We start from the raw sequence: 259,230 nt of genomic DNA, 5'->3' as shown, positions 1-259,230 counted from the left end.
CAGATGGATGCTTTTCCAAATTTTTTAAAAAAGTTATTTTGCCCAACATATAGGGTCATTTATCAAACCACGATGCGGGGGTTAATGTGTGCGTTAGGGCCTTATCGCAGGCGATAAAGCTTCTATCACCCGCGATCAGTACTGCATCGCGGTGGTAATATCTAAATTTGAGATAGGGGAGGGGTTTGGGCAGGGTAAACACATTTTAATTCCAGTACTGCTGCAGGCGATAATGTTTTACACATTATCGCCAGCAGTAGCGCCTGAGAACACCACCTTTTCCATTGGTGGTACTTGGGTGATATAGGGTGGCGGGCAAAAATGCAGCACGGCAATGCAGCCAGCTGCACAATTCCCCCCCCCCCCCCTTTTTTTTTTATTTTTTAAATGTGGTTCATCCTTTTGCTATATTTAAGGCAGAATACTGAATCTAGGCCATAGTTTCTTTAACCTCACCTTTTAACCATGGCAGCAGTCGTTTGGCTTTTCTTCCACATTTTTAATGCATGGAATTCATCTGGACAGGGCTTCCAAAATGATAGTTTGAAAGAATGACCACACCCGATGTAAAACATTTATAGCTGCACCTTTCATCTGTTTCTAATATTTTCCTCATTTTTATCAAAATCTCTCTTTTGAACGTTTCATTCTATAGCTATAGATTTATTTAATGTTCTCCCCTCTAGTCATTAAATCAAATTTGATTGCACTATGTTTACTAGTGCTAGTGACTCTACCTCCATTACTTCTTGTACCAAATCCTGCATTCCACTACAAATTAGGTCTAACATGGTTCCCTCTCTCATCTGTTCCAGAGCAACTGCTCCATGAAGCAGTCATTTATTTAATCTAGAAACTTTACTTAGCATGTCCTGATGTGACATTTACCTAATCAATAGTGAGGCAATTGAAATCTTCCATTATTAGTGTGCTGCCAAATGTCTTAGTTTCTCTAATCTCTGTTAGCATTCCCTCATCTATCTATTCATTTTTGTGTGGTTAACAGTAGTATACCCCTACCGCTATACTCCTCCCTTTCTCAGATGGAAGTTCCACTCATAAAGATTCTACTATGGATTTAAGCGCCTGTATGATCTTCATCCTTATTAGTATTCTTAGATTATTGTCCACAGTAGCTCAAAGCAGTTTGCATAAAAATATTCATAATGGAGGTAACGTCACCACGAGCAGGAATGACTGCATAGCTTTCTAGCTCTCTCTTCTCTGATTTTTAATTTTTAAACATCCAGATTACCTAGATGCTTTGTTCTAGACCAGGATGATTTTTTGCTGTGATCTGAGGGCTTCTTCACTCTCCCGGTGCTGAAAGTAGTCTTTTCGACCTCCGTCATTGAATGCGAGGCAATTGAAGCCAGTGGGATCAGAACGTAACCCAAGCAGCTGCTTAGTTATCTCTGATAATTAAAATCAATCACTGAAGTATCACTATCCGCAGAGGTGGCTCAAGGCAATCTGGCTGCTGAGGCAAGGGATGAGACAGCACCCCCTCACCCCACCTTGCTCTGCCCCCACACCCCTCCTCCCTTCAGCCACCATGCTGGCCTGGCCTCTACTGACTGCGGCCGAAGGTAGCAGCACTCCTCTTTTCTGTTGCCACTGGCCTGGGTTGGCAGGCAGGGTGAGGCAGACGCAATGGTGGTGTTCTGAGAGGGGCATTTTTTGCCACCTCAAATCTCTGCCACCTGAAGCAGCCGCCTCACCCTGCCTCATTATAGAACAGCCCCTGACTGTCAGAAGGGAAATGAAAACATTTTGTAAGTGACTTACATGTACACTTGTTAATTTGTTTATCTTGCGTTACAAAGGAAAACATTCCTTTTATATGTGGAAATTCCTGAGACTGGGCTAGCAGTTTAACTTTCATTTGCTGGAGGCCAGCATTTGGACAGAGCTTTTGGTCTTATTTAAAATGAGGAGAATTTATTACTTTTTTCTTTCCAATCCTTAATTTTGCTTTAGCAGTAGCTAGATATCAGAAAATTGTCAATCTGAGCCCTCATTCATTATGGAAACAGGAGAGCAGTGAAGCAGGCTGCATTAGTGCACATCAACAATTACTGCAGGTAATCTAATTACCGCTGTGGACTGAGCCTTCTTTTGGCTACCTATAGAGACTGGGTAGGTGACAACTGAAGACATATAATAGTTTATTTAGTTCAAGGATTGGCAAAATATTTAAGGAAGTTTCTAACATCTGACTCACAGACTGCTCCACCTGATATATTGCAATGGAGGGTAAAAACACCTATGCTGAGACACTGACTAAATCTACCGGGGAAAGGAAGAGTCCTTCTGCATTTGCTAAGGAAATCAGAGCTTCCAGTAACAAAGGCAGACATTGCATCCCTATTTGCCTCTGAGCAGCAGCAATGCTGGAGGTGCTTGCAGTGGGAGGTGCACGGCCTTGGAGCGTGTACGAAGGAGCACAACAAAGGAGCTTGCCCCTTTGTGCATGGAGTAGACAACTGAAGAATTCTTTTAGTACAGGCCCGATCAAACCAAACAGATCTCAAAATGAAGCCATCCAACCATATTGAAACTATCACAGGACGTGGAAGAAATGAAAATCTTCAGAGAACCTCAAAACTAAAGCAAAGAAAGAGCACAAACCTGATCTATCATAAGATAAGCAATAACTCTCCAGTAATCTCCTCCTACCTATCGCTCTCGCTCCTTTTATTAAATATTCAATCACTATCAAAGAAATAGAAACATGGCTGAAAGAAAACGATATCCTATTAAATCAAATTGATCACCCTAACTACAATATCTGCGACTTCCCCAGACAAAAACGATAAGGTAGGGGTCTATTAATAATCTGTAAAAAAGAACAAACTTAAACCCTACAAAGCTGAGATCGTCCCGCCATATGAAGTTCCAATACTAAAATCACCACAAATAATCATTGGCTTAATCTACTGCCTACCAGAACACTACAAAAAGACTGCTCACCTCTAATTGAAATTGTCACTAAAATGTTTTCAACCCCCAACTCTACTCTAATAGTAGGGGATTTTAACCTATATGTGAACAGCATACTGAAAACCACAACATGTGAAATATGTTTAGACACCATGGAAGCAATGGGATGGTTACAATATGTATCCAAACCTACTCACAGAGCAGGACACATCCTTAACCTAATTTTCGCCAGTCGCAATAACTGCATAATCAATACGCACAACACAATACCCTGGTCAGATCAACAACTAATTAAAGCAGAAATAACCCTCCTCACCACACAACAAACGCTCATACAGACCGATACAGTAAAGTGTGGCAGGGCTGGCACGCCTTTTAACGTGAATTAATACACGCGTTTTCAGCGCATTAGCCGGACGCGCGATTCAGTATAGGCACTTGCGCGTCCTTAGCACGTGCCAAAACAGACGTGTAGCAATTAACACCCGCCGCATGCAGATGGTATGTAAATGGTATGTAATGATCGGATTAGCTATTGCCCGCGATACAATAACGTGCGTCAACAATAGCATGTCTTTAACGAGCAGTTTTTAACCTGTAAATTTAGCACCTATCCTGGCCCTGGCGTTAGTGTGGTGCTGTGCTTTGTGACAGTTAGACTCTGAAGCATCATGGGCTACATGTATATATTGGCTTTGGTGATCTTTTTCCTACGGATGAAACCCAGAATAAGAAATGCTTGGCAAGCAAATTCTAGACAAGCGATTGGAGACAACACTCCAGAGGAGAACCCAGCAGCAAGACCGGAGGAGGTATGTATGTGAATGTTGTTAACAAACAGCAGCATCTCTGGCGTCTAGATTTGGGCATCCCTGAGGCTCCGCTGAATGTTGTGCAGTTGCTTTCATATATATTTGTTAAATGCCGCGACCCAGGGTCCCTGCAAGACTGGTGGAGGACGCCTCATTCAGGTGCTGGGAGAAGGGAGCCGCGCGGTAGGCGCACGAAGAAGACATCGCGGTGAGTGCAAACCACTCCCCCTGAAAGGCACACTGAAAGGCACCCGGCCCTTGAAAAGGCTGCGTGAAGCCCTTTAAATTTAAACGCTCACAGACGGCGTCGCGCGTCCGAAGGGGCGCGACCTAAGGGGTCTGCCCCTTAGCGAGCCCCTTTGTGAGACTCTGGTGAGGTGAGGTCAGGGTGAGACTACAATAGTAACCCATACCATCAATACTCAGTCTCGCCACTCCTTCCAAATCCTAGCACACCTGAACTAGACAGACAACAACCCTTAGCACATCCTTCCACTCCAGCAGTCACCTAGCATCTAGCAGTCATCCAGCGCTCTTCCTTCCACTCCAGCAATCATCCAGCGCTCATCCTTCCACTCCAGCAATCATCCAGCTTCATCTGACTGCATTCGCCCAGCATTCATCTGACTGCATTCGCCCAGCATTCATCCGACCGCATCCGACTGCATTCATCCGACTGCCTTCGCCCAGCATTCATCTGACTGCATTCGCCCAACATTCATCTGACTGCATTCGCCCAGCATTCATCTGACCGCATCTGACTGCATTCATCCGACTGCATTCGCCCAGCATTCATCTGACTGCATTCGCCCAGCATTCTCCTGACTGCATTCGCCCAGTATTTCTTCTGACTGATAAGACTGCTGATACATCTAATCATGGGAATCCTCACAATTCCCATCATCCACAGCCACAAGTGGAGAGCACCTAAGCCCCCCACTCCCCCCCATCACAACCGTCAACAGAGGCTAAGGCCTATCCTGCTGACACCGGTCACCCAATTTCTAGGGCTGACGCTCTTCTCTCTCACGCTTGTTAACGCACAATCCATCTCTAAGAAAACTCATATACTCAATGACTTACTATCCGACGCAAAACCAGACATATGTGCCATCACAGAAACCTGGTTAAAACCCACCGACACCGCTCTAATAAATCAGCTACCCATCCAGGCATACGATCTTCTCTCCATACCCAGACACAAAAAAAGAGGAGGTGGACTTCTCCTTGCAGCCAAAAAATCACTAGGTCTGGCTTTGCAGACCTCAAATAACCTATCAAACATCGAATTTGCGCTCTTCAAATCGAAACACCTGACGATTGGTTTAATTTATGCCCCTCCTGGAATACTGGAATCAGACCCATCATCAATCATAGAACTCACAGCAAAACACCTAAACTCCAGTAATCCTACCATACTCATGGGAGATTTTAACCTCCACGTAGATGTCCAACCTCAATCCACCAACTGTAAAACTCTTCTCGCCTCGCTCAGCAATATGGGTTTTAGACAGATTGTGACAGAACCAACCCACAAAGCAGGTCATACGTTGGACCTTATCTTCATAAACGATGGAATCACAACACACAACATCCCCACTTGCCTTCCAGTACCATGGACAGACCACAGAATCATAACATCGGTGTTAGAAATAAAGGAGATCTCCCCTCAATCCACACAATCAATAGCCATCTCCATCAGGAAACAATGCTCTGGAGACCAACTCAGTGAACAACTGGCCAAGGAACTAGTGCATCTGGACCTCTCCGACGCCAACTCAGCGACTTCTTCATGGACCAACATCACTAAAAAGGTTGCAGACCAAATGTGCCCCATGACGACTAAATATATCAACCCTAACAAAGACAACAGGAAACCTTGGTTCACTCCTGAGCTGAAAAAACGCAAACATGAATTGAGATCCAAGGAACAAAATTGGCGAAGAAACCCATCTTCAACCACCCTCCTCATCTACAAAGAGTGCCTCAACTCATACAGAAATGACATCAACAAAACCAAGAGAGAATTCTTCTCCAAAAAGATCCACCACCTCATATTTGATTCAAGAGCACTTTTCTCATACGTTTCTACCCTTACTAAACCTCCTGCGCCTACCATTCCAGACGACCAAGCTCTCAACAAAGCGAATGAACTAGCTGCCTTCTTCGACAACAAAATCACATCACTCCTAGCCCCCTCAAAGGAGCAGCTACACTTCCAAACCACATTCAACAATCAGCTCACTCAACCGCTCAACAATCTTTGGACACAACAGATCAACAGCCTCCGCACTCAACCGCCCAACAATCATTGCACTCAACCACCTTACAACCCAACACAACCCCATCAGTGCTGGAAAAGTTTGATCCCACATCTACTTTAGAAATAGAGAACATTCTCAAAAAAATAAAACCTTCCTCTCACCCATCGGACCATATCCCTTCAAACACCCTGAGTATGATCACCAACACCATAGCCAAACCTGTTGCAGACATCATCAACTGCTCTCTCACTCAAGGTCAAGTTCCCAACCAACTCAAGTTAGCCATGCTCAAACCGCTCCTCAAAAAGCCCAACCTTCCCACCTCAGATCCAGCCAACTTCAGACCTATAGCAAACCTCCCTATGTTAGCCAAAACTATGGAAAAAGTGGTTAACAAACAACTTTCAGACTTTCTTGAAGAAAATAACATCCTCACCCCAAACCAATTTGGTTTTCGTAAGACTAGGAACACAGAATCGCTATTAGCCTCACTATCAGACACCATTATCTTTAATCTAGAAAAAGGCCAACCTTGCCTCCTCGCTCTCCTGGATCTCTCTTCAGCGTTCGATACTGTAAACCACCCGTGCCTCCTGCAACGCCTAACGGACATTGGCATTACAGGAGCAGCGTTCAACTGGTTCAAATCTTTTTTGGAGGACAGATCATACAAGGTCAGGATAAATAACAGAGTCTCGTGCCATCGAATCTAAAAGGGGAGTTCCGCAAGGTTCATCCCTCTCCCCGACTCTCTTCAATATATATCTTCTCCCTCTCTGCCAATTACTCACCAACCTCAAGCTTATACACTTCCTATATGCGGATGACATACAAATCCTCATCCCTATAGAGGACACACTACACAAAGCCATGTCACACTGGAGTAAATGTCTCGCAGCTATCAACAACCTTCTCACCAGCCTCAACCTAGTCTTAAACACAAACAAAACTGAAATCCTCATTATAGCACCGGAAAACTATGTCCCATCCACTCCTCCGAACGCCAACCAAAGTCCGGATACCTTTTCTCAACAAGTAAAGGACCTGGGAGTCATCTTAGACGGTGGATTCAGCTTCAACAAATTCGTCAATAACACAACAAAAGAATGTTTCTTTAAACTACAAACCTTAAAGAAACTAAAACCACTCCTTCTGTACAGAGATTTCCGCATGGTTCTACAAGCCATCATATACTCCCAAAACTGGACTACTGTAACTCTCTCCTCCTTGGCCTACCAGCTTGCACCACAAAACCACTTCAGATGGTCCTGAATGCCTCGGCAAGAATTCTCTCAAATGCCAAAAAAAGAGACCATATCACCCCAATCCTGCATCATCTACACTGGCTCCCGATAAAATACAGGATCCAATTCAAGTCCTTAATGATGATACATAAGGCCTTACATAATATCGCTCCACTCAATTTAACATTTCAAATTCAGCTACACACATCAGTGAAACCAACTAGAAGCGCATATCAGTACAGACTAACCACACAACAGGCGAAATCCTCCCTGAGGAAACGTGCTCTATCCACAGCGGGCCCTTCTCTCTGGAACTCGCTCCCTCCGGACCTTCGGCTTGAACCGTGCCACGCTACATTTAAAAAGAAACTTAAGACTTGGTTGTTCGAACAAGCTTTCCCATAGAACTAATGAGCAAGAAAAAAGGCATTTCATATCCTCCGTATCTTCCCCAGCTTATATCTCTCTGAAGAAATTAACACGAAACTGTACTTAAGCATATGCAACACTATATTTTATCCTGTTACCAGATTCTATCAAGTTCAATGTTATTTACTTACTAATGTTATTTACTTACTTATGTACTTATTAACCTGCCTTTTAGTTATTAACTGGTTAACCATATTATATACTTTTTCTCAAATTAACTATTTTATGTTTATTTATGTTTTATTATGTTTTCTCAAATTAACTATGTTCAATGTAAACCGCTAAATGTTCAATGTAAACCGCTAAATGAAGCGATAGTTACGGTTCCTTAGCGATAGTTTTGGTTCCTTGTAAACCGGGGTGATATGTATACTATACAGGAACCCCGGTATATAAATTCTTTAAATAAATAAATAAATAAATAAATAAAATGAATTATCAAGATTGTTTTATTATGTTTTGCTGATTTTCTTGTGTTGTGTTGTTTTTCATGCAGGCACAGCAGGACAGAGTTGTCCGTGGACAGGCAGGGCCATCGGCAGACCGTGTCCACGACGTATCTTTCGCCCACGGACAACACAGCTCACGGGCAATCCTGTTCCTTTATGAAGATCTGTGCTGTGACCTTGAGCCCCTGGCCAATCGCCAACATGCTGCGCCAGGGTGGACGAAACTTCTTGGTGCCTTACATTTTTTCGGTATCGGAAGTTTTCAGAACCCCTTGAGTGTCGTTGCAAGTATGACCCAGGCTTCCTCACAGCATCTGGCACAGGTCTTGAAGGCCATGATGAGGCGGATGAGGAAGTACATCATGTATCCTACTGGGCCAGTGGAGCTGCAACAGATCCGCAGTGGGTACATAGCTATTGCAGGGATGCCGAACGTGTTGGGCGCTATAGACTGCACCCATATTGTGTTTACCCCCAAGTCAGAGGAAAAGAGTTTGTTCTGGAATCGCAAGCAATTCCATTCAAGGAATGTTCAAGTAATTTGTGATGCATACCTTCGAATTCTAAATGTTATGAGGTTTCCTGGGAGCTGCCATGACGCCTACATTCTGGCACATTCATCTATGGAGACCCATTTCCCAGAAGGGAAGTACGGTGAAGGCTGGCTACTTGGTAAGTGACATCGGCTACGGCCTGGGATTCTAGAGAGCAGTGATATGATGTCATGTATAGACGGCTGGGATCTTAGGTATACAATTATGCGTACATTTATATATGTGGTGTGTTTATTCTGTGAAGTGGTTTTTGATGCATTCCTGATTATACCCCATATAGGTGATGGCAGCTATGGCTGTAAGCCCTGGTTGCTAACTCCGCTCCAGTCTCCACACACAGTGGCCAAAAAACGCTACAGTGAGGCTCATGGCAGTACGAGAAATGTGATCAAGCGGACTTTTGGAGTTCTGAAAGGCAGATTCCAATGTCTGGATCACTCTGGGGGAGCCCTGCAATACAGTGCTGAAAAGGTGATGAGCATTATTGTTGCCTGCTGCATGCTACACAACATTTGTCAGCGATTTGGCGTGGATGCAGATGTTGTAGAAAACTTGCCAACAGATCCACCTGTGGAACTGGCTGCAGCGGCGGACAACACTGCACAGGGGAATGATGTTCGTTGAAGGATCATCAAGACTTATTTCTCATGTAAGTTCTTATCTGTTATACATTCATCTCTCCATACTGATGTGGTGCTTTTATTCTTGTACATAACTCTGCAAAATTCAAGATATTATCCTTTTAATGCCTGTACAGTATGTTAAATCCTGTTTTGTGTTTCTTTCAGGAGCTGTGATCCATCCAAACAAGTTCCTAGCAGAGAAAAGTTAAATTCCTCTTTTATGAAACAAATAAAACATTTTTTTTAATATTTCCTTGTGTTCTCTGTGTTTTCTATAGCTATATTAATTGGTCTTGATAACAGTAATAAATTAATACATTGTTGAATGATTTTTGCTTCATTAAATTGCTTACTTTTGTTTTGTTTTTTTTATTATACATTCTCTGTCATTTCCTCCATTGTCTACATTTCGGCGTCCATGAAGTTCCAGTGGTGACCTGGATGTCTCTACAGACACCGAGAGGAAGACGCCGCGCCAGGGCCTATGCACAGCATCTAGACACCGCAGGAAGAGAGGGGACGTCCACGCTCAGAGGTCCCGCTAGCTACTTCCAAGCACCATGGACGGTCGGAAAGAGGCAGGAATGTGCATGGTCGCAGGCCCCGTTACCTTCGAACATCCATGGCCTGTGGCGGAGGGCCACTGCGTGGAGCGCCCGGAAAGGTTGGTAGCGGGGCCTACGACATGGACGTTCCTGCCTCTTTCCGACCAACGTCCATGGCACTTGGAAGTAGCTAGTGGGACCTCCGCGCATGGACGTCCACGCTCGGACGCCCCACTAGGTTTTTTTTGTTTGTTCTTTTTATTAATAGGTTTTGTTTTTTTTAATTTATTGAATTTTCAAACTTAAACAAGATCTCTCTAGACAGAAAACCAGGTAATGCTTTACACACAATTTTCATAAGAAAACACTAAAAGAATTTACATCTTCGAAAGCAAAACCATTTCTAGTCCTCAATATTTGGAGGAGTCAAGAACTCAATCCAAGGAAACTTACTTCAAAATTAAACAAGAAAGGCTTAATGACAATTAGAGTGCAGTAGCTATAATACTATTGAGGTACATTATTATGAGTATATTACGGCTATGGGTTGTCAGAAGAGTTAACACATGGAATTTTCCTAATCAAAAATTATGACAACTGAAGGGGGGATCAAAGAAAATAAATGAATTATTCTGGTATTTCATCAAACATTTGCAGGGAAATTTAAGAAAAAATACTCCCCCAATCTGTTGCACTTGCGACTTCATCAATAAAAATTGTTTGCGCCTTTTTTGTGTTTGGCGCGAAACATCAGGAAGCATATTAATCTTAAACTGCATAAACTTCTCTAATCTATGTCTGAAAAACAATTTCAGTAGCCAGTCTCTATCAGGTTCAAGAACCAATGACACTATTAGTGTAGCAGGGGCCGCTATTTCAGAATCCGATGTTTCAATAAGTGCAGTTAAGTCCATTGAAGGTACTTCAACCGGTTGTAATATCTCCATTCCTTCCCTTTGTGGATCCGACTCCTTTTTATATGGTGGTAAATAAAATATTTTTTATGTTGGAAGAATAGCATTTTCCGATACTTTTTTTTTAAATTCTTTATTCATTTTTAATATCCAATTTGTTTATAAAGAAATACTGTGAGTACATTAATTATCACAAGCAGGTTTTTCCATTTGCCACCATTTTCAGCAAAAATCTTAAACAACTATAAACAAACCATTTGAAATTATATATACCTGGCAAGCACATTATTTTTAGTCCCTTTTAAACATTAACCAGTTATTAAGCCCCACTCCCAGCAGAATACTTAGTAGGGGGAGATTCAGAAATCTTTTAAGGAAGAAAAAAGAAGGATAATAAGACCATACTTTTATCAAAGTGCACGTAACAACAGTTCCATATCTATTTTACTGGGTTAGTATGTTTACTTTCCTGGCCTCTATTAACTCTAAGTTGCTCAGCAGTAAAAAATATATAACGCTCATTTCCCTTCATAAGGAAACATTTGCAAGGAAACAAAATCTTTACAACAAAACCCAGCCCTACTGCCTCTTGTCTGAGGGTTAAAACCCCCGACGCCTGGCCTGAGTGGCTGGGGCTAAATCAGGGAAAATTTTTATTGCAGCCTCATGAAAATTAAGCGGATATTTCCTAAAATATGCTTTCATCACTAGGCGAATATCTTTAACTGTTATAAACGATACCAAAAGTGTTCCTCTGCTTATTACATCCAAGGTAGAATCTTCTAAAAACCCTGTCAAAATCCCTTCAAAGGGGGTATTGGCAGAGTTTCCTGAACCTGTCTACACAGGAAGGAAAAAGCAAGAGTTAATGGATGGAAGATTTGCTTCAATTATTTCCAACTTTTCAAGGAAAAATTTCTTCAGGGTAGTGTAGGGGATTTCCCCCACTACCTTAGGAAAATTAGTAAAACGTAGATTCAAATGTCTAGATTTATTTTCAATAAATTCCATGTGTCTAGATAGTATTTGGCTATCTTTAATTGCAGCAATCTTATACTGTTGAAACTGTGCCTTCCTCCTCCAAACCATTCACTTTCTCTTTTAAACCATCAACTTGAATTTGTATGGCAGCAGATTTTTGAGCGCTTTGTAAATTTGAAGATTCCATTTTTTCATTCAAAGAGTTTATAGCTGAAGCCATCCCAGCCATAAACTCCCAGAGGGAGTCTAAAGTCACCTGTGCAGGGCGCGTTGGAATAGCAATTAACTCCCTCCTTATGGTATCCTCTGGAGACATACCTCCTTCCAGGATTACACTGGTTTTGGTTAGTCCCACAGCTCTCAATTCTTCCACCGGACTCGATGTATGGGGTCCCGGTGCTATCCCATCGGGAGTCAGTGAGGAGTTCTCTGGATTCGGGTCAGCTTGAATCACTGCCGAACCTCCACTCCTCGTCTCCTCAACTAACCTCTGCGTAGGTGGTTCCCTCTGTTCCGGGCTTAGAGACACCTCCCCTGCCAGCGAGGACGGCTCTTCCACACCGTCACGCACATCATATTCTTCGGTTCTCTGCTGTTGAACTGTTGGACACAAAGCCGGTTATCTCTGTCTGAATAGATGTGGAGGGGGTCGACTCGGATGGGTAAGTCCGAACTTTGCCCTTCCTCTTAGCAAGCATTTTTCAGCAAAATAGACAAAAAACCGAGCGCTCCTGCTTAGGACTCAATACGTGTGGCCATCTTGGATCTCCCCTCATGGATCCCGGTACTTTTAATATTTCTATCAAGTACCTTTTAAACACATCCCTCGGAGTAATCAATCGTACCTTAGGGAAGTTTATAATTCTTAAATTTTTGCTCTGGATAGCATTTCCAAATTTTCTACTTTTGATGCTAAATTAGCATTGTCCTTTATCAACATTTGCTGAGACTGTTGCATTGAATTTGTTTGAACTTTAATGGTAGATATTTGTTGATTCAGATCGGCTGTAGTGTTACCCAAAACCAACAATTTTGGTCCAGTTCATTACATTTACTGACTATAGGCAACAGTTGCTGAGCTATAGAACTTCGAAATTCAGCTATAGCGTCCCATATTGATAAAAAGAGATACCTCTTCAGGTCTTGGAACTGGAGGCAGCACTGGCATTGTTAATTCAGGCACAGGTAGCTCCCGGTCTCCTCTCACTCGATTCTCCCCTTCTCCGTCTCGCATAATCCTCCTGTCCGCTTGTCCTGAGATGTTCAACGGATCTGCAATTGCCTCAGATGCCCCGTTGCTCCCCGCCGAGCTCGCCAGCAGCACACGTCGGTTCGTTGGCTTCTCAGCAGCTGTTAGGGGTGTCCTTGTGGCTGCCGGATTTCCAGGAGGCGTTCCTCGTACCAGGCTCAAGGGCGACAATGAGCCTGGGAGAGAGGGGAGCTCAAATTCCCCTCCCCCTCTCTCCAGTGGCTGGTTCCCCAGTATAGGTCTATTGCGGACGACGTGAGTGTCCATCGGGCCCGATGGAGGAAACCCTGGAGGAGTCACGGAGACAGACACCATCCTTGGCTCTCTCATCCCATCCAGGAGATTTTTCACAATTTTCAAAAAGGTAAAGCTCTGCCAGGTCGTTCTCATCGACCTGAACGGGCTCTCCACAGCAAGAGGGAATGCTCACAGCTGTCTTCTAGCTGTCGGCCATCTTAGCTCCTCCGTCTCCTGATTCTTAATAGTTTTAAGGTAACAAGATAGTGATACATAACAGTGATTGATAATTGATACAATGCCAAGAAGTACAAGAGGACTATCAGAAAAAAGGCATAACATAATAAACTGCAAAGTGTCCCCTGTCATTCCTACAAGAAAAACTGCATTAGTTCTGTTCCTTACAATTGGGTTTTGTCATTATAACCCAGAACGCCCAACCCCTCCCCTCATCCCTCTCCCAACCCCTTCCACCCCGCTAGCATACCAGATGAGCAGCCAGAGAGGCTATATAAACATTTATATAATTCAACTAGAAAAATTTGAGTAATTAACAAATTGGGCAATTAGGTAGCAGGCTGTTGTTTTTGCCATATTAACCATGGTTGCCATAGACTATCAAATTTGGACATTTGATTATGACTCAGTGCAGTCAATTTGTTTAGATAACACACCTTGATCAATCTCGATTGAACATGTCGCATCTGTGGGGCATCAACCTGTTTCCATTAATATGCTATTTCAGCCCTAGCAGCCATAAGCATTTGTTGAACAAGATACATGTGTGGGTAGGATACCCCGAGATCTGAGACATTAAGTAAAAAGAGTGTTGGATCTTTGATAATACGAACTCTGATAACATCATAGATCAGTTGTATTACATCATCCCAGTAACGTTTAATTATAATCACACTCCCACCACATGTGAAGGTAAGATCCCACTATACCACACTCTCTCCAACATCTGTCGGATACCCTTGGATAAAACCTGTGTAACTTGACGGGAGTTAGGTGCAGACGATATAGCATCTTATAGTTATGTTCAATCAAGGAAGCTGAGACAGAACATTTCCTAATAGCTGTAAAGCACCTGGTCCACTGGGTGGGGGTCAGAGTGATTTGCAAATCCTGTGACCATTGAGTAATATATGCAGGAGGGTGAGAGAGGTCCTCATTTAAGCAAGCATATATTTGTGAAATCAATCGAAGTGTCCCCGCTTGATAACTTTCAAATAATGATTTCCCTCGACTTAAATCAGTCTTTACAATTTTCTGGGAAAGATAGTGTCTTAACTGAGTGTAAAAGTAATAATCAGAGGCAAGTAGACTATATTTCAGCCTGAGCTCTGAGCAGTCCAGCATCTGACTCCTGGACCAAAGATGTTCTAATCAGGGACACCCTTGACCCTACCACCTTGATACCCTACTTTTAGAGAGACCAGGTGGAAACTCTGGATTGAAAAATATTGGGATTCTAAAGAAATATTGCCTATTACCCAAAGAAGCCTTCCAGCGATCCCAGAGTTTCAAGGTAAAAGCTATTGAGGGGACATCACCAGTCTCCTTCAATCTGTCTTTACTTGGTAACCAAACTTGATGGGCAGGTGACCTCCCCCTCAGAAGGTCCTTTTCTAATTGTACCCACCTCTTATCTGTCCCCATCCTGTGCCAGTCTACACAGTGCGTAGTTGGGAAGCTACATAATACTACATGAGACAAGGAACACTTAGGCCTCCTCTTTCCTTAGATAAAAACAAGACAGCCCTATTGACCCAGGGAAGGCGCCTCTTCCATATGAATTGAAATAATTTCCGTTGCCATCTCCTAAGATCGAGAGTAGGTATCTCGATAGGAAGAGTTTGAAACAGATAGCCTAATCTGGGAAATACATTCATTTTAATGGTGGCAATTCTGCCTAGCCATGATAAGTCCATGCGGTCCCATTGTTGCAGGTCTGCAAGGATCTTCCCCCATAGGCCCTCATAATTTATCTTATATAGGTCAGCTAGGTTAGGGCTTATTTTCACCCCCAGGTATTTTAGAGCCGCTGTTACTATTTTAAACGGAAACCCTTTTTTAATCTGTCGCAGGTGTTTCTCTGAAAGAGTGATATTTAGAATTTCCGATTTGTCCATATTAACTTATAGCTGGACACTGCACTAAAGAGTCAAAACTTCTCTATTAACAGTCCCAGAGAACTGACTGGTTCAGCTATAGTGAACAGGATGTCATTCGCAAACATCATAAATTTGTAGTCAGTCCCTCCCACCAAAACCCCCTTTATCCCTTCTTCTCTGTGGATTTTCATAGCCAATAGCCCTAGATATAACGCGAAGAGCAGCAGTAACAAGGGACACCCCTGCCTGGTTCCCCGTTCAATCCCAAAAGATTTGGAGTACCCCCCCCATTTACCTTAATACATGCACTAGGAGAGGCGTACAACTTCCTGATCCATGTTAGAAAATTACCCCAACCCCATTTTTCTTAAAACTGAAAATAAATACTCCCAATGGACTAAGTCAAACGCTTTCTCGGTGTCTACAGTAAGCAATACCGTAGGAAGCTGGGTCGACTGTGCATGCCATATGAGGTCCACTACCCTCCGCTTGTTGTCTGCGGCTAATCGGCCAGGCATGAAGCCTGTCTGATCCAGATGAAGTAGTAGGGTGGCTACCCTGCCGAGATGGGTCGCTAATATTTGATAAGATTTTTAAATCCAAGTTTATTAAGGATATGGGTCTGTACGATTCACATTGAGTACTGTCTCTACCTGGCTTAGCTAAGATAGTGATGCCTGCTTTGTTGGCATGGGTACTGATTTGTCCGACCCCAAGTAAACTATTGAAAGCAGCCACTAGTGGAAGGGATATTACCACCATCAATTTTGTTTATAAAAAATGGCCGTAAAGCCATCGATTCCTGGAGATTGTCCCAGTTTCAAATCTTTGATGGCTTGAATGACTTCCAACTCAGAAATATCCTGATTAAGACTCAGCCTAAGAGTCATCCAAGCTCGGGAGTGGTATATCTGCTAAATTGTCTCTCTCAGTTTGAGTTATATCAGATCTCTTAGCATATAATTGTTGGTAACATTGGGTAAAGCAATGATGGATACTATCATTGTCAGTGGCTAGTTCCCCCGCTTCCATTCTAATTTTCAGGATTTGATTGTGAACCATCCTAGCTCTTAATTTTCTAGCTAGTTGTCGTCCCACCTTATTTCCCTCCCTCAAAGAACACTTGTTTGGCTTTATCCAATTGAAAAGTGACCTCTTGTAAAGATAAATCTCACAGTTCACTACGCAGCTGCTCTAATTGTTATCCTATATACAAATCTGCCCCTCTTATGTCGCACTTCTAATTTACCTATCTTCTGCAGTAACTCCAAACGTTTTGAATTTTCTAATTTCCTTTAGTAGGAAGCCCTAGCAATTAATTTACCTCGGGCTACAGCTTTAAAGCAGTCCCAAACTGTGACCGCTGATACATCACCCTTAGTATTTTCCAATAGATATTGCATCATTTCTCTTTCTAGACCATCACAATATTCCTTATCATTAAGACGACTCATTTAGTCTCCAGAATTTCTCCCCTGATTGAACCTCCAAGCCTTTTAGTGTAATCCAGATGGCAACATGGTCTGATCAGGTTATGGTTGCAATCCCCATGCTCAGTACATTATGCATCAGGGCTTTATCAACCAAGAAATAATCAATCCCTGAGTATGATTGGTGGGCCTTGGAATAAAAGGTATAATCATGTTTGATGTTATGAGGAAGGCGCCATGCATCAATCAAATTCCATTCTTGCATAAGTAGTTTCAGACCTTTTCAATTAGCACCCGAATATCCACTGGTCCCCTTACTTGTATCCAAGAACGGATACAGAGTCAGATTAAAAATCACCACCTATAAGGAGTTTACCCAATGCTTCATAGTATTAGACAGTTTTGTCAAAAAAGGCCCCTGCCCCGAATTAGGTACATACACATTGATCAACATATATATGGATGTGCCTAACAAACTTAAGAATAAATGGGCCGGATTTTAAAAGGGTTTCGTGCGTAACCCTTTTAAAAAAACCCTGCGCGCCGAGCCTATATTGCATAGGCTTCTGGCACGCGCAAAGCCCCAGGACACGCGTAAGTCCCGGGGCTTTCTTGGGGTGGGCGTGTCAAGAGGCGTGAAACCGGGAGGGCATGGTGCGGTCGGCGCGTCATCTGGGGGCGGTGCCGCGGGTATGGTTTTGGCCCGGGGGCGTTGCCACGGCCTCCGGACCGGAACACGGCACGCGGCAGCCGACCTGGCACGCACAAAGTTACGCCTGCTTCGAGCAGGCGTAACTTCTGCGACAGAGGTGGGGGGGGTTTAAATAGGGCTGGGGGGGTGGGTTAGGTAGGGGAGGGGAAGATGGGGGGAGGCGGAAGGAAAGTTCCCTCCGAGGCCGCTCCGATTTCGAGCGGCTTCGGAGGGAACGGGCAGCATGCGCAGGGCTCGGCGCACGCAAGTTGCACAAGTGTGCACCCCTTTGCGTGCGCCGACCCCGGATTTTTGTTCTCACCTGGTGTGCAAACAAAAGTGCGCACGCGCATAGAATTATAAAATCTACCCCACTATATCTACCCTCGATATCCCGTAATACAGAGAGTACATTCACGGTACTCCTGGGGGAATTCTGCGCACAAAAAATGAAAATTCTGCAAACTTTATATTGGTCAAAATAACAATTTACATGATAGTCTAAGTAATTACATTTTAAATTATTTCAGAAAAAAGTTATTAAAGTTGCAGAATTTTAAATATTTTGAGCAGAATTTCCCTAGAAATTCACTGAGTGTCCCTTCCACACACACATCCCCTCATACAGGACCCTCTCTCTTGCATACACACACACACAAGCTCCCTTTCTCTTTCACACATATATTCTCACACAGGCTACCTATGTCTCTCTCTCTCACACAGCCCTTCACACAGGCTCTGTCTCACACATACACAATCCCTTCACACAGGCTCTGTCTCACACATACACAATCCCTTCACACAGGCTAGCACCCTCACATACACACGATCCTTTTTCATACACACAAGCTCCCAATCTCTCACAAACATACACACTCCTTCAAAATCTCCTCATATAGGCTCCCTCTCTGAAACCCACACTCAAGCATCCCCCCACTCCCCCTCTTACCAACCAAGCTGTCTCTCACCCTCCCCCACACCCCCTTTCCTCTCTCACACACACATTCTCTCTCACCGGCATCCCCCTCCCCTCATATAGGCTCCCTCTCTCTGAAACCCACACTCAAGCATCCCCCCACCCACCCTCTCTTACCTCCCATGCTCTCACACCCTCCTGCTCTCTTACCCTCCCCACCCCCCCTCTTACCAACCATGCTCTCTGTCACCCTCCCCTCTCTCACACACATACACTCTCTTTCACTGGCATCCCCCCCCCCCCATGCTCTGTCTCACACGCTCCTGCTCTCTTCACCCTCCCCTCCTCGACACACATTATCTCTCGCTGGCTGCGCTCCGTTTGCGGCGAAGATGAAGGCCCGGTACACAGTTCACGGCGAAAAGGAAAGGGCCCCATGTGCTGCGAACGGCACACCGGGCCTTCATCTTCGCCGCGGAGTGCGTCCCGTGGCACACAGGGGCCTTCCCTTTTCACCACGAACTGCGCGCCGGGCCTTCATCTTCGTCACAAATGGAGCGTGTGCCGTGGGACGTGCTCCATTCGCGGCAAAGATGAAGGCCCGGCACGCCGTTCGCCGCAAAAGGGGAAGGCCATGTGCCGTGAATGGCACATGGCCATTCGCAGCATGCCGGGGTCTCCCCTGGCAGCTCTGCGCAGGGGGGAATTCCGCACAAATTCTGTGTGCCGCAGTAGCGCAGAATTCCCCCAGGAGTAATTCACGGTAACAGATTTAGCAAAAAGTATCCCAACCCCTCCATATTTATTATCTTTAGTGGCCGAGGAGTAATACTGTGTAGGAAAATGATTAGAGCGCATCAGATTTTCATATTTTTTCCTCAAATGGGTTTCCTGACATAATAAGATATCCACCTTATCCCAGGCTGCATCTTGTAATAAACATTTTCTCTTATGGTAGAAGTTGAGACCCTTGACATTCCAGGAACATAGTTTGAGTTCACCCATATTTACAGACGGCAACAAGAAATGCTATTCCTCCTCCCATTAGACAAATTAAGGAACTCACAGTATCCCTAAGTCGTACTTTACATCCCCCTGCGGTTACCACAATAAATAGAAATAAAATGGTAATCCGTCCTAGACATAAGCAGTCGTGTACTCCCAAGTGACTGCTCATCTAGCAAATACTCCAGCCTTCTCCAATTATTATTTCTCACCCCCCATACCCTCCCCTATCTGTGCCCCTTGCGGGAGCATGGGTCTGATGTCACCCTTAGAACCCCTGAGCCCACGTGTGCCCGGGCCCCTCTCATTTAGATATGTAACACTAAAAGTGAACAAAGATATACTGATATCCCTCTATAAAGAAGCATAGAAAAAACTAGCAATATATTGCAATTCCACCTTTTAGGCTCTCCCACCAGCTCAGTGAAAAGCAACTGTCTGATTCAGAGTGTTCATGATAAACCACTTCAGCAAAGAAACTGTACTTCCACTCAGGCATTATCTTCACTGATCTTGGTAGGAGCTCCTGACTATCTGCGGAGCCTCTTGCTGACCAAAGAGGAAGTCTGTGGTGCTTCTGAGGACTCGCTGCTTGTCAGAAGGCCTGCGGCGCGAAGTAATTTGATAGTGTCCTCCACTGTCTTAACTTTGTTGGTCACGCCATGAATTGTAAATTGTAATCAAAATGGGTAGAGTCACTTGTATTGGTGGTTATTGTTTCTCAGTGTCTGCAACATCTTTAAAAATGGCATGGGCCATCCAGTGCTACCATGTGACAGGGGCCGGCCAATGGCACAGATACCTGTCACATGGTAAGGGCAAAGGCCATTGGCGCCATTTTGATTAGTGGCAGCCGACGGCCCGGGAGCAGGAGATCGCTCACGGGACCCCCACTGGACCACCAGGTACCTGTAAAATGTTTTTTTTTGGGGGGGGGGCGGGAGCGTGGGGGAAGCTAAGGGACTAGTTTTAAAGGGTCGGGTGGATTTTTTGTTTATTGGCTCGGGCGCAGCCAACAAAACTGCGATCGGGCCGGACGAAAAAAAAAAAAACATGATGTGAATCAGAACCGGAATCCGAACCAATTCACATCTCTAGTCTAAAGCACTGCGATCCCCTGCCCTTGGTTCTTCTGGGGGAGGAGCGCTGATATGTTCTTTAGTTCCTGTCTTCTGGTAGTCGGGGTACTGGAGATTCGCCCCATTTGTTGGCTAACTTCTCCAATTCGCTTCCGAACAAGAGAGATCCTTTAAAAAGCATTCTCGTGAGGTTCGCTTTGGATGTCGAGTCAGCTGACCAATTCTGGAGTCATAGTTGTCTTCTGGTTGCCACTGCTGCGGCGACACCCATGACTGAGGTGTGCACGAGATCTGAGGTAGCATCGGTGAGGAAGGAGACAGCAGGTTCCATCATTTTTCTGAACGTAATTGCGTCTCTGGAGAGGAGTAAACAGGAACGTGCTACCAATGTGCAGCAGGAAGCAATCTGTAGCGTCATTGCTGATACTTAAAAGGACTGTTTAAGGATAGATTCCAGCCGTCTGTCCTGGGTGTCCTTCAGTGCCGCTCCTCCCTCCATGGAAATCATGGTGCACTTTGAGATGGCACAGATTATAGCATCCACTTTAGGGAAGCATAGGGTTTCCTTGGCCTTGGGTTCCAGTGGATATAGGGCTTCTAGGGCCCGCCCCCCCCCTTTGAAGCCGGCCTCTGGAGCATTCCATTCTAGGTCAATAAGTTCCTTGATGGGCTCCAACATAGGAAAGTAGCATGAGGCCTTACAGAAGTACTCCAAGATGGGGTTCTTCTTTGGTTCCGTTATAGGGTCCGTGCCTGGAAGGCCCAGCATCTTCAGAGTCTGAGACACGAGGGCTGGTAATTCATCCTTGTGGAAGAATCAGAGCATGGTTCGGTATGGCTCCATCCCTGGGGGAATTTCTCCTTCTTCCATGGAGTCAGTTTCATCCTCTGAGGTATATGGATCCCCATCAGGGAGGCTCTTGGTTAGGAGAGGCATGTCTCTGGGAACCAGGGAGGTGCCGGGAAGGGCTTGTGCTTCCGATAGGGGTTGAGCCGGGTGCTCAGCAGGAGCTGGTTGTGCCTGGATAAAAGTTTGTAGCCCTTTAAAAAATTCCACCCAGGAGAAGATTCCTGGGTCCATGTTGATCCCAGGAGGGGTTGTAGTGGAGGCCCCAGAGATGCTTTCCTGTGGGGGCACAGAGTTGGAAATAATTAGGTCCAGGGTGCCATCGTCAGTGGTTCCGGATCCTTCTCCTGGCTGTAGGGGGTCTAGCTTTGGTTCCCTCTGAACCTGTTCGCACTGCTGGCATAGGAGGGATTCCAATTCAGGTTGCGCAGCTCTTAAGTGGCAGGCTGGGCAAAGGAAGTGTCCCTTGGCCTTCTTGGATGGCGGTGCCATTGTTTGTGCACGTGTAGAGCTTCAATTTTGTCTGTGCGTTGAGGTATGTGCGCTGGGTGCGCAGAAGTTACGTGCACGGGCTGCGGACTTTGTGCGTATTCCGATGTGCATGCTGCTGTGCGCACAGCCCAGTTGTATGCGCAGCTCAGCGTGTTCCTTTTCAGGCGTGCCCAAGTTAGGCATCTCAGGCCTCCGGCCTTCCCCGCACATTATGCCAGTCAATAGGGGAAAATGGCGCAGATGCCACCCCCCCCCCCCCCAAGAGGGCATCCATGTGTGTGGACCCTCGCACCAAATCGGGGCCTAGTCAAATAAGGGCTGCTCAACCTGATTTTAAACCTCGTTGGGAGGAAGCTCGGTACGGCTATTCAAGACTTGGAGACCGGAGACTTAAGAGTTAAGGTTTCTACCTTACCTGGTCTTGGCGCTTTCCGGTCGCATGCCGGGCAGTCTCCAGCTGTGGGGGGAGAGGGGAATACCTTCACTGCCATGCTCGCGTCTGCATCCGCTGCCTTTCAGCCATCCTGGGGGCTAAGTCCATGCCAGGAACCAGCTGCTGGACCAAGGCTCACCTCTGAGGGATATAGAGAATCACCTCAGGAAAGTCTCGAGTGTGGGAGGACCCTTAGGTTTCACCGCAGGAGAAGCGGGGCTCTCTTCTTAAAGGTCATTTTCCTGCTTCTTTCTTGTTGTAAATGTTACACTATTCTCTTTTGGATAGTGTCCACAACTCTTATGGAGACTGAGAAATATTGAAGAGCTAAGCATGCTGCACGGGTATATGTCGGTTGACGTCAGCTTTGAAATCTGACTCCGTCTCCCATCTGCTATCAGGAGAGCACAATACCCATTGGTCCTGAGTCCATCTGGCTACACGCTAGGAAATGTTTCGACTATTCATGACCTTGCAAAGAGGGATTCTATGTAAACAAGGTTATTTTTCAAGTTCTTTCTTAGGACAAGGAAAGAAAAAAGGGGGAAGTTTAGTGTTTGTTCCCATACCATTCCTGGCTTACAAATGTTTAAGATCCATTCCATGTTTTATATCAGCATTTTGAAGGTTTGTTTTAGTTTATTTCCCAGCTTTAAATTAATAGTTGATAGAGTCATGCATTTGGAAAGACTACCTTTCTAAATGTTCCTATTACATTTAAAATCGAAAAAAAAAAGTTCTCTTTTAAATTTGTTTGGAAATGTGCTTTTAATTTGTCTGGGTCTAAAGGGAGAATGACCCCCACCCTTACCTTACAAATTCACACCTTGTTGCAGAGCCTTTTCCAAGCCTTCGACCTAAGTAACCTTTGGGTCTCCTATATATGGCCTCTGGGCCTTCCCTGTCAGATTTCTTTCTTTCTTTCTTTCTTTCTATGGTATCATGTTCTGTACTGTCCCTGTGCTTTGCCATTGTCAGTAACCTCAATCTGTTCACTGTCCCAACTTGCTCCAGTGTTACAGACTGTTACTGTCCCACTTTGCTTCAGTGTTCCATGCCTGCCTCAGATTCCTGTCTGATTTCAGTCTCCGGTCCTGGAGCCTGCAGCTCCAGTCCAGTCCAGATTCCAGTCCAGTATTGGCTCAACCTGCAGGGGAGGTGGCTGGTATATGCTGAAGAGTCCCTAGCTTAGTTGTGTCTGTAGCCCTGGACTGTTCCAATGGGGGTTCCCCAGCTTAACTAGGTCCAAAACCTCAACAGAAATTGTTTAATGCTGAATTAGGTTAAAATACAATTTAAATATTAATGATTTGTATGAAATTGTCTTTGATAAGAACATAAGAAATTGCCATGCTGGGTCAGACCAAGGGTCCATCAAGCCCAGCATCCTGTTTCCAACAGAGGCCAAACCAGGCCACAAGAACCTGGCAATTACCCAAACACTAAGAAGATCCCATGCTACTGATGCAATTAATAGCAGTGGCTATTCCCTAAGTAAACTTGATTAATAGCAGTTAATCGACTTCTCCTCACCTTTTTTGAACCCAGCTACACTAATTGCATCCTCTGGCACATCCTCTGGCAACAAATTCCAGAGCTTTATTGTGCATTGAGTGAAAAAGAATTTTCTCCAATTAGTCTTAAATGTGCTACTTGCTAACTTCATGGAATGCCCCCTAGTCCTATTATTCGAAAGTGTAAATAACCAATTCATATCTACTTGTTCAAGACCTCTCATGATCTTAAAGACCACTATCATACCCCTCCCTCAGCCATCTCTTCTCCAAGCTGAACAGCCCTAACCTCTTCAGCCTTTCCTCATAGGGGAGCTGTTCCATCCCCTTTATCATTTTGGTTGCCCTTCTCTGTACCTTCTCCATCGCAACTATATCTTTTTTGAGATGCGGCGACCAGAATTGTACACAGTATTCAAGGTGCGGTCTCACCATGGAGTGATATAGAGGCATTATGACATTTTCTGTTTTATTAACCATTCCCTTCCTAATAATTCCTAACATTGTTTGCTTTTTTGACTGCTGCAGTACACTGAGCCGATTTTAAAGTATTATCCACTATGATGCCTAGATCTTTTTCCTGGGTGGTAGCTCCTAATATGGAACCTAACATCGTGTAACTACAACAAGGGTTATCTTTAAGGACATAAGAAATTTCCATGCTGGGTCAGACCAAGGGTCCATCAAGCCCAGCATCCTGTTTCCAACAGAGGCCAAACCAGGCCACAAGAACCTGGCAATTACCCTATATGCAACACCTTGCACTTGTCCACATTAAATTTCATCTGCCATTTGGATGCCCAATCTTCCAGTCTTGCAAGGTCCTCCTGTAATGTATCACAGTCCACTTGTGATTTAACTACTCTGAATAACTTTATATCATCTGCAAATTTGATAACCTCATCGTATTCCTTTCCAGATCATTTATATATATATTGAAAAGCACCTGTCCAAGTACAGATCCCTGAGGCACTCTACTGTTTACCCTTTTCCACTGACCATTTAATCCTATTCTCGGTTTCCTGTCTTTTAACCAGTTTGTAATCCACGAAAGGACATAGTCTCCTATCCCACGACTTTTAGTTTTCGTAGAAGCCTCTCATGGGGGACTTTGTCAAATGCCTTATGAAAATCCAAATACACTACATCTACCGGTTCACCTTTATCCACATGTTTATTAACCCCTTCAAAAAAATGAAGCAGATTTGTTAGGCAATACTTCCCTTGGGTAAATTCATGTTGACTGTGTTCCATTAAATCATGTTTCTCTATATGCTCTACGATTTTGATCTTGAGAAGTTTCCACTATTTTTCCCAGCACTGAAGTCAGGCTCACTGGTCTATAGTTACCCGGATCGCCCCTGGAGCCTTTTTTAAATATTGGGGTTACATTGGCCACCCTCCAGTCTTCAGGTACAATGGATGATTTTAATGATAGGTTACAAATTTTAACTAATAGATCAAAAATTTCATTTTTTAGTTCCTTCAGTACCCTAGGATAGGTGGAACACTAACTACTGGCCAGTGGCCAGTAGTTAGTGTTCCACCTTCACGGAGCGGAAGGATGGAGGGCTATCTCCAAAAAAATTTAAAAAACAAACAAAAAATAAAAACAGGGGTGGGTAAGAGTATGGGGCAAGGGTGTGGCCTGCTTGTTACAGCGGTTGCTACCCCTAATTGATCTGGATGTCACTTGGATGCAGATACGGCGCTGCTCTCTAAATTGGTGGTGGGGTGGAGGGGAATTAGGGCTGGAGGGTACTGGAAGCCAATAGCAAAAGGTGGGAGAGAGAAAAAGGGGAAAAAAATGGATAAGGTGTGTAGCTTGCTGGGCAGACTGGATGGGCCGTTTGGTCTTCTTCTGCCGTCATTTCTATGTTTCTATGATGCATACCATCCGGTCCAGGTGATTTGCTACTCTTTAGTTTGTCAATCTGGCCTACTATATCTTCCACGTTCACAGTGATTTCGTTCAGTTCATCTGACTCATCACCCCTGAAAACCATCTCCGAAACTGGTATCTCCCCAACATCCTCATTAGTAAACACGGAAGCAAAAAATTAATTTAATCTTTATGCAATGGCCTTATCTTCCCTAAGATCCCCTTTAACCCCTTGATCATCTAATGGTCCAACCGACTCCCTCACAGGTTTCTTGCTTTGGATATATTTTGAAAAGTTTTTATTATGAGTTTTTGCCTCTATGGCCAACTTCATTTCAAATTCTCTCTTCGCCTGTCTTATCAATGTTTTACACTTAACTTGACAATGCTTATGTTTTATTCTATTTTCTTCAGATGGATCCTTCTTCCAATTTTTGAAGTATTTTTTTTGGCTAAAATAGCTTCTTTCACCTCATCTTTTAACCATGACGGTAATCGTTTTGCCTTCTTTCCACCTTTCTTAATGTGTGGAATACATATGGACTGCACCTCTAGGATTGTATTTTTATACAATGTCCAAGCCTGTTGAACACTTTTAACCTTTGCAGCTGCACCTTTCAGTTTTTTTCTAACTATTTTCCTCATTTTATCAAAGTTTCCCTTTTGAAAGTTTAGTGTTATGGCTGCAGATTTATTTATTGTCCCCCCTTCCAGTTATTAGTTTAACTTTGATCATGTTATGATCACTGTTGTGAAGTGGCCCCACCACATTACCTCTCTCACTAAATCCTGCGTTCCACTAAGAATGAAATCTAAAATAGCTCCCTCTCTTGTTGGTTCCTGAACCAATTGCTCCATGAAGCAATCATTTATTACATCCAGGAACTTTATGTCTCTAGCAAGTCCTAATGTTACATTTACCCAGTCAATATTGGGGTAATTGAAATCTCCCATTATTGCACTGCCAAATTGGTTTGCTTTCCTGATTTCTCTTAGCATTTCATCATCTGTCTATTTTGTCCAGGTGGACGGTAGTATACTCCCATCACTATACTCTTATCCAACACACATGGGATTTCTACCCATACAGATTCTACTGAGCATTTAGTTTCTTGTATGATCTTTGTCCTGTTGGACTCTATACACCTCCTGGACATAAAGTGCCACACCCCCTCCAAGTTGATCCTCCCTATCATTGCGATATAATTTGTACCCTGATTTAGCACTATCCCATTGGTTATCCTCCTTCCACCAAGTCTCTGTGATGCCAATTATGTCAATCTCATCATTTGCTGCTATACACTAACCCTCCCATCTTATTTCTTAGACTTCTGGCATTGGCATACAGACATTTCAAAGTGTGTTTTTTGTTTGTATTAACAACCTGCTTTTCAGTTTGGGATAATTCGGAAATCATTAGCTCAGGTGATTTTTTACATATAGGCATATGGACTATGTTTGTTTTTAATGGAACCTCTCTGTTGGGATGCCCTAACTCTCCTGTTTCATTAGTATCCTTCAAGGATACATTTCTCCAAACCATGCACTGCTAAGTGACTGTCAGCTTTCCCCCTTGTTCTAGTTTAAAAGCTGCTCTATCTCCTTTTTGAAAGTTAGAGCCAGCAGCTTGGTTCCACTCTGGTTAAGGTGGAGCCCATCCTTTCGGGAAAGTCTGAGACAGAGAGACAGAGAGAGAGAGAGAGAGACCTGCTATAGTGCCTCCTCCCTAGACAGGTATTTGTATCCCTATGGGAGGTGGGGATTAGGTATGAGTGTAGGGGGTTGGGGGCCACTTTCACATTCAACATGAGACATACGAACAGAACAGTGGTCTCTTGTGAAGATTTGCTGGCCTTCGGAGTGAGGAAACTCACTCCAAGATGTGATTTGTGCAATGTTCTCTCCACCTAGCTTGTTGTTGCCCAGGTAGAGTGTCCATCAAGCTAGGTGGAGAGAACATTGCACAAATCTCATCTTGGAGTGAGCTGCCTCACTCTGAAGGCCAGCAAATCTTCACAAGAGACCACTGTTCTGTTCGTACGTCTCATGTTGAATGTGAAAGTGGCCCCCAACCCCCTACACTCATACCTAAACCCCACCTCGAGTTACTAGGTGGGCCTCCCATAGGGATACAAATACCTGTCTAGGGAGGAGGCACTATAGCAAGTCTCTCTCTCTCAGCCTGCAGCATACTGAAATAGGCTGTCCGGAAACATCGTGACCCGCGATATATACTGGCAATGTAGCCCAAATTGGGTTAATAGTGCAACTTGCGATAAGAGCGTTTTGCATAGCTGTTATTGCAATTTGCGATACACATGCTTATTAGCATAAGGTACACCCCTTTTTGGTATCGCATGCGATACCAATGCGATATTGGAAAATGAGGCCCTAAGTCATTATTCCTGTTCCCCTAAGTTTTTGATCACAGGCAGCCTTTAACAAGTATAATATTGAAACATGACATTTGTGTTGTAGCCTTGTACTTGTTTTTCTAGACAGTTGGATGCTATAAGTTAAAGATGCTGAGCTACAGGGTTATAGAATGGATTGAAAACATTTTTAGAACAGACCCAAGGCCAATGCCACAAAATTCCAAGAAAATACATGAGGCAAGAACTAATTAACTTGGAGAATGAGTGAAAATATCATATAGTCAAACTGTTTATAATAGAAAGCAAAAGCCAATCATAGAAAAATTTGACAATTATGTAACCTAGTTTAGGGGTTAGAAATATCCAACTGTAAATTCTATATAATGCTTGGTTATCAGTAAAATCATTTTATTGATTTTGTATACCATTGTTTGGGGAGCCCATCACAATGGTTCACATAATTATTGTAAAATCAATTAAAACAAATGTATGAATTAATACATGAATAAATTATTAGTAAATAAATAAGTTAGGATAGGCAGTAAATAAGATCCAAAATGTTAGTAATACATAAAATAAAATCATATACAATACATCAAAACAATAATATCAGGAAAAGCACTTTATTTAGAAACTTTTTATATACCGGTATTAGTGGGGAAATCATACCGGTTTACATTCGAACAAAAGGCTGGAAAGTACATGTTAACAGCGAAATGGAACTAGGAGAGGGGTTAACTAAGGGTAGTGTGGAAAATAAGATTGAACGGAACAAGCATAGGTTAACAAGTAGATTAAACAAAACAAGTATAGTTAACCAACATAATTAGTTAGTTCCTTAATATAAGGAAAGTGTGATCACCATGGGGTAGTACATGGTGATCACACCATGTACTACCCCATGGGAGGAGGATGGAGGATGATCTATTCTGGATAAGCTTGTTTGAACAGTAGTGTTAGTTTCTTTTTGAATTTGATCACACATGATTCAAGGCGCATGTGAAAGGGCAGGGAGTTCCAGAGAGCGGGACTAGCAATAGAGAGGGCACGGTCGCGTGTGGAGGAGAGGTGGGCTGTTTTCAGTGAGGGTACGAGTAGGGTGCCTTTGTTGGCGGATCTGATAGGACGAGTGGACTGAGGGGCATTGAAGGGGAGGTCAAGCCAATCGGAGTTATGGGCATGAATGGATTTGTGTACTATGGTCAGGGTTTTGTAATGAATGCGGGAGAGAATAGGGAGCCAATGTAGATCTCTGAGGATGGGAGTAATATGATCGTGTTTGTGATGAGTCTTGCTGTAGCATTTTGTAACATTTGTAGAGGTTTTATCGTGGAGAGGGGGAGCCCTAGGAAGAGTGCGTTGCAGTAATCTAATTTGGAGGATATGGTGGCTTGGATCACTGTGCGGAGATCCTGGGTGTATAGTAGGGGTCTGAGTTTTTTTTGAGTACGTTAAGTTTGTAAAATCCTGCTTTGAGAATGGAGCTGATGTAGGATTTTATGCTTGGTTGGTGATCAAGGATGACTCTGAGGTCCCTGACAAATGGTTGTGTAGTGAGGAGGTTAAGCTTGGGGCCTTTAGGCAGAGGGGGAGGGGGAGGAATGAGAGGAGATAAGTAGTAGTTCGGTTTTATTGGTGTTTAGGGCAAGGTGGAGGTTAGTGAGCAGGGAGTTGATGGCTGCAAGGCAGCTTTCCCAGTGCTCAAGGGCATCAGAGATGGAGTTGTGGATGGGAATAATGATCTGAACATAGCATAGAGATAGAACTTAAGTTTGAGGTTGGATAGGAGCTGGCAGAGCGGGGTGAGATAAATATTGAAGAGTGTTGAGGAAAGTGAAGAACCTTGCGGGACTCCTTGTTGTAAAGGGTGTGAGGTGGATAGATTGTTTCCTATTTTAAAAGAACTTTCTGTTCGAGAGGTAGGATCTAAACCAGGCAAGGGCTAATCCTGAGATGCCAATGCTTTCAAGACACGTCAGGAGGTGATGATGGCTGATGGTGTCAAACGCTGCTGAGATATCGAGGAGGGCAAGGAGGTAGCTGTGGCCTTGGCCCAGACCTCTGAGGAGATGGTCGGATAGGGAGAGGAGTAGAGATTCGGTATTAAAGTGTTTCCGGAAGCCGAATTGAGAAACATGGAGAATCGCATGATTTTCGAGATAGTCCATGAGTTGTGAATTAACACTTGATGAAAGGCTGAATACTGTGTTATGTTGGATCCTGATAAGCCTTCTTAAATAGCCAGGTCTTTACTTCCTTTCTAAAGGACTTTAAATCTGATTGTAGCCGCAGTTCTACTGGCAGATAATTCCATATTTTAGGGCCTGCCAATGAGAGGGCTCAATCTCTGACTTGACAAATGTGGGCTGACTGAACTGACAGAATGCTTAATAAACCTTTATTTGCAGATCATAGATTACGATGTGGGGCGTGGAGGCGAATGGCGGCATTTAGCCAGTCTGTTTGCTCTCTGTAGATAATTTTATGTAGTATGCATAAGATTTTGTAATCGATCCGGTACTTTATAGATAGCTAGTGTAAGGATATTAGTGTCTGTGTTATATGATTATGTTTCTTTGTGTCTGTTAGAATTCTGGCCGCCAAGCTTTGTAGAATTTGCAGTGGTCGCACTGAGGATAATGGAAGGCCAAGTAGGAGGGAATTACAGTAATCTATATTTTGCAAATAGCAGCAGTTGGAGTAACATTCTAAAATTGGAAAGGTTTAGAAGTGGCTTTGAGGGGGAGTTTTACGCTGGTGCTTTGCATAGCCCTCTGCTTCTCCATAAGGCCTTATTTTATTTTATTTATTTATTTTAATTTTTTCTATACCGGCATTCGTGATAATATCACATCAAGCCGGTTTACAATAAACAATGGGTGATAACCGGAACAGAGAACGAAATAATATGAACTATAAATAATATAGATGCAGTTACAATAAACAAGGAGACGTACAACTAGGAGCAAGAAGAAGACAAGATAGAAACTTTAACAAAGTGTATAAACCTGTAGAATGGAGGAATTTCCAAAAAAGGATGTTTGAGATTTACAATGAATTGTTCAGTACAAGTATGTATTTTAACAATAAAGGCGAAATCATAAGTAATGAAGATTCTGGATGATAATAATGCTTAGGAGTAGGATACCAGGATGATTATAATAATAAAATATGTTGATTGGAGGTTGAATATCGGATAGAATAGTTTTTAATCTGCGTCTGGGAAGGCTTGTTTGAAAAGCCATGTTTTAAGTCTTTTTCTGAATGTCAGTCAGCAGGGTTCCTGTCTAAGTTCCGTTGGTATGGAGTTCCAAAGCGTGGGTCCTGCTGTGGAGAAAGCCCTATCTCTGTAAGTTATGTGGAGGGAAGTTTTGGAAGGCGGTACTTGCAGTGACTCTTTGTAGTACTCTCTTATGGGTCTGGAGGAAGTATGCTTTATGAAAGGGATTTGTAGGTTGAGAGGAGCGATTTGTTGGATGGATTTGTAGATTATGGTGATTGACTTATAAAGAATTCTGAAATGAATTGGTAGCCAGTGTAATTCTTTAAGGATTGGGGAAATGTGCTCTCTTCTCTTTGTATTAGTTAGGATTCTGGCTGCAGTATTTTGAACCATTTGTAGTGGTTTGATGTGTGCTGATGGGGTACCTAATAATAAAGAATTGCAATAGTCTAACTTGGAGAAGATAATTGCTTGTAGGATAGTCCTGTAGTCATGGTTGTGGAACAGTGGTCTTATTCTTTTTAGAACATGCAGTTTATGAAAGCAGTCTTTAGTAGTTTGGTTTATGAAAGCTTTTAAATTAAGTCTATTATCGATGATTGCGCCCAAATCTCTTACTTTTGTTGTTTGTAAATTAGTTTGAGGAATTGTGGGTGTGTGGCAGATCTCAGAGGATATGAGAAGGAGTTCTGTTTTTGAGGAATTTAGGATTAAATTCATACTGGAAAGGAGGGAGTTGATTTCTTGTAGACAATAATCCCAAAGCTCGAGGGTTTTTTTAATGGATTCTTTGATTGGTATTACAATTTGGATATCGTCGGCATACAGGTAGTGTTTAAGGTTCAAATTGGTTAAAAGCTGGCAGAGAGGGAGGAGGTAGATGTTAAAGAGGGTAGGTGAGAGGGATGAACCATTGGGGAACTCCTTGTGATGAAGGGTAGCGTTTAGATTCTTTGCTGTGTATTTTTACCTTGAAGCCTCTATTTTTTAAGAATGAGTGGAACCAGGACAGTGCAGAGCCTGTTATGCCGATATTCAATAGTTGGTTTAAGAGCATGGAGTGGTTAACAGTATCAAAGGCGGCTGAGAGGTCCAAGAGAATCAAAAGATAGGATTGGCCTTTGTCTAGGCCTAGGATGAGGTAGTCTATTAAGGAAATTAGGAGAGATTCTGTACTTAACGATTTCCTGAAGCCATATTGTGAAGGGTAGAGAATTTTGTGGTCTTCCAGGTAGTCTGATAATTGAGAGTTAACCAGTTTTTCCATGACTTTAGCAATGAATGGGAGGTTTGAGATAGGGCGAAAATTGGAGGGGTCGTCTGGGTCTAACTTTGGTTTTTTCAAGAGTGGTTTGATTGATGCCATTTTGAGGTCGTCAGGGTAGAGTCCTTTAGATAAAGAGCAGTTGATTATGTCTGCCAGAGCTTTGGATATGGTGTCCGGAATAAGGAGGAGTAATTTGGAAGGGATTTGGTCTAATGGGTGTGTCGATGGTTTCATATTTTTCAGTATTCTATGGATTTCCGAAGTTGTAGTGGGTTCCAATGAGTTGAGTGAGATGTTTTTGTTATGGTGTATAAAGGAACTATGAGGGGAAGAAGTATTGAGCAAATTCTTAGAAAGAAGGTTGGCTATTTTGTTGTTGAAGAAGAGGGCAAGTTCCTCTGCTTTTTCTTGGGCTTTGTTAAATGGAATGTCAGGTATTTGGATTTGAGTTAAGTTGGAGACGTAGGCGAATAGGGCTTTAGCATCAAAGATCATATGATGGATCTTATGAGCATAGAAGTCTCTTTTGATTTTTAGCAAGGAACTTTTGTAGTGGTGGAGAGCAAATTTGTAGGCAGAGAGGGTGGACGCTGAAGGAGATTTGCGCCATTTGCTTTCTTTCCGTCTGAGGGAAAGTTTTAGATTTTGTAGTTCATTAAACCACGGTTGTTTTTTTGGAAGGTTGTGTTTTAGTTTTTTTGTTGTTAGAGGACAGAGTTTATTAGCTGCAGTTTCTGTGATATTATTCCAAGAATGAAGTGCTGAATTTGGAGAGGAAAGGTCCATATGGGGAAGTTCTAAAATTAGGTGGTTGTGGAGGTCCTCGGATGTACATATTTTCCTATAGGAGAATTGTTGTTGAGGGGCGAGGGAGCTGTTTTTTTGTGCAAGTGTGATGGTGGTTGAGATTAGAGAGTGGTCCGACCAGGGAACTGGTTCGCAGATCGGTTGAGTTGAATTAGAGATACCAGAATTAGTGAAGATGAGGTCCAATGTGTGACCTGCTTTATGGGTGGGTTCCTTGATAATTTGGTTGAAACCTAAAGCAGATAAGGCGGTAATGAAAGTTTTCCCATTTGTAGATAGAGAGGGATAGTTAACATGTAAATTGAAGTCGCCGAGTATAATTGCTGGAGAATCTAGATTGATGTGGGAGACTATTAATTCCAGAAGAGGAGAGGCATCTGAGTCGAGAAGGCCTGGGGGGGCATATACAAGAAGGATTTGAAGATAGTTTGATTTGAAAAGGCCTGTTTCCAGTTTGTTAGGAGAGTTGACTATGTATTGGGTGAAATTCAAATCTTTTTTGGTAGCAAGAAGAATTCCTCCACCTTTTCTTTTCTGTCGGGGAATTGAGAAGAAGTCATATGAATGTGTAGGTAATTGGTTAATTAGTGCAGTGTCTGTCGGTTTGAGCCAAGTTTCTGTTATAGCGCATACGTCAGGATTTGCGTCTAGGAGAAGATCGTTGAGAATGGGGGTTTTCTTAGTGATGGATTGGGCGTTGAATAGAAATAGTGAGAAAAATGTTAGCCCTAGTAATTGTGTAAAGGGGGACACAATAATGGGAATGAGGGCTTTATAGGTGTGAGGATGAGAGATCAGAGACTTACTAGTTGTGTTGTGTCTTCTGTGATGGAGAATCGGAATCGGGAGACCACAGAGCATGATGGGTAGAAATAGTCGGATGTCTTGTTGTTATTTTTGAAGAGAAGAATTAATGGTTTGTTGTATGAATGGGGGTGGATAGGTAGGAGAGATTCACAGTAGTTTTGTGACTGAAGTTTGAATGAGATGTGAAGTTAGAATGCAGATTGCTTGTAGGCTTGGAGAATGGTCGAGTGATTTGAAGGACTGGTAATTGAAGAAGAGTGGTAGACGTTGATTGCTAAGGGAGCGTGTTATGCCTCAGGGGTGCACGAAGGGGCGCACAAAGGGGCAAGCCCCTTTGTCGCACTCCTTCGGCGCGCGACGCCGGAGGGTGAAGAATTTTAAAAGTCCCTCTCGATTTGGATTGGCTGTTCGCGGTGGTGGGCGTGCCTAGGAGTCGAGGGGCTGCTGCTCAGCCGCGAGATCGACGGTCAGGCTCGCCGGGGGGAAGGGAAATTAAAAGGCCTGTTAGAATTCTGGCCGCCAAGCTTTGTAGAATTTGCAGTGGTCGCACTGAGGATAATGGAAGGCAAAGTAGGAGGGAATTACAGTAATCTATATTTTGCAAATAGCAGCAGTTGGAGTAACATTCTAAAATTGGAAAGGTTTAGAAGTGGCTTTGAGGGGGAGTTTTACGCTGGTGCTTTGCATAGCCCTCTGCTTCTCCATAAGGCCTTATTTTATTTCATTTTTTTTCCATCCTCAAATGTGTTCAAAGCTAGGGGTCTTGATCGTAACCTCATTTCGTCCATATATCAGAGGTCATTAGGTGTGGATTCTTTAAATTATGAGTTATTTCTGGTCTAAAGAAAATCACATGAATCTGATTTTCATACTATTGTCCACCCATTGATTACTGCAATAGCCTATATTTAGGTCTACCAGATGCTTCTTTACTACCATTAAAAGCTTTTGCTTCATTCCACAACACGCATTTCTGGAATTAAATGTTATGATCATATTACTCCCATCCTAATGAATCTTCACTGGCTTCCTATATGCCAGCAAATATACAAAAATAGGATGACTATGTTCAAATTGATTAATACTGGATCTTGGCTATGGTCCAATGCTCTTTTTAAATTATATCAACCATCTCACCAGTTGAGATCTTCAGAAGGGCTTCCTTGATGCCCCCTCTGTGAAGTCTGCTTGTCTCTATGTAACCAGAGAATGTGCCTTCTCTGCGGCAGCTCTCATTAGACTTGCAGTTGTGCAACTGCCTCAAGACTTGCAGAGGGCTTTTGAAGACCTTTATATATAGGCAGGCTTACCTGTAAATTTCCTTTCCTTCAGCTTACAAATGTTCTATAGGGACTACTTGTATAATTGCTTCCCACTAAGTTCAGGACTCCTTCATGCTTGATTTTTCACAGGACTGATTAAGCATCAGGAACTCAATTTTCTGTTAAATTTGAGTGTTTTATTGTATATCACTTAGGCCACCTTGTTAACAGGTCGATCCAGAAAGGCCGCGGTAGAAACAGTGAGGTAGTGTCAGGCGCACCCTTCCTCCCCGCACGCACAGTTCTCTTCACTAACTCCGCGATACTCTCCTCTAATCGCATGCAAATGCATGCCGCGGCTTTAAAGCGGTAGGGAAGGGTTATGCCCGCGTAACCCATTTTACTGTATAGGCGCTGTAACAGCGCCTATACAGTAACCTGGGTGCGCTGGTACCTGTCATTTCAAATGACATTTGAAATGACAGGCACCAGGAAGTGTAAAAATCAAAATTTTTAAATACCTGTCGGAGGGCCGCGTGGGTCCAGGCGGCCGGCGGGATCCGGGGGGCCGGTGGTCGCGTGTTAAATCTAGGCCGCGGGCGGGTGGGCGCGGCGGCAGCGGGGGGACACGCGTTAGTTCGAGACGGCCGGCGGGTGGTCGCGTGTTAAATCTAGGCCGGGTCCGCACAGGCGCACATTCATTCATTCACTGCCGGTGGGGGCTGCCAGAGAGGCAACCCCCACCGGCAGTGAATGAATTCATTCATCCAGGCGGAGGAGCCGGCTGCTTTCGCCACCGGCTCCTCCGCCTGGATGAATGAATGCGCGCCTGTGCGACCCCTGCGTTTCGGCGCTCAAGGCAGTCACATGCCGTGACGTCACGCCTTGAGCGCCGAAACGCAGGGGTCGCACAGGCGCCCATTCATTCATTCACTGCCGGTGGGGGCTGCCGGAGAGGCAACCCCCACCGGCAGTGAATGAATTCATTCATCCAGGCGGAGGAGCCGGCTGCTTTCGCCACCGGCTCCTCCGCCTGGATGAATGAATGCGCGCCTGTGCGACCCCTGCGTTTCGGCGCTCAAGGCAGTCACATGCCGTGACGTCACGCCTTGAGCGCCGAAACGCAGGGGTCGCACAGGCGCCCATTCATTCATTCACTGCCGGTGGGGGCTGCCGGAGAGGCAACCCCCACCGGCAGTGAATGAATTCATTCATCCAGGCGGAGGAGCCGGCTGCTTTCGCCACCGGTTCCTCCGCCTGGATGAATGAATGCGCGCCTGTGCGACCCCTGCGTTTCGGCGCTCAAGGCGTGACGTCACGGCATGTGACTGCCTTGAGCGCCGAAACGCAGGGGTCGCACAGGCGCGCATTCATTCACTGCCGGTGGGGTCTGCCGGAGAGGCAGCCCCCACCGGCAGTGAATGAATGCGCGCCTGTGCGGACCCGGCCTAGATTTAACACGCGACCACCCGCCGCCCGCCGGCCGTCTCGAACTAACGCGTGTCCCCCCGCTGCCGCCTGGAACAGGCGCCCACCCGCCCGCGGCCTAGATTTAACACGCGACCACCGGCCCCCCGGATCCCGCCGGCCGCCGGCCGCCTGGACCGACGCGGCCCTCCGACAGGTATTTAAAAATTTTTTTTTTCTTCTGACAGGTTTTATGTGTCCCACATCATTACATTTTCTCGATCATCTCTGTATCGCTTTTTTTTTAAATTGTGTTTTATTGTTTTTGAGTATCTTAAGCGGTGTCGATGGATTTGTTACTAGACTCACAGTCCTAACTCCTACTAGGGGGAGGCGGTAAACTAACACGTTAGGGCCACGGCAAAACAGTGCGTTACTAATGAGATAACCTGAGCGCCCGTTACGGTATGGGAGGGGAATAGCTAATTCCTTCATTATACAGCTAATTCGTTCATTTACATGCCTGGTGCGGGAAGGGTTACGCGTCTGTTTTAAGAAGCGCTACAGACGCGCGAAACTGGAGACTGTATCGCTGATTTGCCTTACGCGTCCGAATTGTGCGCAGGGAGCTCGTTACAGACGAGAAAACTTCAACTGAATGTTACTGTAAGTGATTAACACATTTTAATAAATGTAAATGTACTACTTAGTAGGCTGAAATATAAATTAAGCCAGTATAGTAAAGGAATTCTCTCTTGTGAAAATTATAAGGAAAAATGTCCTCCCTAGGTGATGCAATTTGTTTTGTATAGAAACGTATAGCAACACGTGTATATACACAAAGATAGATGAAGGATGACATGATGAAAAAAACCACAAGCTGAGCTTTTCCCCCCAAACCTGTTAGCTACTCCCTACATGGACTTCTCTTCTTGCTTCTCCTAGGCCAGGGAAATCAATAGGCACACCACAACTACAAATCTCACAGGGTCTGGGCTATAACCAGAACTGAATTAACCTGTCCTAAGAATTAGGAGCCAGAGAGCAATCCTACTAGGAGTGAATGTTTCATTGTAGAGAAGTCTCTGATTTCAGATCTGTGCTTTATCTGCTCACTTGCTTGCCATAAGAGGGCAGCACAGGTTCAGGGCATTAAGATAACAGAAGCTGCATATGTCAAGGGGATTACTATAAACTACAAATTTATTTTTTTATAATTTGTTTCTTCTTTATAATACAGACACTAATAATAAAGGGAAATAGCACTAAGAAATATCTAGTTTTTTTGAATGTGCATTTTATTTTTTTTCCAGTGGCTTTACAAAATAGAGTAGACCACATCAGGCAGGCCTCCTATATTTAATCATAGTCATTATAAATTAACAATAAAAATAACAGGAAATGGCATGTAGAATAAAAGTAACTTTTATAAATAATCCAATTCAACACAGCACTTCAGTCCAAATTCCTTTCTTCTACAAAAACCTTGTTTTACAGAATACATTATAAAAGCGCAAAAAGTACTTAAGAACTTACAGATGTCAAAATTAAAATGGTCTTAGTGGAACATTAATATTGAGAAAGCTAATAAAAAGATTAAAATTATTTCCAATGACAAGGGAGCAGAAATAAGCATAAGTATTTCCCTTAAACTTTAACAATTAAAAGATTCACTAGAGCAAGTACATTATAGGTTACTACATACTAACTCCAAAGTTTTATAAGCAGGATCTATCAAAATCTCCTTTACACACAGTAGTTTCTAGTTTTATTTCCCAGTCAGTTGTATAGTTGAAGCTACTTTGTTTTGATTCCTGGACTGCACATTTCAGTATGGTACACAAGATGGGTTTGGTACACTATTAACCTGAAAATCCTTAATTTATAAAAAGGATTTGTAAAAACAAAGTTCACTTTAAATTCCTGGCATGCACACCAGAATCTTTAAGCAGTACCTGAAAACAAGCAAAATGTTACATTGTGTGCTGCATTTTATTTCTGCACTGCTTCTGTGCTCATAGTAAAACAGCCCCTTCCCCCAAACTCCCTATCTATCCCCCTCCCAAAAAAAATCTAACTTTAGAAAGAATCTCACTCCAATATAAAATTATTGCTTGACAGATTTCTTTGCAAACTGCCCTCTTACCATTCCATCCCGATACAATCTGAGCTTGCTTTCCCTAGGGCTAGATAAAACCCTTAATACATTTGGTCCTTTGTTTACTGTACAACTCTGTTCTGGGGAAGATGTACTGCTTAATACACCTATCTACATAGACTAACCTTGACAGAAAATTTCAGAATTTTTACCATTTGAAATAATTGTGCGCATTTTATTACTTGCCAAATGTACTAGAGAAAATATGTCCGTAGGGTGAGAACACGTGTTCAGAATTTCAAGTCTGAATTTTTATAAGCAAGCTATAACCCCTAAAAATGATAAAAATAATCAAATGTGGTAAGAATTTACATAGATAACACTATACTTTAAGCATTCTTAGGAGTAGGATGATGACCGTAATCTGAAAGATTACTTTGATTTTTTTTCCATTCAGTCCCTTACAAGAAGAGTAATGGATGGAAATTAGCTGGTGAAATGTTTCTTTTCATATTTATTACATATCTGGGGACAGAATTTAGTAGAGGTCATCTAATTTATCCTTTCATTTGGACCCACTTAGTCCTTTAAATACTTCTGAATCATTGCTCTGCATAGTCCATGGTATAAATTAAGCCACTCAAAATAATTTTCTAGAATTAGAAAAAAAAACTTTCCAAATTAAGGATACTTGAAGATTTGCTGCTTGTACCTAACAAAGTTAATGCAGTGAGAAAGCACAGGCTAATTTTAAAATGAGTGCACCTGCACCCATCGGCACATGAGCGGAGATATGGTTGATTTTTAAATCATATGTGCAATTGCACGCGTATGATTTAGAATACCTCTATCGCACTTAAGTATGCTCCTAATTTTAAGAGGTGACCTGAACAAACCTACTTTGCTGGCTTTAACGCATATAAGTGGATTTTAAAACATGCTTATGCGAGGGACATTACTGGTTTTTCCAATTAGACCATCAGTTTGCCCAGTCAATCTCTAGGTCATCCAGACCCCTCTGGTTCTTCATCTTGCATGCGCAACTGACCCGGACTCTTCACCGACTTAAAAACACAAGATCTGCAAACTTTCTCAACAGGAGCAGTAGTAAAGTTACATACCCAACAAGCCACTACACACCGTAGCCTGAGATTTAAAATACAGAGTTATGCACATAACAGTTTGCTCTGTCCATGCACTGCCCCTTTTCCACCCCTTACTTTTTGCTCTCGCACATGCACACAAATCATGGCTTTTAAAGTTTTTTGCTCACGTATGGCCAATACACACATGTGGACATTCTAGCGCACACAACACTTTAAAAAAAAAAAAAAAAGTCTATTCCAGTGTGCAATACTTAATGCATGAACAAAGTATAACAGAAGATAGATAATAGGTGGAAAGAATTTTGATTTTTGTGAACTGGGTCCCTGCTCCTTAGGTTGTTCACAGGCTCTAAGGAGAGGGCACCCCAGCTAAAGTAGAGCACCTTTTTATTTGGAGCAGTTGGGGGATCAAGCTTGTTCTGGAGAATGGATTGTGCTGATAATGGGAGTTTTCTACTAAATAGAATATATGAAGCTAACCAATTTTCAGATAGACATTTTTCCAGACGATAAAGCAAGTTTGCTTACTTGTAAACAGAGTTCTCTGTAGACAGGATGAATTAGCCACTACACGCCATGAGTAATGTCATGAGATAGCACAGACATGGACCAAGTTCTCAGAGCTCAGTAAAGCCTTTACCAATCATGCATGAGAGTTCCCACATGCATATGTTGCCTTATAAATTCCTTAGTCTCTTCCAAAGCTTAAACTTGCACGAAGGTAATTGACTCTCCAGGGAGGTGAGCAGTTAAGAATGGCTAATTCATCCTGACATTTAAACAGTAGTGAGGTACATGAAGGTGTGAATTGATGATCAAGTAATAGTTTTACCTATGTCTTCAATGGAAGTGTCCTTAAGAAATGTCATTCAAGTTGGCATGGCTCTCACTTGATGTGCCTTGACAGAGTCTGTAATCTGTAAACCAGCTGGCATAAAACAGTCCACTAGCCAACTGGAAAAAGCTGATTTGGCCATGGACCTTCCCAATCTATTGATATCAAAGGATATGAAAAGTTAAGAACCTTGACAGTGAGTATTCTCTTTAGGTAATATGCCAGGCCTCTTACAGTTCAAGGAGCAACGAGTCCTTTCCTTTCTGGGTATGTGGTCTTGGGAAAGTATGTAGCTTGCAGGATAGCCTGATTAATGTGGAATGCAAATCCCACTTTCTCAAGGAATTTGGGGCAATTCCATAAGACCACCCTATTGTGATAAAACTAAAAAGATATGGCAATTATAAACCAGAGCCTATAGTTCACTCACTCTTTGTGCCAAAGCAATGGCAAAGAGAAAACAGTTTTTCATGTGAGAAACTTCAAGTCCACTGACTCGAGCAGTTCAAAAGGTTTCATGGGATAAAATCTAAGACTACACTGAAAACAAGAGAAAGAACAGATACTGGAGCAAGCCCTTGGACCACAGAAGAAGAGATCCAGGTGGCTGGTTCTACATCCTTTTCCACTTGAAAATTAAGTATCTTCTGGTTGAGGGCTTTCTATAGTCCAAATCAACAAGTCATTTCCTTCAGAAGGAATAAGGAAGAAACTACTGCATACTCAACATCCTTGCTGGGATGGCCAGGAATGGAAGGTTGGGAAGGCACATCCCACTGTCTTACTGTGTGCTGCAAATGGGAAATATTCCCAACAGAAGCAGAAACAGGACTAAGACAAGACTGATGAGATATAAAAACTACTCTTACTGTGGCTGGTCAATGAGAATTATCCTTGCCTTGTCCCAAAGGACTTTCTGGGCAGTCCTGGCACTTAAAAGAATTGGTAAGGATGCACAGACATTGCAGTTTAGCAGATAAGCACTGGAAACTGATCTGTTGATCGTACACATGGAGCAGAGCTATAAACGACTTCTGAAACAAACAGTAGTTCTTAACCCAGTCCTCGGTGCAGATCTAGTCAGTCAGCTTTTCAGGATATCTACAATGAATATGGATGAGAAATGTGCATGTACTGCCTCATATGCAAATCTATTTCATGCATATTCATTGTGGATATCCTGAAAACCTGACTGATTAGGTCTTCCCCAAGGACTGGATTGAGAACCCCTGATTTAAGTTATCTGCAGTTTTTTTTATCATAGGACCATTTGTTTGGTTGTAATATTCTGCTGAGGCAGTTAATCCAATTATTCTGGATTTCTGAAAGATAGGTTGCTTATAGATGGGCATTGTGATATCCTGCCCATGACCAGATTTGGAATGCCTCCTGGAAGAAAGCACAAGAGCCTGTACCGCCCTGCTTTTTTATACAGAACATGGTCTTCTTGGTTGTCCATCTGGATTAATATTCTCTTTCCTGAGAGGAGATGGGAGAAAGCTCTCAGAGCACAGCAGGGGCTTGCAGCTACAGGCAATTTGTAAATGACTCTCCACTGGGGATCACAATTCTTGAGACCACATCACACTGGTATGTGTCCCCCCCAAAGGATTAGGTAGAGAGAGTCACTTGATGAAGTGGGACTCAGAGAGAGATCCATCTTTACAACTTCCAAATTCATCTACCACTGAAAAATCTCATCCCAGATGTCACAGATATTGCGTGCAATAATGGTTAAAGGTTTCCTAAGATAATGGGATCAGTTCTAACTGAAGGCCCTGCATGTGCAGACAAGTCAAAGGTACGTGCACTACAGCTTGCCATGTGACAGAGTAAGTAGACTGACCTTGCTTACACTCTGTCCTGTTCAAGGAAGTCTCTTAATAGGTTCATCAGCAATACAACTCTTTATGGGGAGAAAGCAAATGTTGCTTACCTGTAACAGGTGTTCTCACAGGACAGCAGGATGTTAGTCCTCACATATGGGTGAGGACTAACATCCTGCTGTCAGGATGGAGCCCAATCACGGAAAACTTGTCAAAGTTTCCAGAACTTTGACTGGCCCCTACTGGGCATGCCCAGCATGGCACTAACCCTGCAGCCAGCAGGGGTCCCCCTTCAGTCTTATTTGAAAGCTACAGGCAGTGCCGAAAAATAAAACGTTACCAACCCAACACCGCGAGGCGGCGGGCGGGTTTCGTGAGGACTAACATCCTGCTGTCCTGTGAGAACACCTGTTACAGGTAAGCAACATTTGCTTTCTCACAGGACAAGCAGGATGGCAGTCCTCACATATGGGTGAGTACCGAGCTGAGGATGTCCAAACATGAACCAAATATACACAACGGCGTGCAACAGGCACAACAACTGGGGAGGAATTTGGTAGAGGGCATCCTGAACCCCACCGGGCAGGCGGAAGGGTGTGGGTACGTCATGTTGGAAACAGGTTACGCAGGACAGACTGGCCGATGATGGAATCTTGTCTTCCGGCTTTGTCCAAGCAATAGTGGGCTGCAAAGGTATGGAGAGAACTCCAGGTGGCAGCCCTGCAAATGTCAGGAAGTGGCACCGATCGTAGGTGTGCTACTGAAGTCGCCATGGCCCTCACAGAGTGTGCTTTAACACGGTCTTGAAAAGGAATGCCTTCTTGCTGATAGCAAAAAAATATGCAGTCCGCCAACCAGGAGGAGAGAGTCTGCTTACCCACATTTGTTGGGGGTGGAAAGAGACGAATAACAGTGCTCTTCCTGTGGGCAACTGTACGGTCTAGATAAAAAGCTAGAGCTCGTTTACAGTCAAGGGTATGCAGAGCCTGTTCACCTGGATTGGAATGGGGCCTGGGAAAGAAGGTAGGTAGTATGATGGATTGATTAATGTGAAACTCCGAGACTACCTTAGGTAAAAATTTAGGGTGGGTGCGGAGTACCACCTAGTCCTGCAGGAGTTTAGTGTAAGGCGGATAGGTAACTAGGGCCTGTAACTCACTAACCCTGCGAGCTGAAGTGATAGCCAAAAGGAAAATCACTTTCCATGTGAGATATTTTAGGTCACAGGAGTGAAGAGGCTCGAATGGTGGTTTCATGAGCCGACCGAGGTTAAGGTCCCAAGAAGGGGCCAGAGGACGTAAAGGTGGCTTGATGTGGAGCAAGCACTACAAAAAGCGTGTTACGAGGGGTTGTTCTGATATAGGGACATCCCCGACACCTTTATGGAAGGCGGCAACCGCACTGACATGCATTCTGATGGAAGAGATCTTGAGATCTGACTGACAGATGCCAGAGATAGTCCAAGAACTTTGGGATTGGACAGGAAAAGGGATCAAGGGACTGAGAAGCGCACCATGATGTGAACCTTTTCCATTTATAGGAGTAAAATTTTCTCATGGAAGGCTTCCGTGAGGCAATCAAGACACGGGAAACTGGGTCTGAAAGGTTAAGAGGTTGAAGGATTAACCTTTCAACATCCATGCCGTCAGGGACAAGGCTTAAAGATTGGGATGGTGTAGGCTCCCATTGTTTTGAATGATCAGAAATGGGTCCTTTCCCAAGGGAATGTACCTGCGGATGGAGAGATCCTGAAGTATTGGAAACCACACTTGGCGTGGCCAGTGAGGTGCTATCAGGATCATGGTTCCCTTGTCCTGACGTAGCTTCATGAGAGAGTCTTCGAAAAAGAGGAAGTGGAGGGAATGAGTAAAGCAGAGAGGGAGAATGCATCTCTGGGCTGAGAGTGTTTGCTGCGAATGGGGGAGCAGTAATTGTCCACTTTGTGGTTCTGAGGGGATGAAAAGAGGTCCGTCTGAGGATATCCCCATTGTTGAAAGATTGAGTTCGCTACGAGGGGTTGAGAGACCGCTCGTGCGGTTAGAAGACACGACTCAGCTTGTCTGCCAACACATTGTCCACTACCGGCAAGTAGGTGGCCCTGAGGTACATCGAGTGGGAGAGGGCTTCTGCCCATATCTGCGCAGCTTCCTGCCACAGAAGGAAAGAGCCTGTGCCTCCCTGTTTGTTGATGTATCACATGGCCACCTGGTTGTCAGTCTGAATCAGGATGACTGAAAAGCCCTGAGAGCGTATCGCATTGTTCGAAGCTCCAGGAAATTTATTTGGTGTTTGGCTTCCTCTGGAGACTAAGACCCTTGTGACTGCAGATCGGCCACGTGGGCTCCCCACCCAAGGTTGGAAGCGTCTGTGGTGAGAATGGCTTGAGGATTTGGAACTTGAAATGGCAATCCCTGGAGGAGATTGCTTTGATTTTCCCACCAGGCGAGAGACAGACGGAGTGAGTCGGTGATGTGAACAATGGTCGACAGAGGCTGAATAGCTTGAATCCATTATGACCTGAGTCCAGTGCATGAGTCTCATGGCCAAGCGGGCCATCGATGTGACATGGACTCAGGACGCCATGTGTCCCAGAAGGATGAGGAATTGGCGAGCTGTTGAAGCATGTTGAGACTGCAACTGGTGAGTGAGAGACACGAGAGTTAACGCTCATTGTTGAGGCAGAAAGGCTTTTGCCTGCAAGATGTCCAAGTCTGCTCCAATGAACGACAAGTTTTGAGATGGGACTAAACAAGATTTCGCGTAAATGACTAGAAATCCTAGCGAAATTAGAGTGTGTAGAGTTAAATCGAGGGACGGCCGAGCAGTTTGCTGAGTTGGAGCCCTGATTAACCAGTCATCCAGATAGGGGTAGATGTGAACACCTTGGGTTCTGAGGAAAGCTGCGACAACTATGAGACATTTGGTAAAGACTCGTGGTGCAGACGCTAGGCCGAACGGAAGTACTTGGTATTGATAGTGCTTCGAGCCTACTAAAAACCTCAGGTACTTGCGATGAGCTGGAGTTATCGCAATGTGGGTGTATGCGTTCTGGAGGTCCAGAGAGCAGAGCCAGTCTCCTCTTTGTAGAAGAGGTAGAAGCGATCCCAAGGTTACCATCTTGAACTTTTCCCGCTGAAGGTACTTGTTGAGAGCCCGTAGGTCCAAAATTAGACGAACACCCCCTGATTTTTTGGGGATTAGAAAGTACCGGGAATAGAACCCTAGGCCTTGCTGAGAGTGCGGAACGGGTTCTATTGCTTTTGGCTGGAGGAGGGAGACCTCTTGGATCCAGAATCATGGAGTGGTCGGATGTTCTCCACGTCTGCAGAGGTGGGGAGTCCGGTGGCAGGGCGAGAAAGTTCAGATGGTACCCTGAGCAATGATTGCCAATACCCATTGGTCGGTTGTGATTGACTGCCACATGTTGTGAAAGTGGCACAATCGACCTCCCACTGGTATGTGTGACAGAGGAATCTGGTTGCTGCTTTCCAAACGGAAGTCAAAAACCTGAAGCAGGTCCTGGCTGGGGAGCTGCTTGTGGTTTTTGTTTTCGGGCTTGGCGAGGCTGAGGCTTTTGATAAGGTCTCGTAGTCCGGGACCTTGCTGGTGGCGGACAGGCCTTCCTTGGACGGTAGAACGACTTCTTAGAGTCCTTCCTGAAGGGCTGTCTTGAGGAGAAGTCGGAAGACATCGAAGAGAGCTGTTTGAGGGTCTCGTGATGGTCTTTTAATTCAGCCACCATTCGTTGGATCTGTTCTCCAAACAGATTATCTCCGATACATGATAGGTTGGACAACCGGTCTTGCACTTCTGGGCGAAGGTCAGAAGACTTGAGCCAGGCCCACTGTCTTGCCGAAATAGCCACTGCAGACACTCTAGTAGAGGTGTCAAAAATGTCATAAGATGTTCGAATCTCATGTTTGCCTGCCTCAAATCCTTTGTTTACAAGGGTTTGTAGCTGGTCTTGGAATTGTTCAGGTAGGGACTCTGAGAAGACCTGTATCTGTTTAAAGATGACCCTATTATATTGGGTCATATAAAGCTGATAGGCAGCAATTCAGGAGATGAGCATGGCCCCTTGGAATACTCGTCGACCAATGTTGTCTAGGAATTTTTGTTCCTTAGCAGGCGGGGAAGACGAGTGAGGTTTTGACCTTTTTGCCTTCTTTTGTGAAGACTCTACCACAACTGAGTGGTGGTCAAGCTGGGATTTTTGAAAGCCTGGGGCTGACTGAACTAAATAAGTAATGTCCGCCTTTCTGTGTACTGGAGCAATTGATCCAGGATTTTCCCAGTTCTTTTTGAGGAGATCAAGAAGGACCTGATGGATGGCAATAGAGGTGATCACCTTGGGGGCATCCAGGAATTGGAGTAACTCCATCATCTGGTGCCTATCATCCTGTTCCCTCTGCAGTTGAAAAGGAACCAACTCAGACATTTCCTTTACAAAATTTATGAATGAGAGGTCCTCTGGAGGAGAACGCTTTCTACTTTCAGTGGGAGAAGGTGGTGAAGGTAAGTCATCGGTGTCTGTTGAAATATCATCACCCCAAGTGTCATAAGGATCTGTCCTTTAGGAAGTGAAGGGGGTTGGATCCCTGAGGGTTCCGGTGCAGTCTCCGAAAACATCGAAGGAATCGCCGGAGGCACCGATGATGGCATCAAAAGCATCGATGGATGACTCGGTGCCGATGGACGTATCGGCACTAACGGATGAATCGGTGGCGAGGGACGTATCTGCATCAATGGCTGAGGCAAAACTCCTGATGGAGGGATGCGGAACGGTGTTTCTCCTCCCAATGAAGCTGTCATCAGGGAGGGCATCAGAGGCATTGGAGACCCGGGTTCCATCGGTGGAAGGGCGGCCATCAGCGCTTCCATTCTGGATAGCAGCAGAGCTAGCTCTGCTGGAATCGGGTCGATGACAGGTTCCACAATCGGTGCCGGTGGAACCTGGAAACGTTGCATCGCCTTGTCGATGGCCTCCTGAACCAGCCGGTCCAGTTCTTCTCGGAGACCTGGAGCAAGCAGCCCCAGCTCCGGAACAGAAGAGGGAGGCAGAGGCATAGCCGGAGGGACCACCTTTACAGGCGGAATCGCGACTTCCAAACCCCGATCGGGTAAGGGTTGCCTCGGTGACCCGGTCGCAGGAATGGTCTGTTCCTTTCCTGGACGGGGCTTCTTCGACTGCGGCTCGGACAGTGGCGAGGTCGATGATTTTGCTCCCTTGATGGTCCGAGTCTTGCGATGTTGATAGTGATGTTTCTCCCTGCGATCCCCTCGATCTTGAGGGGGAGTAGAGGGTGTCGATGGCCGTGAAGACGTCAATGGCTGTCTGTCACCAGTTGGTGGTCGATGCTGGCGCGAAGTCGACGGTGCCGGTTCCGATGACGTCGATGCGATGGACAGAGTCGGGGTTTGAGCACGGAAGAGGAATTCCATCTTCTCCATTCTGGCCTTGCGACCTTTTGGTGTCATAAGGGCACATTTGGTGCAAGTCAGGACATCGTGCACACGGCCAAAACACATTACACAGACTCCATGGGGGGTCTGTGATAGACATGGTGCGAGTACAGTCCGGGCACTGACTGAACTCAGACTCCATGGCCATTGAAAAAAATCGAGCCGCAGTACGGTTGACGGCCAGTAGGCCGCAAGGGCCAAGCTCAATGGTAATCGATGGAAAACGGGTAAAAACGTACCGGAGTACCGTGAGGAAAATTCCTGTCAGGAATCTCTTCAGAGCTCCTTTACCGCGAGGCTACTGCTGCGCGGAAACAAGAAGACTGAAGGGGGACCCCTGCTGGCTGCAGGGTTAGTGCCATGCTGGGCATGCCCAGTAGGGGCCAGTCAAAGTCGTGGAAACTTTGACATAAGTTTTCCGTGATTGGGCTCCATCCTGATGATGTCACCCATATGTGAGGACTACCATCCTACTTGTCCTGTGAGAAATGCTTTTTCCAGCTCCTATGAACTGTATTCAAGACAGAACCAGGTATGACATGGCAAAGTTGATCAGGAAGCCCAGGGATTGGAGGAGTTGTATGGACTTTGAGGGACTCCAAAACTTCTGCTGGAGATGAACCCATCACCAATCATTCAGGTATGGGAATACACAGAATTTTTCCCAACACTATGCCAACACTACTATACAATATTTCATAAACAACCCCAGAACTGCTGAGAGGTCAAAAGGGGAACACCATGTATTCGTAGTGTGCATTCTTCCTCATAAGCTTGAGGAATTTCCAGTGGGCAAAATGAATGGGAATATGTGCAAGTAAGTGTCTTTCAGATCTAGCACACACAACCCAATGCCTTGGTTGAATTAAAAAAAAAAAAAAAAAAAAAAGAATCATCTGCTATTAAGTTCATTATGAACCTCTCCTGAACCAGAGATTTGATCAGTTTTTGCAAGTCTAGTATAGGCCTCAATCTCCTTCACTTCTTGAGAGTTAAGAAGTATTGGTAATAGAATAGCCACACTCCTAGGAACAGGTTTTGACTGCCTTCTGAAAGAGTGAGATCAATATAAAAAACTGGTGACTGGCTGAGGTTGTGTCTTCTCCTGAGCTATAGGCTGACATTTTTCCCTCCATCAACCTTGAGTGGGCACCTGCTGGAGGAGTATGAGCAACATGATGATGATGTAAAGGGAGCAAGAGCCATAGAAACTGATGTCAGAAAAGGACCAAATGGTCCATCCAGTCTGCCCAGCAAGCTTATGGTAGCATCTGCCGCACAATGCAGGTCACATACTCAGTTTACCAAACTGTCAAAGTCAGGGCTCTTGTTGGTTGCTGTCTTGAGTCCAGTTTCCTGTTACCTCTTGCCGTTTAAGCAGAGCGCAATGGTGGCGTTGCATCAGTATCAAGCTTATTGGTTAAGAGTAGTAGCTGCCACACCAGCAAGTTACCCCCATGCACTCTTTTTCTTCATTTCCATCCTCTAACCTTTAGGGATCCACAGTGTTTATCCCATGCCCCTTTGAAATCTTTCACTGCTTTAGTCTTCATCACCTCCTCCAGAAGGGCATTCCAGGCATCCACCACCCTCTCCGTGAGGCAAGAGCTGCCGCAACTGATAACTATTGTAGAATAGATTGCCTCCTTAATCAGAGCCACTGTCTCTAACCACACAAGACTTTGGGCCTCTATACAAACAGCCAAAGTTCTGGCCACAGTATCAAAAGCTTCACATAGACTGTAAAAGGTGCTCTCATTCTCCCATGTCTTTACTGCTTGACAGAAGTCCGCCTGTTCTGGGTCCAACAAGTCCATCAAGCATTTTAGCTTCTGAATATATTCATGCAAATACTACACTACGTAGAACCAATGAGCCACAATCCAGGCATTCAACATGGAATCCTGGAAGATCATCTTCCTAAATACAAACCCCTATGGGTCCTTCACTGGAGATGTTTATAGTGATGAGTATACAATATACTTCAATGCAGATTCCAAAACTACGAAGTGGTGGGATAGCTGGCCCAATCCAAAACCTGGGGTAGCCTGCACACTAAATTTTAAGTCCAGTTTCCGAGCCATTGGATGGCACAAAATAGGCAATCTGCCACATTCTAATGAAGGTCCTGGAGAAGTTTGAAAACTATAGTTAGAGTCCACTGGAGGTTGAAGAAACTGAAGGAATCTTAAGACATCTGCACAGTTCATTGGTGAGTGATCATTTGGAGTACTGTGTTTAGTTTTGGAGGCCATATTACAAAGGATAGCAAAAGGTTAGTAGTAGACCTGAAGGCAGTAACCAAAATGGTGTGGTGTCTGCACCAAAAAATACATGAGACTTAAGGACATACATATGCATACTTCTAGAGGAAAGGAAAGGTAAGAGTGAGATGATACAGTCTTTTAAATACATGAAAGGTATTAATGCATAGGAATCAAACCTTTTCTGATGGAAAGGAAGCTTCAGAACTAAGGGCCATGATATGAAGCTCTGAGGGAACAGACTAAGGAAGTACTTTTTTTTTTCCACAGAAACTGTGGGGGATGCCTGGAATGCCCTCTTGGAACATATGATGAGGCAAGATCAGTAGCAGAATTCACAGGGGCACACAGGCTAAACAAAGGATCCATAGTGGATGGGGAAAGGAAATGAACAGAGATAAGGTAAATTTGATGTAATATTTCTACATGGAGGTAACCTGCACAAAGCAGTTACGACTCTAATCACCTTACTGGACAGACTAGATGGACCTTTATATTCTTTATCTGTTATTATTTAGTATGGGGCTGATTGTCAAAGGGTTTGGATTCCTAATTTTAGGAGTTACAACTCCTAAAGTTAGGAGCCTAAAAAATGTCTGGCTATAGGAGTTAGGAGTTAGGGCGGGGGAATAGTTACGATCTTTGCACTGATTTTCAGAACTAGGTGCCTAACTTAGGTTCCTAAATCTAGGAAAATGAATAGTAGGTCTAAATCTATATACATTTTCAGCTGGAAAAAAAAAAAACTTAGGCTCTTAAATTCTACTAAAAATAGACACCTAATTTATAAGCTTATCTTCTTTTGAATATTGGCTATGTTGCTCAGGTCCTTTTCATTCTTGACACGAATTTTCTCTACCAATTGATCCAAGAACCTGGAGTAGCAGAGATCCTCCAGAAGGGAAGTGCTGCAGCAAGTCTGAAAGGGTGATTAGATGAAAGCCCTCTAGTCTCCTGACCACAGGGGAACAAGTAAGCCACGACACCAATGATAGAAGGTTGCAGAGGTGCAGACCTCCGCTGGTCTAGAGGGGAAACGTTCAGGAGGAACTCAGCAGAGTCCAACTATTCACCCATCAATTTGTGAAGGGATGCCTTTGAGTAGGAGAATCCACTATATCATAATGAAGACACTTCCATGGTGAAGCTCTTGTGGTGAATAATACACCAGCATGGAGCAACCTCATGTGGGAAAATTTCCTCCATTTTGGATAAGATTTTCTCATTTCCCTCTTCAGTCTTCACAGAGCTTAAGAAAGCAAATAAATTATTCACTAGCTCCAATAAATGAGGATCCCACTGATTGAAGGACCCTCTGACAAGACATCCTCTTCACAAATCCAGAAAGCTTGTCTCCACCACAGTTGTGGGTAAAACTAAAGTGGAATCTGGCATTACTATTATTCCTGTTATAATGTTGGCCAGCTCCAAGGTGCTCTGCACTGATTACATTGACACCTCCTTTTAATCAGTACCCTAAACTCCATATGGCAGCAGTAGCTTCTTCCGTGCCATGACATCCACTGTAGAATTGTTGGATATATGTACCAAGGTGATCTACATAGGTATTACTGATGTACTGCTAACCCTTAACCAAAAAGCCTGATACTACACTTCTGATGCAACTCCAAAATTGCTCTCTGCTTCAACGGCAGTCAGAGTAACTGATAAGTATGGGAAACTGATAACTATGGGAGCTTGCTGGGCAGACTGGATAGGCATTAGGTCCCTTTCTGCCATCAATTCTCTGTTTCCTATGAAACAGCTGTGCAGTGTTCACAGCACCTTGGATTGTTGGCTCTGCACCAATGACATGGCGGCACCTTGGTCAGCTTTGGATAAAGCAGAGTTGCTTACCTGTAACAAGTGTTCTCACAGGACAGCAGGAAGTTAGTCCTCACATATGGGTGACATCATCAGGATGGAGCCCGATCACAGAACACTTTTGTCAAAAGTTTCTAGAACTTTGACTGGCACTACTGGGCATGCCCAGCATAGCACCAATCCTTCAGTCTAGTATACAGCAAGAAGTACGTGCGAAAAATAAAATAAATCGGAAGCGAACCCAACTCCGCGGGATGGCAGGTGGGTGTCGTGAGGACTAACATCCTGCTGTCCTGTGAGAACATCTGTTACAGGTAAGCAAGTCTGCTTTCTCACAGGACAAGCAGGATGGTAGTCCTCACATATGGGTGAATAGCGAGCTGAGGATGCCCGAGTAATGCACCAAATGCACCCAAAGATGTGCAACAGGCACAACAACAGGGGTGGATTTGGGTAGGAGGGCATCCTGAAAACCCTGAACGGGCCGCTGGAAGGATGTTGGGAAGTTAAGCTGAGTATAAGTTACATAGAACAGACAGGCCAAAAATGGAATCTTGCCTGCCAGCCTTATCTAGGCAATAATGGGCTGCGAATGTATGGAGAGAACTCCAAGTAGCAGCCTTACAGATGTCAGTAAGCGGCACCGAATGGAGGTGCACCACTGAGGTCGCCATGGCCCTGATAGAATGTGCTTTTACACATTCTGGTAGCGGAAGGCCTGCTTGCTGGTAGCAAAAAGCAATACTGTCCACTAGCCAGGAAGAAAGGGTCTGCTTGCCCACCGGATTACCCAATTTGTTTTTATCGAAAGAGACAAATAGTTGAGTGGATTTCCTGTGGGCTGTCGTGCGCTCTAGATAGAAGGCTAGGGCATGTTTGCAGTCCAAGGAATGCAGAGCCTATTCTCCTGGATGCAAGTGGGGCCTGGGAAAGAAAGCAGGTAATATGATGGATTGAGGTGAAATTCCGATACTATCTTTGGTAAAAACCTAGGGTGGGTGTGGAGCAGTACCCTGTCATGCAGAATTTTAGTGTAAGGCGGGTAGGTGACCAAAGCCTGTAATTCACTAACTCTGCGAGCAGATGTTATAGCGAGGAGAAATAGTACTTTCCACGAGAGATAGCAGAGATCGCAGGAGTGGAGAGGCTCAAATGGAGGTTTCATGAGCCGTCCTAAAACATTAAGGTCCCAAGCGGGGGATGGAGGGCGCAAAGGAGGTTTAAGGTGGAGTAAACCTCTCATAAAGCACGTCACTAAAGGTTGAGTGAAAAGAGAAACATCTCCTACTCCACTGTGGAAAGCAGCTACCGCACTGACATGCACTCTTATAGAGGAAGTTTGCAGGCCAGACTCTGACAGGTGCCAGAGATAGTCCAGAAACTTCGCAGTGGGTCTATGGACATGGACGTGCACCAGATCATAAACCTCTTCCATTTAGAACGAGAAGATAGTCTCGTGGAAGGCTTTCGTGAAGCTACCAGGACTCGGGATACCGACTCTGAAAGGTTAAGGGGTTGGAGTATTAATCTTTCAACATCCAGGCCATCAGGGACACAGCTGGGAGGTTGGGGTGTCATAGGCACCCTTCGGCTCTGGGATATTAGTAGTGGATCTGACCCCAGAAGAATGCACCGGCATACTGATAGGTCCTGGAGGATTGGAAACCAGACTTGGCGTGGCCAGTGAGGGGCTATAAGAATCATTAAACCCTTGTCCTTCCGTAACTTCACGAGAGTCTTGGATATGGATTGGAAGTGGAGCGTATGCGTAGAAGAGACCGCTGGACCACGAGAGGGCGAAAGCGTCCCTCAGCATCCCTCGGCGGTGAGTGGCGGCTGCGAGTAAGCAAGCAGACGTTTTCTACTTTGCGGTTGTGGATGTACGTAAAGAGGTTTATATGGGGATAACCCCAATGTTGGAAGATTGTGTCCACCACCGTGGGGTTGAGAGACCATTTGTGTGGATGAAAGGACAGACTCAACTTGTCCGCCAGAACACTATCCACGCCCAAGTAGATCGCTCTGAGGCACCTCAAGTGGGAAAGAGCCCACGCCCATATCTGCGCAGCTTCCTGACACAGAAGGTAGGTGCCCATTCCTCCTTGCTTGTTGATGTACCACATCGCCACCTGGTTGTCTTCTCAGGGGGAGATGGTTCTGAAGGCATGTCCTCCGAATCCTGGGAAGAATCATCGGACCAAGGCTGGTAAGGCTGGTCTCCAGCTCCCATGGGATCTTCAGATGGAAGGAATGGTGCAATTCCTGTGGGAACAGGCCGAGGCACCGACCGAGGACGTTGTGGCATTGATGATGGAATCGGCACTGATGGAACCAGTGGGCGAGTCGGTGGCGGGACTCCCGACGGTCCGGGGATAGGCTCTGCCCTCTGTGTGTCTTCGTCCTCCGGTGATAAAGGAATCTGAATGGACAGCGTGGGACAAACTGGTGTCTTCGGATCCACCGGTGGAAGGACACTGATGAATGTGTCCAGCCTGCCCAGCAGAGTTGCGAGCACCATGGGTATCGGATCGGCAACTGGAATCTGTGCCAATGGAGGCTGGAAGCCCTGTAGTGCCTTTACGATGGGTCTCTTGGATCATCTGATCCAATTCCTCACTGACGCCTGGGGCGTGTAAACCCAGCTCCGGAGTAGGAGGCAGCGCTGGCGTAGCCAGAGGGTCCACTGATGAAAGTGGAGTTGCAGCTCCTGGCACCAATGAAGGTGAGGAACGCCTCTGTGATCCAGTTGCAGAAGAGGATAGCGGCTTCTCTGGAAGGGATTTCTTATTGGGAGGCTCTATTGACACCGATGCCAAGGAATTGCCTGGATCGGTGGACTGAGCCTTATGATGGCGGAGCCAGCACTTTTATCTATGTTCACCTCGGTCCTTCTCCGGAGCCGAGGACAGAGAATGAGATGTCTTCGTAGCAGTCTGTCGGGTGGGCAGCACCGGTATCCCGCTGCTGACGAGAGGTCGATGGCACCGGTTCAGATGATGTTGAAGCACTCAATGGAGTCTGTGGTTTCATCTGAAAAAGAAACTCCATCTTTTCTGAGCCCTTCCGGCCCTTCGGCATCATTTGGGCACATTTGGTGCAAGTTAAAACATCATGGTCCGACCCCAAATACAACACACAAATCCTATGCGGGTCTGTGATGGACACTGTCTGAGGACAATCAGGGCACCGTCGAAAACCAGATGCCATTGCTTCGTCAAAACCTTAGCCGCGGTGCGGTCAATGGCCGGTAGGCCCCGAAGGGAAAACTAGACAGGAATCGACCGCAAATGAGGGTAAAGCCTCGCTTCACGACCGCGGTCTTGGAAATGATGGGGGGGACCCCGGATGGGGTAGAAAATTTTGAAAGAAGTTCCGTAAGGAAAATTCCTGTCAGGAATTTCTAAAGAGCTCCTTAACCCGCGATGAAAAAAAAGACTGAAGGGGGACCCCTGCTGGTTGCAGGGGTCCCCAGTAGTGCCAGTCAAAGTTCTAGAAACTTTGACAAAAGTGTTTCGTGATTGGGCTCCATCCTGATGATGTCACCCATATGTGAGGACTATCATCCTGCTTGTCCTGTGAGAAAGTAGAAAGCTCAACAGTGTGGGGATCTTCCATGCCATGTATGTAGAGGGTACCTATGCCGATAAGACTATGTCCTGCCTCAGCATCAAGAGGAGGTTTGGTCTGGCAGAGCTCTGCATCGATTGTGTTAATCTTCTCTTTAGCTCTGAAGGGAATCCCCCATACTATATAGGTACATTTTTTGGTGCCTCTCCCAGTGCATAAGCTTCTGTGCCACACAACTCCTGACCTAAGGTAGATCCAGAGGCTGACACCATGGGAGGGAGAGCTTCCCATGCTTGCAGTACTCAGAGGGGGAAACCTTTTTTTTTTTTTTTTTTAATATTTTATCAGAGGGGGAAACTTCTCACTTTGACTTCCTGTGTTGGGAGCCTGACAATGCTTCACTTTGATCAGGAGCAGCTTCACTGCTTGGCCTTATGCAGAGGCTTGGGGCTCTTAGCTTCCAGCACCTTCCTTAAGGTTTCCTTCTTCAAGGAACCCTGGGAAATATACAGCCATAACTATAGTAGCTGAAGGGCCATGGTCCGGACTCAAGTATTAATAGCAGAGAGTGTATCCATGATAGACATCTTGTGCCATCAGATGCCATGCTCTAACATTTCCTTTTGATTTTCTGTATGTATGTGTATATATATATATATATATATATATATATATATATATATATATATATATATATATTTTTTTTTTTTTTTTTTTTTTTTTAAAGAATTTAAAAAGTTTTGTTCAATGGGTTGCCAAGGCAGCAGCAAAACATGTTTGAAAAAATGAGGCAGTAATTTGATAGCCTGGAACATGTCCATGTGGTAGCTCAAACAAAGGAAGACAGAGAAGCTCATGAGGCAACGTGCACAGGAAACCCTGTGCATTCTCAATAAAGTCTTTACTGAGTATCCCCTCAGAGCTTCATATCATGATACTTAGTTCTACAACTTCCTTTCCATCAGAAAGCAGGGTCTATTGATGCCATGTGATGTCAGCCAAGCGAAATGGTTAATTCTCATCTATTGTCAATGGTGAATGGGAGTTTTCAGATAAAAGCTGTTTTTTTGACAACTAGTGGCCTAATTCACATACTAGGTTCACACACCTGGTCTGTTGATGGAGATGGCCCAGTAAAAACATTTTCCCTTATGTCTGGTTTCCATTTGTCCGACATCACACAATTTACTGCTTCATGTATCATGAGTGGAAATAAATTTGCACATGTGAGAAAAACCATAATGAACAGAGCACAAGACATCCAAATAAGGAATATCTTTTGCAGCTGGTTCCCTTTCCCTTACCAATAGAGATCACAGTAAGTTTGAGGTTTTGCCTTTTCTGCTACACTGTTCTATGCCCGGTATCAGAGGAGTGCAAAGGAATATCAGCAGATAATACAAGATGCCACATACTTTTAGTACAGTGCTAGTCAGATTCATGCCCTTTTGTTTGGCAGCCAGTCCAAGGAAAGACAGAATTCTGAAGTGCAAAATATATCCATATTTTACCATTTAACAGTGAAAGTTGGGGATAATGAAATCTTACCAATTAAATACTAAAAACTTATCACGGTGCATCTCAATAATAATCTGTCAGACAATGTTCAACACTGTTTCAAGTGCAAACTCCTCCCAAATTGTCTTGGTCTCGCCACATTCAATAAAAGATGAAGCATGTGCTTTTAATACTAGAAAGGACTAAAAATCACATTTTGAATGCAAGCCCTATCAGTAAAGTAGGTGCTTGCTCTCAGGCAATGTTTGCAGTTATGGATTGTAAGAGCAAGAGTCCAAAAAGTCAGGGAATAGAAATGACAGTTTACACTACAAATCAGGGACTGTCCTATTTATTCTCTTGATTTTTGGGTTATTTTCAAATAGACCTCACCAACAAAACTGGATTAAATAATGCTTAACTTTAAGCATGTTCCCTTTGTCTACTACTCTCTAGGCCTGTGCACTTCTCCTTGGTCTATTTCTTCCACAAACATTAATTTTTGCACCTCATTAAGATGATCATGATTGATCTGCTTGCTCAGTGTACATTTTATCTATACAAAATCTGCTTTATATTGCTAAAATTAGTCTGAATTAGAAATAGAAAAAAAAAAGAGCAAAATACCAAAATAAGGGCTGAAGATAAGTTTCATTCATGTAAACAAAAACATTTTTAACATGAGCATGGTTTAAAAAATTTCTATACCAGCGCATGTTCTGTGGCAGTGATCAAAATCCTAGATATGAATTGTTATACACTAAAAGATTCTTAAAATTAATTTATCCTTAAATTACATGTTTGTGTAACAATTTATATACAAGCATTTTTGTAGTACCCACAATGTAGAAAACTGATTTGACGTGTCCACTTAGTACAACAGCAAAAATGTCATTGTCCTAAAAAAATTGACATTTGCTTCTATTATTGGCAACAGTGCAAAAAAACACAAAACAAAAAAAACACAGCAAAATGAAAGCTCTGCTCTTCACAAAGGTCCCACACCTCTGCTGGAGAGGACAAAAAGATGGGCCCCTTCTCTCAATATGTACTGCCATCTAACCTGTCTCCCTTCCTAGGCCCCAAATATGCATTTGGCCGTGCGCAAATTTTCAAGCATGCACCTTTACTCCAACATATCAAGGAGTTCAGCACAAAAAGAAAACAAAGCTTTCACAAATTTGTATTCCTTCATACAAATCACATCCTATTAGTCCCAATGGAAAGCAGTGGCTTAACTCATGTTTTCTTAACTCTGGAAATTTAATTCCTGGTCACAGGTATAGTCTGAGACTGAACTTGGGATATGTGGCATAGAGATCCTGTACTCACAATTTGTGCACATAACACATTTTATGTGCCAAAAATGTAAATAAATTGTGTTTTATGTGTATATTTTTAGATTTGCATGCTTTTTTAAATTCCCAAGCTGAAGTTCAATGCACTTTTTTTTTTTTTAAACTCATACCTTATTATACTATGGAGCCTCTACTCGTAGCAGGACTATAACCCATAGGGTCTGGGTTATCCCAGGTAGAATATCTAAGACAATGGCATTTAGTTAGATATATACTGCTAAAACTAACCTTTAGGTGTACAGTGCCCATAGCTCCTAATGGCAAACACCAATGTCTGTCTGATATGGTGAAAGTGTTTCACCATATCAGAGAGACATGTCTGATATGGTGAAACATATGTTACTAAAAAGGTAGTTCTATCATAATATAGTGCTAACAGTCAAGCCACTACTTGAATCTAAAAATTCAACCACAGCATCAGATAGTACTACTCACATTTTTTATGGTGCTTTGTTATAATTTGTTATATGCATTTAAGTTTCCCTCAAAAACATTAAGAATGTACCTAACCCATAAAATTGCTTTTCTGTAAGAGGATGTGACAGTTGTGTCCCCCTCATCCTTTACATATTTGTCGTCATATGGAGATTCACTGTCTGAAGAAAAATCAAGAAATGAAACAAGGTGGAAAAAGTCGGGAGACAAAAGTAAAAGTTTGCTTTAATCCTGTGTAGCGTCTTCATTTAGCCTTTTTGCTTTTCCCTGTTTTTTTTTTTTTTCTGGCAACAGTGAAGTTCACCTTCCATAATTTCAAGATGGAAAGGCACCCCTGGCATTAGGGTAGACATCTCCCAAAGCAATTTTTCCATTAGAGAAAAAGATCAACACTAGCTGTATATATGTGCAAGCAAAACAAAGCAGGAAAAAAAAAATCATGGAATACTATCACAGCTACAAAAGACTGTCACAAAAGACTACATTTTATTTAACTGTTTTATTCTGCCTTAGAATAAAAACCTCACTTTCACATAGTAAGGTACACCGTGCTGTTCAAGGTTCAGGTACAAAACACCCCAATTTGTTACCTAAAAATTTAGGGACGTTATCAACTCCTACCTTTGCAGCATATATCAGTGGTATTTACAGGTTTTCTCTGGTTTAAATAGGCCTAGGACATTTCACTGACTGTGTACATACATCACAAACGATACGTGCCTTTGTGTTCAGAAACCTCAGGAGAGTTCATCGGTATCATGATTTACAGATCCTCACCAGGCGCAGTTGTTAACATGCAAATAAAACGCCATTTATAAGAAATAATTGCTATGGCTGCCAACTTACTACACTACCTTTTCTAAAGGAAACCAATTACAGAAAATCAGATCAATTCTGGTAGTGCTATGCAAAGATTAAAAAAAAAAAAAAAATCTCTTAAATATTCCAATTTTCCAACAGCACAGCCCTCCACAGCTTATTTCCTGAACACTTTTGAGGTCGGAGTTTAACAAAAGTCGGAAAATTAATACATTTTATCTTTGGATCCCCTTTTTTTGTTCTACGGCCTTCATACCTCCATGAATGAGCAAGATTACTACCTCTTATGACTTAAGCTTATCCAGTTCTAGTAAATTTAAAGTTGGCAACAAACTCCATAACCAAGTTACTTATGGTCTGTTGCCATTTTGAGAACCAGCATGCTTACTTCTCCAACCTCATGTCTACCAAAACACAAGCAACTTCAAACATTAAGACACTTGTATATTAAATGTAATACACCAATAGGTATTATGACAAAAGTAAAACTGCAAGAAATGACACATGGAGACAATGCTACTTGGTTTTATTCCAGGCATGTCAGAAGGAACACCTAAATTCATATGCCCGATCCCATTAAGATTAACTCAACACTAAATAGAGCTAACTTTCTATGAGACAACAAAAAAACTGAACCTTCTGTTCCTTTTTGGAAGTTATTCTCAATTTAGACAAATCCAGGGATATGTCAGAAAATGCAGACTGAAGTTCTTGCTGTGAAGGATGAAACCCAGTTTGGTATAAATTGAACACTTCAAATTTTCACCACTCACCCCATGCAACAAATTTACAGGCTGGGGAGGGGGGAGAGAAAAATGTCCCAACTTGCTTCATGTTCTTTAGCATCTCAACTCCTGCATAACAGTACATCTGCAGACTAAAAATTCTCTGTTAAAAAATTAGTTGCTTTTTATACAGCTATACAAAGTTCTCAATGTGTTTCTTTGGCAATGGGATACAATGCAATTTTACAGCTATATAAAAAAAGCGTTCCTTTGCCTAAGAAAGTATTTACTGTATGTATCGTTGACTCACAAAACAGTTTTTCTACTATCTGGCATCCAAACTAGTTGACAAAAAAGACAAGACTCTCAAAAGGAATATTATAGGATTTCCCCAAACAACCTTCAGCAGATCAAACTCACAGTATTGACGGCTTTCTGCATACAACTGTCTGTAACTTGGAGCAATTATCAAATACAATTTATTAATAAGAAAAAAATCCTCAGTTATGGAAAAATACTCTTAAGCTCCACTGAAGTACTGCTTCAATTTTTTTTTTTTTAATTTTAACTATACATAAGAAAAATTACTTATCCTTCTATTTCAAATATATTTAATGCTCAACATCGTCAAAGATGGCCATTTTGTTTTTGAAACACACTTAACTGCCTTACACCCTTTAAAGTTAAGCAGCTAAAACCCCAGTGCTGGTGACGAGTAGAGAGTAAAATCGAAACTTCTTCATTCTTTGCAAACAAATTCTCTGGATTGTCCATGAAGGCTGAAAGTTTTTGCCTAGTAACAGCTTCCTTGTAGACTATGCAGCTACCTTGTTGTCTTTCTAGTGGGGAAAAAAGGAAAAAAAAAGTTATTTGCCTTTTAGAAGGTAGCAATCATATACCTGTAATAGTTTTAGAAGAGCGATTCTCAACCATTGGTCCCGTGAACTGGCACTGGTCCCACAAGTATTCCTGCCGGAACGCAGAGCAACAATGATTGCAGGAGGATGAGGAGGAAGCAGGACCTGCACTATAGGGGCTCTTCACCCTGAACCACAGCCAGCAGAGACTTTTCCTAACTTTCTCCCCCCCCTCACCACAGACCTTTAGATTTTTCCAGTTAGGTCAGGTCCCAAGGCCCCATCATCTCTGGGAAGGGAGCAGCTGAAGCTGAAGGCTAACAAGCCAGCGAGAGACTGAGCCAGTATCCGCTCCACTCAGACCCTACCGCCCATACAGAAGCCAAATGGGCACGGGGCCAGAGATCAGAGCAGAGGCCAACTCAGTCTCATGCAGGCTCACTAACATTTGGCTGCAGTTCTCCTCCCAAAGGCTGAGCCTCTAAGACCAGCCACAGCTTGAGTGGGCAGGTTCATGAGGAGGGAGTATTGTTTGTGGTAGTATTGCTGGCTGGCAGGGATTTATTTATTTTTAAATAAGCTGGCAGTTGACTGAGGGGGGGGGGGGGGAGGGAAGGATTTTTTTTTTCCAATGATCAACTTCTGGCTGATCGGGAGGGAAAGGTAATTGTTTTCCTTTTCTGAGGACAATACTGTTGGTTAGGTGAGGGGAGGGGAAGAGGTCTTTTTTTTTTTTAATTTTTAAGAGCAAATTTTTTTTTTTTTTTTTTTTTTTTTTAAGAAAAAAGTGTCAAACTGGCTGGGTACCTTCTTAAAATGATAGGTCAGCTGCAGGGTGGACCCATGAGATTAAAGACTAGGCTGGGTAAGAAGTATATCCTCCCGCCCCAATCAATGCTGCAACTGGTTTACATAATTTAAGAGCTAGCTAGCAAGACCCTGGCATGCAAGAGGTTTAGAAACACTGGTCCTGAACCTGTCAACAGCTTTTTCCCCCACTACCTTTAACTTACAAAACAAATAAGCGTACCAAATCATATGCACAGGGATTTTCAACTCAATGTCAGTTTTTATAGATACCTTGTTTCAATGGTCACTAATTTTTTTGACCTTTTTTCTTTTACTCCACTGGAAAAAAAGTGGAACGTGAAGGCTGCCACTGGTCCTGAGCCAGTATCTGTTCTATTTAAAAAATTACTGCAGTCTAGTTGCTTAGGTTCAAAAACAATCAAATATCAAGTCCAACTTTCTTCTGCTTGCCTAACGGGTCTGAAAGGAGTTGGCTGAAGAAAAGGCAAACAAGAGTGTTCAAGAAATATAAAGGATCCCAAAAAGGAGAATACAGGAAAGAGCATCTGGTGAAACTGAGGGAGACAAAAAAAAGAAATCAAGAAAGCAAACGGTAAGGTGGCAGAAAGGATTGCCAAAGATAAAGTGAGGTGACGACATTTTTCAGATATAAAAGAGAAAGGTTCGAAGTGGTATAGTGAAATTGAAAGGTGACAATGATCAAAGTGTGTGGAGACACGAAGAAATGGCAGAAATATTAAATACTTCATTTCAGTGCAAGCTAAAGACGACCCTAGAGAAGGACAGTCACTAGCTGACAAGACCAAAGATAGGGGTGGAGTAGACGAAACTCCATTTACAGAAGAGAATGTATGGGAAGAGCTAGGACAACTGAAAGTAGAGAAGGCCATGGGACCTGATGAGATTTATTCCAGGATACTGAAGGAACTCAGATGTGCTGGTGAGTCTGTTGCAAGACTTATTTAATAGATCCTTGGAAACGGGAGTGGTGCCACAAGATTGGAGAAGAGTGGTGGTGCTCCTGCTTCCTAAGCGTGGGAGCAGAGAGGAGGCTGGAAATTACAGGTTGGTTGGCCTCACTTTGGTGGTGGGAAAAATAATGGAGACTACTGAAGGAAAGGATAGTGAACCATCTACAAACTGGTGGGTTGCTCGACCCAAAGCAGCATGGATTCACCAGGGGAAGGTCCTGTCAGACAAATCAGATTGATTTTTTTTTTGTTTGGGTGACTAGAGAACTGGATCTTGGAAGAACGCTCGATGTGATTTATTTGGATTTTAGTAAAGCTTCTGATACGGCCCCTCACAGGAGACTCGAACAAAATGAGAAACTTGGTCTGGGTGCCAAGGCAGTGGCATGAATTGCAAACTAGTTGACTGACAGGAGATAATTTCTCTTTACATGCTATTAATTACCTGATAAATTCCTTTTATTTATTTATTTATATTTATTATTTTTATATACCGACATTCGATCTCAATTGAGATATCACACTGGTTTACATTCAGGTACTGTAGGTATTTCTCTATCCCCAGAGGGCTTACAATCTAAGTTTTTGTACCTGAGGCAATGTAGGGTAAAGTGACTTGCCCAAGGTCACAAGGAGCAATAGCGGGACTTGAACCTTGGTGTCCTGGTCCATAGTCCAGTGCTCTAACCACTAGGCTATTCCTAATGAAGAAAGTTTAATCCATGCCAGAGGGTTATGCACCTCTACCAGCAGATGGATACAAAGCAAAGCTGACATCATGGTATATATACCCCAGCACTGACATCAGCCGGCCAGTGTTCTCTGCAAAAGCCAACTGTGGACAAACTAACGATATTTGATTATGACTATCAACATCAACCACTCAAGCAGTCAGATAACGGGGAACACTGAGCTCAGAAAGTGTAATATCACTAATCTAGGGATTGAAAACTGATACTTGCCAGTCATCCCCAGAAACTCAGCCACTCAGGACAATAGGACCACAGACTGGCAGCCAAGGGCAGGAAGGTGGATTAACCTGTCTTCACTAAGGAAAAGGAAATCAGCTAAGTAGTAATTTCTCATTTCTTAGCATTCAGACAGGTTAATTCACACCAGTGGGATGTACCCAAGCTACTCCCGAATACAGCAGGAGGCTGCCCTCAGTCCACCCCACCTTGCATGTGGCAAAGGCTGTGTCCTCCCAGGTCTGCACATTCAGGAAGCAATACCTGGAAGGAATATAATGGAAGATCATGTCACAGGCTTGAAAAAACTCGATGGGATACAACAATCGAAACTCTGCCCATGACACTGCTCAAGCCCTAGTAGAATGAGCGCTAACCCATCTAGGTAACGGCTGCTCAGTATTCACATACACAACTGTGATAACTTCCTTAAATCCAGTGAGCTATCGTAGCCTGCGACGCCAACTCACCCTGTTTACTGTCACTATGGAGAACAAATGGTGGTCAGTTTTCTTGAGAGATTTAGGACTTCCAACTACCTCATCAGATGCCTTTTGACATCCAAGGTCCGCAATAGAGGATATTCGTTCATATCTCTTGCTCTCACTGTCCAGCACTGGCAAGAAAATTGAATGATCCAAATGAAAGTCTGAGACCATTTTTGGCAAAAAAAAATAGACCAAAGCTGGACTGTCCCCAAACACCCCCACAGGAATGGTCCCTGTCCGAAGAACCTGCAGCACAAAACTCCACGCGCAGAACAAATTTCCATGATAATACTGTCCTCAAAAGTCAGTAACCTCAAGGAGAGGCCACATAGTGGCCAAAAAGTGAAACTTGCCCAAATGTTCTAGAACCAGATTAAGGTTCCATAAGAGAACTGGCAACCATAAGGGAGAATGAAGATGCTTCACTTCTTTCAAAAACCGGACCACATTCAAATAGGATGACAAGGGTCTACCACTCACCTGGCCCTGGAATTGGACAAGATCTGCCACCTGCACCTTCAAGGAGTTAAGAGCCAAGCCCTTAAGGAACCCATCCTGTAAGAATTGAAAAATGAGCAGAATCTTCATCATACGAGGAAGCATGCCTCGTTCCTTACACCAAGCCTCAAACACTCTAAACTCTAGTGTAAGCTAAAAAAGTGGAAAACTTCCACACTTGAAAAAAGGTGGAAAACACAGCAGTGGAAAATCCCCGCTTCAGCAACCAACCCTTTTCAAAAGTCAAGACAAAATCAAGCTGGATCTTGTAGAGAACAAGTCCCTGTGGATCGCAACCCAAGAGGAGAGCTCATCAGGAGCCTCCACAACTGTGTATAGCAAAACCTCCTGGGCCAACCTGGAGCCACTAGAAGCACCAATTCCAAGTGTCTTTTGATCTTTTGAATCACTCTGCCCAACATGGGCCACAGGGAAAAGACATACAGAAGCTTGCCTTCCGGCCACCCTTGCCTTTGCACTGTGTGATATCATCAGAAGTCTTAAAAAAAAAAAAAAAAAAAAGTAGACGAGAAGGCTGCAATGAGCTGGTATGCCTTATCTGACATCTCCCAGACTCCTGATCCAGACTGCCTGCTGAGAAAATCGGCTCTTACATTGCCCTTTCCTGCCATGTGAAAGGTGGAGATCTCCTGATGATATACCTCCGCCCAGTCCCTGAGCTGGGCTATGTCCTGCGACACTTGCTTGCCTTTAGCGCTTCCTTGGCAATTGACAAACCACTGTCGTATAGTCTGATCTTACTCGGTCCACTTAACCCTGCAAGCTGTTGACTAACCGCAAGCATGCCAGCTGAAAGGCCCATGCTTCCTGCCAAGTGATGCCCCAGAGAGTCCTTTGCACTGCAGAGCCCCTCACTATCAATTCCAAACAGTGAGCCCCTTAACTCCGGAGGCTTGCATCCACCCTGTGTATCAGCCAGACTAGGGTCTGTAGGGAACGCCCTTCCTCAGAATATCTTGCTTTCAACCACTATTGCAGTTAGATGCTGACCTACAATGGTAACTGAAGCTGCATCGAGTAGTCCTAAGACTTTGTGCATACAGTATGCGCTGAGGACAATGCATATGTGTTCTTGCCAATGGAACCACCTCCAGGGTGGATGCCACCAAAACTATCAGTTGTAAGACCACTCCAGAATACCTCGGTCAATAGCCACACCTGCGCTAGCAGTTTCTGAATGGGGCCTTCCTGCAGGAACGTTCTGCCTTGCTTCATGTCGAAATGGACAACACGATAGTTCAACATTTGAGACGGCTATAGACTGCAAAAAATGGCGAACTGCGGAAAACCACTGATGCTCCAGCGAAAGGGCATATGGAGATATGCCTCTGACCGATTCAAAAACATAGAATTCCCTTGACTGCAACTGCCATCATCACCAAGCTTAGTTTCCATACAGAATTGACTCTCCAATGATGATTGACCTCCTTTTTGGTCCAGTATGAGGCAAGAGGAACCTTCCTTCTTGGGAATAATGAAATAAATAGAACAGCCCGTAGCTTCACGTGAGTTGGGCACTGAAATCATGGCCCATCAGTTCAGAAGCCTTGACAACAAACTCTAGTGCCTGACTCTTCTGAGGAGAGAAGAAGAGATATGCCATGAAAACATCTCTAGGGATGGAGAGAAGGCTGTAGAGCATAGCCTTCCCTTATCACTCTGACAGGAACTTGACCCCCTTCTGATTAAAAGGAGATAGGCGACCCCTTATCTCCTGCTCTGCGAGATGGGTCACAGACCTTCGCCGAGGAGGGTCAGGAGGCACCTCCACCCGAGCTTGCGCCCTGTTTGGGCTTCCTGGACCGAAAGAACAGAGACCTACTCAGAGGCCGTCCTCTGAGAATGGAGAAATTACTTATCTGATAATTTTGTTTTCCTAGCGTGTAGCCAGATGGACTCAGGACCAGTGGGTTATGTGCTCTTCTGCTAGCAGGTGGGAGGCAGTCAGATTTCAAAGCGGTGATCTCAGCTCCTCAGTATCTCTCTGTTTCCTAGCAGATGCAGACGTTATCCCCACATTAGCACGGTGTAAGCAAAATTGCAGCACAAAGAAGAAATTCTTACCTTCACGTTAAAGAGGATAGAGTCCTGCAGTGATACCCAAGGGTCCCTCCCCTAGTTGAGAATTCCTGAGGTGATGTTCGAGATCCCTCAGAGGTGTGCCTTGATCTGGTAGCCGGCTCCCGGCGTAGATTTAGCCACTAAAGTGGCTGAAAGGCAGCGGGTGCATAGCCAAACTAAAGCCCTCTCCCCCCGCAGCTGGAGACAGTCCCTGCACGCGGTTGGAAAGCAGGAATCTTTAACCTAAGGTCTCCGGGTTGGCACGCCGTACCAACTCTGTTTTCCATCCAGTGAGGTAAATAAGGGAGCACCGATTGGGTTGAGCAGCCTTGGTTGGGCTAGGCCCCGTTTCGTCACGGTGGTCCAAACACGTGGAGACCCTCGGCAGCTCCATCTTGTGCGTGGGAGGCTTCTGTACAATCTTCCCCTCCTTGACTGTCGGTATGCGTGGGGCAGGCCGGACTGTGTGCGCCCAACTTGCGCATCTATAACACGGCCACACACATAACTGTACGCGTGCATATCAAGGTGCATTTCTAGTGCGATTATACACAGAGGCTTTGGCACCGGCAACAAAGAAGCTCAGACGACACTCCCTTTGCACAGCCTGCCACATCAGAGCTGCACAGCCTGAACTGGAGTGCTGCCTGTGTCAACACTGAGAGGAAGCCCAGGGAAGACTAGATTCTCAGAAGTGTTCCAAGCCTGGTCCTTCACAGTCGGAGGATGGGTCGGGAACTAGCTCATCCGACAGCACCCTGGACCTAAGCAATTCCAAAATGGTTTCCTCCCCACGAGAGAGCATTTCAGTGGCCCCTACTCAGACTCCCCCTGGAGCTAATATGGATCCAGGGGCCTTCTTCTGGTTGGAATTTTTCCAGGGACTGCAAGCCTTCGTTCAGGCACAGGCAGCCCCGGCCACAACCTGGGTAGAACCCCAGCTGGGAGTACCTGACCCTGCTCGGGTGCTTCGAGACATGCCTCGCCTCACCAAGAATTTCCCTGACAGGGACCCAGGCACCACAGATGACTATGGTGGCTCACTAGAGGAAAGGGAAATCCCTCCAAGCCTGGAACTATACAGAACCATGCTTCGTTTCTTCCACAGGGACGAATTGCCAGCCCCGGTCTCCTAGACTCTGGGGCTCCCAGGCACAGACCCTATTGAGGAACCAAAGAAGAACCCCATCTTTGTGTCCCTTCGTAAGGCCTCATGCTATTTGCCAATGCTGGAAACCATCCAGGAACTGATTGACCTGGAATGGGATGCCCCAGAGGCGAACTTTAAAGGAGGTCAGGCCTTGGAAGCCTTGTACCATCTGGAACCAGTGACCAAGGAATGCCTGCGTTTTCCGAAAGTGGACGCCGTGGTCTGTGCCTTCTCAAAGCGAACCATTCCCGTTGAGGAGGGGGAGGCATTAAAGGATGCTCAAGACATATTAGAATCCATCCTTAAGAAAGCCTTCGACGCAACAATGACACTGCAGATCGCTTCCTGCTGCGCGCTGGTGGCACGCTCCTGCTTGTTCCTCTCGAGCGAGGCAGATAATTCCGGAGCGTATGCCGGAGAAGCGATTGAACCTGCCGCAGCCTTCCTGACGGACGCAAGCTCAGACTTGGTGCATACCTCAGCCAGAGGAGAAGCCCCGGTAGTGGCGGCCAGAAGGCAGTTATGGTTGCGGAACTGGTCTGCAGATGCGACTTCTAAGGTGAATCTCACAAGAATGCCTTTTAAGAGATCTCTCCTATTCGGAAGCGAATTGGAGAAACTAACCAGCAAGTGGGGTGAATCTCCAGTGCTTTGGCTACCGGAAGATAGAAGAAAAAGATCCCAGCGTCCTTCTCCCAGAAGAGCTAGGGGCAGAGGCTCCCAACGCTTTCGACCCTACAGAAATTTGTTGTTCCAGGCACTTCGACCCTCCGGGAGGTCCCAGTCCTTTCGGAACAGACAACCGAAAAGATGAACAGGTCCAGGGCCAGGCTCAATCCAAGTTTCCCAATTAGGATGGGCCGACCCATCCACAGGAAGAGGAAACAGGGGGTCGACACTCCCTCTTCTACCAACAATGGTAGAGATCACATCAGACAAATGGGTACTAAACATTTGAAAAAGTTACTCTTTGGAGTTTCACAGCATCCCTTGGGCCAAATTTATGATATCACCCTGCCACTCTCACCTCAAGAGACTGGCAGTGGAATCCACTGATAAGACTACTCAGTCCGGTACCTACACCCCAGCAAAATTCAGGGCGTTATTCCATCTATTTTATCGTTCCCAAGAAAGAGGAGTCATTCCGACCCACCCTGGACCTCAAGAACATCAACCGTCATCTGCGGATACTACACTTCCGCATTGAGACTCTCCGCTCCGTAATAATGGCAGTACGACCGGGAGAATTCCTAACCTCCCTCCCTGGACCTCTCCGAAGCCTATCTTCACATCCCAGTCCATCTAGACCACCAGAGTTTTCTACATTTTGCGGTACTGGGCCACCATTACCAGTTCCGGGCGCTACCCTTCAGCCTGGCTAGGAAAGCTGCCCTTTTAGCAACAGAAGAACCTGGACTTGCTTATTGGCCATCTTTTTCTTTTTTAAAACTCGTTCCCAAACAAGAATGATCCTTTAAGAGGCAATTCTGTAAGATTAAACTTTGAAATTGTGTCAGCCGAACAGCAGCTCAGCCACAGCTACTGCCTGGCTGCTATCCCATAAGCCATTCATATCGCAGAGATACGAACCAGGTCCAGCATGCATCTGCCCAAAATGGCAGCGGCCGGTTCCATCACTGCCCTGGTATTCAAACCAGACTCATCAATTCCCGTGATCAGATCAGACAAGTATGAGCCACCAGGGAGCAGCAAGAAGCTATCTGCATCCTTCAATGTCGCTCCTCCTTCCAGAGGAATGATTGTCCGCTTGGTGACAGAATGTAAGCGCATTCCCATTCCAGAAAATGCAACTGCGCTCTCTCTCACTACTAGATCCACAGGGTACAGCCTTACTAAGGTTCATACCCCTTTAAAATTAGCTTCTGGAGCATCATATCCCAGATTAAGCATTGAATGGCACCCATAACGGGGAAGTAACTTCTTTGGCTCAGAAATGGAATCAATACCTTGTACTCCCAACATTTGTGTCGGGATGAGAAGAGCCGGCAATTTATCCCTATGATGGAACACTCTTGTAAGGATAGATAACGTCATCTGTGCCACCTGATCTGTGCCCCCAAAGTGACCCTCAAATGGCAGAGGCTTACTCAGATGCTTACCCGTAGCACCATACTTGTGGGATTCCGCAGTTTGCGATCCTAAAGTCTTTAATTAAGTTGGCAGGCTCCGCCGAACATATCTGTAGAAAGAACTGCTGCCCTTTAAATGATTCCACCCAAGGAAGGGTGGAAGGATCCACACCAGGGGGTGTCTACTGGTGCCCACTGGGTTGCCCTCCCCTGCTGAAAACTAGTTAGGGAGGTCTCAAAACCAAGCGAGAACTCTGAGAGATCTCCTTTCGGATCCATTCCCGCATCCTGCTAGAAGAACTGGGCTCAGCAAAAACTAGTGAGAGACAACTCTCCCTGAACAGCGCTGACAAGATCAGGGAGAAACCCAGGCTGTAATGTAGCACTGATATAAACATATATATCATATATACATATATATCAGCATTGTAAATCACGAAGCGCTTAGGCTTCTTTACCACCAACGCCATGGATAAAAATGTTCACTACCAGCACGTTTACAACAAGCAACTGACAACTGTGCGACTATACAAGATGAACCCGTACAAGTACACCCAAATTTCGGATATCCAAATTTTTAGGCTGCACAACTACACACTACCTACATGTATAAGCGCATACGATGGTTGCTCAAAACTTGTACGCCCAACGCATGGCCCAGATGGATGCCCAGCCTCGACGTGCAAGCATGAACAGACAATCAGGCACAATTCCATGGCAGCCCTGTGCAGAAAAAAAAAAAGCACGTAAATGCCACCACGGCCAATCACACGGCAACTCAAAGCTTGAAAGCGGGGCCTAGCCCAAAAGACCGCTCATCCTGCCAAAACTATCGCAACTCCCCATCCCGTCACGGAGGCAGAGGCAAGCATCTGTTCAGCCCGCTGAGGGTCGGAGACCAGAATAGAAGAGGGTGAAAGGAATCCCTAACATTCTCTCTCTCATTTCCTTCAACTTTTTTTTTTTTTTTGTAACTCCTTACCTGAACTCAGTCCGTCACAGCTGAGTACATGGTCAGACTTCGGCTGCAGGAGGAGGGCGAATGCCTTCACCACCACGCTCTGCTTCCTGCACCTGCTAGTCTTTCAGCTGTTCTCTCCTGGCAGTTAAGTTCATGCTGGAAAACTGGCTTCCAGACCAAGGGAGGGAAGGATCATGAGCTATCACCTCAGGAGAAATGGTATGTAAAGCACAATTGCTTACCTGTAACATATGTTCTAGGACAGCAGGATGTTCGTTCTCACAGATGGGTGACATCAGATGGAGCCCGGCACAGAAAACTTTTGTCAAAGTTACTAGAACTTTGACTGGCACACTGAGCATGCCCAGTATGCCACTATCTGCACATCCACTGAGGTCCCCCTTCAGTCTCGTAATATAGAAAAAGCAGAGTTGCTTACCTGTAACAGGTGTTCTCCCAGGACAGCTGGATGTCAGTCCTCACATGTGGGTGACATCATCGGATGAAGCCCTATCACGGAACACTTTTGTCAAAGTTTCTAGAACTTTGACTGGCACACTGAGCATGCCCAGCATGCCACCAACCCTGCATCAAGCAGGGGTCCCCCTTCAGTCTCGTTTGTAGTAAAAAGTACAAGCGAAAAATAAAATAAAACATAAGTGAACCCAACTCCGCGGGGTGGCAGGCAGGTTTCATGAGGACTAACATCCTGTTGTCCTGAGAGAACATCTGTTACAGGTAAGCAACTCTGTTTTCTCCCAGGACAAGCAGGATGGTAGTCCTCACATGTGGGTGAATAGAGAGCTACAGGATAACCGAATAGAATGAATCAAAAACACCCAACGATGTGCAACAGAGGCACAACAACTGGGGTGGTTTTGGGTATGAGGGCAGCCTGAGTTTCCCAGTGGGTCGTAGACAGGAAGTTGGGTTATTAAATTGGAAATAAATTACACATGACTGACTGCCTAAGATTGAATCCTGCCAGCAAGCCTTGTTGAGACAATGAGCTGCAAATGTATGGAGAGAGCTCCATGTGGCAGCTCTGCAGATGCCAGCAAGAGCCGTGCTAGCAGAGCATTAAGATCCCATGCTAAAACCGAAGGATGCAGTGGAGGTTTGAGCTGGAGCAGGCCTCTCAAAGTGCCCTACCAGGGGTTGCGCCGAGATCGGGGCATCTCCTACACCTTTATGTTAATAGTCTATGGCGCACCACAAGGAGAATCTTTTCCATTTGGAACGATAAGATCTCCTAGTAGAAGGCTTTTGTGAAGCTACGAGGACCTGGGAGACACCTTTAGAGAGATGAAAGGTTAATATTACAATCCCTTAAACATCCATGCTATCAGAGACAGGGAGTGAAGGGTCGGATAACGCAACAGCCCATTGTTCTGCGTTATCAGAGTTGGATCTGTGCCCAGGCGAATTGGTTACTGGACTGAGAGGTCGCGTAGGATGGGAAACCAAGCCTGACGCGGCCAGTGAGGGGCTATGAGGATCATTGTGCCCCCGTCCTGCTTTAACTTCACGAGAGTCTTACTGATGAGTGGAAGTGGAGGGTAGGCATATAGAAGACCCGTTGCCCACGAGTGGGTGAAGGCATCTCGTGGCGGTGTGTTGTGCCTGCGGTGTAGAGAGCAGAAATTGTCCACTTTGCGGTTGTGAATTGACGCAAAGAGGTCTGTGGGTGGGTGGCCCCACTGGTGAAATATCTGGTTTGCTACAGTGGGATCTAGGGATCATTCGTGGGGATGAAAGGTCCGGCTGAGGTTGTCCGCCATCACATTGTCCATGCCTGCCAGGTGGGTCGCTCTCAGTAGCATGGAATGGGAGAGAGCCCAGGCCTAGATCTGTACCGCTTCCTGGCATAACAGGTAAGAGCCTGTGCCCCCTTGCTTGAGGTACCACATTGCTACCTGGTTGTCTGTTTGGATTAGGATTACCTTGTTGGAGAGGCAATCCCGAAAAGCAAAGAGGGCATATCAAATTGCCCAGAGCTCCAGAAAATTTATCTGGTGCTTTGCTTCCTGTGTGGTCCAAGTTCCCTGGGTTGAGGTTGACAAGATGGGCCCCCCAACTCAGGTTGCATGTATCTGTTTGTCAGAGTAATTTAAGGTTGCGGAGGTTGGAAGGGTAGTCCTATCTGAAGGTTGGACTCCTGTATCCACTAAGCAAGTGAGAGACGAAGCTGGCTGGTGACGTGGACAATGTGGGACATGTGTTGATTTAATTGGGACCACTGGGTCTTTAAAGTCCATTGATGGAACAGCTCCCTTATGAGGAAAGGCTGAAGAGGTTATGGCTGTTCAGCTTGGAGAAGAGATGGCTGAGGGGGGATATGATAGAGGTCTTTAAGATCATGAGAGGTCTTGAATGAGTAGATGTGAATCAGTTATTTACACTTTCAAATAATAGAAGGACTAGGGGGCATTCCATGAAGTTAGCAAGTAGCACATTTAAGACTAATCGGAGAAAATTCTTTTTCACTCAACGCACAATAAAGCTCTGGAATTTGTTGCCAGAGGATGTGGTTACTGCAGTTAGTGTAGCTGGGTTCAAAAAAGGTTTGGATAAGTTCTTGGAGGAAAAGTCCATTAACGGCTATTAATCAAGTTTACTTAGGGAATAGCCACTGCTATTAATTGCATCAGTAGCATGGGATCTTCTTAGTGTTTGGGTAATTGCCAGGTTCTTGTGGCCTGGTTTGGCCTCTGTTGGAAACAGGATGCTGGGCTTGATGGACCCTTGGTCTGACCCAGCATGGCAATTTCTTATGTTCTTATGGGTAGTCGAGCCATTGGGATTACATGAACCGTTGACACCATGTGACCTAGTAAGGTTAGTAAATGACTAGCTGTAGTGGTTCGGCGAGTCTGCACTGCTTTTATCAAGGTTGACAATGTGCATGCTCGGAACTTTGGGAGAAATGCTTTGGCCTGGACAGTGTTTAGATCTGCTCCGATGACTGAGAGGGAATGAGAGGGTGCGAGATGAACTCAGATGTGACTTGTCATAGTTTATTAGAAACCCCAAGGATTGTAGTATGCTGATGGTGAAATGGAGGGAGTGGAGTACTAACCTCTTGGGATGGACCTCTGAGGAGCCAATTGTCTAGATAAGGATAGACGTGGATGTTGCACTGTCGCAAGTGAGCTGCGACTACTGCGAGGCATTTCGTAAATACACAGGGTGCTGATGCTAGGCCAAATGGCAGCACTCTGTATTGGAAATGATTGTGGCCTACTATAAACCTGAGGTATTTTCGATGAGGAGGGTACATGGCAATGTGGGCATAAGCCTGCTGAAGGATCTAGAGAGCAGAGCCAATCTCCCCATTGCAGGAGAGGGAGCATGGTGCCAAGGTTATCATTCTTTTTTTTTTTTTTTTAATAACAATTTTATTCAGGGATAGCAAATACAACTGATATTTACAGGTCACAGCCGGACATCAATCAAGGAATACACATCAATATAGAAAGGTCACAACCCTGAGAAACAGTGAACACCTGAATGAAAAAACTTTTACAATAATACCCAATCCCGTCCCCTCCCCTTACCCTTACTTTTCAATATATTTATAAATGATCTGGAAAGAAATAAGACGAGTGAGAATCAAATTTGCAGATGATACAAAATTGTTCAGAGTAGTTAAATCACAAGCAGATTGTGATAAATTGCAGGAAGACCTTGTGAGACTGGAAAATTGGGCATCAAAATGGCAGATGAAATTTAATGTGGATAAGTGCAAGGTGATGCATATAGGGAAAAATAACCCAACAGTGGCCTGGATTGGCCACTGTTGGAAACAGGATGCTGGGCTTGGACGGACCCTTGGTCTGACCCAGTATGGCATATTCTTATGTTCTTGTAGTTACACAAAGTTAGGTTCCATATTAGGTGCTACAACCCAAGAAAGATCTAGGCGTCACAGTGGATAACACATTGAAATCGTCGGTTCAGTGTGCTGCGGCAGTCAAAAAAGCAAACAGAATGTTGGGAATTATTAGAAAGGGAATGGTGAATAAAACGGAAAATGTCATAATGCCTCTGTATCGCTCCATGGTGAGACCGCACCTTGAATACTGTCTACAATTCTGGTCGCCGCATCTCAAAAAAAGATATTATTGCGATGGAGAAGGTACAGAGAAGGGCTACCAAAATGATAAAGGGGATGGAACAGCTCCCCTATGAGGAAAGACTAAAGAGGTTGGACTTTTCAGCTTGGAGAAGAGACGGCTGAGGGGGGATATGACAGAAGTGTTTAAAATCATGAGGTCTAGAACGGGTAGATGTGAATCAGTTATTTACTCTTTCGGATAATAGAAAGACTAGGGGGCACTCCATGAAGTTAGCATGTGGCACATTTAAAACTAATCGGAGAAAGTTTTTGTACTCAACGCACAATTAAACTCTGGAATTTGTTGCCAGAGGATGTGGTTAGTGCAGTTAGTATAGCTGTGTTAAAAAAAAAAAAAAAAAAAAGGACTGGATAAGTTCTTGGAGAAGAAGATCATTACCTGCTATTAAGTTGACTTAGAAAATAGCCACAGCTATTACTAGCAACAGTAACATGGAATAGACTTAGTTTTTGGGTACTTGCCAGGTTCTTATGGCCTGGATTGGCCACTGTTGGAAACAGGATGCTGGGCTTGATGGACCCTTGGTCTGACCCAGTATGGCATGTTCTTATTGTTCTTACCCCCTCCCACCCCACGAAACAAGAGAGCTCCAGGAAATAAAACCCCAAAAAATAAAATCATAAAGTTAAAGTGCAAGGCCAAAGATAATCCAAGGCAAGGAGTTCCTATGGCATATCCTGCAACCTTCCTAGAGAGATCCAGGTGCTGGTAAGGATTTCCACTGCCAGTAAGGTCTCCAAACTGCTTCGAAATGTCCCATCCTATCCAACCGAAGCGCCATCAGTTTTTCCATTAAGTACAGCCAGTGAAGTCGACGCAAAACACATTCAAAAGTAGAGGACAGGGGCGACCTCCATTCACATACTATTGCGCCCCGCACCGCCTGCAAACAGCTCGCACAAATAAACACTGAGGCTTAGGGATCTCGAGGAGAGTAAAATTCAAAAGTGCTGTGCGAGCTGTGAGTGCAATGGTGGGTCCCCACAGCTGCTTAAGCCAATCTTCAACAGTATGCCAGAGAGCGGTAAGGATAGGGCATTACCACCACATATGCAGATAGTAATCCCGTTGGCCACACTTACGCCAACAAAGCATGCTGCGAGTGGGGAACATTTTATTTAGTTTTACCGGGGTATAATGCCAACGAAAAGTATTTTATAATTGAGTTCCAGAGTCCAGGCAGATACAGAACTGCAGCTGGTGGCATGGAAGCAGGCATCCCACTCTTCGGGGGATAATGGCCCCGTTAGGTCCTCCTCCCAGGCCTTCATAAATTTAGTCTCAGGATCCCTTTGTATAGTTAACATAGCATACAATTTGGAGACCATCCGCTTAGTCCTATGGGCAGAATCGCAAAACCCCTCAAATAAAGATTGCCCCTTGATCAAATCATCCTTCACCTCAGGTTTAGTAAGAAAGTGGCGAAGTTACAGGTAGGCAAAATGATCCTGTAGGGATAGGGAGTGCGACTGCTGAAGATCCACGAAGTCAGTCATGGTGGTCCCCCTCCAAACCTGGCCAAGAGTGGTTAATCCTTTCTTCGCCCATACGCCAAATGCTTTACTCTAACACCCCCCGGGAAACCGCTGCACCATCGGATAGATGTGGAAAAGACATAACGTCTGCTCCCCAGAAAGTGTGATCTCCATTTCAATTACAGTGACATCGTACAGGCAGATCAGAGGGAGATCACCCGCTATCCAGCTTGTGGTTTATCAGAATCCCAAAACCGCTCGCTCAAGTGCTCATCAACCATCATTCCCTGTTCTACAGAAACCCACTGCTTACTTCGAGTGGTGTCGTGAAAATCAACCACTGCTTTCAACTGGGCAGCTGCAAAATACTTCTGAAAATTTGGAACCCCCAGCCCACCATTCCTCTTAGGCAGTTAGAGAACAGACCGAGCTACCCGGGGTGGACGTCTCTTCCAAATAAAAGAAAAAAGCTTTACGTTGTAGTACTTTAAGGTAACTGGTGGGAACTGCACAGGATAAAGTTTGAAAAAAAATAGCCAACTTTGGGTAGTAAAGTCATTTTTGGCCGCTATTCGCACTAACCAGGAGATAGTAAAACGATCCCACTTAGCCAGGTCATCCTCCAGCCGTTTAAGCAGAGGGGTAATTCAGCTGAAATAAATCACCATAATTGGGGCTAATCAGAACCCCCAGATATTTTACCGCATAGTTAGCCCAGCGAAATGGGAAAAGCCCTTTAAGTGTACGCAAAAGGTCTTCAGGGAGGAATATTGGTAGGATTTCCGACTTATCAGGGTTGATCTTAAAACCAGACACTGCTCCGTATGCCACAATGTCATCCACCACCGCTTTGAGTGAAACCTCAGGTTTAGTAAGGGTAAATAATATATCATCTGCATATAGGGCAATCTTGTGGTGCTACCCCCCCCCCCCCCCCCGATACAAACTCCCCGAACCGCCTTATTCTGTCTGATCTGCTCCGCAAGAGGCTCCACACATATAGCAACGGGGATAAGGGGCAACCCTGACGCATGCCCCTTTGCACAGAGAAGAAAGGGGAATAACCCCCATTCACCTTAGTACATGTGGTAGGGTCTGTATCCAGAGCTCGCACCCAACTGAGAAAGCGAGTATCAATCCCCATTTTAGACATTACTTTGAAAAGGGCCAGCGTACGCGATCAAACGCCTTCTCAGCATCTACTCCAAAGAGAACAGAGGGGCGCTTCATCCTTTTAGTAATATAAATGAGATTAACTATTTGCCGGACATTATCGCCAGTCGTATGCCCTGGGATAAAGCCTCCCTGGTCTGCATGTATCAGCAAGTGTATAATTAAATTCAACCGTTTCACCAAGATCTGAGCCAGGATTTTAAGATTCACATTCAAAAGGGAAATTGGCCTATAAGAGCCACATGGGGGGGGTCTTTCCCCGGTTTAGGAATAACTGTAATTCCTGCTATGTTAGAGAAGGGAAGCAATCCCCCCCCCCCCCCCCCCCCCCCCCCCCCATTGCGGTCAGTGGGGTGACCAGCAAATCTTTAACTTTTTTTTATTAAAAGTGGGGTAAACCCATCTAAACCAGGTGCTTTCCCAGATTTCAATTCTGAAATAGCCTCTAATACCTCCGCCAGAGTTATGAGATCCCCCAAACACAATGCGACGTTATTATCCAACCTTGGCAGTTGTATGGTGGCTAAATACCTGTCGATATCCTGCTCCTCAATGGAACAATCGGCAGTGTACGGTATATAAAAATGCCAACCCCATAATACTTATGCCGTGGCGTATTAGCAGCCAAGAAGATAGTTGCAAACTGCTGGGAGCGCAACAAATGCTCATCACACTTGCGCAAATGTGTCTCCTGAACAAACACCACAGAGGCTTGCATGTAAATGAAATCTTTAAACAGAATAGATCTTTTATACGGCAAATTGAGGCCTGTAACATTAAGAGAGACAAATTTAATGTCGGTACAACAGTTGCAAAAACCTATGAAACAATGAAAGCCCCCTAGAAACCCAAGATGAAGCACACTGGAACAGCAAAAAAACAAAAAGGCCTTGGACAACGAGTTATATTCCCAGAGCTCTCCTCAACCCCCCCCCCCCCCCAACCCCTATTTAGAACTACGCACGTCACCTTCAAATGAAGCAGAAGTGAGGAAGTGCGTCTCTCCTCCCATCCCAGCCAAATGGCGCCAATCCCATACATAAACACACAGACCCACAATACCAATAGTAGGCAAATACTATACAAAGAGCGTATCAGTAAGGTTACATAAAGAAAAAGAACAAGCAGAAATGTTCCCCAAACCACCTTTCCACGCTAAAGTAAGCAACAGGATGTCCCCCATCATCCAAAATAAAGTAAAATGTCCAATAAAAACACTAATAATAATAACCAAGGTATGCCAGCACTCGGCAGAGCATGGTCAAAGGTCCAGATCATTAAACAAAAATAAAATCCCATGTCCAAGAGGAAGGCAAATAGCCATAAAAAAGCAGAAAGAGGTAGTCTCTACAGGTAGGTGAGAGCAAGTTCTTGACCCAGTAGCCAGGGGACACTATGATCCCATAGTAGAGAGGGATATGTTTATAATATATCCAAAGAAAACCAAAGACAAGGTATCAAAACCTCAGAATATCTTCACACTGAAAAGTTCCGTGTTCCACAAAAAATTAAACTGCTTCCATTATATAAAAAGATGAACACCCTCCTGGCATCTGGACCATCGACTGGTGAGGAGGGTCCATATAGCGAAACCTCTAGCAAACGTAAATTAGATCATGATGAGGTCGCGACATCGTCTGGTATCGCATCTTGTAACTGGTGTTGGAGTCGGGATCCATTCTTTACAACCCTTTGCCACTTAGGGTTACGACCAGTCACCTTTGATCGGGGGCCTTCAGCCGCTGGGGCTACTGTAAAACCGAGGGGCGCCAGGATTGGAGCAGTCTCTTCTTCCATCATAACCTTCGAGGTGACCCCACTAATCGTGAATGACCACACGGAAAAAGCCGAAACTGCACATTTTCACGCTGTAAAAAAAGTGGCTACAGCACGGAGGTCTTTTTTTTTTTTTTTTTTTTTTTTTTTTTTTTTTAAGTGTGATGGGAGAAAGGTCACTGAACAAAGCGATATCATGGCCCTCCCAGGAGATGTTCTCCATAGACCTTGCCTGTTGCATGATCTGTTCTTTTACGCTAAAGCTAGGAACACAGGCAATAATGTCTTGAGGAACATTCTTCAGAGGACGTCCAAGGGCCCAATGCGCACGGTGCAAAACTATGTCCAAATCACATAAGGCCTCATCATTAACCCAGGTATTGAGAATGGCAAGACATATTTTCTGAACCACCAAGCCTGCATTTTCAAAATCCTCTGTTTCCGGCGCTCTGGGGATGAGAATGTTCGATCTTTTCGAACGGTTTTCCAGGTCTTCTAACTTCAGGGCCATCTCGGTATTCATATGCTGCAAGTTGGAAATTTCTGTGCGCAGTAGGGAGATCTCAGAGCCTTGGTCTTCCACCCCCGATTCAACTTCATCAATTCTCCGCCCAAACTCGGTCAAGTCCGTGCGAAAGTCTTGTAGGGCTTCATTCACATCAGCTTACAGGGCCTTAACATCTCCCTGAATTTCATGAAACCAGCAGCAGAAATCTTCTATAGTTAACTCCGTTGCTTTCGTGGCCAAATCAACCTCATCACTTTCGGTACTCGGGCCAGCCATGTTGGAATTACCAAGGTCTGGCGCATCGCCTAAGGCCGCAAACCGAGATCCACTCGCATCATAGGGAAAAAAAACCTTTGACTGTTTTTTTCTTGCTAGTCATTCCCCAAGGATTCCACTAAGTGCTCGTACTCAAAAATCGGGTCTTTGCCCTGAATTAGCGCCGTTGGCCAAGGAATTTAGGAAGAGTGCGAAGTTAAGTGTCCTCCTGCATCTAGTGACCTAGTGACATCACTCCCCCCCCCCCCCAGGTTATCAATCTGAACTTTGCGGAGATGTTTGTTTAGGGCGCGTATGTCAAAAATAGGATGAATGCTTTCTTTTTTGGAATTAGAAAATACCGAGTGTAGAACCCTTGACCCCAATGCAGTCGAAGTACCAGTTCCATGGCACTGGATTGCAGGAGGGTAGAGAGCTCCTTCCTTGAAAAGTGGAGAGCAGTTGATCAGATCCCACGCCGGACATAGTGAAGTGCTCAGTGGTAGGGTGAGGACGTTCAGATGGTAACCGTGGGCAACCACAGAAGTCCTTTCTGTTGTGCTATATGCTGGCAAAATGGCATAAGGGGCCTCCCACAGGAATGGGTGTGGTAGGCGGGAGTTGATTTCTACCCTCTAGGAAGGAGTCAAAACCCTGATGCTGGACTAGTCTGCGGGGCTGGTTGGGCTTTTGCGGCCCTGTGTTGAGGTTGACTTTTTTGAGAGGGTCTAGGCTGTCAAGTACGGGATGAAGGCGGGTAATACCTACATGGCTTATAGGATAGCCTCCTAGGATCCTGTCAAAAAGACCTCTTGTGGTGGTAGATGGAAAGTTCAAGGGGAGAGTGGACAGCTGACGCAAGGTGTCATGGTGATCTTTTGGTTGCGCCACTGTTTCTTGAATTTTGTTGCCAAACAAACTGTCCCCTGTACATGGGAGGTCTGCCAACCTTTCTTGGACTTCCTGGCACAGGTCAGAAGACTTGAGCCTTGCCCAGCGTCTGGTGCTTATGCCTGCTGCTGATACTCAAGGCAGTTTCAAATATGTCGTATGCTGCCCTAACTTCATGCTTTCCAGCATTGAGTCCTTTTTGGAGGATTTTGTTGAGCCCTTCTTGATATTCCTCCGGTAGTGTCTCGGAGAATTCTTGGACTTTCTTCCAAAGATTTCTTGAGTACTGAGACATTTATAGCTGGTAGGCTGCTATACGTGCCATTAGCACAGAACTGTGGAACACTCTTTGTCCAAAGGCATCTAAAGATTTTTGTTCTTTACCTGGAGGGACAGAAGAATGAGGTCAGGATCTCTTGGCTTTCTTCAGGACAGACTCAACGACTACGGATTGATAGAGCAGTTGGCTTTTGTGGAACCCCAGAGCTGACTGAACCAGAAAAGTGGCATCAGTTTTTCTGTTCACTGGTGGAACTGTGCCAGGGTGCTCCCAGGTGCGTTGTAACAAATCAAGGAGCACTTTATGTACTGGAACTGCCATCACTTCTTTAGGGGCATCCACAAACTGCAATACCTCAAGTATCTTGTGTCTGGCATCCTCCTCAGTTTGTAGCTTAAAAGGGATGGTTTCAGACATCTCTTTAATGAAGATGGAAAACGTGAGGTCTTCAGGAGGGGAGCGGTGGCGTTCTTCTGGGGGTGAAGGCTCTGACAGGAGTTCCTCAGAGTCCTGAGTGTCAAAGGAATCATCACCTCAGGGATCATATGGTGTATCTCCAACACCATGCGGGCCTTCAGATGGAGGTAAGGGTCCAAATCCAGTCGGATCTGGAGGTGGCACAGATGGGTAGGATAGAGGTACCGAAGCAGGTCAGAGGACGGTGATGGCATCGATGGAATTTGTGCTTTTGGTAGACGTGGCAATAGACCCGATGGTTCTGGAACCGGCTCCGGCATCAGTAAAATCTGTTCCTCATCCGAAGACAATGGAATAGGCATCGGTGTCTGTGGTCTTGGAGATGCCGATGGCATGGAAGGAACAGGCACCGATGGTGATGCACTGATTAGTGTATCCAGGCGCTTGAAGAAGCCAGCATGGTAGGCATCGGATCGGGAGTCTGCATGGGAGCCGGTGCCGGTGATTGGAATCCCCGAAGCGCCTGAACTACTGCCTCTTGGACCATCTGGTCCAATTCCTCCCGGAAGGCTGGTGTTGGTAACATAGTTGCTGGGGTTGGAGACTCCATGGGAGTTGCAGGAGGGTCCATCTGTATCAGTGGAGTCTCTGCTCCCAGCACTGGTGCCGGTGGGGAACGCCTCAGTGTCCCAGGTCCAGAGGGGGATGGGGCCCCTTCTCCCAGGGACTTCTTTGCCGGTGGCTTCTCTGTGCTGGCGGATCCATGATGGACATGGTCCGCGGGCACTGGGGGCACCGAAGAAAACTGTATGACGCCATAAAAGTAAGCAGGCGAATGGTCCATGGCCGGTGGCCACCTGGGAGCAACATGCTGGGAATCAACAGGAAAGAAGGTAGAGGTAGTAAAAATACCTACCTTGCCAGGAAAAAGCACTGACCGGAGAAGGGGGACCCAACGTAGGACGGGCAAAAAATGCTGTTAAGCACAAAATATACTTGTAGGGGGAGTGAGGAAGGAGAGAGGAGGAGGTCCACTCACCCTGCCGTTTCGCTGCTTGCCGGTTTGAGGAACACCTGGGACTCGTGAGTAGCTCTGTCGCAGAGCTGTGACATCAAGGAAACCCCTCCCCCACTGACTACAAAATCCGCGGTGGGACTGAAGCAGAACGGGGAGTGAGGAAGGAGAGAGGAGGAGGTCCACTCACCCTGCCGTTTCGCTGCTTGCCGGTTTGAGGAACACCTGGGACTCGTGAGTAGCTCTGTCGCAGAGCTGTGACATCACGGAAACCCCTCCCCCACTGACTACAAAATCCGCGGTGGGGTGGCGCCCCGCTGCCGCCGGCGCCATGCCTAAGCCGCGCACGCCGAAGGGGCGCACGGCTTGGACCGGCTTAGACCGGTTAGGCCGTTGGCCGGCAGGATATTTTGAGTTTGTGTTTTGAAAAACTTCTCTATGGGCAGGAAAAGGAAGGCGAGGATATTTACATCATCACCCTCGCAACAACAACATCTAGGACCGATGGATCATCACGTTATTAGAGTGATGGAAGAGCCAAAGGAGGACAGTTTGGGGGCTACATCTTTTGCCTCCATTAGTCCTGGCAACGGCCCAAAGTCTCCCCAACAGCCGACTGGATTTACAACGCCAGACGCGGCAAGGAACCTGGTAGGAGAAGTCCATGGAGACTTAGATCTGCAAATACAGACTGAATCTCAATGGACTGAGAAACCTTATATTTCAATTTTGGAGGATATACAACCACTAGGGGATAAAGGTGCATGTAGTTCTGTAGCAATACAGCCCGACTTCACCTTAAGTGATCTTGGGAAAATGATTTTGAAACTGGATAGTAATATATTAAAAATGAATGAATCACTGTTAACAGTTATTAAGTCAAATAGAAATATGATTGAAGAGCAGGGGAAAAAAATCGAGAAATGTGAAAAAGATTTAATTGCCGTGACTAATAGAGTACATTTAGTACAAAATTCAGAAAATGCATTTATTCGAGATAGTTTGGGTATACATAAAGATATGGAATATATTGAGAACTTGTTTAGGGCAAGGAACTTGAGAATTATAAATTTTCCTCAAACTCGACTTCTCTCACCCTGGGAGTTATTTAAGAAATTTTTGAAGGAAAATTTATCATATGGAGAGGAAGACATACCTAATCTTTCTAAGATATATTATTTATCTAAAAAACCCTCTAGAATAGTTGGGAATCTAAATGATCAGGAAAATCCTTCCTCTCCTGGTATATCGACCTTCTTAGAAGAGTCGATGGACCAGATTAATAATAGAGCAACTTTAATTATTTCTTGTATTTCAGAACAGGATAAAGAGAAATTGTTTAAGAAGTTCTTTGCTGTTAAGGATTTACTATTTTGTGGACACAAAGTACAAATCTTTCCTGATGTGGCTAGGTCCACTCAGGTAAGGAGGAGAAGCTTTTTGTCCCTGAAAAGTAAAGTTTTAGCAATGGGTGCAACCTTTTTCTTGAAGTTCCCTTGTCTCTGTCTGATTAATTACCAAGGAAAAAAATTTGGTTTTATTGATCCTTTACAGTTAGAAACTTTTCTTTTAGATAAAAATCAAGTATCAAGATCAGAGACTGAAGCCTAAAAAAGATAATGATAACTCCTCCTCCTATATTATATTCAGAATGTTAATATCTGGATAATCTTTATGTTTCTAGTGTTCTCCCCCCTATTATGGGTTATAAAGAGACATACAAATAAATAATAGTAGTATATCTCCCTCACCCTCATCCACAAAAGTATTACTAACGAACACTACAACTGGCTAAACCCACCCTTCCTCCCTCGTACCTCCACAAGACCCACCCGTGCTTCCCTCCGTGGAACCCTTATCCCTCCCTCCATAAAATCCACTAGACTCATCTCCACCACCAATAGAGCCCTTTCCCTTGCAGGCCCCTCCCTCTGGAACTCTATGCCTCTTGACCTACGTACCGAAACCTCCACACCTACTTTCAAAAAGAAACTCAAAACCTGGCTTTTCCTCCAAGCTTACCCCCTTTCCTCATCAGCTCCACCAACTAACATGCTAGCCCAACCCTCATCTCTCTCCAACATCCCCCGTTCAGGTCCTACACCCAATACCCTCCCCTTCTAATGATTCATACAATTTTGTATATAACAAGTGTACATATTTCTCCCTCGAATCCCAATTCATATCTTATCCCCCTGTGTCTGTTTGCACCCTCCCCCTGCCCCCCCATTTGTCTCGACTACCCCCCTCCATCCCTCCCTTTAGTTATTTAGTTATTTATCTGTTACTGCGTTTATGTTATACACCGTTCTCTGTAAAGGCTACGCCTATATTTCTTTTGTTGTAAGTTACTTGTAAACCGGCACGATGTGCAAACGGTTGCCGGTATATAAAATTAAATAAATAAAATAAATAGAGTTGTATTTCCTTTTTATTTATTGTATGACATCATTTATTTTCCTGTTTCATGATGTGTAACTGATGAAAATTAATAAAAATTTAAAATAAAAAAAAAATATATACTTGTAGAACAGAGCTCCAAAACCATGAGGCAACTATCACCGTGGAAAAAAAAAGACTGAAGGGGGACCTTGCTTGGATGCGCAGATAGTGACATGCTGGTCATGCTCAGTGTGCCAGTCAAAGTTCTAGAAAATTTGACAAAAGCTTTCCATTCCGGGCTCCATCTGATGTCACCCATCTGTGAGGACTACTATCCTGCCTGACCTAGGAAAAATCTCCTCTCTCTCTTCTTTTTTTTTTTTTGGACAATTCCTTGTAGGGAAATGCACGTCCACTATATATTGTAGACTGAGAATACTGGCAGGCTTGTCAGTGCAGGAGTATTTATACTGTGACGTCAGCTTTGCTCCATCTCCTGGTAAAGGTGCATAACCCGCTAGTGTGGATTAATCTGAATGCTAAGAATTGATAAATGGAACCTACTCTGAAGAAAGAATGGTGTTAAGTGGAGTGCCACAGGGAGCAGTTCTGTTCTGTATCTTTGTGAGCGACATTGTTGAAAGGAGAGAAAGTAAATTTTGTCTCTGAGAATGATACTAAGATCTGCAACAGAGTGGACACGCCTGAAGGAGCAGAGAAAATCAAAAGTGATTTAAGAAAGCTTGAAGATTGGTTGAGGATTTTGCAGCTGGGATTCAATATCAAGATGTGCAGTGTCATACATCTGGCATGCGGTAATCCAAAACAGCTGTATATGATGGGTGGTGAATATCTAATGTGCATGGTCTGGAAGAGGGACCTTGGAGTGACAGCGTCTGGCGATCTGAATGTGGCAAAGCAATGGACAAGGCGACAGCTAAAGCTAGAAGAATGCTGGGCTGCATAGAGGAATAACCAGTAAGAAAAAGGAGGAGATGGTGATATCCTTGTATAACTCCTTGGTAAGGCCTCACCTGGGAGTACTGCATTCAGTACTGGAGCCCATTTCTCAAAAAGGATAGACACAGAATGGAGGGAGTCCAAAGAAGAGTGACCAAAATAATATGGGGTCTGTTTTGGAAGACTTATAAGGAGAGGCTGAAAGATCTGCATATGTACACCCTGGAAGATAGCAGACATAGTGAATATATGATACACATCTTCAGATACCTGAAAGGTTTTAATGAAGCACATACTACGAACCTTTTCCGCTGGAAAGGAAACAATAGAACTAAGGATCACGAAATGAAACTCGGGCGGGGGGAAGAGGATGACAACTAAGAACCAATGTCAGGAAATATTTTGTCACAGAAAGGGTGGTGGGTGCCTGGAATGCCTTTCCAGAGGAAGTGAAGACAAAAACAGTCAAAGAATTCAACGTGGCATGGGATAAACACTGCGCATCCCTAAAGGCTGAAGGAAGGAAATGAAGAGGGTGCATGGGGGCAACCTGCTCGGTGGCAGTTACTACCCTTAATATGCATGGGGATTACTATCCTTAACCAATAAGTCTTGATGTTTTTTACTCAACTGCTCTCGCTCTCTGCTTTGACAACGTGGAGGGAAAAGGGAAATTTGATTCAGAGAACAACCAACTCAGGCCCCAATTTTTATGGTCTGGATTAGATATGCAGACATAAGGGAAAAAGCATAGGACTGCTTCAAGCAACATTGTCTAAATTTTCAAGAAGGCTCCTCACCCAGTATAAATGTTTCTTTGTTAATATATAAAGCTTTGGGGTACCTGCATGGAGCGGCAATTACAACCCTTAACAGTAACTACAAGTGGCAGTTATTACCATAAAAAACTTGCTGGGCAGACTGGATGGATCATTTCATCTTTTTCTGCCGTCAATACTATGTTACTCTATGAATGGTAATTTACAGGAAGGCAACATATGATCTGTAGCTAATTCTGTAGCCCATAAATATGGCAACAGATTTAGAACTGCTGGATTAGAACTTTTTCCATGTTGCGTAGCCCAACAATACCCAACAGGGGGTGTGTGCTGCTGTTTGAAACAGGAAATGGTGACAACTGCTGTGGCTTTGTTTTGTTATTATAACAGTAACACCAAGATTTTGTTTTTCTGTTGGAGAGTACATAGGTAGTCAAAAAAGCAAACAATGTTAGGAATTATTAGGAGGGGAATGGTGAATAAAATGGTGGATGTCAAATGTTTCTGCACTGCTTCATGATGAGACTGAACCTTGAATACTGTGTGCAATTCTGGTTGCTGCATCTCAAAAAAGATATAGTTGCACTGGAGAATGTACAGAGAAAGGCAACCAAAATGATAAAGGGGATGGAACAGCTCCTCTATGAGAAAAGGCTAAAGACGTTAGGGCTGTTCAGTCTGGAGACGAGATGGCTGAGGGGGAATATGATAAAGGTCTACAAAATCATGAAAGGATTCGAGCGGGTAAATATGAATCTGTTATTTACTCTTTTGGATAATACAAGGATTAAGGGGCACTCCATGAAGTTAGCAAGTAGCTTATTTAAAACAAATTGGAAAAAATTCTTTTTCATTCAACGCATAATTAAGCCCTGGAATTCATTGTCAGAGGATGTGGTTATGGCAGTTCGTGTAACTGGGTTTAAAAAAGGTTTGGATAAGTTCATAGAGCAGAAGTCCTTAAACTGCTATTAATCAATAAGGCTTAGTAGCTTGGGATCTATTCATTTAATGTTTGGGTACTTGCCAGGTATCTGCGACTTGGTTGGCCACAGGATATTGGGCTTGATGGACCCTTGGTCTGACTCAGTATGGCAAGCCTTATGTTCTTAACCCATACTGTGCGTAAATAGCACACACTGTTTTAGTATGCAATATTTATACATAGTGCACTAATAGCTAACACCCCCCCCAAAGTAAAACTGTTTAGAAGCTGAATTTGAAATGGCAAAGGGGCAAGACTGGCGGCCAGCTTTTGGTCTGTGCTATTTACAAATAGCATGCACTAAAAAACCCCCAAAACCTAGAACAGACACGATATAAAAACTAAATGAGAAATGCAGCATGCACTCTCCGAGTATTCACCAATAACCTGTCCAGTTTTGTTTTGTACACCATAACATACTGAAGTACCTCTTTACCCAAGAAATTAAAGTTCTAAAACCAGTAGATTTTACTGAAAATGGCATTTCAAACTAACAGAGCTGGCACACTTGAAATGCTTCTCAATGAATGCCTAGCATGACACCCCCTTCAAATCAAGAACATTTTGTTACAAATGTAATTACACTAATGTGCTGGTGGTCTACTCTTTGGAGCTCAGTGATGATTATAGAAATGTTGGATTGGAGAATGAATTCCAGGTGGATTCTGCTTACAGTACATAGAAATAAACACTCAAATATTTTAAGCTACTTTTTATAAGAGGCTATGCCGTAAACACCCCTGTGACTGCATTTCAGCTGAATCAGCTGCATAAAATATTGCTTTCAAGAATATAAAAAGGAGAAATATGGAGTGCTTATATTTAAAATATTCAGAAGATTTGAAGCAGCAGTCTAGTGCAGAGGTTCACAATTCAATCCTCAGGACATACCCAGATATAGCAAATGTTGCTTACCTGATGTAACAGGTGTTCTCACAGGACAGCAGGATGTTAGTCCTCACAAATGGGTGACATCGAGGATGGAGCCCACCACGGAAAACTTCTGTCAAAGTTTAACAGAACTTTGACTGGCCCCTACTGGGCATGCCCAGCACGGCACTGACCCTGCAGCCAGCAGGGGTCTCCCCTCAGTCTGATTTTCAAAGCTACAGGCAGTGCCGAAAAAGTAAAAATAAAACGAACCCAACACTGCGGGGTGGTGGGCGGGTTTCGTGAGGACTAACATCCTGCTGTCCTGTGAGAACACCTGTTACATCAGGTAAGCAACATTTGCTTTCTCACAGGACAAGCAGGATGGTTGTCCTCACAAATGGGTGAGTACCGAGCTGAGGATGTCCTGACTTGCACCAAAGGCACCCAACGGCGTGCAACAGGCACAACAACTGGGGTGTAATTTGGGAACGGGCATCCGCACCCTACCGGGAAGGTGGAAGGGTGTTGGTACATCAAGTTGGAAAAAGGTTACTCAAGACAGATTGGCCGAAGATGGAGTCCTGTCTTCCAGCTTTGTCCAAACAATAGTGGGCTGCAAAGGTATGGAGAGAACTCCAGGTTGCAGCTTTGCAAGAAGCGGCACCGATCGAAGGTGTGCCACTGAAGTCGCCATGGCCCTCACAGAGTGTGCTTTAACACGGTCTTGGAAAGGAATGCCAGCTTGCTGATAGCAAAAAGAAATGCAGTCCGCCAACCAGGAGGAAAGAGCTTGCTTACCCACAGGGTGTCCTAACTTGTTAGGATGGAAAGAGACGAATAATTGAGTGCTCTTTCTGTGAGAAACTGTACGGTCTAGTTAAAAAGCTAGAGCCCGTTTACAGTCTAGGGTATGCAGGGTCTGTTCCCCTGAGTTGGAGTGGGGCCTGGGAAAAAAGATAGGTAGTATGATGGATTGATTGATATGAAACTCCGAAACTACCTTAGGTAAAAATTTAGGGTGAGTGCGGAGTACCGCCCGGTCCTGCAGGAGCTTAGTGTAAGGCGGATAGGTAACTAGGGCCTGTAATTCACTAACCCTGCGAGCTGAAGTGATAGCCAAAAGGAATAACACTTTCCAAGTGAGATATTTCAAGTCACAGGAGTGCAGAGGTTCGAAAGATGGTTTCATTAGACGACCAAGAACCAGATTTAGGTCCCAAGATGGGGCCGGAGGACGTAAGGGTGGCTTCAGATGGAGCAAGCCTTTAAGAAAGCGCGTTACCAGGGGTTGTACTGAAATAGGGACACCCTCGATACCTTTATGGAAGGCGGCTACCGCACTGACATGCATCCTTATGAAAGAGGTTTTAAGACCTGATTCTGATAGATGCCATAAATAGTCCAAGAATTTAGAGATTGGACAGGAAAGGGGATCAAGGGACTGAGAAGTGCACCATGATGTGTACCTTTTCCATTTATATGAATAGGATCTTCTGGTGGAGGGCTTTCGCGAAGCTATCAGGACACGAGAAACTGAATCCGAAAGGTTAAAAGGCTGAAGGACTAACCTTTCAACATCCATGCCGTCAGGGACAAGGCCTGGAGGTTGGGATGGAGGAGGCATCCGTCGTTTTGAGTGAGTAGATGCGGGTCCTTTCCCAAGGGAATGTGCCTGCAGATGGAGAGATCCTGAAGTATGGGAAACCACACCTGGCGTGGCCAGTGCGGTGCTATCAGGATCATGGTTCCTCTGTCCTGGCGTAGCTTCACGAGAGTCCTCGACAGAAGAGGAAGTGGAGGGAATGCATAGAGCAGACCGGTTGTCCACTTGAGGGAGAAGGCATCCCTCGGCCAAGAGTGCTGGCTCCGAATGAGAGAGCAGTAATTGTCCACTTTGTGGTTCTGAGGAGACGCAAAGAGGGCTATGTGGGGATAACCCCACTTGTGAAACAGAGAGGTCGCTACCAGAAGATTGAGTGACCACTCGTGTGGTTGGAAGACATGGCTCAGCTGGTCTGCCAATACATTGTCTACTCCCGGCAGGTAGGTGGCCCTGAGGTACATGGAGTGGGAGAGGGCTTCTGCCCAAATCTGCGCAGCTTCCTGACACAGAAGGAAGGAGCCTGTGCCTCCCTGCTTGTTTATGTACCACATGGCCACCTGGTTGTCTGTCTGGATCAAGATTATCTGATTCGATAGGTGAGCTTGGAAAGTTCTGAGCGCGTAGCGGATTGCTCGCAGTTCCAAGAAATTTATCTGGTGTTCGGCTTCCTCTCGAGACCAGAGTCCTTGAGTTTGTAAATCGTCCACATGGGCCCCCCAACCGATGTGGGAAGCATCGGTGGTTAGGATTACTTGGGGATCTGGTAGAAGAAAAGGTAAGCCCTGAAGGAGGTTGACTTGAGTCGTCCACCAGGTTAAAGACAGGTGTAGCGCTTGTGTAATTGTGACAATGGTGGACAGAGGCTGAAGAGCTTGAATCCATTGGTGTCGCAGAGTCCATTGGGTAACTCTCATGGCCAGTCGGGTCATGGGAGTGACTTGAACCGAGGATGCCATGTGTCCTAGGAGAACGAGGAATTGGCGAGCCGTGGCAGTGTTTTGAGACTGGAGCTGGCGAGCTAGGGATATTAGAGTCTGGACCCTGTGATGAGGAAGGTAGGCCTTTGCCTGTAAGGTGTCCAAGTCTGCCCCAATGAAGGATAAGGTTTGAGATGGGACTAAGCAAGATTTCTCGTAATTGACAAGAAACCCTAAGAAAAGGAGTGTTTGAATTGTCAGTTTTTAGGGAGGATTGAGCAATCTGTTGGGTGGAGGCCCTGATTAACCAATCGTCCAGGTAGGGGTAGACGTGGACACCTTCCTTCCTGAGGAATGCTGCTACCACGACGAGACATTTGGTAAAGACCCGTGGTGCAGATGCCAGGCCGAAAGGTAGTACTCGATATTGGTAATGGTTTCGGCCCACCAGAAAACGCAGGTACTTGCGATGGGATTGTGTTATCGCAATGTGGGTATAAGCGTCTTTGAGGTCGAGAGAGCATAGCCAATCCCCTCTTTGCAGCAGAGGGAGAAGCGAGCCCAGGGTTACCATTTTGAACTTCTCTTTTTGAAGGTACTTGTTGAGGGCTCGAAGGTCTAAGATGGGACGAAGCCCCCCTGATTTCTTTGGTATCAGGAAGTACCTGGAGTAGAATCCCTTTCCTTGCTGAGAGGGAGGGACGGGTTCTATAGCATTTGATTGCAGAAGAAGGAATACTTCTTGTTGTAAGTGAGCCAAGTGGCTGGTCAGACTCCATGCTTGTAGAGGCGGGGAGTCTGCAGGAAGAGTAGTGAAGTTGAGGTGGTAACCCTGTGCTATAATTGCTAGTACCCACTGATCTGAGGTGATCTGTAGCCAGCGGTCTAAAAAGTGGCACAGTCGACCTCCCACAGGGATGGCTGGAAGAGGGGTTTAGCACGTGCTCTCTACAGGGAAGTCAAAGGCCTGCCGCAGGCCCAGGGGGTGGGGCTACAGTAGGTCTTTACTTCCAAGGCTGGCGTGGCTGAGCTCTGTTGGAAGACCGTGCAGGTCGAGGCTTAGCCGATGGAGGGTAATACCGACGTGGCCTAAAGAACGACTTTTTAGAGTCTTTCTTAGATGGTTGTTTGGAGGTCACATCAGATGGAGTGGATGAGAGTTGTTTCAACGTCTCGTGGTGATCTTTTAATTCGGCTACTATTTGCTGAATTTGTTCTCCAAACAAGTTGCCCCCTAGGCAGGGTAAATCAGATAACCGATCCTGGACCTCTGGGCGAAGGTCGGATGATTTTAACCAAGCCCAACGTCTGGCTGAGATGGCTGTGGCTGAAACTTTTGTGGAAGCATCGAAGATGTCATATGCAGTCCTAATTTCATGCTTCCCGGCCTCAAACCCTTTGTTAAGGAGGGCTTGAAGCTGTGGTTGATATTGCTCAGGCAAGGTGTCCGCATATTCTTGCATCTGTTTTAGGATGGCTCTGTTATATTGAGTCATGTAAAGCTGATACGAAGCTATGCGTGAAATTAACATAGCTCCGTGATACACCTTCCTTCCTACACTATCCAGGAATTTGTTGTCCTTGGTAGGTGGCGTTGAAGAGTGTGGCTTTAGAAGCTTAGCTTTCTTTTGCGCTGACTCAACAATGACAGAGCGATGATCCAGTTGAGGCTTCTGAAATCCCGGTGCTGACTGGACAAGATATGTGGAGTCAGCTTTCTTATTGACTGGGGAAACAGATGAAGGAGATTCCCAGTTTTTCTTTAGAAGATCCAGAAACACCTGGTGAATAGGGATGGAAGCGATGATTTTGGGAGCATCCAGAAATTGGAGCAGTTCCATCATCTGGTGCCTGTCATCTTTTTCAGATTGTAGCTGAAAAGGGACTAATTCTGACATCTCCTTCACAAAATTAATGAACGAGAGATCCTCAGGAGGAGAACGCTTTCTACTCTCTGTAGGAGACGGCGGTGAAGGTAAATCCGTGTCAGAAGATGTATCACCACCCCAGGTATCATAGGGATCATGCGGGGCTTGAAGCCCTGAAGGTCCTGGTTGAGGGTCCGGGATAATAGGAGGAACCACCGAGGGTATCGAGTAAAATCTCGATGGCATCGGTGCTGAAGGCGGAGCTGGAAACGGCATCGAGGGCTTTGGTGCTGTCGATGGAATCGGTGCCGGCCTTGGAATCGATGGAGCCGAAGGATATATCGGTGGCGAGGGATGAGAAGGCACCGATGGGACCACCCCTGAAGGGGAAATTACGAACGGGGTTTCCCCTCCCGATGATAATCCTGTCGGAGACGGTGGTGTTGTCGGTGCTACTGAAATCACCGATGGAAGGGCCGTTATAAGCGCCTCCATGCGGTGCAGTAGCGGTGCTAGAGCTTCCACCAGTGGCTCGGTGGTCGGTTCCTTCCTCGGTGGCGGAGTCGGTGCCGGAATCGGTGCCGGAGCCGGTGGAGGTTAGAACTTCTGCATCGCTTTTTCGATGGCCTCCTGGACCAGCCGGTCCAGTTCTGCCCGGAGACCAGGGGTAACAATACCCGGCTCGACGGGAGAGGGAGGCTGAGGCTGAGCCGGAGGGACCACCGTAACCGGTGGGATCACGGCTCCCACACCCCGAGGGGGTGAGGGTTTCCTCGGTGCCTGCGAACGAGACGTGGACGGTGCCAGGTCTGATCGAGGCTTTTTAGTCGGTGGCTCGGTCTGTACAGAGGTCGATGGTTCTGGATCCTCGACGGGCCGAGACTTGTGCCGTCGATGGCGATGTTTATCTTTCCGATCCCCTCGCCCATCCGGGGAAGGAACGAGAGTCGACGGCCGGGAAGTCATCGATGGTGGACGGTCACCGGAGGGTTGACGATGATGGTGCAACTTCGACGGTGCCGGTTCCGATGACGTCGATGCTATCGATGGCGTTGGGGTGCGAGCATGGAAGAGGAGCCCCATCTTCTCCATCCTGGCTTTGCGACCTTTGGGTGTCATTAAGGCACATTTGGTGCAAGTCAGGACATCATGCTCGCTGCCTAAACACAAAACACAGACCCTATGGGGGTCTGTGATTGACATAGTCCGGGTGCAATCCGGACATCGACGAAACCCCGTCGCCATGGCCTTGGGCCAAAAATTTAGTCGCGGGATTGGTGACTGTCGACAGGCCTCAAGGGCCAAACTCGACGTAAGTCGACCAAAAACGGCAAAAAACTTACCGGAGTTCCGCGAGGTGTAAAAATTTGTTGAAGGGAGACCCCTGAGGGGCAAATTTTCTTCAGAAATAAAATTCTGAATTCCTGTCAGGAACGTGGTTAAGAGCTCCTTTCGCCGCGTGGCAACTGCTGCGCGGAAAAAAGAAGACTGAGGGGAGACCCCTGCTGGCTGCAGGGTCAGTGCCGTGCTGGGCATGCCCAGTAGGGGCCAGTCAAAGTTCTGTTAAACTTTGACAGAAGTTTTCCGTGGTGGGCTCCATCCTCGATGTCACCCATTTGTGAGGACAACCATCCTGCTTGTCCTGTGAGAATCAGGATATTCACAATGAATATGCATGAGACAGGCAGTACATGCACTGCCTTCTATTGTGAGCACTAGGCTGTGAACCAAGGAAGGCAGGATTCAAATCCTGCTTCTCCCTCTAATGATCCTTGTGATGTTGAGAAGAAAATATCTACTGTACCCACCTTAAGCTTGTATTTGGAAAAGTGCAATTAAATCTGAGATGTCTCCCCCTCCCCCCCCCCCCCCCAAAAAAAAAGTTCCAAAATTTACCCTGTACTCAAAGTCTGCAAACTCCCTGCCTCCACGACCTCCTCTGAAACCTCCACGGAAACCTCGTGGAGCAGGGAAGCCACCTCTTCCACCTCCACGTCCTCGGCTGCCACGGAAACCCATGCCACCTCGGCCCCTGTAGCCACCACGGCCTCGGCTGGAACGCAGTGGAAGTCCAAACGTCTCTGCATTTAGTCTCCTTTCTTCGGCCCAGGTCTGTCTCCGCTCTCTATCATGTAAAAGAATGGTTTTAATACAGGCTGCAATTAATATATTACAGAGGTACACTATTTAAACACTTGAATTCACTACGTTTGATACTAAGTATATGCCCTCATTCTACAGTACCTGAATTGAGCTCCAGTTAAGAGACAGCACAGCCTCCAACACTGCTAGGCCATAGATGCTTTCTACATTAGAACACATTGTGAGCCTGGTATGGGATGCAATCCCCAAAATACATGAATTAAATAAAAGGGTGAAGCATCCTCTCGAGAGAGAACACGCTCTCTGTAAGAGAGTGTGCTGGTCACAGACATTCTAACATTAGAAACCAGCCCTTCCACCCCCCAGCTAGCCACATACAAGCTTCTGAAACACAAGCCCACAGAGAAATCATGGCTGGATAACACAAGCTCTACCAATGCATATTTTACTAGTCCCAACTAAAAGAAAAGCAATCTTTTTGAGAATGAGGACAAATTAAAACCATACGTTTTGAACATAGCACTAAATTCTTTTCTACACAGGCTTGGAAAAATGCCAGCTTTCACTAATAAAATACAGTTGGGCTGTTTGTGTGCTTTTGTCATGTTTGAATTTAAATTTAAACCAATGATGTGTAGGCTCAACGTGAAAAAACTGAAGTGATGAGCTGAGAGCATGGGGAAAGGGATACACTTATAAAAATCTGAAGGAAGAGGATACGAGCTTTGTAGCAGCATTAAACTTCTGATCTTGTTCTATAGGGAGGCAGAAGGATAAAGTTACTTTGCTCAACTTGGGAGGGGGCAACACAGCTCTTCAGCATTTCTAATGAACAGTTAAGTCCCATGAGATTAGCATTTCATGAACATTAGCCACAGCTACCATTCCATACTGAGCGGTACACCAGTTTTAAAAATCACACACACAAATCTGGAAAAGGGTACTTAATAGGTTACATTTTTACCTATTATCGTCACAGGAGATGTTGTCAAAAAAGGATTTGGTTTTATCGTAATAGCAGTTGGGTCCAAGTGGATCCTCTTCGTCAGCATTACCTTCACTGTTCTGGGTATCAATCCCAGAATCACCTTTATCTTCTCCATTAACTGGTTTCTCTTGTTTCTCAGGTTTATCATCTAAAAAACAGAAGTAGATTTTCCAGCCCATTTACAAGATGTCTCAAAGGGTGCCCATACATACTGAGAAAGTGGAGTTACTTACCTGTAACAGGGCTTCTCAGGGGACAGTAGGCAGACAGTCCTCATACGTAAGAGACATCAAATGGAGCCTGGCAAAGAACTCTGAAGCAGCAGCTTTGAGCATTCTCCACTAAGCATATGCAATCCTAGCAACCCTAACCCCCCCCCCCCCCCCCCCACCACCAAAAAAACCATTCCATCATAAAGCCAAGACTTGAAGAAACCAATTTCAAGAGGAGGCAGGAGGGTTTTGTGAAGACTGACATCCTGAAGATATAGAATGGGCATCATTAATCTAAAACAATGAAGTATCTCCCAGCTGTTCCAAAGGAGTAGCGGAAGGAAGCCACTTTCAAGGCATTTAGAAGTAAGACATGTCATTGGATGTACACGTGTCGACGTAAGTTGTGTTTCTCTCCATTGGTACATTTTTGATCAGTTGACTAGTTTAAAAGGAGAATGAGAAAAGGAGAGGATACCAGCAAAAGACGCCATCCGTATGAAATAAGATGACCAGACGGTGAGAAGGAACAGAGACTCCCCCGATGAAGAAAGTTTGTTTTGTCGAAACATGGCCATGTCGGGAGGAATTAACAAGCTAAGTTGATCGGGAACTTGTTCTAAAATAACGGTGTATATAGAGGCATGGAATTGGGTATGATAAAAAGATGCTGATAGCGTTTAACGTTTAAGTTTCAAGTGAAGATTGAGCTGTAAGCCGATTTTTAAAGTGCTCAATGCACAGAACTTTTCACAAAAAACTTTTCACAAAAAAACCTAAAAAAAAATGAAGGGTAGGAAGGAGGTTGGTTCAGGATTATAATATATAGCATTCTGTGTACAAGGCCAAGGAGGCATGTTACAGAAGATGTATGAAACCTTCCTCAACCTATGCCATTAATTTTGTTCGTGAGGTATAGAGAATTGTTTGATAGATTGACAATTTTTCCACATTGGCAGAACTTAAAGCCTGGAGTCTTAGGGGCCATGATAGCACTGAAAAGTGCTGTTTGGGGCTCACCAAGAAGGGTGAGAACAGCAGAAAAGAAAAATTCAAAGAGGCGGGAGTGAGAAGAACCCACTACGTTAGCTGCGCGGGAAGGTACTGCGCAGGCGCACATTCTAAGAGAAGGTCCCGTCTCAAGCTCCTACACAGCATAGCTAATTCAGCCTGCTTATCTGCAGTAAAAAGGGTATGCTACTGGAACCCGCTGAATACAAAATGTCAACACATATCAAAACACTACTGTAAACTGCCACTCAGCACCAAAGCCAAAACCTTAAAACTTCACTGGAGATGGATCTCTCTCTCTCTCTATCCTGAGAATCTCTGAGAGCAGTGCAGCCACAACAGTTATCATCATAGGCCCTGCTGAGACCAAAGTAATCCCCCCTAGGTACTTTTAATAATTCCAAGACCTCTTCCGGAAAAGGATACAATTATGCCAAAGCCCTGCTAACCTTCAAAACCTTAGCTATTTGATAAAAGGAGAAGACTTTCAGGGCCCATGGGCACCTCTAAAATGAGATCCTCCTGTTTTCTAGCCTCCTTGATTTACAGCTCCACCAGAGCAGCAAATTCAAAGAGAACAATTATTAGTCTCTCTAAATAGGCATACCCCTTAGGGGTAATTCCATCAGCAATAGGGATCTCTTCCTGTCTTCTGGAAGCTCTGTAGGAAGTTTCCTAGGAAAGTTTTCATTTGAAGGCTCAGCCTTCCCCTATTTTGATGGCCAGGAATGACCCCAAAGAGATCCTTACTTGAACCAGCACTTGTTTTACTTAAAAAAAAAAAAAATAATAATAAAAAAAAAATGCTGCAAGCATGAACTGACCGATCCAGTGAGAAAAAAAGGCTCCCCATTACCCTTTTGCTTTTAATTGTGCAGTCCAGAGTCTCTCCCTGCATTGGTCTGATGAATGCTGGCTCCCCTAGCCATTAGGGACACATCTGGAGAATAAGAGCAGCCCTTCCTCAAACTTGACTAAAATATAGATGACCTTTAAAAAAAAATAAAAATAAAAAAAATATGGCCATAGTTCCCACCGTGCCAGCTTCCTTCACAAACTGAAGGCAGGAGTGAAATAAAAGAAGCCTCCAGAGCTTCAGCAGTGGGGAGAGAAACTCTTGAGCACCCCTTACTGCCGACTGTAGACACCCCACCTCCCAAGCCAGTCAGAGGCCAAAACCCCCAACCGGTTTCCACACGCAATGCATTGTTTTCCACACACTGCGGACCTGCTCTTTGTTAATTCTCCTCTCCCCAATCACTGCATATTGTCACTTGGAACCCACACAGAGGCCAGGCAGTCAGTGAAATTCCCCTCCTACAGCCTCAGTCCTTTGCAGATTCTCTTGGTATTTTTTTTTCAGCTTCTTAAAGGGATAACCCCCAAAGCAAAACAATGTATAAAGAAAAAATACTTCTCTTGTTGCAGGTTTCAATGGGAGGCCAGAAAGGGAGCCTTTCTTGAGGAAGGAAAGAACAGGGAGCCAGCACCACTGACTATCAGACCCTCCTTACTGCACGTGTACAATGCAACCAAGGACCCCTGACCCACTGCTCAACCCAACTTGACCAGGCAGATGGTCCCAACCCAAGACCTAATACCCTGGGAGTAAATCTCCAACTCCAAAATCCAACTGTAGGTTTGCACCACTACCATCTCCTGAAAACAGAGAATACTGTCTTGTGTACCATAGGTACAATAAAGCTCATCCTCTGTTTCCATCTGCTGGTAGGGGAGAAAACACCATGCATCTGGTCTGACCTCAGGGACAATAAGGAATTACCTTTTAATGTATTACACAGCCAACACCCTTACTACCAATTAAGGTAAAGTAATATGGTTGTCATGTCATCTTTTGCTCATTTTATTCTGATCTGATGAGTATTAGCACTCAAAGCAAGTCAAGAAATATATTACATTAGTCCAATAAAAAAGGTATCACTGTGTACATATATTTAACCTTTAATGCTCTGCCACTAAGGCATTATTGCAAAATGTTTGAATTATGGGGAAATAAGGGTTTATAATGGATTTCCTAATAACTAACTAAGGCAGGATAAGTTAAAATGTTCAAGAAATTATGCAAGACAAGGCTTCAGTCTTAAATTTTATATTTGCCTACAAGTCAGGCACTACAATCATTCAACAGGGCTGGGTTAAAGAAGGAGAGAAGAAGGGTGTTGGAAGAACAGACTTGGATTTTAAAAAAGTTCATCATTTCTTCCCTCCACTTGGCATTAATAAAAGCAGACAAAACACGACTAAAGCTTTATTAAAATAATGGAAAGCAGAGAGAGATATAGATATTCAACTAACAACTGAACAATTTACAGCATGCTTTAACTGCATTAAAACAATGTACTGTTAAGGGAAAGGAGAAAGAGTTGCTTACTTGTAACAGGTGTTCTCCAAGGACAGCAGGATGTTAGTTCCCAAATATGGGTGACATCAGATGGAGCCCCGTAGCAGAAAACATGTAAATCGTTCTAGAACTTTGACTAGGTATACTGAGCATGCCCTATACAACGCATCCACATGGGGTCCTCTTCAAATCTTGTAACAGGAGAAACCCAACTCCGCGGGGAGACTGGCAGATTTTGTGAGGACTACCATCCTGCTGTCCTCAGAGAACACCTGTTACAGGTAAACAACTATGCTTTCTCAGAGGACAAGCAGGATGGTAGTCCTCACACATGGGTGAATCCGTAGCTACAGGCTGCTCCCCAACAGACACCTAACCAGGAGTCAACGGGCACACCACCACCAGTGCTGTTAACAGAGGGGGAGACAGCTTGAATCCAAACAATAGGTCCTAGGTTGGGAGAGATGGGTTCTATACTTCAAATAGGTTCCGAACGACAGATTGGCCGAATCCACTGCTGCATCAACCTTCCCTATCCAGCCAGTAATGGGAAGTGAATGTGTGGAGAGAACTCTACAACACAGTCTTGCCACTCTGCTGCATAACAGTACCCTTGCACTACCAACTCCTGACAGTGAGCCCTCTCTCTCAGTCCCAGAGGTTCACATTTGTCGAGAGTATCAACCTATCCGGCATCAGGGAAATCCCCTTCCTGAGATGGTCTGCATGTAACCACAAGTCTAACAGGGATCTCGCCTCTAACTAATGGAGCAGCCGCATCGCATTGTTCTGTGACTGCTGAATCCATCAGCAGAGCAAGGCATGATGAAGAGGGTGCATATGTGCACTCACCCAGAGAACCACTTCTAATGAGACAACCATCAACCCCTTTAGATAGACCACATGAAGTTCCTCAGGGAACTTCTACCCTTTTTGGATCCGCACTCTTGTATGCATGGTTAAGCTAGGCATGAGCCTTCATCTGTCTGCACGCTTACAGCATGGCAGATTCGATTCGAACAATACTGGATCTCAAAGGCATCAACTATCCTCTACAAGTCACGCATTTCAGGATGAAAGCAATGCGCCCTGTCATAATGGCTATCCAAGCAGGGGAGTACCTCACATCTCTGGATCTGACAGAGGTGAATCTGCAAATTCCCATCCAGCAGGAACATCAGTGGTTCTTCCAGTTTGCTGTCTTGGATCGTCATTACCAGCATTAGGCCTTGCCTTTTGGTCTAACGCCCAGGATCTTTTTCAAGATCAGTGTGTTAGTAGCGGAAGGCATTTTAGTTCACACCTATCTGGATGACTGGTTCATTCGAACAAAGTCATCGGAGGAGAGTCTTCATGCTTCTCGCAGGGTGGCTTCCTTGCTACAGGAACTAGGCTGGGTGTGAATCTGGCCAAGAGTAATTTGCAGCCGTCTTGGACCCTGGAGTATGCCAGGGTTTGATTTGATATAAGGCAGAATAGAGTGTTTTTGCTGGTCTCGTATCCATACATTGATGCTGCAAGTTCGATCCCTGAGGAACTTCGTGTGGTCTAAGATATGTCCCACTTTAAAAGACACCTCTGGCGCACTCCATTCCAGATCAATCAACTCCTGAATTGCATCCAAGAGGGGAAGGCAACAAGAAGTCTTGCACAGGGTGACTAAAATAGGATTCTTCTTCTGTGTCCCCAAGGAGTCAGGACCAGCTACTCAGAGGGTCTTCAGGGTCTGGGATATCAAACCCAGCAACTCATCTCTCAAAGAAACAGAAGAGGTTGATATAGCTACAAATCTGGAAGAATGTCCCCCTTCCTTACCAGGAGAGCCACTCCCATTCATCATCGGTATCATCCCAATCAGTCTGTATTTGAGCTCTGTCAGACCGCACTGCACCATGGTGCTTGACCGTTGAGACAGGCAGAGGAGTGCTTGGTGCACACGGAACTACCTTAATAGGTACTGCTGCTTCAGAAGACCGGCCATGTAGAAATGTCTGCAATCTCTGGAAGAATTCTGCCCAGGAGGATGGGTCCGTTCCAGGCCCCATAGGCCTGAACCTGTCATCCTGCGAGCCAGTGTCCCCTGAGGACTCAACCCATAGATCAATCAAGGGAGAGGACACCTCTCAGACCGAGAAGATGGACCATTCCCAGCAAAATCAGGAGGCGGAAAATCTCCCCGAGCATCCAAACAGCACTGACACAGGCTTAAAGAAAGCTCTGGCTGAATGGCCCTAATGTGGCATGCAGCATAGACAGGTGCTTAAGTTTCTTCACCGCAGGTGCCATGCTGTAAGCGTGCAGACCGATGAAGGCTCACGCCTAGCTTAACCATGCATACAAGAGTACCCAAAACTGACGCACAAAAAATGTGCGTCCAAGCCCACACGCCTAGGCTGTTTGTCCAACTGGATACCCAGTTCTGACGCCTAAACTTTGCCTACAGCAAATGGCCTACCACATGCCAAAATGGGAGAAGCCTGGAAGCGGGGTCTAGCTGAACGGGTACTCAACCCGCTGAGCCTGGACTGTCTCCTCACAGAACTCCCCAGAGACGTGAGTGGGACAGTCAAACACCAAGGAAACAGACCTTCTCCTGCTGTCTTCCTTTTTTCTTACTTAAAAAAACTTTTACCTGAGCTCAGCCCTCCCTGGCTGAGAGCAGGAATAGGTCCTGGCTAATGGGGGAGAGGGCTAAAGCTTCACCGCCAAGTCTCTCTCAGCTTGCAACAGCTAATTGGAATTTATGTCCATGGTAGTCAAGGCTACTGGGCTGAAGGCATTCTACTCAGGAGGCAAGCAGTGCTACATACTGACAGCTTGTCTTTCTGATATCTCCTTTCCAACTTTTCTTTTACATAGAAACATAGAAATGACGGCAGAAGAAGACCGAATGGCCCATCCAGTCTGCCCAGCAAGCCTCACACATTTTTTCTCTCATTCTTATCTGTTTCTCTTAGCTCCTTGTTCTATTCCCCTTCCACCCCCACCATTAATGTAGAGAGCAGTGATGGAGCTGCATCCAAGTGAAATATCTAGCTTGATTAGTTAGGGGTAGTAGGGGCAGTAACCGCCGCGATAAGCAAGCTACACCCATGCTTATTCGTTTTACCTAGACTATGTTGTACAGTCCTTGTTGGGTTTTTTTTTTTCTTCTCCCCTGCCGTTGAAGCAGAGAGCCATGCTGGATATGCATTGAAAGTGAAGTATCAGGCACATTTGGTTTGGGGTAGTAACCGCCGTAACAAGCCAGCTACTCCTCGCTTTGTGATTGTGAATCCTTTTTTTCTTCACCCCTGTCGTTGAAGCTATGCAGGATATGCGTGAAGCATCAGTTTTTTGTTTTTGTTTTGTTTGTTTTTTTCCCCTGCCGTTGAAGCAGAGAGCTATGCTGGAAATGCGTGATGTATCAGTCTTTCTCCCATGCTGATGAAGCAGAGAACCATGCTGGATATGCATGGAAAGTGAAGTATCAGGCACATTTGGTTTGGGGTAGTAACCGCCGTAACAAGCCAGCTACTCCCCGCTTTTTGAGTGCGAACCCTTTTTCTTCTCCCTTGCCGTTGTAGCAGAGAGCTCTGCTGGATGTGTGAAGTATCAGTTATTCTTCTCCCCTGTCATTGAAGCAGAGAGCTATGCTGTATATGCATTGGAAGTGAAGTATCAGGCATATTTGGTTTGGGGTAGTAACCGCCGTAACAAGCCAGCTACTCCCCGCTTTTTGAGTGCGAACCCTTTTTCTTCTCCCTTGCCGTTGTAGCAGAGAGCTCTGCTGGATGTGTGAAGTATCAGTTATTCTTCTCCCCTGTCATTGAAGCAGAGAGCTATGCTGTATATGCATTGGAAGTGAAGTATCAGGCATATTTGGTTTGGGGTAGTAACCGCCGTAACAAGCCAGCTACTCCCCTCTTTGTGAGTGCAAATCCTTTTTTCCATTACCTCTTGCTGTTGAAGCTTTGAGCGATGTAGGAGTCACAGTAAGCATGTGTATGTTTATTTAATAAGGGTATTGTGTCAATAGCCATCATTCTGGCGAGTCACCCACTCTTCATTGGCGGCCTCTTGACTTTATGGATCCGCAGTGTTTATCCCACGCCCCTTTGAAGTCTTTCACAGTTCTGGTCTTCACCACTTCCTCCGGAAGGGCATTCCAGGCATCCACCACCCTCTCCGTGAAGAAATACTTCCTGACATTGGTTCTGAATCTTCCTCCCTGGAGCCTCAAATCGTGACCCCTGGTTCTGCTGATTATTTTCCTACGGAAGAGGTTTGTCGTTGTTTTTGGATCATTAAAACCTTTCAAGTATCTGAAAGTCTGTATCATATCACCTCTGCTCCTCCTTTCCTCCAGGGTGTACATATTTAGATTCTTCAATCTCTCCTCGTACGTCATCCGATGAAGATCCTCCACCTTCCTGGTCGCCCTTCTCTGTACCGCCTCCATCTTGTCTTTGTCTTTTTGTAGATACGGTCTCCAGAACTGAACACAGTACTCCAGGTGAGGCCTCACCAAGGACCTGTACAAGGGAATAATCACTTCCCTTTTCTTACTCGATATTCCTCTCTCTATGCAGCCCAGCATTCTTCTGGCTTTTGCTATCGCCTTGTCGCATTGTTTCGCTGTCTTCACATCATTAGACACTATCACCCCAAGGTCCCTCTCCTGCTCCGTGCACATCAGCCTTTCCCCCCCCCATCGAGTACAGTTCATTCGGATTTCCACTCCCCATATGCATGACTTTGCACTTCTTGGCATTGAATCTCAGCTGCCATATCTTCGACCACTCTTCCAGTTTCCTTAGATCCCGTCTCATTCTCTCCACTCCTTCTGGCGTGTCCACTCTGTTGCAGATCTTAGTGTCATCCGCAAAAAGACAAACCTTACCTTGTATCCCGTCCGCAATGTCGCTCACAAAGATATTGAACAGGACCGGTCCCAACACCGATCCTTGCGGTACACCACTTAAAACCGCTCTCTCTTCAGAGAAGGCTCCATTTACCATCACACATTGTCTTCTGTCCGTCAACCAATTTGCAATCCAGGTCACCACCTCGGCACTCACTCCCAAGCTTCTCGTTTTATTCACCAGTCTCCTGTGCGGAACCGTATCAAAAGCTTTGCTGAAATCCAAGTAGATGACATCTAGTGCTCTTCCTTGATCCAATTCCTTGGTTACCCAGTCAAAAAAGTCAATCAAATTTGTCTGACAGGATCTTCCCCTGGTGAATCCATGCTGCCTCTGGTCTTTTCTTTTCCTTTTAAGCTTACAGGCAATCCCCAAGGTTCTATATAGCCGTGACATAGGAAAATTAGGTTCTTACCTTTGCTAATTTTCATTCCAGTAGTACCATGGATCAGTCCAGACAGCTGGGTTATGCCTCCCCTCCAGCAGATGGAGTCAGAGAGAAAACTGAAAGCACCCCCTATATACACTGGTGTGCCCCCTGCGATCCTTCAGTATATGTGATATCAAAGCAGAAGTAATTGACTTAAGCCTTTTCAACACCGCCCTCAAGAATCCCCCTTGATTTTTTTTTTTTTTTTTTTTTAACAAGTGACCAGATCACGGAGAAACATCCTTGAAAAAACAGATAAAACAACCTGACACAACAAATAGAACAGGAAAAAATGTACAACCACACACGATACACTGGTATAACTGTCCAGAAACCACAATCGTGCGGAAACCGTCATAAAACCACTGAAACGGAAAAAATTGCAGAGAATACGAGCGGAAACCTAGAACTCTGTGGGCGGGCGTCTGGACTGATCCATGGTACTACTGGAATGAAAATTAGCAAAGGTAAGAACCTAATTTTCCTTTCCCAGTACGTACCAGGATCAGTCCAGACAGCTGGGATGTACCCAAGCCGCCTTAACTGGGGTGGGACCCTGAAAGTCCCGCTCGAATCACACTGCTCCCAAAGGACTCTGCAGGAGGTCCCCGGACATCCAGGCGATAATGCCTGGAAAAAGTATGCCATGATTTCCATGTGGCCGCCCGGCATATCTCTTGGCAAGAAACCAAGTGATTCTCTGCCCATGAAGTCGCTTGAGAACGCAGAGAATGAGCCTTGAGCCCAGGGGGAACAGGCTTACCACAGCCAACATACGTGGCCGCAATAGCATCTTTTAACCAGCGTGCAATCGTAGCTTTGGACGCTTGAAGACCCTTCCTGGGTCCATTCCACAAGACGAAAAGGTGATCCGACTTTCTAAAGTCATTCGTAACCTCCAAATAGCGTAAGATAATCCGACGGACATCCAAACGCCTCAAGTCCCGGCCCTGAACCGACTGTAGCTCCTCGTCCGAAAAGGAAGGTAATTCCACCGTTTGGTTGACATGAAACGGGGAGACCACCTTAGGTAGAAAGGAAGGAACAGTTCGGAGGGAAACTCCTGACGCCGAAATGCGCAAAAACGGTTCCCTGCAAGAGAGAGCCTGAAGTTCCGACACCCGACGAGCCGAGGAAATGGCGACAAGGAAAACAGTCTTGAGCGTGAGATCCTTCAAAGAAGCCGCCTTAAGAGGTTCAAACGGAGCCGCACACAATCCACGGAGAACCAAGTTCAAGTTCCAAGACGGACAGGGAAGCCTGACGGGAGGACGCAAGTTTCTAACCCCTCGCAAAAACCGAGCCACGTCTGGATGACTCGCAAGGGAAGAGCCTTCGACCTTGCCCCTCAGGCAGCCCAAAGCCGCCACCTGAACTCGGAGTGAATTATATGCCAACCCCTTCTTTAAGCCATCCTGTAAGAACATAAGGATATCCGCCACTGACGAACGTCCGGCCGAAGTCCCTGCCGTGTCACACCAATCATGGAAAACCTTCCAAACCCTCGTGTAGGCGAGCGTAGTGGAAGACCGACGCGCCCGGAGGAGAGTAGACACTACCGCGTCCGAATAACCTCTCTTCTTCAACCGCTTCCTCTCAAAAGCCAAGCCGCCAGACAAAAACGATCCGCCCGATCGAAAAATACTGGACCCTGCCGAAGAAGATTGGGAAGATGACCGAGACGTAGTGGGCCGTCGACTGCCAGGTTGACCAGATCCGCGAACCACGGGCGCCGCGGCCATTCCGGAGCCACGAGGATCACTGGACCGTAATGGGACTCTATGCGCCTTAACACCTTCCCCACCAGCGGCCACGGAGGGAACACATAAAGAAGAATGTGCCGAGGCCACTGAAGGGCTAGCGCGTCCACCCCTTCCGACGCGTGCTCTCTTCTCCGACTGAAGAAGCGTACCGCCTTTGCATTTTGGCGAGTCGCCATGAGGTCCAAGCGCGGAGTTCCCCAACGCTGCGCGATGAGAGCCATCGCCTCCAACGAGATCTCCCATTCTCCTGGATCTAGGTGCTGCCGGCTGAGGTAATCCGCCTGAACATTGTCCACGCCGGCAATGTGGGTGGCCGCGAGACGCTCTAAGTGCCTTTCCGCCCAGGACATCAACAGCGCCGCCTCGATCGCTACTGCTTGGCTTTTTGTGCCTCCTTGTCGATTTATGTACGCCACTGTGGTCGCATTGTCCGACAGAACTCTTACTGCTCGACCACGTACCAGTGGAAGGAGACAACGCAGGGCCAGGCGGACCGCTCTGGTCTCCAATCGGTTGATGGACCAAGTCGCTTGGAGTGCCGACCAGTTGCCCTGGACCGCACGGGACTGGCAGACCGCACCCCAGCCCGACAGGCTGGCATCCGTCGTTACCACCAACCAAGACGGGGGTTCTAGGTCCACCCCCTGTAGGAGATTGGCTGGGGTCAACCACCAAGAGAGACTGGAGCGAGCCGGTTCCAGCAAGGGCAATTCCATCCCGTACTCCTCCGAGCGGGGATCCCAACGAGATAGAAGTGCTCTTTGTAACGGACGCATATGCGCAAAAGCCCATTGTACCATTTCCATAGTAGACACCATATGACCAATGACTTGTAAATAATCCCAGACCGTGGGAATCTCGAGCTCTAACAGGCGCCGTACCTGAGTCATGAGATTGAGCATGCGTTGCTGCGAAAGAAAAACCTTGCCCACCAAGGTGTCGAACCGGGCTCCCAGGAACTCTAGCTGTTGGGTCGGTTCGAGTCTGCTCTTCGCGAAGTTGACTACCCAACCCAACCGCTGCAGCTGGCGCACTACTAAGGAGACCGCCCGGTTGCATGCCGCGTGCGACTTTGCCCGAATGAGCCAATCGTCGAGATAGGGATGTACCAGGACGCCTTGCCGGCGGAGGGAAGCCGCTACCACCACGAGAACTTTGGTGAATACCCGCGGCGCGGTGGCCAACCCGAAGGGGAGGGCGCAAAACTGGTAGTGGTCCCCCATCACCATGAACCTCAAGAACCTTTGATGCCGTTCTCTTATTCCGATGTGCAGATAGGCCTCTGTCAGGTCCAAAGAAGCCAAAAATTCTCCCTTGTGGACGGCCGCAATAACAGACCGGAGGGTCTCCATCCGGAAGCGGGGCACACGCAACGCCTTGTTTACTCCTTTGAGATCCAGAATTGGTCGGAAGGTGCCCTCCTTCTTGGGCACCAGGAAGTATATGGAATACCGACCCGTCCTGAGCTGGTCCCGGGGAACCGGAACTACCGCCCCCAGAGCCTGTAGATGGGCGACCGTTTGGGCTATAGCTACTTGTTTTTCTACGGGGCCGCACGGCGATATCAGGAAGAGATCCCGGAGGGGACGTACAAAATCCAACTCGTAGCCGTACCGAACCACATCGAGGACCCATTGATCCGAAGTAATTGCGGCCCACTCCTCCCAGAACCGGGACAACCGACCTCCGATAACGGGCACGGAGGAGTGGGCCCGCGCACCTTCATTGTGCGGGCTTGATGGCAGGAAAACCTTGGGAAGATCCCCCGCGTATAGGCCTCCTGCCGCGAAAGGAAGAAGAAGAAGACCAGGCCTGGGATCTCGTCACCTGCTGCCGCTGGGGAAGGGAACCCCCTCTTCCCCCACGGAAACGCCGTTGCCCCCGAAAGCGAGCCCTAGCGTTACCAAACGACCGAGGCTGCCGAGGCTTATCCTCGGGCAACTTGTAAACCTTGTTGTCACCCAGGTCCTTAATGAGCTGGTCCAGCTCCTCGCCAAACAGCAGCTTGCCCTTAAAGGGGAAGGAACCTAACCTCGCTTTAGAGTTGGCATCCGCCGACCAACGACGGAGCCAGAGCAACCTCCTGGCCGAGACCGCCGAGGACATAATACGAGCCGATGTGCGCAACAAGTCATACAAGGCATCCGCTGTATAAGCGACCGCCGCTTCAACACAATTCGCCTGCTCAGCCTCGCCCGGAGGGAGCTCCTGCATGGTCAGCAGCTGCTGAACCCAGCGGAGGTTGGCCCTCTGTACAAGGCTGCTGCAAGCCGCCGCTCGGACCCCCAGTGCCGCCACGTCAAAAATGCGTTTTAATAAAACCTCAAGCTTGCGGTCTTGGAGGTCCTTTAACGCTATACCCCCCGTCACTGGGATAGTTGTATGCTTTACCACCGCCGTGACAGCCGAATCTACCGCGGGTGTCTTCAAAAGCTCCAGGGAATCCTTGGGTAAGGGATATAGCCTTTCCATGGCTCGATTTACCCGCAGAGAAGCCTCTGGGAGCTCCCATTCCTTTGAAACGATCTGTAAGACCTTGTGGTGAAAAGGAAAGGTCTGCGGAGGAGCTCGAATCCCTGCCATTGCGATATCCCCTGTAGACGTGTCCGCGTCCTGAGGCGGAGTCGTCAACTCTAGCTCCTGCAACACGTGGAGGATAAGGGAGCTTAATTCTTCTTTCCCAAACAAGCGGAGTACCTGGGGGTCATCCCCAGCTACAGCCCCCGGATCGTCGGCCATCAGCAAGTCCGGAGCCCCCGGGGATTCCGGAGCGGCTCCTGTGTCTCCCAGGTCCTCAGCCCCACCCCCCCTCGGGCGGGGACCTTTGATCCCGGAGGACCCCACGTCCGGTGGACTCCCCCCCGAGACGGGGGCGGTCTTGGGAACCTTCGGGGGAGCGGGAGCCTCCGCCTCCCAGCCGGATTCTGCCTGTAAAAAGGCTTTGTGCATTAACAGCACAAAATCAGAAGAAAATGGCACTGACCGTTTCAGACTCTTCTTCTGACCACCCGATGCAGGGGGGCCCCGAGGAGACCCCGAATCGGCCTGGGAGCCCGGGCTCTGTGCCTCGGGAGAGGGAGGAGGGGAGATCTCCTCCTCCGACGCTGAACAGGCAGCCTGCCGCGTGTTCAAAATGGCCGCCGCACTCCTCCCCGGTGGAGGAGGGGCCGAAGGACGACTGCCTGAGGCGCTGCTGTGCCGCTCCGGAGAAGGGCGAGACGATCGGCTGCGGGCAGCGCTCGGCCCCCCCGAGGGTCCCTCGCCCCCGGGAACACATCGGGGGCAGAGACCCCCGCGGGAGAGTCGCGCCCCCGCCTCTCCACAGGTCAGGCAGACCGAAGAGCGCGGCATCAGCACCGCGAACGGAGCAGCACGACCAAATGGCGCCAAAAAAATCTCCGAGAGGAAAGCCTCACAGAAAACGCGCGCCGGGTGAGCTAGCCACCCCCTCCGGGGTCCGAGCAGGCACGGGCAGGCCGGGGCAGTAGAAAAAAAACGAGCACACTGCCTGTCACCAACAGGACTTAAACTGCTCTGCAAGTAAAAACTTTTTTTTTTTTTTTTTTTTTTTAAACCCCCTTCAGGACTAAGGCCTGGAATTTGGGGGGGGAGGGTGACCGGCCCACCGGTAAGCTCTCCCCCAGGCTGCGGACACACTAACCCGGGAATATCAGAAGGGTACTACCCTCCGAGCCTGCCTCACACTAATGCCTAGCTACGCAGCGCAATACACTCACACAGACATTCACACAAACCGACAGGCAGACAGAGGAGAGAAAAGGAAGCATCCAATGATCTTGCCCCCTGTCCTACCTTACTTTTTATAGTGTATTTTATTGTTTTAATTTTACCCCGACCGATAGATAGAACGACCGGAGCAGGACCGCAGGTTATGCCTCTCAATCTGCTGGAGTCAGAGATTATACTGAAGGATCGCAGGGGGCACACCAGTGTATATAGGGGGTGCTTTCAGTTTTCTCTCTGACTCCATCTGCTGGAGGGGAGGCATAACCCAGCTGTCTGGACTGATCCTGGTACGTACTGGGAACAGCTTTTGCTCCATCTCCATCTGACCTATCCGAATGTTAAGGAATATACATTTCTTACAAAATTTTATTTTTCACAGAGACACGATTTTGAGGCAAATATGTTTCAGACACACAATAAATATAACCTAGAAAGTCATTTGGTGTAATTAGGTGCTTATGGATAAAAGTCCCTAGATATCTGATGTTTGTTTCAGGCCTTTGTATAATAGACGGTGGAGTTTTATAGGTCATGCCAATTTTTCCTAGCAAAAAACACAAAAAGGATGTGGTGCTCTTTTGCTACCTGAAAATAAATCCATACTTTTATGCTACAATTCAAGGAAGCAACCATCTTTAATGCAATAGAAGAATTTCATACACAGTCATGGAAAAGTCTGTCAGGGAAATATGACCCAAACCACAAAAAAAATTGACATATGTGGGACTTTCAATCATTACCACACAAATCCAGAGTTGGTGCTAAATGATTATAAACTAGTTAAGATCAAAACCTCTGGAACAAGCCAAGGGAACTTCACTGTCTTATTTATCTCAGTGGGGGAGGGAGTAGTTTTGGGAATTCTGTTTTCGCAAGGGGTTATACAAAAAGTAAAAAGATCATAACTTTAGATTTTGTTGTAAGCATGGTACTTGTTAATCTTTCAATAAAAAGATTTAAAAGCTGAGCAATTTAGGGGCACTAATATTTCAGTGCCCCTAAATGTACCTTTTCCCTTTCACAGGTGTGGATACAATAAAAAACACACTTCTGCATTGCTGTATCTGAACAAGGTTAGATCTTCATTTTCCTACACTGAAGTGTGGTTTGCTTCCAGCATTAGGAAAAGAAACCCCTTACCTTTCAATTTAAGTTTACTGTGAAATTCTCGGTCAATTTCCTCCTTGTTGAACTGTGCATTAGCACTTTCAAAGTCAAAGTCCTTTTCAAACTTCATTGGTCCATCCCTCCTGACACCAAACCTTCCTCTACCTCCACGATGCCCACCACGGCCTCTTCTTAATGAGGGTCCACCTGCAGTATTGAAAGCGTTAGCCAGAATTACTAGACTGCAGCAGTATCTGGTCTGCTGAATACAAAGTGAGACCAGTCACAGGAGAATGTAATCCTAGCTTAACCCAAAGGAAAAGGACTATGAAGATGCTGAAGGTGTGAAAGATGCTCGGTACAGAGACACACTGTTATTGTTGGACTAGCTGACTTTTATATCTTGAGACTGAATGAACCTTTTTAGCTAAATGAAACCAACACACTCCTTTTTGAGATTGCACTATATTTGTTCTATAGTCTGAATGTCTAATCTCAAATGCAACACCGGTGTAAACTGCACCCCCTTCACTCCTCTCAACATGGTACATCAAGGATATCAAGAGGATTTGTTTAGTTTAATTCCTCATCTACAGTAACAATATGTCACTTGCACTTGACCTATCTAATGTTGCTTTCTGTATCTAAATTAATCAGTGTTTAGGTATAATCGCATCTATTTTACAGCTCTTTTCCAATATATTTGTAATCAAAGCTTCACTTACCTGCTTGCCTCTTACTTGAATCTCTGTTTTCATTTCTGACTTGATCGGCTTCTGTTCTGGAAATCTTGTGCGTGTCACCTGAAGGAAGATGTGGGTTAGATTAGCAAGTTTCACATTACCTTTCGTACAGATTCAATCATTTCAAAGTTTGATATAATTAACGCAGTAAATATAGCCTATTTGTACTTTTATGACAAAGCCAGAATCTAAAAAAAGTACCAACTATTGAAGGCTTTGAAGAAGCAAACCAAAAGAATAGCAAAATCAGAGGATGAAGAGTACGTGCCAAAACTCTACCTCTCCTTTGCTCCTGGTTTTCCATGTTCTTTTGGTTAGTGGCTGGTAAAGATCTAACTGGGCCAGGACTTCTCCTCCCCACAGATACTGAAGCTGATACATGGGATGCTGAGGTGGTCTGTACTGCTTGCTCCATTGTTGGACTCTTTCTCAAGGGATCCAGCTGTGGACTTGAGCGACCTAAAAGTTAAATTAATAGCTTTTATTTTTACCTTAAAAAAAATTCAGTGCCTATTAGTTCTTACTGATCAACATGCTACTCTTACAGACAAGCAGTCAATGCTCAGATTTGTAATGTTCAAAAAATCTTTTAGTAAGACTAGCTTATCTTGATTTTAAGAATTTCCTGGATCATGATAGTTTTAAAAACAAAGACAACAAAGGGCTTTCAGTTTTAGAGAGGAGGACAGAAAGATAAGCATTCTTACAAGAACAAGATCTTCAATCTCTGCAATGAGGAAATGGCATCCTAATTTACTTATTCCATTGAGAAGGCATAGTTAAACTATCCAATTTTGAAATTGCTATCTGGAAAAGAACCATAGAAGTGTATAAAATTATGACCTTCACGATCATTAATCCAGGGAGGACGACTCAGAACCATCAGGAAATATTTCTTCATGGCCAGTGTGGTGGATGCCTAGAATGCCCTTCCGGAGGAAGTGGTGAAGACAAAAATGGTGAAGGATTTCAAAGGGGCAAGGTATAAAACACTGTGGATCCCTAAAGGCTAGAGGATGAAAATGAGAAAAAAAAAAAAAAGTGTATGGGGGCAACTTGCTGGTGTGGTGGTTACTACCCTTAACCAATAAGCTTTCATATTGTTGATGCAACTCCATTATTACTCTCTTTTATGGCAGGAGGGAAAGAGGAAAAGGGGAATTAGATTCAGACAGCAACCAACAAGGACATTGGATTTTACGGTCTGGGAAAACAAATAAGCATGGGGGGGGGGGAACAAATAAGCATGGGGGTAACTTACTGGTGTGGCGGTTACTACCCTTAACCAACATGCCTGATACTTTGGATGCAACTCCAACATTGCTCTCTGCTTCAACAGCAAGAGGTAACAGGGAATTGAACTCAGACAGCAACCAACAAGGGCCCTGAGTTTGACTGTTTGGGAAACTAAGTAAGGGGGTGACTTGTATGGCGTGGCAGATGCTACCATAGGCTTGCTGGATGGACTGTTTGGTCCTTTTCTGCCATCATTTTCTATGTTTATGTTTCTATCTGACCTAATACTTTCCTCCTGCGCCTTTAGGTTGAAAGGTCAATCAGAACTGACTTTAGAGGTTACAGCATTATGAGCCTTTATTTGGACCCTAGGGATTTTCTTTTTTTTTTTTTTTTGTAATTTAAATATTTATTGGCAATAACATTGAAAACCATAACATAAATCATAACATTGTCAAACAGTGTCTGTCATCAATAAACCGATCATACCATACAGAAATTGCCTATGGGTATTTCTCCCCCCCCCCCCCGTTATCCCCCCCCGATCTGCCCTCCCCCCGTTATCCCCCCCGATCTGCCCTCCCCCGTGCATCAGATTGTGGTTTACACTAGTACAAAAAGGCCAAAAAAAGAAAAAAGGGTCCATATAACATGGGATGTCGCCCATGACAGTCCACCTCTGTTGTATCCCTCTTCATCGTCGACGTGTTCAGCAGACATCATCGCCTTGGGTTAAACCATATTGCATGAATGAGGAAACCTCAGTACTCCTTGTACCACCGTAAAAATGGTTCCCAAATTTTCATATGAAGGGCGAATTTATCCATCTGTACAGCCCTCCGGTAATACCAATAGTGCACTGTCCATAGTCTCTTAATTACCGATTTTGCTGTAGGTGGTAGCTCCTTACGCCAATGTGCTGCCAGCATCTGATGAGCAGCAGATACCACTTGATGAACTAAGGTCCTTGTAGTAGAAGTCCAAGACACCGGGTACGCAGATAGCAAGTATACCTCGGGTTGAAAGGAGACTGACACCCAGCATTTGTAGGACTATGTTTGCTATCCATCTCCAACAGGGTATTATCTTGGGACACTCCCACCAAATATGTAGGAAGGACCCATCTTGGTTGCAATTACTCCAGCATTTAGACTCCTGAGTGGGGTATATTTTATGCAATTTTAGTGGCATGAGATACCACCGAGTCATCAATTTGTAATTTATTTCCACGATATTAGTTGAGATAGAACGCTTGGTGAGATTAGCATAGCATTGCATCCATTGTTGATTAGTCCATTGAAGGCCCAAGTCGTGTACCCATGCAGATTGATGGCGGGTAAGGGTAGTAGATTGTTGTCCTAACCAAGCATAAATATTTGAAATGGCCCCTCTAGAGTCCGTAGCGGTATAGCAAAGGGTTTCAAAATCAGTCCTCGCCTGAAAACAGTGATGCATTTGAAGGTAATGATAATGTTCAGTATCAGGTAGCTCATATCGTCGCAAGTCCGCAAATTAGCTTATTTTCGAGTCCACTATCAGTTGCCCATAGCACCATATCCCCCATTTATGCCAGCAAGAGGATAAGCCACCCATATGATCAACTGAGTATCCATCTTTATAGATACCTATAGGCAATAATGGGGAAATTAGCCCATGGCCCGTTAGTACGGACCGACACTTATTCCATATTTTTAAAGTTACCATAGTGAAGGGATTTCCGACCCCCCTCTCCCTATCCTTCAATGGTAGCCCCCATACTCTTTGATACAAGGAGGTCTCTCCTCCTTCTGTTTGCTCTATATATACCCATTGTTTTTGGATCCTATCTGCAGACCATTCTGGTATCACTTGAAGTTGGGCTGCCTGATAATACTTTTAAAAAATGGGGACTGCCAGACCACCTTTGTCTTTAGGACGATAGAGGACTTGGCGTGCAATGCACGGGGGCCGCCTATGCCATATAAAGTGAAAAACCTTGGTATGTAACACCTTCAGGAATTTGGTGGGAAGTTCTATGCGAAGCGTCTGGAATACGTATAACCACCTTGGTAGCACATTCATTTTTATGACAGCCACTCTCCCTAACCAGGAAAGTGCGTAGGGACACCAGATCTCTAGATCCTTAGTCATTTTCGCCATCAGGGGAACATAATTTAAGGCAAAGAGCTGCTGCCAATCTGCCCCCAGGTGTATTCCCAGATACTTTATACTATGAAATGTCCATTTAAAAGGAAAATGGGCTTGAAGACCATTTTGTTAGCAAGACATTCAGAATCTCAGTTTTTGTCATATTAACTTTAAAGCCCGATATGGAACTAAATCTATCCAATTCTCATACCAGGATAGGTAATGTAAGTTGTGGGTGCGCAATAGAGAAAAGAATGTCATTGGCGAACAACGAAATTTTATATTGGGCATCTCCTACCACAATCCCTTTAATGTCCTCACTCTGCCTAATTGTGACTGCTAGGGGTGAACAAAAGTGGGGAAGGGGGGAACCCCTGTCTGGTGCCTCTACCCAGCTCAAATGTAGGAGAATAAGAGCCATTCACCTTTATACAGGCCTTAGGAGAGGAATAGATGGCCACTAGCCAGGTCTGAAAATTGGCCCCTAACCCAACCTCTCTCAATACATGAAACAGAAACCCTGGGTGGACCCTACTGAACGCTTTCTCCGCGTCCACTGCCATTAGCACCGCAGGGATCTGTTGTTTTCGGGCCTTCCACATCAGGTTAATGACTTTTCGTAGGTTGTCCCATGCTTGCCTACCTTGATAAATCCTGATTGATCAAGATGTATTAACATCGGCAGCACTTTGTTTAGTCTACTAGCCAAAATGTTCGCCAGTATTTTTAAATCTAAATTGAGAAGGGATATGGATCTATACGAGCCCCAGAGTGTTTTGTCCTTGCTCGGCTTAGGTAGTATGGTAATACCTGCTAAGTCCATCGAGGTGGGCAGCGCGGAGGTATGTAATAGGTCATTATATACCAATTGTAGATAAGGTATTAGAAGATCCCGGAACTTTTTATAAAAGAGGCCTGTAAACCCGTCCAAACCTGGGGCTTTATGAGGCTTAAGTGTGTGTATAGCATGAAAAATCTCTCCTTGAGTTATGGGCCCATCCAGTAATTTGGATTGTTCTTCAGTTAGGGATGGCAAATGTGCCCCATTTAAATATGTATCAATATCACTGTCTGAGATAGGATAGTCATTTGTATATAATTCCTTGTAAAATTGCACAAATCAGGCTCTAATGTTTTTATTATCCATTATATAATGGCCCGATTTGTCCTCAACTTTTAGGATAGTACTCATATCTGCTGTTGTAATTGCCTCGCCAACAGCTTACCCAGCTTATTGCCCTCCACAAAATAAGTGCCCCTAGATTTATCCAACTTATCAAGGATTTCACCATCAAGAATTGTGCGAAGCTCATTCCTCTTTTTATCTAGTTTCTGGAGTATCCGCCCACCCCCTTTGGTCTGATGTTGCTCCTCCAACTTACGGATCTCCCCTGTTAAATCTAAGCGGGTTTGAAGTGCTGCTCTTTTGAGTGCCGACGTTTTGGCGATCAGCTTACCCCTGACTGCTTTAAAGCAATCCCATTAGCATGCCCGGGGTAACCGCTCCATTGTCATTAAGTGAAAAATATTCTGTAATTTCATCCCGGATGGAGTCACAAACCCGAGAGTCAGAAAGTAAGGTGTTGTTCAATCTCCAATACGTAACACCCTGGTCTTCAGCTTGTATACAAAAGGAGCCAAACCACGTATCTTTACACCCCATATACCAAGTTTTGCTGCCTAACCACATATCGATGCGGGAATAGGAATCATGCATCCGGGAGTAAAAACAGAAGCCCCTGCCTTTAGGATGTTGAAAGCGCCAGATATCATGGAAGCCCCAATTATCCATAAGAATTTTCAAGCGTTCCCGATGACCTTTTCGCCCCCCCCCTCCTGTCTGGGTACTATGATCTAGCTGAGGGTTCAATATGGTGTTATAATCGCCCCCCATTAAAAGAGGTCCTTGTATAAAGTCACTTAGAGATTGATCCAACTGGGTGAAATATTCACCCTGATTATTATTAGGCGCATAAATATTAAGAAAGGTGGTAAGGACATTGTCTATTTTAATCACCAGTGCTATGTATCGACCTCTTCTGTCCTTTCTACTATCTAGAACTTCCACTCTCAAATTTTTAGCAAACATAATGCCCACTCCGCTTTTCTTTTTCTCCTCACAATTAGAGGCTAAATAGATTTGCGGGTAGTCCCGATCCCCTAATAAACGTTCATCCTTTTTTAGTAAATGCGTTTCTTGGATAAAATAGACCGACGCCTTGTGAGCTCGAGCATCATTAAAGAGCAGCTGGCATTTCCTAGGGTGGTTAAAACCCTTTACATTAAGGGGTACAATATGTAAATCAGCCATTGAAAAAAATAAAGAGATCGCCAATAATTAAGCCACCCCATTGTGTTATAATCTTATATGCCCATGTATATGTACAAAACACATTCCTTTGCCCTAAATCCCCTTTCACACAAATTCCCTTCCCCTCCCCCCCACCCCAACATTCACCAGTGAGGCACCCATCCTCACCCTAACTTCAGTGGAGGAATGGCATCATCCCGTGTCGCCCGCTTCATGTATACCTTATAAGAAATTCTTGTGTTAGTCTGGCCGTCTTGACTGAGGGAATAGTTAGCAGTGCTTTGTGTTTGCTGATCTCAGATTTCTGTGGGGTGTATGTACGCAGAGGGCTGTGTTCAGCCACTCTGCTTTTTCGTCGTGTATTAATTTATGTATGGTGCATAAAGTTTGTATTGTATTCTTTGTTCAATGGGTAACCAGTGTAGTTCTATTAAGGTTTCGGTGATATGATCTCTTTTACTTTTTCCAGTTAAAATTCTTGCCGCTGTTTTGTAGTATCTGTAGTTGTCTTATTGTGGTGTATGGTAGGCCCAGTAGGAGGGCATTACAGTAGTCAGTACTGGAAAAAATTAAGGCTTGTAAGACTGAGCGGAAGTTGGTGGGCGTTAGTAGTGGTTTTAGTCTTCTCAGAGTCATACGTTTGGCATATCCTTCTCTTACATTTTGAGATATATGTTGTTTCATACTTAGTTCTGAATCGATTATCACTCCCAGGTTTCGTACTTTCTCTGCTAGTTGTATTTTTTGGTTGTTGTTGAGTGTAATTGGGTTCTGAATGATCGCTATGTTTTTTCGTTCTATTTATTTATTTAATAGCTTTTCTATACCGACATTAAAATACACATCATATCAGTTTACATTTTAACAAAAGGTTGGAAATTACAATAAACAGGGGCAGGGGAGAACATAACAATTGATAAATAGGAAGCAGGAAAGAAACAAAATTAATAAAAGAAACCAGAAACGAGCGATAAACTAATAATGGGAACGAGAATTTACAAGGGTGCAGTGGGATGCAATAATTAGAGGAATTCAGCAGGGTACATTGGAAAAAGAGGAAGACACGGGGTCAGCACGGAATCAGTCGTGGAAAGCCTGGCGGAAGAGCCATATCCTTCAGCATTTTTCGGAATTTGAACGGGCATGGCTCTAGGCGGAGACTAAGGGGTAGAGAGTTCCATTGAGTAGGGCCAGCAATCGACAATACACGATCTCTAGTGGCTGTAAGTCGGGCTTTCTTAATAGGGGGGACTTGTAAAGTGCCTTTGCGATTCATTCTGGTGGGGCGGGAGGAATGAGTAAGTTTCAGTGGTTCAGTTAGCCATGAGGATTTATCTTTGTGGATGGCCTTGTGTATGATGGTAAGGATTTTAAAAAGTATGCGGTGTGAAATGGGGAGCCAATGTAGATCTTTGAGGATGGGGGTTATATGATCTGATTTGCGGACATTGCTAATTATCCTTGCTGTAGCGTTTTGTAAGATCTGTAGAGGTCTGATAGTGGAGAGTGGGAGGCCAAGATAGAGCGAATTGCAGTAATCAAGCTTAGAAGATAAAGAGGCTTGGATGACAGTTTTAAGATCGTGTGTGTGGAGTAGAGGCTTGAGCTTTTTTAATAACCATGAGATTTTAAAAACTTCCTTTAATGACGGAGGAGATATGGCTTTTCATGTTAAGATGTGCGTCAACTAGGACGCCACGGTTTCGTACAGAAGGTTGGAAAAAGAAGGTGGCGATTGCAGGGTCGTCTGAGGGAGCAAGCTTGAAGGTTTGTTGGTTATGGATGAGGAGGAGCTCAGTTTTAGCAGTGTTAAGGGAAAGCTGAAGGGAGGACAGATAGATGTTGATGGAGGAGAGGCATTTTTCCCAGAAATTTAAGGAGGCAGTTAGAGAGTCCTGGATGGAGATGATGTTTTGGACATCATCTGCGTATATGTAGAATTTGAGGCCGAGATCAGAAAGATCTCGGCCTCAAATTCTAAAGGTGTAAGAAATCAGTTTTCTCTATATTGATCACTAGTTCCCATTTGGTTTAGAAGTTGTTTTATTATATCTAGGTACATGTTGGCTGAGTTTAATGTTTTTTCAATTGTGTCGTCGATTGGGAGTATTACCTGAATATCATCGGTGTACATATAGTGCGAAATTCCTAAACCTGCTAGCAGGTGACAAAGGCAGCATGTATATGTTGAATAGTGTGGCAGATAGGAGTTCCACAGGGATCTGCCCTGTTTGAAGGTTTATTTTCTCTGACATTACTTCTTTGATTTGTACTTCGAAGAATCTGTTATTTAGGTATGATTTAAACCACTTGATTGTCATGTTGCTTAATCCTATTTCTTCTAATCTATTTATCAATGTTATGGTTTACTGTGTCGAATACCGCCGATAGGTCAAGCATTACTAAAATGTACTGTTTACCGCTGTCAAACCCTATCATGATGTTGTCTGTTAGTGCAAGTAGTAGTGTTTCAGTGCTGAAGTTTTTGCTGAAGCCATGTTGTGATGGGTACAGTATATTATTGCTCTAAGTCAGGGGTCAGGAACCTTTTTGGCTGAGAGAGCCATAAACGCCACATATTTTAAAATGTACTAAATACAAGTAAATGTGTGCATTTTATGTAAGATCACACTTTTAAAGTACAATAAGTCTCTGAAAATATTACACCAGGCCTTAAGACATCAATACATCTCCTATTAGGAAAACGGACCAAGTCAGGCTGCTATAGAGTCCTACACAGAAACTACACGCCAGCAGAAAACATCACCTGAATCACGTGCTGTCCCTCACTTAACATAGATTAAAGAGACCAAAACGCATAACAAGAAGCATGCAGAAAAAACTGAAATTGGAAACTGCAAGAAGCCAGAGTCTCTGTATGCAGTGTAACAAAGGAAAAAAGAAACATCACCCATCCTTATAAAACAAATCAAGAAATATAAAATCATCAGCAGTAAAACTGTACTAACAAAAAGAACATTTCGAAACAGCTGAGTGGAATATCCAATAATTAAAAACTCATATAAAACATTTCCAGATACCAACAAAATATTTCAAAATAGCAGACACAAAGACCCAGTAATGAAAAATGATACAAAAATTTTTTTGCTCTGTATACCTGGGAACGTTTGATATCCAGGTGTCCTGAGATTGTTCTGAATTAGCAGGAGGCGGGGTGGTTTGCTTGGAACTTTCTCCTCTCTCAGTCACATACCAGCGCTCTCACACTGGCTCTCAATGACACACCTATACACACATGCTCTCAGTACTCACATATACACATGTTTTTTCTCACTCACTTATATAGACTCTTAATTACACATTTACACACATGCTGTCTATCTTTTCACGCTTACACACACACAGGCTTTCAATCACATAAATACATGCTGTCTTTCTCTCACACACAGACTCTCATTCACATGCTTACAAACATGTCCTCTCTTTCTCTCATTTACACACAGTCTCTCAATCACATACTCACATGCTCCCTCACCTAAATCAGCTCTCAATCACACACAGACACACATGGTCTCTCTCTTACTTATACACACAGGCTCTTAATCATACATACACATGATTTCTCTCACACACAAAGGATCTCAATCATACACACATACTCTTTCACACAAACAGGTTTTCAATCACAAACTTACACATACAGGTTCCCAATGGTAAATTTACATTCATGCTCTCTCACAGGCAGGCTCTCACTCACACACACACTCTCTTTCACACATACAGGCTCTCAATCATTCACATACATGCAATCTCTCACACACACACAGGATCTCAAACACACATGCTTGCTCGCTCATTCACTCTCTCTCTCCCCCACCCCGGGAACTCGCGGCAGCAGCAGCCTCCTCCCAACGCTAACCTCCTTAATTTTCAGCCCTCGCAGAGGCGGAGTCCCATCGGCCGCGGTTGAAGCTCTTCATTTTCCTCCGAGCCCCGCTGCAGTCTTCTTTTCGTCGCGCAGGCACCCGATGCTCTCCACTTCCTCTTCCGGGCCGCGGCAGGAAGAAGAGACCACACTAGCGTGGTCTCTGCTTCCTGCGCACGCACCTCATGCTCACCACTTCCTCTTCCGGGCCGGGGGGGGGGGGGGGGCGGGAAGAAGAGAGCCCGCCGGTGCCGCTGACTCCAGCTGTCCTGCCGCGTTCCGCCCAGGCTGACAGCATTTTAAGCCCGGGCGGAGGAGGACCGGGGAGCAGCTGGGTCAGCGGGGGACTGGAAAGTGTGGCGACACTTGTCTGCGAGCCAGATGCAGCCCTCAAAAGAGCCATATCTGGCTTGTGAGCCATGGGTTCCCGACCCCTGCTCTTAGTGTTCTAATTGTTTTTGTATGTTTTTTTCTATTAATTTTGCAATTAAGGGCAGGTTTGATACTAGTCTATAATTGCTCAGAATTAGATGTGCGCTGTTTTTTTTTCTTTAGAATTGGTTTTACTATTGCTCCTTTTAGTGAGTCTGGCATGTTTCCTTCTTTTAGTGCTAAGTTAATGATTTTTGTTAGAGTTGGAGAGACTATGTTGGCTACTTTTTTTTTTAAGTCTACAGTTGGAATTGTGTCTTGTGCATGTGGGGCTGGGTTTAGTTATTTTTTGGGGGTTTTTTTTAGCATCAATTCAACTTCTATTTCTGATATTTCATCGAATGTTTCCCATTGTTTAACATCTCTTTTGCATGTTGATTTATTGTTTAGTTATATTAGGAATCTTTGCTTTTAGATTCGTGATTTTATCATTAAAGAAGGTAGCTATTTCATTACATTTAGTTACTGGTAGGCTCTGTGAATTGTCAGTTTTGTCAGTTGTGAGGTTTTTTTTTTTACTATGGTGAACAGGGCTCTTGGATTATTTGCGAATTTCTCTTAGTGCTGTAATATTGTTTCTTTGCATTGAGAATTACTTGTTTATAGTAGGCTAGCTGTTTCCTGTATTTAGTCAGGTTGTCTGTTTTATTATTTTTCCATTCCTTCTCTTTTTTCCTTAGGTGTTTTTTGACTACCTTTATCTTTTCGTTATGCCAGGGGTTTGTTTCTTTAGGTTCTTTTATGCTGATCTGTTTTATTAGGTTTATCTCGTTGGTTAAGTTTTTGGTTGTTTGTGTCCACGCTGTTGTGGCAGAGCCACAGTCAGTGCAGTCTATTTCGGTTAGTTTTTTATCTAGTTTGTCTTTCAGGGAGTTTATGTTGTATGGAGGACGGTATTTAAATTCAGTGGGTTCTCTGTTTTGTATTGTTTGTTTTACCGTAAGATTGATAGAGGATTCTATTAGGAAGTGATCTGACCAGGGTATCTGTGTATATTCCGATTTGATTTGTTCTAAGTGGCCATGATTGATAAACGTTAACTCAAGGGAGTGTCCTGCTTTGTGAGTGGGTTTATCAGTCGTTAGGATGAAGCCTAGTACTGTCATGAAATCTATTAGTGTTTGACATGTGTTAGATAAGGGGTGCCTGATTTTTTTTAACCATGATTCGATAATTGCTATGAAGCTTGGTTTTTTTGTCATAACATGTCCGTGATTATAGGCAATTTCTTTGTAATAGATTGCGCATTTACTAGTAAGAAGAAGGTTATCATTAGTAGTTTGTTTGTGATGGTAGTGCTAGCTATTTTGACCCTTCTTATTTGTATGAGGTTGGTGGATGGGGTTTTCTTGGTATTGTTTGATTTGTATCTATTTTTGTTTTTATGTGAGAAAGCATTTCCATAATTACCTTTGTTTAGGCAAGTTTTGATGTTCTGTATTCCTGGTCCTGTTCTTTCGTTGTCCATGATTGGTGATGTTCATTGAGGGTTCTCTCAGGGGTGAACGAAGGGGCGAACAAAGGGGCGTGGCCCCTTTGGTGCGTGACGCCGGCGCCTCTGCGTCCGGCTCCGTTTAAATCCCCTCCTCTTGGCGCGAATGGTGAAGAGTGAAGAGGCTCGAATGGTGGTTTCATGAGCCGACCCAAAACCAGATTAAGGTCCCAAGAAGGGGCCGGAGGACGTAGTGGAGGCTTGATGTGGAGCAAGCCCTTCAAAAAATGTGTTACAAGGGGTTGTAGTAATATAGGGACATCCCTGACACCTTTTTGGAAGGCGGCTACTGCACTGACATGCATTCTGATGGAAGAAGTCTTAAGACCTGACTGAGAGATAGTCCAGAAACTTCGGGATTGGACAGGAAAAGGGGTCAAGGGACTGAGAAGAACACCATGACGTGAACCTTTTCCATTTGTAAGAGTAAGATTTTCTCGTGGAAGGCTTCCATGAAGCAATCAAGACACGAGAAACTGGTTCAGAAAGGTTAAGTGGCTGAAGAATTAACCTTTCAACATCCATGCTGTCAGGGACAAGGCTTGAAGATTGGGATGGCGTAGGCACCCGTCGTTTTGAGTGATCAGAAGCGGGTCCTTTCCCAAGGGAATGTGCCTGCAGATGGAGAAATCCTGAAGTATTGGAAACCACACTTGGCATGGCCAGTGAGGTGCTATCAGGATCATGGTTCCCTTGTCCTGACGTAACTTCACAAGAGTCTTCGAGAGAAGAGGAAGTGGAGGGAATGCATAGAGCAGACTGGTTGCCCATGAGAGGGAGAATGCGTCTCTGGGTTGGAGTGCTTGCTGCGAATGAGAGAGCAGTAGTTCTCCACTTTGCGGTTTTGTGGGGACGCAAAGAAGTCTATCAGAGGATATACCCATTGTTGGAAGAAGGAGTTCGCTACCGAGGGGTTGAGAGACCACTCGTGCGGTTGAAAGACGCGACTCAGCTTGTCTGCCAGCACATTGTCCACTCCCGGCAAGTAGGTGGCCCTGAGGTTCATCAAATGGGAGAGAGCTTCCGCCCAAATCTGCACAGCTTCCTGACACAGAAGGAAGAAGCCCGTGCCTCCCTGCTTGCTGAATTACCACATGGCCACCTGGTTGTCCGTCTGAATCAGGATGACGATTTGAGAGGCGATCCTGAAAAGCCCTGAGAGCATATCTGATTGCTCGAAGCTCCAGGAAATTTATTTGGTGTTTGGCTTCCTCTGGAGACCAAGATCCTTGTGTCTGCAGATCGGCCACGTGGGCTCCCCATCCGAGGTTGGAAGCATTGGTGGTGAGAGTGATTTGAGGGTCTGGAGCCTGGAAGGGCAAGCCCTGGAGGAGATTGATCTGATTTTTCCACCAGGCGAGAGACAGACGGAGTGAGTCGGTGACGTGGACAACGGTCGACAGGGGCTGAATGGATTGAGTCCATTGAGACCTTAGAGTCCAGTGCATGAGTCTCATGGCCAAGCGGGCCATTGGTGTGACATGGACTGAGGACGCCATGTGTCCCAGGAGGACGAGAAATTGGCGTGCAGTCACAGAGTGCTGAGACTGCAACTGGTGAGCAAGAGCCACAAAAGTTAGTGCTCGTTATCAAAGCAGGAAAGCCCTTGCCTGCAAGGTGTCCAAGTCTGCCCCAATGAACGACAAGGTTTGAGATGGGACTAAGTAGGATTTGTCGTAGTTGACGAGAAATCCTAATGAAATTAGAGTGTGTAAGGTTAGATTGAGGGACGACAGAGCAGCTTGCTGAGTGGGAGCCCTAATTAACCAATCGTCCAGCTAGGGGTAGACGTGAACACCATGGGTTCTGAGGAAGGCTGCGACGACTACGAGGCATTTTGTAAAGACTCGTGGCGCAGACGCTAGGCCAAATGGAAGCACTCGATATTGATAGTGCTTGGGGCCTACTAGAAACCTCAGGTATTTGCGATGAGATGGAGTTATCTCAATATGAGTATATGCGTCCTGGAGGTCCAGAGAGCAGAGCCAGTCTCCTCTTTGTAGAAGAGGTAGAAGCGAGCCCAAGGTGACCATCTTGAACTTTTCTCGTTGGAGGTACTTGTTGAGGGCCTGTAGGTCCAGAATAGTGTATTAAGTTGTGTATGATGGAAAGAATTTTGTATTGAAATCGGACACTGACGGGAAGCCAGTGCAAGCCTTGCAATATTGGTGTTATATGATCTCTGATTTTTGGGGGATTAGAAAGTACTGGGAATAGAACCCTAAGCCGTGCTGAGAGTATGGTATGGGTTCTATTGCTTTGGACTGGAGAAGGAGGGAGACCTCTTGATCCAGAAGAATGGCGTGATCGGATGTTCTCCACATCGGTAGAGGTGGGGAGTCCGGAGGCATGGAGAGAAAGTTCAGATGGTAATCCTGAGCAATTATTGCCAATACTCATTGGTCTGAGGTGATTGAGTGCCATTTGTTGTGGAAGTGGCACAATCAACCTCCCACTGGTATGTGAGGCAGTCGAATCTGGCTGCTGCTCTTTAGGTGGAAGTCAAAAACCTGAAGCAGGCCCTGATTGAGGAGCTACTTCTGGCTTTTGTTTACATGTTTGACGAGACTGCGGCTTTTGATAAGGTCTTGTGGCACGGGATCTGGTTGTTGGCAGGTAGGACTTCTTCGGGCGGAAGAAGGCCTTCTTAGAGTCCTTCCTGAAGGGCTGTTTTAAAGAGAAGTCGAAGGGCATCAGAGAGCTGTATTAGGGTCTCATGATGTTCCTTTAGTTCCGCCACTGTCCGTTGAATCTGTTCGCCAAACAGATTATCTCCGACACAAGGCAGGTCGGATAACCTGTCTTGTACTTCCGGGCGAAGGTGAGAAGACGAGCCAGGCCCACCTTCTCGCTGAAACAGCAGCTGCAGATACTCTAGTAGAAGTATCAGAGATGTCATAAGATGTTCTGATCTCATGTTTGCCTGCCTCAAAACCCTTGTTTACTAGGGTTTGTAATTGTTCTTGAAATTGCTGAGGCAGGGAGTCCGAGAAGTCCTGTACCTGCTTAAAAATGACCCTATTATATTGGGTCATATAAAGCTAATAGGCGGCAATCCGGGAGATGAGCATGGACCCTTGGAAGACTCGGCGACCGATGGCATCTAGGAACTAATGTTCCTTGCCAGGTGGAACAGAAGAGTGAGGCTTCGAACTTTTTGCTCTCTTCTGTGCAGACTCCACCAATACAGAGTGGTGATCTAACTGTGATTTCTGAAAGCCTGGAGCTAACAGCACCAAATAGGTAGTGTCAGCTTTCCTGTGATCTGGAGAAATGGAGCCAAGATGTTCCTAGTTCTTCTTCAGGAGATCCAGAAGAACCTGGTGGATAGGGATTAGAGGTGATTACTTTAAGGGCATCCAGGAATTGGAGCAACTCCATCATCTGGTGCCTATCATCCTGTTCAGTCTGTAATTGGAAGGGAACCAATTCAGACATTTCCTTCACAAAATTTATAAAGGCACTCTGGAGGAGAACGCTTCCTACTTTCAGTGGGTGAAGGTAAATAATCGGTGTCTGGAGAGGAATCATCAGTCCAGGTATCATAAGGATCAGCACCTGTCCCTCTAGGAACTAGAGGGGGATGGGAAGGTGGGATACCTGAAGGTCCTGGTCTAGGCTCTGAAGGAATCGAAGGCACCGATGAAGGCATCGCAGGCATCGATGGATGGCTCGGTGGCGCCGATGGACGTATCGGCACCGATGGTTGGATCGGTGGCGAGAGATGTATCGGCATCGATGGCTGAGGCAAAACTCCGGATGGAGGGATGTGGAACGGTGTTTCTCCTCCCGATGACTCTAAGTAGGGAGGGCACTGGAGCCATCGGAGACCCGTGATCCATCGGTGGAAAAGCGGTCAGGAGCGCTTCCATCCTGGAGAGCAGCGGTGCCAGCGCTGCAGGAATTGGGTCGATGGTCGGTTCCGCAATCGGCACCGGTGTCGGAGGAACCTGAAGTCGTTGCATCACCTTGTCGATTGCCTCCTGAACCATCCGGTCCAGTTCTTCTCGGAGACCTGGAGCAAGCAACCCCAGCTCCAGAACAGAAGAGGGAGGGGGAGGCATAGCCGGAGGGACCACATTAAAGGCGGAGTCGCAGCTCTCGATCCCCTGTCGGGTGAGGGTTGCCTCGGTGACCCGGTCACAGAAACGGTCGGTGCCTTTTCTGGACGGGGTTTCTTCGACAGCAGCTCGGACGATGGCAAGGTCGATTATTTCGCTCCCTCAATGGTCCGAGACTTACTGTGTCGATGGCGATGTTTGTCCCTGCAATCCCCTCAGTCCCGAGAGGGAGAAGAGGGTGTCGATGGCCGAGAAGTCGTCGATGCAAAGCGCTCACCGGCCGGTAGTCGATGCTGGCATGAAGTTGACGGTGCCGGCTCTGAGAATGTCGATGTAATGGACGGAGTTTGGGTTTGAGCACGGAAGAGAAGTGCCATCTTCTCCATTCTGGACTTGCGACCTTTTGGTGTCATTAGGGCGCATTTGGTGCAGGTCAAGACATCGTGCTCACATCCTAGACACATTACACAAACTTTATGGGGGTCTGTGATAGACATGCATATAGGGAAAAATAACCCATGCTATAATTACACAATGTTGGGTTCCATATTAGGTGCTACAACCCAAGAAAGAGATCTAGGTGTCATAGTGGATAACACATTGAAATAGTCGGTGCAGTGTGCTGTGGCAGTCAAAAAAAGCAAACAGAATGTTGGGAATTATTAGAAAAGGAATGATGAATAAAACGGAAAATGTCATAATGCCTCTGTATCGCTCCATGGTGAGACCGCACCTTGAATACTGTGTACAATTCTGGTCGCCGCATCTCAAAAAAGATATAATTGCGATGGAGAAGGTACAGAGAAGGGCTACCAAAATGATAAAGGGAATGGAACAACTCCCCTATGAGGAAAGACTAAAGAGGTTAGGACTTTTCAGCTTGGAGAAGAGACGACTGAGGGGGGATATGATAGAGGTGTTTAAAATCATGAGAGGTCTAGAACGGGTAGATGTGAATCGGTTATTTACTCTTTCGGATAGTAGAAAGACTAGGGGGCACTCCATGAAGTTAGCATGGGGCACATTTAAAACTAATCGGAGAAAGTTCTTTTTTACTCAACGCACAATTAAACTCTGGAATTTGTTGCCAGAGAATGTGGTTCGTGCAGTTAGTATAGCTGTGTTTAAAAAAGGATTGGTTAAGTTCTTGGAGGAGAAGTCCATTACCTGCTATTAAGTTCACTTAGAGAATAGCCACTGCCATTAGCAATGGTTACATGGAATAGACTTAGTTTTTGGGTACTTGCCAGGTTCTTGTGGCCTGGATTGGCCACTGTTGAAAACAGGATGCTGGGCTTGATGGACCCTTGGTCTGACCCAGTATGGCATTTTCTTATGTTCTTATGTTCTTATGGTGCGGGTACAGTCCGAGCACGGACGGAACCCCAACGCCATGGCAAAAATCGAGCCACAGTACGTTTGACGGCCAGTAGGCCACGAGGGCCAAACTCAACGGAAATCAACGGAAAACAGGTAAAAACTTACCGGAGTACCGTGCTCTGAAAAAATTTAGAGGAGGGACCCCTGTGGGGCAAATTAACTTTTAGTAATTCTGTGAGGAAAATTCCTGTCAGGAATCTCTGCAGAGCTCCTTTACCGCGAGGCTACTGATGCGCAGAAAAAAGAAGACTGAAGGGGGACCCCTGCTGGCTGCAGGGTTGGTGCCATGCTGGGCATGCCCAGTAGGGGCCAGTCAAAGTTCTGGAAACTTTGAAAGAAGTTTCCTGTGATTGGGCTCCATCCTGTGATGTCACCCATATGTGAGGACTACAATCCTGCTTGTCCTGTGAGAATACTGTGCTCTCTACCTCCATCTGCTAAGGAAGAACAATTCACTAGTCTGGACTGGTATAGCAGATAAGGAGTAAACAGAATGTGATGAGATAAAGACTATATGGCCCATCCACATCTCTTGCCTAGTTTTATAAACCTTGCCTCTCCCTCAAAGAGCCCCTGTGCTTGTCCCATATGTTCTTGAATTCAGACATTGTGCTCGTCTCCACCACTTCCACAAAGACTTTCCAGTGGGAGCACAGAGGAGAGGATCACCTTGCTGGTGGGCTGAAAGGAATCAGTAAGTTTTTGCTTGGGACATTGTCTTTTTCAAAAGTATTGGGGCAAAGTTAACTATTTGGGATTATGTAGTGTGTTTGTGCTTTCAATAATCAGTAAGGCAGCGAATAAACAAGTTAGACTGTATTTTTAAACGGTAAGTCAGTAAGGCATCTAGTAAGCAGAACTGAGTGTTTGTATTAAAAAAAAAAAAAAAAAAAGAAGCAGCCAGAAGCTAAAAATAAGCTAGGAGCAGTGTATACCTAAGTAAAAAGGTTGAAAAGTTCAGTTCAGTTACTCACCTTGGAAAGCTATTGAGGTAATGTGATTTGGTTTGATTAGGTACCAACATTTGATAATCAAGAGAGCAGTGAGTCACTCTGGCTGACTAACTGAAGTTAGACTGTTTGGATTTCCCAACCCTCCCACCCCTAGCTCATCCTTTATAGGTAGGTGCCGCTTTCACAAAAAAAATCCCCCAAAACTGAGAGTTTGATCAGTCCCTTGTAGGCCACTACCAGACACATAGTGAATTCACTAATACATTTAAAGGACGTTAATTAGAGACATTCCTACTCCCATAGCAACCTAAAACTTAAGAACTGAACAAAACTGAGATGAAGGCAGCAGCAAGAGGAGGGCTTCCCAGCCTTTTGCATCAAGTGTCACATGTATGATTTTCTACCCGCCGGTGAGAAGTTGTACATGTGCATGCAATGCAAAGAGCTCCTGGCTCTCAGAGAACGAGTCCGATCTCTGGAAGCTAGAGTGGTAGACCTGGAGGAGCTGAGGCAGACAAAGAGGTATATAGATGAGACCTTCAGGGACATAGTAGCCAAGTCCCAACTTCAGACTGGCAACCCTGGTGCTGCCTTGGAGGAAGAAAGTCTCATGATTGGAGGGCATCAACCGGGTGCAGCAGGAAAGGATCCTGTAGCAAGGACCTGCTCTCCAGGTGATGCACTGTCCTTTTGCACCGAGGATATCTCCCCAAGGCCTACTGCCCAAGAGGGAAGGTTTAGGTCGGCCGTCATAGTTGGTGATTCGATTATTAGGAATGTAGATAGCTGGGTGGCTGGTGGGCGTGAGGATCACCTGGTAACATGCCTACCTGGTGCGAAAGTGGCGGACCTCACGCATCACCTAGATAGGATTTTAGACAGTGCTGGGGAGGAGCCGGCTGTCGTGGTACATGTGGGCAACAACGACATAGGAAAATGTGGGAGGGAGGTTCTGGAAGCCAAATTTAGGCTCTTAGGTAGAAAGCTTAAATCCAGAACCTCCAGGGTAGCATGCTCTGAAATGCTCCCTGTTCCATGCGCAGGTCACCAGAAGCAGGCAGAGCTCCGGAGTCTCAATGTGTGGATGAGACGATGGTGCAAGGAAGAGGGATTCAGTTTTGTTAGGAACTGGGGAACCTTTTGGGGAAGGGGGAGTCTCTTCCGAAGGGATGGGTTCCACCTTAACCAGGGTGGAACCAGACTGCTGGTGCTAACCTTTAAAAAGGAGATAGAGCAGCTTTTAAAAACTAGAACAAAGGAGAAAGCCGACAGTCGCTCAGCAGCGCATGGTTCGGAGAGAGGTATCTTCAAAGGATACTAATGATGCATTAAAATTAGGGCATCCCAACAGTGAGGTTCCAATAATAAGAAAAGTAGTCCAAGTATCTGTAACTAAAAACCTCACCCAAGCTAAAAAAAAGTCTAACTTATCCCTATCAATTAAAAAGCAGAATGAAAATACAAACAAAAAACAAACTTTGAAATATTTGTATGCTAATGCCAGAAATCTAAGAAGATGGGAGAATTAGAATGTATAGCAGTGAATGATGACAAACATAATTGGCATCTCAGAGACATGGTGGAAGGAGGACAATCAATGGGACAGTGCTATACCGGGGTACAAATTATATCGCAATGACAGACAGGAGCACCCGGGAGGAGGTGTGGCGCTTTATGTCCGGGATGGCATAGAGTCCAATGGGATAAACATCCTGCATGAGACTAAATGCAAAATTGAATCTTTATGGGTAGAAATCCCTTGTTTGTCGGGGAAGACTATAGTGATAGGAGTATACTACTGTCCACCTGGTCAAGATGGTGAGACGGGACAGTGAAATGCTAAGAGAAATTAGGGAAGCTAACCAAATTGGTAGTGCAGTAATAATGGGAGACTTCAATTACCCCAATATTGACTGGGTAAATGTATCATCGGGATATGCTAGAGAGATAACGTTCCTGGATGGAATAAATGATAGCTTTAGGGAGCAATTCGTTCAGGAACCGACGAGGGAGCAATTTTAGATCTAATTCTCAGTGGAGCACAGAATTTGGTGAGAGAGGTAACGGTGGTGGGGCCACTTGGCAATAGTGATCATAATATGATCAAATTTGAATTAATGACTGGAAGAGGAACAGTATGCAAATCCACAGCTCTCGTGCTAAATTTTCAAAAGGGAAACTGATAAAATGAGAAAAACTGTTGGAAAAAAAACTGAAAGGAGCAGCTAGAAAAGTAAAAAGTGTGCAAGAGGCGTGGTCATTGTTACAAAAAATACCATTCTAGAAGCACAGTCCAGATGTATTCCACACATTAAGAAAGGTGGAAAGAAGGCAAAACGATTACCGGCATGGTTAAAAGGGGAGGTGAAAGAAGCTATTTTAGCCAAAAGATGTTCATTCAAAAATTGGAAGAAGGATCCAACAGAAGAAAATAGGATAATGCATAAACGTTGGCAAGTTAAATGTAAGACATTGATAAGAAAGGCTAAGAGAGAATTTGAAAATAAGTTGGCCGTAGAGGCAAAAACTCACAGTAAAATTTTTAAATATATCGGAAGCAGAAAGCCTGTGAGGGAGTCAGTTGGACCGTTAGATGATCAAGGGGTTGAAGGGGCACTTAGAGAAGATAAGGCCATCACGGAAAGATTAAATGATTTCTTTGCTTCCTTGTTTACAGAAGATGATGTGGGGGAGGTACCCGTAATGGAGAAGGTTTTCATGGGTAATGATTCAGATGGAATGAACCAAATCACGGTGAAGCTAGAAGATGTGGTAGACCTGATTGACAAACTGAAAAGTAGTAAATCACCTGGACCAGATGGTTACACCCCAGAGTTCTGAAGGAACTAAAAAATGAAATTTCAGACCTATTAGTAAAAATTTGTAACCTATCATTAAAATTAAAAAGGGCTCCAGGGGCGATCTGGGAAAATACAGACCGGTTAGCCTGACTTCTGTGCCAGGAAAAATAGTGGGAAGTGTTCTAAACATCAAAATCACAGAACATATAGAAAGGCATGGTTTAATGGAACAACGTCAGCATGGCTTTACCCAAGGCAAGTCTTGCCACATAAATCTGCTTCACTTTTTTGAAGGAGTTAATAAACATGTGGATAAAGGTGAACCAGTAGATGTAGTAAACTTTGATTTTCAGAAGGCATTTGACAAAGTTCCTCATGAGAGGCTTCTAGGAAAAGTAAAAAGTCATGGGATAGGTAGTGATGTCCTTTTGTGCATTACAAACCATCTAAAAGACAGGAAACAGAGAGTAGGATTAAATGGACAATTTTCTCAGTGGAAGGGAGTGGACAGTGTAGTGCCTCAGGGATCTGTATTGGGACCCTTACTTTTCAATATATTTATAAATGATCTGGAAAGAAATACGACAAGTGAGATAATCAAATTTGCAGATGACACAAAATTGTTCAGAGTAGTTAAATCACAAGCAGATTGTGATAAATTGCAGGAAGACCTTGAGACTGGAAAATTGGGCATCAAAATGGCAGATGAAATTTAATGTGGATTAGTGCAAGGTGATGCATATAGGGAAAAATAACCCATGCTATAGTTACACAATGTTAGATTCCATATGAGGTGCTACTACCCAAGAAAGATCTAGGCGTCATAATGGATAACACATTGAAATCGTCGGTTCAATGTGCTGCAGCAGTCAAAAAAGCAAACAGAATGTTGGGAATTATTAGAAAGGGAATGGTGAATAAAATGGAAAAATGTCATAATGCCTCTGTATCGCTCCATGGTGAGACCGCACCTTGAATACTGTGTACAATTCTGGTCGCCGCATCTCAAAAAAGATATAATTGCGATGGAGAAGGTACAGAGAAGGGCTACCCAAAATGATAAGGTGAATGGAACAGCTCCCCTATGAGGAAAGACTAAAGAGGTTAGGACTTTTCAGCTTGGAGAAGAGACGGCTGAGGGGGGATATGATAGAGGTGTTTAAAATCATGAGAGGTCTAGAATGGGAAGATGTGAATCGGTTATTTACTCTTTCGGATAATAGAAAGACTAGGGGGCACTCCATGAAGTTAGCATGTGGCACATTTAAAACTAATCGGAGAAAGTTCTTTTTCATTCAACGCACAATTAAACTCTGGAATTTGTTGCCAGAGGATGTGGTTAGTGCAGTTAGTATAGCTGTGTTTAAAAAACGATTGGATAAGTTCTTGGAGGAGAAGTCCATTACTTGCTATTAAGTTGACTTAGAAAATAGCCACTGCTATTACTAGCAACAGTAACATGGAATAGACTTAGTTTTTGGGTACTTGCCAGGTTCTTATGGCCTGGATTGGCCACTGTTGGAAACAGGATGCTGGGCTTGATAGACCCTTGGTTATGACTGTTCCATGAATCCACTACTCTCTTTGTAAATTACACCAGCCTCTACCTCCTTTCACCCTCATCCTATGACCCCTTGTTCTAAAGTCTCCTTTCCAATAAAAGTGGCCCATTGACATTTTCAATACTCAGAACCTGTTTTTTTGCTTTCAAGAGTTCTTTTAATTGATTTATTTCAAAGGAAATATGTTGTCCCTCGAAGTTTTAACACACATTTACATGGATATTTTATTGTCATTATTGCTCCTATTGCATCAGCTTCCGGTTTTAAAGATAGAAAAGCCTTACGGGTAGCTGAGTATTTTTTGCTAGGTCTGGAAATATCCTGACCTTACTACCCAGGAAATTATCATCCATTTTTTTAAAATAAGCTTTCATCACTAAATGTTTATCCTGTTCAGATTGAAAAGTTATCAATAATGTGATGTGTGTGAGTATCTCCACTTGGGATTCTTCTAAAAACTTAGTTAGATTTTGAAAATCTATAGGGTTTCCCACTATGTTCTCATTATTAGAGATTTGCTTACTTGATAAGGTAATTAAATATAAAGGTAGACTCTTATATAACCAACTTCATCAGGTTTTATTTTTTTCAAAAATGTTTCTTGAATTTCCCCTAATCAATCTACACAGAAATTTCTTGCAAGTATTGCCTCTATGATGTTTTAGCAATGACATAGGCTGAGATAAGAAAACAATTTTTCTCCTGAAATATTTTCTATGTTTGATTGAAGACTACTCAAGTGCTATGATATGCTATTGTATTTCAAGTGCAAAGTGTATTTGTTTACTTTGTAAATGTTAAAAATTTAATAAAGAGATAATTTAAAAAAAAAGTGGCCCAAGCTCCTGTGTATTATTCCTTGGAGGTATTTAAATGTTTCTATTGTATCTTCCCTTTTCCTAAGGGTATACACATTTAAATCTGTCCCCATATACTTTATATGTTGACTATTTTAGTAGCTGCCTTCTGGTTAGGTGGTTTATATCCTTTTCAAGGTGTGGTCTCCAGAATACACTACTATAAACATAGTTTAGGAGACTACTGTATTTTTCATTCTTAACCCTGGAATGCAAGCCAACGTAATGGATCCAAATGTTATAGAGGCGCTTTAGATGCTCTTAAGAAAATATTCTTTTGCTAAATACTATGATCATGATCGCTTCATCTAATCTCCCTAACAATGAGATGTGCTTCCATGTTTCTGTTTTTCTAGTCTCTTTATTTGCATATTTAAATATGCAAATAAAGAGACTAAATAAATAAATAAACTAATCCCCTTATTGCATAAGGGGATTAGTTGGCGCCTCTACAACCCGCGTCCAACTGCAGGTTATACAGTGCGCTGGGCTCAGCACACTGTATTTTATCCGCCCCTGAGTTCTTCTGAATGCATTAACTGGGCTTGGAGGTGGCCAACTTTGGGCATCTCCAAACCCTGCCCTCTTAAGCTCCTCCTCCATAAGAAACAGGAAAAGAGAAAAAGGCTACTGCTACCTTTTCTCATAACCTGGGTATGTTTAATTGAAGTTTAACAAAAAGCTGACAGGGAAAGATTTTCATTTCCCAAAAACACCCATCCCCGCAATCTGTACTCACAGTAAAAAAACCAAACAAAAAAAAACATGTTTTTCCATCACATACCTTGAGATAACTGTGTTTTTAATGATCTTGCATCTGTGGAATAATTGGAAACAACTGTACTAGTCTGAGACACAGAAGCACTATTTGATTCTGCTCCAAAGGATGTCAAGGAACTACCTGCTTTAAAACACACAAAAAAAATCCAAGAGGTAAAATTTAAGAGAGATCACCTACATTTTGTACATACATAAAATACACTGACCAGTTCAGAATTTTCAAATTAACAATGACCCTGCTCTTAGGTACATCACTCAGTAAATTACACCTAAACAAACTTATTTCTACCAATAAGTATTATGGTGTAAGGCTTAACAAGAAATAACCAAATTTCAAGTCTATTAGGATGGAAACGTGATCTATCTAGCTAGTCCCAAATAACCCGGAGAAAGCAGAGTTGCTTATCTGTAACAGGTGTTCAAGGACAGCAGGATGTTAGTCCTCACACATGGGTGACATCATCAGATGGAGCACCAATGTGGAAAACATGTCAAAGTTTCATGAACTCTGACTTCCCACACACTTTGTGAGCCCAGCATGCCCCATACCTCATGTCCATGCAGTGTCCCTCTTCAGTCTGTTTTTTTTTGTTTTTGTTTTTTAATTTATACTTTGATTTCTCATACATTTTACAATGAAAAGAAAATAAGCAAAATTGGCTTCTAATACATCACATTCAAATTTAAGAAAACAATATCAATTCCACATTTCCAATAATTAAGTCCACATTATGGGGCGCTTACAAAAGGGATAGATAATCATAGGAAAATAATCATACATTTATGAACATCTCAGGAGAGTATACACTTTTCTGACCAGTATACAATATATCCATATAAACGATTACAACTCCCTCAACTACCTTTATCCTTAAGAAAAATTTCTAGATGAGAAGGATCAAGGAAAACAAACTTATTTTTGTGTAGTGTTATAATACACTTACACGGAAATTTGAGGAAAAAGGTGGCTCCAAGAGCCAACACTCGTCGTCTCATCAAAAGAAATTGTTTCCTTCTCATCTGAGTATTTCTCGATACATCAGGGAAGACTTGAACTCTTACCACAGAACAATTTTTGCAGGACTAGATTTTTGTCCTATTCAGCAACAAAGGTAACTATCAAAGTTGCCCTTGTTGGGATGTTATCTTCAGAAGCCTCAAGAAATGATGTTAAATTAGGGCTGTTGTCAACTAACACATCTATTCCACCTTCTGGGGCTATACCTTCTCTCCTGGAATTTGATAGGTATAGAAACATAGAAATGACGGCAGAAGACCAAACGGCCCATCCAGTCTGCCCAGCAAGCTTCACTCATCTGTTCTCTCATACTTATCTGTTTCTCTTAGCTCTTGGTTCTATTTCCCTTCCACCTCCACCATTAACGTAGAGAGCAGTGATGGAGCTGCATCCAAGTGAAATATCTAGCTTGATTAGTTAGGGGTAGTAGGGGTAGTAACCACCGCAATAAGCAAGCTACACCCATGCTTGTTTTACCCAGACTATGTTATACAGCCCTTATTGGTTGTTTTTCTTCTCCCCTGCCGTTGAAGCAGGGAGCTATGCTGGATATGCGTGAAGTATCAGTTTTTTTTTTTCTCCCCTGCCATTGAAGCAGAGAGCTATGCTGGATATGCGTGAAGCATCAGTTTTTCTTTTCCCCTGCTGTTGAAGCAGAGAGCTATGCTGGAAATGCGTGATGTATCAGCCTTTCTCCCATGCCGTTGAAGCAGAGAGCCATGCTGGATATGCATCGAAAGTTGAAGCAGAGAGCCATGCTGGATATGCATCGAAAGTGAAGTATCAGGCACATTTGGTTTGGGGTAGTAACTGCCGTAACAAGCCAGCTACTCCCCGCTTTGTGAGTGTGAACCCTTTTTTCTTCTCCCTTGCCGTTGAAGCAGAGAGCTCTGCTGGATGTGTGAAGTATCAGTTTTTTCTTCTCCCCTGCCGTTGAAGCAGAGAACTATGCTGTATATGCATTGAAAGTGAAGTATCAGGCTTATTTGGTTTGGGGTAGTAACCGCCGTAACAAGCCAGCTACTCCCCTCTTTGTGAGTGCAAATCCTTTTTTCCACGTTTCCTCTTGCTGTTGAAGCTTAGAGCGATGTTGGAGTCACAGTAAGCATGTATATGTTTATTGAATAAGGGTATTGTCTCCAGGCAGTAGCCATCATTCTGGCGAGTCACCCACTCTTCATTGGCGGCCTCTTGACTTTATGGATCCACAGTGTTTATCCCACGCCTCTTTGAAGTCCTTCACAGTTCTGGTCTTCACCACATCCTCCGGAAGGGCATTCCAGGCATCCACCACCCTCTCCGTGAAGAAATACTTCCTGACATTGGTTCTGAATCTTCCTCCCTGGAGCTTCAAATCGTGACCCCTGGTTCTGCTGATTTTTTTCCTACGGAAAAGGTTTGTCGTTGTCTTTGGATCATTAAAACCTTTCAAGTATCTGAAAGTCTGTATCATATCATGAAAGCCTATCATGAAAGTATCTGAAAGTCTGTATCATATCATGAAAGCCTTTCCAGACACAAATTGAACTTTCTCTCAACCAAATCAACTAAGACCTCCCCTCAGGGTAAACATAAACTCTAACAACTCCATAATGTTATTTCTCATTAAATGAGCAGGTTTTTTATGTTGCTTTTATTATCTACGGTATATTATATACGGTATATCATATATACGGTATGTTATATATTATATATTATATTTTATTATATTATATAAATTTATTATATACGGTATATTACCTTGTTACTCTTTTTATCACATTGTTAATTTTCTATCGCTTTCCTTACTTTCCAAGTTACTTTATGTCCCTGTTTTATTGTAACTGCTATTTCTTCTTATATCACATGTTAATGTTCTAAGTTTTTCTCCTCTTGTCACACCCTGTTAATTGTAAACCGACATGATGCGACTCCCATCGCGAATGCCGGTATATAAAAAATTAAAATAAATAAATAAATAAATAAATAAATATCACCTCTGCTCCTCCTTTCCTCCAGGGTGTACATATTTAGATTCTTCAATCTCTCCTCGTACGTCATCCGATGAAGATCCTCCACCTTCCTGGTCGCCCTTCTCTGTACTGCTTCCATCTTGTCTTTGTCTTTTTGTAGATACGGTCTCCAGAACTGAACACAGTACTCCAGGTGAGGCCTCACCAAGGACCTGTACAAGGGGATAATCACTTCCCTTTTCTTACTCAATATTCCTCTCTCTATGCAGCCCAGCATTCTTCTGGCTTTTGCTATCGCCTTGTCGCATTGTTTCGCAGACTTCATATCATTAGACACTATCACCCCAAGGTCCCTCTCCTGCTCCGTGCACATCAGCCTTCCCCCCCCCCATCAAATACAGTTCATTCGGATTTCCACTCCCCATATGCATGACTTTGCACTTCTTGGCATTGAATCTCAGCTGCCATATCTTCGACCACTCTTCCAGTTTCCTTAAATCCCGTCTCATTCTCTCCACTCCTTCCGGCGTGTCCACTCTGTTGCAGATCTTAGTGTCGTCCGCAAAAAGACAAACCTTACCTTCTATCCCGTCTGCAATGTCGCTCACAAAGATATTGAACAGGACCGGTCCCAACACCGATCCTTGCGGTACACCACTTAAAACTGCTCTCTCTTCAGAGAAAGTACCATTTACCATCACACATTGTCTTCTGTCCGTCAACCAATTTGCAATCCAGGTCACCACCTCGGCACTCACTCCCAAGCTTCTCGTTTTATTCACCAGTCTCCTGTGCGGAACCGTATCAAAAGCTTTGCTGAAATCCAAGTAGATGACATCGAGCGCTCTTCCTTGATCCAATTCCTTGGTTACCCAGTCAAAGAAGTCAATCAGATTTGTCTGACAGGATCTTCCCCTGGTGAATCCATGTTGCCTCTGGTCCATCAATTCTCCGGACTGTAGATATTTCACTATTCTCTCTTTCAGCAGTGATTCCATTACTTTTCCCACCACCGAAGTGAGGCTAACCGGTCTGTAGTTACCAGCCTCCTCTCTGTTCCCACTCTTGTGAAGCGGGACCACCACCGCTCTTCTCCAATCTCTCGGCACCACTCCCGTTTCTAGGGATCTATTGAACAGGTCACACAGCGGACCCGCCAGAACATCTCTGAGCTCCCTCAGTATCCTTGGATGAATCCCATCAGGCCCCATGGCTTTGTCCACTTTCAGATTCTTTAGCTTTTCCCATACATTTTCTACTGTAAAAGGATTATCATCTATTCCACTTCCCTCCAGTTCCTTGTTGTGTAGAGATGGTCCTTCTCCAGGGTCTTCTTTAGTGAACACAGAACTGAAGTATTCGTTTAATATTTCTGCCAATTCTTCGTCTCTCTCCACACATTGATCATTACCACCTTTTAATTTCACAATACCACTATGGACTTTTCTCTTTTCGCTGATTTATCTGAAAAATGTTTTGTCACCATTTTTTATCTCCTTGGCAATCCTCTCTTCCGCTTGACTTTTTGCCAACTTGATTAATTTCTTTGTCTCCCTCAGTTGAATCAAATATTCTTCTTTATGTTCCTCCCTTTGGGATCTTTTATATTTCTTGAATGCTGTTCTTTTAGCTTTAATTTTGTCAGCTACCTCCTTTGAGAACCAGATAGGTTTCAATTTTCTTTTGCTTTTCTTTACATTTCTAACATATAGAGTAGTTGCCTTGGTGATTGCTCCTTTTAGATTGGTCCACTGCTGCTCCACATCTCTCTCGTTCTCCCATCCTTTTAGTTCTACGTCCAGGTACTTCCCCATTTCCTCAAAGTCTGTGTTTTTGAACTGTAAAACTCGGGTCTTTGTGGTTCTTTTCCCTATTCTTTTAGTGATATTAAACCATACCGTTTGATGATCACTGGTGCTGAGGTGGGTGCCCACCTGGACATCGGAGACATTATCTCCATTAGTGAGCACTAAGTCGAGTATAGCTCCTTCTCTCGTGGGTTCCAACACCATTTGTTTGAACAAAGATACTTGCATGGCATCCACTATCGCTCTACTATTTTTAGTTTCTGCAGATGGGATTTTCCAGTCTACATCTGGCATATTAAAGTCACCCACGATCACCACTTCTCCCTTCTTACCTATCTTATGGATGTCTTCAACCAGATCTCTGTCCAGCTCTTCCTTTTGGTTTGGAGGCCTGTAAACCACTCCAATATAAATGGATGCTCCGTCATCTTTTTTTAGGTCGACCCATAGTGCTTCTTCCTTGCCCCAACTTCCTTGCAGCTCAGATGCTTGGATGTTGTTTCTGACATAAAGAGCCACACCTCCCCCTTTTCTATCCTCTCTGTCCTTCCTTAACAAGTTATAGCCTGGTATTGTTGTATCCCAATCATGAGATTCTGTGAACCATGTCTCTGTGATAGCAACAATGTCCAATTCTGCCTCAGTCATTAGGGCCTGCAGATCTGGGATTTTATTTCCCAAACTATGAGCATTTGTGGTCATAGCCTTCCAGGTACTCTCTTTAAGGTTATTGCTTTTCCTGGACTCCTTATGAGACTCTATTTGAGATTTGTTATTCACTTCACTCTTTCCTTTTGCAGTTGTGCCACTGTTGACAGAGTTGTCCATCTCAATTAGATTTTTCTTTTGTTTATGGATCTTGAAATTCTGCATGCATTATGTTTGTTTTCTCTTTTCTGGTAACACTAAAGGTTTTTCTCAAGAACTTCTTCAGTTTTTAATATAGAGAAGGCTTGTTGTTCTTTTTGCATTTGGTACATTGTGTGTCTCCTCATCACAGGTCTAATTCTACCAGAGCCCACTGTAATCCTGGATATTAAAGAATTTCTTAATGACCTGTTTGAGTGGGAGGGTGTATCTGTTGGCTGTCCATCTGTCAAGAATGGGTGACTGTGGGTCCTACCTGAGCCTAATGAATCACTTTTTCTTGACTTCTGGTTTTTCTGTGATGTTGGGGAATTATTTTCTGAGTAATGCAATGTGGGTGTAATTCTTGTAATTGAAACTAATTGAGCTTAACCTCAGTCAGCTCCTTTTTCAAGGAAGAGAGTGTGGGGGAGGAGTTTGGCTTTCCAGGCAGCTGGAAAACCACGTCATGGAAGAAAAACTCCATTGCCACGTCTGACTGTTTTCTCCTTAGGCCTATAAAGAAAATGTTTGCTCCGACCGCAGCATATGAAAAGCCCCCAGCTAACAGGAAGTCAGCAGGAAACATATTTAGTGCAAAGCTCTTGCAGCAGCTCATGACCTACTTGCATTTATGTGCCTTTCACACCTAGATAGTTTAGAACAAATGACCAGCTAATGACCTCCCCCCTCCCTGCCTGAAGACTGACCGCTTGCACCTACTGCCCACTTGCACCCACGTAGTAAAAGGTCAGCATAAACATTTATGTGGAAATATTGTAGCAGGAAATATGTGACGTATGTATCATATCAAATACTATGAGATCATTTACAATAAAAGAGCAGCCTTCCCAAAAGCCTGGGAGAGCACGCTTCACCCTGAAGACCGTCTGAGGTGTTTTCATTGCGACAAGAGAGTTATGCACAAATTGGGCAAGCTCTAAGTTTCCAGATGCTTTCCCTCAGAATAAAGGCTCCACAGCAGTTACATTGGATAGTCCTCATTTTGGTAAGTTTTGATTTTTGATGAATAGCAATTATGGAAATACTAATTTACCTTGTTGCCATTTATGAATATAGGCAGGTTATATAAGAAACACAAACCTAGGGGTGGGTGGGTGTTAAACAGTTAAAGCAGACTACAGCACTCCCAACTTTCTATTTCAGTTGTGCTTCTTTTTACAGAAAGTGCACTAGGTTTGGCAAATATAATGCCCTACTTCTAAGCACAGATAACAACAGATAACAACCAAAATGGACTTAACTTTAGCAGGAAAGGTTCTGGTTCAGGTAGATCCCAGCTCCAAAGTGAATTCAGTTCCCAATGCACATGAGGCTCTGGCAACTTAATCCAATTACTGCCTCCCCTGCAAACCCAGGCTGAGGGGGAAGGGACTGCTTTGAACTAATGGCTGAAACAGTTAAAGCAGACTACAGCACTCCCAACTTTCTATTTCAGTTGTGCTTCTTTTTATCTTAGAAATAAGAATTTCTGATGTAATACTCAATATTTCTCTAAGATATTTTTTTGAATAATTCTTGCGCCGATAATCTAGTAACGGGAAAATTTAGAAAACGTAAATTTTTCCTCCGCATATCATTTTCTAACCCTTCCAAATTTTTATATATAACCAAAGTGTCTTTGATGAAAGTAGTCCCAATAGTCTGTAGAGCTGTTATCTGGGAGTTCATAGCAGTATTAGCAATTTCAATTTGTTCTATTCTTTTCCTGTGGTCGTTCAGTTCCCCTTTTATCTCACTAGAGAAAACAGTAGCTTGGGCCATGGATTGAGATATCCTCCTTTCCATGTTTGTAATCGCTTTCCAGATGTCTACTAGAGATATGTTCTCTGGGTCTGGTGCAGCCATTCCCTCCTCCACACCTTCAATACTGGCTGCAGCCTGGTCCAGAAGATCTTTATCCCTATCTTCAGCTATTACCACCCCACCTGTGTTAGGGGTATCTAAAGGATTTACCCCTACACTACTTGAGGTACTTATGGATATCTGATCATGGGCGGGACTCGCTGTAGCCCCAGACGAAAGAGAAAGATTTTGGGGGGCCTCCTTAGAGGTATAACTCACCCTTCTTATTAAGTGTGAGTCCATCGGTCCTCTTTGTTCTTTTGCCACCGGTGTAGATGTTAAAACCTTCATTTTCCGCTTCTTCCCCATTTTAAAATGAAAGACTCTTCCTCCTCAAACTTTTCTCCAGGGGCGCGCCCCTTTGGCACGCGGCTTCAGCTGCGCGCCGGCGGCTCTGCTATTTAAATGCAGTCAGCTGGCGTCTGGTAATGATGACGTCGGGTGGGGCGGGAGACAGCTCTCTGGCTCACCGGCACAGTCCCGTTCGCCCTCGCTCCCTCTCAGGTGCAGTTCTCCTCAGCTTAGGCTCCCCTCTTCAGTCTGTTTTTATATAATTCTGTTATAAAAGATAGGAGAAACCCAACTCAACAGGGTGGTGGGCAGGTTTCGTGAGGACTAACATCCTACTGTCCTCTGAGAACACCTGTTACAGGTAAGCAACTCTGCTTTCTCCTAGGGCAAGCAGGAAGGTAGTCCTCACACATGGGTGAATCGCTAGCTACAGGCTGCTCCCCAACACAAAAAAGGACCAAGAGACACCCAACCAGGTGTCAAAGGGCACAACAGTATGGTCAGTAACAGAGAAGGGAGACAGCTTGAACCCAAACAAGTCCCAGGTGGGTGACAGTTGGGTACTACACCTCAAACTGATTCCGAAGGACAGATTGGCCAAACCTACTGTTGTGTCAGCCATCCCTATCCAGGTAATATTGAGATATGAATGTTGAAGAAAACTCCACATTGCAGCCTTGCAGATCTCCTCCATGGGAACTGCTCACAAGCGAGCCATCGAAACTGCCATGGCTCAGACAGAATGAGCCTTGACATGACCCCAAGATTCAGTCTCACCTGAACATAACAGAAGGAGATGCAATCTGCTAGCCAATTCAATAATGTGCTTGGAAATTGTAATGCTCAACCTATTCTTATAAAAAGAAATGATAAGTTGGGCTGACGGTCTATGAGCTTCTGTCCATGCCAGATAGAAGGCTAAGGCTCACTTGCAGACCAAACTGTGCAGGGTTCATTCACCTTGGTGCGAATGAGGCCTGGGAAAGAATGTTAGCAGGACGATGGACTGGTTAAGATGGAAGCCCGTCACTAACTTAGGTAGGAACTTAGGGTGCATATGCAAGACCACCTTGACATGATAAAACGGTGTAAGCTGGATAAGTAACTAAGGTCTGAAGTTCGCTGACCCTGTGAGCTGAAGTGACTGCAACCAAAAATATAACCTTCCAAGTCAGGTACTTCAGGTCAAAGGTGTGCAGTGGCTCAAAAGGTGCTTTAAAACAGCTGAGCTATCACCACGTTTAGGTCCCAAAACACAGCAGGAGGCTTCAATTGAAACAGGCCCCGCAAGAACTGTAGAACTATAGGCTGTACAGAGAAGGGAGTACCATCTAAACATGGTGATATGCGCCAACTACACTCAGATGAACTCTAATGGAATTGGTTTTCAAACCAGTCTCCGGTAAGTATAGAAGGTAATCAAGCAGTTTTTCTGTGGGGCAGGAGAAAAGATTTAAGGCCTTATGTTCATACCATATGGAAAATCTCCTCCACTTCAGTCTATAGGATTTTCTAGTGGAAAGCTTTCTATAAGCCACCAGGGCCCAGGAGCCAAGAGACATCCTCTGATAGATTGAGATGGTTGCAGAACTCAATGCCATCTCAAAATCATAGATCGCATGCCCATTCCAGGCTCTTATGCACCAGCAACATGAGGGCATCCTGCTGCTGCTGAGGCACCTCCTGCATTGCTTCCAGATGTCCTGCAAGTACTGGCTCATGTAGAGCTGATAGGAAGCTATGCGGGCAATGAGCATGGCTCCCTATAAGAACATGCCATATTGGGTCAGACCAAGGGTCCATCAAGCCCAGCATCCTATTTCCAACAGTGGCCAATCCAGGCTACAAGTACCTGGCAGGTACCCTATAACATCTTTCTCCCAAGAACACCCACCTGTCTGTGATCCTTTCCCAGGCACACTGAGTAATGGGTCCGAGAACACTTTACAAGAATCCCAGCCTCATTAAAATATAGATGAGATGGAATTATAATGTGTTAATGCTAACCTATTAGGAAATTGTTTTGAATACAGTCATTGGTATAGAAATTAGGGGTGTTACCCCTATATAAAGCCAGGTATGAGTGAATGATTTTTGAGAGAACTGATATTGTTCTACTGCATGATGACCTGTTCTCTCTAAGATATTAGAGGGTTTTTTTTGTTTTTTTTAAAATAAAAAAGCAAGTTTGATTACGGTAAACTGTGTTTTGCGTAGATAGCAGGGAATTTAGCCATGCATCGTGGGTGACATCATCGAAGAGCTTTGAAGGGCGCATGACCTCGGCTTCCCGCGCTCCTCGAGCTTCACCTCAGTTGGTTTTCCAAACTAAGTGCTAGTGTAGGTGTTGAAATGAAAGGATGGCTGTCCAGGGAGGCGGGAGGGAATGCTAGGCTAAATACCCTGTTATCTATGGAAAACACCGTTTACGGTAAGCATAACTTGCTTTTTTCTGTCGATAAGCAGGGCATTTAGCCATGCATCGTGGGAGTCCCAAGCTCATAGGTTGCAGAGATGAAATTGAAGACAAAAATTTTTTTTATTTTTTTTTTTTTTGCAACTTATGGAACGTGGAAAGCCATCAAAGGCTTTGAAACAGTTTGAAGAACTGCGGATCCCAATGAGAAATCCGATGCGGATTGTTGGTCAAGGCAATAGTGTGAAGTAAAGGTATGAATGGAAGACCAGGTTGCTGCCCTGCAAATGTCTTGGATAGGCACTCCCTAGATATGTGCTATTGAAGCAGCAGTTGCCCTGATTTGGTGAGCTTTAACCGGAGTGATAAGAGGTATTGACTTCTTAAGAGTAGCAGTATTGTATGCAAGCCGTAAGCCAATTAGAAAGCATTCTTTTAGAAACTGGTTGTCCCGGGTTGAAGGAAATAAACAATTGAGAGGAATGCCAGATTAGATCAGTTCTGTTTTTGTAATAGGCTAAAGCTCTCTTACAGTCCAACATATGAAGAGGCCTTTGTCGATCGTCAGAATGTGGTTTTGGGCAAAAGACTGGTAAGGAGATTGTTTTGTTTAAATGAATGGCCAATACCACCTTTGGTAGAAAAGAAGGGTGAGTTCGTAGTAAGACCATATCATGGTGAAACTGTAGATATGGAAAGTTGACTACCAGTGCCTGTAGTTCACTTATTCTTCTCGCTGAAGTGATGGCTACCAAGAAAAGAACTTTCCAGGTTAGGAACTTCAACGAAGAGGAGGACATGGGTTCAAATGGAGGATTCATTAATGCTTTGAGGACTAAATCAATATTCCATGGAACTACTGGCTTTTTAATGAGCGGGTGCAGGCGAAGCAAGCCTTTCATAAATTTGGAAATTAAAGGATGAGAAGATATGGAGCAGCCGTCATCCGTGGCATGATAAGCTACTATAGCACTGAGGTGCACTCTAATGGATGTTATTGCTAGTCCTGAAAGGGACAAGCTGTGCAGATAGGTTAATAGCGTCTTTGGAGGACAAGAAAAGGGGTCGATTCTTCTGAGGCTGCACCAATTAGAATATCTTTTCCATTTGAATGCATAATTTCTTCTGGTGGAAGGTTTCCTGGATGCAATAAGAACCTATGTGATGCTTGGGGAGAGATCCAGTGAGCTTAATATTTGCCATTCAACCTCCACGGTGTCAAGTGAAGGGAGGACTGCATGGGGTGAATCAGACTCCCTCCCGTCCTGTGAAAGGAGAAAGGGGTCTTTAGTCAGTCGCATTGGAAGATTGATTGAAAGAAGAAGATATACGTACCATGGTTGTCTCGGCCATGCAGGAGCTGTGAGCATTAAATCCGCTCTGTCCACAATACATTTTTGTATTGTGCGCGAGATTAGAGGTATGGGAGGAAGGCATATAGGAGGCCGCTCCCCCACGGAATCAGGAAGGAGAGCAAAATTTTTCTACCTTCCGGTTTTCTTTTGATGCAAACAGATCTATCTCTGGGAGTACCCCAGTGTGCAAAGATCCTGTCTGCTTCCGTTTTAGTGACCATTCATGGAGGTGGAAAACTCTGCTGAGCTTGTCTGCCCTTGTATTTGCAAGACCCGGTAGGTATGATGCTTGAAGAAAGATCTTCTTGTATTCCGCCCAATCCCATATCTGAACTGCTTCCTTGCAAAGTATCAAGGAACTGGATCCTCCTTGTTTGTTTATATAGAACATCGCTACCTGATTGTCTATGTGAATCATTACTGATTTCTCCTGTATCCATGACTGGAATGCTATCAGGGAGTTTTTATTGCCCTGAATTCCAGCAAATTGATTTGGAGACCTTGTTCGGTTTTGGACCATATCCCTTGAGTTTCTAAATGTAGGAGTTGGGCTCCCCATCCCTTTTTGTTAATGCAACTGTTGTGATAATAAGCTGATGAGGTGGATGCTGGAGTGGATTTCCCTCGGTTAAGATGGAAGGGCGAAGCCACCATAGGACATCTTTGTGCATGGAATTTGTAACCTGTACCTTGTTAGACATTTGTTGAATCACTTGGCTCCATTGAGATTTCAGACCCCAGTGGAGACGTCGTATGTGGAGATGAGTGTTTTGAACCACATGAATCGCTGCAGCCATATGTCCCAATAGCACCAATATGTGACGAACAGGAACCACCTTCTTTCTGGGTGTAGGAGAGATTGAGAAAGGAACCATAAGGTTTGGATTCTGTCTGGAGGTAGAAAAGTTCTGGAGATTGGGGTTCAAATTATTGCCCCCCAATGAATTGAATGTTTTGGGAGGGATGGAGCTGGGATTTTTCGTAGTTTATTATCCAACCCAAGGTTTCCAGACAGAGGAGTGTGTGTAGGAGTTGTGCATTGGCAGATACAATCAGTCAATCGCCTAAGTAAGGAAATATGTTTATCCCCTGTTTGCGTAAGTGTGCCACAACAGCAGCAAGACATTTTGTGAAGATTCTTGGGGCAGAGGAGAGACCAAAGGGAAGCACCTTGTGCTGGTAGTGATGATTTGCAACTTGAAAACAGAGGAAACACCAGAAACTCTTGTGAATCGGAATGTGAGTGTAAGCGTCTTTTAGATCTAGCGAGCACATGCAGTCTTTTGCTTGAAGGAACGGGAGGACTGTTTTGAGAGAGGTCATTTTGAATTTTTCTTTTGCGAGATGTTTGAGCGCTCGAAGATCCAGGATGGGGCGCAGTCCTCCTGATTTTTTGGGGATGAGGAAGTATTGGGAATAGAAACAATTTTCCCTTTGAGAGAAAGGCACCTGCCAGATTGCCTTTTGCTGAAGGAGCAGTATTATTTCCTTCATTAGAAAGGGAATTTGAACCTGAGGAGTTCTGGGGCGAATGAGATGGGGGGAGTGTTGGAAAAGAGCTGAATCGTGCCTGTAGCCTTGCGAGATTATACTCAACTATCATTGGCCCATGGTTATTATGGACCACTGAGGATGAAACAAGGATAGTCTCCCCCCTGCGTGTTCTGTTGTTGTGGCGAGTGCGTCTAAAAAGATTGCTTAGGTGGTTGTTGAGAAGATTATGGATTTGTTGTCTCTGGGATCTCTGACGTTGTCTTTGACCCTGCATTTGAGACTGAGGTCTTTGTTGTTGGAAAGGTTGTTGTCTAAAATTAGATTGGTACGGTTAGTAATACCGGTATGGCCTTCTAAAATAGTATCCCCTTTTATATTGGTTGAAGTAGCACCTGAATGTGGAAGGTATGTCTAAGGAGATGCTAAGGACTGCACTGCAATGTTTTGCTCTTTTATTTGGGAAACAGTTTTCCTGAGCTTTTCTCCAAAGAGATTGGCAAATTTACCATGTAGACCGGACAATGTCATGAACATAGTCTCGTATGCTGCTGGCACTGAGCCACGCCAGACACCTAACGGAGAATGAAGTCGCTGATGACCTAGCAGGTGTGTCAAACGCTTTGTATGCTGTTCTCAATAAGTAGCGTAGGCCTTCTTGTAGGTCTTGAAAAGGCAGAGGCAGTGGAGCATCCCCATGTGAAGTGGTTAGCAAGGGTTGAAGCTGTTAAGTACAGTTGAATAAGTACTGAATGATATAAAATTGGTGCTGTTAATACGAGAATTCAGCATTGAGTTTTGATAAATTTTCTTAGCGAAATCATCCAAAAGCTTATTGTCCTTTCCTGGAGGCGTGTTAGAATATAATTTATTCTTGTTGGCTCTTTTCACTGCTGATTCCACCACTACCAAATTGTGAGGAATCTGGACATTGTAGTAGGAAGTTTTTTGCATACTATATTTCAGGTCTAGCTTTCTGGAGGTGGGAGTCAGAAGATGCGGAGCATCCCAAGCTTTGTCCATGAGGGCTTCCAAAACTTGGTGAGGAGGAAGAGCAGTTGGTTTAGTCGGAACATCCAATATTTGAAGGATTCCCATCACCTCAGATCTCAGGTCTGGTATTTTTCAAGTTTCTATATTAAGAGCTAATCCTAACATTTCAAGGAATTTAGCATATGTGAGATCTTCCGGTGGTGAAGTAGGCTGGGGGTGATCCTGTGGAGGGTCAGACGAAATGCCAGTTGAACTGCCCAGAAAGGACAGTGGAGAGAGATTCGGGGAGATGATATGGGTAGAAGATGCAGGAGAATTTGAATGTCGTGGAGACAGTCCCTGAGGTGAAGGAGAAACATGTGGAGATGCTGGATCTTGTGAAGCTGGTAGTATGGGGTTGGGATCTGATGGCAATCCTTGGAAAACATTTTGTAACAGAGAAGTGATTTGAGACATTGTCTCCTGGGCTGTTGGTCGCTGAGGTTGAGTAGGTACTGTGGCAGATTTTTTGGACTGCTTGATAGGGGTCTTAGGAAGTGTTGGCTGTGGGGATCTTGGTCTCTTCTTAGAGTGGTGAGGAAGAGAGACCATTTCTGGTGAGGACTCCCAGCTTCCCGTTGGTTCGTCAATTATAATATCAGAATACTGACGAGGGGGAGTGGTGACTCCTGCGTGGAGATGTAGGATGCTGAGTAGTAGATCTGGAAGAAGATGGTGCACCAGATGGAGGTATAACGTGTTTTGTCTTTGAAGACGACTTACGTGGTGCATCATGTTGTCCAGTTTATGAAACTGGCTTCTCTGGTTGAGATTGAGAAGGTTTTTTTGTGTTTATGAGCCTGGTGCGTCATATGTCAGAGATAGACGCTTTCAAAGGTGTCGACGCAAGCGATTGCGTGGTGCGAGGCAGAGCAGATGGAAGCAACGCAGGTTTTGACGACGCATGCGTCTGGCTCGGCGCGGCGCTCAACGCATGGACGCCGACGCAGTCTTCAGCACAAGGCTCTCCGAAGCTGAATGCGTGTGTCGTGGAGCCTCGGACCGGGGCTTTTGCTTGCCCGGGGAGGACTTGGTAGATCTTTTGTCAGCCGGAGAGGGGGCATGAGTGCCTCAACCGCTCCATTTTTTTCAGCCCTTTGACATCTCGCTCGCAGGGACATCCTGCTGCAGTCCTTACATGTGGCCTGGTCATGGTCAGGACAGAGACATAAATAACAATAATTATGTCCATCGGTCACTGACATGATCTTCCCACATGAGCAATACTTAAAGCCTGGGCTCTTTGGCATTTTCTTTCTTTTTTCTTTTAAAGTTGTTGTCGCTTCAGTCTTCTGAGGAGCTGGAGAGAGTAAACACGTCCGTGAAGTACAGCGGAAAACTAAAACTGAGGAGAAGCTCAAGGAGCGCGGGAAGCAGAGGTCATGCGCACTTCAAAGCTCTTCGAGCTAAGAGAGTAAGCTCCACCTCGTGACATCACGGATGACGTCACCCACGATGCATGGCTAAATGCCCTGCTTATCAATGGAAAAAGGACTTTTCCCCTCCAGCTGCTGGCTCTAAGTGTTTATTCAACCATACCAATCCTGAGGGTCTATATGGGTCGCAACACACCATATTACTGTATGTGCTAAAAAGAATGGAGTTCTTTTTAGGGGTTCTCTGTTGGCAATGGTGTGGTCAATTGGGATCTTACATTCACATGTGGTGGTGGTGCCCTAAACATCAACCCTTCTGGAAGCAAGTGTCTCAGGACATTGTAGATATTATAGGGAAATTCCTACAGTACCTGAAGGTAATCCACTTTGAAGCGCTGAAAAAAAAAAGTGCAAAAAGTAGAATATAAATCTAAATAAATTATAGGGATGCTGTTCCACATCATTCCAGCTCTGGGGTTATTGGGTTCCTGGCACAATACTGGGGTACCAGTTAAATATAGAACACTGATAGGACAATTGCTTCTTGCAGCCTGGTTCTCCATGGCCACTTTATGGAAGTCTTATCCTACTATTGGACATTGGAGAGCACAAGTTAAAAATGTTGCTGACATTGAGCTGTTGCATCACGATTTCAAAAATGAACATGCTAAATATGTTCATGTTTGGAACCCTTACCTCGAATATTTGACGAAAACCTAAATGTACTTGTATGATTGTGCCTTTGCATTATGTAACTCATAGGCATTTTTTGACAACCAATGTATCCTATTTGCTTGTGGTTTGCTGTACTGAGTTTTGTTATCTATAGGGTCTTAGTGCCCTGGACTACCTCGAGCTTGTATTATGGTCAGGAGACTTACTCTTCTAGTCTTGTTGTATGCTTGTTTAATTAGTCAATCAATAAAAATAAAGCATTAAAAAAGAAAAAAATACAATCCAGAGGGTTAATCTCTGGGGAATTATAGGGTTATAAATGATCTGGAAAGAGGTACAATGAAGTGAAGTGATCAAATTTTCAGACAACACAAAATTATTCAGAGTAATTACATCACAAGTGAATTGCGATAAATTGCAGGAGGACCTTGCGAGATTGGAAGATTGGGTGTCCATATGGCAGATGAAATATAACGTGGACAAGTACAAGGTGATGCATATAAGGAAAAGTAACCCATGCTGTAGTTGCACAATATGTTCCATATTAAAGTTACTATGCAAGATAAATGTGAATCAGTTATTTACTCTTTCAGATAATAAGGACTAGGGAGCACTCCATGAAGTTAGCAAGTAGTGCATTTAAAACAAGTTGGAGAAAATTATTTTTCAATTCAACACACAATTAAACTCTGGAATTCATTGCCAGAGGATGTAGTTAAGGCAGTTAGTGTAGCCACATCTTCCATCAGCAACTGAAAGGGGATGGCCTCCACCATCAACTTCATAAAACCTGCAAAGTTTAATTCCTCAGGTGAAGACTTCCTTCGCTCTTCTGGAAGAGAAGGGTCTTAGGGGAGACCCTCTGAGCCATCGGAGGAGATTCCATGGTGTCATCCTCCCCAGGAGTCACAAGGACCTTCATCCTCACTGAAAGCAACAGCTTTCATCCAGAGGTGTAGGTACCTGTGGAGCTGGACAGGGGTCTGCACGTCTCGGTATCTCAGCCAGCCTAGGTGGAGCTTTCTCCTCCAAGGAACAAACAATGACCACCAATTCTGGTCGCCGCATCTCAAAAAAAGATATAATTGCGATGGAGAAGGTACAGAGAAGGACTACCAAAATGATAAGGGGAATGGAACAGCTCCCCTATGAGGAAAGACTAAAGAGGTTAGGACTTTTCAGCTTGGAGAAGAGACGGCTGAGGGGGGATATGATAGAGGTGTTTAAAATCATGAGAGGTCTAGAGCGGGAAGATGTGAATCGGTTATTTACTCTTTCGGATAATAGAAAGACTAGGGGGCACTCCATGAAGTTAGCATGGGGCACATTTAAAACTAATCGGAGAAAATTCTTTTTTACTCAACGCACAATTAAACTCTGGAATTTGTTGCCAGAGGATGTGGTTAGTGCAGTTAGTATAGCTGTGTTTAAAAAAGGATTGGATAAGTTATTGGAGGAGAAGTCCTTTACCTGCTATTATCACTTAGAGAATAGCCACTGCCATTAGCAATGGTAACATGGAATAGACTTAGTTTTTGGGTACTTGCCAGGTTCTTATGGCCTGGATGGGCCACTGTTGGAAACAGGATGCTGGGCTTGATGGACCCTTGGTCTGACCCAGTATGGCATTTTCTTATGTTCTTACCATTATTGGTAGGGGGAGGCTGCAGTGCCCCTACGGGCACAGACGCCAGCTGGGACAGTAGCTCACGGATGAGTACACAGAGCTTCTCCAATAGCAGTTCTAAGACAAATGGTACTAGTTCCGGAGCCTTTTGTGCCACAGGACAGATGCCCCGCATTGCCCGCTAGTTGGACTCTCTGCTCAAGCTCCTTCTTGAACATTGCCAATGCCAACACTGACTGGGAGGAGAAAGGAAGAAGGAGGGGTGGCCAGATCCTCTTCGGATCCAAAGAGGCAGACCGGCGACTGGCATCAGGACTGGTGGTAGCCTGTAATGGACACCCGGCGCCAATGGAAGACTGGTGCTTCTTGTTGCGGGGTCGCTTTGGGGCATCACAGCATGAGCTGGCACATCCCCGGGCCCAGCACCCAGCATCAACGAGAACCGATGCTTCGTCGCCTTTCCTCGATGCTCAGCAGGGTCCTTCCCCAGTGCAGAACCCAATGATGAGGAACCCAACATCAACGGCCTGGAAGAACCAGACGGTGGTTGGTCTTCAGCACCTCTATCCGCCAATGGTGCCAATGGACCTACCTATTTTGATAGCTCAGTGTCCCTCGGTGCAGCTCCGAAGTCCTTTGATGCCAATGGCTTGGTCTTCTCTGACCCGAAGATTTGTTCCATCTTGTCAAATTGAAGACAATGTTCCTTCGGGGTCATTTTGTGTGCAATTGCAATAATCCCAGGAAGAGAACACATATCTCATGGGGGTCCGTGATTGACATGGTACTTGGGCACAGAGGGCATCATTGGAAACCAGATGTGGCCATGAAGGGGCAAAATAAATGGGAAGCAATATCAAAAGTATATGGCAGCAGGTGAAGCACTGCCGCTGCAGGGGAATCGACCACAAAAGGAAACTTACCAATAAAACGACAAAAACCCTGACTAGGAGCACTACAGGAAGGACAGAGGAACCCAGCATTGAATGCAGGCAAAAAAAACCATGCAAAAAGAGTGAATACCAGAGAAGTTTTCCAAAACAGGTCAAAAATGCTCATCAACCGCAATGCTGCAGCTCTGTGGAAAAAGAGAGGCTGAAGAGGGCCCCTGCATGGATGCATGGTATAGGGCATGCTATGCATGCCCAGTGTGGCAAGTCAAAGTTCTAGAAACTGACACGTTTTCCATGTCGGGGCTCCATCTGATGTCACCCATGTGTGAGGACTACCATTCTGTTTCCCCTTGGAGAACTAAAGATTTAGGAGCTGACACAGAAGAGAATATTAGATGGGTTACAATGTTTCTCATAAATTCAAGGGGAATCAAAGACCCTCAAGTATGCTGCATTAGTATGCTGGTGTCTGCTCTCAAAGGTTTTACTTTATAACTCTTTGAAAACAACCACCATTAATGTCATATATTAAATTAGTCCAAAAAAACCCCAAAAAAAACAGGTACCACCATATATTTTTTGTTATTTGTTAACCTTTATTTCTGTGCATTCAAGTGGACTAAAACAGCAACCATGCTGTCATGTAACCCATCCTTTACTTGTCCGTTAGGGCAACATAATCCCTAGCTCAGTCTGCACTGACCTGATGGAGGGAGCAACTTTCTCAAAAGCTACTCATAAATGTATGAGATATCACTATCTGTTTACTTTCATCATTTAAAAAAAATGTTTTAAAAGACGTGTTCTCAACCCAATCCTTGGGACACAGCCAGCCAGTTGGGTTTTTAGGATATCCATAATATGCAAGAGATTTGCATACAATGGCAGCAGTGCATGCAAATCTTTCATGAATATTCACCGTGAATAGCCTGAAAACGATTGATTGGGCCTGTTGTGGCAGCACGGCAGGAGAACTGAGCCTTCACAGCCTTGCTAGGGGGAGAGCTACATTACACTGGGAGCTTTGTACTTCCAACAGTCTGATTCCCATCAAGATACAAAAAAGACAGATTGGAAATGCTTGCTCCACAGTAACATGTCTCTGCAAATGCTGCCCAGAAGAATGTGCTAGCAAACATTTAAAAATACCTAGATTAAAAAAAAAAAAATTTCGAGTCTCATCCATATCTATCCATATCTGGATTTTTAAAAATATCACCACAATGCTATATTTAACCTACTCCATCTGTAAAGCCATAATTTATTGGATGAAGAACGGACTAATGGATAATGTAACTGATGCTCAATTTATCTAGGGCAGGGGTCAGGAACCTTTTTGGTTGAGAGAGCCATAAACGCCACATATTTTAAAATGTAATTCCATGAGAGCCATACAATATGTTTAAAACTAAATACAAGTAAATGTGTGCATTTTATGTAAGATCACACTTTTAAAGTACAAAAAGTCTCTGAAAATATTACACCAGGCCTTAAGACACCAATACACCTCCTATTAGGAAAACGGACCAAGTCAGGCTGCTATAGAGTCCTACACAGAAACTACACGCCAGCAGAAAACCTCACCTGAATCACGTGCTGTCCCTCACCTAACTTAGAATAAAGAGACCAAAACGCATAACAAGAAGCATGCAGACAAAACTGAATTGGAAACTGCAACAAGCCAGAGTCTCTGTATGCAGTGTAACAAAGGAAAAAAGAAACATCACCCATCCTTATATAACAAATCAAGAAATATAAAATCATCAGCAGTAAAACTGTACTAACAAAAAGAACATATTTCGAAACAGCTGATGAGTGGAATATCCAATAATTAAAAACTCATATAAAACATTTCCAGATACCAACAAAATATTTCAAAATAGCAGACACAAAGACCCAGTAATGAAAAATAATAAGGATACAAAAATGTTTTTGCTCTGCATACCTGGGAACGTTTGATATCCAGGTGTCCTGAGATTGTTCTGAATTAGCAGGAGGTGGGGTGGTTTGCTTGGAACTTTCTCCTCTCTCAGTCACATACCAGCGCTCTCTCACACTGGCTCTCAATGACACACCTATACACACATGCTGTCAGTACTCACATATACACGTTTTTTCTCTCTCACTTATATAGGCTCTTAATTACACATTTACACACATGCTATCTATCTTTTCACGCTTACACACACACAGGCTTTCAATCACATAAATACATGCTGTCTTTTTCTCTCACACAGACTCTCATTCACATGCTTACAAACATGTCCTCTCTTTCTCTCATTTACACACAGGCTCTCAATCACATACTCACATGCTCCCTCACCTAAATCAGCTCTCAGTCACACACAGACACACATGGTCTCTCTCTCTCATTTAAACACAGGCTCTCAATCACATACTCACATGCTCCCTCACCTAAATCAGCTCTCAATCACACACAGACACACATGGTCTCTCTCTCTCTCATTTAAACACAGGCTCTCAATCACATACTCCCTCACCTAAACCAGCTCTCAATCACACACAGACACACGTGATCTCTCTCTTACTTATACACACAGACTCTTAATCATACATACACATGATTTCTCTCACACACAAAGGATCTCAATCATACACACATACTCTTTCACACAAGCAGGTTTTCAATCACAAACTTTCACATACAGGTTCCCAATGGTAAACTTACATTCATGCTCTCTCACTCACAGGCAGGCTCTCAATCACAGACATACTCTCTTTCACATATACAGGCTCTCAATCATTCACATACATGCAATCTCTCACTCACACACACACACACACACACACACACAGCCCCCCCCCCCCCCCCGCGGCCCGGTAGAGGAAGTGGAGCGTATCGGGTGCCTGTGCGGCAAGAAGAGGCCACGCTAGTGCGCTCGGCATCGCCCCGAAGAAAAGAAGACTGCAGCGCGGCTCGGAGGAAAATGAAGAGCTTCAACCGCGGCCGATGGGACTCCGTCTCCGCGAGGGCTGAAAACGAAGAGGTTAGCGTTGGGAGGAGGCTGCTGCTGCTGCCGCGAGTTCCCGGGGTGGGGGAGAGAGAGAGTGAATGAGCGAGCAAACACACTTGCTCGCTCATTCACTCTCTCTCACCCCCACCCCGGGAACTCGCGGCAGCAGCAGCCTCCTCCCAAAGCTAACCTCTTCATTTTCAGCCCTCGCGGAGGCGGAGTCCCATCGGCCGCGATTGAACCTCTTCATTTTCCTCCGAGCCGCGCTGCAGTCTTCTTTTCTTCGGGGCGATGCCGAGCTCACTAGCGTGGCCTCTTCTTGCCGCGCAGGCACCCGATACGCTCCACCTCCTCTACCGGGCCGCGGGAAGAAGAGATCACACTAGCGTGGTCTCTTCTTGCCGCGCATGCACCCGATACTCTCCACTTCCTCTTCCGGGCCGCGGGGGGGGGGGGGGGGGGGGGGGGGAGAGAGCACGCCGGTGCCGCTGACTCCAGCTGTCCTGCCGCGTTCCGCCCGGGCTGACAGCATTTTAAGCCCGGGCAGAGGAGGACCGGGGAGCAGCTGGGTCAGCGGGAAAGTGTGGCAACACTTGTCTGCGAGCCAGATGCAGCCCTCAAAAGAGCCATATCTGGCTCGCGAGCCATGGGTTCCCGACCCCTGATCTAGGGATTTCTGAAATGAACCAATATTCCTCATTAGTGGTAAGCCCCAAGCACACAAAGGGTCACTCATTTGAAGCCACAGCAGTTCCCTGTACAATCTATTTTTCTGCATGGGTGTGGAATTAACAAGGGTTTGAGGCATGCAAGACCTATTCTAACTAAAAGGCTGTAAAATGTTATGAATGACCAGTGTCTCAGTCAGTCAAAAATCAATGCATAAAAGTTTCCCTTCTAATATTATGTACTACTGTGCCATCCTAAAATGAATCTAGCTACCTCAAAAGTCAGTTAAAAGCTAAACGCCCTTCTTATGGGTGTATGAAAAGCTGTACACCCTTATAATGAATAAGAATTTTTCAATGTAAACATTTTCTTTTAAGGATACACAGGGCTGTTTTTTTTCCAGTGGCAAAACTGTTTTGAAAACAAGGCTCAAAATGGATATGTGAATTAAGACAGTGCCCCTCACAGCATGTTATCTTCATTAACAGAAGCAAATTATTAGATGTCACAATATATATACAGACTATATCACCGGTATTTATTACTAGAGGAAGCCTGTGATTCACAACAAGGCAGGCTCCTACAAGAGTTCCAGCTGATGAGCTCTGGAAACTTTTTCAGTAATTACTTTAAAGAGAACATAAAAGCTATTTAAGTACATATACATACCAACTCCCACTGCACCAAACTGCTGTCCCACTAGCGGGCTGGGACTGAACTGGCTGTATGCTGGTATTCTGCCGAAAGGACCGTAGGAGCTTACAGACTGGAAGGAGGAAGTAGAAGAGGATCCTAGGGAAGACTAGAAAAAAAAATCCAAAGATTCCTAAGTATGAGAAAAGAAAGTTTGCTTACCATAAACGGTGTTTTCCGTAGATAGCAGATGAATTAGCCATGCTGACTGGGTATGTCGTCTGTGCCACTAGGTGGCAGAGCTCTCTAAGTCTAGTAAAGTTTTTCAGCTAGGTGCTCCCTCTTGTATCTTCCCGCTTTGCCTGAGGCTCCTCAGTCTGTATCAAAGCAAGTAGTATGCCATGTCAGAACTGTCCAGGGAGGCAGGCAGGTCAGCATGGCTAATTCATCTGCTATTTACGGAAAACACCGTTTATGGTAAGCAAACTTGCTTTTTTCACGTAGATAAGCAGCTGAATTAGCCATGCTGTCTGGGAGTCCCCAGCTGACGTATTGAGCATTTTGATATGAGCGTAGTTAGTTTATTTTGCTCAATATGGGAGTATTGGCGGACAGTTCCTATGAAGGCATTTTATGTGAGGAACATGTGCTCTTCTACAGGATAGTCCGCCCCATGAGTGCATCATCCGCAGTCTGTTTGTCCAAACAGTAATGGGATGTGAACATACGTAGTGATGACCATGTTGCCGCTTTACAGATGTCAATGAGAGGCACTTCATGGAGGTGGGCAACTGAAGCAGCCATCACACGCACTTGATGTGCTTTTGGAGTCGCAGATAGCTGCTGTGAACGCTTTTGATAGCAGAACTGTATACAGTTGGATATCCAAGCTGATAAAGTTCTTTTTATCACTGGACGTCCTGGCGCGTTCGGGTTGAAAGAAAGGAATAGCTGTGAGGGTCTGTTGGGTGAATGGGTGTGCTTTTTGTAGTAGGCAAGCACACGCTTACAGTCTAAAGTATGGAGCTTCCACTCATTGTCGTTTGTATGAGGTTTAGGATGGAAGGTTTGGTTAATATGAAAACTAGAAATCACTTTGGTAGAAAATTGGGGTTAGTGCATAATGTCACTTTCTCATGGTGAAATTGAAGATAAGGAGGGTAGTGAACTAAGGCTTGAAGCTCACAAACCCGTCTTGCTGATATAAGAGCAGTCAGAAAGAGTACCTTCCATGAGAGGTATCGTAGGTGACAAGTATCTAATGGTTCAAATGGTGGTAGCATCAGTTCAAGGATTATATTAATATCCCATGGCACCAGTGGTTTCTTTAGTGGTGGACGTAAGTGTAATACTCCCTTCATGAATCTGGATACAAGAGAATGACATGATATGGGTTCTCCGTTTAGGGGACTGTGATAGCTGGGTTCAAAAAAGGTTTGGATAAGTTCTTGGAGGAGAAGTCCATTATCGGCTATTAATCAAGTTTACTTAGGGAATAGCCACTGTTATTAATTGCATCAGTAGCGTGGGATCTTCTTAGTATTTGGGTAATTACCAGGTTCTTGTGGCCTGGTTTGGCCTCTGTTGGAAACAGGATGCTTGGCTTGATGGACCCTTGGTCTGACCCAGCATGGCAATTTCTTATGTTCTTATGATAAGCTGCTTTAGCACTTAAGTGCACTCGGAGTGAGGCTGTTGCGAGGCCTTCACTGTAGAGAAGATGGAGGTAGGACAGAAGGCGTTCTGATGGGCATGTAAGTGGGTCCATGCCCGTCGCTGAGCACCAGGAAGTGTAGAGTAACCACATTCTTTGGTAGTTTAGTCTGGTCGAAGGTTTTCTCGAGGACAGTATGTCTTGAAGAGAAGGAGAAATGTTTAAGATCCGGTACACGAGACTTTCAATCTCTATGCCGTGAGGTATAGGGAGGAGCGAAGAGGATGCAGTAGTGATCCGCTGTCCTAGGTTAAGAAGTTGAGGGCTGTTGCCCAGGGGGAATTGGATTGTGTATTGATAGCTTTATGAGGAAGCTGTACCATGGTTGTCTTGGCCATGCTGGCGCGATGAGGATCAGATCCGCCTGGCTTTCAATGCATCTCTGGATCGTGCAAGAGATGAGTGGTATCGGAGGGAGTGCATAAACAGGCTGATACAGTACAGTGCGCTCCAGCGGCGCGCACTGTTAACCCGCGATTGGCCGCGCGTTTGATGCGCTAGCTTTACCCCTTATTCAGTAAGGGGTAATAGCCCGTCGAAAACGCACGTCCAACCCCCCCCCCCCCCTTCGAACCTAATAGCACCCGCAACATGCAAATGCATGTTGATGGCCCTATTAGGTATTCCCGTGCAATACAACCCGTGGCTGTCAGCGGGCTCGAGAACAGACGCCGGCAAAATTGAGCGTCAGCTGTCAAACCCACTGACAGCCACCGCTCCTGTCCAAAAAGAGGCGCTAGGGACGCACTAGTGTCCCTAGCGCCTCTTTTTGCTGCAGACCCTAATTTAAATAAATTACTGTATCGCATGTATAGGAGAGTGGCCTGTGCATACGCCGGGAGAGCGGGCACTTGCCCGCTCTTCCGCAATTTTTACTGCATCTGTAGGTTGTGAGACCAAGTTATGAGGAAAGCATCTAGAACTAGTCTGAGTAATCTTAGGTAAACGGAGCAAAAGCTCTCCACTTTCCTGTTGCTTTCGGTCGCAAAGAGGTCGATGGAAGGCCCCAAATGGAGAATAGGTGCTGTGCAACTTCTTGATGTAGTTCCCATTTGTGGGGATGAAATATCCTGCTGAGTTTGTCTGCTCTGGAATTGCTGATTCCGGGCAAATAAGTTGCTTGGAGAGAGATGGATCTGTGGTGAGCCCTCTCCAGTATTCTCTACTGCTTCCTTGCAGAGGTTCCAAGAACCGGAACCTCCTTCTTTGTTTATGTAGAACATTGTAACTTGGTTGTCTGTGTGAATCATCACTGTTTTTCCTTGTAGGGGGTTTTCAAAGGCTCGAAGGACGTTTCTGACCGCTCTGAATTCCAGAAGATTTGTGTGTAATGCACGTTCATATGTGGACCATAGACCCTGTGTGTTTGTAGCTGGTCTAGGTGGGCTCCCCATCCCTTAGGAAATGCGTCTGTGGTATTATCTGATGTCAAAGGGGTCGTAGAGGTGAACCCGCTAGCAGTGTCGATGGGAGTAGCTACCATTGCAGGTCTTTCTTCATGCTGTTGGTTAAGGAGATGGGAGTCTACAATGGATGAAGAAATTGTGTCCATTGGTTTTTTTTAGACCCCATTGCAGGAGACGCATATACAGACACGTATGTGGGACTGCGTAGATAGATGCTGCCATGTGTCCTAGAATGATTAGGATTTGGCGGGCTGGAACAGTCGTACTGTGAAGAAGAACTGAAGATAGTGTGGAGAGAGCTAATGCTTGTGGGTGTGGTAGGAAGGCCTTGTCTTGAATTGTGTCGATGTAGGTTCCGATGAATTGTTAGGTTTGAGTTGGTTCTAGATTTGACTTTTTGAAGTTGATTAAGAGACCTAGATTGTCTAGGCAAGAAATAGTTCGAAGCAGACTGTCCAGATAATGAAATATTTGCATCCCCTGATGACGGAGGTGTGCCACCGCTACTGCCAGACATTTGGTGAAGACTATGGGGGCAGAGGAAAGGCCAAATGGGAGAACTTTGTACTGGAAGTGCTGGTTGTCCGCCTGGAAACAGAGGTATCACCAGGAGTTGGGATGCACTGGTATGTGAGCATATGCATCCTTCAAATCCAGTGAACACATCCAATCTTTGGGTCGTAGGAACAGAAGAATGGACTTGAGAAGCCATTTTGAACTCCTCTTTGTGAAGGTGTTTGTTGAGTGAACGTAGGTCCAAGATGGGACTCAGTCCTCCTGACTTCTTGGGAATAAGGAAGTATTGTGAGTAGAACCGTAGATGAAATTGCGGGTAAGGCAATTTCTGAAAGCACTTGTTCTGGAGGAGAATCTTGAGTTCCCGTAGGAGATGTCCTCGGTGCGCTGTTTGCTGTTTCTGAGGAATCAAGTACGGGAGGATTGGGAGGGATGAGAAATGGAGAGAGTAACCTTGCTCAATTATTGTCAGGACCCATCGATCGGACGTGATGTGGTTCCAGACTGGAAGGAAATTGGACAATCTGCCCCCTACTAGATGTGTCTGTGGCAGCATGATCCCTAAAAACACGGTTGGGTCTTTGCCGATTGAGGGTCAGTCTGACGTGGCTGACGAGGGACTCTGGGGCATTGGCGTGATGGTTGGTGCTGATATGGTTATTGCCTTGACGGCTGATAGGCTGGAGGCTTGTAGTATGAGTAAGGTTTATAAGCTCTGAAATTGGTTCTTCTGTATGTAGAAGAAGAATATTGACACCTAGATGTGGATAGTTGGTGAGGGGATGTGAGTGACAGAACTGCTGTTTTGTGTTCTATTGACTTATGAGGAGAGATTGAAGAATCTAAATATGTACACTCTGGAAGAAAGGAGGAGCAGGGGTGATATGATTCAAACTTGCAGATACTTGAAAGGTTTTAACAATCCAAAGACAACGACAAACCTTTTCCATCGGAAAAATAAAATCAGCAGAACCAGGGGTCACGAGTTAAAGCTCCAAGGAGGAAGACTCAGAACCAATGTCAGGAAGTATTTCTTCACGGAGAGGGTGGTGGATGCCTGGAATGCCCTTCTAGAGGAAGTGGTGAAGACCAGAACTGTGAAGGACTTCAAAGGGGCGTGGGATAAACACTGTGGATCCATCAAGTCTAGAGGAAGTGAATGAAGAGTGGGTGGCTTGCGGGAATGACAGCTACTGCCTGGAGATAATACCCTTATTCAATAAACATACACACGGTTAATGCGACTCCAACACTGCTCTAAGCTTCAACGGCAAGAGGAAGTGTGGAAAAAAAGGATTTGCATTCACAAAAAGCGGGGAGTAGCTTGCTTGTTACGGCGGTTACTACCCCAAACCAAATAAGCCAGATACTTTACTTTCAATGCATATCCAGCATAGCTCTCTGCTTAAACGGCAGGGGGAATGTAGAATGGTGGATCTATATACAGACAATAACCAACAAGGAATGAGTTACATAGTCTGGGTAAACAAAGGCATGGGTGTAGCTTGCTTACTGCGGTGGTTACTACCCCTAACTATGGTAGATTTTCACTTGGATGCAGTTCCAACACTGCTCTCTACATTAATGGTGGGGGTGGAAGGGAAATAGAATCAAGAGAGCCAAGAGCACCGATGCGCTTCGACTGCGGTGGTACGTCGGTCGGGCGTGGATGCGACACACCGCTATTCTTGCGATGAGTCTTTTTTAGAAGGCGCCTCGATGCGATGCCTCGGTTCTGAGCCGGCGTATTGATATTTGGAGCGCCGGTGCGTCAGTGTCGATGTAGCATGCGGCCGCGATGCTACCGATGCATCCTCCGTGCGCCGATTTTTGGCGGGCCAACAACAGCGTGTGTTCTGACTGGGGGGGGGGGGTCGACTGAACAAGCCCTTCTTGAAGGAGCCTTTTCTCTCCTCTTTGGCCCTGGGGAGGATCTGATGGAAGCCTCCGAAGGGGCATAAGAGCCCAATGGTCTTGTTTTAACTCTTGGAGCTTGGCAGCACACTGACACTGCACTCCCAGGGACATGCGTCCGCAGTCCTCACAATTATCCTGGTCATGATTTGGACCCAAGCATAAATAACAAGAAATGTGGCCATCAGTGGCCGACATTATCTTGCCGCAGGCACAAAATCTGAATCCTGGTTGAGGCATCTCGCTGGATTGATGACCTGCTGATGACTTTCTCCTTTTTTTTCCTCACAGAAATTAATTCTCTCAGGAGAAAAGAGTTCTGGTGCGAACAATTGTGCGGAAAACCGCTGATAGAGGAGCCTCAGGCAAAGCGGGAAGATACAAGAGGGAGCACCTAGCTGAAAGACTTTACTAGACTTAGAGTGCTCCACCACCTAGTGGCACGGAAGACGTACCCAGGCAGCATGGCTAATTCAGCTACTTATCTATGTGAAAAAAATATTTTTGTTCATCATTCTTCAAGAGGCATTTTAGAAAACGTACAGTAATATTTAGTAGAACAAAACAATTCACGCAACTCAGCAGCTAATTTTGTTGGTTTTAAAAAGGATCCCTTGTCCCCAATCCATTTCAATTTCACTGAAGACGACAGTTTTGTTCTCAGAAATGTCTTACTTGCCCACTTGTACCACACCATATTCTCAGTAAATCAAGTGATGCTGCTATGCTGCTTTCCATCAGGCATCATGGTAGGGCATGGCTGCATAAACAAGAACACCCAAAAAGCACATGGAAAATTTTATAAAAGGGGATGGCCCTCCCCCCCAAAAAAGTACAAACCTTTTGTTCCAAAAAGTATAACAAACATACTGTGATGAAACCTAGGATATTTACTAATACAGGGGTGGTCAACTCTGGTCCTTGAGAGCTACAAACAGGCCAGGTTTCAGGATACCTACAATAAATATGCATGCACTGCTTCCACTGCATGCAAATCTCTCATATGCATATGCATTGTGATATCCTGAAAACCTGGCTTGTCTGTGGCTCTCACGGACCAGAGTTGGCCACTCCTGGACTATAGAAAGGAATCAAATCAACCAAGAATGCAAGTAGGTTGGTATTTACAATAAAGCAACTAGTACCACAACTTTAAATATAGTAGGAGAATCTGAAAATATCAGCAAACCTGGTCAGTGCTGCTTAGGGTACCTTTACTCCTGCTGTGTATCATAGTAGGGAAGCAAACACACAGGGCTGCCCATCCCACGTAACTCTCCCACTGGTGCCATCTGCTGGCAGGAAGTGTCAAACTGCCCTGCATTCATCATATTTAGCAGATGGCAGCTGGAGGAAGAGGCAGCTATGCAAGGGAGATGGTAAAAACCCCTCCCGACCAGAAACAAACATTTAATCAATCTGTCATCCTTGGATAAACAGCATAGAATCTATGGACCTTCTGGGATCCTGCCAGGCATACCTGGGAACACTCAGAATTTCACCTTGAGATTGAGGAAATTTGCATCAATTGCAGGATCTCAGGGGAAACACTAGAAATCTCAGGGCACCTTCTCTGTACACAGCTCAGCCATTCCTCTTCCTCAGTAAGCCTGTGGAGAACAGCGAGCCTGGAGTAGACACTGCAAGCAGCATGTGGGGAGAAACTGGAGAGGGGCTGCAACACGCACAAAACTCAGTCTGCGGCTATGATTTCAGGACTTGGGAATCAGCTAAGGGTAGAGTGAGGATGCTTAAGTCATGGAGCAGAGACTTATAGAGGAAGGGAGCAAAGAGAGTGCTGGGGTGAGGGAGAGACAAAGGGGAAGTATGCTGGGTCATCTTGGGGGGGGGGGGGGGGGAGGATGGAAAAAAAAAAAGAAAGTATGGATTAGATGGGTGGGTGAAAGAGAGAAAGCCGATACTTGCCAGGTACTTTTGCCTGGATTGGCCACTGTTGGAAACAGGGTGCTGGGCTTGATGGACCCTTGGTCTGACCCAGTATGGCAATTTTTTATAGTCTTATATTATTCCATCCCCCCCCCCCCCCCAAACTAATCAACAGCAATCTCAGGGTGATCACAATTCAAAAGTTCCCAGGTGCCAGGGGTTTCCAACAGTGGCCAAACCAGCTTATAAACAGGATATTGAGCTTGAAGGACCTTTGATCTGACCCAGCATGGCAAGTCTTATGTTCAGACAAATTCATCTTATTCAATCACTAAGCCAACCCATCCCAGGGCTGTATCTAGACCAAAGGTTTACAAACTTATCCCAGCAGTTTGGGTTTTCAAGATTTCCACAAGCACCTTCACAGGATGTAATAAAGGGCCCATAAGCAAAAGAGATGTGTGCCGAAATCTACACAAATGTGGAAACTGTGTAAAAATGCGCACTCATGGCCCTCTGTAACAAAACTGCGCAGAAACACACAAACCCGCATTACTGTGGTGACCTGCGAGTGATTCACGAGGCAAAAACCTTCCCTTTTTATAAAACAGAGAAGCAGCTGGTGGTCTGGGAGGGGAACTGGAGGTGGATAGAGTAATGTTTAACCCCTTGCATGTTCCGTCTCCGACCATGTGGCAGCTATACTGGCAGATGCCGGCAGGCGCTGGAATGTAGCAGAGATTTCTACAGCCGACCCACAAAAATGTTCCAAACATCTGGAAAAAGTGGAAAGTAATCCACGATTACCCCCAAAGTAAAACGATCTCCAGACATATGCTTTAACAACTCCTGCCCTGACCCAGGCGCTAAAAAAAACCCACATTCAAAAACCTGTCCTAACCAATGTGAGACTCCCTGCATAGCTCATGAAAAGTTAATTGCCTCATTTGCATGCACTTGCGCTAAACCAACTGCGTTTTAAAGCAGGTTTATGCATGCGTTTTTCCCACGCTGAACACTATTACATGCCCGCATAAGGCTAGTGCAGGAAAAACACATGAAAAAACCTGTGCAACTGTGCACAAAAACCTGGGGCAGTTTTAGTGCTAATTACATTGGCCCCATAGTCCTTTAGACCAGTAGTTCTCAACCTTTTTCCCATTGTGACACACCTTATGGACAATGCTCACATGTGTTCACACTGCTCATTACAATCTATGGCGGATAAAAAAAAAAAGACCCCATATTACTTTTATTGTTAAGAATGACAAGGGAAAAATAAGAGTACTCTCTTTGAACATAAATTATATAAATAGTACCTCTCATACCAGAATAGCACCGACTTCCAGCAGTCAAACAGTAACCATCTTACCTAAGAAGAGGCAACACTGATATATTACACCAGGCCTTAAGACACCAATACTTCTATTAGGAAAATGGAACAAGCCAGGCTGCTATAGAGCCCAACCCAGAAACTTCAAGCAGCAGAATATCTCACTTCAATCACATGAGCAGACCCTCACCTAACAAAGAATAAACAGGCCGATACAGTAAGGATGCAAAAGAAAGAGTGCGGCAGTGCCGGGCACACCCTCATTTGCCACGCGCACAATTTTGTTCACATACCGCCCGATACAGTATTCAAATGAGACGCAAATGCAAGCGGCGTCCAAAGCGCATCCATGAAGCGGTAGGCATGCGCAATCCATTTTACTGTATAGGACGGTATACAGCGCCTATACAGTATCCTGGGTGCACTGGTACCTGTCATTTCAAATGTCATTCCACCAGGAAAGTGGATGGTTCACCTACAGACCCCACTGCCTTGAGCGCCCGGTTGGACGTCCAGCCTGGGCGCTCAAGGCAGGGGGAAGGCCCATGAACGTCTGTCGGCATTGAAGCAAGTACCACACACTAGTTACTCACCAAAACACTCTTTCTTCATGTGCAGCACCAGCTCCTTCTCCAGTTTCAGGGACTGACCGCACAGGCTGGAGCGTGGACTGGCCTGCGGCGGGCCAGCGCCGTCAGCCTCAGGGTCGCCCGGGGCCCCGTAGCACGAGTCCGAGTAGCTGGAGCGAGGGCAGACGTGCCGCTGGTCGAAGCCCATGCCGATGCCGCTGTACCGGTTGCTGCTGGGCTTGCTGCCGCTGTCGTAGCCGGTCAGGGCATGGCATGCGTTCACACGCCTTCCCGCTGCCTTGAGCGCCCAACTTGGACGTCCAGGTGAGCGCTCAAGGCAGCGGGAAGGCGCGTGAACGCACGCCGTGACCTCGGACGTCCAGCCAGGCGCTCAGGTCGTGGCGTGCGTTCTTTGAAAAATATTAAAGATTTACTAGAACTGGCTGATACCTGTGCCATGGAATGGGGAAGGCTGATAAGCTCTGGCATAAGGTCTGTGAAAACTTTTAAGGTGTCACTGTTTTTGTGACATTATCAGAGCAATGATCTGCTCTCTGGGGGCAGAGAGTTTTTGAAAAGAAAAACTACGGAGAAGACGGGTGTGGCTGGACAAGGGTGGGAGAGCCTCAGTGGCTCTGCCAGATTCCATGATTGAAAAAGGGAACTTGGAGCATCCAGCCTCCAATTTAAGAACGAGATTAGCAAATGTTGCTTACCTGATGTAACAGGTGTTCTCACAGGACAGCAGGATGTTAGTCCTCACAAATGGGTGACATCGAGGATGGAGCCCACCACGGAAAAACTTCTGTCAAAGTTTAACAGAACTTTGACTGGCCCCTACTGGGCATGCCCAGCAAGGCACTGACCCTGCAGCCAGCAGGGGTCTCCCTTCAGTCTGATTTTCAAAGCTACAGGCAGTGCCTAAAAAGTAAAAAGAAACGAACCCAACACCGCGGGGTGGCGGGCGGGTTTCGTGAGGACTAACATCCTGCTGTCCTGTGAGAACACCTGTTACATCAGGTAAGCAACATTTGCTTTCTCACAGGACAAGCAGGATGGTTGTCCTCACAAATGGGTGAGTACCGAGCTGAGGATGTCCTGACTTGCACCAAATGTACCCAACGGTGTGCAAGAGGCACAACAACTGGGGTGGAATTTGGGAAAGGGCATCCGCACCCCACCGGGCAGGTGGAAGGGTGTTGGTACATCAGGTTGGAAAAAGGTTACGCAAGACAGATTGGCCGAAGATGGAGTCCTGTCTTCCAGCCTTGTCCAAACAATAATGGGCTGCAAAGGTATGGAGAGAACTCCAGGTTGCAGCTTTGCAGATGTCAGGAAGCGGCACCGATCGAAGGTGTGCCACTGACGTCGCTATGGCCCTCACAGAGTGTGCTTTAACACGGTCTTGAAAAGGAATGCCAGCTTGCTTATAGCAAAAAGAAATGCAGTCCGCCAACCAGGAAGAAAGAGCCTGCTTACCCACAGGTTGTCCTAACTTGTTAGGATGGAAAGAGACGAATAATTGAGTGCTCTTCCTGTGAGAAACTGTACGGTCTAGGTAAAAAGCTAGAGCCCGTTTACAGTCTAGGGTATGCAGGGTCTGCTCTCCAGAGTTGGAGTGGGGCCTGGGAAAAAAGATAGGTAGTACGATAGATTGATTGATATGAAACTCCGAAACTACCTTAGGTAAAAATTTAGGGTGAGTGCGGAGTACCGCCCGGTCCTGCAGGAGCTTAGTGTAAGGCGGATAGGTAACTAGGGCCTGTAATTCACTAATCCTGCGAGCTGAAGTAACAGCCAAAAGGAATAACACTTTCCAAGTGAGATATTTAAAGTCACAGGAGTGGAGAGGTTCGAAAGGAGGTTTCATTAGACGACCAAGAACCAGGTTAAGGTCCCAGGATGGGGCCGGAGGGCGTAAAGGTGGCTTCAAATGGAGCAAGCCTTTAAGAAAGCGTGTTACCAGGGGTTGTACTGAAATAGGATTACCCCCAATACCCTTATGGAAGGCGGCTACCGCACTGACATGCATTCTGATAGAAGAGGTTTTAAGACCGGATTCAGAGAGATGCCATAAATAGTCCAAGAATTTGGAGATTGGACAGGAAAGGGGATCAAGGGACTGAGAAGTGCACCATGATGTGTACCTTTTCCATTTGTATGAATAAGACTTTCTTGTGGAAGGCTTTCGTGAAGCTATCAGGACCCGAGAAACGGAATCTGAAAGGTTAAATGGTTGAAGGACTAACCTTTCAACATCCATGCCGTCAGGGACAAGGCTTGGAGGTTGGGATGGAGGAGGCATCCGTCGTTTTGAGTGAGCAGATGCGGGTCCTTTCCCAGAGGAATGTGCCTGTGGATGGAGAGATCCTGGAGTATTGGAAACCATACTTGGCGTGGCCAGTAAGGTGCTATCAGGATCATGGTTCCTCCGTCCTGGCGTAGCTTCACGAGAGTCTTTGACACAAGAGGAAGTGGAGGGAATGCATAGAGCAGACCGGTTGTCCACTTGAGGGAGAATGCATCCCTCGGCCGAGAGTGCTGGCTCTGAATGAGAGAGCAGTAATCGTCCACTTTGTGGTTCTGAGGGGACGCAAAGAGGTCTATGCGGGGAAAACCCCACTTTCGAAACAGAGAGGTCGCTACGAGAGGGTTGAGTGACCACTCGTGTGGTTGGAAGACACGGCTCAGCTGGTCTGCCAATACATTGTCTACTCCCGGCAGGTAAGTGGCCCTGAGGTACATAGAGTGGGAGAGGGCTTCCGCCCAGATCTGCGCAGCTTCCTGACACAGAAGGAAGGAGCCTGTGCCTCCCTGCTTGTTTATGTACCACATGGCCACTTGGTTGTCCGTCTGGATTAAGATTATCTGATGAAATAGATGATCTTTGAAAGTTCGGAGCGCATAGCGGATTGCTCGAAGTTCCAGGAAATTGATCTGGTGTTCGGCTTCCTCTTTGGACCATAACCCTTGGGTTTGGAAGTCGTCCACATGGGCTCCCCAACCGATGTGAGAAGCGTCGGTGATTAGGATTACTTGCGGATCCGGTGGAAGAAAAGGTAAGCCCTGAAGGAGGTTGACCTGAGTCGTCCACCAGGTTAAGGATAGGCGCAGCGCTTGTGTGACTGTGACTATGGAGGACAGAGGCTGAAAAGCTTGAATCCATTGGAGTCGTAGAGTCCATTGTGTTACTCTCATGGCTAGTCGGGTCATGGGAGTGACTTGAACCGAGGATGCCATGTGTCCTAGGAGAATGAGGAACTGGCGAGCCGTGGCAGTGTTCTGAGACTGGAGCTGGCGAGCCAGGGATATTAGGGTGTGGACCCTCTGAAGAGGAAGGTAAGCCTTTGCCTGTAAGGTGTCCAAGTCTGCCCCAATGAAGGATAAGGTTTGAGACGGGACTAAGCAAGATTTCTCGTAATTGACAAGAAACCCTAAGTAAAGGAGTGTTTGAATTGTCAATCTTAGGGAGGATTGAGCTATCTGTTGGGTGGAGGCCCTGATTAGCCAATCGTCCAGGTAGGGGTAGACGTGGACACCTTCCTTCCTTAGGAATGCTGCTACCACTACGAGACATTTGGTAAAGACTCGTGGGGCAGAAGCCAGACCGAAAGGTAGGACACGGTATTGATAATGGTCGTGGCCTACTAGAAACCGCAGATATTTGCGATGGGATTGTGTGATCGCAATGTGGGTATAAGCGTCCTTGAGGTCGAGAGAGCACAGCCAATCCCCTCTTTGTAGCAGAGGGAGCAGCGCGCCTAGGGTTACCATTTTGAACTTCTCTTTTTGAAGGTATTTGTTGAGGGCTCGAAGGTCCAAAATGGGACGTAGTCCCCCTGATTTCTTTGGTATTAGGAAGTATCTGGAATAGAATCCCTTGCCTCGCTGAGAGGGAGGAACGGGTTCTATAGCATTTGATTGCAGAAGAAGAGATACTTCCTGTTGTAATTGAGCCAAATGGGTGGATAGACTCCACGCTTGAAGAGGCGGGGAGTCTGCCGGAAGAGTTATGAAGTTGAGGTGGTAACCCTGTGCGATAATTGTTAGCACCCACTGATCTGAGGTGATCTGCAACCAAGGTTGTAGAAAATGGTACAGTCGACCTCCTACAGGAATGTCTGGAAGAGGGGTTTGGCATGTGTTCCCTACAGGGGAGTCAAAGGCCAGCCGCAGGCCCAGGAGGAGGGGCTACAGTAGGCCTTTGTTTCCTAGGCTAACGCGGCTGAGGCCTAGTAGAGGATCGAGCTGGACGAGGCCTGGCCGATGGAGGGTAGTAACGGCGTGGCCGAAAGAACGACTTCTTAGAGTCCTTCTTAAGTGGTTGTTTGGAGGAAACCTCAGACGGAACAGAAGAAAGTTGTTTTAATGTCTCGTGGTGATCTTTTAATTCAGCTACAATTTGCTGAATTTGTTCTCCAAACAAATTGTCCCCTAAGCAGGGTAAAACCGCTAAACGATCCTGGACCTCTGGGCGAAGGTTGGATGACTTTAACCAAGCCCAACGTCTGGCCGAGATGGCAGTAGCTGAAATCTTTGTGGAGGCATCGAAGATGTCATAAGCCGTTCTGATCTCGTGCTTCCCCGCTTCAAACCCTTTGTTAAGAAGGGCCTGAAGCTGTGGCTGGTATTGGTCAGGTAATGTGTCAGCAAAATCTTGCATCTGTTTAAGGATGGCTCTGTTATATTGCGTCATGTAGAGTTGATATGAGGCTATGCGAGAAATCAGCATAGCTCCATGGTACACTTTCCGTCCCACACTGTCCAGGAATTTATTGTCCTTGACAGGCGGAGTGGAGGAGTGTGGCTTTAGACGCTTGGCCTTTCTTTGTGCGGACTCAACCACAACAGAGCGATGATCCAGTTGAGGCTTTTGAAAGCCTGGTACTGACTGGACGAGGTATGTGGAGTTAGCCTTCTTGTTAACTGGTGATACAGATGAAGGAGATTCCCAGTTTTTCTTTAAGAGATCGAGAAACACCTGGTGAATGGGGATGGAAGCGATGATTTTTGGAGCGTCCAAAAATTGAAGCAGTTCCATCATCTGGTGTCTGTCATTGGTCTCAGATTGCAGCTGAAAAGGTACAATTTCGGACATCTCCTTTACAAAATTAATAAAGGAGAGATCCTCTGGAGGAGATCTTTTTCTACTCTCTGTAGGAGAAGGCGGTGATGGTAAATCTGTGTCAGAAGATGTATCATCACCCCAGGTATCATAGGGATCACTTGGGGGTTGAAGCCCCGATGGACCTGGTTGAGGATCCGAAGGCATCGAAGGAAACCTTGGAGGAACCGGTGGTACAATCGGCACTGGGAACGGCATCGAGGGTTTCGGTGCTGCCGATGGAGTCGGTGCCGGTCTTGGAATCGATGGAGCTGAAGGATAAATCGGTGGAGATATACGAGAAGGCACCGATGGGACCACCCCGGAAGGGGGAATCAGGAACGGTGTTTCTCCCGCCGATGAAAATCCAGTCGGAGACGATGGCGCTGTCGGTGCTACTGGAATCATCGATGGAAGGGCATGTACAAGTGCTTCCATACGTTGTAGTAGCGGTGCCAGCGCTTCCAAAGGTTCGGTGGTCGGTTCCTTCCTCGGTGGCGGAGTCTGTGCCGGGGTCTATGCTGGTGGCGGTGCCGGAATCGGTGCCGGAGACGGTGTCAATGGAGGTTGAAATCTTTGCATCGCTTTCTCGATGGCCTCCTGGACCAGCCGGTCCAGTTCAGCCCGGAGACCAGGGGTAACAATACCCGGCTCGACGGGAGAGGGAGGCTGAGGCAGAGCCGGAGGGACCACCGTAACCGGTGGGATCACGGCTCCCACACCCCGAGAGGGTGAGGGTTTCCTCGATGCCTGCGAACGAGATGTGGACGGTGCCAAGTCTGATCGAGGCCTCTTAGTCGGTGGTTCGGCCTGTTCAGAGGTCGATAACTGTGGATCCTCGACAGGCCGAGACTTGTGCCGTCGATGGCGATGCTTGTCCTTCCGGTCTCCTCGCCCATCCGGGGAGGGGACAGGAGTCGACGGCCGAGAAGTCATCGATGGTGGCCGGTCACCGGAGGGTTGACGATGGTGGTGCAATTTCGACGGTGCCGGTTCCGATGACGTCGATGCTATCGATGGCGTTGGGGTGGGTGCATGGAAGAGGAGCCCCATCTTCTCCATCCTGGCCTTGCGACCCTTAGGTGTCATTAGGGCACATTTGGTGCAAGTCAGGACATCATGCTCACTACCCAAACACAAAACACAAACCCTATGGGGGTCTGTGATTGACATAGTCCGGGTACAATCCGGACATCGACGGAACCCCGTCGCCATGGCTTAAGGCCAAATTTAGTCGCGGGCTCGGTAAGTGCCAACAGGCCTCGAGGGCCAAATTCGACGGTAGTCGAGGAAAAAAGGCAAAAAACTTCCTGGTTTCCGCGAAGGTGACAAAAATTTGTTGAAGGGAGACCCCTGAGGGGCAAATTTTCTTCGGAAAGAAAAGTACCGAATTCCTGTCAGGAACGTGGTAAGGGAGCTCCTTTCACCGCGTGGCAACTGCTGCGCGGAAAAAAGAAGACTGAAAGGAGACCCCTGCTGGCTGCAGGGTCAGTGCCTTGCTGGGCATGCCCAGTAGGGGCCAGTCAAAGTTCTGTTAAACTTTGACAGAAGTTTTTCCGTGGTGGGCTCCATCCTCGATGTCACCCATTTGTGAGGACAACCATCCTGCTTGTCCTGTGAGAAATTATAATATCAGTACTAGTGTGTGCCTGAGGAAATGTAAAGAGCTACAGGAGGACAGAAAGTTACTCCTGCTTCCCTGTGCCAAAGTAAGAAGGACAGTTAATTGTAAGGATTTAGACAGGCATGCAGTGCTATTTTACCCTGCCTTGAGCGCCCGCCTGGACATCCAAGGTCACGGTGTAGGGTGTGTAGAGATAGGGCCTGATACAGGAGCTCGTGCCCACTGCAAATCAGCGGCGACAAGGAGCTCAGATCCACGAGAAGGCCAGAGGAGCCCCCGGAAACAGTGTCCGTTGTTCCCTATGGAACCAAAGTACTCTGACATTAAGCGCAGTGGTGCCAGGTTGGGTTACTTTTTCCCCCCCCTTGTGCGAGAAGCATTTTTTTCTGTGAATTGGGGTGGTTTGGGATTGGGTGGCTAAGTTCTAGCAGTCCTCTGTTGCTGGCATGTGGTGCTTTTTTTTTTTTTCTTTGCTGCGGGCAACTCAACCAGCAGTTAGTGATGACTCGTCGGCCGGAGCCAGCGGTAGCATAAACTGCAGCACAAAAGAACGGATTCAGAGAACTGCTGCTGGGCTTCAGCCGGTGCTCAAGGCAGCAGGAAGCTGACTTAACACCACACTAACGCCAGGGTCAGGAAGGCGGTAAATTTGCAGGTTAAAGACGCGGCAAAATAGCTGGTTAAAAAGGCGATAATCTGGGCGCACGTTACTGTATCGGAGGGAATAGCTAATCCGATCATTAACATATCATATACATGTGGCTGGTGGAAAGGGATACACGTCGATTTCAGTAAGCGGTAAGGACGCGTAAAACCCGATACTGAATAGCGGGTTAGACATACGCATCCAAAATGTGCGTACGAAGCGGGTTAAAAACAGGGTAACCGCGGCCGCACTTTACTGTATCGGCCTGAAAGAGCATAAAATATAAAAATTTTTATATTTTATGTAAAATATACACTTGTAAAATATACTCAATACGAGACATCACTGTGCCGTGAAACCACTAAAACTAGATGACAATTACCATGACATACCCCTTTGGTATTAATGTACATAGTATGACTGTTCATATATTCTCCCGTTATAATCCCTCCCACAGTTACTAATGTAATCCGTTTGTCTGTTCTTGTAAACCTCTGTTTTTACTTGTATTTCAGAGTGTAGGCCTGCGCCACCTCCCACAGATATTAATGTAAACCGTTGATCTTTCATGTAAACTGTTATACCTGTAAACCGGAGTGAAGGCCATCACTAAACCTCGGTATATAAAAACATATAAATAAATAAATAGAAACATGCAGTCAAAAACTGAATTGGAAACCGCAACAAGCCAGAGTCTCTGTATGCAGTGCAACAAAGGAAAAAGAGAAATCACCAGTCCTCATAAAATAAAGAAATATAAAATCAAATGCAGTAAAACCATACTAACAAAAAGAACAGATTTCAAAACTGCTGATGAATGGAATATCCAATTAACTCCTCAAAAAATGTGGAGACACCAATAAAATATTTCAAAACAGCAGACAAAGACTCAATTAAAAATAAGGATAGAAAAATGCTCTGTTCTCCATACCTGGAAATGTTCGATTTCCAGATGCCCTGAGATTGTTTTATATTAGGAGGGGGGGGAGGGGGTTGCTTGCAACTTTCTCCTCTCACTTACACACAGGCTCTGAATCATACATACACATTCTCTCTCTCACATTTAGGCTCTCAATCACTCACCTAAATACATGCTGTCACTCACTCACACACACACACACACAGGATCTCAAATATATGTTTGCTCACTCACTCATGCTCTCTCCCCCACCACCGAACAACTAGTGGCACAACAGCCTCCTCTTTCAGCTCTCGCGACCTCGAGAAACGAGTCCCATCGGCTGCAGGACAGACATTGTTCCTCTTTTTGCTCCAGGCCACGCTGCTCTTCAGGCTGATGCTGCATGCACTTTACCTAGCAAGGTCTCTTCTTCTCTCACGCATGGCCGCTGCACACCACTTCCTCTTCCAATCGGGGGGGGGGGGGGGGGGGGGCTGGAAGAAGAGACCATGCTACTGCCACTGACTCCAGCTCTCCTGCCCAGGTTATCAGCATGTTAAGCCTGGGCGGAGAAAGAGTTCCCATTTTGCTGGGGCAGGGGGAGCAGCTGGGCCAGCAGGGGACCAGGAAGTGTGGGGGACACACCTGCATGTGCTTGGCGACACAGCAGTTGAGAATCGCTGCTTTAGACCCTCAGCCAGCATCTCTCGTGTATATTCACTGTGGTATCAGTTGGTACTGGGGCTAAGCACTGGGTTATTTTGCATGTTCTAGTTACTGTGAAAACTAGGCCTGGATGAGGGCCCTAAGAAGTCACGGTGCAATGCTCTTTTTCATCCATACAATGCTGGAAAAAGTAGAGTAATGCAGCCCTTCAGAAATCCACACAAACCTAAATTTGTACTCTTGTACGCACTACTGCCCTGCCCCCCCAACCCATATACTCTTCCACCTCTGCGCCTACTCACTAATTCTCCTTCTTCCACCCTGATGCCCCTACAGATGTGTACCAGATGCTTCCCATTACAACTAACAGAACGGCAAGCATGTGTGCTCAGTGTCCTTGCAGCAACCACGCACCCTTCTCCTACAGGAAACGCCAGGGGAGGTAGGGATGGAGCTGTCGAAAAAACTGAGCATGCAAGCTCATACTCCCACATGTACCAAACTGTTCCCACTGGTGCCCGGTACACTTCAAAACTTAAGAATGACACTTGAAACCAGCATTTCATGAGGATTGGCCTATGTGAAATATGCAATAGGATTAAACCATTAAGGGATTCATTTGTAGGACTGGTTTATTCCATGCATGTGGGCTAGACTTGCTAGAAAACTACAAAAGAAGCTAGCTTTGCTGAATACTTCTGAAATGGAGTATGTATTAGAAAAGCAAGAGATAGCAGAGCTCTACTTCTTGGGAGAGACTGAAAGATGCAAGACAAATCCTACACAAGAAAATGTAATAAATCTAAGCATATGCTCATGAAATGCCATGACTCAGTGTTAGATACGAACCCTATACTTTTAAAATGTTACTGTAAAATGAACCTTACAATCATACTGTATATGTATATATTGTTTCTGAACGCCTGGCTTGTAATTAATTCCACCTATTCTGCGATAAGTTAGAACTTGGTTTCTGATGTCATCATTTCAGAACCATAGGTGCCTATTATGGAACTGCAGCAAGGTCAAGACAGGAATGTCATGCCCACAACTTTAAAAGCCAGGGTCCCAGTGCAACAGCACTACATTAAAAATAATTTTTAAACCGATTTTTTCAAACTTACAAACCTCATGTTAAGTAGCAAGTGCTCATTTACAGTAGCTTTAACACAAAACAAAAAAAAACTGTAGCCCCCCTCTTAAAAGTTCTTAAACTTTGAAAAGAGCTGATTCTAGAATTATTTCCCATCTGATTGATAGATTTAATGATTTTTCAGACTCATTTTGGTTCAATATTGTCTATTTGGCGCCAGTCTAAAAGGGTTACCAAATGTGTATACCAAAGAGGAGAAAAAGGGAGATGGAAAATATGAAACATTCAATTATCTCAAAAGGCATAACTAAATGATCAGTTTTCCCCAATGGAAAGAGAAAGAAGCATTGCTAGGTTCCTTAGGGAACAGGCCCCTCCTGTCTCCCCCAGAGATTTTGATAAGTACACAATGATGCTGCTCCTGAGAACAATCCTACAAAAATACAGACACTATTGATAACAAGATCCCACTAGCCTTCTAGAAACAATTCTGAAAATAGACACCAACCATACTGGAAGAGCTAAGGTTTTCAATCTCCATGTTGACACCACTCCACGATCACCCTCCTGTGAAACTACAATCACTAAAAGCATTAGACTTTAAACAAATCATTAACAATCCTACACATAGAGCTGGACATACCCTTGACCTAATCTTCACTAATCTACTCATACACTGACCCCCCCCCCCCCCCCCCCACACACACACACACATGCTCACCTATTCCCTGGTCTGACCACTACCTTATTAGAACCACTTATTCCATAAAAAGCTCCCCCTACTCCTTCAAACTCAATCACACACTTCAGGAAAGCTTGTAACAGAGATGATCTCAAATCGAACCTCGCTAGCACTCGACAACTTAGATCTGTCGGATGCAGACTCTGCCCTTTCATTATGGTACAACCTAACCAACACTGTGGCAGATTCATAAAATTCATAAAATCTGCCCACTACAAACCAGAGAAATTAAATCCCCTCAAAATACAAAGAAAAAACCCTGGTACACACATGAATTAAAAAAGATGAAACATCCTTAGAAAACTAGAAAAGAGCTGGCGTAAAGATCCTACACCCATTCTACTCGCTAAATACAAAACATCTCTCCACAACTACTATAAGATATTAAATAAGACCAAAAGAAAATTCTGACCATAGAACATCTGATTTTGATTTCTAAAATATAATTTCAACACAGAATCTCTTTCTGTCGCCCGTTCGACACAGATACGTCGAAAGAAAATTATTAATATGAGATCTGAAGTCCTGGAGAGAGGGGCAAAGTTTATGTTAAGATACCCTTGCCGCTGTTTAATCATATACCAAGATTCTAGGTATATTTTTAACCAACCAGAGCAATTGAGGGGATATCTGGATTCTCATTCCTAGTTACCCTTGTAGGAGGGGGGTAAAATTGAATTTAAGGATGAAGAGTAAGATAGTTTGGGTTTATTGTATATTATTTCCTTAATTCTGCTCATATATAAAATATGTATGTCTCTTTTTTACCTTGCACTATGAATGGTTTAAGATAATCCAAGGTTGTGCTGAATTTCCTTTGTTAAGTTTTGTGAACTGTTACTTATGCACCTTGAATTTGTTAATAATTTGAAAAATTCAATAAACAGTAAATAAAAAAAAAAAAGAAAATTCTACGCCCTCGAAATCCACCAACTACAATTTAATGCCCGTGCCCTATTTGATTACGTAGCAACCCTAACTAAATCATCTACTATTAGTATACCTGATAAAGAAGCCAATGCAAAATGTAATGATCTCGCACTATACTTCCAAGATAAGCTTAACAAACTTATGACACACTTTCCCTCAAACTACCCTCCTAGCAGTGCTCCCCACAAAATCCCCCTCACTGAACTAAAATCTTTTGAAACCGCTGCTGCTTCTGAAATCAAATCTATCCTAAAGAAAACTAGACCATCCTCTCACCCATCTGACACAATCCCTCCAAAATATCTACTTTCCATCCCCAATATAATAGCTCAACCTATAGCCAACATCGTAAACATCTCCATCACCTCGGGCTCAGTCCCCAACCCCCTTAAACAAGCAATAGTCAAACCCATATTAAAGAAGCCCAAACTTGACCCGTCCGACCTGTCCAATTTCTGTCCTCTCTAACTTACCCTTCATAACAAAAATCCTTGAAAAAACAATTAATTGTCAACTAACCGAGCATTTTGATAACCAACAACTCCTCTCTCCTTCGCAATACGGCTTCCATAAATACCACAGCACCGAAACCCTCCTGTCACTAACAGACCTCCTCATTTAAAGGCCTAGACAAAGGCCATTCATATATTTTAGCCCTCCTAGACATCTCCTCAGCCTTTGACACCAGCCATAATATTCTCCTCCAGCGCCAAAATGAAATTGGAATCACTGGTGTCGCCCTCAGCTGGTTTAAATCTTACCTTAGCAATAGGCTATATAAAGTCAAAATTGGAAACAGCGAGTCTAAAGCAATTCCCCTCAATCATGGTGTTCCACAAGGTTCTTCCCTGTCATCTACCCTATTCATCATTTACCTACGACCCCTCTGCCACCTCTTCTCTGAACTTGGTCTTCCGCACTTCATATATGCGGATGATGTTCGGATACTCATACCAGTTACTGACACCCTACCCAAGGCCATCAACACTTGGGAATCCACCCTCCTCTCAATTAACAATCTTCTAACTGATATCCACCTTGCCCTCAACACCGCAAAAACAGAACTCATACTCATTTCACTGCAAAATCCCACTAATGCCATCCCTTTCCATTATCATACACCACCTTCATTTTCATTTTTGCAACATGTTCGAGACCTAGGTGTTACAATAGACAACCAAATTAATCTTAAAAAATTAATTAGCTCTACACTTAAAGAATGCTTCTTCAAACTACACACCCTAAAAAACTAAAGCCCTTGCTACACTTCCCAGACTTTCGTACAGTACTACATGCAACTATCTTTTCAAAAATTGATTACTGCAATGCCCTCTTACTAGGTCTTCCCAATAACACTATCCACCCTCTCCAAATCCTGCAAAATGCTGCCGCCTGTGTCCTTACTAACACCGGTAGAAATGAACATATATCCCCTATCCTAAAGGAACTACACTGGCTCCCAATCACATCCCGTATCCTGTATAAGACTCTCTCCATCATGCATAAAGCTCTACATAACCCCAACATGAAATGGCTTAATGACTCCTTAACCTTCCACACTGCATCAAGACCAACCAGAAATCAATATCTGGCCACACTACGCACCCCTTCCCCCAAACTCACCAACCTCGCAACTACAAAAGCTCGTGCGCTTTCCATAGCCGGTCCTGCCCTATGGAACTCTATGCCAGTAGGATTACGCCTAGAACCTCTCTCAAAGAAATTCAAGCAGAACCTGAAGACCTGGCTGTTCAAACAGGCATATACCTAAACCCTCCCCCTTAGCCTGCAAAGTTAGATAATCATTTACACTTTTTATAGCCTGTACTTAATCTAAAATTCCTTCTCCCTCTGTATATACCCTGCATAGCATTCCTTTCTACATTGGATGTATATACCCTACATAGCATCATTTTCTACACTGGATGTACTATATACATAATATAGGCTCTACTTAGTATCCGCAGAGTCTGATATCCCTTAATCTGTATCTTCTCTGTACATAGTCAAAAAGCCCTTTAATCTGTATCTTGTCTGTACCTAGTTAAAAAGCCTTGCAATCTGTATTTTGTCTAGTCAGAAACCCAGTATACCTACATTGTTTTATACCCCCTCAGTTCTCTGTAAAACTTGTTACTCTAAGCATGTTACTCCAAGTTTTTAACTGTACATAGTCAGAAAACCTGTACTCCTACAGTGTTTTATTGTTACTCCATGCTATTATTTGTACATAGTCAAAAAAACCTGTATACCTACATTGTTCCATACCCTTTCAGCTCTCTGTAAAGCATATTACGCTAAGTTATCGTTAATTGTAAACCAATGTGATACTACCAATGAATGTTGGTATATAAAAATCGTTAAATATACTGTATTTGATTCTTACACAATACATGATATACTGCACATTTCTTATCAAGGGGCTCAAATGCAGAAGCCATAGTGTACAGTGGCTACAACCCCCCTTTTTGAAAATTTCACACATTGTGAGAGTGCATCTGATGTTTTTTCATTCAACACATTTCACAGCTCTTAGGGACAAAAGTCTTTTACTGGGGGACAAAGCATATACATATCAAACACACAAAATTTAAATTCAACATTTAGATAAGCCTTCACCCCCCACCAGATTCAATATTTGGTGCAAGCACTTTCGGCAGTAATTACAGGTGCGAGTCTGTTGGGATAGGTCTCCACCAATTTTGCACACCTAGATGTCTTGATATGAGGCAATTCTTTTTGCCTATGTGTTGATGACAGCAAATGTTCAAGTTCTGCCACAGATTTTCATTTGGCTTGAGCTTGGGGCTCTGACTGGACCACTCTAGTGTAGCTTTAGCTATGCGTTTCAGGTCACTATCATGCTGAAAAGTTAACTTCTGTCCCAGTTTCACCTTTAAGGAGGACAGCAAGTTTTACTCAAGGACTTTTCTGTAGTTTTCTCCATTAATTGTCCCTTCTGTCCTGACAAGCGCCCCAGTCCCTACTGATGAGAAACGTCTCCATCAGATGATGCTTCCACCACCATGCTTGAGGTGAAGTGCTGTGCTGGGTTTGCACCAAATGTAATGCTTTGCATTCAGGCCAAAAAATTCTATTTTTGTTTTGTCAAACCACAAAATTATATTACGTGGTTACAACTCCAAGTGTTCCCTTTGCATACTTCAAACAGGACTCAAGGTGGGCTTTAAGTAGTGGCTTACTTTTTGTCACCCTATCAGAAGGGCCAGATTTGTTGTGTGCTTGGGACACTGACCAGTCTTGGCTATGGAAACCCATAAGGGGTTCAAAATTTTCACTGGCTTCTTGGCATCCTCACTGATCAATTTCCTTCTTGCTCAGTCATCCATTTTGAAGGGATGGCCTAATCCAGGCAGGGTCTCAACAGTGTCATGACCTTTTACTTAAGACTAGTCTTGACCATGCTCCAAGGGATATTCAAAGACTAAACCACTCCTAGCAAAGCTAATAGAAAACACAGTCCAAAAACAATTATCGGAACATCTAGAAAACAACAACATCCTATATCCTGCCCAACACGGATTCTGCAAACATAGCACTGAAACATTACTACTATCCCTGTCAGACAATATTTTAAGAGGCTTTGACAGTGGAACACGCTACATTCTTGTTTTATTAGACCTTTCCTCAGAGCATTCGACACAGTGAATCATGAAATACTGATCAAAAGACTTGAAGAAATAGGGCTACACAGTAACACAATAGCATGGCTCAAGTCATATTTAAACAACAGATTTTTTCAGGGGCAAATCAAAAACACAATGTCAAAAAAACACATTTTAATATTTACCACCTCCTGCTATGCCACCTACTTGCTGGTCTTGGAATCATACATTATATATATGCAGATGACATACAACTAATTTTACCCATTGATGACAATTGAAAAAACAATTAGCCTACATATATTTGGACATAATCAAACAGCTATTAAACCAAATGGAACTAGTGATAAATATTGAAAAAACTGAATTCATACACTTGGAACAAAAAAACATAAAACCAATCCAATCACCAATAATGCTTAATAATAAACAAAGAGTGGAATTAGCAGAGAAGGTGCATAACCTAGGTGTAATAATACTCTGAACTAAACCTGAAAACACATATCACTGAAAGTAAAGGAAAGATACGCTAAATTAATGGTCCTCAGGAAGTTAGAACCTCTATTAATGCTATCAAATTTCCGAACAGTTTTACAAGCACTAATATTCGCAAGCACTGACTATTGCAACGCGCTGTTTCTAGGATTACCACAGGTGACTACATGGCCACTTCAAATATTGCAAAATTCTGCCGCAAGAATATTGACAGGTAAAAGAAAGAGAGACCACTTGCAGAACTACACTGGTTACCCATAGAACAAAGAGTACAATACAAAGCACTATGTATAATACACAAACTAATTCATGATGAAAAAGCAGAATAGCTGAACACAGCACTACGTGTACATGTACCACACAGAAATCTGAGGTTGGCCAATAAGGCACTACTGATTATCCCATCGGTTAAGTCAGCCAGACTCACACGAGTCAGGGAGCGAGCACACTCTTTGGCAGGACCCACATTGTGGAATTCAATGCCACTGGAGATAAGACTGCAGAGAAACTTCAAACCTTTCAAAGGAAGCCTAAAAACTTGGCTTTTTATAAAGAGAATGGTGAATAAGATCGTAACTCAGCACAGAGTATGTAGTTTTTAGTTTTCTTTTTTTCCCACCGCTAAATACACTTTAGATTGTTAACCTTATATTTGAACGGCAATAGAAACTTATCAAACTAATAAAAACATATCAACAAATAGTTTGTATATTAAAAGAACCCTGTTAAAGCTCATTATTGGCATATCTATAATGTGTTACCTATCTTAAACAATTTTTATTACTTTATATGCCTCATTATAAACCGTTGTGATGGTAAATTAACTTGACGGTATAGAAAAGATTTTAAATAAATAAACAATTATTTTATATCATCTCCAAATCTGTGCCTTTCCACACCTTTGCCCAAGAGAGAGCCGGTGTTAGTTTTAACTCATGGCTTTTTATGACTCTGGAGATAAATGAAGACAGGGCGCTATTCAGCCGATAAAACTGCATCTGTAGCCCAACATGGGGTAGCGACAGTGTGGGCAGAGTGAAGTGGATTAACTCTTTGGCGTGAACTACAATTTGCCAATGGGACTTCGCAATATGGACTTTTTTCTGAAATATTTTTAACCATTGGGTAGAGAGCAAGTTTTGATTTTTTTTTTATGAATTTTTAAATTTGTTTAACTTTTATTTTTTTCCTTTTCTTATTTATTTTTTGTGGGATATATATGTTGTGTGCTATATATGTGTAAGCAAAATTGCTTACCTTGTAATAGGTGTTATCCCAGGACAGCAGGATGTAGTCCTCACATATGGGTGACATCAGTAATGGAGCCCTATGTACGGAAAACTTCTTTAAAAGTTTCTATGAAACTTTTGAATGGCACCGGAGTGCCTACTGAGCATGCCCAGCATGCTATGATATTCCCTGCCACAGGGGTCTCTCTTCAGTCTTGTTTTGTAGCAATCAGCGTTAGCCAAAAATAAAATAATAATAAACATATCGTACCCAACTCCGCGGGGTGGCGGGTGGGTTTCGTGAGGACTACATCCTGCTGTCCTGGGATAACACCTATTACAAGGTAAGCAATTTTGCTTTATCCCAGGACAAGCAGGATGCTAGTCCTCACATATGGGTGATTAGCAAGCTAGAGGCTGAGTCATTTTGTGCTGAAGTGACCGTAAGGTATTATTATTGAAATGAATCAGCCGAAATCACAGCAGGTTGGATGTAGAAGGAGTTGGGGTTACACTGGAAACAAGTTCTTTAAGACGGATTGTCCATAGGCTGAATCTTGTCTTCCTTCTTTGTCTAAGCAGTAGTGAGCTGCAAAGGTGTGAAGAGAACTCCATGTTGCTGCTTTACAAATGTCCAGAATAGGCACAGAGCGAAGGTGTGCCACTGAGGCTGACATTGCTCTGATTGAGTGTGCGTTTACTCGCCCTTGAAGAGTAAGGCCTGCTTTCTCATAACAAAATTGTATGCAATCTGCTAGCCATTTTGACAGAGTATGCTTACCCACTGCTTTACCTGGTTTGTTTGGATCATAGGATACAAACAGCTGACTGGATTTTCTTTGGGCTGTAGTGCGGTTTAAATAGAAGGAGAGTGCACGCTTACAGTCCAAAGTGTGTAAGGCTCTTTCTCCTTGGTGAGAGTGAGGCCTAGGAAAGAATGTAGGTAAAACTATCGATTGGTTCAAGTGAAATTCCGTGACAACCTTAGGAAGGAATTTTGGATGTGTCCGGAGGACTACCCTGTCATGGAGGAACTTTGTAAAAGATTCGTATGTGACTAGTGCTTGTAATTCACTGATCCTTCTAGCTGATGTAATGGCTATAAGGAAAACCGTTTTCCAAGTAAGGTATTTAAGGTCACAAGTATTTATGGGTTCAAAAGGAGAACGCATAAGTCTAGTGAGTACTACGTTCAGATCCCATTGTATGCTTGGGGAATGAACTGGAGGTTTAATGTGAGTTAGGCCTCTCATGAATTTACTGACGAGAGGCTGTGTGGAGATAGATGCATCTCCCAGCTTGGTATGATAAGCTGAGATTGCACTTAAGTGTACCCTTACAGACGATGTCTTAAGACCAGAGTCTGAGAGATGGTAAAGGTAATCTAGTAGCGAGGTAGTGGGGCAAGTGAAAGGATCTAAATCTTTCTGAGTGCACCACAGCGTAAACCGTTTCCATTTGTAGGAATAATTCTTTCTAGTGGAAGGTTTACGTGCAGCTATAAGTACCTGAGATATAGTGGATGGAAGGTTGAGAGGCTGTAAGATCAAGCTTTCAACATCCATGCTGTCAGGGATAGGGACTGAAGGTTGGGATGGCGCAACTGACCCTGTTCCTGAGTTATGAGATTGGGAGCTACTCCCAGGCGAATCGGATCCCTGACTGATAGATCTAGCAGTGTGGGGAACCATACTTGTCGAGGCCAATATGGGGCTATGAGTATCATAGTTCCCTTGTCCTGTTGTAGCTTCACTAGTGTTTTGGTTATAAGTGGTATCGGAGGATACGCGTATAACAGGCCGGAGTTCCAATGGCGAGCAAATGCGTCCCTTGGTAGGCTGTTCTGCTGTTGGAGTAGAGAGCAGTAATTGTTCATCTTGTAGTTGAGCTGGGATGCAAAGAGATCTATCGTCGGTTGCCCCCAGCGCTGGAAGATCTTGGACGCTATTGTTGGATCCAAAGACCACTCGTGCGGTTGGAACTGACGACTGAGGCGATCCGCCACTGTGTTGTGGATGCCCGCTAGGTAGGTAGCCCGTAGAAGAATTGCATGTGTCAGGGCCCAGTCCCAGATTTGCGCTGCTTCTTGACAAAGGAGGTACGAACCTGTCCCTCCTTGTTTGTTGATGTACCACATTGCTACTGTGTTGTCCGTCTGGATTAAGACAGTCTTGTGTGATAGGCAGTCTTTGAATGCATGCAGCGCATAGCGTATAGCTCGAAGCTCTAGGAAGTTTATCTGAAAAGTGGCTTCGAGTCGTGTCCACTTGCCCTGTGTCTTTAGATGACCAATATGCGCTCCCCATCCTAAGGTGGATGCATCTGTAGTCAATGTCACTTGTGGCACTGGTTGCTGAAAAGGTAAACCTTTGAGCAAGTTGGGCATTAGCGTCCACCAGAGAAGTGCGGCCTTGAGCTCTGGTGTGATGTAAATAGGAGTGGACATTGGTTGAGTGGCTTGTATCCACTGTGTTTTGAGTGTCCATTGTAGAAGTCGCATGGTCAGTCTGGCCATGGGAGTCACATGAACCGTGGAAGCCATGTGCCCTAGAAGAATGAGGCACCGGTGAGCCGTCACCTTGAATCGGTTGCGGAGAACGTGAGTTAAGAGGACAAGTGTCTGAGCACGGTCTCTTGGTAGAAAAGCGGTCGCTAGCGTAGTGTTGAGCTCTGCCCCTATAAACTGTAGTAGATGAGTTGGTGACAGATGGGATTTCTGGTAATTGATGAGAAACCCCAAAGAATGAAGGACTTGGATGGTGAGCTTGAGGGACGCGACAGCACCTTCTTTTGAATGACTTCTGATGAGCCAATCGTCTAGATAAGGAAACACGTGCACCTTTTGTTTGTGTAGGTGTGCCACTGCTGCAGCCATGCATTTTGTGAATACTCTGGGTGCTGATGCGAGTCCGAATGGCAGCACTCTGTATTGAAAATGTTGATCTAGTACCCGAAATCGCAGGTATTGACGATGAGGAGGATAGATGGGGATGTGAGCGTAGGCATCTTGAAGATCCAGAGAGCAGAGCCAATCTCCCCTTTGAAGAAGAGGCAGAATGGAGCCTAGGGATACCATTCTGAATTTTTCTTTCTTGAGAAATTTGTTGAGGTTCCTGAGGTCTAGGATAGAACGAAGGCCTCCTGTTTTCTTTGGAATGAGGAAATATCGGGAGTAGAATCCTCTGCCCTTTTGAGGACCAGGAACTGGTTCTATGGCCCTGGCTCTCAGAAGGGTGGATAATTCTGTTTGAAGAATTATGGAGTGTTGATTTATTGAATGAGAGTGAAGTGGTGGTTTCTCTACAGGGGTAGTTGAGAAATCCAACCTGTAACCGTGAGTCGTGATGGATAACACCCACTGGTCGGTGGTGGAGGAGGCCCAATTGAATGCGGCCTCCTACAGGTGTTTCGGGGAACGGATTTATGCTGCTGCTCTCTGGGGATGTTCAGAAACCAGACGTGGCCGTTGTTTGTGGAGGCGGCTGAGGCCTCAGCTGCCTTTGCCTAGGCTGCTGGCGCTGTGCTGGGCGGCTAGGCCTCTGTCTACCTGCTGGGGGGTAGTATCTTCGTTGGCGATAGTAAGGCCTTCGAGTATCTCTTCTTGGAAACTTTCTAGAAGAGGCCTGCGACTCCTGAGGCTGAGACGACAATTGCTTCAAAGTCTCTGAGTGGTCCTTAAGCGTCGCTACCGCTTCCTTTATCTTGTCTCCGAAGAGATTATCCCCCAAGCATGGTAGATCAGACAAATGATCTTGGACTTCTGGGCGAAGATCCGATGCCTTCAGCCATGCCCATCGTCGTGCAGCTATAGCCGATGCGGACAACCTTGATGCTGTCTCAAAACAGTCGTAAGTGGCCCTGACTTCGTGTTTCCCCGAGTCAAGGCCTTTATGTACCAGTGCTTGAAATGCCTCTTGGTATTGATCCGGTAGGGTCAGAGAAAGCTCTTGAACCTGTTTCCAAAGGTTCCTTTGGTATTGGTTCATGTACAGCTGGTAAGATGTAATTTTTGATACCAGCATGGAACCCTGGAAACTTTTCTGCCTAGGTTGTCTAACAACCTACTGTCCTTCCCAGGCGGCACTGAAGCATGAGATTTCTGTCTCTTCGCCTTCTTTTGGGCGGATTCTACCACCACTGACTGGTGGGGTAGTTGTGGTCTTTGGAATCCCGGGGTTGGCTGTACTAAGTACGTGGCCTCAGCTCTTTTATTAACCGGTGAGACAGAACTTGGATGCTCCCAGATTCTGTGTTGAAGTTCCTGTAAGACTTCATGAACTGGGATTGCCAACATCTCCTTTGGAGGGTCTACAAACTGTAAGACTTCCAAAGTCTTTTGTCTCTGATCCACCTCTGTTTGTATAGGGAATGGAATGGTATCAGCCATTTCCCTAACAAAGTTTGTGAAGGAAAGATCTTCCGGTGGAGACTTTCTGTGATCCTCAGTTGGAGATGGTTCTGAGAATAAATCTTCTTCCGAAGAGTATTCTGAATTGGAATCATCCGGTTCCTGCTGTGGCTTGGGATAAGGAACCGACGGTCTTACAGGCGAATGTGGCCTAGGGGGCCTTGGCACCCCTGAAGGGCCTGGAAGTGGATCCTGCGGTGCTTGCCTTGTCAGGATTCCCAGTAGTGTGTCCAATTTGCTGAAAACTGGGTGCAAAATGGGGACATCCTCCCGAGGAACCGGTGTTGGCATCGGCCTTCCTGGTGAGGGCACCGGCATGGGCATCGGTGGCACCGAAGACAGAATCGGAGGAGGCGTACGAGGTAACGGTGAATGCACCGGGGTTGGAATCGATGTCGGTTCCCGCGGCATCGTCGATGACCCCGGAATCGTTGGTGCGGAGATGGGCATCGATGGTTGTGGAATCGGCATCGATGGCGGAATTGCGTCTCGAAGAGCCTGTTGCACCGCTTGACGAATGAGCGCATCAAGTTCCACTCGCACAGCTGGTGAAAACAGAGCAGCTGTGGAGGGAGGCGGTGTTGGCGATGCCGATTCCTCCTCAGGGCCCTGAGGAGGTTCGGAACCCGGCACCGATATCGGTGGGGATCGCCCGTCAGTAGGCCTTGGAGCCTCTGCTTCCGTCCGGGTTTTCTTAGCTGGAGAGCCCGTACCTGTGGTAGTGTCTCCGGACACCGACTCTCTCCGCCGTCGATGCTTCTCAGGCTGTTTGTCGCTTCCTGAAGTGGATGCCTTCGATGAAATCGACGGGGATGGAGTGGAAGCGTCCCCCGCAGCCGGAAGTTTCTTTTTTAATAGTAGTTGCCGAATCGAGGCCGATGGCGAAGACTGGGCCGAAGTTGACTGTCTTGGCAGCAGCTGGACTGAAAAAAGCTGCTCCATCCTTTCTGCCCTTAGGCGCCGACCCTTTGTGGTCATTTCAGCACAGGATGAACACGCCTGGATGTTGTGATCCTTGCCTAGGCAAAGAACACTCACCATGCGGATCGGTAATAGACATTGTTCTATTACAATTCGGGCACTTTTTAAACCCGGAGGCCATGGCGCCGGACGGCCGTCGACGCGAAGCCCGAATTTTATCGTTCCCAGCCGGGAATCGAAAAGGAAAAAAGTTACCAGCCGGTAACAAATGGGAAAAAATCCCCTTTTGTGATATAAATTTGTCGAAATTTTCCGATTTTTTTGGAGATGAAAAATCACCTCAGACTCCAATCAAACCGCGAGGCTAACCGCTTCGCGGAAAAAAGAAGACTGAAGAGAGACCCCTGTGGCAGGGAATATCATAGCATGCTGGGCATGCTCAGTAGGCACTCCGGTGCCATTCAAAAGTTTCATAGAAACTTTTAAAGAAGTTTTCCGTACATAGGGCTCCATTACTGATGTCACCCATATGTGAGGACTAGCATCCTGCTTGTCCTGGGATAATGTGTATTATATATGTTAGTGTTTTTTGTTGTGAGTTTTTGGGGTTTTGATGTATAAGGGAACGAGAAATAGATGTCTATATATAAATGTTAAATTGCATTAAATTGTTGATAAACAGCTATAAAAGATTTTATAATAAATGAATTTCTTAGCGTGTTACAGTAAGCATATTTGATTATCTTCTTTGGGTGTCCTTGATTTGATTGTGATTAGAAAGTTTGGGGCAGTTGTTTTCTGGTTTGTCGCTATTAAGATTTAACATATTGCTTAGAAAGGGGAAATACCAATCCCGCTTCAAATTTCTCATCTATATAAGTAAGCAGATCCTTGAAGCCAATCCCCAATGTCGTACATTTGCAGTCATACTGTAGCGTTTGAGGTCAGTGATACCCAACCTCCCTTTCCCCAAGGAATTCTAAGTTGATTAAGTGTTATGTGAGATTTCCGGACCTTCCAAATATATACCCTCAATACTTTCAAGAAAATATGTATGGAATTCTTCTTTAAATAAAGAGGAATTAATCCAAAAATATACATCCATTTGGGGAGAAGTACCATCTAAAACAAATATATTCTACCCATCAAAGAAATATTAAGAGGGGTCCAGATCATCAAAGTACATTTGGTAAGATCTATAAGTGTATATGTTTACCTCGGAGTAACGTCAGGTCCTTGGACAGAAAAATCTCCAAATACTTTGTCATCCACCCATTTCAGGGAAAAACTTCCAGACCATCTCTGTGTAGGCCAATTCCCTACTGCCAGAGCTTGTGACTTATCAAGATTCAAGCGAAACCCTGCTAACAGACCGTAATGACAAAACTTCTCAACAATGCTGCCAATGAAATTTTAGGATCTAACACGTGTAATAAATCTGCAAAAGCAAATAAATTGCTTGAGGTAGTCCTCTATTCCCTTTATATTCAAATTACTCTGTATGTGACATAATAAAGGATCCATTGCTAAAATAAGGGAGAGAGTGGACAACCTTGTCTTGTGCTTCAACCAAGCATAAACTCTGAAGATCTCTCTTCATTCACTAAAACACTGGCTTTCATATTTTTATAAAGCAGATAAATGTAGAGTAGGAATGGGCCATCAAAATCTTGCATTTTTAGGGATTAGAATAAAAACCTCCAGTTGATCCGATCAAACGCCTTTTCGGCATCAAAACTAAACAGCGATTGCATGTGATTCCAAGCTACATAATCCATTGTGGTCAATACTTTCCGCACATTCATTACTGGGGATCTGCCCTTCACAAACCCTACTTGCTCTGTACCCAACAAATCTATCAAGCAAGGTGCCATCCTATCAGCCATAATCTTTGCCAATAATTTCAGATCATAAATTTAGAAGAAATTGGTCAATATGCCCCAGGTAAAGTTGGATCTCACCCAAGTTTAGGAAAAACTATAATAGTAGCCAGATTCTTTCCATAGGATATTTCTTCAACCAGTAACAAAGCTTTAAACACTGGTACCAGGGATTTACTCATTTCAGCCAACAATAATTTGTAAAATTCCACAGGTAGTCCATCTGGACCCAGTGCTTTAAATAGTTTAGATTGTTTTATTGCCTTCCAATACTTCATTCTGTGCTTCAGTCAATTTGGGCAAAGAAGCAGCCTCTAGGTATTCACTCATTTCAGGTAGATTCCCATTATCAGCAATATATACATTTTTGTAATACTGATGAAAATCTGGCTGATTTCTTTAGTAGCATGAACCAATTTCCCATTTCTTTCTTGCAAATTAGAAATATGTTTTGCCAATTTTATCTTTGTTTTATATTATACTGTAGGATATTGCTTTATGTATACTGTCTGTAATCCACAAGTGTGTGAGAATTAATCAATATAATTTAACACAAATGGGGTCACAATTGTGTGCGCTTTGGAAGGCAATTGATTAAACTAGAGCTTTAAGTGTTTAGGATTTTCCAAGCAAGCTATTCCATGTTTTTATTTCTACTTCATTTTCTAAGGAATTCTGTGTTTTGTTTAACTTTCTATCTTCAAATATTACATATATCAATATTAACCTGAAACAGAAAATCATAGATATAACATTCAAGAAAGCAAATGACAGAAAAATTATAAAATATCAAACTCAGATCAAATCCACAAAATCCTGAAAATGAATAACACCATCCACTAAACAAAAGTTAAAAAGAAAAATTTCTAATATAGCCATATCCAAGTTATATTAATGAAAGTATTAAATGGGAGCAGGAGTAGAAGGTAACAAAGAACCCAGATGCACAAATTAAGCTTTCAGAAAGAAGGAAAGCTGATTTGGCTCCAACAATATATAGGAAATAACATTTACAGCAGTGTTGCCCAACCTTTTGATTGGGGGGGGGGGGGGGGGGGAAGAGCCCCACATAAACAATTGTTCAATTGTTGAACAGTTCGCTGGCCGGATTTAAAATATTGCTATTATTAAAAACAACAAATTACAAGTTGAGAATGTTGGACTACACTGGTCTAAAAACTGTCTACTCTAAAATTTAGATTCTAAAAAGTTAACCAAAATCTCTCATGTCATAAGGACGCAACATCATAAGCTAATCACTTTCAGTGGGAAATCTAACACTGCTTTTTACACAAGTAGTCTACGTCAGCTCCAACTGTAGAGCTTGCAATGCGCAATGATGCTGTTAAATGTTCATCTGTAAGCAGAGACTGACTTTGTTTTTGTGTTTTTCAATCTTGAAAACAACTGTTCGCAGCAGTAGGTGCTACCAAACACAGCAATGAACTTCTTAGCATCTTGTGACAGATTGGGGAGCCTGTGCAGTGAAACATAAGAACTGTAGAATCTCAGAAGATCATGCTCACTAAAAGCTCTCAAGTCACTGTCATTCTTAGTCAATGATTTCTATCTGGTATTTATCAGCACAGTCTTTCAGATCAGTTTGAAACGGATTATTCAGTAGCTTCATGACATCAGTATATTTTCCAAAATCCTCAAACCTTTGTTTGAAGTCATCAATTAGTATTATAACTAATTCTGAGTACTTCTCATGTTGCACTGTATCAGTAGGTTTCGTGGAAAGGACTGTACAACTTTCTTCAGAATCAACAGTGAATGAGTAAGCTCCACTTTCTCAATGAATATAACATGTTCGAACAATTTGTGCTAGCTGATTCTTTTCTTGACGTTTCAAGTTCAAGTCTGCCATATATTTGGTCATGTTGACCAGAAATGCCAAGTCACTCATCCACAAATCATCATCTAGGAAACTTATATCCTTCCCTTTGGTTGGCCATGATTGTCTTTATTTCATCACGTAAACTCCAGAATCTGGATAGCATGCCTGACCTGCTGAGGTATCGAACTTGGTTGAAGTAAATCACATCATGATCTGAGCTCACGTCCATCACATTCTTCATTTTCAGTGTATTGGCGCACAAGTTTTCCTGGTGAATGACTACTTCCTGTGGCACTGATTTCTCCAACAAGGTTGCAAATCCATTCTGCTTCCCTGCCATGGCTGGCACTCCCATCTGTTATTCCAATCAGCTTGTTCTCACACAGATTGATCTTCTCCATTACCTGCTTGACTTTATCAAAGATCTCTTTTCCTGTTATCGTGCCCTTCAAAGGACACATATCAAGCAGTTCCTCGACTGAAAACATTTCTGTAACTCCTCTTACAAATATTGCCAGTTGAGCTGTGTCACTTATGTCTGTACTCTCATCAACTGCTAAGCTGTAAAACTCGCGAGCATCAAGTCTCTTGATCAAAGTCTCTTGAATATTTGTCGCCAGGTCATCAACTCTTCTAGCAGCAGTCTGAAGAGAAAAGTCTGTGGTGCAAAATGTCAGTCTATCATCTGGGCAAACCACATCCATAAACAGTTCCAAGCATTCCTTAACCAAATTCCATCTGCAAACAGTTTTCCTCTCTTGGCTATGGTTTTTGCTATTAAAAAGCTGACCTTTGTTGCTACATCGTAACTCTAGATTGTCTACTTTAAACAAAAAAGACTGTTGGCTGACGAGGCTTTGTTTCAAGTCATCCGTCCATGAACTTTTTAATAAGTGTATTTTGACATCAACTTTCCCCACCCTCAGATCCCTGATTCTACCCCCTCACCTCCCGCCTGCTGGGTCCCAGGTCGATCGGCGCCAGCAGCAAAGGCAAGTAAAGATCTCCTTTGCCTTCCTCTGCCGGCTTCGGGACTTTTCTGCTACAAAGCGTCCTGCCCGCGCGACAACAGGAAGTTGCAGCAGAGGGGAGCGGGATGCAGTGTAGCAGGAAGGCCCCGACGCCGACAGAGGAAGGCGAAGGAAATCTTTAATCGCCTTTGCAGCGTTCGACCCGTGACTGGCGAGCAAGAAATGAAGGGGTAGTGTGGGATATGGGAGGACAAGATGTTACCTGAGTGGTCCGTCCACCTCTGTTGCAGCACGTGGCTCAGAATGCGCGGGCTTGTTTTCCCAGAAGAGCGGGGGGTGGATGGGTGGGGTTTCCAAATCGAAGGAGTCTTTTCCCCCCCCCATTGGAAGGCAGTGAATTCTACGACCCCATTTGGGAACCACTGCTTTAACGGCTGCTAGATATGGGAGAGCATTTTCTCTCGCAACAGATCCTCTCCGCATCCCTCCTTTGCACCCGATCCGCGGAACGGACAGACAGGCTTGGCGGGCTGCACGTTGGACAACCCTGATTTACAGGGAATTTTAGAAAGAACAAAGCTCCTAGCTGCAGCACCCTGCACTTTAACAAAGCAGAGTTGCTTACATGTAACAAGTGTTCTCTGAGAACAGTAGGATGCCAATCCTCACTCATGGGTAACATCAGATAGAGCCCGCCCCAGAACTTTGAACTCAAAGATTTTAGAGCTTTCAAATAGGCTCTGAGCATGTGTAGCGGTAGTTATCACCCTGCCCCCTAGGCAGAGTCCCTCAGTACATGATATAGCTAATATATTGAGAACCAACTCCCAGGGGAGGCAGGAGGGTTTCGTGAGGACTGATATCCTTCTGTCTTCAGAGAACACCTGTTTAAAGGTAAGCAACTTTGCTTTCTCTGAGGATAAGCTGGATGGCAGTCCTCACACATGGGTAAATCCCCTAGCTACAGGATGCTAAAAACAGGACAAAGTGGGAAACCCTACAGTGCTGAAAGCACCACCTTCCTCCCTTTTGCCTGCGAGGCAGCCGATGCAAAAATGGGTCCAGGCGGGGGAGCGAGGGAAGGAGAAGGAGAGGGTATTCGCGAGCCAGAGAGGACAAACACCGAGACCCCCTGTGCTTAATATCTTGCAGGTGTGTTTTACCAACAGCGGCGCCAGCAAGTGACGTCAAAGGGGCGGGGTTACGACCCTTATCCTTGGACGAACTGCGGCGCATCGCAGCCGCCGGCGCGTCGCCTAAGCCGTGCACGCCGAAGGGGCGCGCAGCTTGGTCCGGCTTAGTCCGGCGCAGTCTGGAGTCTGGGCGGATCCCTCTTCTTTTTATTTTACTTTTCTGATCTCGGATGGGGAAGAAAAGAAAAGCAAAAATTTTTACTTCTTCACCGCTACAACAACCGCGAATGGGCCCAATGGACCATCATGTCGTTCGGCAGATGGAAGCACCAGTAATGGACAGCTTGGGAGGAGATTCTTTGGCCTCCCTAAGTCCAGGCGATGGACGACAGTCTCCACCACAGCCAAGTAGAACCCCACCTACTGAGATGGCAAACGAACCGGTAGGATCAGTTCAAAGGGATTTAAGCTTGAATAAACAAGCAGAAGTTCCTTTGATTGATGATACATCTTCTCAAGTAAAGCAAGTATTTACTATATCCCCGGTTGTTTTGGAAAGTAGTATTAAGATGGGAGTAAACCCAGATAATATTACTTTATTAGATGTGTGGCAAATGATTTCAAAGCTAGATAGAAATATCTCTATGATGAATGGTGCATTATCCTCTGTAATAAATGAAAATAGAGCTACTCTAGTTGAACATACGAAGAAAATTGATAATTGTCAAAAGGAATTGCATGGTTTAAATACAAAAATTCAATTAATTCAAAATACAGAAAACGTCTTCATGAAAGACAGTTTGACCATGCACAGGGAAATTGAGTATACTGAAAATTTAATTAGATCAAAGAATTTGAGATTAATCAATTTTCCTGTAACACGGTTGCTGTCTCCTATGGAGATGTTTAAGAAATTCTTAAAAGAAATTTTAAGTTATGAAGAAAATGATATTCCCAGCTTATCAAAGATATATTATTTTCCAAGGAAAATGGTGAAAAATGTTGAAAAGAAAAATGAAAATGTCAATTTAAAAGATCAGCCTAGTTTAGGAATTACAACGTTTTTGGAAGAGTCAGTGGATTTAATAGATAAAAGAGCAACTTTATTTGTATCTTTTGTTGCAGAGAAAGATAAAGACGCCATATTTCAAAAATTCTTTAGGAATAAAGATGTTCCCTTCTGTGGACATAAAATCCAAATTTTTCCCGATGTTGCCCGGGCCACTCAAGTGAGAAGGAAACATTTCTTGTCTTTGAAAACCCAAGTAGTGGCATTAGGTGTGACTTTTTTTCTTAAATTTCCCTGTTCTTGTTTTATTACATATCAGGGGGAAAAAATTTGGGTTTAATGATCCATTACATTTGGAAACATTTTTAAGTGATAAAAATCAAGCATTGAACTTAGAAGTTGGCGTCCAATAAAGGTTAAAGTAATTCTGTTCTCCTTCATAAGATTTATGATTACTATTGAAACTCAGATGTTAAATGGGTTTCAATAATTAGATAGCATGAATGAATATTTATGCATTTCTTTTCTTGGAATCCCCCAATTTATGTATATGCCAACAAGATTGGTTATGGTAATAGAAGATGTATTGAATTTAAATTTTTCTTTCTTGTTTGACATTTTATTTTTTCATGATTGTAATTGATAAAGAAAATCAATAAAGTATAAATAAAAAAATTTAAAAAAAAATGGGTCCAGGCAGGAATACAGTTCATAAGAACATGTCATACTGGGTCAGACCAAGGGTCCATCAAGCCCAGCATCCTGTCTCCAACAGTGGCCAATCCAGGCCATAAGAACCTGGCAAGTAACCAAAAACCAAGTCTATTTCATGCTACCGTTGCTAGTAATAGCAGTGGCTATTTTCGAAGTCAGCTTAACCTTCAAAAAGAAAATCATAGAACAGACAGACACAAAACCCCGATACATAGAGGTGCCTAAGGCAGGGGTGTGAGGTGAAGAGCAGTGAGAAACATACTTTGCGTCATGGAAATATTTCAGTCAGGGTTTTGGATCAGCAAATCCTGACAAGCAAAGTAGGTCTAAATCCTACTGTATACAATAGAGAATTAATCAAGAGAAGAACTCTTGAACGAAGACTGCGCAGTTTCCTTCAGTGTCACAAGACTAACTGGGGCCAGAAAGACCCCCAGAAAGAAAATGTGGTTTACTAATATCTGAAGGACAAAATGCATTTGCCAAAGAGTGCCCAGTGACTGGCTGATAGGCACAATGGGCAGAAAATCCCAAACAACATTTGGAAGAAGCGGAAAAAGCGTCCAAGTCTGTGGCCGACCTTACTGGCCAAAGTACCAGACAGATGTTTAGAGCGCCAGGGGATGAAAGGCAAGCCATGATGGGAATCGCTAGCAACCCTTCCCCCCGCAGGAAGTTAACCTAGGCCTAAAGCTCACTCACGCTAGGGTAGGGCTATCCATGCAGTCCACAGGGTAGCTCAGGTGATTAGGAAGGCACTTTGGTTAAACCAGTGAAATATGAAAAGCTAAAGGCAGTACTGGCCCAATGTGCTATGGCGATCAAAAAAGCAAACAGAATATTAGAAATTATTAGGAAGGGTATGGAAAATAAAATGGAGGTTGTCATAATGCTTCTGTATCGCTCCATGGTGAGACCACATCTTGAATACTGTGTGCAATTCTGGTCACCGCATCTTAGAAAGGATATAGCTGCACTGGAGAATGTAAAGAGAAGGGCTGCCCTATGAGGAAAGGCTAAAGTTAGGACTGTTCAAGTTTGGAGACGAGACAACTGAGGAGGGATATGATAGAGGTCTACAAAATCATGAAAGGACTTCAACAAGTTAAAGTAAATCTGTTATTTACTCTCAGATAATAGAAGGACCAGGGGGCACTCCATGAAGTTAGCAAGTAGCTCACTTAAATAAAATTGAAGAAAATTCTTTCACTCAGTGCACAGTTAAGCTCTGGAATTCATTGTCAGAGGATGTGGTTTGGATAAGTTCTTAGAGGATAAATCTATAAGAACATAAGAAATTTCCATGCTGGGTCAGACCAAGGGACCATCAAGCCCAGCATCCTGTTTCCAACAGAGGCCAAACCAGGCCACAAGAACCTGGCTATTACGGTAATTAATAAGCAATAGTGCTTGTGATCCATCTAATGTTTGCGTACTTGCCAGATACTTGTTACTTGGATTGGCCACTACTGAAAACAGGATATTGGGCTTGATGGACCCTTGTCTGAGCCATTATGGCATTTCTGTTATGTATCATTTCATTTCACTAAGTTCTCCTATAGTTTCCCATCCCCCACTGACAATTATCCCTTGAATACTATCCTCTACCTTACAATATTCTCTCTGGCTCTCATATACTACCCCTTCGCCTCATCACTACCACTAGCTCTCTAACCATTCTTTTTCTTCACCTCCCTACACTCCATCACTGTCTCTCTCTCACCTTCCCCAATTCTATGTCTACCTCTAGCTCTGTCACCATCCACCATGTCATCATCCCTGATTCAGTCATACTCTCTCCATCACCTCTGCCCAACCCCAATAGCACTCTGGCTCTTTCACACAGATCTCCACCATCTAGCTCTGGCTCACACCCCCCCCCCCCCCCCCCCCCCCCCCCCCAGGTCTTGAGCCCTTGTACCCCCTTACATGGTTTTCATGCACCCCTATACCCTAGCTCTCACATCACTCAGTCTAAGTTTGCATTGCTGATTTCAGGGAGATAGGGGAGGAAGCCACATTGACCTCCCTTCTTCATGCATCCCCCAATAACCAAACATCGCCTCCAACATTCACCTGCTTGTGCGCCAAATAATTGCCTTCCCCAAAATTAACCTCAAGAATTCATCCCTCCTCAACTTCCCACAATGTTCATTCCCCTTCTTTTTTGCAATACCACCACACACATATCCCTTCTTCATCTAAACCCTCTTCAGCATTTACCTCTTCTCCCTTCTTATATATCACAACTCCCTGACTTGTGCTCCAGGATGCCTTCCCTCCTCCACTCTGCCCTCAGCTGATTTCCCTATTCTGGGATAAGAGTTGTCAGTCTCTGCTTCAGCCTCTCCCCCCTGTGTTGCCTGTCAAAACAAGAGGACAAGTTGAAAGATGATGGGACAGAAAACGGCACAGACCAGAAAACAATTACTCTGCTCTCTTCTCCAGCCTCTCCTTTTTCTCTTCACTACTACCTGCTGCATCTGCTTCAGTTTCAACCCTCCCTCTTCCTTTACAGTCAAGAGAATGAAGTTGGTGCAGATATTGTGGAGAAGAAATCAACAGTTCTTTTCCCTTCTCCAGCCCCCTGGAGGCTGCTTGGAGGAGATAAAACAGAAAGCTGTCTTCAGCTGTATGATATTCAGTGTGTGTGTGGGGGGAGGGGGGGGGGGAAGACATGAGCTGTATGTGTAGCGACACCCTTCAAAAGGAGGAAAACAGTGGAGCAATTTAGGGATCTGTAATAGGTCTGATGTTTAACTTTTTCATTAATGACCTGAAAAAGGCAGTGAGGTGATCAAATTTTCAGATGACAAAACTAAAGTACTGCCAGACTAAGGAACTGGGCATCTAAATAACAGATGAAGTTTAATGTGGACAAGTATAAAGTTATGCACATAGGGGGAAACTAATTGCAATTACAGATACTTCTAATACAGAACCCAATGTTGTGTAACTACCAAGTAAAAAGATCTTGGTATCATTGTGGAAATTATATTGAAATCTCCAGTTCAGCGCTAGGCAGCAAACAGACTGTTAGGAAGTATTTGTAAAGGAATGGAGAAAGAAACTGAGGATACATAATGCCTCTGTACAGATCCTTGGTGCGAATGCATTTTGAATATTGCATCTAGTTTTGGTTTCTACTACGAAAAATAAAATACAGCAGAACTATAAACAGGTATAGAAAAGGAAAAATTATAAAAGGCATCAGAATGACTTCCTTATTCACTGTGAATAAAAATACTAATTACAGAAAAAGAATGACTTCCTTATGAAGGGAAGCTAAACAGGCAAGGGCTCTTCAGCTTGAAGAAATGACTGAAGGGATATGAAAAGATTTATAAAATCACGAGTGAAATGGAACAGCTAAATACATGAATAAAAATAAATAAAAAAATAAAATAAATGAAAAAAAAATACAGTTTTGCAATCGATAATCTTCTCTAAGTTAGATTATTGCAATTCTATTCTATTAGGTCTCCCGTCTTCTCATACTAAACCTCTTCAGATGGTTCAGAACACGGCGGCCAGAATTTTGACAAACACAAGAAGAAGAGACCACATATCTCCAATTCTCAAAGACTTACATTGGCTGCCAGTGCACTACAGAATCTTATATAAGTCCATTACTACCATCTACAAAGCATTCCATCAACTCTCTCCGCTTAACCTCCAAATCCCTTTTAAAAAGCATTCCTCAGCCAGACCTATCAGAGAGTCCTACAGAGACTCATTACAGGTTCCTCCTGCAAAAACCTTTCACCATATGACACTCAAGAGACAGGGCTTTCTCTACAGCAGGACCTACCTGGTGGAACTCCATCCCACCAGAACTGAGACAGGAACCTTGCCTCCCTACATTCAGAAAAAGACTTAAAACCTGGCTATTCATGAAAGCCTTTCCAGATACCAACTAAACCTACTCTCAACTCTAGCAATTAAGACATCCCGTCAGGGTAATCAACAACCTTTGACAACTCCGTAATGTTCTTACTCATTTAAATTGGCAGGTTTTTATTTACCTTGGTTATTATCTTTTATCTCATTGTTAATCTTTCTCTCGCCTTCTCTACATTCCAAGTTTGCATTTTATCCCTGTTTTATTGTAACTGCTACTTTATTCTTCTATCACATGTTAATGTTCTAAGTTTTTTAAGTATTTATCCTTTTATCACACCCTGTTATTTGTAAACCGGCATGATGCGACTCCCATCGCGAATGCCGGTATATAAGAAATTCAAATAAATAAATAAATAAATAAATAAATAAATAAAATAGAGAACAGTTATTTATTCTTTCAAATGTATTTAATGTAGTTATTATGTGAACCGGTATGATGTACCCACTAATGCCGGTATATAAAAGTTTCTAAATAAATAAATAAATAAACAGTGTATAACTCTTACTTAAATCGACAGCTCAAGGTGGCATACAATAGAACATTCATAAAAACCAAAGACAGGTACTAGTAAGAGACATGGGGAAATACCATGAAATTTAAACATATAGCATAATTAAAACAAACTGGAGAAAATATTTTTTTCATTCACTCAAATGCAAAATTAAGTTATGGAATTTGTTGCAGAGGATGTGATCAAGGTAACTAGCATAGCCGAGTTCAAAAATGGTTTGGACAAATCTATGAACAATTACTAACCAGGAAGTCTTTTGAAAAGCCACTACTGATCCCTGGGAATGTGCAAAATGAAATGAATCTACTTTTTGTGATCTGCTGGTTAATTCCCACAGATCCAGTGTGGCTAATATCTGATTTAAGATAATGGGCTCAATGGACACAGCTTGGTCTGACCCAGCAAGGCATATCTTAAGTTCTAAAAAGGTATAAACAATGCATTTTCTAGTGAAAAGGAAAGCTATAAACAGAAAGGCATGATATATGGCTATAAAGGTGGCACCACAGAAGTAAATACTTCTTTACAGTAAGTAGTGGATACATGGAATAGTCTCCCTTCTGGAGACTGTAGAGACCAACACAGTAACAGAATTCAGGAAAGCATGAGACAAGCAGAGAATTCTTGGATGCAAGACAAGATGAACCTTTCAGTATTTTTCTTTGGTCCATATGCTAATTTACCGTATTTTGCGGTCCATAAGACACCCCCGACCATAAGACGCGCCTAGGATTTAGAGGAGGAAAATAAGAAAAAAAAATTCTGTCCCCATGACAGGCTCTGTTCAAAGCTCCCCCTGGAGCGAATGTAGCGTCTCTCTCTCGCGCGCACCGTTCCCCTCCTCCCAACTCAGCCCAATCAGTATGGTGGCACAGGTCAAATGCATGAAACATCTAATATATCTAAACAAATGAGAAGTGGCCTGTACTAACTTTGATGCCATGTATCGTCTTCTGCCAGAAAAGCTCCAGCTCCCTGTCGGTCTGCTGCTCCCAGGGTGCATCTTACTGCGAAGCTTGGCGTGGCGCAGGTCAAACATCAGCTGTTTGAACCATGTGCGCTACGGAGGCCTCTCCAGTTCAAACAGCTCCCTAACAATCTGCTGTTCCCGGGGTGCCGCCGGGTGCATCTTACTGCAAAGGTCGGCAGCACCCCGGGAACAGCAGACCGGCAGAGAGCTGTTTGAACTGGAGAGGCCTCCGTAGCGCACGCGGTTCAAACAGCTGATGTTTGACCTGACTGGGCCGAGTTGGGGGGAGGAGGAGGAGGAAGGGGGGGGGAGGGGGACAGCGGGCGAGAGGGAGACACGCTACATTCGCTCCATAAGACGTACAGATATTTTTCCTCCACTTTTGGAGGAAAAAAGTGCATCTTATGGAGTGAAAACTACGGTACATGTGACAAGAAATTTAACACCAACCTGCTTCTTGTAGTAATTCTGAAAATCAGACTGGACTAATTCATGCTGTAATACTTACATAGACCTCATTAGGAAGCGCAAGACATTTTTAATTTAATTGCCATATCACTATGTACAGCTTCCTTTTAAAGTGCTTGGATAAACTGATTCACTTGTTTCTATTTTCACAATTAAGAGAGCTTAACAGCCTCCTCTATTATTTTTTTTTTTTTTTTTTTTTTTTTAAATACCAAGTATAGTAAAGATTTTGCTCATTTTCCATTTCAAAAACCTTCTTGTTAAAGTGGAAGTGGGATCAGTATCATGCAGGAAGAGTAAACAATCTCTCTAATGAACTTACTTGAACAATGGCTGGGTCCTGAGGCAGGGAACATTGTGGCTTTGGAGGCTCACAAACAGTTAAATCTTTGATGTCACTGCCACGGAATATAATATATTCAAAGACTTCGTCCCGAGGTGGTATAGGCCTATCTGTTGGTCGATCTTCTGTTCCAAAGGAACGAACTAGGAATGAAAAAAAAAACAACACACATTTTAAAGACTTGGGAAGGGTATATATTTTTTAAGTCATAATTTAACATACATAGGGGTAGATTTTCAGACCTACGCGTGGGCGTACATGTTTGCACGCTACCCGGTGCGCACACATGTACTCCAGATTTTATAACATGCGCACGCATGTTATAAAATTGGGGGTCAGCGCACACAAGGGGGTGCACAGTTGTGCACCTTGCCCGTGTCGAGCCGGGCAGCCTTTCCCCATTCCCTACCCCCCACCTTCCCCTACCTCCCTCCCTTTTTGCCGAATTTTCTTTTATTTCAAAACTTACTTCAGCCCTGGGGCTGAAGTAAGTTGCACACGATCCCTGGCACAGCAGCAAATGGCCGCCGTGCCGGGAGCCTCTGGTCCCGCCCCTCCCCTTTTTGCAAGCCTCAGGACTTACGCGCATCACCAGGCCTTTTGAAAATAGGCCCGGCGCGCGTAACCTTTTGAAAATCTGCCCCATAGTGTGCAGGTTTGTTTTCCACTTCCAAAACTGCCTTATAGGCGATTTAACTGTGGATACTAATGACATGTTATGAACATATCACCAACATCTCACAGTTACAGCGAATGGCTAAACTCTGGGTCCACATTAGCTCAGTTTGGAGGGAGCCATGGTGTGTGGCCTCTGGCAGAGGACTATCACAGCAATTCCCTAGCTATCTAACACTGTTTAACACTGCCCCCACCCCAAAAAACAAAACACAACCACATATACAAACCGAAAGAAGCCATCCCAAAAACACTGTTTAGTTGTGAATAAAAGTTCTTGGTGCCATTAGGAGAAGCTGGTTCCAACTGAGCTGCAAGGCCAGGAGGAGAAGGAAGCAACTGGCCCAACCCCCCACACACACACTTTTGTTTTACATCTTGAAAACAGCCTGGTAGTATACTGTGAAAGAAAGGCTTCAAAAGAGAAACTACAAATTGTCCTGTTTCTGACTGACATCTTCATGAGCATATAAACAAGGGCACGAACACACATATTTTAAGACAGTCTAGTCGGCCACAAAACAAGAAACTAGTTAAAAAGAAGCACCTTACAATGTTCACAAAGTACTGCTGGAAACCAAAGCCACAATATACCACTCTCCTGACATCAAACGAGTCAAGATAGCAGGCTCCCAACCAATCCAAGAGAGGCTATTTCACAGCTGGAACCATAAGGATTTCTGTTAGTACAATTTATCTTTAATAGCCCTTCTCCCAGCCTCTCTGCTGACCTCTGAATTTACAATTCAAACTTACACCCTGCTCTTCTCTAGCAAGACTTTGTAGTCAAAAAAAAAATTTTTTATAAATTGTGCTAAGTGAAAAAAAATACCTGACAATAGCCCTTGAAAATATTTAGGTCGCAAATCAATTTCTCTTTTCTACTAACAAATGCGTGTGCATGCGTGTGTGTGGCTGTAAAAGATTCCTTTAGGTTTATTTAGAAAGGAAGACAAAAAAAAAAAAAAAAAGTTACAGTATTATACAATGTTGTTTGGGTTAGCAGCTATCTGCAGAGTACAAAAGATTTGCCAAAATAAAATATAGATATGTGCTAGACCAGCGGTTCTCAACCGGTGTGTCGTGACACACCAGTGCGTCCCGAAGCATACACAGGTGTGTCACCATACTTTCCCGGTCTCCCACTGGCCCAGAGCTCCCCCTGCCCCAGCGAAATAGGAATTCATCCTCCACCCAGGCTTATAATGCTGATAGCGGAATGCAGCAGGAGAGCTGGAGTCAGCAGCACCAGAATGGTCTCTTCTCTTCTCCCCTCCCCCATGGTCTGGAAGAGGAAGTGGAATGCAGTGGCCACACGCGCGGGAAGAAGAGACTATGCTAGTACTAGCAGTGTGGCCCGAAGAAGAAAGGTGCGGCCTTAAGAATGAGCAGCGTGGCACAGAGCACAAGAGAAGCAACGTCAGCCCCTGCCACCCATGGGAGTCCTTTCTCGAGGCCGCAAGGACTGGAAGTGGAGGAGGCTGCTGCGGCTAGTTAGGTGGGGGGAGAGAGTGAGCAAGCATGCATATGTATGAGAGTGTGAGTGTGTGAGAGAGAGAGAGAGTGACAGCATGAATGTAAGTGTATGACTGAGAGCCTGTATGTGTAAGTGTGTGATTGAAAGCCTGTGTGTATATGTGTGAAAACACAGCATGTGTGAAAATGTGTGATTAAGAGCATATGTAAGTGAGAGCGAGAGAGCATGTGTATATGTGTGTGAGAGCCAGTGTGAGGGAGAGCTTGTGTGTGACAGAGAGGAGAAAGTTGCAAGCAAACCATCCCTCCCTCCTGCTAACTCAAAACAATAACAGGGCACCTGGATATCAAATATTCCCAGGTATGCAGAGCAAAGCATTTTTTTTTAACCTTATTTTTCATTATTGGGTCTTTGAGCCTGCTATTTGGAAATATTTTATTGGCCACTAGAAATTTTGGTATGAATTTTTAATTATTGAATATTTCATTCATCAGCTGTTTTACTGCTATTGATTTTATATATTTCTTGATTTGTTTTATGACACTAGTGATGTTTCCCTTTTTCCTTTGTTATACTGCACACAGAATCTCTGGCTTGTTGCGGTTTCCAGTTTAGTTTTCATTTGCATGTTTCTATTTATACTTTATGGTCTCTTTATTCTTTGTTAGGTGAGGATCTGAACGTGTGACTGAGGTGAGGTATTCTGCTGGCGTATAGTTTCTGTGTAGGACTCTATAGCAGCCTGGCTTGGTCCGTTTTCCTAATAGGAGGAGTATTTGGAGTTTTACGGCCTGGTGTAATATTTTCAGTTTTATCTTGTAAGTTTCAGTGCTGGAAATTGGCGCTGTTTTGGTATGGGATGTTGATGCAATTTCTGTTCAGAGTACTTATCTTTCCCTTGTGTCATTTTTAACAATAAAAATAATACTGGGCCTTTATTTATTTTTTTTATTTCTGCCATGAATTGTAATGAACAGTGTGTCACAGATGTGATCGTGGTCTGTCAGGTATGTCACGATAGGAAAAAGGTTGAGAACTACTGTGCTAGACAACCTGCTGGTTTTAAGAAGCATACAAGCATACCAAAAAACAAATCAGTACAATGGAATAGGTAAACATGAATCGGTTGTCTTTTCTACTTTTTGAAAGAGTAAGCATCATGACATGCAATGAAGTTACAAGGTAATAAATATATTTAAGGCAAACAGGAGAAATTTTTTTTACTCAATACATAAACTCTAGAATTTGCTGCCGGAGAATGTGGTAAAAGTTGTTAGTGAGCTGGGTTTAAAAAAGGTTTGACAAATTCCTGGAAGAAAGCAGTCCATAAACCATTAAGAAGGACTTGGGGAAATCCATTGCCTATCCCTGGGGTAAGTAGCATGAAATTTAGGGACCTTCTGGGATCCTACTAGGCACTTGTGACTTGAAATGGCCACGGTTGGAAACCGTATACTAAGCTTGATGGACCTTTGGTCTGATCCAGTAAGGCAAATCTTGGGCATAATCTACTACCAATGCATGAAGTTCATTAAAACTGAATGGCATTTACAGTTCAGTGAAATTATATCACTCAGGCAATTCCGAAAGTAGCATTTGTAGTTTTCATTCAGGTTTTTATATCCATCCTTTGTACAAAATTATGAAGAAAAATGACATTTCAAAAGCTAGGAAACCAAAGTTGCTTACCTGTAACGTGTTCACCGAGGACAGCAGGATATTAATCCTCACACATGGGCGACATCATCAGATGGAGCCCCGAATGGGAAAAGGCTTATGTCAAAGTTTCTAGAACTTTGACTAGGCACACTGAGCATGCCCAGCATGCCGTATTCCATGCGCCCATGCAGGGTCCTTCTCCAGTCTCTTAACAACTTTGCAAGGTGGTGAGCGGGTTTCATGAGAACTACCATCCTGCTTTCCATGGAGAACACCTGTTACCTGTAAGCAACTCTGCTTTTTCTGGAGGACAAGCAGAATGGTAATCATCACACATGGGTGAATCCCTAGCTACAGGCTACTCCCCAACACAAAAGGCCCCCACAGACACCCACAGACACCCAACCAGGTGCCAACGGGGACAGCATCGGTACTGTTGGTAACAGAGGGGGAGACAACCTGAACCCAAACAGGTCCTAGGCAGGAGAGTTGCATTCTGTACCACAAACAGGTTCTGAAGGACAGACTGGCCGAACCTGTCACATCTGCCATCCCTATCTAGACAGTAATGAGTTGTGAATGTATGGAGAGAACTCAAAGCCTTGCAGATCTCCTCCATGGGAACTGCTTGCAAGTGGACCACTGTCAATGCCATGGCTCAGACAGAATGAGCCTCGACATTTATTTAACTTTTTTATATACCGAGGTTCCTGTATGGGATACAGATCACCCCGGTTTACAAAAAACTGCATGACATGACCCCCATGATGCAGTCCCATCTGGGCATTCAGAAGGAGATGCAATCTGCTAGCCAATTGGATAGTGTCTGTTTGGCAACAGCTATGCCCAACCTATTCTTGACAAAAGAAAAAAGTTGGGTGGACTATCTATGAGTTTCTGTCCATTCCAGATAGAGGGCTAAAGTTCGCTTGCAGTCCAAATTGAACAGTGCTCGCTCGCCTTTGTGCAAATGAGGCCTGGGAAAGAATGTTGGCATGACGATGGACTGGTTAAGATGGAAGTCTGTCACCACCTTAGGAAGAAAGGGGCGTATGCAAGACCATCCTCTCATGATAAAACTTAGGTGACTTATCCACCTTATACTAAGGCTTGGAGTTCACTGACCCTGCGTGCTGAGATGACCGCCACCAAAAATATTACCTTCCAGGTCAGGTACGCAGCCGTTCAAAAGGAGCTTTCATCAGCTGAGCTAACACCACACTGAGATCCCAAGACACAACAAGAGGCCTTAGGGGAGGCTTCAAATGAAGAAGGCCCCACATGAAAATAGAACTTTAGGATGCTCAAGGCGTGACGTCACGATGTGTGACGTCGGCGTTCGCTAATGCACTGCCTTGAGCGCCCAAATTGCATTCATTCACCTTCGCCGGCAGGGGCTGCTGGAAGCCACTTTGGCTCCCCTGCCCCCACCGGCGAAGGTGAATGAATGCACGCCTGTGTGTGCGCGCAATTTGGGCGCTCAAGGCAGTGCATTAGCGAACGCCGTCACACGTCGTGACGTCACACCTTGAGCGCCCAAATTGCACGCACAGGCGTGCATTCATTCACCACCGGCGGGGGCTGCTGGAAGCCGCTTTCGCCGCCGGCTCCCTCCGCTGGATGAATGCACGCCCGCCGGCGAAGGTGAGTGAATGAATGCACTCCCACCGGCTCCCGCCACGTACGGGCGTGCATTCATTCACTTTCGCCCGTATGCTTTCGCCTGCCGCTTTCGCCCGCCCATGAGGAGGGGAGAGAGAGAGAGAGAGAGAGAGAGAGAGAGAGAGGACTGTTCAAAGAAAATTCACATGCAGTAAGTTTACTTTTATTACTCTTATCACACTTTATTCACTTTTGTTTTAATTTTCACGCTGCCTTGCTTCGGGGGGGGGGAAGAGGACTCGCAATCCCCCCTGGTACATGTCATTTCAAACGTTATTTGAAATGACATTTGAAATGACAGGTACCAACGCACCCAGGATACTGTATAGGCGCTGTATAGCGCTCTATACAGTAAAAATGGATTGCGCTGGCCTGACGCTTCACGGACGCTTCTTGGATGCGGCTTGCATTTGCAAGCTATTTAAATACAGTATTGAGCGGTAGGTGATCCGAACTGTGCGTGTGGCAAACGCGGGTGTGCCCGGCCATAAAGCACCTCTTCCTACCGCTCCTTACTGTATCGGCCTGTATGTTTTTAGCTGGATAACTTGTGAGCAGTTAATGGGGTGTTTTCTGTTAAGGGTAATAACTGCCACTCCGTGCAAGTTACCCCCATGCCAGAGAAAGACAACTTGCTATGTAGTCTGCTAGCCAAATTAGAGTTTATTTGGCAATAACCCTTCTCAATTTATACAGATCAAAGAACTTGAACAGTTGAACAGCTCAATGGTGAGGTTAAGCCCTCTTTAAGCAATACGACAGCCCTTGGTCAGGGGGTTATACATCAAAGCTGCTTCCAGAACCCTGAGATCATGAGCCCTAGGGTAAGATGAAAAGAAGTTTGACACTCCAGAATTTGAGGAAGTCCAGCTGATTTATTGGCTGGGAGGGTTGTGAAAACTGATAGAACCACTGTGAAGTCTGCTGTCATTGACTTATGTGAAGCTTCAAGAAATTCCATAGCCTGTGGAAAAAAACAAACAGTCTTAGAAGAGCTCGTTCTTTGTGCGCTTGAGGTTTTGGAAAGAAGGTTGACAGCACAATAGTTTGATTAATGTGGAATGCAGATACCACTTTCAGAAGGAACAGGTTGAGGAGTTTGTAGAACCACCCCTATTATGAAAAAAACAAGATATGGCAAATATGAAAGCAGATCTTGTAATATGCTTTCCCTCTGTGCCAACGTGACAAGACGCAAGAAACTTCCAGATGAGACTCTTCAAGTTCACCGACTCGAGAGTTTTGAATTTGAGGGATGTTTCATGAGTTGAGCTAGGACTGTCTGAACTCCCAAGGTACTGGAGGGATACTAACCAAAGGCTTAGAATGCCACAGACTTCTCATGTACTTGGATACTAAAAGGGTGGAGAGCAAGCACAACCTGAGCTCCTTCCACCTGTTGTGATGCGCCACCATGGCATGAAAATGAACCTTGACTGAAGGAAGTGCTGAGGCCAGACAACGAATAGGTATAGAAGTACCTAGGGCCACAAGAGAGGGAATCCAGCTGGCTGGTACCATACCAAGTCAAGAACCTCTTCCATATGAAATGGTAAGGATTTCCTGGTTGAAAGCTTCCTTGCCTACAAATCAGCATTCTCAACCTCCATACCATGAGGACCAGCGATGGCAGAATCTGCCATCTTTCTGTGTGATGAAAATCTGACATCCCCAAGGGAAACCAGAGACTCAGTAGACAGACAAATGAGAGATGGATGCCACACTTGCTGTGGCCAGGACTGTGCTAAAAACCAATCTTAGCAATGAGAGGAATTAGCAGGTACTTAGACTGACGCGCTAGTGTAGCACAAAAACATCTGCAGCTGATCGGAAACAGGGAGCTGAACTTCCTCCTTCCTGTTATCCTCTAAGGCAAATAGTTTATAGTTTTTTTTTCTAGACGTCACATCAGCTGTAGCCTTCACAACGGTGTACAATTATATTTAACATGAGAAATACAATAAATTCTTAAAAGGATAACAGCTAAAAATACTAAAAGATGAAGCACAGAAAAATGAATTACCGTATTTTTCGCTCCATAAGACGCACTTTTTTTCCCCCAAAGGTGGGGGGAAAATGTATGTGCGTCTTATGGAGCGAATATAAAAAAAAAACCTAACAAACACCCCCCCCCCCCGACTCCCCCAAGACCTGCCGACTTAATTTCCTACAACCCCCCCCCCCCAAGACCTGACAAATTAATTTCCTGCAACCCCCCACCCTCCTGACCCCCCCAAGACCTGCCGAATTAATTTCCTGCAACCCCCCACCCTCCTGACCTGCCAAACGTCCCTGGTGGTCCAGCGGGGGTCCAGGAGCGGTCCGGGAACGATCTCCTGGGCGTGAGCCGTCGGCTGCCAGTAAACAAAATGGCGCCGACGGCCCTATGCCCTCACTATGTCACTGAGACCGACCGCTGCTATTGGTCGGTCTCAGTGACATGGTGAGGGCATAGGGCCGTCGGCGCCATTTTGTTTACTGGCAGCCGACGGCCCTATGCCCTCACTATGTCACTGAGACCGATCGCTGCTATTGGTCGGTCTCAGTGACATAGTGAGGGCATAGGGCCGTCGGCTGCCAGTAAACAAAATGGCGCCGACGGCCCTATGCCCTCACCATGTCACTGAGACCGACCAATAGCAGCGGTCGGTCTCAGTGACATAGTGAGGGCATAGGGCCGTCGGCGCCATTTTGTTTACTGGCAGCCGACGGCTCACGCCCAGGAGATCGTTCCCGGACCGCTCCTGGACCCCCGCTGGACCACCAGGGACGTTTGGCAGGTCTTGAGGGGGTCAGGAGGGTGGGGGGTTGCAGGAAATTAATTCGGCAGGTCTTGAGGGGGTCAGGAGGGTGGGGGGTTGCAGGAAATTAATTCGGCAGGTCTTGGGGGGGTCAGGGGGGTGGAGGTTGTTAATTTAAAGGGTTGGGATGGGGGGGGGGGGGGTTTGGGGGTTCCCACAGAAAGAAAAATTTTCTGATCTGGGGAGTGGACCGAAATGGCCCTCCCCAGACCCGAAAACAAAATGGGGAGAAAAAAAAAAACTATGCACTCTCCTAATTTGCTCCATAAGACGCCCAGACGCAGAGCCGGTTTAGCACAATTTTTTTTTTTTAAATTTTCCCCCTCTGAATCCTAGGTGCGTCTTATGGTCAGGTGCGTCTTATGGAGCGAAAAATACGGTAGCTGTTGATTACTGGTATTCCTCAACAATGGAACAGGCTGCTTATGACATCCTGATCCAAGGACACCGGGAGATGTGCACTATGGTAAACAGCCTATAAGCAGATTTGCAGGCCCTCCTCACAGAAAACATAGGAGCCCATACCTCCCTTGCTTGTAAAATATGGCCACCTGGTTGTCTGGATCAAGATTCTCTTGTTCAATAGCAAATAAGATAAAGGTCTTAGTGCTTAACAGATGGCTCTCAGCTTCAAAAGACTGATTAAAAGATGACTCCTCGCTAAGGACCACAACCCTTGGATCTAAGGAGCAGAAATGTGCACTCCCCACCCTCTGATAGATAAGGTTACTTGATGCACCTGAACATGTAGTTAGAAATCCACTGACAAAACCTCTGGGTTCATCTGCTACTGGGGGAACATTCTCATCTCAGGAATTATAGAGATCTGATGGGATAATGGCTGGGACATCTGATCTCACTGGACTGAGGGCTCACTGAAGACCTCAGGTATGCGGACAAGTCAAAGTAACCATGTGCACTGTAACAGCCATGCGATCTACAAGAACAAGGTTAGAGTTTGCTGGCATCTTGTGCTGCTGCAGAAAGGACCTCACTAGGCCAACTAAACTCTGGTTCTTCAGCAGGAAGAAATGTCTTCTCTAAGAACATCTACCCAGGATTCTATGAACTGTACCTTTTAAGACAAGACCAAGTTGGACTTTAATTGACCAGGAACCCTAGAGGTTGGAAAAGCCAAATGGCTATATTCAGGGCCTTGAGTACTCACTCCTGCCAGAAAATGGGCCCATTACCAATCATCTAGGTACAGGGATATGCAGACTCCCTGTCAATGAAGCTGTTGTTCATAAACATGATAGTTCATAAACCTTCTCTGAGCCACTGAAAGGCCAAATGGAAGTACTCTGAAATCATTTTTCACTATGAATCAGAGAATTTCTAATGGGTAAGGTTAATGGGAACATGCACATTAGTGTCTTTCAAATCCAGAGATCACATCCAATCCCTCAGCTGAATGGAAGGCAGAATCATCTTGGAGGGAAGTTCATCTTGAACCTCTCCTGGACCAACAATTTGTCCTGCTTTCATAAATACAGAATCTCTCAACTCACCTGGCTTCTTAGGAATAAAAAGAGAACCAGGAATTGAATCTCTGGCCACATTCCTGGTGTAACAAAATATCACCTTCTGCTGAAGGCTAGTTCCAGATGCAGTTAAACAAATAGAGGGGTCAAACTGAAGAGAGTGAGCAAAGTGCAAGCAGTAGCCATACTCCACAATTTTCAGGACCTGATTGCCCTTAGTGATGCAAGCCCACTCCAGAAAGGACTGAACACTTTTCCAATTGGAGATGGCAAGTCTCAGATGTCAAAAATTGGTCCCAGGTTTAGGCTGCTGCTTCTTCCTCTGTAAACCTCTAGCGGGCAGTTGTGGCAAAATAGGAGGAGCTTGATGATGCTGAATTTGACAGAAAAGGTATCTGGGAAAAATGGGATCTTGTAGGTAAATACTAGCAACTGCAGGGTGGATCAGAGCCAGTGTCTCCTGCACCTTGCCCCGAATAAGTTATTCCTTGTTGAGGGCACATCTACTAAGTCAGTCATCTTCATGGAGGCCACTCATTTCACCACCACAGTCCTGACTGCAGCATAAAAAGCCTCATAAATGGAGTGGATGAGATGCTTCTCACACCTCTGCATCTTCCACAGCCTGACAAAAATACATTGACAATTCTTTTAAAGGCTTCAGCTTTTGCACACTTGTGTAAATACTGCACCACGAGCAACTGGTGAGCTGTGACATGGGAGCTGAGTATGGATTGTTGGAAGACTGGCTTCCAAAATGTATCTAACCCTTTTGAATCACTATCACAGAAAGGTCATATGTGCGCTTCATCCATTTTAACACTGACTCCACCACAACAGAGTGGAGACTTCCCCAAAACTGGAGGCAGCCTGGATGCTATACTTGAATCTTTCGGGATACCGGAAGACATGACTATATCAGACTACTGCATCCTTGTTTGGAGATCCATGAGGTGGCTATGATTTGGGATGGCTATGGAGTCTGCTGGCAGCTGGGAAAATTTTAACAAACTGACAACGTCTGTTCTCAAGTCCTGCTCCTTCCTCACATTAATGAATTTCTTTGCTAACTGATCCAGAAAACAAAAGTAACTGAGAATCTACAGAAGAAATATATATTAAGTCAAGCTCAATGTGGAATGTGAAGGAAACCCCTTAGAATCCTCCTTACTGGACTCTGGAAGGACACCTAACTGGGACCCAGACGATTTCTGAGACCACAGAGGAGACCTCTGCTGATCTGAGAAGGAAACAATTAGGAACTCAGAATGAGCTGATCCCACTTCCTCCCCTTGTGCTCCACAAAGGGATTCCACCAGGGAGAGGTGAATCTATAACCTCAGGGAAGGGAATCGCTCCTACTGCCAGCAGACCACAAGGTGAGAACAAGCCCCTTGAAACTGTGGGGCCACACTATGCAGGAAAAGCTCCTTTATCCTAGACAGGAGAAGCTTCAACTTCACTCTCTGGTCCTCAGGGCTTGAGATGGCTAAGAAATTCTTCACTAACTCCAATAGCTAGGCTTTCACTAACTGAGGAACACTATGCTGGAGTTGGGAGGAGAATCATCATCTTTAGACACCCATATAGACTTATCTTCCCAGACATCTGCCCCATATGCTTTAGAACCAAGACCACTAACCATTATAAAGTAGCCACCCTCTGGACAGATTCATATCCTTTTGAAGATGTGGTCTCCAGAACTGTACACAGTACTCCAAAATGAGGTCTCACCAGGGACTTACAGGAATATCATCACCTTTTCTCTTCCTCTGCACCCAAACATCTTTCTAGCTTTTGCCGTCGCCTTAGCCACCTGTTTGGTCACCTTAAGTTCAGATACGATCACTCCCAGATCCTGGGATTTTACATGCATAACTCTGCATTTTTTAAGCATTAAGACTTAGCTGCCAGAGCCTAAACTATTCTTCAAGCTTCACTAGATCCTGTTCCATATTTTCCACATCTGTCTACTCTGTTGCACATTTTAATAACATCGGCAAGAAAGAAACTTCCCAATAATTCTTCCATAAATTCACTCACGAAAACTGTGAAAAGAAAAATCGGTCCAAGGACTGATCCCTGCAGCACACTGCTAGTAATATCCCTCTCTTCAGAGTGAATTCTGTTTATCACTACCCTTTGTCACCTCTCACTCAACCAATTTCTAATTCAGTCAAATCACTTTAGTGTTCATACCAAGGGTGCTCAATTTATTTATAAGTCACCTATGCCAAGGCTTTACAAATTTTTAACCAGTGTGGCCCCATTTTAGCACTTGAAAATTCACATGACCCCAGTGGACAACCAAAACAAGCAGGGGTGTGTAGTTCCCCCCCCTCCAACAATCACTCTTCACCCTTAATGCCACTGCCTACCATTTAGTCAACTAGTGTAGCTGGGTTTAAAAAAAGGTTTGGATAAGTTCTTGGAGGAGAAGTCCATTACCTGCTATTAATTAAGCTGACTTAGAAAATAGCCACTGCTATTACTAGCATCAGTAGCATGAGATAGGCTTAGTTTTTGGGTTCTTGGCCACTGTTGGAAACAGGATGCTGGGCTTGATGGACCCTTGGTCTGACCCAGTATGGCATGTTCTCATGTTCTTAACTATTTAACTGGATAAATAGTTAACCAGCTAAATGGCAGCTGCAGAACATGGCTGATATTCAGATGCTGACATTTAAGTTGGAACTTATCTGGCTAAGTGGCACTGAATATTGACTTCCATGTTACAACAAACTCTTGCAAGGATGGGGAGGGCCTGCTAGTGCACACTGGCTCTAGGCCCCATGCTGATGCTGCCTGATAAGCACTGCTATTTAAGGCACTTGTGACCCCCAGCTCAAGGTTCTGTGATCCCATTTCGGAAACCCAAACCTATGCTGAACTCTGTCAAAGGTCTTACTGAAATCCAAGTACACTATATCTCACACTCTACCCAATACAACTTTGGTCACCCAATAAAAGAAATTGGTCCAACAAGACCTACCTCTGATCTTGTAATCAAATGGATACCAGTAACTACCATTTTTTCCTTTAGCAGAGATTCCATTAATTTGATCACAAAAGGCTAGACTAAGCAGCCTATAGTTCCCCACCTCTTCCTTACTTCCACTTTTGTGAACATCTTTCCATCTCCAGAACGACGTCTGCATCTAAAGAAGCATTCAGAAAGCCAGCCAGTGAGTGGAGCTGCTGGAACTTTTGCAAGTTCCCTTATAACCTTATTTAAAATGCTTATAACAAATCAATTGTGCTAAGAAGATATCCCATCCTGCCCCACTGCTTTGTCTACTTTTAAGTTTAGTTATCTCCTCACAAACACACTTTTCTGAAAATCGATTGATCTTTATTTCAGCTCCAATCCTATCTGCTTATTTTGGGGCTGATGGAATATGCACGCAAAAAAACATGCACTAAAAGGAATGTAGAATGGATAAGTTGTGCGTCCATGGCATCGAACATCCAGGAGAAATGGCTGTGTGTGGGTAAGGAAAAACGGACACTCAATTTTCCGAGTGTCCATTTTCCTAACCCGTGCACAGCCACAGGTTAGGAAAATGGACACAAGTAAACTGAACTTCCCTTTTCCTAGCCTGACAGCTGCAATATGGAAAAAAAAATCTTGACAGTATATTCTGTGGTTCTTCTGGCTTAGCATCGCAATGATATTAATTAGGAGGAACCACAGAAAATGTGTTTTTTGCTTTTCTGAGCATGGCTTGGGATGCCTCAAAACTTAACACCAGCTATGGGCTGGCATTAATTTTTGAGGGTTAAAATGTGCGCATTGGGCACACTTTTATATATTTTTTTGTTACACATCGGGGTTCTAGCTAATTGCCTCATCAACATGGCATTTGCATGTGATGAGCACTATTACCTATGCGCCATTACAGATGGGCTATTCTCGATATTGCACTGGGCATATGTCTAGCACGTCCAACTGCGCATTTAGCGGCGTGCTGAGCTTAGTGCCCGATATTACATTGGCCCCTTTATGTGGTCCTGTGCCTGGCCCTTCACTGAGAACACTGAAAAGAAATGTGTTAAACAATATCATTTTCCTCATCTACCTCATCTCAGTCGTCTCACAATGCCAATTTTAGTCCTGTGGGAATTCTGCACTACTGCGGAGCGCAGAATCTCCCCCCCCCCCTCCCCCCGAGAGCAGAATTGCGCTGTTCGCAGCAAAAAATGAAGGCTGAGGAGAAAGAGCAAGCCGCACATTTTACTTTCAGAAATTAACGCCTGCCCAAAGGAAGGCGCTAACCATAGACGGCACCGGGTAAGTGGACAGAAAAGCAGAAAAAACTGCTTTTCTGTACACCCGATTTAATATCGCGATATTAAGTCAGAGGCCCCAAAACTGTAAAAAAAAAAAAGCCATTGCCCGCCAGTCAGCGGGTTAAAAAATGGACACTCAATTTTGTCGGCTCCATTTTCTGACCCCGAGGCTGTCAACGGGTTCGAAAACACGCTGGTAAAATTAAGCGGTTGTTGAACCTGCTGACAGACGCCGCTTCCGCTAATAAAGGAGGTACTAGAGACGCGCTAGTGTCCCTAGCGCCTCCATATTAGCACAGGCCCTAATTTAAATACAGAATCACACACCCAGGAGAGGTGCCTGGGCATGCATTGGGAGAGCGGGCGCTCAGAGCACAGTGTCTCCCGCTGGAGGTTTTTTTTTTTTTTAAATCAGCCTGTATGATAACGATAAATGTAATAGATAAAAATTGACTAACGAGTAAAAGCCACAGTTTCTGTAACCTGGAGAGTGGTCAAATTAAAACCAATTTTGTTTTTAAAGAGGGTTCCAGGGGTGAACTGGGAAACTGCAGACCAGTGAACCTGACATTTGTGCCAGGAGAAGTTATTCTTAAAAATAAAAATTACTAGCTATATAGAAAAGCATGCCTTAAATGGGGAAGAGAATGTGGGTTTAACAAAAAGGAAAATCTTGCCTTAAATTTTTTTTGGAAGGTGTTAAAACATGTAGGTAAAGTAGTTTGTAAAATATTATTTGTATTTTCAGAATGTATCCGAGAGAGACGAATTAAGAAATTAAAAAAAAAGAGTCATGGGATAGGAGGCAGGGTCCTATTGTTGATTAGTAACTGGTTAAGACCGGAAACAAACATAGAAACGACAGCAGAAAAGGAACAAATAGTCCATCCAGTCTGCCCAGCAAGCTTATGGTAGCAACTGACGTGCAGCAGTCAAAAAAGCAACGCAACTCAACGCACAATAAAGCTCTGGAATTTGTTGCCAGAGGATGTGGTTAGTGCAGTTAGTGTAGCTGGGTTCAAAAAAGGTTTGGATAAGTTCTTGGAGGAGGAGGAGAAGTCCATTAACTGCTATTAATCGAGTTTACATAGGGAATAGCCACTGCTATTAATTGCATGGGATCTTCTTAATATTTGGATAATTGCAAGGTTCTTGTGGCCTGGTTTGGCCTCTGTTGGAAACAGGATGCTGGGCTTGATGGACCCTTGGTCTGACCCAGCATGGCAATTTCTTATGTTTGACATAGAGCCTTTTTACTGTTCCATACATGGCCCCAGCCACAAATACATCCAAAACCTTGGGGCCGATGCAATACAGTGTGCTCACAGGAGCGCACTGTTTAACCCGCTGTCAGATGCGGATTAAATAGGCGCTAATCCACCCCCTAATGTAATAGGGGGATTAGCGCCTATTTAACCCTCGTTGAATGCGGAGTGAATGAGATAGCGCTCATCACATGCGAATGCATGTGAATGAGGATATTACTCATTCACTCTGCATTCAAAAAAATAAATGTGCGTCTCAGACGCACATTTATCACTCAGATATTAACGCCTGCCTGGAGCAGGCATTAATAGCTGAGCGCATGTAAAAAAATACAGAAAAGCAGGAAAAAAACTGCTTTTCTGTACTTCAGTAAAAAAACAAAACAAAAAAAAATATATACCTCGGCAGACCGGTGATTTATTGAAGACAGACGCAGTAAACATGGCATCTGTTTTCATAACCGGCCGTCTGCCAGTAATGAAAACAGCCGCCGATAAATTCAGCGTCCGTTTTTATTAGTGACAGATGGCCGGTTATGAAAACTGATGCCGAGTTTACTGGCATCGGTCTTCATAACCGGCAGCCGCCGCGGGGCCGCGTTAGCAAGGAGACGCTAAGGTCGCACAAGCAGCCCTAGCACCTCCTTGCTAGCGCGACCCCTTAATTTGCCTATTGCATGGCGTCTCCCTTGTGGGCGCCAAGCATGCATTAAGAAAGCGGGCGCTGAAAAGTCAGCGCCCGCTTTCCACGAAAATTATTGCATCTTGCCCCTTTGTTCTTTACACCAAATTTTGCGCCATGAATTGAAGTTATCTATATGGCTTAGCCTCTTTTCCTTTTCCATGAAAAGGGGTGCTTTACAAAAAGGAGGACTAAATGGTCAAATGGAGAAGAGTCAATAGTGGAATGCCCTGTGCTTTTAAACAATTTTTAGTGATGTGGAAAAAGGAAACAAGTAAGGTGATCAAATTTGCAGATAAAATTATTCAAAGTTGTTAAAACAGTAGCAGATTGCGGGGAGCTGCAGAAGGATCTTGCGAGATTAGCATCTGAATGGTAGATGAAATTTAGTATGGAAAGTTGCAGTGATGGAATTATTTTTCAGTATTTGCAACTACAGGTATACAATGCAGGGATTCCATATTAGGAGTCATCATCCAGGAAAGAGAGCCTTCGAGTTCTTTTCCCCGTAGATAAGCAGCATGAATTAGCCATGCTGTCTGGGTACGTCCTCCGTGCCACTAGGTGGCGGAGCTCTCAAAGATCACCAAAGTCTTTTTGTGAGGTGATCCTTCCTGTATCCTCCCTCTTTTCTCCAAGTCTCCTCAGTCCAATTTTTTCCATGCGACAGAGAAATGTCCCCACAGGCCCAGAGGCAAAGAGCTGCCAGGACTGAGCAGCTTCGTGGAGCATCTGGATCTTATGCCCCATCAGAGGCCTCTACAAAAGCCTCCCCAGGCCCACACAGACGCTCAAAAGCCCCCTCTCACCGTCGGGCGGCTTCAGCAGATCCCCCGCAGACCCTCAGATTTAGAGCCAAAAAAGGCCCGTCTAAAATAGACGCATGGTGCAGCAGCCGCACCGGCTGCACCAAAACAAAACACTGCGTCGAAAGCATCAAAGCATGGCAATACATGAAGGAAGCACAGACACGTGCACCAACCCACGCATAGAGCAGTGTGCCGGATTTCATTTCCATTGACGCACCATCACCGACTCTGCATCCCACGTCGACGCATGCTGACGCATTGGCTACCTTACCGACACAGCCTTCTACAGGACCATCTTCAATTCCTTCTGCGCTGACACAGCCCGCTTCCAGACCGTACAAGAAACACTCCTCCGGTCACAAGAGGCCCAGGGAGCCTTCTCCCTTACTAAATGTAGAGTCGAAGGGAGATCCATCTTCCCCACAACACTCTGACACTGCTTCAACCTCGTCAGAGGTATTTTCAGGACTCTCCATAGCATCCAGATGCCGCACGAGTTCCAGCTCAACCCAGAACATCAGATTCAGACATACTGCTGGCAGCACTTCCCCCAGCAGGTAGACTGACGCAACCCTGCCTACCCCCTCCATTGGGGATGGCTTCCCAAACAATCTCTCAGATATCACTGATCTTATCCCAATTCTTGAGAATCAACTAGCGCACAAGCTTTCTGAGGCTCCATTACCTCCTCAAAGGCCCCAAACTCCGGACCCTACACCCAAACATTGGCCTCGCATTCCTTCTCCTCCAAAATCAATCTCGTCCAACACTTCTACAAGTTACCCGTCCGATCCAGCGGAGATTCCGCTGGAGCCAGTATCTCCCCAGAAGACCTTACCTACTCGCAGTTTTTAGAGAAGGTGCTCAACAACTCAATGTACAAACCAAAAAGATTCCAGATCCCAGACAGGAAATGATGGATATTCTAAACAATTTTGATACCCCGTCATAGCCTACAGCACTTCCCGCACATTCAGTTCTTGATTCCCTAATGCAGAGGGCGTGGGAATCTCCCTTCACCTCACCACCAACTTCAAGGAAAACAGATTTAAAATATCGCATGAGGGATTCACCCTATTATAATTTGGTACAACTTCCCCATAATTCCATTGTCGTGGAATCGGCAATGCAAAGAGCACAAAAATCACAGCTCCATGCTAATACCCCTCCGGGAAGAGACCACAGATATTTGGATGATTTCGGAAAGAAATCTTATCAATCATGTTAAATGCAAAAATCCAGAATCAATTCTACGTCACTAAATACTTATTTGAGTGCCTTCAATCCCTTAAACCCATCTTGCAGGACGCCTCTTCAGATGCCAGACTTCCTCAGGAATTTTTTTTTAATATATCCAAAGCAAGAAACCTGTGAGGGAGTCTGTTGGACCATTAGATGACTGAGGGGTTAAAGGGGCTCTTAGGGAAGATAAGGCCATTGCAGATAGACTAAATGAATTCTTTGCTTCCGTGTTTACTAATGAGGATGTTGGGAAGATACCAGTTCCGGAGATGGTTTTCAGGGGTGATGAGTCAGACGAACTGAACGAAATCCCTGTGAACCTGGAAGATGTAGTAGGCCAGACAAACTAAAGAGTAGCAAATCACCTTGACCGGATGGTATGCATCCTAGGGTACTGAAGGAACTCAAAAATGAAATTTCTGATCTATTAGTTAAAATCTGTAACCTATCATTAAAATCATCCATTGTACCTGAAGATTGGAGGGTGGCCAATGTAACCCCAATATTTAAAAAAGGCTCCAGGGGCAATCCGGGTAACTATAGACCAGCGAGCCTAACTTCAGTGCCGGGAAAAATAGTGGAAACTATTCTCAAGATCAAAATCAGAGCGCATATAGAAAGACATGATTTAATGGAACACAGTCAACACGGATTTACCCAAGGGAAGCCTTGCCTAACAAATCTGCTTCATTTTTTTGAAGGGGTTAATAAACATGTGGATAAAGGTGAACCGGTAGATGTAGTGTATTTGGATTTCAGAAGGCGTTTGACAAAGTCCCTCATGAGAGGCTTCTACCAAAACTAAAAAATCATGGGATAGGAGGTGATGTCCTTTCGTGGATTACAAACTGGTTAAAAGACAGGAAACAGAGAGTAGGATTAAATGGTCAATTTTCTCAGTGGAAAAGGGTAAACAGTGGAGTGCCTCAGGGATCTGTACTTGGACCGGTGCTTTTCAATATATATATATAAAAAAATAAATGGATCTGGAAAGGAATACGAGTGAGGTTATCAAATTTGCGGATGATACAAAATTATTCAGAGTAGCTAAATCACAAGCAGATTGTGATACATTACAGGAGGACTTTGTAAGACTAAAAGATTGGGCATCCAAATGGCAGATGAAATTTAATGTGGACAAGTGCAAGGTGTTGAATATAGGGAAAAATAACCCTTGCTCTAGTTACACGATGTTAGGTTCTATGTTAGGAGCTACCACCCAGGAAAAAGATCTAGGCATCATAGTGGATAATACTTTAAAATTGTCTGCTCAGTGTGCTGCAGCAGTCAAAAAAGCAAACAGAATGTTAGGAATTATTAGGAAGGGAATGGTGAATAAAACAGAAAATGTCATAACGCCTCTATATCGCTCCATGGTGAGACCACACCTTGAATACTGTGTACAATTCTGGTCGCCACATCTCAAAAAAAGATATTGTTGCGATAGAGAAGGTACAGAGAAGGGCAACCAAAATGATATAGGGGATGGAACAGCTCCCCTATGAGGAAAGGCTGAAGAGGTTAGGGCTGTTCAGCTTGGAGAAGAGATGGCTGAGGGGGATATGATAGAGGACTTTAAGATCATGAGAGGACTTGAACGAGTAGATGTGACTGTTATTTACACTTTCGAATAATAGAAGGACTAGGGGGCATTCCATGAAGTTAGCAAGTAGCACATGTAAGACAAATAGGAGAAAATTCTTTTTCACTCAACGGACAATAAAGCTCTGGATTTTGTTGCCAGAGGATGTGGTTAGTGCAGTTAGAGTAGCTGGGTTCAAAAAAGGTTTGGATAAGTTCTTGTAGAAGAAGTCGATTAACGGCTATTAATCAAGTTTACTTAGGGAATAGCCACTGCTATTAATTGCATCCGTAGCATGGGTTCTTCTTAGTGTTTGGGTAATTGCCAGGTTCTTGTGGCCTGGTTTGGCCTCTGTTGGAAACAGGATGCTTGATGGACCCTTGGTCTGACCCAGCATGGCAATTTCTTATGTTCTTATGACATGGAGGAGGGCCTTAGCCACCTCCTTCATTCTATATATGAGGGATTTGAAACAATCGGTGAAAGCCACTGCAAATACCATCACAGCAAGCCGCATGTCCTGGCTCAGGTCGAGTGTGATAAGAGATGACGTCCATGAAAAGCTAACAGATCTCCCATGTCATCCAGACAACCTCTTCAATGACAGGCTAGCTGAGACGGTAGCTAAAGGGTACACGACATCGTTTACAGTCGTTCAAGAAATCAAACTACCCTCGTCGCAGCTACAGACCCTACTTGTCATATCGACCACCGCCTTACCAACCCAGCCGCCAACAAACATATCAGCAACAAGGGCCGTGCCAGCAGCCCCGAGCTCCACGACAACAAAAACCATCAATAGAAGCTCATCCCGCCAAAAACCAACAAGAGTTTTAAGAATAGCATTACCACCGCTACCGAACCACACAGTGGGTGGTAGACTATCGCGATTTCTACCAGCCTGGAGCACCGTTACATCCAACTTTTGGGTCCGCAATATAATAGAGAAAGGTTATTCCCTAAATTTCCAAACCCATCCTCCTCTCCCACATCTGGTTATCCAAAATCAGAGGATGCTCCAAGCACCTCTCTTACAGGAGATAAATCACCTACTCCAACAAGACTGTATCCAAGAATTACCATCACCACAAATCCAACAAGGATTTTATTCCCAATACTTCCTCATTCCCTAATCAGCTACGAGAAATCAAATCTACAACCTACTCAGTGCCTCCAATTCATCGGTGCATATAACACCATTCGAGACAAAAAAACGTTCCTGCCAGAACCTCAAGCGATCACTCTGCCACGATCGCCCATCAACGTCTGAGCAGTACAGTTGCCCCAGCCTGTCAAGCCCTCATCATCCTGGGCCACATGACGGCAGCTATGTAGTTCCACACACACGTCTTCATATGCGTTGTTTACAATGGGGCCTAAACAGACAACGGGACTAATTTCGCAGCCCCCTCTCCACAAAGGTCACCATAACAACCAACATGAAGCGAGATCTTCACTGGTGGATAAACGCCACCAGCACTAACAACGGGCTCGTATCTACGCCCCCTTCGTCATCAGACAATACTCACCCCAGATGGGCTTCCCCAACCTGAGGGAGATGCATTTCACACACTTACAAACTCAGGGACGATGGTCCAACCGAGAACGAACCCAAGACAAACCTTCTAGAGCTCTAGGCCATTCGACACGCCCTCCGAACCTTCGAGCACAGTCTCCAAAACCAGATTTGTATGTTCCACACAGACAATCAGGTAGCAATGTTCTACATAAACAAAGAAGAAGGGTCAGGTTCATGGAACCTTTGCCAAGAATCTATAAGAATCCTGTTATGGACTCACAGCAGAGAAATCTCCCTAAATGCCACATGTCTGCTGGGAATCAACAACTCTAGAGCAGACAAGCTAAACAGGATTTTTCACCCCAAAAAATGGGAACTCCAGCAGGAGGTAGCCAATTGAATTTTCTCCACTTGGGGTCATCACTGGATCGATCTCTTTGCAACAGAAAACAAGAAAGTCATACTATTTTGCTCGGTATACCCTAGCCCGCACAGGCTGGCACAGGACGCATTTCTCATAGATTGGTCCCAAGACCTGCTCTATGCGTTCCCTCCAATACCTCTCATCTCTCGCACAGTCCAGCGATGCATCGAAAACAACACAGATTTGATTCTCATTGCTCCAGCATGGGCACATCAACCCTAGTACAGCTCCCTCATTCAAAATGTCCACACACCAACCGATCCCCCTAGGCAATAGCCCTCAACTGCTTACCCAGGAAGGGGGATCTCTACTACACCCACTGCATTCATCCCTGAATCTCACTGCATGGAGGTTGAAAGGCTGTATTCCAAAACCTAAACAATCCCTTCTCATCTCCAGGATATTCTACTCTCCTCGGGGTAACCATCAACTAAACTCTGTTATCAACAAAAGTGGTCACATTGCGTGTCCTGGTGTAAGGCCGAGGGAGCAGATCCACTCACCTGTCCACCAGAGCGCCTACTAAATTATCTCCATCTACTCTACAGGGAAGGTCTGGCTACAGCTTTACTTCGAGTACATTTCAGCACCATAGTGGCTTACCACATGCCTCTCAACGGAGAACATTTATTGTCATGCATTGGTCTCCAGATTCATGAAAGGTGTCCTACATCTTCGCCCCCCGACTAAGAAATCTGCAGTACCAAGAGATGTAAACATAGAGCTGGAACAACTCATGCTACCACCCTTCGAACCATTAGAAACTTGTCATCCCAGGTACCTTTCCTGGAAGGTAATCTTCTTGGTTGCCCTGACCTCTGCGAGACACATCAGTGAATTACAAGCCTTAGTTCACTACCCACCCTACCTTCAGTTTTACCACGACAAGGTTACTTTGCGTACACATCCTAACTTCCTACCGAAGGTGGTTTCTGCATTCCACTTAAACCAAACCACAAGCCTCCCTACTTTCTTTCCAAGACCTCATGCAAATGAGAGCAAGCGACTACATTCATTAGACTGTAAATGAGCCCTTGCCTATTATAAACGCACACATTCTGCTCAGAGACCCTCTCAACTCTTTTTATCCTTTAACCCAAATGCACCAGGGCTCCCCGTATCCAAGAGAACACTTTCGTCATGGATCTCCAACTGCATTCAAATCTGTTACCAAAAATGTTCAGAGACACTACCTGCTTCACCCAGGGCGCATCAGGTTCATGCGATGGATGCTTCAATTGCCTACCTTGGACATTTGCAAAGCAGCCACATGGTCCTCACTGCATACTTTCACATCCCACTACTGTTTGGACAAACAGACTGCAGATGATGCACACATGGGACGGACTATTTTCCAGAAAAGCACCTCTGCTTCTCATAACAACCACCATTGAGAACTGTCTGCCTATGTTTCCTTACCGTATTGAGCGCATTATTCTCAGTACAACACAAACAAAGAATGCTCAATACTGCAGCTGGGGATTCCCAGACAGCATGGCTAATTCATGCTGCTTATCTATGGGAAAAGAGCAAGTTTGCTTACCGTAAACGGTGTTTTCCGTAGATAGATGAATTAGCCATGCTGACCCACCCGCCTGCCTCCCCGGACAGTTCCTCATCTTGCTTGAATAAGGACTGAGGAGACTTGGAGAAACGAGCAAGGATACAGGAAGGATCACCTCACAAAAAGACTATGGTGATTTCTGAGAGTTCGGCCACCTAGTAACACTGAGGACATACCCAGTCAGCATGGCTAATTCATCTGCTATCTACGGAAAACACAGTTTACGGACTTGCTCTTGTGGACAACATATTGAAATCCTCAGCTCAATGTGCAGCTGTGTAAACAAAGTAAACAATGTTAAGAATGATATGAAAAGGATTGGAGAACAAGAAACAGAGAATACCTGAGACCACATTTTGAGTATCAGGTGCAGTCCTGGCTTCCCCATCTCAAAAAAATAACAAAAACAATAATTGAACTAGAAAAGGTGCAGAGAAGGGCAACAAAAATGGTAAAGGGGATGGAACTGCTCCCCTATAATGAGAGGCTACACAAATTAGGGCTCTTCATCATGAAAGACAAGAGAATGGGGTGGAACAGGTAAATAGAGAACACGTTTTAAATGCTCAAGATTAAAAATAACTATATATATTGAAATTTAGTTGTCTCAGCTTTACCTGGGCTCTCCAAGATTTTGCCTCTGTCAAAGACTACTGACAGTCATTGTTACTGTGTAAATGCCGTATAACACTGTATTGCAGACTCCACAGTCCTTTATTTATCCTATATACCAGGAGTTCTCAACCTTTTTGGGAGCATGGACCCCTTGTCAAGTTCCAAACTTTTTGCAGACCCTCCACATGCTTCTCTTTCATTTTTACCTACAGTTATGTGCTATATAGAAAAATTACTAATGTAAAAAATAATTATATGCACACCAGGCATTAATATATAAAACTGATTAGTGCTTACTGATATAAACTGAATACATACAAATACGAAACACAGCAGTAAATGTTGAAGAATGGACTCATTCAGTAATTTATGAAGAAACTACAAGTACCCACAGAGCTGGATCTGGAGCGACTGGGGGGGGGGGGATGGGCTGAAGGAGGAGGAGGATAGAGAGCGTGATTTGCAGGGTGGGAGAGAGAGATACACAGAGACTGGTGGGGATAGACTGGAGGAAAGAGAGCGCTGGATTGATGGAGGGTGAGAAAGTGACTGGCGGGGATGGACTGGTTGGGATGGATTGTGGATCAAAGACAGAGTGACAGACTGATTGGGAATGACAAAGGAGGGATATTTGAGAGACCCACATCACTAAGAGAGGTTTGGTGCACATATTTCCCTCCCAGCCCCCACCCCCAAACATGGTATTTTTTGAAAATTACTATTTTTAAAGAAAATCACCTGTGACAAGGAAACCACCCTGTTAGTTTGATCTTGGCAGGAGTCCAATGGCTCTCGCCACAGCTTCCTGTTACCAAATTCCATACATGCAGAATCAAGACACCCTCAATCATTAAGCAAGAGGCACTGCTACAAACATTTTGCACCATCACCACAAAATGCTAGGCATGCATATCATAGTCCTGGGGGAATTCTGCGCTACTTAAAGACTGTCATGTAAATTTTGCAATATAAAGTTTGCAGAATTTTAAGTATTTATGCGCAGAATTCCCCGCAGAAGTAAATATCAGTGGCCTCTCCAGACAGAAGAGCCTTCTATTTTACAAAATAAAAACCTGCCCAGTTTCAGCCATCTAGTAAAACTACCATTAAAATTATTCAAGAGCATCAATCAAAAATTCTTCTATATAGGAGTGGGACGAATCCCAATATAAAATCTGCACCTCACGTTCTACAATATTCTGCATTCATAGAAACTCCCAACAAAGGGTGCAGTGCAGAACAGAACATTTCCCCTTACCATTCACCATAGAAAATATTCAAATTCTGTGGTCACTTCAGGGTCAGTTTCATAGAAACATAGAAATGACGACATACAGTATATTATTTTAGAAAATCATCCTCCTATATTTCAGTGCAATCCAGTATTTTCATTTAAATAGTACAGAAAACAAAGCCTTCAAAATTTCTCAGTTAGGGTCAAAATTCATTAAGGCTTTTCTCCCGTTTTGTGTCTATGGGAAAAACCCATAGAGACTCGGGTACTTAGTGATTTCCTTCTGACAGAAAGTACACCCTCTCCCAGGGCCTGAGCCTCTTCTTCAGCTGCCAGTGGGATGAGGTCAGTTGGCAGGCCTGGGTCCTCTCTCTACTTCGCTGTGGTGGCCTGCCGGATCGAAGCAAGCACAGCAGGAGTCATATTTAGCCAAAAGTCATCTCCTGCCGCCATGGAGCAGGTCTTGTGATAAGAGATGCAAGACTGGCCCCACAGCAGCAAGAGATTGTGCAATGCCTGTTGCCAGCTCTTACCCCTTCCCCCTCCATAATCTTCCCTCTTTCTCTCTCCTAAACCCCCTCCCCTCTTCCTCCTTTCTTCTCAATCTTCCCCCTCCCTCTTTACAGCTATTTACCTCTCTCATATAAGGCAGGAATAATATGCTCTGACTGGGAAACAAACAGTGGAGAGCAATCTTCAAATTGCCAGGTTATGCCGTGTTCACAAAGACCTCGACCCAACTCTTAAGGCAAGCTTGCGGAGCTTGGCTCAAGTACTGTGCTGCCTCCCGCAAACCTGGCCCATGCTTCAAGAATTGCGGAGTCCTACAGTTAAAGCCCTTCCTTTTCCACCAGGCTCACGGAGCAGTTATTGCCGTGATCCTGCCTGCCTTTGAGGTCAGAGTGACAGTGGGGCCTGGAAGCAGCAAATTCTGCAAAATAAATATGAAAATCTGCATGAAGGGGGAAATCTGCAGAAATTCTGCATTCCGTAGACGCTCAGAATTCCCTCAGGCTAAAAGAAAAAAAGTATGCCGAGCCTATAGAAAAACTACTTTACTACAACACAACTGCCAGAACCTCTCTTATGAAAAGGCAACATCGCAAATATTACAACAGGCACTAAAACAACAATACACCTCCTATTAGGAAAACAGAACAAGTCAGGCTACTACAGATCCCTTTATAGAAACCACATGCTAGCAGAATACCTCACCTAAGTCACACATGCAGAACACATCTTTCTTGATGAAGCATAAAGCTTCATCAAGAAAGAATGCCAATGTTCGAAGACCCCAACAAAGGCCATTTGTTTCACCCCACGAGGCTTCATCAGGGGGAATACATTGAAACAGATAAATTGTCACAGCGTCTATGTAGCAATATTAGTCTTATAAACTATCATCATAAATAGATTTCACAAGTATAATCTGAGCCTTCCTCTCGCTGTCTTGAAACGAGGTTTGTTTCTGGTTCTCATCGGTGGCTGAAAAGGGAAGGTGGCCATGGGCTGCGGCAGTCTGAGTGAGGAGCAGACTGCGGGACCCTCGCACCCCTGCAGACTCTAGGAAAGAGCTCCCTCTCTCATTCCATTAGGCTCTCTTTCTTATCGGGCCTCTCCCTATCTTTTTCCTGGAGTCTACAGGGGGAGAGAGAGTCCCACAGTCTGCTCCTCGCTCAGACTGCCGGCGGCCCCACAGCCTCCTTCCCTCTTCAGCCGCCGGCAAGATGGGGTACGCCAACAGCCATCTTCCCTCTGCAGCTGCCGGCGGCCTTTCAGGCCTCCTCTTTCATGGCCACTACAGGATGGGATCTGCCAGCGGCCTGTTGAATCTCTTCTTTGCGCAGGCTTTTATTCTTCCACACCTCGTGCCCCCCCCCCCGTGCCCCCTCCCCCCCATTATGGTCTGGGAGGTGTCCACGGACCACAGGCTGGGAACCACTACTATATACCAGTGCTCAACAAATTCTGCACATCACTTCACTATGGTGACACGAGATTATGCCTTGGCGTCCAGGATTTTCCTGTCCCGAATTGCCCCTGGAAAAGCTCTTCTCTTCAGTCAGGGACTGTGCAACTTAATTTTAAGATACGTGGTTACCAAACTTCTGCAAAACGAGACCTTGAGATCAGCTTGAGAGTTTGGGTACCTGCAAGGCTCAAACTTGCTAAGAGCTATATGGTGCCCCATCAAAGAGAAGAGTTGTTCGGCAAGGGATGGTGGTATGTAAATGGTTTACTTGGTGAATGAGGAGGAGAGGGATGGCTGATAGAAAGGGATAAGAGGGGAAATTACTGGAGGCCATGGTAATACATGAAGCACTAAGGACCCAATTTACTAAGCATCCCCTGCAAACCCAGACACAGAATGGGAAAACCCTAGAGGAGCTGCAACAAACTTCAGAAGAGGAACCCAATGTTGGAGGGGGCTACTTATGACTTACGTTTTTAGACTGGCTCCTAGATCCAAGGAAAATTTGTCAAAGACTGCTCTATGTCTATTCACACTACCCCAATTCTCAAAATAGTGTCTCCAAATATGGAACTTCCTCTTTGGTATTCTGGCCACAGTAACTTGATGAAGCCAGGAGAACCACCCAAAAATGGTAAACAGCGATATAGGACTAATTTTTTTTATTACTACTTTTCATGAGCTACACTCCTTTTATCAGAATTGGTAGAAATAAACAGTAACAGAATTAAGAACATACGAAATTGCCATGCTGGGTCAGACCAAGGGTCCATCAAGCCCAGCATCCTGTTTCCAACAGAGGCCAAAACCAGGCCACAAGAACTTGGCAATTACCCCAAACACTAAGAAGAACCCATGCTACTGATGAAATTAATAGCAGTGGCTATTCCCTAAGTATAATTGATTAATAGCCATTAATGGACTTCTCCTTCAAGAACTTATCCAAACCTTTTCTAAACCCAGCTACACTAACTGCACTAACCACATCCTCTGGCAACAAATTCCAGAGCTTTATTGTGCATTGAGTGAAAAAGAATTTTCTCCGATTAGTCTTAAATGTGCTACTTGCTAACTTCATGGAATGCCCCCTAGTCCTTCTATTATTCGAAAGTGTAAATAACAGAGTCACATCTACTCGTTCAAGACCTCTCATGATCTTAAAGACCTCTATCATATCCCCCCCCCTCAGCCGTCTCTTCTCCAAGCTGAACAGCCCTAACCTCTTCAGCCTTTCCTCATAGGGGAGCTGTTCCATCCCCTTTATCATTTTGGTTGCCCTTCTCTGTACCTTCTCCATCGCAACTACCGTATTTTTCGCTCCATAAGACGCACTTTCTTTCCCCCAAAAGTGGGGGGAAAATGTATGTGCGTCTTATGAAGCGAATATAAAAAAAAACAAACAAAAATCTAACACACCCCCCCCCCCGACTCCCCCAAGACCTGCCAAACGTCCCTGGTGGCCCAGCGGGGGTCCAGGAGCGGTCCGGGAACGATCTCCAGGGCGTGGGCCGTCGGCTGCCAGTAATCAAAATGGCGCCGACGGCCCTTTGCCCTTACTATGTCACTGGGACCGACCGCTGCTATTGGTCGGTCTCGGTGACATAGTAAGGGCAAAGGGCCGTCGGCGCCATTTTGATTACTGGCAGCCGACGGCCCACGCTCAGGAGATCGTTCCCGGACCGCTCCTGGACACCCGCTGGACCACCAGGGACGTTTGGCAGGTCTTGGGGGGGTCAGGAGGGTGGGGGGTTGCGGTAAACTAAGTCGGCAGGTCTTGGGGGGGTCAGGAGGGTGGGGGGTTGCGGTAAATTAAGTCGGCAGGTCTTGGGGGGGTCAGGAGGGTGGGGGTTATTAATTTAAAGGGTTGGGATGGGGGTTTTTTTTTGGGGGGGGGGGGGGAGGGGTTCCCAGAGAAAAAAGTTTTCTGATCTGGGGAGTGGACCGAAATGGCCCTCCCCAGACCCGAAAACAAAATGGGGAGGAAAAAAAAAGCTATGCACTCCCCTAATTTGCTCCATAAGACGCCCAGACGCAGAGCCGGTTTAGCACAATTTTTTTTTTTTTTTTTTTTTAATTTTCCCCCTCTGAATCCTAGGTGCTTCTTATGGTCAGGTGCGTCTTATGGAGCGAAAAATACGGTATATCTTTTTTGAGATGCGGCGACCAGAATTGTACACAGTATTCAAGGTGCGGTCTCACCATGGAGCGATACAGAGGCATTATGACATTTTCAATTCTATTAAACATTCCCTTCCTAATAATTCCTAACATTCTATCTGCTTTTTTGACTGCTGCAGCACACTGAGCTGACGATTTTAAAGTATTATCCACTATGATGCCTAGATCTTTTTCCTGGGTGGTAGCTCCTAATATGGAACCTAACATCGTGTAACTACAGCAAGGGTTATTTTTCCCTATATACACAACACCTTGCACTTGTCCACATTAAATTTCATCTGCCATTTGGATGCTCAATCTTCCAGTCTTGCAAGGTCCTCCTGTAATGTATCACAGTCTGCTTGTGATTTAACTACTCTGAATAATTTTGTATCATCCGCAAATTTGATAACCTCACTCGTCGTATTCCTTTCCAGATCTTATATATATCTATATATATCTATATATCTATATATCTACATATATATAGAGAGAGAGAGAGAAAAGCACCGGTCCAAGTACAGATCCCTGAGGCACTCCACTGTTTACCCTTTTCCACTGAGAAAATTGACCATTTAATCCTACTCTCTGTTTCCTGTCTTTTAACCAGTTTGTAATCCATGAAAGGACATCACCTCCTATCCCATGACTTTTTAGTTTTCGTAGAAGCCTCTCATGAGGGACTTTGTCAAACGCCTTCTGAAAATCCAAATACACTATATCTACCGGTTCACCTTTATCCACATGTTTATTAACCCCTTCAAAAAAATGAAGCAGATTTGTTAGGCAAGATTTCCCTTGGGTAAAAATCCATGTTGACTGTGTCCCATTAAATCATGTCTTTCTATATGCTCTACGATTTTGATCTTGAGAATAGTTGCCACTATTTTTCCCGGCACTGAAGTCAGGCTCACTGGTCTATAGTTACCCGATCGCCCCTGGAGCCTTTTTTAAATATTTATTTATTTATTTCTTTTACATACCGACGTTCGATCGAGATATCACATCGGTTTCCAGATAACTCAAAGAATAGGGTAGTAACAGCCCTATTTTACATTATAACATTGTAATAAATATAATAAATTATAACAATGTAATAAATATAACGAATTATAACAGAAATAACAGGATTACATGGAACATTTGATGTAGTATATAACATATGTACATAAATGACTTGTTGATGAGGATATTTTAAGGTTAAGGTTGGCAGGGAGGGTTGAAAGGGGGAATGGGGGTGATAGGTGGGAGGAAGGCGGTGCAAGGGAGGGAAGATGGTGATGCGAGATGCTTGTGTAGGGGGGCGTGGTGTGTTACAGTTGCATTTGGGCAGGTTACGTGTCAGGTGGGAAAGCTTTTAGGAACAGCCATGTTTTGAGGTGTTTTTTGAAGACTTGCAATGAAGGTTCATTTCTGAGACAGGTGGGGAGGGAGTTCCATAAGGTGGGGCCCGCTATTGTTATGGCTCGTTTGCGGGTGACGTTGAGGTGTGCAGATTTGAGATTGGGTACGGCTAGGAGGCCAGTGTTGGTGGATCTGAGAGTTCTTTGAGTAGGGTAAGGTTGTATTCCGTTGTTTAGCCAGTTCATATTGTTGTTGTTTATTTTTTTGTGCATGAGGGTGAGGGTTTTATACTGGATTCTTTGGGTAATGGGTAGCCAGTGGAGTTCTTTGAGAGTGGGTGTGATGTGGGAGGATTTTTTGTTGTTAGAGATGATTCTGGCGGCAGCGTTCTGTAGCACTTGGAGGGGTTTGATGTGGATTTCTGGTAGGCCAAGGAGGAGGGAGTTGCAGTAATCAAGTTTTGCGAAGATAATTGATTGAAGGACTGTTCGGAAATCGTGCTCTTGGAGAAGGGGTTTGAGTTTTTTTTTAGTGTCTGGAGTTTGAAGAATCCATCCTTGATTGTATTGGAGATGTGTCGTTTAAAGTTGAGTTGGCTGTCGATTGTTACGCCTAGGTTTCTTGTGGACGGCGTGGGTGAGATTTGTGGCACTCCCGGGTTGGTTGAGCTTCCTGGGTGGTCGGAGGGGGTGCACTTGAGTGGATGGGAGGGACGGTCATCGTGGATGTGAATGATTTCTGTTTTGGCTTGGTTGAGGCATAGTGATAATTGAGATAGCAAGTGGGATAGATTTGAGCTGAGTTTGTTCCATTTTTCCATGGTTAGTTGGATGGACTTGTTTATGGGGAGTAATATTTGTATGTCGTCTGCATAGATGAAGTAGGTGAGGTTTGCCTCTGAAAGGTATTTGCATAGTGGGATGAGGTAAATGTTAAATAGGGTTGAGGATAGGGAAGAACCTTGTGGGACTCCATGAGTGAGGGGTACTTGAGAGGATTCAGATGAGTTCGTCTTGACGATGTAGGATCTGTTTGAGAGGTAGGAGTTGAACCATTTGATTGTGGTGTCTTGGAGACCAATTTCTTTAAGTCTGGTGAGGAGAGTTCTGTGATTGATGGTGTCAAAGGCGGCGGATATATCAAGAAGTATCAGGAGGAAAGATTTGCCTTTGTCGCGGCCTCTAAGGATGGTGTCAGTGAGAGAGAGGAGGAGGGTTTCAGTGCTGAAGAATTTTCTGAAATCATGTTGTGCAGGCTGTAGAACATTATAGGTTTCAAGGTGTTCTGTGAGTTGATTGTTGACTGTTTTTTCGATGATTTTTGCTAGGAATGGGAGGTTGGAGACTGGTCTGTAATTTGCTGGGTCGGATTTGTCGAGTTGAGGTTTTTTGATGATTGGTTTGATGATGGCGTTTTTGAGTTTTTCTGGGAAGATTCCTTGTTCTAGGGATAAGTTAATGATGTAGGTTATTGGTTTGACAATAATCTCTCTGATGAGTTTTAGGGTTTTGATGGGGATGGGGTCTAGAGGGTGGGATGCAGGGTTGGTTTTTCTGATGATAGGTTCGATTTCTGTGGAAGCAACGGGTGTGAATTGTGACCATGTGTGGATGGGAGGGGGGGATGTCAACTGGGTCGTTGTAGTTTTGGGGAATCTTGGCGATGATGTTGTTAACTTTGTCCTTGAAGAATTGTGCTAGTTTTTCACTTGAGATGTTGCTGGAGTTTGGCGTATTGTCATTTTGGATAGGGTTGGTTAGGTCTTTGACATAGGCGAAGAGGGTCCTCGGGTTATATTGGTAATCATGTATTCTTGATGTGTAGAAATTGCGCTTTGCTGTGTTGAGGTCTGTTGTATAGTTATGTAGTAGTGTTCTGAATTTGTCTTTCAGGTTTGAGGTGGGGGTTCGTCTCCATTGTTTTTCAGTTTGTCTCAGTGTTCGCTTTGAGGTTTTCAGTTCTGGGGTGTACCATGGTGCTCTTTGCTTTGTAGATTGCTTGATTTCCTTTCTTATCGTGGGACATAATGTATTGGCTATGTCTGTGTTGATGGTTATCCAGGAGTTTGTGGCTGAGTTGGCATCATTTAAGTTGATTGTTTTTAGTGCCTCAGGTAACACTTCAGCGATGTCTTCACTGGAGCATGGTTTGGTGAATTCGATGATTCGGTTGTTTGTTTGTATTGGGTTGGATTGGAGTTGAAGCTTGGCTTGGATGAGGCTGTGGTCGGACCATGGGGTGGGGGTTGTAGAGGGTGGTCCAGCTGCAGATATTTTGTTGTTTATGAATATTAAGTCCAGGGTATGGCCCGATTTTTGAGTGGGCGTGTTGATGATTTGGGTGAATCCAATGGCAGACATGGTGGATAGGAGTAGTTCGCTTGTGGGGGAGGGAGGGTGGGTGTCGATATGGAGATTGAAGTCTCCTAGTATGATGGCTGGCTCTTGTAAGTTTATGTGGGTTGTGATGGATTCAATCAGGGGGGAAAGGTTGTGTTGTAGGCATCCAGGTGGGGCATGTAGGAGGAGTATTTGGAGATGTTTTGATTTGAATAGGTTGGATATTAGGGTTACATTGGCCACCCTCCAGTCTTCAGGTACAATGGATGATTTTAATGATAGGTTACAAAAAAGATCACTTGCGGCAAAGTGAGGGGAGAGCCAGAGATTGGCTGGAGTTTGTTGTGGGGTGTGTGTGTGTGTGTTGGGGGGGAGGGGGGTGATGTTGGGTAGCTTATATAGATCTAATGTTTTTTTCTGTCTAAAACAGTAGTAGGAATAGGACTGCAAGGGGAGACACAAGAAAGCTAAAAGAGAAGGTAGAGAAAGGACGTATGACAGTGTTACTGCAGATCAAGGGGTAGACAGATTGCAACTCCCTAGAAACAAATGTTGATGCCAGCAAGTGAGAGTGCTGCAGCTCTCTAGATTATTATGGAACTTGGGGATAAGGCTTTGTGGGGATGGGGTCTTGTGCGATTATAAGAACATGCCATAATGGGTCAGACCAAGGGTCCATCAAGCCCAGCATCCTGCTTCCATCAGTGGCCAAACCAGGCCATAAGAACCTGGCAAGTACCCAAAAACTAAGTCTATTCCATGCTACTGTTGCTAGTAATAGCAGTGGCTATTTTCTAAGTCAACTTAATTAATAGCAAGTAATGGACTTCTCCTCCAAGAACTTATCCAATCCTTTTTTAAACACAACTACACTAACTGAACTAACCACATCCTCTGGCAACAAATTCCAGAGTTTAATTGTGTGTTGAATGAAAAAGAATTTTCTCCAATTAGTCTTAAATGTGCTACTTGCTAACTTCATGGAGTGCCCCTTAGTCCTATTATCCGAAAGTGTAAATAACCGATTCACATCTACTTGTTCAAGATCTCTATCATATCCCCCACCCCTCAGCCATCTCTTCTCCAAGCTGAACAGCCCTAACCTCTTCAGCCTTTCCTCATAGGGGAGCTGTTCCATCCCCTTTAACATTTTGGTTGCCCTTCTCTGTACCTTCTCCTTCGCAACTATATCTTTTCCGAGATGCGGCAACCAGAATTGTACACAGTATTCAAGGTGCAGTCTCACCATGGAGTGATACAGAGGCATTATGACATTTTCCGTTTTGTTTACCATTCCCTTCCTAATATTCTGTTTGCTTTTTTTGACTGCTGCAGCATACTGAGCTCACGATTTCAAAGAATTATTCACTATGATGCCTAGATCTTTTTCCTGGGTGCTGGCTCCTAATATGGTACCCAACATCATGTAACTACAACAAGGGTTATTTTTCCCTATATGCAACACCAGCACCATCGTCTCATCCACGCACTGAAACTCTCTCTGAAAAATAGGGGTTATCGCAGGGCGCGCTAAATTTACCGCACTACCGATGCGAAGTGGTAATTTAAAAATTTCCATAAGCACGCCCCTTTTTGTTATCAATGCATTATTAACACAGCATGCTGGGTACATATACCCCTGCACTGACCTCACTTCCTCAGTATCCTCTTCAAAAAGCCAATGTGGATATATCTTTGCTTAACTAACTTGCTTAAACTTGATTAAAAACTTGATGGGTTCAACTGATTTCCAAACTGGAGACCGCCAGTGCACTCAACCGATTAACGCCGACACCGGACAACTGTGGGTGTCCCGTATTTAGTCTCGAGGTTCTCCCTTTTCTGGGGCAACCGTGGGTGGGATGCTGAGTCCATCTGTCTACACTAAGGAAAACGAAATTATCAGGAAAGTAATTTCTGCATTTCCTAGCATGTAGCCAGATGGACTCAGGACCAATGGGATGTACAAAAGCTACACCCAACTGGGCGGGAGGTTGCCCGTGGCCCACTTAGTACTGCCCTTGCGAAGGCTGTGTCCTCCCGGGCCTGAACATCCAGGCGGTAGAACCTGGAAAATTTATGGAGGACCACTTCGCCGCCCGACCGATCTCAGCTGGTGACAACAGCCTGGTTCCCGCCCAGGAGGCTGCCTGGGCTCTCGTAGAGTGAGCCTTAACTTGTAGGGGTAAGGGTTTGCCTGCTTCTATGTACGCCGCCTTGATTACTTCTTTGATCCAGCGGGCTATGGTTGCCCGTGAGGCCATTTCCCCTTGTTTCTTCCTGATGTGAAGAACGAACAGGTGGTCCATTTTGCGCACAGGTTCCGATCTAGTCCGATACCTGGAAAGGAGACTGCCGATGTTTAAGTGGCGAAGAAGGCATGACTCTTCTGAGTCACTCTGTTCATATAGAGATGGTAGTGAAATGGTTTGATTCACGTGAAACTGGGAAACCACTTTCGGTAAGAAGGAGGGGACCATGCGCAGTTGTATGGTTCCAGGCGTGAACCTAAGGAAAGGTTCCCAACAAGATAGTGCCTCTAGTTCGGAGATGCAACGAGCTAAACATATTGCCACCACGAATGCAGTCTTCAATGTTGAGATGCGTAGAGAGTGCGTTGGTCTGAAGGAAGCTCCAGCTAGGAAGTCTAATACTAGATTGAGTCTAATACTAGATTGAGATTCCATAGAGGCACCAGCCATTTTAGGGGTGGTCAGAGCTGTTTAACCCTTTCAGGAAGCGGGAGACATCTGGATGGATTGATAGTCTGATGCCGTCCACTTAAGACTGTGAAACAGGTCAGCATGGCAACTTGGACCTTGAGGGGAGTTGAGTGACAGCCCTTTCTTCATCCTGTCCTGTAGGAACTCCAAAATCATGGGGATTTTGGTTGTCCGCGGGAGAATCCCGCAGTTCTCACACCAGTCTTCGAACACTCTCCAGATTCGTATGCAAGACAGGGATGTGGAGAGCTTGCATACTCAGAGCAGGGTGTCAATCATGGCCTTGAGTAACTGTGCTTCTTCAGGCGAGTCCTCTCAAGGGCCAGACTGTAAGAGAGAATTGAGACGGATCTTCGGGCCCTGCCGGAGAAGGTCCCTGTGTGGAGGTAGGCACAGAGGGTTCCCCGCAAGGAGACTTTGCATGTCTACGTACCATGGTCGTCTTGGCCAGTCCGGGGCCATCTGTGATGCTCTATCTTGCGGATGACTCTGCCCAATAGTGGCCATGGAGGGAAGGCGAACAAAAGGTTTTCCTCTGGCCAGGTCTGGACGAGGGCATCAATTCCTAGGGATTGTGGCTCTCGTCTGCGGCTGAAGAACCTGGGGACGGGCACTGAGATGGATGGCCAGTAGATCCAAGGCTGGGAAGCCCCAGCGATTTACTATCAGATGGAAGGCTGTGATCGACAGCATCCATTCCCCTAGGTCTAGGCTCTCTCTGCTGAGGTAGTCTGCTGAGACGTTGTCTCTTCCCGCGATGTGGGAGGCAGAGATCCCTCGTAGGTTTCTCTCTGCCCATGCCATGAGGGGGTCTATTTCCAGAGACACCTGCTGGCTCTTGGTTCCTCCCTGGTGGTTGATGTAAGCAACTGTTGTCGCGTTGTCAGACATTACCCTGACTGACTCGCCACGGAGTCTGTGGCTGAATCGCAGGCACGCTAGGCTGACTGCTCGTGCTTCCAGGCAGTTTATGTTCCATTCTGCCTCTCTTTCTTGTTCGATTGTCCCTGGGCAGTCAGTTCCTGACAGTGAGCTCCCCACCCTCGCAGGCTCGCATCCGTGGTGAGCAATATCCAGTTCAGTGGGGATAGGCTTACTCCTCTGCTTAGGTGGTCTTCCTGTAGCCACCACTGGAGCTGGTTCTGAACCTCTACTGGTAGCTGGAGGTGAATTGAGTAGTCTTGCGACAGTGGGTTCCATCGTGATAGTAGGAAGCGCTGGAGTGGTCGCATATGGACCCTTGCCCACGGAACAACCTCCAGGGTTGATGCCATGAGGCTGAGGACTTGAAGATAGTCTCATACCTTGGGGGTGTGCATTGGTCATCAATCATTGCAATTGTGCCATCAGTTTCATTTGGTGTCGAACCGGGCCCCCAGGTACTCTAGCGACTGAGAGGGCTGTAGACTGCTCGTGTTCACTACCCACCCAAGCTCCTGCAGTAGGCTCTTGACTCTGCTGGTCACCTACCAGCTCTCCTCCGGAGATTTCGCCCTGATCAGTCAGTCATCCAGGTAAGGATGTACCAGGATTCCTTGCTTCCTCAGTACTGCCGCCACAACCACCATAATTTTGGTGAAGGTCCTGGGAGCGGTTGCTAGGCCAAACAGAAGCACCCAGAACTGGTAATGGTGACCCAGTATCACAAAGCACAGGAAGCGCTGGTGATCCTGATGGACTGGGATGTGAAGGTAGGCTTCGGAGAGGTTCAGGGATGTTAGGAACTCTCCCAGTTGTACTGCCATTATAATGGAGCACAGCGTTTCCATGTGGCAATGTGGCACCCACAGAAAACAGTTGACGTTCTTGAGATCCAGGATGAGCCGGAATGACCCTTCCTTCTTGGGGAATGATAAAATAGATGGAATAGCACCCAGTATTTTGCTGGGGTGTGGGCACCGGAGTTATTGCCTTCAGACTGAGTAGTCTTGTTAGTGTGGTTTCTACTGCCAGTCTCTTGGAGTGGCAGTGGCAGGGTGATCTCATAAATTTGTCTCGAAGGATGCTGCGGAATTCCAGAGAGTACCCCTCACAAACGTTTAGGACCCATTTGTCCGACGTTATCTCGACACATCTTTGGTAGAAGAGGGTTAGTTGACCCCGTTTTCTTCCTGTGGATGGGTCAGCCTCTTCTCACTGAGGGGCACGCTTGAAGCCTGCCCCTGGTCCTGCTCCAGTCTTGGTCGGTCTGCTCCAAAAGGACTGGGACCTTCCAGAGGGGCGAGGTGCCTGGAACTGTGTGTTCCTGTATGGTCTAAAGCGCTGCGATCCTCTGCCCTTGGCTCTTCTGGGGGAGGGACGCAGAGATCTTGTATTCCTATCTTCAGGTAGTCTAGGCACTGGAGATTTGCCCCATTTGTTGGCTAACTTCTCCAATTCGCTTCCGAATAAGAGAGATCCTTTAAAGGGCAATCTCGTGAGATTCGCTTTAGATGTCGCATCCACAGACCAATTTCGTAGCCATAGTTGTCTTCTGGCTGCCACTACCGAGGCAATGCCCCTGGCCAAGGTGCGCACTAGATCTGAGCTTGCGTCAGTGAGAAAGGACCCTGCAGGCTCCATTGACTCTCCAGTATGAGTTCCGGAGGTATCAGTCTCTCTCGAGAGGAGCAAACAGGAACATGCCACCAGTGTGCAGCAGGAAGCAATCTGCAGCGTCACTGGCATGCTTAAGGATGGATTCCAATTGTCTGTCCTGCGTGTCCTTCACTGCCACTCCCCCCTTAACGGGAATTGTTGTTCACTTTGAGACAGCACAGACCATAGCGTCCACTTTCGGGAAATGCAGGCGTTCCTTGGTCGCAAGTTCCAGAGAGCATAGGGCTTCCAATGCCCACCCCCCCTTTGAAGCTGGCCTCCAGGGCATTGCATTCCAGGTCAATCAGTTCCTAGATGGCTTCCATCATTGGAAAGTAGCACGAGGCCTTAGGGACCCCAAGATGGGGTTCTTCTTTGGTTCCGCCACAGGGTCCGTTCCCGGAATACCCAGCGCCTTTAGGGTCTGGTAAAGAAGGGCAGGTAATTCATCCTTGTGGAAAAGACGAAGCATGGCTCGGTATGGTTCCAGCCCTGGAGGGATTTCTCCTTCCTCCAGGGAGCCACTCATCATCTGAGGTGTCTGGATCTCTGTTAGGGAAGTTCTTGGTTAGGTGAGGCATGTCTCGAGGCATCGAGCGCATCGAGCCGGACCGGGAGGATCTAGAGTTCCCAGTAGGGGTTGAGCCTGGTGCGCAGCTGGGGCTGGTTGCGCCTGAACGAAGGTTTGCACCCCTTTGAAAAATTCCACCCAGGAGAAGGTCCCTGGGTCCATGTTAATCCCAGGGAGAGGTGGAGTAGGAGCCCCAGAGGTGCCCTCCTGTGGGGCGGTCATGCCGGAGATACATAGGTCCGGGGAGCAATTGTCAGTAGTTCTGGACCCCTCTTCCGAGAGTAGGGACCAAGGTTTTGGTTCCCCCTGGGCTTCTTCGCAGTGCTCGCATAGGCAGGACTCCAATTCAGGCTGCGCGGCTCTTATGTGGCAGGCTGAGCAAAGGGAGTGTCCCTTGGCCTTCTTGGGCGGCGGTGCCATTTTTTTCCACGAGTTTGTGCACGTGGCGGACCTAAAAAACGTGTCTGCGTGCACCGCTGTGCACACAGCTATGTGCACGCGCAAGTTAGGCACACCCTGCCCCGCGCGTACCACCGGTCGAGGAGGGAATATGGCGCCAATCACCCCGCTCGCAAGATGGCACCCCCGGAGGGTCTCCACGTGTGTGGACCCTTGCACCGGATCAGGGCCTAGCCCAAGCAGGGCTGCGCAACCCAATTGGTGCCCCTTTAAACCTCGCCGAAAGAAAACTTTCGATACGGCAATCTGAGTTCTGGAGACCGAAGACATGAATTTAAAGATTTCTACCTTACCTGGTCTCTGCGCTTACTGGCCGCGTGCCGGGTGGTCTCCAGCTGCGGGGGGAGAAAAGAATACCTTCACCGCCATGCTCAATTCTGCAGCCACTGCCTTTTAGCCACCCTGGGGGCTAAGTCCACGCCGGGAACCGGCTACCGGACCAAGGCTCGCCTCTGAGGGATATTGTAAATCACCTCAGGAATTCTCAACTGGGGGAGGGACCCTTAGGTTTCACCGCAGGAGAGCGGGGCTCGATCTTCTTAAAGGTAATTTTCTTTCTTCTTGCTGTAATTGTTAACATTATTCTAGATTGTGGTATAGTGCCCACATCTGCTAGGAGACGGAGAGATACTGAGGAAGTGAGGTCAGTGCAGGGGTATATGTACCCAGGATGACGTTAGCTTGAAATCTGACTCCATCTCCCATCTGCCAGCAGAAGAGCACAATACCCATTGGTCTTGAGTCCATCTGGCTACATGCTAGGAAACTCCTTTTTAAAGGTTAGCGCCAGCAGTCTGGTTCCACCCTGGTTAAGGTGGAGCCCATCCCTTCGGAAGCCTGTTTAATTTGTTATAGTCAGGATTGGATCTCTTGACAAAATAAATATGGCACTGGAGGGTTTGCTGGAGAAATGGGTTTATCCTTACAAGTCTATAAAATCTTGCATTTGCAGAGATCTAAAATACCTAACTTTTATAGAGCCTAACCCTTGATTGAAGGCATTGTTCAATGCTTTGAACTGGTGACAACTCCATACCAAGTGTAATGTTACAAAAGTTCTCCTTTCTTAACTTTTATGGGCAATGTTGATTTTCCTGTGGGATTGGGTAAATCTTTATTCCAAGAATGGGCAGCTTGGGGCCTTCATTCAGGCCGATTCAGTACGGTACGCTCAGGCCGAGCGCATCGTTAGCCCCCCTTTGGACGTGCGTTTTTGATGCATTTCCCCTTATACAGTAAGGGGTAATGGTGCATGGAAAACGCGCGTCCAAACCCCCCCTCCCCCCCAAAACTAATAGCGCCCTCAACATGCAAATGCATGTTGATGAGCCTATTAGTTAGTCCCGCTCGATACAGAAAGTAAAATGTGCAGCCAAGCCACACAATTTAATTTCGGCCGGCACCGGGAAAGTGTATAGAAAAGCAGAAAAAACTGCTTTTCCGTACACCCTCCACTTAATATCATAGCGATATTAAGTCGGAGGCCCCAAAAATAAAAAAATCTTTAAAAACAAATCTGCCCGCGGGTTGGAAAACGGACACTCAATTTTGCCGGCATCCGTTTTCCGAACCCATGGCAGTCAGCAGGTTTGACAACCGACGCCGGTAAAATTAAGCATCAGCTGTCAAACCCGCTGACAACCACCGTTTCTGTCAATAAGGAGGCCATAGGGACGCGCTAGTGTCCCTAGCGCCTCCTTATTAGCAAGAGCCCTCATTTGCATAGTGAATTGCGTGCCCAGGAGAGCGGGCGCTCGCCTCCGAGCACCGGCTCTCCCGCGCATTTTACTGAATCGGCCTGTTTGTTTGGGACAAACAGGTTCAGAGCAAAACTTTTTTTCCTTTCAAGAACTTAAACACTAGGATTTTCCTCAACATTTTTTCACTAATTTTGCAAGGTCATCATTGGTCATTCAATTTCTGCAGATAGCATCAATAAAATATTTTACTGAAGAGGAGGAAATCGTCCCTAAACGCAATAGGATAACTACCTGGCATTTGTTGAGTTTTAATATGGATTCCCCGCTAGTTGGCCATTGGAGTGTAGGCTTGGGGGTTCCATTGGATAAATCTGACATTATTAAAACTTTTAGTCTAACATCACTACTTATTTTCTGCCATGAGGGAAATACAGTTTAAAATTATACACTGTTTATATTACTAAAAAAAAATGGGGTAAAAGCTTTGTGTTTCTGATTTGTGTTCAAAATGTAGTTAAGAGTTCATTATGTCATATGTTCATGGTCAAATTAAGTTCCTATTGGAGACAAATTTCTGCCTACCTGCAAAATACTTTTAGTTGTATAATTACTTGGGCAAAACACTGATTTATCTCAGCCTCATCTTTCCTGATATGATGTTGCCTTTTGGGAGGATATTTCTTCGTGTTTCTCTTTTAATTGCAGAAAAAGTGTAATAACAAAACTATGCAACTTATTTTCAATGCTGAACTTCTAACAGCAAAAGTGTTTACAAAAGACAAGCAAAATTTGATTTGAAGAGAGTTGGAACTAAAGCAAAAAGTGAACTCCCATACTCATCTTCTCTTTGAAAGCCAGCAGATGACTGGAACTTGATTCATTCCCCAGTTGTACTCTAACCTCCTGCTAGGCATACCAAAAGAGCGATGTACTCCAAAAACCATCCAACAGGCCACAAAAACAGGTCAGAGGGCAGCAGGGAGCAAAGCACAAGAACTAAAAAAATGTAACCAAAGTTATCTTCTGCTTGAAAGGGTATATTCGGTTACTGTTTTGCTATAAGAATTTTAATCAAATTGGCTCCAAGTTTGCTACAGCACTGCTCTGTTAACTGACTTTTGTTTAATAGTGTATTTCAGGTCACTATTGTCTTAAGTGTCTTTATTTTAATTCTGGAGTACTGTACGTTAGGGATGTGCAGACAAAAAGTTTATGTTCATAAGTCCATAAGTCGAAAAAGGGGGTCAATTTCGGTCAATATGGACATATGGAGAATTCCGTAAGTTGAGTCTATGTCCATACGTGCACCGGTTCCCTAAATAAAAATTTAAACCCCTCACCCTCCTTAATCCCCCCCCCCCAAGACTTACCAAAATTCCCTGGTGGTCCAGCGGGGAGTCAGGAAGCCATTCCTCTATTCCTTTGCGAGGAGCACGTGACGTCCGCGTCACGTCGGAGTGACGCAGCCGTCACGTGGTCCACCGCGGTTCCGCTCCCGGACCCCTCGTTGGACACAAACGGAACTTTTGGCCAGCTTGGGGAGGTCAGGAGGCCCCCCCAAGCTGGCCAAAAGTTCCGTTTGTGTCCAACGAGGGGTCCGGGAGTGGAACCGCGGTGGACCACGTGACGGCCGCGTCACGTCGGAGTGACGCGGCCGTCATGTGGTCCTCGCAAAGGAATAGAGGAATGGCTTCCTGACTCCCCGCTGGACCACCAGGGAGTTTTGGTAAGTCTTGGGGGGGATTAAGGAGGGTGAGGGGTTTAAATTTTTATTTAGGATCAATGATCGCGATTTCCAACGTATTCAACATAGCTATGTTGAATAAGTTGGAAATCCGATCGTTTTCGCCTCATCACTTTTTTTAAGTTAAAAAAAAAAAAAGTAGCGTTTTACATATAAGTTCAAAACGAATGCACACCCCTACTGTACGTAATAAGGAGATATTTACCCAACTGTTAAATTGTGAAACTTTCAGATGGTAAGAAAATTGTACATTGATTTATTATGACTTAATAAAGCACAAAGCAAAAGATGAAAATGTGAGGTGTAGTAAAATCAAGTACCCTCTATATCAATACTTTTTAATTTTTAAAACATTAAATAAAAAACTACATTCATACATATAGATCATGGTAAAAAAAAAAAAAAAAAAAAAGGTTAAATTAGCACAAGTTTGAAACTTATGAGCAGTAGCACCAATTATCAAAGCTTCAACCCTGGCTGTTTCAAACTTGCACTAATTCAACCCATTTTTGTGTCTACAGTAGCCAGGGTTGAGAGCTCAATGACTGGCATTAATGCACAAAAAAAATTCAATGACTTTGGCTTCTCAAAGAAAAGTTTTGGTTGGTTGCCCCCGAGTAGCGTTATTAATCAGTTGTTTCTTTGTGTAGATTTTGAGCCACTGTCAAAGTAGCTACTACTACCTCTGAAGCAGAAGCTCATCAAAACACATCAAATGTGTTAGATTCTGAGTCCCAGTGGCATGAGAAAGAAGAGGAAATAGTGATATACATGACATTGACTGTGGTTCATCATGATTGCCAATATAAGTTTACATTCTTTTGAGACTTGATCTTTAGCTGCACTTTGGATATGTAAAAAACATTTGTAAAAATATGAACACTGCTGGCTTACCACTGATTATATTTTAGAGTTACGGTATGTCTGAGCTGTTTATCCAATTCATCTATTTTCTATATGACAGCTACCTTTTATTCCTCTACTTTGACTGTTTGAAACTGCCGCTATTTTTTAAAAATTGTTTACTTATTTTGTTGTGGTTAGATTATAGCAGCAAGTTTGTTTTGAGTGATTTCTAATAAAATTTAAAATATTTACTTTAAAAAGTGCATATGTACACATACATTAAAAAAAAGAGAGCGAGATCAAAAGGCACTATTTCTGCTTGGTCTTAAAAAGAAAAACTGTTGCCTAGCCAAAGTCTTCACGTATGTATATTAACTACCATTCTGAATTAATTTCAAATACAATACTAAGTTAAGTGAATGCAGTAATTTATTTTAAACTTATATCCCACATTATCTTCGATTCTAAGTTGTTTAAAATAAAAAAAAAAAAAACCCACAACCCTGGTGATTTAATAGCACAGCCATGAAAAGGTGTTACAATTATTTGTATGATTAGAAATAATTCTTAAAATATTTGGGAAAGATCTTCTTATAAATGGTGCACAACATTTAGCTACCAGGGCCCACTAATTTGGAATGCCCTCCCAGCGGAGGCATATAGAGAATCTCTCTCAAATTTAGGAAACTTAAAGACTTGGCAACTCAAGCAGGCATTTGATGTTCATTAATGAGCAAGTGCATAGAACTGAATTTTAAAGTTGATATCCTGTAACAATGTGTCATGGTTCCTTGTTCCTTTTAGAAAGGTTACTTGACAGTTAGCTTATGAATTTGCATTATATTATTATTTTACTGATTGTGAGTGTTATTTTATGTAAACAGCTGATGAAAAGCAGACTTAGAGCAAAATATTGTTTACTTATTAAAGTCCACAATGTGAATTGAAGTTAAACTAAAGTAGGTGACCCAGGAGTTACTATTGAACATTTTCACATATGGGATAGGGAGGAGTGTGCATACTTTGGTATCTTCTTCCATGGAGTTAAGCCAACATACAATGGAAAAAAAAAAAAGCCAAAACTTCTAGAACAGGAAAGTCCAGTGTACTGCATTCCCAAAGATGGGACCAGAGCATAAGGTTTAAAGAAAGTTGTGCCATTTTCTATACTAGTGAACACAGGGATAAGAAACATAGAATTCCTTTTGTAAAATTAGACTCATTCATGATACAAATTGTTGGCTATTTTTACAGAGTCTGTCAGCCCTTCCTTCACAACTGTGTGAAGAAAGGCAAATTGATGGTACATTTACATAATCACAGCTGTGGAGACGCATTGGCCGAATAATAGTTAATTTTAATGAAGTGTCAAGAACGGAACCTACGAATTGATTTAGTCGACTTTCTAAAATTAATATTAAACTGGAGCCTAAGCCATAAAGCCCAGAAATTAGAGCTCTGCCTCTTACTAGTCGCAAAAGATGAGGCTGCAGACAGAAAAAACAAACAAACCAACCGAGATCAGTCAATAGAAACGATAGGTATTCAAGTGTCAATAAGTTAACCTTCCTTCCTTTTTTGTGGCATAACTGATGTGTCTATTCATTTAAAGAACTTACTAGTACATCATGGTCAAATGCCAGAACACACGATTCTGTATTTCGAGTCAATTAGATTAACACTACACAAAGAGACCTAAACCCATATTAACCTAAATCTATATTAACCTCCATCAGGGCCTCCATACAAAGAAAAAAAAACTGGAACGAACGCGAGTGCACTTCCCAGCCAGCACGTCTAGATAAACCGGATTATATCTTTTTCGCGTATGAACCGCATTCACCAGCTTAAAATCCAGAAAAGGCTTCGCTTCCTTATACAAACTTTTTAACCGCTTTGGTACCAGTTCGGAGAAAATCGATCAGCTCAACTTTTTACGCTTACCGATTGTTTGCTTTCCGGCAAAGCTTTGTTTAGCACAACCCACAACGAATTAAAATGTAAATACAAAACAAATATACATATTACAACGCGCCGGCTCCTTCTGCCCCCACTATACTCCCCTCCCCCATCCAATCCAGAACAGAACCGTATTTACAGCATCCCCCAACCGAGCTTTAACTGCTGCTAGAGGGAAACGATACGGCCTCCTCAGAGAAGGAAAACAAATCGCCTTAATTTTGTGACAGGAACAGAGAGGCGAGCTGGGGCCGTGAGGGAATACCAGGGGACGACACCCCCCATTCCCCGCTGCCTCTCGTCCCACAGAGATACCTATTTTTTTTCCATTACCCGGTCAGGAAGAGCAACAGAACCCGTCCTCCCCGCCCGAAGTCACCTCCCAGGCCATCTCGCCCCTCACGGTCCCGTCGCTCGGACTCCCCCCTCCCCTTCCCCGCCGTACCTTTGGCGAGCGCCACCGTGGAGTTCTCCGTGTCGATGGTGTACAAAATCCCCTCATATCGGATCTCCGCCTTGGAGATCAGGCTGATCTTGCTGCCGATATAAGGTGTCCCCCCGCTCATGGCGACCTCCGCAGGTGTGGGGAAAGAGGCTCCGCGAGCGCTCTGCGGCCCGATGGACGCGGATTACCGGACAGGCACACACCCAGGCTCTCGCTCGGCGCCTCTCTCGCTCACTTACGCCAACATGGCCGTCGTCATGTTTCTTTACGCGGGCGAAATGGACGCTGGGAATCATCCGCTCCTCCTCTTCGCGCGAGACGCCGGATTTCTCGAGAGACCCTCGCGCACAGCGGCCAGCTCGGCGTCATAAAGAATTCCTTCAAGCGTCCCTTTCCAGCTGAGGCATTTCCCAATATATTATCAGCATGGGAGGCGAGAGCCTCCTTTTTGCTCGTTCCTTAGCCTTGTGGTGCTTTAAAATGGGAACTGGGCAATTGTACAGTTTCCTAAGTCAGTCCTTAGGCTAAAGCCGTTAGGGTCGCTTTCTTCTAGTGCCTCAGTTCAGTTTACTGTTTGTTAGTGTCAAGTTGAACTGGTTTCTCTCTGCCTGTCCCAGGCATCTACCTTATAAATGGCCTGTGACCGACGGCCCGCAAATGCGCAGTAGAGCGCAGCTCTACTGCGCATGTGCGGGCAAGGATGTCGATCAGAAAAAAAAAATGGCGGTGGGGCCGCAGGAGCGGGAGGAGAAGCAGCGGCGCCGCTGCTTCTCCTCCCCAGATCTGCCGGCAGATCTCGGGGGGGGGGTGTCACTCCCGCGCCCCCCCCCCCCCCGAGATCTGCCGGCAGGAGCGGGAGGAGAAGCAGCGGCGCCGCTGCTTCTCCTCCCCAGATCTGCCGGCAGATCTCGGGGGGGTCACTGCCGCGCGCGCGGGAGTGACCCCCCCCCGAGATCTGCCGGCAGGAGCGGGAGGAGTTAGTGGAGCCGGGTGAGGGTTGCGGGAAGTCGCGCTTACGGCGCCGGGAGGAAATGGAGGTGGGTGAAGGGAGGGAGAGGGGGACTGAGTGAGTGGGAGGGAGAGGGGGACTGAGTGAGTGGGAGGGAGGGAGTGGGGGGACTGAGTGGGAGGGAGTGAGGGAGAGGGGGGACTGAGTGAGAGGAGAGGGAGGGTGGAGAGGAGTGGGTGGGGGAGGGGGGTGGTGAAGAGTGAGGGGAGAGAGAATGAGGGGGAGGTGAGAGACAGAGGGATGTAGCCCGTTTTAACGGGCTTTACGGCTTGTTATAATTATAAAGGGGCCGATGCAATATTTGTGTGTAGAAAACTGGCGCTTTCCTGGGCGCACAATGCAATATTTAAAAGAGGAGGCGCTAGGGAAAACTCTGCATCCCTAACACCTCCTCGGTATTGGGCGCACAGGAAAGGTGGCTGTCAGTGAGGGTTGGGAAATGGACACAATACGAGCATCTGTTTTCTCTCACTATGTTTTTTACATAGAACATTGAACAATAACAATCAACCAATGAACATTAACATTAACATTATTACAAGGAACAATGAGAGTATCAATAATATTTAACAAATAATGAATAACCTTGTTCGTGTTTTGAATGGTATGTGTGTGTTCCCCTTTTTACAATGGACTTTAGTAGCGTATATCGACTGCAGTAAATGGTTATATAATATGTCCTCTATTAAATGACTGTTAAATAGGCATTGCGACTAAGCAAGTACATGTAAGAAATTACGTGTAAGAAATTAAGTGTCAAGCAATTCGTGACGCCCTACGATGGTTGGATCTGAAAGTCAGGAGGAGGTGCTTATTTACACTCTGGGAATTGGAATGCTTGCCTGAAGAGCCAGGTTTTTAACCTTTTTTTGAATTCTGGTAGATTGGGTTCGAGTCGTAGGTCTGGTGGGAGCGCATTCCATTGGTGTGGTCCTGCAGTGGAGAGAGCTCTTTTTCTTAGTGTTGATTTGGCAGGAGCTGCGACTAATGTGCCTTTGTAGGCGTTTCTGATGGGTCTAGAAGATAAGTGTGGCCGAAGTTGAATTTGTAGAGATATAGGTGCGGCGTTATGGATTGCTTTGTGAATGTTGGTTAAGGTTTTATATAGGATTCTCTGTTTAATGGGTAGCCAGTGGAGGTTGCTCAAGATGGGGGTAATATGGTTTCTTCTGTTAGTGTTAGTTAGGATTCTGGCTGCGGCATTTTGTACCATCTGTAGGGGTTTGATGCTGTTAGAGGGGAGGCCAAGTAAGACTGAGTTGCAGTAATCAAGTTTCGAAAAAATAATGGATTGAAGAACGAGGCGAAAGTCATTGAAGTGAAGGAGTGGCTTTAGTTTCTTTAGGACCTGTAGTTTAAAGAAGCAATCCCTGGTGGTTGTGTTAATGAATTTTTTTAGGTTAAGTTGGTTGTCAAGCCATGCTCCTAGATTCCTGACGTCTGCAGAGAGCTCCATGTTTTGTGCCAGGCTGGGTACGTGGGTGTTTGGTTTGTGAGAAATCAGTAGCAACTCTGTTTTGCTGGAGTTTAGAATCAGGTTCAGGCTGGAGAGTAGATGTTTAATTGGTTGAAGACAATTCTCCCAGTAGTCGAAGGTTTTTTGAATTGATTCTGTGATGGGGATGATGATCTGGATGTCATCTGCATAGAGGTAATGAGTAAGCTTGAGTTGTGATAGGAGATGGCAGAGGGGGAGGAGGTAAATGTTGAACAGGGTGGGAGAGAGGGATGAACCTTGTGGTACACCTTGGTCTGATAGGATGGGGTCAGATTCCTTGTTGTTAATTCTGACCTTGTAAAACCTGTTTGATAGGAACGATTTGAACCAACTGAGAGCTGTGCCTTTGATTCCTATGTTTGATAATTGTTCTAGTAGTTGTGAGTGATTTACCGTGTCGAACGCTGATGATAGGTCTAACAGGACCAGTAAGAATGACTGTTTTTTCTCCAGGTTCAAAAGTAAATTATCAGTGAGAGAAAGCAAAAGGGACTCTGTGCTTAGTGATTTCCGAAAACCGTATTGTGCAGGGGAAAGAATGTTGTGCTCCTCGAGATATTCGGAAAGTTGTTTATTTACGGCTTTTTCCATGAGTTTGGAGATCAGGGGCAGGTTTGCAATGGGTCTGAAGTTGGCTGGGTCCGTAGGTGATGCAGTTGGTTTTTTCAGTAGGGGTTTGAGGATTGCAAGTTTTAGTTGATTAGGAACTGTGCCCATGGCTAGAGAGGTATTGATGATTTCCGCAATAGGTTTTGCGACGGTGCTAGGGATGGCGGTGAGCAGATTAGTAGGGAGTGGGTCCGAGGGATGTGAAGATGGTTTAATTTTTTTAAGTAGATTTTCGATCTCCATGGCTGATGTGGGCTCGAATGTCTCTAGACTAGAATTCAGCGTGGGTGGGTATGTGCTGTGAGGTGTTGGAAGGGTTTGATGGGTTGTAAGTGAGCTAGTAAGGTTTGAGATTTTTGTCTTGAAGTAAGTGGCTAATTCGTTGGCTTTGCTGAGTGCTAGTTGGTCTGGAATGGAAGGTGGCGTTGGTTTGGTGAGGGATGAAATGTAAGAGAATAAAGCTTTAGAGTCGAAGATGAAGTTATGAATTCTTTTTGCATAGAAGTCCTTTTTTGTTTTGTGTATGGCGTTTCTGTAGGTGTTGAGGGTGTCTTTGTAGTCCAGTCTGGATGTGGGTGAGGGGTTGTTTCTCCAGCTTTGTTCTTTGTTTCGTAGTTTTTGTTTTAGGGCTTTGAGTTCCGGGGTGAACCACGGTTTTCTGTTGTCTCTTGCCGGTTGGATTGTTTTTGAGGAGGTTGGGCAGAGTTGGTCCGCTATTTTGTTCGTGAGTTTGATCCATGAAGAGGTGGCTGTGTTGGCGTCTGAGAGGTCTATTTGTTTGAGATCTTTAGAGCATTGTTCGGTGAGTAACTCCAGTGAGCATGGTTTCCTGAAATGAATGATGGTTTTGGAGATGTTTGTAGGTGGTGTGTTTTTCATTTTGAGGGTTGTGTCTATGATCTGGTGGTCTGACCAGGGGATTGGCGTGCAGGTGGGATTGGTATGGATGGACCAGCTCTCGTTGATAAAAATGAGGTCTAATGTATGACCTGCTTTGTGAGTGGGCCCATTGATTATTTGTGAGAATCCAAGGTGACTGAGGGAGGTGAGGAAGGTTTCGCAGTTAGTGGATTGAGGGATGGAGTCCACGTGAATGTTGAAGTCTCCCAATATGATGGTTGGTTTGTCTGAATTTAAGTGTTTGGCTATCATCTCTATTAGAGGGGAGGGGTTAGCCTCTAGAGTTCCTGGTGTGGCGTAGATGAGGAATATTTGTAGATGTTGAGATTTGAATATGGAGCATTCTAGTTTTGAAGTGGAGTATGATAGTTGTAGGGTTATGCCCAATTGTTTTTTTGCAGCAAGTAGAATTCCTCCTCCTTTCTTTTTCGGTCTAGGTATTGAGAAAAGGTCGAAGGATTGTGTTGGAAGTTGGTTTATTAATGATATGTCAGTGGGTTTTAACCAGGTTTCTGTTATTGCACATATGTCAGGGTTGTTGTCAATAAGGTAATCATTGAGAAGGTGCATTTTTTTGGAAAGTGACTGTGCATTGAATAAGGTTAAAGTGAATAATGAGAGGCCTAGAAGTTGTGTAATGGGAGATGTCATGATGTTGATGAGTCTTTGTTGTCTGGGTGTCTGAATGGGGTCTGGTGGAGAGTTATTTCTGGGTTTTCTTTTGAGTATGGGGATGGAGTAGCTGTGTATCATTGTATGTTGATTTGCTAGGGTTATGAATAGGGGTACGTCTGTAACTGGGTACGTACCCGGTCGCCGGATAACACTGGGTACGTTCAGAGTCTGCTAGGATGGATGCTGGAACTGCTGGAGTGGATGCTGGTACTGCTGGAGTGGATGCTGGAACTGCTGGAGTGGATGCTGGAACTGCTGGAGTGGATGCTGGAATTGCTGGAGTGGATGCTGTGAGGGCTGGATTGAATTCTGATTTGTTTTTGATGGACGCTGGGGGTTAGTAAAGGGTGCTGTATTGTGGCTGGAATGGATTAGTTGAGGTGATTGGCAGGGGTTGGTGCGTGATGGCTTTGTCCGGTCCGGAAACTCCGTTTGTCCATAGCCGTTGGCTAGTTATAGAGTCATCTGTGGACAAGGATCGTGTATTCCTTGGGGCTGAGCCGAAGGGGCGAGACAAAGGGGCAGGCCCCTTTGTCGCGCTCCTTCGGCGCGTGACGCTCGGCGCGTGACGCCTAGCTTGGTGTGTTTTTTTAAAGCCGAGCGAGGGCTGCCTTGATAGGCCGTCTGTCCCGGCTGTCCCTTCGTGCGATTGGTCGGGGTCCGGTGGAGGCGGGGCGAAGGCCCGAAGAGGACGGCGATCTGGCTGCGGGCGAGGTCGTAAGGCCCGGCTGGCCTCGTGGTCGGCGAGAGGACCTGCTTGGGGTAGGAGTGCAAATTGCTAGGCCTTACCCCGGTGGGTCCTCGGCACCGATCGCGCAGGCCCTCCCTCCTATCTCACGGTCGCCGGGAAGGAAAGAGGCAGCGTCGTGTTCGCGGGCGTTTTAAAGCCCAGCGAGGGCTGCCTTGATAGGCCGTCTGTCCCGGCTGTCCCTTCGTGCGATTGGTCGGGGTCCGGTGGAGGCGGGGCGAAGGCCCGAAGAGGACGGCGTTCTATGTAAAAAACCCCGGTCTAACCTCCCAGACCAGGGCAACCTTTTTGTTACATGTAAACCAGATTGATTTGTATTGCATACAGGAATTCCGGTATATAAAAATTAAAAAATAAATAAATAAATAAACTACTGGCACTAGATACACGCATGAGATATACAGCTTGGACCGTGTATCTTGTGCATTTATAGAAAGCAGGATTTTTTGTTATTATCAATGAGCCCTTGAGTACGGCATACCTTTATGTACCATGTTGCAATGGACGTAATAGCCTCATCTACATGGAATTTTCATATGATGAGCGCTATTAGCTATACGGTGGTTTGGATGCGCTAATCCCCGTATTGCAGCTGGGATTATTGGTCATGTCCAAAATGCACGTCTATTCGCATGTTAAGCTGTGTATCAGCCCCATAGTGAATTGCTATCCTTTTTTCTATGAAAAGTGCTTCTTCATTCACTAAAGTCATATTTCTTTCCACTGACCAGCACATTTCAATGGTTGGCAGTTGGTCTCAGCCATAGAAACATGATGGCAAAAAAAGACCATATGGCCCATTTTATTATTTTCCTTATTGCTATGGTTTGTTTAATAATTGTGCTATTCTGTGAGGAATAAGTTTAATTTGAAACACATTAAAAATAACAGGGAGTCACGAGCTGTGGTGAGCCAGGAATGAGGGTTTTGCCTGAGTTCCGAGTGCCTGCTCCGACCATCAGCCTACATCCTTGCAGATTTCACGTTTATTAGCTCAATGCTCACCAAATCTGTTGGAGCTTATGTCCATTGTGAATTATATGCAAAGATCTTCACCTACGATGACTTCAAAGGGAGGTAGGAAAGAAAAAGAAAAACCTCGTAGCCCAGACCCTAAAATGGAGACCGGGAGTGAACCCACGGGAGACAGCCCATTCCCGGCAGTGACCCTTGCCGATATTAAGGAGGCCATATGTGCCGCATTAGATGAAAAATTAGCCGGGATAGCGGGACAACTCACCAAGGTACATGCTGCACTTGCCGAATTAACTCCACTTCTGGATCAGGCAGAAGGCTGAATTGGTGTTCTGGAAGATGACTCGCTAGCATGCACCACTAAAATGGCGGCTCAGGAAAAAAAGATAGTTGATCTATCCAAAAAAATATATGATTTGGAGAACAGGGCCCAACACTCAAATCTATGATTTCTCGGATTCTCAGAGTCAGTGGAAGAAAGGTTACCTACAGCTCTGGATTTGTCTGATGTGCAGGGAAAGCTTGTCATGGAGAGAGCTCATAGACTCAGGGTAAAAAAAGATACCACACAGAGACCCCCGTATTGTCATCGCAAAAATTCTAAACTTCAGCCATAAACACGAGTTATGGCAAGCTTATCGAAAGAAACAGGAGCTCTTCTATAATGCTCACAATATTTGCATTTTTCAGGACTACTCGACTTGAGTATCAGAGCTGCGCAAAAGCTTTTCGCAAATCTGTTCATTACTTTACAAGTGACAGATTCAATTTTCCCTGCAATATCCAGCCAAGTTACGAGTTTGGCATAATGACCGCTCACACACTTTTGACTTGCCGGGCAAGGCTAAACCTTTTCTGGACACTCAGCCAGGATGGCTTAACAGACTAATTTTAGACCACACTGATGATCCATCTTAATTTCCTAATTAACATAACAATTTTTTTCTTTTCATGAAAACATCCGTTTAGAACTTCTCGGGCTCACCGACAGTTTCATTGATAAAATAGAGCAAGGCACCTGCAACGTTCTGCGCAACTCAACAGGACCAACACCAAACTATTGAGAATAAGTTCTAATTTTTTTTAGATCAACGAAACTTGAGACATTGGTGTATCATTTATTTTATCCTATTCTACTTTTCAAGCCGCTGTCATCCCAATAAGAACAGATTGTACCCGTTGGTTTGGTGACTGACAATCACAACCGTTTTTGTGGGAGCAAGCCCAGAAGCTACCGATTGAATGGATGCAAGTTTACGTCAACCCAATTAAGCAGCACAGTAGGGATTTATTATGTTTGAGGCGCTCCATCGGAGACACTAAGAGAGCATTAAAAAAAAAATAATAGACTGCGGTCTGCCTCTACGATATTCCCAAAGTGTTTTCTACCATTTATTGATAACTGTGTTTCAGTTCTGGTTGCTCTGTTAGTGTGGATGGGGTTGGAATTGTGGGGGGAGGGGAGGGTGGGTGTCTGTATGTGTGGAAGTGACTCCACGTGAACCGATATGGTTCGGGTTCAGTTGATTGGGGGGTTTTGGGATGGGGTTACTGGGATAGGGGATTGGGGTG

The 259,230-nt window shown here is 44.8% G+C and overlaps 2 protein-coding genes across 4 annotated transcripts; one reads left to right on the top strand and one right to left on the bottom strand.

Annotated features, from left to right (window-relative positions):
- Window positions 1–8,745: 8,745 nt before the first annotated feature.
- LOC115095048 (putative nuclease HARBI1) lies at window positions 8,746–9,336 on the top strand. Its single transcript, XM_029608230.1, has 2 exons — window positions 8,746–8,813; window positions 8,976–9,336. Exons 1-2 carry the CDS (start codon window positions 8,765–8,767, stop codon window positions 9,317–9,319), a joined length of 393 nt encoding a protein of 130 aa, XP_029464090.1. The 5' UTR covers window positions 8,746–8,764; the 3' UTR covers window positions 9,320–9,336.
- A 50,215-nt stretch (window positions 9,337–59,551) lies between these two features.
- LSM14A (LSM14A mRNA processing body assembly factor) lies at window positions 59,552–251,574 on the bottom strand. 3 transcript variants are annotated; one of them, XM_029608364.1, is made up of 10 exons: window positions 251,245–251,574; window positions 205,404–205,567; window positions 159,994–160,126; window positions 137,039–137,155; window positions 113,436–113,615; window positions 113,139–113,216; window positions 112,447–112,620; window positions 96,854–97,025; window positions 95,683–95,911; window positions 59,552–61,454 (listed from the first exon to the last, which is right to left on the bottom strand). In XM_029608364.1, the coding sequence occupies exons 1-10, from the start codon at window positions 251,363–251,365 to the stop codon at window positions 61,431–61,433; spliced, it is 1,392 nt and encodes a 463-aa protein (XP_029464224.1). In that variant the 5' UTR covers window positions 251,366–251,574; the 3' UTR covers window positions 59,552–61,430. The 3 variants fall into 3 exon arrangements, with proteins under 3 accessions (XP_029464224.1, XP_029464223.1, XP_029464225.1); XM_029608363.1 differs by having other exon boundaries at window positions 137,039–137,158; window positions 251,245–251,572; XM_029608365.1 differs by lacking the exon at window positions 137,039–137,155.
- Window positions 251,575–259,230: the final 7,656 nt, after the last annotated feature.

This window comes from Rhinatrema bivittatum, chromosome 7 (assembly GCF_901001135.1).
Source record: "Rhinatrema bivittatum chromosome 7, aRhiBiv1.1, whole genome shotgun sequence".
Taxonomy (NCBI): domain Eukaryota; kingdom Metazoa; phylum Chordata; class Amphibia; order Gymnophiona; family Rhinatrematidae; genus Rhinatrema; species Rhinatrema bivittatum.
The sequence above is the reverse complement of the archived record's forward strand: the minus strand, read 5'-3'. Positions and strand labels throughout refer to the sequence as shown.

Coding starts and splice junctions, on each gene's coding strand:
- LOC115095048 (XM_029608230.1), top strand. CDS start 8,765: ATGGAGACCCATTTCCCAGAAGGGAAGTACGGTGAAGGCTGGCTACTT. Junction 8,814..8,975: donor CGGTGAAGGCTGGCTACTTG/GTAAGTGACATC, acceptor TACCCCATATAG/GTGATGGCAGCTATGGCTGT.
- LSM14A (XM_029608363.1), bottom strand. CDS start 251,365: ATGAGCGGGGGGACACCTTATATCGGCAGCAAGATCAGCCTGATCTCC. Junction 205,568..251,244: donor CACGGTGGCGCTCGCCAAAG/GTACGGCGGGGA, acceptor TTTCATTCCTAG/TTCGTTCCTTTGGAACAGAA. Junction 113,616..137,038: donor AAAAACACAGTTATCTCAAG/GTATGTGATGGA, acceptor TTTAACTTTTAG/GTCGCTCAAGTCCACAGCTG.